Raw genomic sequence first — 223908 nt, forward strand, 5'->3', positions numbered from 1 at the left:
TAAAAGCAGAATCTAATTTGTTGGGGAAAAAAACAAAATATAGGCTTACTATATAAAACCCAGAGTTATTACTTTGAAGGTCAATGAAATAGAGAAACTTCTTATGAGTCTGATTATGGAAATAAGCAAAACCACAGATACACAACATTCAAAGTGTAGAAGAGAGGCAACAAAAGGCACAACAAATTTTTATAAGAATACATGCAATTTTATACAGTTCATCTGAACATTTAGAGAGGCACCAGGCTGGCTCCGTCAGTAGAGCATGTGACTCTTGATCTCAGGGTTGTGAGTTCCAGCTCCATGTTGGACGTGTAATCTGCTGCCAGAAACAAAAAACTAAACATTTAGATAAAATGAATAATGTAAAAGAAAAATGGAAAATCCAAAAAGACCAATTACTAGAAATTAATGGAAAAGTTTCTCAAACACCTCCCTACAACCTACATCCATTCTCCAAAGGAGTACCAGTTTGATGGTTTAACAGATAAATTCTACCAGTTTATCAAGGAGCAGATAATTTCTCTCTTATTTCAACTGTTCCAAACAATAGGGAAAGGAGGAAAGTGTCATAGTTTATTTTACAAAGTTATAAATCCCTGATACCAAAACCAGAAAAATATCACAAAAATGCTATCAATCTCCAACAAAATGTAAAACTGGTAAAGATTTTCAAGGCTAATGTAACTCAATGTTGGCTTGGTATTGATAGGTATATACATTGGTATAATCTCACGGGAGAGCTGTCATTACAACTTTTTAATGTTCCCATTTAACCTAGAAATTCAATTTTAAGGAACTTATCCAAAGAAAATAATAGAATAAACATGCAAAAATGTATACGTTTTTAAAAGCTCATATGGCATAGTTTACAATTGAGGAAATTTGGAAATAACTCTAATGGCCATCAACTGGGAATGTTAAGATCAATTATATTGATTACAACAAATACTACAAAATTTTCAATAGGAATTGAATATATGTATTGACATGGAAAAACATCCATGGTCTATTGTTAAGTGCAAAAAAGAGATTATAGAACAGAATGTGTTGTGCTTTATTTATTTAACATAAATTAAACCACTATGTTTATAGATGTGTTTGCATATACTTTCAGAGAAGTCTAAAGGATTCCTAAATATGTGCGAGAGGTTATCTCTTAGGTGTGATAGGAAGCTACTTTATGTAGTTCTGTGTTGTTTGAATTTTACCCTGAGTATAAAGAGGTAAACATAAGATTAGCACTTATGTAAATAGATAAATGGATAGGTAGGTAGGCAGGTAGATAAAAAATAAACACATGAATACATAAATAGATAAATAAAAGTGTTTCTATCTCTCTTGCTATTACCCCATGAGATCAAATGTAAGAGAAAGGAGAATGAAGGTTGCACATAGAATTAAGTTTGCTAATCAGATGACTTCAAACTAAGGGTCTCCTGGATTATCCAGGTGGGCTCAATGTAATTAGTGGGTCCTTACGTGGAAGAGGAAGGTGGAAGAATCGGTGTTGGAATGGCATGATGGGAGGAAGGCTTACCGGTCATTGTTGGCGTTGCAGAAAGATGGGGACCTGGGAGCCAAGGAATGCAGCAGCCTGTCCAAGCTGGAAAGGATAAGGTGAGCGACTCCCCTAGAACCTCTAGCAGGTACACAGCCCTGTGTGTGGCTACTTTGATTTTAGTCCTGGGAAGCCTCTTTCAAACTTATGATCTCCAGATAATAAATTAGTGTGAAGTCATTAAGTTTGTGGTAATTTGTTGTAACAGCAAGGGAAATGAATAGCAATAGATTATGTGATCTATCAGTAAAAAAATGCATTTTCTGAGCTATACATCAAGAATAGCCTGAAAATATGGGACAGGATCACTTCGTTATTGATACTCTAAGCATTTCTCTAGCAGTACTAATAATGCGAAGACTAAATGCATCCTCATCTGTAATAATCTATTCTGTGAGTCTGGGCCTTAAAATGTATTATGGCATCAAGAGAAATTATTGCATGCTGAACGTCTTCAACATTTCCCTAATATTCAAAATTAATAACCTTCATGTATCAGCATCTTGCCCATTAACCAATGATGTAGGTTGCAGACCATCCTGCCTTGGCAGGTGGTGATTAGAACCCCCATGCTGGCTGCCTAGATGCCCTTAAGTCCTCCAGTTTTTCTGAGATTATCTTACTTAAATAAAATTGTTAGTACTGAAGTAGAATTGGCCTACTGAAATATCTGATGGGAAGTCAACACCCTAGTAAAGATTTCCGGAGATTCTGAGCCCACAATAGGTTGTGTAGGAATGCTTTTGTTTTTGCCAGAAATATCCCATCTCCAAATTTCTACTGACTTTTCTTGATCTCCACTTTGCATTTTGCCTCCCACATCTGTTCCCTATTTTATATGCTGTATGACCCAACTAGATATTTTGCTTTCCAATCTCTTCACTCTCCCAAATACCATCGTGACTCAAGGCAATGACCATAGCAGGCTTTATTAATAGTTTGGAGCAAAGAAGGGTTTGCACTGAATAAAACACAGACAACCACTTAATGCTGAATGATAGAATTTCTTATCTTTAAATGCACATTGGCCATTTCAAGACTGGGGAGCACCTTGTCACTTTTGCTTGTCTTCCTGCTGTAATTTTGGGTTTCCTCTCTTCTTCCTTGATCCTCTTTTTCCTCTTTATTCATTTTTAAAGATTTATTTGAGAGAGAGAGAGAGAGAGAGAGAGACCATGAGCAGGTGGGGCTGAGGGAGAGAAAGAGAATCTTAAGCAGCATGGAATTTAATGCAGGGCTTGATCTCATGACCCCTAGATCACGGCATGAGCTGAAATCAAGAATCAGACATTCAACCAACTGAACCACCCAGGCACCCCTCTTTCTCCTCCTCAGTTCAAAGCTCCCCAAATCATAAACTACTGCTCATTTCTTAGGGAGAACAGTTTACCTATGTCTCTGTCCCCATTGGTCCATCCAGCTACCCTACAGGAGCCTTGTCTTTTTAACAAAACTGGGCCAAGGGTGGGGGGGGGGGGGGTCCTAAGACAAGACAGATTTCTTACTGAAAGTAATTCTTTTGTCAGTTTGCTGCAACAATTGTTTTCTCCCTCTACTCTAGTAATTTAAAGCTTTTTACATTTAAGATAAACGTCAATTTAGCAGAATATAAAATCCATCTGAGTTTTTGGAGTAAAACAGGAAAATATCAAATATCTTAATTGTATTGGGGCTACTTCACACTATAGCCCCCAAATTTTCCTGGGACATGGGTGCGTTTGCTTTCCTTTGCATTCAGAGGTACATAAATGGAAGCTTAAGAAGCCCTGGTCTGTTTCTATTTCACTTTTTCATAATGAAAGTTTTCTTTTCTTTTTGTAATGAAAGTTTTCAAGCAAACACAAAAGGCACAAAAAATAGGATAATGAATTTTCATATATTTGTAACCTAGTTTCAACAATTATTAGCATACGGCCAATCTTTTTTTTCTTTAAGGTTTTATTTATTTTTTTGAAAGAGATAGAGAGAGCACAAGCAGGGGGAGGGACAGAAGGAGAGGGAGAAGACTCCCTGCTGAGCAGGGATCCTGATAATGTGGGGCTCAATTCCAGGACCCTAAGATCATGACCTAAGCAAAGTCAGATGTTTAATTGACTGAGCCACCCACGTGCCTGTCAACATATGGCCAGTCTTGTCTCAGATAATCCCCCCCTCATTCCACCCTCTCCTACACTGGCTTATTTTATTTTGTTTATTTTTTAAAAGATTTTATTTATTTATTCATGAGAGACACACACAGAGAGAGAGAGAGAGAGGGAGGGAGGCAGAGACACAGGCAGAGGGAGAAGCAGGCTCCATTCAGGGAGCCTGATGTGGGACTCGATCCTGGGTCTCCAGGACCAGGCCCTGGACTGAAGGTGGCACTAAACCGCTGAGCTACCCAGGCTGCCCTACAGTGGATTATTTTTAAAATAAATTGCATACATCATATTCTATCCATAAATAACTTCATTATCTATATCTGAAAGATAAGGACAAATGTCTAGACAGTGTTCAACTGTCCCAACTGCCTCACAAAAGCCTTTTTCCAGTTTTTGAGAAGCGCTGTTTCCAGACCTTGTCCTTGTTATAATCCAAAAACACACACGTTTATCAGGCACTTGCATGAGAGTAGTTGCCACTTGGTAAGGAAAAGGAGATATTGTTTGAAGACTAGTCCAGCTTTGGTTTTGTTTTTAGAGGTTTTTTTTTTTTTTTTTTCTCTTTTTTTTCTGGAGTAAGACATCTCTAGAATGGTGTTCAATTCTCCAGATTAGTTGAATGGCATCTTTAATTTGCTCCATGAGGAGGCTTGTCTTTACAAGCAATTAACCAATGAACAACTTAATCGTATGCAAGGCCTTCTTCGGGCCTGGGCCCTCTGTCACTCAGCAGCAGGGAAAGAACTTGGAACTTTTAGAAAATCTGTGCTTTTGGAAGGCAAAGAAGAGAGCTGTGCAGAGAAGGCCAGCTAAACCAACTATCTCCAGGGAGGACTGGCCACCAGGCCACCAGGTGGAGGGAGGCTCCTTGACCTCCTGCAAAAGTGGTCAGATTCAGTCTGTTGGAAGTCCAAGCAGTTCTGCTGAGCGGAATCGACTCACTGTCCACCATAAAAGCTCCTGCTCGGCAGATACCATCGAGTTAGCTGCTGTGTCTCCTGTGGCTAACAACAAAAGCACATAGCAGACCTTAGGAAGGTTTGAGAGGCTCCAAGGCAGACAGACAGGTGTCTTCCTGCAACTGGGCAGGGATTCTGTGCACTGGAGGAATTGGGGGCTTTGCTGAGGAGGAGGAGGTGTGAGAGGTGGTAGCAAGGGTGAATGACTTGATTTGGGCAAGCCTGGGAACATGGCATAGGGGTGCCCTGTGTTCCCAGTGCTTTGGGGGCAAGGCAGTTAGAGGTGAGATATAGATGCTAAGAGGATGACCAAAAAGATACAATGACAGTTTGCCTATTTTTAAAACGTGTCCTGCTTTGGCTAACCCTACAACCAGGTCTGTGGTCAGGGTCCTGGAACATAAACCCACACTATTGATACTTGAGTTAAGTACTTCAACCTGTGGAGAAATGGGTTGTTTGTGGGATGGTCCAGGACATGTCAGAACCAGGGAGAGGGTTTGGGAGAGTATGTCAGATCAGGCAAGGGGAAGCCTTGGAATCTAGACAGACACACAGGGATAGTAAGTTGAGAGATGGACAGACGTATGGCAATGTATCTGCCAATTCACCCAAATGAGATTGATAATAAGTTTACTTATAGGTAGAATTAATAAGATGAATGGATCATCCAAATTATCCTCTGAGGACTTTCCTTTGTTGAGGGCCATGGCTCCTCCTATGCTCATCCCCACACAAAGGTGCGGGTCCAGGTGAGAACCGACAGTCTGGTTTAGCTGAGTCAGGATCAGTGGTGTTTGTTAGAGGACCAGCAGGTGAACAATTAGCCAAGATCTGGCTACCAAAAGGATGAGGAAGAACCTGCCAGCATGAATCAGGAACTCGATTTGCAAGGGATTATTGCATGCTGAGGATGAAGAGCCATACAGTACTGCATTTATCAGGCAAGGACTGGGTCACAAGGAAACATGGAGTATAGAATGAAAGAAAAGAAAGCTTCTAGGCCTACTCCATACTGAATCAGTCAGCCTCAGACCCAGGGCTCCTGTTTCTCCATGTCTTGGCCTTGGATGGTAGGCTCTGGAGTGCATGGTGAAGAGGAGCCTGTAGGTAGGAGTTCCAGAGGTTTTAGGGTAAGGATAGAAGTATTGCAAGATGAGGGATTTCAATGTATCAAACTATATGAGCTTCTCAAATGGCCTGTATATTTCTTAGGCAAATCTAGTTGCTGAACTGAGCTCTGTCTCCAGGTGACATGTTTTGTGGCACATGGGAGGATGCTGCACACCCCTGGCCTCTTCCAAGGGTTGACTTCCAAGCAACATTTAATTTAGATTTACTGAGATCTAATGATTTAGATTTAGATTTTTTTAGATCTGAGATTTAGATTTACTGAGATTTAGATCTCAGTAGATGTCATTTCCTCCCTGATCCCAGACCTCTACCTACATGTGCTCCCTTAGCATCCTGACGTGGCACTATCACACTGACAAAGTAGCCCATTTTCTGGTCCATATGCCCCACTGTTTGCATTTAACTTTTGTAAATCAGTGTACCCAATGGGTCTGAATGGGTTCTTTGTATAGCTCCTGTATAATGCCGAGATTACTTATGAAATGTCTAAATGAAACTTTTCACCCTTGTATAGCCAAAATAAAGTGTTTGTTGGAAAATAGCTGATAATTGTCTAACTTGTATGGTGTGAAACAACACCCATTATTCAATCCAAGGAGAGCCCAGACAGCCAAAATATCATGGTACAGTTGGACTGCCAAAGGGGAGATTTATAGCTAAATGCTATTTTAGAAGAGATGGAAGATCTCAAATCAATTACTTAAACTTTCAGCTTTAGAGACTAGTAAAGGAAAAATGAACTAAACCCAAAGGAAGTGGAAGAAATGGAATGATAAAGGTAAGGGTGGAAATAAAGTAGAAAACCAACGGAAAACTGTAACAAAATGAAAAATTGTCTCTTTGAAAAGAATATAGACGAACTTTTAGCTTGACTGACCAAGAGCGAAAAAAGATAAAAGAAACAAATTACAGAAATCAGGAATGAAATAAGAACATTGTTACCAACTTTACAGCAATGAAAAGAATTCTAAGGAAATCATGAACAACGGTTTGCCAATAAATTAGTTAACTTATGAAATGTAAACTTCCCTAGAAAGAAATGAATTACTGAAACTGACTCAAGAAGAAAATAGAAAATAAATATGTGGGGATCCCTGGGTGGTGCAGCGATTTGGCGCCTGCCTTTGGCCCAGGGCGCGATCCTGGAGACCCAGGATCGAATCCCACGTCAGGCTCCCGGTGCATGGAGCCTGCTTCTCCCTCTGCCTGTGTCTCTGCCTCTCTCTCTCTCTCTGTGTGACTATCATAAATAAATAAAAATTAAAAAAAAAAAAAGTTCCCAACTTTATTAAAAAAAAAAAAAGAAAATAAATATATGTATATAAGCACTTTTTCTGGAAGAATTTTTTTTAGAGAAGTTTTACATTCACGGCAAAATTGAGAGGAAGCGCCAGAGATTTCCCACATATCCTCTGTCCCACACATATATCCCCCATTATCCATAGTCCCCTAGAGTGAGACATTTGTGACAACTGATGAACTTACATTAACATGTCCTAATCTCCCAAAGTCCATAGTTTACATCATTACTCTTGGAGTTGTACATTCCATAGGTTTGGACAATTTATAATGACATTCATCTATCATTATGGTATCATGCAGAGTATCTTCACTGCCCCCAAATCCTCTGTGCTCTGCTTATTAATCCCTTTCTTCCACCATTGATCTTTTTAAAGATTTATTTATTTGAGGGAGGGAGGGAGGGAGAGAGAGAGAGAGAGAGAGAGAGAGAGAGAGAATCCTCAAGCAGACTATAGGCTGAGTGTGGAACCTGATGCAGGACTTGATTCTAGGACCCTGAGATCAATATGTGAGTTGAAATCAAGAGTCAGACACTTGACTGACTGAGCCACCCAGGCACACCCCCGCCTTGATCTTTTTATTGTCTCCATAATTTTACCTTTTCCAGAATGTGTTTTAGTTGAAATGGTAGAGTATATAGCTTTTTCTGTTGATTTCTTTCCTTTGGTAATATATATTTAAGCTTCTTCCATGTCTTTTCATGGGTTTACAGATTATTTATTTTTAGCATTGAATCATATTCCATTGCCAGGATGTACCAGGTTTACTTATCCATTCACCTATTGAAGGATATCCTGGTTGCTTCCAAGTTTAGGCAATTATGAATAAAGCTGCTATAAACATCCATATGCAGGTTTTTTGTGTGGATATAAGTTTCTGTCTCCTATGGGTAAATACCAAGGGGCTCAAGTGCTAGATCATATAGTACAAGTATGTTTAGTTTCATAAGACTGTCTTCTAAAGTTGCTGTACCATTTTTGCATTCCTTTTTTTTTTTTTCATTTTTGCATTCCTACCAGCGATTATGAAAGTTCCTGTTTCTCCATATCCTCACCAGCACTTGATATTGTCAGTATTCCAGATTTTGGTCATTCTAGAAGGAATGTAATGGTATCTCACTCTTTTTGGTTTGGTTGGTTGGGTTATTTTGAGGTGATACTCAAACTTCCTTTAATGTAAATATAACATACTTTTAAAAAACCAACAAATATTCACAATTTTTCAGAAATCATTTACTCATATGCTGCTCCTTTGTTAGATTTTTAGAGCTACCCAAAGACTTTAAGGGTAGGCCAAGGGGAAGAACCATGTAGATTCTTTCTCAAGTAGCCTTTTTAGATTTATTTCTCATATTCTCACTACACATGTTTAGACATACGGAGCTTGCCCCAGTACTGCTTCTTCTAGGTCAAGTCATACGGGCTCAGGACTTTCTGTATCCCCAGCATGCTGACTGTGGCTATGAGCTCAAAGGTCCAGAGGGTTTGGTTGTTCTGTTTTCATTCCTCTTGATCTTTCTGCATCTTTCCTAGAGTCTCATGGTTCACTGCCTTTGCTGGGAAGGGCAACTTGTGGTCAACCTGGTCAAGGAAACACTGTATCTCTTTGAATTCACAACCCACACCCATCTCTACTATGAGACCACCAGCCTTCCTCTACGGGAGTCACATAATGATCAATGGCATCTTTGCCTCCTCCACCACATGCAAGTGATGGACTTGAAAGGGGCTGACTCTCTATGAGGCAAACATGTTCTTGGGGTTCATAGAGCAGTAGATTGTCAGGCACATCATTCAAAATGTCCCCAATGGAGGTAACTACCACCCAGTGCCAAGATTCCAAAACTGCCTTCTGGAAACTCAGTAGCTTTAATAGAAGGTCCTCGTATGTCACTCAAGTATTGAGGTTCTCTTCTTCCTTTTGGCACAGTGGTGCCCTTTCAACAAATCCAAGCATAGGCCTTTCAGGAATGGAAACATCCTCAAAAGTTGGCACCAGGAGTAACATCTGTAGGCCAGCGCTGGTGGGAGTGGCTGCCCAAAAATCAGGCAGTGGTGCTTACAAGAGTGGCACCCTGACATAAGCCAGCAGCCACCACACGACCATGTGGGTCAGGCCAGCGGGGGTGGCCACAGCTACCACAGCAACTACCTCCACCAGGGACAAGGGTGGCAGCACTGGAATCTGTTCAAGGCTGCTAGTATTACCTTGATTTAATTTGCATTTCCTAATGACATATGATGTTGAATATCTTTTCATATGCTTATTTGCTATCTTCTTAGATGAGGTGTCTGTTAAGGCCTTTGGTCCATTCTTTTAATCAGTTGTTTTCTTATTGAGTTTTAAGAATTTTCTGTATATTTTGGAGACCTGTCCTTTATCAGAGGTCTCTTTTGCTAATATTTTCTCCCTCTCTATGGCTTGTCTTCTCATTCTCTTGATGTTGGGTTTTGCAGAGAGAAAGGTGTTCATTTTAATGAAGTCCAGCTTGTTGATGGTTTTTTTCATAGATCGTGCCTTTGGGGTTGTATCTAAAAGTCACCACAGTTCCTAAGGTTACCCAGGTTTTCTCCTGTGTTTTCTTCTGGGAGTTTTACAGTTTTGCATTTTACATTTAGGTCTGTGATAATTTCTGTGAAAGGTATGATATCTGTGTCTAGGGTTTTTGTTTTGATTTGTTGTTTTGCACATGGAAGAATATTTTCCTTTTAAGAATAGTTTTTCTTTTAATATATATTCAATGCAGGTACAAGTGAAGAGCCGATAAGCACAAAAGAGGAAAACAACTCCATGATCTGAAGATAACTGGTACCATTTTGCAGTGAAACCTTTAGACACATGCACATAATGCAGGAATGTAACAGGATTTATTTTTTTAAAAGATTTTTATTTATTCATTCATGAGAGACACAGAGAGAGGGGCAGAGACACAGGCACAGAGGCAGGCTCCATGCAGGGAGCCCGATGTGGAACTCGATCACAGGATCCTGGGATTAGGACCCGAGCCAAAGGCAGACCTTCAACCACTGAGCCACTCAGGCGTCCCTGTAACAGGATTTAAAATGAGACTTTGTGCTTACTTTCGGCTGAAGCCCTGAAGGTTGATAACAATACAATAGGTACCCAAGGACCCTATATCCCAAATATCCTAATTAAGGTGGTATGACTTCTGTTCAACTGACACAGGTAAACTGAGAGATCATGAAACAAGCTCTGCCAGCTTTGAGCAATCACCCTTCTAGCCTATAACAGTGAGGGCTGAAGAGCAGTGAAAGAAAATTCTATGGAGAGCCTGCCACCTCCAAGGGGGAGAAGAGTGCAGCCCCTCATCCCAAGCCAAGAGGGAGACCATTGAGGAGACCCAGAGAGCTAGATGTGTGCTTCCTAGAGCTTGGGGACTGATGTCTGCCTTTTGCCAAGAGATGCTCACAGGTGAGAGATTGTAGCTGTGCCTAAGTCTGCACAACAGTGAGGGGAAAGGATTGGCCTTCCTTGGTGGCAGGCAGAGATGCATCAGCTTCACTGGGACCCTGGGAACCTGAGGAGGGAGCTGGCTGGGGTCTTTTTAAAAGGGAACTGCCCCACAAAACTCCTGAGCAGTAGGGCAAAGGGCCCAAAGGAGAAAGTGGAAGGGGGACTGCCAGAGACCACATGGGCTAAGAGAACGGGAAGCTTTCGGCTGTGAGAGACACAGTCCTCCACGAGGAATCTTGGGAGCAGCCTGCAGAAGCACCTGCCAGAGAAAGAGGCTGCAGAGGTGCACGTGGGACACCCGCAGGAGCCAACGTGGTCCAGGACTGTGCCTGCTGCTGAAGATGCCGCACCCCCCCACCCAGGACGTTTTAATTCTCAGAGTAAGACTGTCCAACTGACTGAAAGGGACCAGAAATGCTTTGAGACCTGCCTGAGATTCCACCCACGCGCTGCAAAAGGACAAATCCAGAGACCAGGTCCAAAGTAAATGTGGGAGAAAGGAAACAGCTGCTTTAGTATTGCCCTTGTGCCTGTCTTATTCAACAAAACAGAATGAATATCAAAAGTATTTATTTATTTATTTATTTATTTATTTATTTATTTATTTATTTTAAGATTTTATTTATTTATTCACCAGACACACAGAGAGGCAGAGACATAGACAGAAGGGGAAGCAGGCTCCCTGGGAGAGCCTGATGTGGGACTTGATCCCCAGACCCTGGGATCACATCCTGAGCTGAAGGCAGACCCTCAAGCCCTGAGCCCCCCAGGGGCCCCATAAAAATTATTTTTAAACAAGCAATGGATCATATTGGGTTCCTAGATAGATAAAATGACAAGTGTAGGTAAAGCTCCTAACTTGATGTTTGGCACATAATAAATGCACTAGTGTATTATCTATTATCATTATCATCTTCATTCTTAATGATTTTGTAACTTGCCTTTTTTCATTTAATGATATATCCTAAATATATATTTTCATGCCAATAAATACAATTATGGCCCATAGCCAGAATGTGAGATCCACATTGTCTGTTTATTTAGTAATGTATCCTTCTATTTATATGCCTGGCATATTGCAAGTAATCAATATAAAATTGTTCAATGAATTATTTCAAGTAGATGCAGTGTTGTTGTATGGATTGTACTATAGTCACTGATCTTCTATTTTTGGTTAGAAAACATTGCAAACAACCACATCTAGGTGCTTTTCAGTCTTTCATGGTTATAAACCAGTCTCTAACAAATATCCTTAGTTTTGTATCTTTGTGTAGATCCTTAATTATTTTCTTGGTATAAATTCTTAGAAGAGGAACTGCAGGGTCAAAAGGTATAAACATTTCATTAAAACTTTGAAAATTCTTGCCAAATTGCCCTCTGGAGGGATTTTGAGACTAAGAAAGAACTAGGAATTTCCCGAGATTATTATTTTTTTTTATCTTTGCATATCTCTGGATATTTCCCAGTTCCAAGAGTTTTGGCACGGCTTCAACACAAGAAGGGTTTCTGCAAGGTTGATCATAAAAGCATATTTCAGGAACTTATTCTAGGGTAGAGTTGACTGAGTGAAATGGAAGGAAAAACAGAGCATTTGGCAACAGAAGCAATGTGAGTAACTCCTCATCCCAGGAAGTCTCAGCCTCAAAGAGCATGGATTTATCTCCAAGCATCTCAATGAAGATTACAGGTCAAAATACAACTATTTATTGAGCACCTACTAAGTGTGCACTGCACTGACCACTTTGGAGTGCAGTGGCCTGTCTCTGCCATTCCTCACCACACCGCACCCCCACTCTGCGCCCAGGCTGAGAGCTCTCCAGGGGAGAGCCTTTGTTGGCTTCATCTTGCATCCCTGGCACGCAGCAGGAGAAAGGCAGTCAATGGAATACATGTTTGTAAGACTGAGCAAAACTCTTCTAGGAAAATTCTAGAGGGGTTGGCACCAACTCTGTAAAGCAAACACACATACATATACTCGAATGACTAAAATCAAAAGTGAGAAACAACCACTGTCATCTTATGCTCTCACACTAGAAGTTCAGGCAGATTTTGGGTTTTGAGCCCCTGCTTAGATCTACTGTCCCCGGATTCATTCAGTACCAGGGTCCAGTAAGAACTGATCATTGTAATGAGGCCACTGTGTTCCATTGGGTGAAATAGCAGGCAAAAATTGAAGCCATTAGAAGCTTGAGACCCTGAGCCAAAGAACTCAAAAGGTTGAATACCTCTCTTCGGATCTGTGGGCTGAATCTGCATTTGGGGCTTTGGCAGGTTCCCCGGATATTGTCAGTGGGTGAAAGAAACAATATGGCAGGAATGGCTGTCTGCCTACCCAATGTCTATTCACTCCTGCTTCTTTACTATAGAACCAATATTATTATTAGAGACAGTAAAGCCTCTAACTAAAAAATTTCATTTCCAGACCTGCTTTGAGGACAGATAGAAAGGAAGCTGCTGGGTGGGTCTTCCAGAACCATTCCTAAAGGATCCTTATCCATCTTCCTGACTTCCTTGCTTCTTTCTTCAGATCACAGACACAATAGCTGGAGCTCCAGCAGCCATTCTGCAGCCACAAACTTGAGGTCGAAAATCAATACTAGGGATATTAAAGCAGAAAGGATAGGAGACTTGAACAGACCAGCCCAACGCTGCCTGCTTCCAAGCTTTGTTTTACTTGAGAGAGAAGCAAACCCCTATTTGTTTAACTACTGTCACTTGAGGATTCTCTTAGTAAAGGCTAAAGGTAATTGCTAATAGAATGACTTTCTATGGGGTGAAGGACACAGTAGTACCCCTAGGAGCACTTTGTAAATTTTTCTGGAGGGGAGATGTGTTTTTATTGTCACAATATACGGCACTACTTGTATTTAGTTACCAAGAGCCTGAGATGTCTTGTCCCAGATATTCATAGAGATTTAAAACAACAGCAACAAAATGTTTATAATTACCTGTGTCTTAAACATAATTGCATTTTACAAATAAATGTATTTTTGCATGGTTTCAGATATACCTACTTTTTCCAGGAATGTGACTGCCTTGTAAAACGAAAATTTGGAGGGTGCCTGGGTGGCTCAGTATCTCTCCTCAAATGGATAGGTAAAATCTTTCTTTTAAAAAGATTTTTATTGGGATCCCTGGGTGGCGCAGCGGTTTGGCGCCTGCCTTTGGCCCGGGGCGTGATCCTGGAGACCCGGGATCAAATCCCACGTCGGGCTCCCTGCGTGGAGCCTGCTTCTCCCTCTGCCTGTGTCTCTGCCTCTCTGTCTCTCTCTGTGTGACTATCATGAATAAATAAATAAAATCTTAAAAAAAAAAATAAAAAAAAAAAATAAAAAGATTTTTATTTATTTATTTGAGAGAGAGAGAGAGGGTGAAAGAGAGGGAGAGAGAGCACAAACAAGGGAAGCAGCAGGCAGAGGGAGAGGGAGACGCAGGGTCTCTGCTGAGCAGGGAGCCTGATGTGGGGCTTGATCCCAGAGGGCTTGAACCCAGGGTCCTGGGATCATGACCTGAGCTGAAGGCAGACGCTCAACCAACTGAGCCACCCAGGTGCCCCTGGATAGGTAAAATCTTTTTAAAAAAATTTTTTATACTGTTTTTTGGAACATTACAAAGATTTCACTATTTGCAAAATTATATCACCAATGGCAGCTAGTTGTATGCAGTGTAACACACTATATTGGTCTAAGTATATAGTCCCACCCGTGGTGAGTGTATCAATAATTACAACACTGACTCCTTTGTTTTATCTTCTATTATAGTTGAGCCTAAGCATTTCCATGTTGAAATCCATATTGCTTTATTACAAATTACCACCCTTTTATTTCTTCTTTGAATCTTTCCAGTCAAGGCATTATGCTGATTTTATTTTTGAGAAGGTGTGTGGTAGGTAGGTCATATTATCTATGTATTTCATGTCAGGATCATAAAGTGTGTTCCATGAAGTGGGGAGGAGGGCATTGGTCTTGCCAGTGTCTGTCGTCCTAACTCATACACACTCAGCCTCCATCTGCTTTCTCTGCCTTCGTGTGAAAAGGCAGAAAGGACTGGCAGTAGAGAGCTGAGTGTTTGGGGTCTATGCGTCAAGCAAAAGAGGTCTTTTTTTTTTTTTTTTTTTTACATTTATCTGTGGCAAGCCAGGCTTTAGGCATAAGTGCAGAAGATGCATCATGTGCACTGCCATTTGAGAGCTAATTATCTCCGAGAGAGTTGAGTGTTAATCCGTGATCCGCCACCGACAACTCCGTACACATTAGTTTTTCAGAGGACACAGAATTAGGCCAGAACTCTGTGTTGACAGAGGGGGAGGGAGAGCAAGGCACAGTTCTGGAACTCCAGGGACTGAGAAAGGAGAGAGCGGGGAGGTGAGGGAACCACAATGGCCATCTGGGGGTAGGGGAGGAGTGCCAGGGCACTGAGGGCACCTGCAGCCAGCATGGCCAGCCCGCCGATCGCCTTGGTCACCCCTCCGGAGCGACGGAATTAACCACATCTCACACTCCTTAATTGGAGCAGATAATTGGCGAGCTGGCTTTGTGCACAGGAAGTGTGTGCAGGGAGATTTGGCGGAGTGGAACAGGAAGAATGGGGACCACCTGATTTCATCTTGTGCCAAGGAGGGCGACACAAAGCGGCAGTGTCTCCTATGAGCTTGGCACGGGCAGATCAGGGGGACAGGGGGCCCTGTGCAAACCGGCGGGTGGCGGATCTTCCGGGGCAGGTCGCTGGAGCAGACGACAGTCAGCAGCTCTGTGACTTTGGGCAGGTAACTTAACCGCTCTGTGTGTGTTTCCTCATCTGTGAAACAACTGAGGAACTACAAATCCCCCTTAAAATTCCATCACTCGGTTCCTGGGCAGGGGGTGGCAGGGGCATGGCCTACTTCCTTGACACCCCAGTACCCCCTCCCCCCCTGCCAGGAGGGGTATGAAACAAATAAGGACAATCCTTGTTGGGCAGGGGGTTAAATCTTTACCTTCTCCCCAGATAAATCTCAACCCACTTCAGACTGGGAGATACCTTTGTCAAACTTCCCGAGCCAGCCCTTGGCTGGTCTTCTCCCAGAGGTGCCGGGATAGGCACTGGTTAGAGAGGGCTGTTGCCAGGACGACAGAAACCAAACAGGGGTGAAGGTGTCATTATTTCTGAGGATGTGGTTAAGTGAGGCATTCACCTGATGACCATCCCGTGACTGTCAGGCTTCTTTTCGAGTTACTTTTTGGAATCTTCATCCCCAGAAAATCCTTTGTTGTGAAATGTGCTCAGGTCCAGAAAGCAAGTGAGGGCCAGTCAGCAATACTCCCAGTGTGAACTCTGGAATAACATTTCTTTAGAAAGATTCATCCTCGTTTTGCTCCTGGCTTAGTGCTGCTTCTGTGATGACTGTTTCCTGGGGATTTCCAACCTGAACAGCAAGGAGCCCAGGCCCCAGCTCACGCCCACACTGAGGACAGAGACAGCTGTATTTATTCCCACAAGTGGTAGACAAAGAGAATCAAGAGACTGAACTCGTGTGACCCTGGGTGAGTCTCTACTTCCCTGAGTACTGGGATAGCAACTGAGGCATTTAATGATCTCTATTGTTGAGGGAAAGTTGAGGACCAGTTGCCAAAGCACCCTGAATACCCATTTGTAACAGACATTATTACTTTCATTATTTTGTCTTTTGCTCAAAACTTCTTTTTCATGATCTAGCAATTACACATGAGACCAAATAATTTTATGAAATTATAAAATGTTAGTAAAATCATTTGGTGTAGAGTTATTCACGAATAATATCACCATTCATTAAAAATGTTTAAATGCAGAAATGCATTAGTATTTGTCTTATTAAGCTTGATCATCACAAATAACTTAGTCTGAATTACAGCCAGTGTAATCTCATGAAAGTGATAAAGTAGAGGAGTGCCTGGCTGGCTCAGTCAGAAGAGCATGCGACTCTTGATCTTGGGATTGTGAGTTCCAGCCCCATGTTGGGTATAGAGATTAGTTAAATAAATAAAACTTTTAAAAAAATAATTAAGTGTAAAAAAAATATGGCCTAGCTATAAAAATCATCAAACGTCTCCAAAGAGAAAATGAAGTCTCATATGTCATTCCCACAACTAGCCTATAACAGATTTTTTAATCAGCAAATCCATAAGAACATTTTCCTCACTGAGCTGTTGTGAGGATTCAATGAGAGTATCAAGTTATTGGTGCCCAGTGGGCATCTAATAGTAAATTATAGTTATTAATATGTTTATAGCCTCAAAACCGACACAGCTACACACAGGCACATATGTGCGTGTGCATGCACACACATTCTCTCTTCTGGTTCTTTTACAGGCAGACCAACTGGTGGAGATGAATGAATACTCTCCTCGGAATGTGAGCATGAAAGGCAGTCATCTATTCTTTGCTTTTTGGGGTGGGGATCCGTATCTAAGATGAGAAACTATCCCTTCATGCCCCCAGGAATCCAGCCCTGGCTAGGTCAGCTCCTGAACTCACACTTCCAGGATAACTGGGAACACAAACCTAGTAAGTATAAGGAACAATCCAAGACTGCACTTGAGTAAGTAACAGCTGGATTTTGCGGTGTAGGTGGGGTTTGGACTTCATGATCCATCTGGAGCAGTTTATGGGTCTGTGGCTACAAATGCTGTGCTGAAAGCTCTGTGGAAGAGGTGCACATGTGCTCTGCCTTGGAGGAGAAGTGAAGCCACCCGGTGGGGTGGGAGGCAATGTGAAGGACCAAAAAAGTCCATTTTCTCTGGGACAGGTGGACCACGAGGCTGATGACAGAGGCTTATGGTGTTATAAAAAATGGTGTCTTGGGATGGTCCCCCATCACTTTGATAAGAGGTAAATTTGGGTTCCCTGAGTCTTGTGTTGTAGGCCAGCCACCAACACAGGGTCCCTCACATCACATACACTTTAAGGTGTTACTTAAGTTGAAAGGTTTGGATGTTACAGATAACCCCAGCCACGTGAATTTTCAATAGCAAACTAGTGGGTAAAGTTGACAGGTTGTTCATGTTCTGTGTACTACCCTTCCCTCTGTCTGTTCTAGCCCAATACTAATGGCTTCTTCTCCCACCTGGAAATGAGGGCTCGGTCTAAGGAAGGGGTCCGTGTTCTGTCATTGACATGGTAAAACGAGTCAAGATGGCCAATCAATAGGTATATACATATATCCAGTGAGGTGCACAAATGTGCATTGTACAGCTTGAAGAACCTTTCAATGAGTACACCTGTGCAAACACCCCCTAGACTAAGAGTGAGAACACTTTCAGATCCTTCACAAGCACATGAACATTTGAACCATATATTTTTTAAAGATTTTATTTACTTATTCATGAGAGACGTGGAGAGAGAGAGAGGCAGTGACACAGGCTGAGGGAGAAGCAGGCTCCCAGCGGGGAGCCTGATGTGGGACTCGATCCCAGGATGCAGGAATCACAACCTGAGCCAGAGGTAGACGCTCAACCACTGGGCCATCCAGGTGCCCAAACCATATTTTTATATAATAAAATGTATTTGTCCTCTGGAAAAGACATTAACTTGGGAAATAAGTGGGAGGATGGGAGAAGCTCTGTATGGATAAGACATACCAATTAGCTGATTAGTTATTAAGTGAACATGTACGGAGTACCCACGGTAATCATGATTCACGTGTGTTCAAGGTTAGCCTTGGAACTGGTGCCATGACCCTCAGACTCACCTCTTTGTCTTCCCTTTAGTTTCACCACCACCGTTCTGATGAGACTCCCACGGTCTCTCCTGGACCAGTGATATAGCTTCCTAACTGGTCTCACTGCCTCCAGCTTCTCCAGCTATTTTTTAATACCATGAACCTACTCACATACTTCTCTGCTAAAGCCCCATTAGTGGCTCTCCACTGCCACAGCCTGGATCCTGGCTCCTCTCCATGATGCACCTGGCCAAAAGGTCATAACTGGCTCATAACTGGCTCACTGCCACATGACCTTGTTTCTTATTCTCAAATACATGGCTTTCAGGTGTGTTCCCTATGCCTGGAATGGCTTTCCTTGCATCGCCCCCCAAATCTTCTAAACCTCGGAGCATCATGTATTGCTTTCTTTTTCTCACACCCCACATCCAGTCTGCCAAGGAATCTAGGTAGATTTCGGTATATCTACTTCAGAATACGCCGCCCCCCCCCAAAAAAAGAATACTCCCAGAATCTGCCTAGGATTTACTGTCTCCACTATGGCTAATCTCTGAGACTGTCCCCCACATCGATCATGACGCTAACTTCCTAAATGGCCCCCTGACTCCTGCCCTTGCCCTCCCACCCACTCATAGCCTGCTCTCAACACAGCAGCTAGAGTGACCTTCTTAACACGGAAGTCAGATCATGTCATACCCTGCACAAAACTATCCAAAGCCAAGAGTGGGCTGAGAGGCACTCCTGCGCATGCTCTCTGTGTTCGGTGGTGTCATGTCAGTAGCTTACAATTGGCCATGGTGTATTTACACCACAGATTGGCAAATGCTAAAACAAAACAAAACAAAACAAAACAAAAAAAAAAAACAAACAAAAAAAAACAGGGCTGGGGCTGCTGCTGCTGCTTCTTCTTCTTTTTTTTTTTTCTTTTCCTCAGGGTAAGAGCCAAAGTTGTGACCGCCTGCAAGGCCTCTGAGGTCTGACCTTGTCTCCTACTCCTTCGCTCCAGCCACACTGGCCTCCCTCCCCTTCCTCACACATGCCAGCACCCCAGGGGCTGCGTATTCCTTCTCTTCCTGGAAGTCCTTGCCCAAATGTCACCTCCTCAATGAGGCTTACCTGACTTCTTCACCATAAAAGCCAACCCCGACCTTAGCTGTTCTACTTCCCCCCACAGCATTCTAACTACTATAGAATTTTACTTATTGCTTCTGTTTATTATTTACAGTCTGGGCCCCCCTCCCCCCTCCAAATGCCCTCTCCACGAGGGCAGGCATTGGACTCTTTTCTCCATGGCTGTGATCCAGTGCCCGGCTCCCAGAAGGCCCTCAGTAAGCATCTCCTGGCTAACTGACTGACCGAATCTCCACATGCCTACCTCCTCTCTAATAAACCTTCCCTGAGCTTTGTGCTCTCCTTCTCTCCATCCATAATTTGTCCTGATTCTTTTCCTCCACATTATACCTGCAGCTCTGAAGTGCTTCTGCGATATCATGATGATTCTCTTAGGACTGCCTCCCCCACTGGATGGCACCTCCAGCACCTCTGCCTACACGCGACCCCCACTGCAAGCTGTTAACTGAGCACATGCGTGTACACATGAATGGTAGGCAGAACACGATCCTCACACGGATTCATCTTCTCATCTGGAGCTCCTCCCCTGCCCCCCGTGATGGTGCTGCTGGGAAGGCCTGAGGCAGGGAAGGATGGATGGGGAGCGATCATGGAGCAGCACTGAGTGTGGGGTCAGAAGGGAGTCTTCTGTGCTCTGAGCTCTGAGTAGACGGGTTATGATTTCTTTCTATTCTGCTCTTCACACTCTCCCTCTCCCCGGCTGTTTCTCTCACCTTTCAAACCTCTGATTTTTGATCCCAGGCTAAGTAGTGTCAGCTTTAAGTACAGGGAAAGAAGACAGCTGCCTCAGTGGTGTGATCCGGGGGCTTCAGGATAGTTCCTTGTCCCCACACACATTATTCACTCTGGTGCCACTTTCCTTGGGTCCTTTTCTTCTTTTTCTTTCCATTTTATTGAGATATACTTGACATACAGCAGTGAATAAGTTTAAGATGTACAGCATAATGACTTGACTTACACATCTTATGAAATAATCACCCAATTAGTTAAAATTTATCATCTCATATAGATAAAAAAAATTTTAGATGTTTGTATGTTTTTTCTTGTGATGAGAACTCTTAGGATTTACTCTTTTAACTACTTCCAAACATACGTAACAGTGTTAGCCATAATCATCGTGTCATACATTATATCCCTGGTACTTATTTATCTTATAACTGTAAGTTTGTGCCTTTTAACCACTTTCTCCAATACCTGTCCCCCCCACCCCCACCAGTTAACCATAAGTCTGATCTCTTTTTCTATGAGTTTGGGGCTTTCTTTTACTTTTTAGATTCCAAATTGTAGCAAAGTGGCCTAGAACCCACCGGTCTTTCAGCAAATGGCCAGACAGAGCAGAGGGCCCAGGACAATCAGCTCCCTGGGTTTGTAGAGCACAAGGCAGTTTAAAGCAGGTCCCAGCCTGGGGTCTTCCCCACACAGAGGCTTCTGAAAGCTGCCTGTCAGTGGCCTCCCAGGGTGCTGGGAACCAGGGAGGGGTGAGGAGGAAGGCTTGTCTGTGCCAGCAAAGCCTTGTCCACGAAGGCCAGCTCCATTTCTGCTTTGGCTGCCCAGTCTCCCCAGGACAATAAAGGGGCTGCACCAAGCTGAGAGGCATGATTCTCTCCTCTCCCAACCATCAAGTGAAGAAAAAAGGTCCACACCCTAACTGGAAGCCTCAAGGGACCACAGGATGTCCCAACACGTCCTGTAGAACGACTTAGTAATTTTCCAGTTACTAATTTGCCTTACCTGTTCTGTTCAAACAGGCTAATTGTTTCCTCAAAAAGACTCAAGTGTAGTGGGATGAGGTCACCAGAGACGTGCCTAAACAATTAGAAACTCTGGTTATGGGCGCGCCAGAGGACTGGTTACCAGCTACTCAGACTGTGGGACTGATTTTATCTTTCCTAAATTCGGTGAGGACGCGCCTCCTGGTGGTGATACGCGATCATACTAGGCAGGAAGAATCGTGTGAGCCAGTGACTCCTTCCTTCCCTGGGCAGGAAAGTTAAGTGGGCGTAGGTGCTGCTATTGGAACGTTCTCTGGAGGTCATATTAATATTATTTCTCAATAACTATTGATTGGTTCAAATATAAAATAAGTGTGATTAATATAATCCTTTTATAGTTGTGATCTTTGGAAAATGTGAATTTTAATCAAAGCAAAAAATCTGCCAAGACAGAAAAGAAGGAAAATTGATCTCTGGTTTGATAAGAAAAGAGAACATAACTTGAGAGATTCCATATACTCTCTTTCACACTGTGGGTATTATATTCTCTGTTTAATTAGAACAGTTCTTTTTTTTTTACTTTTTTTTTTTTTTTTACTACAAGAAATTTCAAATATGGACAAAAATAGTACAGTGAATCCCCATATACTCACTGCCTAGGTTCCAGAGCTATCAAGATTTTGGCACGGTCCCTTTTTATATCCCATTAAGGTTTTTTAGTTGCTTTCCCCCCTTAAATATTATAGCCTAGACATCATGTTACTGTACCCTAAATATTTCAGTATGCATTTCTAAAAACTGGGCATTTTCTTACATAAACACATGCCATTTTCACATCTAAAAATTCATAATCCCTTGGAGTCATCTACACGCCCATACAGTCCACATTTAAGTCTCCTTGAATATAAAACTCTCTTTTTGCAACAGTTTGTGAATCCAAGGAGTCCACGCACCACATTTGGTTGTTTGGTTCTCCCTCTCTCTTACTTTCTCTCCCTTCTCTCAACCTCCCTCCCTCCTTCCGTCTTAATTAACTTATCTTTACACAGACAGAAATGCACTGGTATTAAGCATATAGGTCGGAGAGTTTGGATAAATGCATACACCTGGTAGCCCATATCCTTATCAAGATAATGTTTCCATCACCCCAGAAAGTTTCCCCCTATGCTTTCACAGACAACTCTCCCTTCGCCCCCAACCACTACTCTGATCTCTCTCACCATGGATGAGTTTTGCCTCTTTCTTGTTTTATGTAGCTACTTGCGCTCAGCATAATATTTTCAACGTTCATCCCTGTTGTTAAAGGTCTCTGTTATTGTGAGTTACATTCTATCTTACACACGTACCACAGTTTGCTTGTGCACAGTCCTGCCGCTGGACATTGGAGTACTTTCCAGTGTGGGCTACTGTGAAAAAAGCTGCTATGGATATTTTTTTAAAGATTTTATGTACTTATTCATGAGACACACACACACACACACACACACACACACACACACACACAGAGGCAGAGACCCAGGCAGAGGGAGAAGCAGGCTCCTCGCAGGGAGCCTGACGTGGGACTCGATCTCGGGTCTCCAGGATCAGACCCTGGGCTGAAGGCAGCACTAAACCACTGAGCCACCCAGGCTGCCCTTGCTATGGATATTTTTGTATTGATCTTTTTGTGGGCGTATGTTTTCATTTCTCCTGGGGAAGTACCCCGGAGTAGAATAACTTGCCACAGTGAATGTGTATGTTTCACTTAAAGGAAACCCCGAGTCTCTTCTCCTGAGCACACCCTGCTTTACCACTTTCTGGTCGTCTGACTGTTCTGCATCCTGCCTACGTCCAGCAGCTTCCCTGAGGTGTTCCCTACCTTGTCCCTCTACCCCTGGGTTGCCTATAAACTAGAAGTTTGATCTAAAAACCTGGATGAGGGCAGCCCCAGTGGCTCAACAGTTTAGCGCCGCCTTCAGCCCAGGGCCTGATCCTGGAGTCCTGGGATCGAGTCCCACATCGGGCTCCCTACATGGAGCCTGCTTCTCCCTCTGCCTGTGTCTCTGCTTCTCTCTCTGTGTCTCTCATAAATAAATAAATAAATAATAATAAATAAATAATAAATAAACAAACAAATAAATAAATAAAGTCTTAAAAAAAAAACCTGGATGGGATTCAGTTTAAATCCTTCAGCAAGAATGCTTCAGAAGTGATGTCGTGTACTCCATCCTACAACTCATTGGAAGGTACATAAGTGACACGGTTATGTCACTCCCAATTAAGACACTAAGACTGATTCCCCCCCCAGTGTAAATGTCCCCCATCAACCCCGTATCTAATTGTTTTGAATCATCTTTGCCTTGAATTTTTGTTAGGGATTGCAAAATGTTAATGTGTTTAAAAATTCTATCAACCCTCCACATTTATCACATGGGATTCTTCTGTAAAAAGGAAACTTTCCTTAACAATCTTCCTTCACTGTTGTGTAGGACAGGAAAGAAAAATACTTCACTATTTGTCTATAATGTGCTAGTGAAAATTTTAGTTTGGCTTATTGATTGTTAGAAACTTAAAAAGGTTCTGACAAGAAAAGCTCTCCTAATCAAGTGTTCCTCAAAGCATAAGAATTCCCTCGCTTCACTTGAAGAAAATCGTGCATGAGATAGAGGAACACTGACCTGTCAATGGACCTGGAGAGACTGTGAGCTAAAGAGTAACAATTGTTGGGGCATGTGAGCAGCTCAGTCACTTAAGCTGTGGACTCTGAATTTCTTCTCAGGTCATGATCTCAGGGTTCTGGAATCAAGCCACACTCTGCTGAAGGATTCTCTCTCTCCTCCCTCCCCCGTCCCTCCCCCCACTCACGTGTATACACGCTCTGTCTCTCTAAAATAAATAAATCTTTAAAAAGAGTAATAATTGTAATGATAATAGTTACTAACATTGATGGAACATTTCCTATTGAATTAAGTTAATGAACTAATAATGACATTTAATTAATTTCATAATAATTAAATAGTTACAGAGTAAAGAGTACTAGTCATTGTGCAACCCACGGGCTCTATTCAGGTTAGGTTTCACTTTTTTGTTTTTTAAGACATTTATTTGAGAGAGAAAGAGTGTGAGCAAGGGAGGGGCAGAGGGAGAGGGAGAATGTCCAGCAGACTTCCCGCGGAGCATGGAGTACCCAGCCCTATGTAGGGCTGACTGCAGGACCCTGAGATCATGATCTGAGGCAAAAACAAGAGTCTGATGCTTAACCGGCTGAGCCACCCAGGTGCCCTATGTATCACTTTTTAACTCTGAAAAAAACCACGGATTCATCTCTTTGTTCAGTTGACAATTATTGAGCACTCACTCCTTCAGGAAAGCAAAGATGAATTAGACTCAGACCCTGTGAGGCCTCAAGGGGTCTCGCAGATGAATTTTGCATCAGCGGTTCCTGGGACTTGCCTTGTACAGGTGTTCACGGCCTTTGTTAGGAGACACATGAAGAACACACTGCAGTAACAGGCAGCACTCCACAATCAGATGTCACCTGCCCCTATACACAGGTGGCCAACGTAGCACTGGGGGAAAGCCCAGATTAAGTAGTATTTGCTTTTTTCCCCATCATAAACTGTAAATACTCTCATCATGGCCAGGTACAGCTACCAACATCATGCCACTAAATGCAGAATTATAAACCTATGCATAACACACCATTATATAGTAACTGCATCACAGAGATACACTAAAAGTAAATGCCTTTAGAGCACAGATAATGGTTAACTTTGATATAGCAAAATAAAAAAGTGATGAGTTTTAAGTATTTATGTTTATAATATAACTTATTTAATTATACGTTTATATAATTTAAGTTTTTAAAAGATTTTATTTATTCATGAGAGGCAGAGAGAGAATGAGGCACAGATACAGGCAGAGAGAGAAGCAGGCTCCATTCCATCCAGGGAGCCTGATGTGGGACTTGATCCTGGGTCTCCAGGACCACACCCTGGGCTAACGGTGGCACTAAACTGCTGAGCCACCCAGGCTGACCTATAATTTAATTTTTAATAATGGCTGTATTGAATAACTGGCTTGCACAATTTCTAAAAATTTAAGTTTGCCCTGACAAGTTAGTGTGAGTTTGCTCCAGCCAACCACTGTTTTACCCATTGCAATACTGCAGTGTAGCCATTGTAGTATAAAATATATGCCTGGGGACTTGGAAAAATGTGACTGGGATGATGCTCTGAGCCTAGGATGGTCAATGGCCTCAGGACTCAGTAGAAGAAAGGAGCTAGGAGTAGCATTATGAGTTACGTCCTTACCTTGGCAATGGGGGTTGTCATCTCCTTTTACTGGTGTAACAAATTACTCCAAACTTAGTGGTTTAAAATAACACAAATTTATTATGTCACAGTTCTGGAGGTCAGAAGTCAGGAAGAGGTCTCACTGAACTAAAATCAATGTGTTGGCAGGGCTGTGTTCCTTGTGGATGCCCCAGGAAGAATCCTTTTTTTCCTTTCTCCAGCTTCTAGGGGCCACCTGCTTTCCCTGGTTTGCGGTCTCCCTCCTCCATCTGCAAAGCCAGTAGCATTGGGCTGATGCCTTGTCACACTGCCACCTCTGGTTCTCTCTTTGGCTAGCTGATTAGCAGCCTTAATTCTCCTTTGTCATGTGACTTGATGTATACATAAGTGTCACAGACTAGAATGTGGACATCTCTGGGAGGCTGTTATTCTGTCTCATGCAGGGATGTGGAGAGATATTTGCAGCTAGTTCTCCACAGACCGCATTCCTGGAGGCCTGCTGGAGAAGGTACTTGGAGTCCTACGAGGTGAGATGCAAGGTGGATTTCATAAAAGCTGCTGATTTGCCTCTAGTAATTTCAGGTGGCAGTAAGTGTTACAAAGAAAATGCAACAATAGAGCAGAGAGAGGTGAGAGGAGGTATTTTAATAGATGGTCAGAGATCTCTCTTAAGTGGTGATGTGTGGGCTAAGACCTGAATGATGAGAAGGAGGCTGCCATTCCCAGATCTGAGAGAGGCTGGTCAAGTATAATGAGCGGTGGCACCACGGAGGAGGTGGTGTGGTTGGGATCTAGGACATTCAAACCATCCTAAATAAGTACAGTGGGTTCACTGTCCAAACTCAACTTTAGATAAGTCTCCTATGCAGTTCCCGCTCTCAACCACATCTGTCCTCTTACATTCTTCCTACAGAGAAATTCTGACATGCCACTGGAGAAAAACGAGTACCAAGTTTCTGAAGATTGGTATGTTTGAGAAACAGAAAGGAGAGCAGTATAGGAGATGAGGAGATTGTTCTAATATTGGCCCCCAGTGGATCAGGCTTCCCTTTGTCCACATCCTTTTGTAATGAGCGGTCCTGCTCCTTCCCTCAAAAGGTGATGTGTCTTTCTCCACTTCATGAATCTGCTCTTGTTTTGTGACTTGCTTTCTTTTTTTTTTTTTTTTTTAATATTTGTTTATTTGAGAGAGAGAGAGTGAGAGAGAATGCAGTGGGGAGGGGTAGAGGGAGAGGACGAGAATCTCAAGCAGACTCCCTGGGGCTTGATGTGGCGCTCAATCCCACAATCCATTAGATCATAACCTGGGCTGAAATCACAAGTCGAACACTCAACCACCTGAGCCACCCAGTTATCCTGATTTGTTTTGATTGATAGAATATGGCAGAAGTAATGCACACATTCCAGAGCCCGGACGTTAAGGAACCTTGAGATTTTGCCATCACTTTCTCGGAACCTCTCTGTGCTGCAGAGAAGCTCACTAAGCTTACTAGCTTACTAAAAGGCCACAAGGAGAAGCACTGAGGAGCCCAGCCAAGAGCCAACACCAACTGCCTGATAGGTAAATGAAGCATTTGGACCCTCTGTCTGCTGCTCCATCAAGATGACTGCAGCTGTGTGAGTGGTCTTAAGAGAGACCAGCAGAAAACCCCACAGAATCATGAGAAATAATAAAGTGTTACTGTTTTAGGTCACCAAGTTTTGAGGTATCTTGTTATGCAGCAATGGATAACTGCTACATGAAGTGAGGAGATCACAGGGACAAGATCACATAAAGGGTTATTAGCATGGTAAAGAATCTTAATTTTGTTCTATGTGTTCTCGGGAATTGTGAGGATTTTAAGAAGAGTGGTATGTTTTAAAAGATCACTCTTGGGGGCACCTGGATGACTTAGTTAAGTGACTTTTTTTTTAAGATTTTATTTATTTATTCGAGAGAGAGAGACAGAGACAGAGACACAGGCAGAGGGAGAAGCAAGCTCCAAGCAGGGAGCCCGACGCAGGACTCTAAACTGCTGAGGCACCCGGGCTGCCCAGTGTCTGACTCTTGATCTCAACTTGGGTCGTGATCTCAGGAGCGGGGGTTCACGCCCCATGAAAAAAGATCACTCTGGATGCTATGTGGAGGAAAGATTGTAATTGGGCAAGAATGGAAGCAGGGAGACCAGCTGGGAGGCTTTTTCAGGCATCCAGACAAGAGATGACAGCGATGGAGATGGGAAATACTGGAGAGGTTTGGGTCCTGCTAATGGATTGGCTTGGAAAGAATCTTTTTTTCCTGAAATGCAGGGCTATATAAATATATGTACTATGTATGTGGCAAGTCAGGATTTTTTTCTGTGCCATTGGTGGAGAGGGGGAGTTCTTGGCAAGCAAGAGTAAAGAGACAGAGACTTGGTAGCCTGACAAGCACTGAAGTTATGTTTTGGGATGCAGTCAACATTAGCAAATTTTTTCTTAAATAAAATAAAAAATAGATGGCCTTATATATGCTCTGCTCTGAAGACTCTGACAGGCCAAAAGACTCCACTGAGCTCATGGAATGGAGTGCTGCCCTGGGAGGATGGGCTTCTGTAATGGAACCAAGTGCGGTGCAGAGGAGAAAGTGTGGAAACATAGAAGAGGGACACTGGAGGAAGGAGAAGAGTGGAAGACATCCCAGAGGGGGAGGGCAAAACTGGAAACCCATCCAGGACAAAGTCTAACTGTGAGAAACTCAATGGGGAAAGTAAATAAATGCTCTGTGTTTGTGGGAGTGTGATGAGACTGCTTTCCTTCTGGGGGATGGACTGTCCCCCAGGCCGTTCCAGGTGCTGCAAGCCCATCTGGGGCTAACCTGGATGTGTGTGTATTCCCAGGCATCACTCAGTGTAAAAGGCTGAATAAAATCTGGTTCTCGTCCTTACAGTTTTGCAGTTTACTTGAGGGAACATGTCTTAATCCATGGTGTAGTAACAATATAAAGAAAACAAATGCTGACCTATGGCTGGATTGGGCTGGTTGGCTTTTGGTATGGTGGTGGCGACCCACTTCAGCCTATCTTTCTGATACTCTTTTTTTTTTTTTTCTTTAAGGCAGCTCCAGACCCAGCACAGAGCCAAACATGGAGTTTGAACTACAACCTCAAGATCAATACCTGAACTGACATCAACAGTTAGACACTTAACTGACTGAACTACCCAGGCACCTTCCCCCCTCATCTTTCTGATACTCTTACATCTGGAGATCTTCATGTTCTCTAAGCTCTTCCACTTAGATACATGATACATAAACCTGGGCCTTTCTTACAATCTCACTCTTTTTTTTCCCCTCTACTTTCAACTTAGCATTATGAGTATGGATCCCACTCACCCCCAATGCCCTCCTGGCCCTGAAGCATCCAGTCCTAGGGACTCTTCTCCAATGCCTGAGATTTATGGGCCTGAAGAAAATTATGTATCCTTGCAAATGTCATCTGCTGAGACACCCCACAAGATGGAGAACATCCCTTCTCTTCCTTCCTCAATGGATCTGCTTATTCGGGACAGCACCAATTCTTCCACCAGTCCCAGAGTAAAACTACTACCCACTTCTGTAGAGGAAAGCAGTGAAGAAGGAAGATGCAGCCCAGGGCAAGAAACAGAAGATCAGAACTGTGTTCTCTCAGACCCAGCTACATGTGCTCGATGATAGATTCCAGAGACAGAAATACCTCAATCTCCAATAGGTGCAAGAACATTCCAACATTCAGAACCGTAGTTATGAGCAGGTTAAGACCTGGTTCCAGAACCAGGGAATGAAATGTAAGAGGTGGCCAAACAACAACTGGCCAGAGAATAGCAATAGTGTGACTCAGAACAACTCAGCAACTACAGAATGCCAGGCTTCTGTTCCTATCACCAGAGATACCTGATGGACACTTCTGGAAACCATCGAATATGGAGCAACCAGACCTAGAACAGCCAGTCTTGGAGAACCATTCCTGGAACAGTCAGACCTGGGACCTCCACACCTAGAGCAGTCAGCTCCACAATTGTGAAGAGGAGTTCCTGTAGCTCCAGATCCAGTTCCAGCAAAATTCTATTGGCGATTTGGAGTTCATCTTAGAAGCTGCTGGGGAAAGTCATAGTGTAAGGCTGCAAACCGCTAAGTATTTCAGTACCCAGCAAATAATGGATTTATTCCCAAATTACTCTGTGAACATACAGCCTGGAAGATATGTGACCATGAGTATATTATTCAATCTCAGTTTGGGCAGTGGCTGTATTACTTCTCCTAGGATTTGTATTTTAGGGTCCTGTATCTCTGTTTTGACATTCTGTATCTCATTATGCTTATTGGGTCAATTGAGGGGGGCGAGTGATTGGAGTCTAATCAAAGAGGTTTTAGTAACATTGGCTGCTATGGGCAACATGATGAAAGATGTTTCTGGCTGTAGATAGCTGAATATAATATTAATTTGGATATCTTTAGGCTCTAGAATCTAACCCTCAAGAATAGGAAGTAAAAATACAAAGACGTGCTGAAGGATTATTTTCATTTTCTGAGATTGTCAGGCTTTACTTGTTAATAGCCTTGTTATGGTGAAGGGTTAAACTGTAATGTGCCTCATTGATTTCCTCTGCCCTCTGCTGTTTTGCTACAACTCCTAATTTGTTCGGTATTCTGGTATTTGTAGGAAGATGTTTTGTATTTTAGTTTATCATGATAATAGTACCAGTTTGTCTGGTTGGTTTATAGGTTTAAGTACAAATAAATAAAATACCCATTCAAAAAAAGAAAGAAAGTAAGTGCCAATAAGGGTCCAGCTTTTTAAAATGCTGAAGGATTTAAAAAGGTAACTGAGAAAGAGGGAAGGAGTTAATGTTGCAAAGCACGTGTCCAGATGGTGGGGAACAGAGAAGCCATTTAGAGTAACAGAAGGGGGTGCCCTCACAGACAGAAGGGTGTTGGGGATGGTGATTGAAAATCACAAGCAGTGAGGTAGAATGTGGGAAAAATGGATGAAGCCCAAGGATTCAGGTGTTTTCCTATGGAAATAGGAAACTGTTCCTAATGCATGAAACTAGCAATCTGTGGCAACAAGGAGGGTAGCCTAGAGTCAGGGAGGACAGTTTGGAGGCCATTTTTAGGTAGATTGGTTGCCTCAGCTGTGGCCTGCTGATAGGAACCATTTGTAGAGCTGCAGAGAAAGGCAATACAAACCTGTCCTTAGTCAGCCACTTACAGAGTCCAAGAGGCTTGCGTCTTACTCTGATCCTGTGTGACACTGGCAAGGAATAAGATGGTGAAATTTGCAGTACAGTATGCAAATAAACAATGGGGAAGGGTAAAGCATCTTGAAAAATTGAGGATATCAATAAGTACATGAAAGGATGTTCAACATCATAGGCATTAGGAAAATGCAAATCAAAACCACACGAGATACTACTTCATACCCATTAGGGTGGCTATTATTTTTAAAATGTTTATTTATGCATGAATGGATAAGTAAGATGTGGTTGTATTATTCAGCCTTGAAATGGAATGCGATTCTGACACATGCTACCACATGGTTGAAATGTGAAGATCATATGCTAAGTAAAATAAGCCAGACGCAAAAGGACAAAGATTGTAGAATTCCATTTCTATGAGATACTAGATTAGTCAAATTCATAGAAAAAGAAAATAGACTGGTGGCTGTCAAGGGTTGGGGGGACAGGGGAATATGGAGTTAAGGCTTAACAATATGGAGTTTCAGTTTGGAAAGATGAAAAAGTTCTGGAGATGGGTGGTGATGATGGTTGCACAAAAATATGAGTGTACTTATTGCCACTGAATGTATGCCTAAAAAATAGTTAAAATGGTAGATTTTTTTGTTATGCATGTTCTACTACACACACACACACATACACACACACACAATGAGGATGCCCATACTGCAGAATTCAGGAGTGGACTTTCAAAAATGTGAGAGTGGGGGTGCTTCAGTTAGTTGAGCATCTGCCTTTGGCTCAGGTCATGATCCCAGGGTCCCAGGATCAAGTCCCACATCAGGCTCCCTGCTTCGTGGGGAGCCTATGTCTCTCTCTGCCTCTGCCTACCACTCCCCCTGCTTGTGCTCTCTCTCTTTGTTAAATAAATAAGTAAAAAAAAAATTAAAAAAAAATTTTAAATGTGAAAGTTAAGTCTTTACTCTCCACCTCTCTATCTCCCCTCATCCCTTGCCAAAAGGCCAAACTTAAAAGTTAGTACATGGAGCACCTGGCTGGCTCAGTTGGTGGAGCATGAGACTCTTGATCCCAGGGTCAAGAGTTCAAGCCCCATGTTGGGCATAGAATTTACTTAAAATAAAGAAACAAACCACTGTAACATGTCCTCCCATTTCTGGTCTTATTACCCATTGTCCCTCAATATACATCCTTTGTTTTATAGCCATTGTATAGGCCAACACTCCAGAGAAAGAGCAAAATCAGAATTTAAAGGCAGAAGAATGGAGAAAGAAAAGACTCCATGCTTAAGCAAATGAAGCTCTTTAAAACCACAGTCCAATATTATCAAGATTAACATCTAGTAGATTATCAAGATGATCAAGATTGACATGTTGCTCGTATTGCTCTTGTTATGATACATGACATGTTAAGAATGGCACTTTACCTCTGATCTTTTTTCCAAAAATCTAACCCCAGTCTAAACATGAGAAAACATTAGACAAATCCCAACTGAGGCACACTCTACAAAATACTTGACTGGTACTCCTCAAAAGGGTCACCAAAAACAAGGAAAGTCCAAGAAACTGTTACAGCCAAGAGGACTAGAAAAGGGACATCAGGAGATGGTAGCTGCACTTGTGGGAAGCACAGCATGGTGGATAGGCTTGCTGCATCCTGATGTTGTACACCTGAAACTAATGTAACATTGTGTCAACTATACTTCAATGTAAAAAAGATATGTATTTGAATTTGAAAATTCTCTTGCTAGAAGAGTAAATAAAAAGTTATAATATGTGGGGCACCTGGCTGTCTCAATCTGTTAAGCGTCTGCCTTCAGCTCAGGTCAAGATCTTAGGGTCCCAGGATTGAGGGATCCAGCTCCCTGCTGGGCTCCCTGCCTCCTCCTCTCCCTCTTGATTTTGGCTCAGCTCCTGATCTCAGCATCTTGAGATCAAGCCCTGTGTTCAGCTCTGTATGAGAGTCTCTCTCTCCTTCCCTCTGCCCCTCCTCCTCATGCTCTTTCTTTCTCTCTCTCAAATAAATAAATAAATCTTTAAAAAATAATATGATGTATGGGATTTGTTTCAACTTAATCAACTGGGGTGGGACAACATGGATGGAGTTGTAGGGCAGAGTCGATCATTGTCAAAGCTAGATGGTACATGGGAGCTCATTAGATTATTCTCTCTTTGCGTGTGTTTTCAAAACTGTCCACAACAACAAGTTACACACTTAAAAAAGATGTGATAGGTTAATTTATAGAAATCTGGGTGCTGTTCGTGACCATTTCCTCGTATAAAACAGAGAGACAGAGAAAACCAGTCTTAAGGGGGGAAAGACAATAATAAAGTGAAGAGCCAGGCGGGCAGGGTTAAGGTAAGGCATAAGCAGTAATATGTTTCTGTTTCTGTTTCTGCTTCCTACCTGCACCTCCTTGCCCCCAGACTTTGCCCTTGGATTATATGAGAAACCCCTGAAATCTTAGACCAACCCCGCCCCTTCCCTTTAAATAGCTCCAATGCAGTACCTTTAATTTCAGGAAGATACAAGTGAAAACAAATGCCAAGGTGTATAACACACCCTTTGGCATCCTCACCCCTAATCTAGGACTCATTCACCTTCTGATCTTCAAGCTAAATAGCAAAGGGTTTTTTGCATATGGGCACTTACTTACAGAAAATACAACCTGCAGCAGGAGCAAAGGACCTGGGCTCTAGTTATGATTCTGCTAGTGTCTGCCATGTGACTTTGGACACGCTGCGTCAGGGTTCTGTGCTTATTCTGTCATTTTTCTTTCTTGCTCTGTGACTGAGGGAGGCAAAGCTTTAGGGCTCAGCCGAAGGAAGGAGTTGCAAAACTTCAAAGTCCAGAATTCCTATTTTTAGTAGAGCTGAGCTCCTCAAAGTTGCAAATCATCAGATTCTGTTCAGATTTTGCCTCACTGAGCATTCATTACAAAACCTGAACTTTGGAGCTAACTGTTCAAGAGAAAAATCAAGTGGAGGAAAGTTCTTTTTTTTCCTTCCCCTTCCCCCAAACCCTTCTTTAATTGTACCCGTAGAGTGATAATGCATTTTCCCACTGGATTAAAAATATAAATCACATAAGGACAATATGCTATAACAAAAGACCCAAAGGTTGACTTCTTTAGTGCTTTCCTTATATCCATTCATGCAGACTCTGTTGTCCATTATCTCAGTAGTCAGGTGTGGTCACCAGCTATGGGGATTGTAAAACTAGAACAGAAAAAATTGTTGCTTAGTTATCTTAAGGCCTGTATGGGGAGGTGCAGGTGGGCCTAGCAGGTCTTCCAATGTCACTATAGGAGCCGCTACATACAGCAGGTTATTGTGAAGTAGAATGTATGATTTCAAAACATAGAGCTTTGAAGCTTGAAAGGTGTCCTTGATTTTCAGGTGTATGCTAAGATGGAAAACATATGACTCTATTGTACCACGAAGTAATGTGCACCTACAGATTGACAATATCTCCTAAGCAACCCCATGGCATAACTGGTTACTGTATGATCAAGGGAAGTTCCACATTGATCCCAATCTATATACATTTGATTCCCATTACTTGGCAATAGTTAGGTTCTAAAATTGCCATAAACACTCAATTAGCAATTAATGGGGTTAGAAAATAAAGGGCTAGCTTCCTACAAGCCTCTGGTCACAACATTTTCTTCAATGAATCAATAACTTTATTTGAGGTGTGTTTCTTTAAAGACACCTTATTTAATATATGATTGTTTATTCATCAACATTGAAATAAGGGCCAACAGCTCTGTTCTTCATCATTACCCTTTCATGATGTATAAGAAAGTGCCCAAGTCTTGCTTTATGCCAGATCTTTTATCGTTCAGGATGGAGTATGAATAGCACAAACCAAAACTTTTTCTTGCTCATGTTATGTGACCATAATTGACTCAAGATATGCTTAGATGTGCAGAGAAAATGGAGCCTTTCCTTTCTCTATGGCAGATCTGGTCTTCTCACAATCTTCTCTCCATTGGAAGGTAAAAGCCTAATTAGCCTAATTTGTCAGTAATTTACCAGTCTCTTCAGTCAAAACTGTTGCTTTGTTTCTTTATTTAGGTTTACGATAGTCCCTTCTTTCAGGAAAAGCTCATTTATTCTGAGTTTTGGCCCCTCTCTCTCACCTCCCAGGATGTCTTCTGGGTGTATGGAGAGTACACTATGCCCTTGAGAGTGGGGCAGGGTGCCTTGGGTCTGCATCAGAGGGTCCCAGTGTTGCTTTCTGGCCCTTACTGTCCTCTGTAGTGGTGTGCCCCTTGCCTACCCTGGTGGCATCTGCCATAGAAGTCTTCATTTGGGAAAAGAATGCTCTAGTCTCCAGGCTTGGTCAGGGCCTAGGGGGTTTTCCAGCTGACCTATCTGTCCTGTGTGACTGAGAATTCAGGTCAGAGCTTATGGATCCAAGGATGGGCATCTCACCCAAGCTGTCAGAGACCTTCCCTAGGATTTTTCAAACTGGAACTAAGCAACCTAGTTTCTCTTGGGAGGCAGAGTTGTGAGTTGGGAGGCTCTGGACCTGTGGGCTGTTTTGTTTTGCTACCTCGAAGAAGTAAAGGAAGCTCTGCAGGAAGGAGCACATATTGAGTGTAAGAGTTGCAAAAACAGTCAGATTCCTGGTCTAAGTTGTACTTGAAATCCTGTGCTCCTCTTTTTTTCCTGTTCTGTGAGCTATTTACTTACCTTTCTAATAAATCCACTCCCCCTCTACCCCCGGGGTCTAAGCTAGTTTTTTTTTTTTTAAGATTTATTTTTATTTACTTATGATACACACACACACACACACACACACACACACACAGAGAGAGAGAGAGAGAGAGAGAGAGAGGCAGAGACACAGGCAGAGGGAGAAGCAGGCTCCATGCCCGGAGCCTGACCGGGGACTCCATCCCGGGACTCCAGGATTCCGCCCTGGGCCAAAGACAGCCTAGAAACCGCTGAGCCACCCAGGGATCCCTGGTCTAAGCTAGTTTTAATTGGATTTGTCATTCTTGCAACTGAAAAGAAAATCCTAAAACAATTAAGCTTTTAAATGATTTAATGATCATCATAGCACTTGCAGATTTACAATAATTCCAGGCAAGTAACCTTCATTCACAAGATTCCCCATAAGTATACTGTTTACAGATTGGGAACTATTGCTGGCAAGCACATGAGATAATTGAGATTTTTAAAAAAAAAATATTTGCTATTGTGAAATGTAACACTCATAGCAAAAAGTACACAAAACAAAAATATACCGGATGAGGAGTTATCACAAAGTTAACACGGAAACAATAGTGCCAACACCCCCAAAGTTCATCTCATGTCCCTTTCCAAGCAGGTTTCTCATTTTTGTGGTTATCACTTCCTTATTTTTCTTTCTAGTTATATTACCCAAGCATATATCCTTGAACCTTATAATTCAATTCTGCCATTTCTTTGAACATTGTATAATTGAAGTCATACAATGCAATTTTTGGGGGGGAGGATCTGGCTTTTGTTCTGGATTATATTTTGATATTCACCAGTAGTTAGCTATAGCTATAGTTCAGTTTTTTTTAAATTGCTGCTTAGTACCCCATAATATGATATGAATGTACAATCACTTATCTATTCTGTTGATAGATATTTTTTGGCTCTTATGAATAATAACTGGTGTAAATATTCTTGGTGAATACATGCACACTTTTTTTTTTGAGAGTCTACCTAGGAGTAAAATTGGTAGATCATAAATATGTATCTTTCCAGATGAATAAATAATACCAAAATCTTACCCTAAATGATTTTTCCAGTTTATATTCCTACCAGCATTTTATGAGAGTTTCTTCTGTTTCATATCCTAACACTTCTCAATCTTTTAAATTTAGCTGTTTGTGGGAGTGTGCGTAGTATCTCACTGTGGTTTTAATTTCACTTCCTCCTGATTGCTAATGAAACTGAACACCCTTTTCAAATTTAATGGATGTTTGTATGTCTTCTTTAGTGAAATGCCTGTTGAAGTCTCTTGCCTATCTTTCTTTTTGATTGCCTTGCTCTTTATTGATTTGTAAGAGCTCTTTATATATTGAATAAGAGACTAAGAGAACTCTATTGAATATATATGTTGTAAGCATCTTCTTCCACTCTGTGGCTTGCCTTTTCACTCACCTAATGGTATTTTTTTGAGGGAGAGAATCTTTAATATATTCAGACTTATCAACGGGGATTTGAAAACAGTGTATCTGACAGAGTAACTAGATCAAGCAGTGGAAAGTAAATTTTTCAACTCAGTAAAATGAACTCACAAAGGCACTCTAGCCAAAGTTGCACATTCTTTCTTTGGAATGTTGTTTCTGAGATGACATTTTATTTTTAAATGACTGAAAATTCCATTATGTTACAAACCAGAAAAATGCACTTTACAATATTTAATTCTGCCGCTTGGTGGTGTTATGGAAAACTAATAATAATAATTTAAAAGGATTGTTCTGAATGTTTGCTGGACAGTAGGACTTGGCTATTAGAAAATTTAAAAAAAAAACATTTTTAAAAAGTTTATAATCCTCTTATACATTTACAATCGCTGAAGAATGCATATAGGCCCAGCTTTTCACTATAAAATCCCAGGCTTACTCATAGCCAAACGGGAAACTAGGATGGCACAGTTTTTTAATCATAGAAAATTTTGAGTATCCTCAAATGCCAATATAACTAAAATTCCTGTACCAACTAGACAGATAATGTTAACATCCTGTTGTGTGTGTGTTTTTTTTTTTAATTAACCAAAGTTTACAGTCCTTTGTTTTGTCGTTTCATTTCCCTTTCTTTTTCCCTACTGGAGGTGACCACTATTCAGAATTTGATGTGTATCTGTCCAGTCTATATTTTTCTATTTTTCCTACATGTTCACATGTTCATGAACAATGCAAATATTGTTTCCCATTTTTATTTATTTATTCAGAGAGAGAGAGAGAGAGAGAGGGGCGCAGAGACACAGGCAGAGGGAGAAGCAGGCTCCATGCAGGGAGCCCGACGTGGGACTCGATTCCGGGGCTCCAGGATCACGCCCTGGGCTGAAGGCGGCGCTAAACCGCTGAGCCACCCAAGCCTCCCTGTTTCCTATTTTTAAATGTATCTCTTCATCCTATAGTGCCCCGCAGTTTGCTAACATAGTATTTTGTCATGTTGATACGTACAGATACACACAGACATATACAGATCCAGGTTATTAGCTTCAGCTGCTGTGTTGTAATTTATGGCAAACATAGTCTAATTTCATGTCTCCATTCCTCTATCAATGAACATTTTTAATGTTGCAATAAAGGCAATGCCTAGAACAATATCGAATATACAGTAGATCGGCCACAAATATTTGTTGAATGGAGGCAAGCTTTTAATTCAAGAGAAATGCCATAGAGTATCTCAGGCAGACCATTGTGTTGCTTCAATCCTCCAGTTATTTGTTCTCATCCACCCTATCTGCATGCGTGGCAGGAGTCATTTCCTTTTTTTTTTTTTAATTTTTAAAAAAAATTTTTAAATTTATTTATTTATTTATGGAGTCATTTCCTAACGGCTTTTGACTCAATCCATTGAAGAAGGCCCAGCTGTGGTGTGTGTCCGGGGGCAGGGGGTGTGGATGGAGCGGGCGGAGAACCGACACAAAGGAACTTCAATGTCAAAACCTAAGACAACGGTTTGCAGGGTCTGGCGCAGGGGACGGTGGCAGCAGCGAGCGTTATAAACCTGGGGGAGGTCCGAGTTTACAATGCAGGGCATGCCTGGTGCTCCCACATCGGGATAACGAGACAGAGGAAGATAATGGTCTCTCTCCCCGTGAACGTTCTGAAGCTCTAACCAGCCAACGCCACACGGTTGCCATGGGAACCAGCAGGGGAGGCGGAGAGACGATCCGCCAGAGTTCTTGCTGCGCTCCGAATGTTTCTCCTTCCGGTCCTCGGCTCTTCGCAACCACCGCCCCTCTCCTCGGTTCCCCCACCTCCCGCCCCTCCTGCGGGCTCTCCTCACGCTCTCCCTTTCTTGACTCCCTCCTTCCCCATCCTACGTCGCCATCTTGGGCCATGCGTCAAGATGGCGCCCCCGGCGGCAGCGGCAGAGCCCCGGCGCTCCAGCGAGGCTGCGCACGCACGTGCTGCGGCGCCGGCGCCGGGGGCGGGGCGGTGACGTCCAGACGCAGCCCCGCCCCCGGCGGTGGCTCCGCCCCCGGCCCCGCTCCGCCTTCCTCCCGCCGGGCGAACCCGGAAGTGGAGGAGGAGGAGGCGCGGCGGTGGTGGCCGAGCGGGCAGGCGCTGGCGGAGCCCAACCCGGGCGCGTGTCTGGGGCTGGGGGCGGGGGGCGGGGCTCGGCGGCCTGGGCAGCCGGGCCCGGACGGGGCGGGGGAGGCCATGGCCTCGGCAGAGTTGCAGGGGAAGTACCAGAAGCTGGCTCAGGAGTACTCGAAGGTACCCATCGTGGGCGGGGAGTAGGGGGTCCCCGGCCCTGCGGCCTCGCGGTGCCGTGCAAGCTGCTCGTCGGGACGGAGGGGAACGGCGATGGGGGTCCGCGAGCGTGCGGCTCCTGTCTGCCTTCTCCGTCCACCATTACCGTGCCTCCACCTGCAGCTCCCAGGAGATGGGGCCGGGCCGCGGCTGGGCCCCTGTGCGTTTCTGCGGGAAGGAGCAGGAGTTCGGTTCCTCCCTCTCGCTCAAGTAGCGGGCTCGGGACGGGGGTGTCCGAGCCCTGGATCCTGCCTCTGGTGCTGGTCGGGAGGGGAAGGGAAGGGTGAGGACCAGTCCCTCCACTGCTGCTTCCTCAGTATTCCTAACCCAGTGATGAGAACGACCGAGCTTTCTTCCTTCTCCCTGGATGAGATGAGATGAGATGAGATGAGCGAGAGGCTTGCGTGTCCCCAGTCTGTTGCGAGGGCAGGGAGAGCCGTTCGCGTGCACCGTTTCGCTGGGGCTGGGTGGTTTCGGGTGCGCTCAGGGCGCTGGCAGGGGGTCGTCTGGAGATGCTCTGGAAGGCTGGGTGCTAGGGCTGTGTCCTTTTCTCGCTCTTCTTCCTCGGCCACCTGGATTGGGGCAGAACACCCAGGTGTTCAATACATGGTGAATTAGGCAAAATAGGGACCTGCCCCTTTGTCGTATTTGTGGCATCCGTCTTTAAATGATGGAACCCTTCCCTTGGAAAAGGGCGGTGCTGCTTCTGAGGGGTTGCTGCCTTAAGAATATTCTAATGAAGTTCTAAAGGAATCTCGCATCTTCAGGAATTGGTTCAGCAATCCTCACGGGGGCCTTGGGAAGACTTAGCCCCCCTCCCCCCTTTTTACAATTTGGAGAAACAGACGCACATCCCCCCCCCCCCCAGGGTTTCACTTAACACACATTCAGCAAGGTGAAATGAGCTGTTGTTTGAAACAGAAAACCTTTGCCTAAACGTACACACCTAAGAGGTCCTTTCACCATCAAAAGGGAGCCTTTTGAGATACTATAACTCCCCCGGTGCTGCTATTGGCAAAACTTTTTGCATTTACATTTCAAATTGTGCCTGTAGCACAACCGTCAGTGATGGCAAGTTTACAGCCTTTGGACAAATATTTTCTGGCTTGAAGGGTCAGAATTTGTTTGGAACAAATCCATAGGATGGAGGAGGGTGGGTGGAGAATGGCAATACTCAGAGTCGGCTCTACTATTTTCGGTGAAAATGTCCTATGGTATAAAGTAAGGGGACGGATTTTCTTCTTCAGAGTGTAAACAATCTCAGAAGGCAATTCTGGATGGCCAAAGAGAGCTCTAAAAATGTTTTAACCGGTGGACCGCATTGCTGAAATAATTATATCGCCTTCCAAAAGTATTAAAAACTTTGAAAGGTTTTATTTTGGGGGTATATACGCTTTTTTCTTTCAACAGACCTTTATGGCGTGCCTCCTGTGGACGGTGCCAGGGTCGATGGAGTGAGGCGGAGTTCCAGTTTAAGGAGAATCTTTTAATAGAATGTTCAGACATTGTACATAATCATGATACAGTATGACAAGTGTTAGGTCGGTGAGAGCACGGAAGAGGTGGAGGGTAAGAGTAGAGAAGTTACTCAGTCTGGGAAATAGGGAAGTGGGAGGGTTGGTAGCATCCCGGGCAAAGAGAACAAGGTCTTGTTTGCAGACGTGAAAAGCACGTTAAGGTGAGAGTGGTGAAATCTGGTTTGGACCTGATCATCACAAAGGGTTGTGGAAGTCAACTAAGTCTCGACTTTCTGTTTTGAATAATAGATGTCAAAGGTTTTTAAGCAGGATAATGACATTACTTTTAGGAGGGGAACTGGTAACTATGTGGAGGATGGATTGAAATAGGGAAAGACTGGTGAAAAGAAGACCAGACTGTGGGCTCTTGGAATAGTTTTGGGGAGTGTAATACAGGGCTAAATCAGATTAGTGACTGTTAAGATGGAGAGGAGGGCCTAGATTTAGGACTTATGGTTAAAGTACATTTTTACTTACCTCTTATTTTTCAATTTATTTTTAAAGATTTTATTTATTGGAGACAGTGAGAGAGCAAGAGCTGGGCGGCAGGGAGGGGTAGAGGGAGAGGGAGAAGCAGACTCCCTACTGAAAAGGGAGCCCGATGTGGAGTTTGATCCCAGGACTGCAGGATCATGACCAGAACTGAAGGCAGATACTTAAACAACTGAGCCACCCAGGCGCCCTGCCCCTAGTTACCTCTTTTTTGAGTGCCCGCTTTGTATGTAGCAGTAAACTTATGAAATATATGGTATATGAGGCACTCATCCTTGTGTCTTATTCATCCTGTGGGATGAGGTGAGTGAGGGGAGACTGAAGAGTTGACCCTGCAGTTCTGAGATGAAGAGACATGACCACCACTGATAGATCCCACTGTCAGGAAGGTGAGCCAATTTAGAGCAAAGGGGTATAGTAAAGGTTAGATGCAATTATAGAATTTTAAGGTTGGGAGGCACATTAAAATTATCTTGTTCACATAGTAGCTTGAGGTGTTGTTGGGGTAACTACTAAAAATTTCTAGTGGAGATGGGCTGGCTAAAAGTCAGGACAAAGGCTAGAGCTTTTGGAAGAATGCCTATAAAGACAAGTAGTTGAACTTCAAGAGTTAATCAGGGTGGAACACTTTAGGTAGACTCTTTGGGGAACACCTGTGGGAAGGGTATGAAGAAAGGAGGAGATGCTAAGTAGATTGTAGGCGGTCTGCCAGACTTGAGGTTATTTATCTCTGAGATTGGGCTAGATCATTTTTCATCCTTTTAATTACAATCGGATGGAAATTTCAGAACATAAGAGAACAGAGATTGGTCAAAAGATTTCATGTGCTTTTTCTTCTCTGTCAATTCTAGTGCCAAGCAATTTCTAGATAAGATCTATGCTACCTTTAGCCTTGAGCCTTGAGGAAGGGGCACTGTACCTTTGCATTACCTTCCCTGGTGCAGAAATTATGGGCTAATGTTGAAATCCAGCTAGGCGTTTTTCCTTATTTAGCATACAAAGACCCAAGATTTCCTCATCAACAGTAGAAGGAGGCTGCATATAAAGACAGCAACAAGCATGATCTCTAAACCAAAGACATTTGCAGGATTTCCTTGTTCTGATATAATGCAGAGCTCAGCCTGTTTTCCAGGGAGCCCATTTTTTGCTTAAGAACTGTGGTCATAATATTCTTTCTTCCTGAGAAGGAAAAGAAAAAGGTCTGAGGAGCTCGCATTTAATTTAAGAGACTGAAAGTTTAGTTAGATGAAAGATGGACCATGAGAGGTCAGAGCAGATGACAATTTCTGAGGCATACATACTGCTAAAATGTGAAATGTTTTGGAAAGGGTAGTAAAAGGAGAGGTTAAGACCTTAGTAGTTTGGGCAATTAGGAGATCATTGGAGGCTTTTGAAACTTCAGGTTTAATCAAGTTCTCGGGGAGGAGAAAAGTGTATGCAGTTGGTTTTCAGAAGTTTATGAAGTTAATTGATAAGCGGTGCTTACTACTTCTTTGAGATGTGAGGGAAAGCCAGTTGAGACTTCAGTTACTGCACCATAGATTAAGAATCAAAAGATTGTTTCTTATATGGTGTCTCTTCAACAGCCTGGTCTGGTTCTTATGCTCTAGTATATCTCATAGGGAGGAGAGGCTGAGGGCACTGAGTCCTGGCCCTATTTGGTTTCCTAGCCTGGTTTCTTTGCATGAGCTACTGCACCCCTGCCTGGCATCATGTTATGTGTGTAAGCATGTTTCAAGTTCTAACTGTTTTCTCAATGCTTGTGTTACTCTGGGTCAATGGTTCTCAAAGTGTGGCCCCTGGGTCAGCATCAGCAGCATCTGGGAATGAGTTAGAAATATAAATTCTTAGTCCACCTGGGACTTACTGAATCTGAAACTGGTGTTCAGACCCAGCGATCTGTTGTGGCAACACAACAGCAACACACCTCTGTAATGATTTAGATGCACACCAAAATTTGAGAACCATTGTTCAAGGTCTGGTATCAGCATATTAACTTTGGCTCAGTTAATCTTTTTAAAGCTCTTTTTGAGGCAGTAAAAACTAGTGGGAAAGTCAGACATCCAGTGTTTCTCTTAACAGTTACTTTGCAATTGATGCTTCTTATAGTTATGAAGAAGATTGCCTTTGGGAGCTTTTCAGATTTATGCTCTTAGGAAATAGCTATTCACATTGGTGAAGGGGCAGTTTTGATGTGCTGTGTTTGCTTTTTAGATAGTGGAGCTTGGTGGAACCTGATTAATTGCCCCTTCCTGTATGAGAAATTGACTTAGAAGCTGAATTAAAAATGAGTATCATTTGTATTAAAATCTAGTATCAGCCTTTTTTTTTTCCCCCTCAAATGCATAGGGTTTGTTACTAAAGTTTGATTGGAAAACAGCATTGTGTTCAGTGTTATCCAATGAAACTTTCCATGAGAATGAAAATGTTCTGTATCTGTGCTGTCCGGTAGGGTAACCACTAGCTGTGTGATACTATTGAGCACTTCCAATATGGCCAGGGCAACTAGGGAACAGAATGTTAGATTTAATATAAATTTAAATAGGCACATATAGCTTTTGGCTACCTTGTTAGAAAGTACTAGCTTAGTCCCTAGACCAGTGCATCACAGACACAAAATGTCCCTTTGACTCCCCTGAAACTTTGTTGAACATAGATTCTGGTTCAGTAGGTCTGAGGTGGGGCCTGAGAGTCTGCTCCCACGTGATGCTGTTGCAGCTGTACACAGACTACACTTTGAATAGTTAGGCCTTAGAAAAGCCAAGGGTGTCCTACTCTTCCTCTTTAATCCAGCTATTCTACTCATCCAGTCACTAGTGAGGCAGCTAGATTGCAGGGGTTGGAGGTAGGGTGTTGTCCTAATGAGTTTCCCTGCTTAGGAGCTGGAGCAGGAGAAAGGGCTTCCATTTGAGGGCAGGTCTGAGAGAAGAAGGTTTTTTCCTGCCTCAGAGACAGAGTAACTCCAGCCACTACTACCTGGTACTGCAGAGCCTACAGGTATTTCTCCAAATGGTTTGAACAATGTGGTCCTACTGGACACCAAGAATCCCCAAAGCCCTGAGCCTAAATTGCTAAAGACCACTCTGCAGACTGCTCTACATAACTCTGATTCTGAAATAGTCAGGCTTATCACACAGCTCTTTCTCTAGGGACAGAGAGAGAGTGGTGGTAAGTCGACTATGATTTCTCCTGCCACTTTGACAATCCATGATAGGATAACTGGCCCAAGATTAGGGATTTACCACCTTCAATCACAAACTGTGAGGAAAGAGAGATGAATCACATATACACATTTCCTCACCTAATCCCCAACGATTTTCTATGTTAGAATCACTCTTACCTATTTCCTATAATGGACATTTTGGCATTTTATAAATTTTATGACCCCAAAAAACAAACTATTAAACATATAAGCTTGTCTTTATTACAAAGTAGTGTGTGCAACATACAACCCAAGCCCATCCCTAAGCCTCACCCAAACCCTGAGGAAGCTTTAAAATACTGAAGTCATCTGTAGACCCCAGCTTCAGAATCTCTGGCCTCGATGATCTCTAAAATTCCTTCCTGGGAAAACCACTTGGTCTTTCTCTCTACCTACTTGCTTGTTCCTCCCCCTGGGAGGCGATAAACTACCTGCACCCTCTCTAGTGCCAGGTGGTGGTGGCTGGAGTTATTCTGTCACTGAGGTAGGAAACATCGGGAAAAGGTCAGAGAGGGACTGTTAGAGTGATGAAGCTTTATAGTTGTATAATGCATTACCTTCAAATGCCTCTTATATACAGTATCTAATTTGGTTAACTAAAAATTTATTGAGTGCCTTCTCTATCCATGGCTTTGATCTTTCACTATAGGCAGGAGATACAGGGAAGTAGGCTGTAGTCTTTACCATGAGCTGCAGTTTTATTGGCAGATGGGAGGTGAGTACAGAAGTCAAACCTAAATTAGTAAATGTAAAATCTACTACTCTAAAAAGTAAAGTTAAAGCAGAATGGTTTAATAAGAGATGTCTTTTTACCAGCTAAGAACAGAGGGGCAAGCTCCCTGCGGACCATACTGGGTGGTTAGGAAACACTTATTGACAAAATAGGGCCAGTTGTAGGAAGTAAGTTCCTTAAAGAACATCTGGGGTTGGCTGGTCAAAATGAGAAAGGCCTGTGCTTTTGAAGGAAAGGTAATGCCAATCAGAAGATTACTAGACTATGAAAAAGGACGTTTAAAAAGGTAAGGGTTTCAGAGTTGGGATGCAGAGGTGCTGTTCCTCTGCTGGATGGAACAGAAGAGCTTGGTGGACAGCTGCTTGGAAGTAGGCTATGTCATTTTCTGGAGAGTTTGTCCCATTGGAGACTTCAGGGCAGGTGTTTCCTGGTTATGCCCACATGCATTGGAGCCTCTGTTTGTATCTCCTGGAGGCATTAGTGAGCATCTGGTGATCTTGTACCTATTTCTAAAAGAGTAAGACAGTGTCCCATTTGCTTCCCCACTGTGGTGAAATGCTGGTGAGGAGAAAGATGGATTCTAAAAGACCAGACTGACCATTTGACAAGCTTTTGGTTCACTAATGCACAATTGTGTCCGTAGTGATGCTGAAATGCAGGAAAACTCCAGATGCTGTGAAATGTAATTAACAGGGCAGTGGTATGTGCTGAGCTTATGATTGTCATCCTTTTTTTTTTTTTAAAGATTTATTTATTTATTTATTCATGATAGAGAGAGAGAGAGAGAGGGAGAGAGAGAGAGAGAGAGAGAGAGGCAGAGACACAGGCAGAGGAAGAAGCAGGCTCCATGCCGGGAGCCCGACGCAGGACTCGATCCCGGGACTCCAGGATTGCGCCCTGGGCCAAAGGCAGGCGCCAAACCGCTGAGCCACCCAGGGATCCCCTGTCATCCTTTTCTACCTTAATAAATAGTACGTATTTAGGTAGATCTTTCTAAAGGGGCTGCATTTTCTGCCAAGTAGTTTTATTGAAACCATGTTTTTGTTTAGAAAACAGTATTATCCAAAGGAATATCCAGATCATTTTCTGCCAAGCAATTTTATTGAAACCATATTGTTGTTTAGAAAACAATATTTTCCAAAGGAATATCCAAATCATTTTCTGTTGTAATCAGATTAAAATCTATATAGCAGTAATTTCAGAATTTTGTTTTGTGAGCTGCCGGCTGGCTCTGTCAGTGAACCGTGGAACTCTTGATCTTGGGGTTGTGAGTTTGAGCCCCATGTCGGGTATAGAGATTACTTAAAAATAAAATCTTTAAGAAAGTTTTGTTTTGCTTTTTAAAATTTTTATTTATTTTATTTTTTATTATTTATTCATGAGAGACACAGAGAGAGAGAGAGACAGACAGACAGACAGAGGCAGAGACACAGGCAGAGGGAAAAGCAGGCCCCATGCAGGGAGCCCGACATGGGACTCGATCCTGGTTCCCCAGGATCACACCCTGGACTGAAGGCGGTGCTAAACGACTGAGCCACCCGGGCTGCTCCTATTTTGCTTTTTAACAAAGTATACTGTTCAGTTTGCTTTAAGTAGCTTTTAAATGTTTCTTAGAAATGAAAGTTGAGGTTCTTTTTTTTAAAGTGTCATGGTTCTGGTCCTATAGAAAACCATCAGTTCAACAAATTTCAGGCTTCATCCCTAGATCTGGAAACAGTCATTAGGATCTTCTAAATATCCCAGAAAGAATATGTGTAAGAGACCATAGGTGAAAGTTAGGGCAGGGGCATGAAATGAAACCTAAAGCCCGACGTCATATTGCTGTCTTCTGGCTATGTGGGTTTGAAAATATTTATTGAATTCTGTTACCTAATGTAGCACATTATCCATGAGTATGTTTATCCTGCTCCAAAAAAAATACTATGTGATGGAAATCAGTATTAAAAAGTGGTACTTCAGGGATCCCTGGGTGGCACAGCGGTTTGGCGCCTGCCTTTGGCCCAGGGCGCAATCCTGGAGACCCGGGATCGAATCCCATGTTGGGCTTCCGGTGCACGGAGCCTGCTTCTCCCTCTGCCTGTGTCTCTGCCTCTCTCTCTCTCTCTCTCTCTCTCTGTGTGACTATCATAGATAAATAAAAAATTAAAAAAAAAAAAAGTGGTACTTCTTTTTTCTGAACTTGTAGAGGGGAGGTGTTCAAACTTTTTCTGGAAAGAGACTATGAGTAAATATTTCAGGCTTAGGACTGTACGTTTTCTCTTGCAACTACCTGTCTCTATCATTATAGCTCAAAAGCAACTGTAGACAATGCGGAAAGGAGTGTGGTTCTGTTCTAGTACAACTTTAAATTAGTAGGGGTGCCTAGGTGGTACTGACTTTTGGTTTTTGCTCAGGTCAGGTTGTGATCCCAGGGTTGTGAGATCAAGCCCTGTGTGAGGGCTCCATGCTCTGCATAGAGTCTCCTTGAGACTATGCCCCTCCCTCTGCCCCTCCCCTCCTTGCACACACTCCCTCAAGTAAATAAATCTTCAAACAATTTTTTAAAAAAATTAGGTAGCAGGCCAGTATGGCCCATTGACCTTAGTTTGCAACCCTTGCTGCAGGGAATTTAAATAGTAGTAAGTACTTCTAGTTATCTTGTATTGTCCCTTTTAAATTGTAAGCTCTTTGTCAAACCACTTCCTTCACTTCTTTTTCTCCTTAATATCATTTAGCACAATGCCTTATACCAGGCAAGCTATAATGTTATCTGTTATCCCTTTGATTCTAGTCTAAGAGAACTGTTTCCATTCTTGGGGCATTTTAAGATTTAGAAAGTGCTTTGACATAGGTTTCTTATCTGGTTCTCACAACAATGTCAGAAGAAGGAAGATAGGGTATATGGGTGAATACATATAGACCTTATAACTGAGGCTCAGAACAGTTCAGTGAATTTTTCAAGTTTAAATTGTCTACTAAATGGCAGAGCAAGATTTGGGTCTTCCTTCTGTTGTGGTAGTGAGCTGTATCTTTAACTTTCTAAAAATAGAAAAAGCTCATCTTTTTAATCTGTCTTTTGATCAGACTGTTGAATATCCTGCAGTATTCCTGCTTTTCTTCTTCAATTTGTAGCTAAATTTTCTATTGAATTTCACATACTTAATTTAAGGTTTAGTATTTAAGTATTCCTATTCTTTTGGCACAGAGGGAGGGTCATTTCTGTTCTTGGGAGACAGATCGGAGTTATGCAGAATTAGAAGTAGATTCTTTTAAGCTCACAGATAAAATCATTCCATTTGTTCAGTTTCTAAGAGAAGAACCTGGTGTTTCATGGTCTTTGTACTAAATCTTCAGGATATGAGTCTGTACATCTTTCACTTTGGCTTCATAGGATTTGTGTATTTATACTTACATGGTCTGTGTTAACCTTGCTGAGAACTTTCCTCTCCCTACAGAAGTGGATTTTATCTTTCGAAACCCTTGCAAGTGATAGATGAATACATATATACATATGTAAAATTCATTGGCTGTATAATTCTTGATTTGTATGCCCTATTTAAAATAAAGTTATATCTCAATAAAAAAAAAATAAGCCCGTGTCCTACCTCTTCAAAGACTTCCCCAACCTCCCCCGCCTACTTCTTTTCTCATTTATACATAGCTTTAGAAAATAGTAACCAGTGTTGTCTAATGGCATTATGACTCCGTCAAATCTGCTGAGGTCTGAATCTCAGTATTGCCACTTAACTTTCCTATACCTCACTGTTTCCTCATCTGTAAAATGTACAATTTCAGTACGTACTTCATAGGGTTGTGAAGATTAATGAGGGAGTACAAGGAAAGCACTTAGGACAGTGCCTGGTATAGGATGAGGTTTCAAATGTTAGCTGCTATTGCCAGCTTCTGGATTTAGTCTGTTTCTTAGTTACTTGAGCACACTGCTTTAGCTGATGCCTTATTGCAAGTCTATCATTCCTGAGGCTATTGTGGGGGATGACAGTGTCCTGCTGGGTATGTTCAATGCCCTACACTTTGATTCTTTGTAGAGTTCTTTTTTCATAATTAGTCCAATTATATATGTATTTTACAAATGGATGTGTGCCAGAGTTTCAAGGAAAATGGCATACATGATACCCTATTATTTATTATATCAGTTTTCTATTCATTTTAACATTACTTTATTGTATTTAGTATTAGTATATTGTATTAGTTTTTGTTTAAAGGGGAGACTTGGTTTTACAGAAAGAACCATGTACCATATGGAAGTCAAGAGACCTGGACTATAGTGTCAGTTTTGCTGCTGATTATTATTATGTCATTGGGCAGCTCAGCCTCTGTGCTAATCTGAAAAATGGCAGAATGATGATATCTCTATCCTTTTCCATGCTAATATTTTTATTCTCATATATATGTGAGAAGGTAGTTCCTCAGTGTAATCATTCCTGTGAAATAATGGTAAGTGATTTCCTTGCTACAATGATTGCTTTATATTAAAAATTAATTATTGCTTCCTCTGTTTTCAGCTTCGAGCCCAGAATCAGGTCCTGAAAAAAGGTGTTGTGGATGAACAAGCGAATTCTGCTGCTTTAAAGGTATGAAACAATGTATTTGTATTGTGACAATTAAGTTAGTGTTTGGTGATACTCAAAGCAAGGAATTCAGCTGGCTTTCTGTTTTAAAGTCCCAACTATGACACTGAATCACTAGGGATAGGAGAAGGTAGTATAGCCTTTGTGTTTAACTTTGTTTCTTGCTTAGGTATGAATGTGATGCACCTTGATTTCCTTAGCTAAAAATTACAAAAAGGAATTATTTGACTCTATCTCCTGTTTCACTTAGATCTCACAGACTCTCTTTAGCGAAATTCATCTGGATTAATGGAGCTACTTCCCTGTCTTCATCACTAGACAGCACTCTGAGGGAGTCTACGTCATGTTCATATGTCCAGCATTCAGCAGATGGTTGTCCCCTAATGAATGGATTTGAAAGGGTGAATCATTTAGTCCATTAATCTTACTTTTGGGTTGAGCTATTTAATAGTAATAACCTGTGTAAATCAGGTTACTCTATTTGAATGATACATCTTATCATCAGCATCTTTGTTAACAGAGGGAGAAATATGACAGGAGATGAAGAAATTTGTTTCTACCTCATTCTGGTAGGCATGTCATAAGTACTGCTTAGTGATATTTTTACTTGGCTAAAGTAATTCTAGGATATAGATTTCTTCTTGGCCTGTTTCCGTTAAATATACCATCTGTCATTCCTCACTCTTTCCCTTGCTCCCTGTTTAGACAAAAGGAATTAGGATTCCCTTTACTCTTACCTCTTTCTGGAATAGTCCCTAACCAGTGATCTTTCTAGGGTGATTCCACTCAGGTAACCCAGAAATACGTCCTTTCATTTAACTAGTGTTGGACCTTTACCTAGAGAACTCTGACTTGAGAGTGCCCCCAAATCAGGTGCTGTAGTATGGACTCAGGGCTGAGGTGGCTCAAAACACTGTTCTCATACGTTCGAAGCTCTCTGCGCCCAAGTATGAAAAATAAGCTTACTTATAGTCAGGATTTGTTAGTCAAGTTATTATCTTGCCTAAATCATTGAAGAAATCATCGTTATCTCTCTTAATGATATTTAAAAGCTATTAGCGGAAAAGGTATTTCCTAGTGTGTCTTAGTCGCCCACTCTGGCATATGACAGTGTTCTGTGGCTGGTTGCATTTGACTAACTCTGCGATGGTGGCCTTGGTGATGGTGGGGACATTGTTGATGGTGACGGCAGGTTCTAGTTATTGAGCTCTTACTGTGTGTCAGACACTCTGCCAGGCACGTTACGTCCACTCTGTCAGTTGTCTTCACACAAGTCTGTGAGAGCAGATAACATTATCATCCTCCCCATTGCAGGAACTAGAATTTACAGAGAGATTGAGATAGCAGTCTTCTGAAATTAATGATTGGTTAATGGAGTTGGAGCATTAGTCAGCTGGTGATTCTAAGGATGTAAAGAAATTACTCTTTGTTTTACCATTCATTGCAGTGGTCATTACAGTTCTAGTAAGAATGGTAATTGGCTGGTTTACTCGATGGGAAGATTGGGATGTCTTCTGGTAGAAGAGACCTTTCATATATTGGGCTTGCCTCTTCAGTGAGTTGTTGGAGACAGCATTCGTTGATTTGGATTTCTTTAATTTGAAATACATGATAATTTGGATGTGGTCTGGGTCTGTATTTACCATCAGATTCCCAAGTATTATTACTAAAAAAACAATAGAAAAGAAAAATGTTTCACTACTTAATGGGAAAATTATTCTGTCCTTCTGGTTGCTCTCAACATGCTGGTAATGTCAGTAAATTGTAGACACCACTGTGTTAGAATACTATTGCTTTTTATCTTTGACAAATCAGGATAGTTTATTTTATTTATTTATTTTTTAAAGATTTTATTTATTTATTCATCAGAGACACACACACACAGGCAGAGGGAGAGAGAAGCAGGCTCCCTACAGGGAACCTGATGTGGGACTCGATCCCAGCACCCTGGAGATCATGACCTGAGCCAAAGGCAGACGCCCAACCACTGAGCCACCCAGGTGCCCCAAATCAAGATAGTTTAAAGTAAAATTAAGTGTAGAGGAAGGATTTCATTTTGACTAAGATGCAGGGAGGATTTATTGAAAAAAATGAGTGCAAATAAATTGCTTCCCATTCTTGCTGAAGAGCATCAGCAGTGAGTAGGAGGTTCTCTTTCCCAGTTCAGGTTTATAAAATTGTGGCCTTGGGCATTGTGCCTCCTCACTGCCAGACCCCTATACATAACAACATTATGTATAGAGTTGTAGATATTTTACTTTAAGTTGATGATTGACTGTTACTTCAGTATATTTGCTTTTTAAATTTTATTTTTAAATGTACTTGGTTTGGCCCCCCAAAATGATTTTGTCACAAAACAGAGCTAAAAACATGGGAACTGGCATGATAAACATACAACGTGAATTTCCTAAAGCAAGAGATTTGATAATATTTTAGTGAAACAGAAATAATTTCTTTTCACTCTTTGAAACCTGAAGGCTAAATTATAAGGAATGATCTGTTTCCACTTTGATGTAGGAACAACTGAAAATGAAGGATCAGTCATTGAGAAAGCTCCAGCAGGAAATGGACAGTTTGACATTTCGAAATCTGCAGCTTGCCAAGAGGGTAGAACTACTTCAAGATGAATTGGCTCTAAGTGAACCCCGAGGCAAGAAAAACAAGGTAGGTCAAAATAAAAGCAAGTTAATGAGGCCTTCTCTGCTAGGTACAGACATCTACAGGCCATCTGGGTTTTAACAGAACACCTCCCCTCCAGATTCCCTAATGTTCTGTTATTATGCCTGGATATTGGGTCAAGGAAGCAGACACTTACTATTAATATATGTAGTGATATTAGAGACTTTTTTTTAAAAAGATTTTTAAAAATTTATTTGAGAGAGAGAGATAGAGACAGAGACAGAGATAGCAAGCAGGGAGGAGAGGGAGAAGCTGAGTGGGGAGCCCCAAACACAGGCTTGATCCCAGGACCTTGTGTTCATGACCTGAGCCAAAGGCAGATGCCCAACCAACTGAGCCACCCAGGGGCCCTAATAGAGGCATTTTTTTTTTTTTAAGATTTTATTTATTTATTCATGAGAGACAGAGAGAGAGAGAGACAGAGAGAGAGAGACAGAGAGGCAGAGGGAGAAGCAGGCTCCATGCAGGGAGCCTGATGTGGGACTTGATCCCAGGACTCCAGGGTCATGCTCTGGGCCAAAGGCAGGTGCTAAACTGCTGAGCCACCCAGGGATCCAAGTAGAGACATTTTTATACAAAAGTGAGCTTTATTTCTTTTTAAAGATTTTATTTATTTATTAATGAAAGACAGAGAGAGAGAGGGGCAGAGACATAGGCAGAGAGAAAAGCAGGCTCCCTGTGGGGAGCCTGATGTGGGACTCAGTCCCAGGACCCTGGGATCACAACCTGATCCCAAGGCAGGGCCTCAACCACTGAGCCACCCAGGTGCCCTGAAAGTAAGTTTTAAATAATTTGTTAGGAGCAAATGTGCACATATTGGATTTAGTGTCTTAGAAAAGTGAAAGGAATATCTCATACTGGTTTCAATTACTGATATCTTTCAATTATCCTAAGTTGCCATTAACTCAAGGTAGGGCAAATAAAATGAGAAACAGTGTTGAAGCATAACAGCTCATGTGAAGTAGCAATTGAAATACTCATTCCTTAGAGTTGTTGTAAGTTTGCTGCAAGTATTTCTTAGTTTTTATTTTTATGAGCCCCATTTACTATTCTTGTCTGGTCATGTAAAAATAAACTTTTTCCATCATAGTTTTTGTAGTGAGACATGATTCTCATTCCCTAAGATGGATGATCTGGTACTTTTGAAAATTCTGTGCTTAAGAAGTTGCATTTTTTTTTTTAAGGGTAGAGGCTAGTGATTCAATCCTTATATCTTGTATGTATATAGAGCAGTACCCAACAAATGTGTGGATTGAGGCAATAAAAGTAGAAGGGTAGGAGGAAGAAGGCATATAATAACTCTGAAGTAGCATGGTGTGGAGGGAAGAGTGAAGGCTTTGAAGTTAAGCCCAGGCTTGAATTCTTTGCCATTTTAGCTTTGCAACATCAGTTTCTTCATCAGCAACATGGGGATGATTCTCTGAGTTTGTTGAGTATTAAATGGGATCCTGTAAAGGTGGCTAGGACTGTATGTGCCATATGTTGGGCAGTTGACATAATCGTATGTTAGTACCTTTCCATATACATGTTCCCTACATGAAAGAGTACTCTAGAGTGGTAACAGAGAGGGCAAAAACAGGTATGTATTAGAATCACTTGAGAAATTTTGTCAAAATACATGTGCTCTTGAAATTCTGAGAGACCTTTGAGGAACGAATAGCCATATGTACTTCAAACAGGCTCCCCAGGTTAGTGAGATCCTCCCCCAATGCTGTTTCTGTAGAGGCTTGGGTGTAAAACTTCTGAGTTAATGTTAATTAAAGTTTTCCAAATTTGGAAGCGCCAATGACCCAGAATGCCCAGAATATGTCTTTTGGTAGTATTCCTTGTGCAGTTCTTGTATCCCAAACATGATGGATATTTAATTTTATTTATTTATTTGTTTGTTTATTATTTTTAAAGATTTGATTATTTGAGGGAGAGTACATGCAAGCAGGGAAGGGGCAGAGAGAGAGGGAGAGAGAGAATTTTGAGCAGACTCCATGCTGGTGCCTGACCTGGGGCTCAGCCTCATGAGCAAAGATCATGACCTGAACTGAAATCAAGAGTTGACTGCTTAACCGATTGAGTCCCTCAGGCGCCTCTGTTTGTTTTGTTTTTAACATAGCTACTCCATTTTCAAAGGGCTTTCTACTCATTGGTTCACGTTGGATCAGTAAGTAATTTCATTTTAAGTGAAGAGTGAGGGCACAGGAAAGGCAGAGAAGGCTGGTGAGTGATGTCTGTACACAGTTTCATTGTTAGGCCCTCTCTGGAATAGTCTCAGCTATTGTATTCCATGAAAACAAATGGTCATTATTGGCTTGCTTAAATTGTGCTATTCTTCTATGCAGAAAAAGTTAATATTGGTAAAAAAAGAAAAGGGAGGTATTTCTCATGATTTTGAGCTTTTTCCTTCTGTTTATTTACAGTAGCTTTATTTTAATGGTTATATATGTTTTTAAAAATTAGAGATTTATGTAAACTTTTGTAAGAATTTATTGTTGTGATTGCTAGTTATTACAATTTCTTAAAGGAGTTTAGCAACTCAGAGTCAAACTGTCATTTCCCAAACCAAAAGATCAATGTAAATTAAAAAAAAATTTTTTTAAGAATTTAAATTCAATTAATTAGCATATAATGTATTATTGGTTTCAGAAGTAGAGGTCAGTGATTCATGAGTCTTCTGTAATACGCAATGCTCATGACATTATGTGCCCTACTTAATGTCCATCACCCAGTTACCCCAACCCCCTACCTCCCTCCCTTCTAGTGACCCTCAATTTGTTTCCTATGATTAAGAGTGAGTCTCTTATGGTTTGTCTTCCTCTCTGATGGAAATGATATTTTTTAGCATATTTTCATGGCCCGTGTTCTGGGCCTGCTGTGTTTGCCAGTAGAACTACTCCTAAATTTATCTGCAAAAAATAGTGAGCCTTATCTGTTGTTTATTCACTCTCTCTCCCTTTTAAGCTTTCCTGCTCATTCCAAAATTTGCAGTTCCTACTTATGTCAAATAGGAAAAGGTAAATGATGGATTATATACTTCTTGCAGGATTGAGAATGGTGCACACTAGAAGAGACAAGCTACTAAGGTGATAGAGAATCTGTGTACCTTAGGATGTTTCTCTAAAGGATGAAAGTTATGTGGACATAACTTATTCTTTCCATCAGAAAAGTGGAGAATCTTCTTCTCAGTTGAGTCAAGAGCAGAAGAGTGTCTTTGATGAAGATCTGCAAAAGAAGATAGAAGAAAACGAACGGTTGCATATACAAGTGAGAAAACTTTCTGTTTTTCCAATGAATTAAAAATGGGTCATATGATCTGGAATGTGGAAAAACCAATGCAGTATAGAGTGTTTTTATGTCTTCTGTGGTTGTTAGGTATATATGTCACTGTCATTGACTCATTACTTAAATCTCATTCATATCTTAATTTGGATGTGTGTTTTGAAGTATTACATTTATTTAGAGGACGGCAGTATAACTTTGAAACAGTAGAGAAATATACTAGGCACTGTTCATTTTATCTAGAAAATGATTAGATGGACCATTTAGTTGGGGGCTTATCATTAAGTAGTGTTTGTTTTTTAAATTATTGCTGCTTAGTTGGTTTGTATTTGTTCACCAGTTAGTCTATAAGGTCTGTTTGGGTATACACAATGTCGGTTTGTATGCCTTCCCTCAGGGCAGAGTCTCACTCATGGCAGGAGCTCAAATATTTATGGAATGTTGAATAATACGTGTTTGCCTTCAAACATTCAGCATAGTTAAGAGTCATAGTGTTATGTCTCCAGCTGTGCCTCCTGAATTTTTTGTGAAATGGTGAGCATAGCCAAATGATGGAAACTAAATATGCACTAATACTGTCTTTTTGCAAATGTTAAAAAAATAAACTTTTGGCCTCAGTGCAGTTTGTATTAAGCATTCATAATTCTTAATTAGCAATGGATTCTTACTAAGGAAAAGAGCTTTACCTGTTTTAGGGATAACTTCTATTTGAATTTTGATTTTTTTAATTGTGGAAGTTAGTGTAGCAAAAAAAGTTATACCTTGGTCAGTTGAATCTCCTGTGTGCCGGAAGTTGTTTTAAAGAAATCCTTGAGATGGAGAGGAAGGAGTTATCGACTGGGACATTGATCTCCTGTGTTCATATCTCATTTCTGCATTTGGCAAGTTGAAGCTTTGGTTTCCCCATGTGCAAAGGTGGGATGGCAGTAGCACTACCTCTGACATACTGGGAGGATTTGGTGAGATATGCCCATGCGGATTTTGCCTAGTGAGCACGTGGAACCATGTGGAAATTGCTCAATGAATAGTCACGGCTGTTGTTTTTTTTTCCTTTTGTATATATTTAGATATTGTGAGGAGAGAAAAATAATCTTTTCTCTGCAGTTTTTTGAAGCTGATGAGCAGCACAAGCATGTGGAAGCGGAGCTGAGGAGTCGGCTGGCCACCCTGGAGATGGAGGCGGCCCAGCACCAAGCCGTGGTTGATGGCTTGACGCGGAAGTACATGGAAACTATCGAGAAACTGCAGAATGACAAGGCCAAACTAGAAGTAAGCCCCACTAATGGCGAGAGCATGTTGAGAGATGGTCAAGGCTCTTGTAAATCTTCTGTGCACTTTGTGGAATGCAAAGTTAGTCATTCAGGGGGAGGCTGTTGCCTGCAGTATCTCCTAAGTGTGCCCTCATTATAGCTTGAGCCATCTGCTTTTTTTTCCTTCTAATATTCAGGTAAAATCTCAGACTCTAGAAAAGGAGGCCAAGGAATGTCGGCTTCGAACAGAAGAATGGTATGTGGAAACGTGAATTCCAAGGGGCCCTGAAGTAAGAATCAGAAGACCTGAGTTTTGGTTGAGCAACTTCTATCTCTTAATCTTTTCACATTTGAAGTGAGCAAGGAGCAGGCCATCTCAGTTCTGTTATCTCTGAGGATAACACTCTTTGTCAAGTGGCTTGTGCATTAGTCATCAGCCTGCAGATGCTTGTGGCTGTGGCAGCTGGCGGTCTGGGGCTCCTGTACTGAGAACTGGTCGCTTTCCGATTCAGGCTACCCTGAAGAGAGAGTTTTCTGAGAGTTCCAGGCAGGAAAACTGACTCTTTTACACTGTGCCAATGTTTTAATGGTACATTTTGAATAAAATGGAGGCAGTGGGATCTAATTTGGAGATACCTAAATCTTAAAATTCAAATATGATGAATTGATGGGTAGTAATAGTATACTCAGCATTTATTTGATAAATGACATAACACTTTAGATTTCAATAGAATCAGTCACATGAATTTCTTCAGTTTAGTTGCATTGGTCAAATTACATGTGTGGTTTAGATATATGCTCATGCTCCTAATTGAATCAAAAATAGAAAAACTATCAGATTTTGAGCTCAAGGGGGGAAAAATCTGATACAGTACTTAAAAAAAAACTTCATTGTAATACTTGAACTAACATTTATGTGCCGGAAAGAGAAAATTTGTGGTTTTGAAACTGCTCTAAGGTTACTTTGCACTTGGGGAAATAAACTGATAAGATTGTATTAGATACTGGGACTGTGATAAATTCTGACAGTCTTAACATCATTCAATTGAAGTCTCAGGGGCTTCGGAATCAAGGATTAGTATTTTTCTTCATCATTGAATAATTATCTACCACCACGAGTATCCTGGTGTCAGGCATGATTCTCTGAAAGCTTGATACCAGGTGTTATGGTAGCAAGGAAGTGAGGAATCCGCTGTCTGATTGGTGATCATGTGGTTTTGTGTTTTTTTTTTTCCTTTCAGTCAATTACAGTTAAAGAATCTTCATGAAGATTTGTCAGGTAGATTAGAGGAATCCTTATCAATCATCACGGAAAAAGTACCTTTTAATGATACAAGTAGGTATTATGTACACTTTTCCATTATTTGCACCTTTGAACCTCTCTCTGTGGTCACAAACTAGTTTTAAAAGTTTTTAATATATTTGGCAAAAAACTTCATTGGCTCAACAGAGGGTAGCTTTCTTTTTATTTTTTGATCAGCTGTGGTCTTCATATTTCATTGGGAGACTGACTCCTAAGTCAGCCTTCTTGAAAAAAGTTCAAATCCATGTTTTGTTTTGTTTTTATTGCATGTATTTAGCATATCCCTGGGTGAAAACCAACCTGAACATAAAGTACCTGAAAATTTGTGTAAGAGAAGCTGTTCATGGTGGGAGGAGTGAGGGAAGGGTAGTGGGAGTGGATCTTCTCAGCCTGGTATCTCTAGCACTTTTGGTGATCCTCACTGATAGTTAGGGAGCTGACTTGAGTAAATCCTGCTTCCTATTCATCTTGAATAGGAATGGTCTGGCAATTTATATAACCAAGAGCAAGAAAACAAACTTAAAAAAAATCAACTTACATGTATAATAGGTGCCAATTTTGTAATGTTTAAGGAAAAATTAAATCATAACCTTGAAAAAGAATATATTTTAATTGCTTGAAATTTTGAAACTTATATTCAAATAAGTACAGATTCCCTTTTTTATAGTCACACGATTAAAATTTTTTACTTCCCCTAAATTTTTCTCCCCGAAGACCTAAGAAAAGAGGAAAGAAAAGACACCAGAGAAAAACAGTTTGATCTAACACTGAAATCAGCATATGTCATTATTATATCAAAGCCTAAGTTCCTCTGAAAATAACACCTGTTTCTAGTTTCTACATTAAAGTAAATAGCACTAGCGTACTTTGATCTGCTAGACTTGAAATCTTGGCATTTCATTTTCCCTTTAATCTTTGTATCAATTAGTCATCAGGTCCTAATAATTTCCTTCTGGATCTCTTTTGGATTTATCTTTCCTCTTCCACTACTAGTTGTCACCCTGCTTTAGATCCTTATCATGTCAGTGTAGGTTACTTTTAGTTCTGCAATATTTAGGAGATCATTGTTGAGTGCTCAGATGGATAGGGAGTACAAGGGGCATAAACATTTCTAAGACTTGGGCAGCCCTAGTGGCTCAGCGGTTTAGCGCCGTCTTCAGCCCAGGGTATGATCCTGGAGACCCAGGATTGAGTCCCACATCAGGCTCTCTCTGCATGGAGTCTGCTTCTCCCTCTGCCTGTGTTTCTGCCTCTCTCTTTCTCTCAATCTCTCTCTCTTTCTCTCTGTGTGTCTCTAATAAATAAATAAAATCTTAAAAAAAAAAAATTTCTAAGACAAAAATCTCTGCCCTAAAAGAAGCAGAGAGGGAATGTATAGCAATGCCCTCTCCAGAAGGGGAGAGATAATGTATAGAAATGTCTAAAATATAAGCTAACCTGTTCAATAAAGAGACTGTTGGGGTTTCAGAGGAAGGACAGATTACTGCTGGCGGGGTTGTTTGGGGAAGTCTTTTGGAAGAAGCGTGCTTTGAGCTGGGCTTGGATATGTGAATTGGTTTTATTGGGAGGAGATGCAGGAGAACAAACCAGGGAATTAAGTGGAGTGTGGTACGTGGGACAAAAGGTGCTGTCATGGTCTGATGAGTAGTAATGAGTTAAAGTGTGATGGAAGGCTAGAGTGGGTGGGGTAGGCAAGTTCTGAAAGGGTAAATGGGGCTAGACCCTAGAGTTGTGGGCCAGGGAGTTGGGACCCAATTCACAAGGTGATGGGCATGTTGAAGCCTTTGGTCCAGGTAATGTCACGATGAGATCTGTGCACTCACAGAGCTAGTCTGGAAAGGGTGTAGACTGAATGGGGAAAGGGGGCCAATACTGTTGTGATGCTAGTCGTGGTGTGTACTTCTGGAGGCTGGAGCCTGAGTTGTCAGGGAGATGAATGCAGGCCGGAAGGGAACTGGAGGAGGCAGTGTGGGGGAAAGATGTGGTGCCGTTGACAGAAATCAAAGAGGCACACAGCGGGCAGGTTTATAGAAAAGATGATGAGGTTAACTTTGTTGTTTAATATTCTGACAGATGGATCAGTATAAATTTATCTATTGGGGTGTGTATGTGTGTGTGTGTGTGTGTTTAAGATTTTATTTATTTTAAGATTTTATTTGTGCACAGAAGTGCACAAGTGAGGGGAAGGGCAGAGGGAGAAGCAGACTGTCCTTGAGAAGGGAGCCTGATGTGGAGCTGATCCCAGGGCCCTGAGATTATGACCTGAGCTAAGGCAGATGCCCAATTGACTGAGCCCCCCAGGTACCCCTTGGTATATGCATTTCTAAGTAAAAGCCTGGAGAGAGACTGGAGTTGACTCTGTTGGGATGAATGGGCATTGAGAGTGGTGGAAATGTGGGGAGAGGCCCACACTAAATGCAGAGAGGCCCACACAATGTCCTTGGAGAGTTTTCCCTCACAGTGGTCAGGAAGAAGAAGGGCTGAGGTGGTGGAGGTGGTGAGGAGCTGGGGAAATGAGGTGACATGAAAGCGGGGGACAGGAGTGTTCAGCCTGGTGGTGCTGGGCAGTTCTAGCATTGCTATGGGGAGCTCAGAAAGGGTGATGTGACAGTAAAGGCAGCTGCTTTGGTGACTTTGAGAGGAGTGTTTCCATGTGGGGTGGAGGTGGTTGGTAGATGGCTAGCAGGAGGGTTAGAGGTGAATGGGTGCTGAGCAAAGAGTCATAGACATGCTGTTCTTTGAGTAGCTGGAATGAAGATGGGGAAGGTTAGGAGCTCAGCATTCTAGCAGAATAAAAAAAAAATGGTGGTGTTGTGCAGGAGATGGGTGAGGGCAGAGAATTCAGTATGATAAAAGTAAAGAGGAGGAAGTCACTGTGGAGACAGACTTTTAAAAGCTACAATAAATGCTTTTTTTGAAGGTACCTGTGAAGATGTAGTGGGGAGGAGGGTGTGGTTGATGGATTAGGCCCTGACGGGTCAGAAGGAGCTGCTGCTGGGGACCCAGAGGGAAGATTAGCTGAGGACCAGATACGTGAAGCCAGGGACTATGAGGTGGATGGTAGGAAACATAAGAACCCCTTGGGCTTTGGCCTTTGTCTTCCTGCCATTGTAGTGGGAGGCCACCCCATCCCAGGGCAGGGGAGGAGAGGAAGAATGGTGTCTGGGGCTTAAAATGGAAAAGGTGTGGAGCAGATGCCTATAGCAATGAAGTTATGGATTGCGGAAGCCGTGAAGGCCCCTTAAGTTTGGTAAATTAGGTTGTCATGGACCCTGATCTCCTTTTGTGCAGCAAGAGCATTGTTGGAAACAATGGACCAGGCTGGGAAGGCAAACAAGCAAGGCCCAGAGAGGACCGAGAGGAAAGTAGATGAACTGTGGATGGGAGACCAGGCCCTTGGTAGAAATGTGGTTATAAGAGAGAACTGGCTGAGAGAAGCATGGGGACTTTCTGAGTCAGATTTTGGCACCAGGTTTTCTGACTGAGGACCAGGTGGAGGAGGGACAGTTTGAATGGCTGGAGTGGTATGCAGAGAGGAGCAGAGATGAAGGAGGGGATTGAAGCCTGAACCTGAGTGTTGGGAAGCTATCCGAGGTTGGGGACAAAGTCTAGGTTAGAGAGAAGGACGTTGGGAAAATGAGGAAGCCAACCCAGAAATGTTAGGATTGAGTTGTTGGGATCAGCAGTAACAGGCAGTGGTAGACTGTCAAGTAGTGTAATGTTGTGAACACGGTGGTATTTCTGGATGACTGGTGTGGCAGCTGTGTGCCCGGGTATTTTAGAATGGAGCATGACTGAACGTAGCAAAACGTCATGGGCCTTTCTAGGTTATCTTGATAGGCCTCAGGTTTTTGAAATGATTTCTTAGAAACAGAAGCTCAGGGTTTGTTTATCCTAAAGTTAAAAAAAGTGAGGGGCTCCTGGCTGGCTCAGTGGGTAGAGCAAGAGACTCTTGCTCTCTGGGCTGTGAGTTCAAACCCCATGTTGGGCATGGAGCCTACTTAAAAAAAGAAAAAAAAGTATTACTTTATCTGAGAAACAACTGATTCTATATAAATTCCATTATTATACTGTGATTGTGGCTTTGATCATTTAAAATTCTTAGTTAAAGCTGATTTTGCCACAGAGAATTCATTATATTTTAGGTATGCTGTTTTTCTATAAACGTAATATGACTTATTGTGCATCTATTTTTGTTTTATAGAATATAGTCAGTATAACGCTTTGAACGTTCCACTTCACAATAGGAGACATCAGGTAATGATAATGTTTTGATTTTCAGTGATATGTATGTCAAACTTTTAAGAAACAAGAATTTATTGTTTGGGCCTCTGTTTAGTACACTAACCCATTGTGTTTAACTTTTGCTTTACTTTCTCATACATTTTTTAAAAATTGCATAAGTTGCTACTTACTGAATTTGAAAGTAATATAGATTTTTGCTCTCATCTGATAACATGGAACTGAATTACAGGATGCACTTATTTTATGAGCCATTCCTTTTCTGCTAGATTGGTGGACCTTGCACTTACACAGTCTAGATCGAATAGAGGAGGTCTAGTTGCCAAAACTGGTGGCTTTCTAATTTACTTAGATGGGAATATTAAAATCCAAGTGGAAGCAAATGAATTTAAATTCGAGATTAATTATACTGGAATTTAAATGTTTTCTCTAAAAGCAGATTTATACTAAATAAAGTTGCTTGAGAATAGTAATTAGATAGTTAACTTTATGTACTTTTCATTTAAAAGCTGAAGATGCGGGACATTGCCGGGCAGGCCCTGGCTTTTGTTCAAGATCTTGTGACTGCTCTTCTGAACTTTCACACCTATACAGAACAGAGGATTCAGATTTTTCCTATTGATTCTGCCATTGACACTATATCTCCGTTGAATCAGAAGGTAAATTTAACTCAGGATACCTTTTCTTTGCCCTGAAAAAGTAGGAAGACATGTTATTTCTTTTGAGACCACTGCACATCAGCCAAAGGGCTGTGGAATAATGGAAGAAAACTATAATTCACAGTCTTTAACTTTAAGATAAAATGTGGCAAACATGGAGATTCTTAAGAAATTAAATACTGGGGAAGTGTGGGTGATAAGGCCAGTAAGTGTTGTAAGGTCATCAAGGAGGGAAGATTGCTATTGGTGGAAGTGTCTGGGAAAGGTTGTCTAGGGATTTGAACAGGCTTCAAAACACGAGCAAGATTTGAGTAAGAGGAGAGAAATAGAACAGGTGTGTTTTCCTCCAGAAGAGAGCAAGACAGGAGCAAAGTCCCCTAGTAGGAAAGCATAAGGGAATGTGTGTGTCTGTGTGGGGTGGGGGGGGGAGAGAGCAGGGAGCAAACTGTTTTGGCAAGAGTGTGAAGTCTTCTCGAAGTAGAGGAATGAGAGGTCAGGTTGCAAGGACAAAAACATGGCTCCAGACTCTGGAAGGCCCCTGGGGTCAGGCTAAGGCCCAGACTTACGCTTTGTATGTAGGATTGGGGTCTTTTGTAGTTTTTTGACTTGGCTGTGATATAATGAAAAGTGCCATTTTATTTTTGGAAAAATCAGTTTGCCGTCCTTTTTCTCTCTCCCTATTTGTACTTACTGTGTAACTTTCATCACTGGGTATGTTTAAAAGCAAAAAAGTGTATGTGGGTATAGTTGATCTTTCCTGCTGGGGTATGGAGTGGGAGTGAAACTGCTTCTTTGGTTGAGCTTTGGAGCATTTTCAGGGTGTGTGACGTTTAAATAAGGAATAAGAAGAGGGTTGACTGTCATTCCCTTCAGTCCATGTGCTTTTTTGGGGCCTGGCAAATTTCTCTCCTTTCTTTCCTTTTTTCTCCCTAGCTAGTTCTAAAAAAGGATTTAAAGTAGCTTGCAAGACCACATTTAACTGAAAAGGAAAAAATAAATAGTGTATTAATTCTGTATTACTGTGTAATAAATTACACCAAAATTTAGTAGTTTAAAACAGCAAACATTTATTATCTCAGACCATTTCTGTGGGTCAAGAATTCAGGAGAAAAGTAGCTGGGGGGCTTCTGCTTCATGATCTCTCATAAAGTTTCAGTCAAGAGTCAGTTGAGGCTGCATTCATCTAAAGACTTGACTAGGGTGGGGCATCTGCTTCCCAGGGGATGCGTTCACGTGGCTGGTGAGTTAGTGCTGGTTGTTGGCTGGAAGCCTTGGTTTCTCATGGAGCTTTCTCACCTCTCCATAGGGCTGCTTGAGTGTCCTCAAGACATAGCAATTAACCTCCCCTAGAATGAGTGATCCAAGAGAGAGCAGAGTAGAAGCCGCAGTGCCTGTTATGACTTATCCCGGGTACTGAGTACCATCACTACTACCATATTGTATTGGTCACACAGACCAGCCTTGAAACAGTATGCAAGAGTACTACAGAAAGCCATAAACAGCTGAGACAGGGATCATTGGGGCTATCTCAAAGGCTGGCCCCCACAGGGAGGAAATTGAGGGATCTTGCTATAGATATGTACTCGAAGTGCATCATAATGTGGCTTTCTGAAATGAATCTGCCACTCTTCCTACTTAGCTGATTCTTCTTTCCAGCTTGTTTTCTGCGTATCAAGCAGTATTTCCAGGTTTGTTTGTTTGTTTGTTTTTTTAAGATTTTATTTATTTATTCGTGAGAGACACACAGAGAGGCAGAGACACAAGCAGAGGGAGAAGCAGACTCCATGCAGGGAGCCCAACGTGGGACTCAATCCTGGGTCTCCAGGATCATACCCTGGGCTGAAGGCGGCACTAAACCGCTGAGCCACCGGGGCTGCCCTGTTTCCAGGGTTTGAATAGTGTTTATGCCCATGTATCCTATAAGTACCTATTAGTATAGCCAAAGCTGGACTCTGGAGTCAAACTAAGGGGGTTCCAGGCACTTTCTGTGTTCCCTTGGGGCAATTTATTTAGCCTCTCTGTGCTTCAGTGTCCTAATATTTAAAATGGAGGATAGGGTACATACTTCACAGGTATATATGTTTAAGTTTGAAGATTAAGTAGATAATATATGTGAAGTACTGAGAATAGTGCCTGGCACGTAGTAAGGACTCAGTAAAGGTTAATTCCTATAATTGTTATACCTTACACATAGGAGGCCCTTGGGAGGGGCTTGATTTTCATCAGTTTTGATCTGACTTCATGAATCTATTGACGTTCATAAACAGTTAAACTTTGGGCCTTTAATTTCACTGTGGGAAAAAGCTTTCAGATGATTTGGGTTGGGAAACAGTATTGCAGCATTTTAATGTAAAAGTTATATTTTATTTTATACTTCCTGTAATATCAAAAAATATATTTGTCCCTTTTTTGGAATTTTTTTTAGCTTGTTGCTACATAATGGTTATACAGTGAGAATCAAATATGTTAATCTTATCTGAAACACTATCACTCTGAAGAATTCATTTATTTCTCAATATTTTATCTTTGGTGCTTTGGCATATGAAAGGTTCTATGTGGTTTTTCTAATAAATGTGTATTATTTTATTTATTTATTTAAGAGAGAATGCAGGCAGGAAAAGCAATAGTGAGAGAGGGAGAAGCAGGTTCCCTACTGAGCAGGGAGCCCTACATGGGACTCGATCCCAGGACTCTAGGATCATGACCTGAGCCAAAGGCAGACGCTTCACCGACTGAGCCATCCAGGCACCCCTAATAAATCTGTATTATTGAAGGAGATTCAGAAACCACTTGTTAAAAGATGACCAGAGTGGTTTAGACTTGTCCATAAAATCATAAAGTAGACATTTATGATTGAAGCTCAGAGAGATGAAATGAGTTGCCCAGGGCCAGATATCTATAGTTTGCAGTATGGCCAGTTGAATCACATTTCTGCATAATGAGATTTTACATATCTGTACTGAGAAATCAGAATTTGAGCCATTATACAATATTTGGATAATTGAGAAACTTCCTAAGTGAAAATTAACTTTTTGCTACTAAATTGTCTAAATGCCTGTAGGATTTTTTTTTCTGAATTTATTTTTCATACTGAATTAATTCTTTATAAATACTAAGGTATCAGTGACAGTTATAAAAGTTTTTACATCCTCATTCTGGTGATAATTATATATTCCTGGAATTTGTTAACCCTGAACATCATACACAGTAAAAAGAAGGAGCTGTCCTTAATAGACTTGTTTTTTAAAAAATGAGGAACATAACATAAAAATCTTTCATACAGGTTTCTTTTCTTTCTTTTCTTTCTTTTTCTTTCCTGAGCCCCCTTTAGAGAAGCAGGTGCTTGGGGAATGCCTGTGGCGGGTTGTAAGGCAGTGTCCCCTCTGTGTTTCCTCCCACGCCTGGTTAAATGATGTCACCTCTCTTCAGGTTCCTCCATTTGGAATGAGATGGGGACTTGGGGACTGTATTTGGGACTGTTAGAGGGTGAGCATCTCTTTTTTGTAAAAGCCAAACTTTTTCTCAAAAAGTTTCCAAAAGAATTTAGATTTATAACTCAGCGAGTCCATTCACAAATCTCTAGGTATTTGTTATTTTCTAGTGACATAACTGATGGTTCTTCCCCTTCTCCGTAGTTCTCACAATACCTTCATGAAAATGCATCCTACGTCCGCCCTCTTGAGGAAGGAATGCTTCATTTATTTGAAAGTATTACTGAGGATACTGTGACTGTCCTGGTAATTTCCTTCTGTGTTTTACTTCTGCAAGTGGAAGCTCCTTTATGTCAAATGACACTATTAACCTTGGAATTATTTTTCTTTTCCAGGAGACAACTGTGAAATTGAAAACTTTTTCAGAGCATTTGACCTCTTACATATGTTTTCTTAGGAAGATTCTTCCTTATCAGTTAAAAAGGTACTTAGCCTTGAGGCCAAGGAGCTTGGGGACTCATGGGGGGTCACCTGACCTGTGCCCAAGTTAAAATAGTGACGTGTGCCCCTTGGCAACTACCGGCTCGCTCTGCACCACAGCCAGTTGGCATGTCTGTGAACAAGGAGAATAATGGCTTGAGCAGCACAAACCTATATTTAAGAAAATTGAATTGTAGTGCATCAGTCAGGGGTTTTTGAGTAGTTCTGTAGTGTGGCTACCGCTATAACTGTGTAATGCTGTGAACCCGTATTTTCAGTGATTGTGAATCACACAGTTCTTGAAAGAAATATTTCCGTTTTATCCTTTTGGTATAAATGTTTAGGTGGGGGTTATAATAATTAGCTTCCACAATTGGTTGGATCTATAATCTTTAGGTTTCTCTGAAGTGGTGTCTTGTTTTTATTATTGGGATTTATTTAAGTTATAAACTAAAAACTTTATCTCCTCCAGCCCTCACGGAAGATACCATTTAGTAACCTTACATATTCCTCGTTAAGTATTTCTGGAAGGGAAAGGGAAAATAATCCATGTAACTGGAAATTTGATAATATTGCTTGATTGTTTTGATACTTTTGTTCTAAAACTGCCAAGACCCCTAATTCATCTAAGTCTTTTCATCCAAAGATTTAACCTTAAAAAAAAAAAGTCAAAGAATAATACAACTGGAACATAAGATAAATAAGAACATATATGTATTATAATATATTGCACAATAAGGTTTAGAAAATATGTAGATGAATAACTTAGAGATATTGAAAATATACAAGTAATTGTGGTTCATAAATCCTTATAAAACTAAAATAGTAGGTTTACTTTCTCAGAAATGTAAACTTCCACTACTTAAAAAATTTAATATGTGTTAAAAGCCATTTTATTACCTGATTGTAACCTGACCAGGCATTTCAGTAACCAAATTTTACGGTTTGTGGGTATAACAGAATTTTAGGAATCGGAATTAGGACTTAAACTAATAATTATGAATTATAGTTTCATTCAGATTCTTAATCTTATGCTTCAATGAAGTTAAAGTTTTTTGAAAAGACTCTAGAAGTTTAAACAACACTAAATTGAATATACCTTATTGATTTGGCTTATGTTTAAGAGGAACCTATTTGAGAACCATTGCAAAAGTGATATTTACTACTTGAAACAATTGTGCATTTTTATTTTACCTTAATTTATTTTTTCACTGTTACATTTTTTAGAAATACTGAATAAGTCCTTTTTTGATCTTAGATTCCTATTCTTGGAATGTTTTATCCCCTATCCTCATCCCATTTTTATGTTTGTTTTTTTTTTTAAGATTTTATTTATTTAGTCATGAGAGACAGAGAGAGGCAGAGGGAGAGGGAGAAGCAGGTTCCCTGCAGAGCAGGAAGCAATGGACTCAATCCTAGGACTCAATCCTAGGACTCTGGGATCATGACCTGAGCTGAAGCAGATGCTTAATTAACCACATGAGTCACCAGGGTGCCCCATATTTATATTTTAAGACAACTTTTTATCATTGTTTTAAAAACCACATTAATTGACAAGATGACTTTTTTTTTTGGTAGTATATGGGCTTTGTATTGAATGAAGCTGTTACAAAGTAGAGGAAGAGAAGGAAAGGGATACGATTATCATTCCTGTGTTAATAACTTTCCTTGCTTTACCTGCACATTTTTAAGAAACACTGTTAAGAGTCCATGTGTTTTTTTCTCATAATTGTTTTCTCACCTTATAATTGTTTTCCCAAGTAACCACTTAAAATTGAAAAGGATACAATGTATTATATGAGTGTTAGTCATTTAATTTTAGATTTGGGTGTATAGATTGGTTTTTCAATCTCTTTGGCTTTTACTAACCTTTTTGCTAAAAAGGTTTCTAAATTATTTTGTTCGTTAGTTCCTATTTAATTTTCTTTAGGAATTCAGTATGTGCAATATTTTTCTCCTCAGTATTAGGGTTTTTTAAAAAATTTTTTAACTTTTAAAAAAGATTTTATTTATTTATTTATTAATGAGAGACACAGAAAGAGAGAGAGAGAGAGAGAGGGGGCGGGCAGAGACACAGGCAGAGGGAAAAGCAGGCTCCATGCGGGAAGCCCTACGTGGGACTCGATCCCGGATCTCCAGGATCAGGCCCTGGGCTGAAGGTGGCGCTAAACCGCTGAGCCACCTGGGCTGCCCAAATTAGGTTTTTTTTTTTTTTTTTTTCTTCTTCTTCTTCTTTTCTTCTTCTTCTTTCTTCCTTCTTTCTTCTTTCTTCTTTTTCTTCTCTCTCTCTTTTTTTTAAAAGTAAGTTCTATGCCCGCTGTGGGGCTTGAACTTATGACACTGAGATCAAGAATCATATGCTCTACTGACTGAGCTAGCAAGGCACTGCTCCTCAAAATATTTTTTTTTCCTCAAAATATTTTTAAAGGAAATGATTTTGTGTTGCTCCTAGGATGGAAAGCCAATGAGCTTTCCTTTTACTTTGCCTTTTACTTCCTTTGCCTTTTACTTCCATCTGGTCATCTGTTAGCACTAATAGCTGCAGGAAATAGGTGTATGTATTGAGGTCTAAAAAAATGGAACCTTATACATGAGATAAATTTTTTTTTGGAAAGTTTCTCTTTTGGGCATAGTTGTTTGAAAAATCAGATGATTTATTATAGCTGTTTGAAAATTGTTACGATGCTCACTTTTGAAATATCTACTCATTCCTAGTTTAGAAGAAGAATGTGAATCGTCTCTTTGCACGTCTGCGTTGAGAGCCAGGAATCTTGAGCTGTCTCAGGACATGAAAAAGATGACAGCTGTGTTTGAGAAGCTGCAGACTTACATCGGTCTTCTTGCTTTGCCAAGTAAGTTTGTTGGTTGCTCGTAGTTCAACTTAGAGTACAAGAACCTGGAGAAGGGAGCTGTTTAGCTTGTTTGAATAGGAAGAGTATAGGACCTGGAGTCAGAAAAACTTGAATTCAAATCTTCTAGCCCCTTACACATTTATGACCTTGGCCAAATCACTTTACTACTCTGTACGTTTTCCCATTGATAAAATCGAGTAAAGTGATTATTAAATTAAAGATGTACAATATTAGGCATTAAAGACATGCATTAAATATTAATTCCTTTTCTCTCCATCCTTTTTTTTTAAATCGAGAGGGGCAAAGCATAAGAATAGGTAGCAACTTTCCAACGAGTAGCATAGGAGAGAGGTTTGGAAGTTAAAATGTCATTTGTTTCCCTTTGTTCTAGTTTGAAGAGAGTATTTTCTGTAATTGAATGGATCTCAGTTTAAATGATATTTTAAGAATGCCGTAATTTTTCATACTCTGATTTATTTTTTTGTAATAGCTTTAATGTGAGATAATTTATATACCATATAATCTACCTGTTTAAAGTATAATATTCAGTGGTTATTAGTATATTTACAGATATATGCATCATCACATATCAAAGTTAATTTAAAAATATTTTCATCACCTTAAGAAGAAATCTTGTATACTTTAGCTATTACCTTATCCCCCATTCCATATCTCCCTGACACTAAGTGACTACTAATGTACTTTATGTCTATAGATTTGCCTATTCTGAACATTTTGTATAAATGGAATGATATTTAATTAATCCATATAAATGGAAACATAGTCTTTTGTGACTGCTTTTTTCACTCAGCATAATGTTCTCAAGATTCATCCATTCTGGGCAGCCCGGGTGGCTCAGTGGTTTAGCTCCGCCTTCAGCCCAGGGCCTGATCCTGGAGACCCGGAATCGAGTCCCACATCGGGCTCTCTGCATGGAGCCTGCTTCTCCCTCTGCCTGTATCTCTGCTTCTCTCTCTGTGTGTCTCTTGTGAATAATAAATAAATAATCTTAAAAAAAAATCATCCATTCTGTGTTATTGCAGAATAATACCCATTATATATCCCACCATGTTTTATTTACCCATCAGTTGATGGACAGTTTGTATTGTTTCTACCTTTTGGCTATTATGAATAATGATGCTTTAGATATTTGTGAAGTGTTTGAGTAGGCATAGCCTTCATTTCTCTTGGGTATATACTGGGGGATGGGGTGGATGGGGGTGGGAGGGCGAATTTCTGGGTCATATGTTAACCATGTTTAACTACTAGCTGAACTGCCATACTGTTTTCCAAGGTGGCTTCCCACCAGCAGAGTATGAGGGTTCTGATTTTTCCACATCCTCATCAGCACTTGTTATTATCTGACTTTTTGATTTTAGCCATCTAAGTTTTGTTGTCTAACTTTCTGCAGTGGTATCGCATTGCAGTTTTGATTTGTATTGCCCTGTCATCTAATGATGTCAAGCATCTTTTCATGTTTTGTTGGCCATTTGTATCTATCTCTCTTTGGGAAATAGGTTTACTCAGATCCTTTCTCTATTTTTCAATTGAGTTGTCTTTTTTATTATTGAATTTTAAGTGTTATTTATACATTCTAGATGAAATCCCTTTTTGGTTATATGATTGACAATATTTTCTTCTATTTTGTGGGTTGTCTTTTCACTTTTTTTATGGTGTCCATTGAAGCACGAAAGTTTTTTATTTTGATGAAATCCAATTTAATTTTAATTAATTAATTTTTAAAGATTTTATTTATTCATGAGAGACAGAGAGGCAGAAACACAGGCGGAGGGAGAAGCAGGCTCCGCGCAGGGAGCCCAACGTGGGACTCGATCCCAGGACTCCAGGATCACACCCTGAGCCTAAGGCATACACTCAACTGCTGAGCCACCCAGGCATCCCTATTTTTATTTTATTGCTTATGCTTTTGCTGTCATATCTAAGAATCAGTTGTCAATATGAGGTCATAAAAATTATCCCCTGTGTTTTCTTCTAAGGGTTTAATAGCTTTAGCTCTTATGTTTAGGTCTTTGATCCATTCTGAGTTAATTTTTGTATCTGGGATGAGGTGAAGGTCCAACGTCCTCTTTTGGATGTGTTTATCCAGGTGTCTCAGCATTATTATTATTATTATTATTATTAAAGATTTTATTTATTTATTCATGAGAGAAACAGAGAGAGAGAGAGAGGCAAAGACACAGGGAGAGGGAGAAGCAGGCTCCATGCAGGGAGTCCAACGTGGGACTCGATCTGGGTCTCCAGGATCACTCCCTGGACTGAAGGCGGCGCTAAACTGCTGAGCCACCCGGGATGCCCATCTCAGCATTATTTATCAAAAAGACTTGTTCTTTCCCTAGTTAATGACCTTGGCTCACTTGTTAAGAATCAGTTGATCATAGATATATGGGTTTATTTCTGGACTCTCAGATTTATTCTATTGATCTATTTATCTATCCTGTGCCAATACTATACTGGCTGTTGCTTTGTAGTTAGTTTTGAGACGAAGTGAGAGTCCTCCTACTTTGTTCTTCATTTTCAAGATTGTTTGGCTATCCTTGTTCCCTTGAAATTCTGTGTGAATTTTAGAATCAGCTGGTTAGTTTCTACAAAGAAGTTAGGTGGGATTCTGATAGGGATTACATCGAATCTGTAGATTAGTTTGGGGGAGTCTTGTTGGCTGAATTATGTCTCCCTAAAAGATATGTGAAATTCTATCCTAGTACTTATGTATGTAACTTTATTTGGAAATAGCATCTCTGCAGATGTAATCAAAGTAAGATGGGGTTCTACTAGTTTAAAGAGAGCTCTTGTCAGTCTGATGACTGCCATCCTTATAAGGAGAGATGTGGAGACAGAGACACAGGAGAGACTCAGGGAGGCCATAGGAAGATAGAGGCAAGGATTGGAGTTAATCCTGCCACAAGCCAAGGCACCTGTAGGGCTGACAGAAGCTGGGAGAGGCAAGGAACTATTCTCCTCTGGAGGATTTGGAGGAAGTGTGGTCCGGCTAGCACTTTGATTTCTGACTTGTGGCTTCCAGAACTGTGAGAGAACTCTTTTCTGTTGTTTTAAACCATCTCCTTTGTGGTACTTTTGATACAGCAGCCCTGGAAAACCACTATGAGAGTATTGCCATGTTGATGATAAGTTTTCTGGTTCATGATCATGGTGCATTTTTCCATCTAGGTAGGCCATCTTTAATTTGATTTCGTAGTTTTTCAGAGTAAGCACCTGATGTTGTTCTCAGGAGGTTCAGCCTTGGGCATGCACACACTAGCCTTGGGGTAACAGTGGTTTTGTCAGTCCCTTTCCCTGTTTTGTTTCTTAATCTTATTAAGGATAAGCTCTACTCATGGCTGACAGACTGCTGTCTCGGTTTCAGCAATGCCTTGGGGGCATAAAGTGCTCTACAGCTGATCCAGTTGAATTTAGGCTTCTTTATAGATATAGTTTTTGAGATTAGGGTTTGAGGTTTGCTATGACCCCAGAGGGCTCTTCTTAGCTGTTTTTTTCTCTAGTAAACCAGCTAGCCAGTTTAATTTACATCTTTAATGAATCTATCGCTTAACTTACCATTTAGGTAATGAATCTAGTTTAACTTATATCTTTACTGAATCTACCAACTTCCTGTTAACTGCTTTCATCACAAGCTCTATTATTCCCGAGAGCACCTTTAGAATTGAATTTCTCCATGCTCTGTTGAGAATGAAATCAATTCCTTTGGGAACAGATTCAGAGTTTTCTGTTTTAAGGCTTGTACCTCCCTTGTGCCAAATCTCCGAGCCATATTTCTGGTGCTGGAGGTGGGGACAGTGATGCCCTTTCCTCAGAATAACAGTCTTGCTTTAGTAGCTGAGCACTGGTGGAAGGGGTAGGCCACAGCCTATGGTCTCTGTGGCTTGCCTTTTTCAATGTGGATAAAATGAGCCGGGGCAAGGGGATAGAGAATCCCAGTATTCTCAGCAGTACTGTGCTCAGGGTAGAGTCTCCATCCCAAGAGTTGGGGCTGGGCGGAAAAATTCCCACCCCTGTCATACTCACCCAGAACTTAGTTTTGGGACGAGGGGAAAGATGCAGCCCTCCAGCTGGAAGTTAGGGGAGAGTTGTATTCTTGGCCTCACCAGTCTGGAGTGCAATTTCTAGCTCACCGAGCTGGTGAGAGGAGGATGAGAATGGGTCTTTGTTCAAATACTACAGATTCTGGCTGTTTTTACTGAGTTGTTAAAGATTTTATTCTTTTTTTTTCCCCCCCTGTTTTAAAAAGATTTCCTTGAATAAATGTTTCTTCATTTGATGTATGCACTTAGGACCATTTCCAGAGTCTGTTTATTTTAAAACAATTTTCAGGGGCGCCCAGTGGCTTAGTCAGTTAAGCATCTGACTTTGTTTTGGCTCAGGTCATGATCTCAGAGTCCTAGGAAGGAGCAGCGTCAGGCTCTGCACTCAGCAGGAGTGTGCTTGTCTCTAATCACTTACTCCTTCGCCTCTCTCCCCCCCTCCTCTCCTCGCCTCATGTGCTCGTGCTCTCTCTTTCCTAAATAAATAAATAAATAAATAAATAAATAAATAAATAAATAAGAATTTCCTTAATAAATAAATATTAAAAAAATAAAATAATTTTCGCCAGTTTTTTGGGGGAGTGAATCTGTAGAGCTACTCATGCTGTCATGCCAGAAGTGGGACTCTGAATAATGGTGTTTTTAGTTATGTTCAACCAATAATAATGTATAGGGAAAGAAGAAATTGAGAAATGCATTTTGTAGTAACAGGGTGAAAACTCACAAACTTTCATTTCAAAAAGAATCATAAAATATGTAATCCTATGTAACAATTTAATTTTGATTCTTAACCATTAAAAATATTTGTGGATATGGATGATGCAAATCAGTTGCATGTGTCTATCACCATTATATCTGAATGTGGCTACAAAGATTTCAAGGGCCATTATTTTCAAAACATCACAAGCAATCTTTATTCTCTCTCTTCCCAAAAGTAGAGGAAGAGGGTGGGCTGTCAGTTTTTCAGAAGTCTCCTAGGAAAATGCTTAGACTTGTGATTTTGGTTTCCTAGGTACAGAGCCAGATGGACTCCTTCGGACAAACTACAGTTCTGTCTTAACAAACGTTGGTGCTGCTCTGCATGGATTTCATGATGTCATGAAAGGTGAGGCTTGAAAAGAACATAAATAAGCTGAAAACCTTCATCTTACTTTCTCAGATCTGCCTGAATGAGATTTAAACAAATACTGCCAAGGCTAATAGACCCCAGAAAAAGGCTTAGTAGCATTTGGCTTATGTTGGAGTGCACAGCTCACCGCCGTCTGCTTTTTCCATCTGCTTCATTTCTGAAGGTAAACAAAGTGCTGAAGAGAAACCCTTGTGCACAGTACTTTAGCCAAAAATACATTGCACTGATTTAAGGCAGGTGTGTGAATTTTATCAAGCTAGACATGCCATTCAGAGGCATTTAGCAAAACATTTCGCACTCGTTAGAGCCCACGCGTTTAGGAATTGAGGAAACCAGGGTTTAAGGTTCCAAGAGAGAATGTACTGGCTTTCCACCATCCTGTGCATTTTTACATCTAAAGTGCCCATTTTGGGCAGCCCTGGTGGCGCAGCAGTGTGGCACCGCCTGCAGCCCGGGGTGTGATCCTGGAGACCCGGGATTGAATCCCACGTCGGGCTTCCTGCAGGGGGCCTGCTTCTCCCTCTGCCTGTGTCTCTGCCTCTCTCTCTCTCTCTCTCTCTCTCTCTCTCTCTCTCTCTCTGAATAAATAAATAAGTCTTCAAAAAAATAAAAAATAAAAATAAAGTGCCCATTTTAAGTCCTGTTTTGTTCAGGAGAACCTTAAGAAGTGAAGGTCTGGTTTTAAGCTTTGGTCAGTTTTTAATTGCTATGTACTAAGAATATAGTAGGCTGAAGGACATTTCATATTATTCTTAGCCAACTGTGATTCTTAGTCGACTTTTTAATCTATAGGTCTGCATGGCTTCTAGGGTTTTTCCTTCCTTTCTTTTCCTTTTGAAGACAGTTGGGGCAGGAGATGGAGGAGAGGGCAGAAGCAGTTACCAGAAATAGCCCAGATTAATAATATGCTAGATATTCTTTGTGGTGTTGAAGTAACAATTAGGAACCCATTACGAGTTTCACAGAAAATAATTTTAAAAGCCTAGAAGTGTTAGAAAGCATGTACAAGACAGGTATATTCAGGCCCCTCTGTAGATTGGCAGGGAACCCTTCTTAGTGCCAGCAGTATTAGCTAGCCCCATCTTACCCTTCAGTATGGAGAATGAGCCTTTCTGTGGCTTGTCTCTAATTATGAGGAATTTTAAAAATCATTATACTTGTGGAGCTATCCCTGGCTGTGGGAATCACAGCTTAAATAGATACTCTTGGTGGCTAGTGACCATAATCAGCCCCAACTCAGCAGAACTAGTCTGGCGTGCAGAGAAACTAAGAGCCTGGTTGGTGCCTTTTTCCTATGCAGCTTTGGGTTTGAGGAATTCAGACTTAGCTGTGATCCTCTCTTCCAGAACTTTAGTTAACTGAGAAATAGGCCATTGAAACCACAGGTAGTTCTGTTGCTACATTTTTGGGTTCTATTTTCTAAATTTTGCTATGCCCATATTATGATTTGTTTGTGCTAGTGGTTTCTCTTGCATTCCTATAAAGAAGGGGCTAGAAAAGTGGAGGGTAGCTGTCCAATAAGAAGGGTTTTAAAGCTTCACTTACATTAAAAAAAATCTTGGTTTTATTTCTATTTTAATTAATCTATGATTTTTACAGATTTTTTTAAAAGATTTTTTAAAAAGTAATCTCTATCCACACTGTGGGGCTCACACCTACAATCCTTTTTTTTTTTTTTTTTTAATTTTTATTTATTTATGATAGTCACAGAGAGATAGAGAGAGAGGCAGAGACACAGACAGAGGGAGAAGCAGGCTCCATGCACTGGGAGCCCAATGTGGGATTCGATCCAGGATCTCCAGGATCGCGCCCTGGGCCAAAGGCAGGCGCCAAACCGCTGCGCCACCCAGGGATCCCACCTACAATCCTTAGATCAAGAGTCACATGCTCCACCAACTGAGCCAGTTGGACACCCCCCCCCCCCATATAGATGCTTTTATTCATACATACATAAGATTAAGAATCCACCAAGTGGTCCAAATTGAAGAATGTTAACTGTTGTCATTTGAGGCATAAGTCGATGGAACTTATGGGAGGATCAGAGCCCCACCCCCCCAACCCCCTTAGTGCCTCCATTTGTTTCTGTCCTTGCAAACATAATATAAAGAGAATATTGGGAAACAGGAAAGGCAGTTGGCAAGATTATGGGGTCCTGTTGTTAGATATACGATTCAAATTGGTCTTTTTACCGAGCATGGAAGACTGCTGTTTATCTCTCAGGGACTCAGAATGAAACATCAGCTGGTATTAACAGAAGAAGCTTTGCGTTTCAGAGAACTCTCAAACCTCTTCCTTTCCTGCTTTGCCCTGAGTAATTGCTTGATCGAAGTCAGAAGGCAGGCAGGCAGGTGTCAGTGTAAAAAGAGAGCTAGAGTTTTATAAACATATCTATCCTACATGGATTCAAAATAGGAATTAATTAATCATTTAACAAGGGAATTCTAAGTGAGAATTGTTGATTTTTAGGCTCAGGTCTAAAGCAGGTAGATTCATAGGAAACAGAAAAATAAATCTCTGGCCTAGGTCACATGGTTTCTTTGTTCTTTTTGGATTTAAAATTTAATGTCAAGGAGCACCCTAAATAATTGAAATATTTGGACTCAATAAAGAGTAAACAATTGAATCAAGAGGATTATTACTGTCAAACTACAGTGGCACTGTTCAGTTGAAACCGTGTCAGTGTTCATAGTATTGTATAACTTTCATAAGTATCTCAGTCATATACCAATCACTTAAGATTACTTGCCAACCAAGTTGTATTATACCTTTGTGTACTTGCAGTAAAATAGCGACTACAACTTTCTGTGATGTGTAGAAAGAAAATGTCTGTGTTAGGGACTAGCAAGTTCAGTATATAAAAATGTTCAGTGGGTTGCCTCAGTGGCTCATTCAGTTAAGCGAATGACCCTTGATTTTGGCTCAGGTTATAATGTCAGGGTCCTGGGATCAAGCCCTTCATTGTGCTCCTTGCTCAGTGGGGAGTCTGCTTGAGTATTCTTTCTCTCCCTCTCCCTTTGCCCATCTCCCCAGCTCGTGTGTGCACATATGCATGCTCTCTCTCAAATAAATAAATCTTAAAAAGAAATGTTCAGTATTCCAGTTGAATTTTTATTCACTTGGATAATCACTTATTTGTAAAAATATAAACATAAGAGTAATATACCAATTAGTTGGTTCCTTTGCTGTGACAGTTGTACCATAGTAATGTAAGATGTTAACAATAGGGGAAACTGGCTAAAGGGTATACAGAAAATCTCTGTAACTTTTCTGTGAATGTAAAACTATCTTAAATTATAGTTTATATATGTACGTATATATGTATACTAAATATATAAATAAAACAATTCTCCAGTTTTAAAATTTTAGTAAAAATAATTCTATCCATAAAATAATGATTTTGTGTTAAAATAGCATGATCATATCAGGTTAAACTTCAAATACCATTTCTTTCTAACTAGTCTTATTTCTTTTTAATTCTCCATAGTCTAAAATCAACTAGATTCCTTGATTCTGAGTAAATGCAATTCTCTGCATACACATCTGTTATAAAAATTAATTTTCATATTTTGTGATTTATTTTTCACTTTGCTGGTAATGATAATGCTGTTGTGAATGAAATATTCTAAAACCATTCAGAGGGGAATGAATTGTGAACACTTTGTTATTTAAAAATATAATTACCCTTCCTTGTAAATCAGTGTTGTCTTAAGAATTCTCCCACTATCCCTTATTTACAGGACAAAATCGTTCTTTCTCAGAGACCCAGAAAAACCCCAAGTTTAGTTGTTTGGCCAGTTTCACTACTGCAATTTCTCTTAACACTTTTATCTAAGTCTCTCTCTCATGTGCTTTTTACATTTTTTTTATCCGTGAGAGAGGCAGAGACACAGAGGGAGAAGCAGGCTCCCCACAGGGAGGCCAATTCAGGCCTTGATCCCCGGACCAGGACCTTGCTATGAGCTGAAGGCAGAGACTCCACTGCTGAACCACTCAGGTGTCCCTCTCCTGTGCTTTTCTAACCACAGGCTTTGTTGGAATATTTGGGGACTGGAGGATGTAGCATGTGAAGCCAGGCAGTGAAGCCAGGCCGGAGTGTTAACTCCCGGTTTGGCTCTGCAGACCCTTGTCAGTGTTAGGGTGTGTGCTAGCAAACTAGCTAAGGTCCAGTGAGGGTTGCAGGACATTGTACCTGTGTTAGTTGTTCTGTTCCAGCCCCATGGTTCGCTTATATGAGTACACGATAAATTTTCATTTGTGCCTGCCCAGACTATCCAAACAGCGTTTTTAACTGGTAAATACTGGTCAGGGTCATTTACTCAGCACTAGAATAAGGGTAAACACTCAAATGAGGGATAATCAGACCCACAAGCTGGTGGCTGTAATAGAGACACCGAGATGGTGTTAAGAGACCCTTATTTGGGGATCCCTGGGTGGCTCAGCGGTTTAGTGTCTGCCTTTGGCCCAGGGCGCGATTCTGGAGTCGTAGGATCAAGTCCTGCATCGGGCTCCCGGCATGGAGCCTGCTTCTCCCTCTGCCTGTGTCTCTGCCTCTCTCTCTCTCTCTATGTCTATCATGAATGAATGAATGAATGAATGAATGAATGAATAAAAAAAAAAAAAAGAGATCCTCATTTGTCTCTATTCTTTCCACATGGATTTGTGACCTAACTGATACTCAGGGTGATCCTGTTAGAGTTGGGACCATTTTTGTTGTTGCTGTTCAAATATTACTGTGTATGTCTCTAAGAGTAGATATGCAACTTGTATATGGATAATAATAATTTTCATTTGATTGCTTTTATAGATATTTCTAAACATTACAGTCAGAAAGCTGCAATAGAGCATGAACTTCCAACAGCAACACAGAAGCTCATTACAACGAATGACTGTATCCTGTCATCAGTAGTGGCATTAACAAATGGAGCAGGAAAGGTAAGTTTTCTCTGGTTTATATTGACATTAAATTTAATTTTTAAGTAAGCTCCTTTTTTCCCCTTGAATGACACAGGGAAACTAATCTGTAAAAGGATTTTGGAATATCCGACTTTTTTGTAAAATAAAGTTGTCTCCTTTTTCCTTCTCCCTACCCAATATTTAAAGAAATATGGGGGGATCTCTGGGTGGCGCAGCAGTTTGGTGCCTGCCTTTGGCCTGGGGCGCCATCCTGGAGACCCGGGATCAAATCCCACGTCGGGCTCCCTGCATGGAGCCTGCTTCTCCCCCTGCTTGTGTCTCTGCCTCTCTGTCTCTCTCTATGTGACTATCATGAATAAATAAATAAAATCTTAAAAAAAATAAATAAATAAAGCAATATGGGAGTGACTGGCTGATTAGCATATGTGATGAGTAAGTAGATCACTCACAGTTTCTTTTTTAGGAAGTACTTGATGATCAGTACACATCTTTGTGTATATCAAATGTCTGCTTTATAGAAATTGGTAACATATAAAAAGAAAAAAGAACCAATAAAACCTTCATTAATATTTTGAGGGATCCCTGAGTGGCGCAGCGGTTTGGCGCCTGCCTTTGGCCCAGGGCGCGATCCTGGAGACCCGGGATCGAATCCCACGTCAGGCTCCCGGTGCATGGAGCCTGCTTCTCCCTCTGCCTGTGTCTCTGCCTCTCTCTCCTTCTCTCTGTGTGTGTGACTATCATAAATAAATAAAAATAAAAAAAAAAAATTTTGGTTTTTTCCCTTTTAGTATTTTTTTTTTGTTGTTGTTGTTTTTGGTAACATTTGTTACAGTGCTATGTCTGTGGTTTTCTTTCTTTCTTTTTTTTTTTTTTTTAAGATTTATTTATTTATTTATGATAGACACAGAGAGAGAGAGAGAGAGAGAGAGAGAGGCAGAGACACAGGCAGAGGAAGAAGCAGGCTCCATGCCGGGAGTCCGACCTGGGACTTGATCCCTGGACTCCATCATCGCGCCCTGGGCCAAAGGCAGGCACCAAATTGCTGAGCCACCCAGGGATCCCCCTCTTTCTTTCTTTTTTTTTTTTTTTTTTAAGATTTTATTTATTTATTCATGAGAGACACAGAGACAGTGTGATTTTATTTCTTAAGTGCTTTTAAGGTGATTTCAACATGTGTCTTTTCATTGAGCCATTAATACTAGATATGATCATTTGGATCATTAAGCACTTAATTATTATAAACTGACCAAAATGCATTTTCTCTAAAAATTCTATCTTGGATATTCTGGTTTCAGCACTTGTCCCGTTCTCAGTATGTGTTCATGTGCCTTTAGTGATTCAGATTTCTCTGAGAATAGCCCTTATGTGTGTAACCTGAAGGACTGTATTCAGAGCTATCTTAGTTCATTTATTTCAGCAGATGCAACCTAATTTCTCAAGGAAATTTCTCTATCTGTATTTATATACCATTATTTTTCTGACAGGTTGTCTATAATAGAAGTACTTTTTTTGGGGGGGGGAGGAATTAAGTTAATCAGAAGTGATCACAGATCATATAATATATTCAGTGTCATCTTTCCCAGACTCAGACTGGTCTTTGTGACATGTTGCTAGAGTTTGGGGCCATCATTAAAGGTCCTGTCAGTTCACAGATCTGTGCCTACAGGGTTCCTCCACCAGAAGAGCATCCCTGCTGCTCCCTCTTGAATGCTTGCATCTACAGGCATGCCGAAGCTTTCTGAAGATAATTCTAACTTAGATTCCATTAAGAAAAATTCTAGAAAAAGGGAACATTGGCATTTTAAAGGAATCTCTGCATTTTTCACCTTTTATGAAAACTCTGAAATATTAAATACCTAGATCCTTCACAGCTAATTTTAGAATTGTTTTACCTGAAACCTTAAAATGTCTCAAGGACAGGTCTACGATCTTCATTCTGAATTTTTATAAGTGGTTTTTAACTGAAATAAGTATCTGAACTAACATTAGTCGGTAGCAGTTTAATTCTTAGCTAATATGATTTGATTAAGCAAAATTTTATAGTGTATGATTTTTAAAAGCCCAGTAAGAAAATGTCATATATGCACATTGAAGAACATTTAGGAAGTGTACAAATATTAAAAGGTGGAAAAGGAATAAATCTCACCGTATACTGTTGTGACCTAAAATGCAAACCCTTGGTATGTGATTCTCTATGTCATTTAGAAGGAATATAAGGCTTAGAATCCTTTATTTTTTCGAATACTACCTCATGTAGAATTTCATTTGACATAGTAGAATAATTGATGAAGAAATTAAAACTTTCAGACCATTAGCGATTTGTTGCTTCCTTTTTGAACAATTTCTGCCAAGGTATAGGATATTTTGTTCTCCATGTTCTTATTTATCAAAATAGGATATTCTTCAATGTATCTAATAACACAGCCAGTTTTTCTGGCTACTAACCTTCCTGGACATTACTTAAGATGCCATGTCATGTCTCATGTTGGAATTTGAAGCATTCAAAGTTAAAATACGAATAGAATGTATAAATCCAAACATGGATATTTTGAGAGTAGTGGCAGAAATCACTGAGGCAGATAGCTCATGAATATCATCTACAGAATAAACCAGAATTAGTCTTGGTTTTCAGGAAGAATAGAAATTTGTCTAGATTAAGACCTGTCAGAAGTCTGGACTCAACCTTTATACTGGTATTGTCTTTTTATTACAAATCATCGCCCTAGGTATTCTCCTTAAATAAGTAAGTATGGGCTTTAGGGCAGGTGTTGAAATTTCATTTCCATTCTCAGCACCTTTAACTGCTCCAAAAACTATTAGATATATATGTTAGATATATTACTGGAAAACAAAATCTATCTTCTTGTCACACTTGGTTTAGATCGCATCTTTCTTCAGTAACAATGTGGACTACTTCATTGCTTCTCTGAGCTACGGGCCTAAGACAGCGAGTGGCTTCATTAGTCCTCTTTCAGCTGAATGCATGCTGCAGTACAAGAAAAAAGCTGCTGCCTACATGAAGGCTCTGAGAAAGGTTTGTGCGCTGCTGTTGAATTCATATCAGAGGAAAAATCAGGAATCATTCCAGAGAATTGCAAGAGTCTATCCAAGTTCATATTGTTTAGATTTTACACAACTGGGGGCACAGCTGGTCGGTGGGTACTGGGGGAGGTCTTTGGGAAGGAGGAGGTGACAGAGACCCACATCTTAATGTGTGATCTATGCATAGGCCATGTTGAACTCATGTCCCCAAGTTCCCGGTAGGAGTGTCTAGAATGAGGCAGCCAGGCAGCCAGTAAGTATCAAACTTCAGAAATCTCAAACTTGTAGAAACAAAAAAATAGAAATATATTTATAATTTTTTCCTAAATATCAGAATACAAGGTCATTGCAAAAAGAAGTCAGAAGATACAGCAGTATGTGAAGACGAAAATTATAGTTGCACCAGATCCCCACCATCCAGAGGTAGCTACTTTATTAGAGTATATCTATATCCAAAAACCTTTTAGTGCATGTTTGCACACACACACAAGGAAGCACACACATGTATTTGCCATGAAAAGCGGTGTATCTGAATATGTATGCTATTTCATAATCTGGTTTTTTCCTCTTAGTGAATCATGGATGTAAAAATTGTGATTTTTATGTATCAAATAATATAGGTCTATAAATAATTGTTACAGTATTTCATTCTGTAAATTGTGTGATAATTTAATTAACCAATCCATTGCTTGTGGATATTTAGGTTGTTTTCTGTTTTTCACTATTATATGCAGCATTACAGAAGATATTCTTGCACATGTAACTTTTTGTGCCTTTGTTATTACCTTTTTCCCTAATTTTTAAAAACAGTTATATATGATGCATAAACCCCTTCTTACATTACATTAGAGCATTACAACTAAAGTTCAGTCCCTAATTCCACTTTCTCTTCAGAGGTGACTATAGTACTCAATTTGGCATATAATCCTCCAAACTCTTGGAGCATTTATCTAAACTTCCAGACAATATACAATAAGTAGAGTTTTCTTTCTTTCTTTTTTTAACCTAAAATCCACGTTTCATTGTGCAACTTGATTTTTTTCATTTAAAACGTTTTAGGGATGCTTGGCTGGCTCAGTGAGAAGAACATTCAACTCTTGATCTCAGGGTCCTGAGTTTGAGCCCCACTTTGTGTGTAGAGACAACTAAAAAAAAAAAAAAAACTTAAAAAAACTTAAAATGTTTTAGATGTATAGAATTGCAGAATCACTATGTTGTACACCTGAAACTAAAGTAACATTGTCAAATATATTTTTTTAAAAAAAGAAAAAATGTTTTAGAGATCTGTGTCATTAACCTATGGTGGCTATTCTATAATATGGATGTTCTGTGGCTCATTTAGGTATTCCCTATTGGTGGGCATTTAGTTCATTGCAGTTTTTTACTATTATGATAATACTGCAGTGAATAACTTTGTAAATACCTCAGGCACTTGTATGGAATATTGAGCAGTAGAATATTATGGATTGTGTGGTTCGCACATTTAAAACTTTCATATTTATTGTAAATTGTCGTTAAGAGTAGCTGTACAGTTTTATACTCTTAACAATGTATAGGGCTACCCATCTCTCTGTATTTGTCTAATTAATTATGTCTTTAAGATTAATTTCCCAAAATGGAATTGCTTCAAAGTCTGTAAATCTTCCAAATTTTGGCACATTTTCCCCAGCTACACTTCAGAAGATTACCTATTTGTAGTTTACCAGCAGTAGAAGTATACATTTAACCCATGAACTTAATAATTATCTATCTCAGAGACAAGAGGTTTTTTATTGTTATTTTTATTTGCATTTCTTTGCTTATTGAAGTGGAATGTCCTTTTGTAAAGTTATTGTTTATATTCATTCTGTCAGTTCTCTGTTCATTAACCTATTTTTAGAAAAATGTTCCTAATTAGAGTTGAAAGAGCTCCCTAATATACTAAGAATTTTATTTAATTTTTAATTTTTTATAGTAAAAATGTCAATACTGTGTCTGTGTACTATGTACTATGTCAAGTATTTCCCCTAGTTTGTTGTAGTATTTTTTCAAAATATTAAGTTTTAATCTTATATCATTATAGTCGTTTTCTTTATGGTGGTGATTCTCAGCCAGGGATACTTTTCAAGACTATAGAAGTGTTCACCTACATTTTTTTTTTTTTTTTAAGATTTTATTTATTTATTCTTGAGAGAGAGAGAGAGAGAGAGAGAGAGAGAGAGGCAGAGACACAGGCAGAGGGAGAAGCAGGCTCCATGGAGGGAGCCCCATGTGGGACTCAATCCCAGGACCCCAGGGTCATGCCCCGGGCCGAAGCCAGCGCCAAACCACTGAGCAACCCGGGCTGCCCTCACCTACATTTTCTTCCGTTATTTTCATGGTCTAAAATTTTAAGTTCAAGTCTTTAATCCATCTTAGATTCATTCTGATATGGGTGTGAAAAGGGGATCTAAGTAGATATTTTTCTAAATTATTAACTGGTTGTCCTTACAGTGTTTATCCAGTCTGTTCTTTCTCCACTGATTAAAAAAATGCACCATTTATCACGTAACATCTTTTTGTCTATGCTATTGTGTGTTTCTAGATTTTCTGTCCTCCTCTTTTATCTATTTTTGTTTGTTTCGGAAAGTTTTATTGGGGATTTAATTGGCATACAAAAACTGCATATATATGTATTTTTAAATATTTTATTTATTCATGAGAGACACACAGAGAGAGGCAGAGACATAGAGAGAGAAGCAGGCTCCCTGTGGGGAGCCTGACATGGGACTCCATCCCAGGACCCCGGGATCATACCCTGAGCCGAAGGCAGACACTCATCTCTGAGTCACCCAGGTGCCCCAAAATTGCATATATTTGAAGCTTACAATTTGATAGGTTTTGACATTGTCTACACCTTTGAAATCATGGACAAGACAATGCCTCATAGTAATCTTTACTCCTGGTTCTCTGCCCCATTTCTTGGTAATCTGCTTTTTTATTTTTTAAATTGAGATATAAGTGACATACAGTATCATATAGTTTAAGGTGTACCACATAATGACTCAACATTTATATATATTACAAAGTGATTACTAAGATAAGTCTAGCAACCATTTGTTACCATACAAAGTTGTTACTAACTACTTATATCCTTTAATGCTGGGATACATTTGTATCCCATGTCTTATTTATTTTATAACAGGAAGTTTGTACCTTTTAATCCCCTTTCCCTGTTTGCCCATGTTCCCACTCCCCTCCCGCCTGCAACCATCTGATTGTTCTCTGTATCTGAGTCTGTTTCTATTTTTTTTTTTAATTTGTTTTGTGTTTTAGATTTCACATAGAAGTGAAATCATCTGGTATTCGGTTCAAGTGCATATGGTTTTAGTTAGTGTAGATTATAAGTGGAATGACAAGTCCCTCTTTATTATTTTTCTTTAAAAAAAGTTCCTTGTCACATTAGTAAAGGAAGCAGTATATGTTGGCATGTATCTGAGTTTATGATTGAACCCCATTTAGCATTCTTATTCATGTAGATAGGATCAGGGAATGCTATGCTCTCTTTAACTCTTATGATGCTTTTTCCATAGCCGCTCTTGGAGTCTGTGCCTTACGAAGAAGCACTGGCAAACCGCCGGGTCCTTCTTAGCTCTACTGAAAGTCGAGAAGGCCTTGCACAACAGGTATGGCACCTGATAAATCATGCCACTTAATTGAGCATAGATGTTAAATCCCCTGGAGAAGCCTTTTAACACAGATAGAACCATTTAAAAGGCAATATAAGTAAACATGTAAAATTAATTGTTTAACACGTAGTGAAAAGCACCATGAGCATAATTCATTCAAGAACATTTGTTGATACTCTAAATAAGTCATTTTGATTCAGTTGGTATTGTAATTGCCACCAAAGTGATATTAACACACCTGAGATGCAGTAGTTCTTTTTTTTGCTACGCATTAGATTTAAATGGAAATAAGGCAAAAAAAGAGGGAGGAGTTAGAGACTCAATGAGTTATCTTAATTTTTTAAATGAGCAATAATGAAAAATTTCCAATATTCACTTAGTTGGTCAATTGAATTTGGGGGCTAGGTGGAGGTGAGGGGGATTAACTTTTCCAGAAGTTGGTGCACTCTGGACCTGGTTTAGCTTTTGTCAGAGACTTACTTCAACAGCAGGCTTGCTCTTAAGTTTTTGAAGTATTTATCTTCAAAGAGAGTGCAAATAAGTTCACCCAAGACTTTTATTTTGTCTGTACTGGCCTATATCACTTATCTTTTCAACATTCATATGCTATGAAGTTGGAACTAAAAATTTAATTCAGAGAGTAATTCCTGAGAAAAATCCTGCGATAAGCAATAAAATGTAGAATACTTTAAAAATTGATTTTCAATCTTCTTATTTTATGTAAGGAAAGTAAGACTCAAAGAAAGTAAGCAGCTTTTACCCAGAGTAGCTGGGAAGTGGGAGAACTGTCTGGCTGCAGAGCTATTGCTTTTCCCACTCTGCCATTGACCAGCTGCAGGCTAGTCTGAGAAGCACTCTGGGTGTTACTTCCTGCCTCTCTGAAGTGAGAATAATATCTGCCTTTCAGGTCGTGTAGGGATTAATTGAGCCAATGGGAGGCAGTGTGATACAGTGAAAAGAATCAGAGTTGCGAGGCAGACAGATGGGGTCCCAAATCCTTGCTCTGCCATTTGCTAGCTTAGCAGGTGGTTCAGCTGCTGGGGGCTTTAGTTCTGCTCTTTGAGAAATGAGAATTGAAGGATTGTGAGGCTTCAGTGGGATAATGGCAGGAAAGTACCATGAACAGCGTCTGCTGCATAGTAATTGCTCAACCATGATAGTTGGTAGAGCATTGGAATTTACTATAAGATTACTTTAATTTTCATGTAATTTCAAGTTTTTATTTGTCCTGAGAATTAGTTTTTTAAATTTCTTACTGAAGGGAATGTAACATACTTAAGAAAAGTGTACAAATAATTAATGTATGGTTGACTCTTGAACAACATGAGGGTTAGGGGCATTGACCACCCCCCCCTAACTTTTGACTCCTCCAAAACTTAACTACTAATAGCCTACTGTTGACTGGAAGCTTTACTAATAACATAAATAGCTGATTAACACATATTTTGTATATTATGTGTATTATATACTGCATTCTTACAATAAAGTAAGCTAGAGAAAAGATGTTACTAAGAAAATCGTCAGAAAGAGAAAATACATTTGTAGTAGTGTACTGTGTTTATTGAAAAAGAGCCTTGTGTAAGTGGATCTATGTAGTTCAGACCTGGGTCTGAACAAGAGACAAGGGTCAGACAGACAAGGGTCAACTGTATATCTCAATGAATTTTCACAAATAAACATACTGATGTAATGAGCATCTAGATAAAATTTTTAAAAAAGAACATTTCTTTTTGTAAGGTATACCTTTAAAAAAATTGCTGGAAGCCTTCTTCATGCCTTTTTCCAGGTATTACTCTCCTTGCCCCCAAAGAGAGCTATCATCCTGTGTTCTAATATAGTAGATTAGTGAAAAGTTCAGTAAACAATTTTCATTAAATGAGGTTATAATAATATATATTCTTTCAGGTCTGGTTTCTTTCGTTTAACATATTTGTGATATTCATCTGTTATATGTGAATGTAGTCTGTCCGTTTTCATTGTTGTTTAGTATTCTACTGTGTGAATATGCATTATCCTCTTTTACTGAATGTGAGTATTTGAGTGGTTTCAGGTGTGTGGCTATCATAATGCTACTGTGAGTGTCCTTACCCATGTCTTCTGGTAAACGTGCATCCTCTGTTGAGTGTACACCTGGAAGCAGAATTGCTGGGTCATAGGATATGATGTCGTCAGCTTTAAAAATCTAGCCTAATAGTTTTTTTGAAGTGTTTGTCCCAAATTCCAGTCCTCCTACCACTATATGGTAGTTCCAGTTGCTCCACAAGCGTGCTCACCTTTGTATTTTCTGCCTTTTTAATTTTAGTCATGTGGATGGTTTTAAATTGCCTTTTCTTGGGATCCCTGGGTGGCGCAGCAGTTTGGCGCCTGCCTTTGGCCCAGGGCGCGATCCTGGAGACCTGGGATCGAATCCCACATCGGGCTCCCAAGCATGGAGCCTGCTTCTCCCTCTGCCTGTGTCTCTGCCTCTCTCTCTCTCTCTGTGACTATCATAAATAAATAAAATTAAAAAAAAAAATAAATTGCCTTTTCTTGATAGTGACCTTGAATACCTTCTTTTTTAGTCTTGTTCGGTGTCCTTGCAAGTGTTCCCCCCCCCCCATTTTTCTTTCTTTCTTTCTTTCTTTCTTTCTTTCTTTCTTTCTTTCTTTCATTTATTCATTTATTTATTTATTTATTTATTTATTTATTTATGATAGTCACACAGAGAGAGAGAGAGAGAGGCGGAGACACAGGCAGAGGGAGAAGCAGGCTCCATGCACCGGGAGCCCGACATGGGATTCGATCCCGGGTCTCCAGGATCGCGCCCTGGGCCAAAGGCAGGCGCTAAACCGCTGTGCCACCCAGGGATCCCCTCTCCCCTCTATTTTTCTTTTGGGCTGTCTTTTTCTTACTAATTTGTAGGAGTTTTTGATATATTTGAGATATGAGTGCTCTGTTGGATACATGCTTTGCAGATGCCTTCCATTTTGTGGCTTTCCTTTCCACTCTCTTGATATCTTTGGATGAATAGAGATTTTTAATTTTATTCTTCACTTCCTCAGTTTCCAGTTGTGCCTCTTGTGTTTTGTTCAGTATTTCCTTTGCCCTGTTTAACAATCAGGCTTTTTGTTTTCACCTCTGGGAGGTAGTTGGGATTGATGTTCTGTGAAGCCTTTCTTGAGCCACTAGGTTTTTTTCTGCATCATCATCTAAAGTGTAGAACTCTTGTTGCTTTTCAAGGTTCAGCAGAGTTTGGAAAAGATCTCTAAACTGGAGCAAGAGAAAGAACATTGGATGTTGGAAGCACAGTTAGCCAAAATCAAGCTAGAGAAAGAAAACCAGCGATTCGCAGATAAGCTGAGGAGTACGAGCAGCGGGCAGGGTCTCGCACTGGCCCAGGAAAATCCCACTGGGGCGAATGCGACGGGCCAGGAAGAAACCTCGGCTAGGGCTGCACTGGAGCCTGCTCATAGCACCAGTCTGGTAAGTGTTTTCTTCTTCTTTTTTAAAAATGCTAATTGGTAAGGACTTAACCTATTGTTTGGTGTTACCATCTAAGTTACATGTCATTGGGGGTCCCTGGGTGGCTCAATCAGTTAAGCATCCAACTTTTGATTTCTGCTCAGGTCATGATCTCAGGGATATGAGATCAAGCCCCAGGCGGGTTCTGTGCTGAACATGGAGCCTGCTTACAATTCTCTCTCTCTCCCTCCCTCTGCCCTTCACCATCCACCCCTTAAATAAATAAACAAGTAAGTGTCAGAATAAAACAGGTATAATCCACATGTTCTAGAAAAAGCAAGTGGTAAGTAGGATGCCTCCTTCAAAGAGCTATTCCATTATATTTCCTTTGATTTTGCGTGAGACTTTCCCATGGTGAGGACTGTATTCCTGGAAAAGATCTAGTAAGTTAAATTGAAGATGATCCTGTTTTTCCATAGAAACATTTGTAATATGGGATTATATTTCTGACCAAGGGCTTGAATGTCTGCCTTTTCATAGAAATGGCCACAAATACCATTTTAAACCAGTTAAAGGGCAGCCCCGGTGGCGCAGCGGTTTAGTGCCGCCTGCAGCCCGGGGCGTGATCCTGGAGACCCTGGATCGAGTCCCACATCAGGCTTTCTGCATGGAGCCTGCTTCTCCCTCTGCCTCTCTCTCTCTCTGCATCTCTATGAATAAATAAATAAAATCTTTAAAAAAAAAGTTAAATATGGTTCCTAGACAGTATAAAGCTTTACAACATATATATAATACAGAAACCTATCAGTTTAGTTACATTCCATAAGATAGTCATATTGGTAAGTTATCTTACAACCTTCTGTTTCTTGCCTTATATTTAACTGCAGTGATTTTTTAAAGATTTTTATTTATTTATGGGGGAGAGTGTATGTGTGAGCACACAAGCAGGGGGAACAACAGAGAGAGAGGGAGTAGCAGGCTCCCCACAGAGCAGGGAGCCCAATGTGGGGCTCGATCCCAGGACCCTGGGATCATGACCCAAGCCGAAGGCAGATGCTTAACCAACTGAGCTACCCAGGTGCCCCTAACTGCAGTGATTTAGAAGGTGAAGAAACATCAATACTGGAGCTGTTAATTACTTCAAGTAATTTCAAAGTTACTTTAAGAAAAGTTTCCTGATTATAATATTCTACCCACAGTAAGAAAAAAAAAAAAAAAAGAAAAGAAAATCCAAGAAAGAAGAAATCAGAAGGAAAAAAAACCCCTTATAATCAGAAATATGCATTGTTAGGTACATTTTACAAACCTTTCTTGAAGATCTTGAGGGGAGCCAGGGTGCTTATTGAAAGCACCTTAGGACAGGTCCTAAGGCACTTGACTTTATCCTCCTCATAGCTTGTTGATACAGTGGAAGAGCAAGTCATGGTCCTTCTCATTCAGGGCATCCCTGATAGTGAAACATACAAACCAGCTTTTATTTTTGAGATGTATGTAGACCCTATTGCATCTTAACAGTGTCAGGAACTCAGTTTATTATTAGTTTTCCTAGATGTGATACTGGTATTATGATTATTTAGGAGAGTATCTTAATTTGGGGAGATAAATGTCAAAGTACTTAGGTATGGTATCATAGTATATGCAATTTACTTTCAGGTTGTTCAGAAAAAATATACATGTACAGATAAATAAACTGTTAATTATTAAGTGTAGATGGTGGATATACCATTCCCCCAGCTTTCTGTGTGTTTGAAACTTTTCTTAATAAAATATGGGGAGAAAAAAAGAATTAAATTTTTAGAAAAGCAAAAAAAAAAAAAATTTTCTCAGGGTTTTGACTTGTGTGGACACCATGCTCACAGGATGATCCTATAGTGACCCCTTGATCACAGGTCTGAGTCCCAGACACAAGTCCTGTATATTGCCTCTGGCTAGGGGAAGCTGACTAACTGCCTAGAGGCACATTCAACATACCTAGCAGAATTTTGACGTCTCTTCAGGTACCACTGGGGAAAGTACAAGCCCGCCACCACCTATCTTTGGATTTCCCTTCAGAGTCTGTTTCATTGATCAGGTCAGACTTTTCTTGCTCTGGTCTGGTCTGATTTCTTTCTCCCCTCTCTTTCTCTGCTTCCCTACATCTGTTACTTCCCTTGGCTTTCATTTGCGCTAGCAGTAGAGTCACTGGTGGCCAGGGAGTAACTGTTGGACCAGACTAGACCAGGAAGAGTGCTCCTACACCAGTAATGATTGTAGTGATCGTGAGCCAGCCTTGATGTTGAGGACTCGAGTATGTTAACTCAGGCAGTCTTCTAAGTTTGTAGGTGATGTCGTATTTCTATTTTGTAGATGAGACTGGGGTTCAGAGAGGTGAGATAACTCAGCTGAAGTCACATGCTTATTAGTAAGTGACAGAACTAGGCTGGAATCCAAGGTATACCCTCCTTCTTAACCACCAAAGCCTCATGCTCTGATCAGTGTCAGAAAACAGATCAGCTGACATAAACTCATTTGTTTACTGCTTGCCTTTCTTGAAGTGCTGAGAGTTGGCAGCCTTGGTGTATTTGAGTCAGTAATGTCCATTGCTGAAAGTTCAGAACTGTCTTTGAACATCTTCAATGGCAAGCATGGTTCTTAGGTATGTCAGTGAGAGGGATTTCCAGGGACAGGGGAAACTGTTAGTGCTGAGCACTGTTGGGCCATGAGTGATGATGATGTTATTTGTGTTTGGTCAGTTTGGAAGCCGCCGTTACTTTAAGCAGTGTGTCCAGTGTGTCCAGTTAGCATGTATGTACATGGCCTTGATCTGTTTGCATCTTTTAAGGGTCTCTTTCCCTCCACCAACCATCTAAGGTGCTAATGAAGTGCTTTTCCTAGAGTATATAACTGATTATGAACTCTCTTGTTTCTAGTTATCTGTAGAATATAATCCATTCATTTGTTTGGCATTTAAGGTATGTGGATACCTTTTCCAGATTACCTTTCTAGTCCTGTCTTCCACATTTCCTTGTACAAAGCCACACTGAGCTCTTCCCTGGTAACATTCTTTGGATTTATCCTTTCCTGTCTTTGTTTAAGCTGTTTCTTTTCCTATCTGTTCATCCATAACCCCTATCACCTCATGTGCTTTTGCCTTCCAGCTCCTTTTTCCTTCTCCTTGACTTTGCTGAATTCAGAATTCTGCCTATGATTTTAGGTACAGTTGAAGTGCCACATTCTCCGTGAACCCCTGGGCATTGTCTCTCATGGTTAGGATTAGAGAACCAAGACATGATTGGCCTCCTCATTTTTCACAGTTGGTCTTTGTTGCTTTCAATCTAAAGAAGCACGAGCATGGGTTGACATACGTGGCGTGCTGTGGGGTCACAGAGCAGGCTGCTGGAGGGCTCAGGGAGGATGACACAGGAGAGGTAAAATGAATGGGTTTCAAAAGTGAACAGGAGTCCAAGGCAGGAGAAGAGTATTTCAGGCCAGGAGAAAAGGATCTTAACTACGTTAACCCTCCTTCCCTCTTGTACATGGAGGATTCCTACCAAAAACAACCTTAGAGAACATTGGGATAAAAAAGTGATGGTGGGGCAGCCCGGGTGGCTCAGCGGTTTAGCGCCACCTTCGGTCCAGGGCGTGATCCTGGAGACCAAGGATTGAGTCCCACGTCAGCTCCCTGTGTGGAGCCTGCTTCTTCCTCTGCCTGTGTCTCTGCCTCTCTCTCTCTCTCTCTCTGTGTGTGTGTGTGTGTGTGTGTCTCATGAATAAATAAATAAAATCTTAAAAAAAAAAAAGTGATGTTTTCTGCCTTTCTTGATGTTTCTCTTTTTTAGCCTTTTATCCCCTTCCCCCCACCCCTAGTGAACTTCACTGAACAAAGTATGCAGCTATGTGACCTTCCATTTCTCTCATCTTCCTTTGGGTATTGGGAGCAAATCTGTGCCTTTTTTTTTTTTTTTTTTTAAGATTTTATTTATTCATGAGAGAAAGAGAGAGAGAGGCAGAGACATAGGTAGAGTGACAAGCAGGCTCCCTGCAGGAGCCTGATGCCGGACTCGACCCCAGGACTATGTGATCATGCATTGAGCCGAAGGCAGACTCTCAACCACTGAGCCACGCAGGTGCCCCAAATCTGTGCCCATTTTAAAGTTAACTGACTGGGTAAGGAAGCTCATCCTACAAGCCCCCAGAAGATTAGTTTGATTCAAGCACCTTGGGGCTGAAAAAGTTACATCAGATAGAAACTGATTATTTCTAACCCTATGGCACTTCAGTAATTGAATGCATAGTATTTGTCATTAAAGTACCTAATAGTGTAATTTGAGCTTTCAGCCACCTGCTGATTTATTGTAATAAAAGATGCCAGTAACCTCAAGAAAGAAAAAGCCACAGAATAATTCAAATTTCTGCTTCTTGCTAGAATTAAAAAGCATTCATAGAATTTTAAATATATGTTTTATGTATAAAGGGAGTACACGTACCTTGTAGATAATTAAAAACTACAGAAGGGTAAAGGAAGAGAAAAGTTGACATGCTCCTTGAATATCCAAGCAACTACCATTAACATTTTTCCTGCAAAATTTCATGCGTGGTTCATATTGTGCTATATAAAATTTCAAATCTTTTAGAGTAATGTGGATACACAAACATTTATCTTATTATTAGAAATCTGTATAAACTTAGCCGTTGATTGCATAGTATTCTACATGAAATATGCCTTAGTTTACCTATAGGTGGACATTGGTTGTAATTTTTACTATATTAAATAGCATCTTCTTTTCTGCATCTCAGATGATGACTTTGGGATGTATTTTCAGGGTTAAAACTTACTAGGTCAAAAGGCATGTATGTTTTTGGGTTTCTTGGCCTTTTATTGCTAAGTTTTCTAAAAGCACGTATCAGTTTACACTCCCATTAGCATCATATGAAGAAAATGTTGAAATTATGTACATTAAGTTTTCCTTCCATTTATATAATACCATTCCTTTGTGGGTCTTGTGCTGTCACACATTCTTAAACCATGACCTGGGAGGAGAATATAGATGCACACTCGGAATTTCTTTTGCCAAATGTAGTCATATTTGAATATATAAAATTAAATGATTGGCGTGTTACCATAAACAGTTTTTAACTAAAAGAGAAAGACTAATTGCTAGTTCTGCTTCAGTGAATAGAAAATTATGGTTCTATTTAAAAAAAAAAGTCTTATAAACAATCCTTTTACAGTTAGGTGGGCATGACATTCATTAGCATTCACTTAGTTGATACACCGAGCACTGTTCAGAGTAATAACTTTTGAGATGATGTAGGATCCGTGAAAACTGTTTATTGGGTGTCATCTGTGAGAGTATCAAAATCCGCTGAAACTGAGTTTCTGAGTGTCCTGAAGTTATGGCGCCCAAGCACATGCCTTTCCACTTTGGACAATAACCTGAAATCAGTATTCATGCCTATCTGGTTTTGAAATCTTACTCCACAAAAGCAAGCTTTAAAAAACTTGGCAGTACTTCAATGTGTCTGAAATTATATTTTCGTTTTCATTAATTTAAATCTGAAATTAATTCTTACTAAGGTCATAACATTATATCAAAAGTGTATTTCTTCTTTCTCCTTTCAGACTTTCGGCAGGGTGTTATTTGTGTTTTCTGTTTGTAATGTTCAGTTGTTATGGTCACCATAAAACTGTCTTTACCTCTCCTTGACTACTGCTTTGGAAATAGGCATAGAAATGACAAGATGAGTCAAAGCTGTTCTCTCCCTTCCCAGGCAATTAATTTGTTGAGTTTCAGTGAAAAGGACTACAGCATTTTGATAGAGGAAATAGTGATCATTATCTGTTACTGCCACATGATGGAAATAGTGAATACAGTTAGCTGTCTGTAGGTACTGCTTCCTTGTAGTAAAAGATGATACAGGGGATCCCCTGGGTGGCTCAGCGGTTTAGCGCCTGCCTTTGGCCCAGGGCGCGATCTTGGAGTCCCGGGATCGAGTCCCACGTCGGGCTCCCGGCATGGAGCCTGCTTCTCCCTCTGTCTGTGTCTCTGCCTCTCTCTCTCTCTCTCTCTCTCTCTCATGAATAAATAAATAAATAAATAAATAAAATATTAAAAAAAAAAAAAAGATGATACAGGTGATCTAGAACTGCTCTTCCAGTGCACTTCAAAACGATGTGAACTGAAAAGAGAAAACATTACAAGGGTTGCAGCTGTTGTATTTGAAGTGAAAACAGTCTGTTCCAAAGATTTTTTTTCCTCTTCTGTTCTAGATTGGGATTTTAACCAGGACATCTGACAATGAGGTAATGTAATGTGTATTTGGCGTCACATTTGTTTGTAAATATTTGGCTGTGTGTTTGTTCACAAAGGCCTGCAAAAGTCAGCTTTGTCCAATTATTTTCTGACACTTTTTGCAAATGTGCAGCCAGTGTTTTTCTCCTCCATCCATGGATCCATGTTGCTTTTCTTTCTGGTTCTATTTTAACCGTCACCAACAAATTATAGCCTGTTTTTGTAATTGCCTTGTTGAACGGCTTGGCTTGGCTTGGCAGTTTGACAAGGTGTGGTGGGAGCTTGGCCATCAGCTTGCTGGCATTCCACATGAGGCTGGAGGCATTAGCCCTCCCAGTAGGCAGGCTGGGGAGCAGGACTTCTCGGGGCCTTGACCGACATTGTGCTTGCTACTTCTTTCTGGCCCTCAAGTGTGTGAAGTGTCAGATTTGGCTTTTGAATTTTGAAATATTATAAGATGTAACTTTATAAATAACTATAGAAGGAACACTGAAGGTACTCAACTTTCCACTCAGTGTGGCAAGCTGGTAAATATAGTTCAAGTAAGTTGGTAAATTCTCTTGATTTCCTTATTGGCCTTTTACTTGAGGTCATCTCGAACTTCTGTATCTATTTCTAAACTAAATTCAGTAGTGTACCATTGCTAGAGTGACTAGAAGAAACATTGGCCTGGGACAAGGGCCATAAACTGTTTATTATAGAAAGAGTTTAATTGGTTAGTGTGTTTAAGAGAATTAGAGCTGTCTTAAGATAATTTGGGAGGAAAAGAATGCTTGGATTTTAGGGGTTCCAGTAAATGCTTGCCTTCTTCCACTTAGAGGAAGACCGGGGCATCAGATGGATGGAGATTTTGAAAGCCGGGTTTGTGGCTTATCAAAGCCAGATGGAGGGACGTGGCCCCAGAGGTAGTGGGCCTCTTGGTGCTTCGCTGCTGCTCTCTTCTTTTGAAGCCACAACCTAATTCTGACATGGGCAGGATGCTGAATAAGAGAAAGTTGGAATATACATTTACCTGGTTTGTTCCAAGTTTCTTTAAGGGGTTGGGAAACTATGATTCCCCATCAGATTTTAAATGAAAATGTACAAAATGTCTTTTCTTCTTCTTCTTCTAGGGTAATGGTGATCTCTTCTAGAACTGCTTCATTTCACAGGCATTTATTTACTTAGTTATGTGTGCTCTGTTTAGGTTCCAGATGTGGAATCTCGTGAAGACTTAATTAAAAATCACTACATGGCAAGGATCATGGAATTGACATCTCAACTGCAGCTGGCTGACAGTAAGTCAGTGCACTTTTATGCGGAGGTGAGTGGAGAGTTAATTCTATTTGGTGGCTTTTCCCAATCCCGGCACGAATTAGGTCACTGTCCATGTCTCCTGCTGTTCTCTGGAAGGGAGATGTCTGTGTCTTTGTATCCATGTGAATTTGGTTGGAGTTCACATTGATTGTTCCATATTCAACCAAAAATCTTTATTTCCATAAATACAGGACTGATTTGTCATTTCCAAGTTACTGAAGGATAATTGAGAGACTTCTAGGTCTCCCTTCCTCTGGTCACATATGTTTGTAGTATTATTATTAGAGATTACTTGTTTTAGGGAATTAGAGGCAGGTAGACATTCACAAGTCAAGGAGTTTTCATGCAAAGAAATTAAAAAGCAAAATATGCCTGGTTCCTCCTCCTCTTCTTTTTTTAATACTCTTTAATTTCTAAGTGACAAGTTGTAGAAATGAGTTCTTCTAAATGAGGAAATGAAAATTGTAACCTTTTTAAACCTTTGATATATAATCTTACTTTTTGTTACATTTTCTTCTTACCTAACCAAATAATTCATTTTCTTAGGAGAGTTAGAAAAACACTATGTAAGATACTCCATAAAATAATATACAGTTCATTAATTGCAAGGGAGAAAATGAAGGAAGAGAGTATAGAAATCAGAATAAGAGACAAATGATACAGAATGGCTGTCACTCAACATACAAAAATACCTGTAAAGTATCTGATTTAAAACTTTACGTTGGGGGATCCCTGGGTGGCTCAGTGGTTTGGTGCCTGCCTTTGGCCCAGGGCGTGATCCTGGAGTCTCGGGATCAAGTCCCACATTCAGCTCCCTGCATAGAGCCTGCTTCTCCCCCTGTCTGTGTCTCTGCTTCTCTCTCTCTCTCTCTGTCTCTCATGAATAAATAAATAAAATCTTTAAAAATAAATAAATAAATGAAATAAAACTTTACGTTAAAAGGTCAGTTATAGATGGCAGACAAGGAATTATAATGCTTTAAATTGTTAAAGAAATTGAGAAAGAAAAGACAACACCTTTTATTGGGATTGCCTTTGTGATTTTTCTCCCGTACTGTGGACAGGGAATGGTTGATAGGAGGCCAGGTGCTGGAAGTGGAGAGGGGCTTTGCTTCTTTTTTTCTTGCTGAAATAAATAAATAATGTGCCTAGCTCCATGTTGTCCATAAGCCACCATTACCTGTTTGTTGGATAACAGCTTGTTGGGCTGTAGAAAAGCTCCACCTACAGTGGAGCTACTAGGGATGCTGAACTTCTGAGCCATCGCTTTTGAGGTCCTGAGCTTCCTTCTGAGTTAGTGTCAGAGCCTTGATCGCCATCTTCATGAAGACCCATAGCTTGCAAAACTCTCTCTCTTTTCCAGGTTTGGTGCTGAGCACATAGTAGAAGCTTGGTTAATTTATGGTGGCTGATTTGACTGGCTGAACTTTCCTAAAATTCTCTTGTGAGGAACGAAATGAGTAGCTGGGAAATATTTGAGGCTGTTTTACTTCCAAGAGATTTGGGTATCTTGGTAAATGTCTTCAGCACAATGTGCTACAAGAATTGTTACAGTGTCCTAGTTTTTCCTTGTTTATAAACAGGAAGTGGTGACCCCTCCAGACTTTACTGGAATGGTTAGTCTGGGTGGCTGATGTCGACACAGCATTGAGATGTGTCTCAACAGATTGTCCTTGTCAGTCTCATGGCCGTATCAGAAAATTTAGTGACCCTCTTAATGGCACACCATCTTTAAACAATAGCAAGAAACAGAATTTTCCTTTTTTTCTTCCTGATCAGCTCTGTCTCTTTGATAGAACCCCAAGGGAAGCCGCTGGGATCTTTGCATTCCTGCATTCACTTCATTTTCCCCATAGATCGAGTCTAATCTGTAGCCTGGGACTATAAAGCTTTTATTGTTCCTGTAATGTTGTCTCTAATAGAGGACTTAAAAGCACAAGAAAAGTGCCTTGGGATTCATATTGCATAGTCAGATGCCAGTGATAACTTTTGAGATAACCACTTCTGTTTTCATCCAGTGTGAATACAAATGAATCCTGGGTAAATGTTAAAAACTTCTTAAGGGGCACCTGGCTGGCTCAGTCAGTAGAATGTGTGACTCTTGATCTTGGGGTTGTGAGTTTGAGCCCCATGTTGGGTGTAGAGTTTACTTAAAAATTAGATCTTTAGGGATGCCTGGGTGGCTCTCAGTGGTTGAGTGAGCATCTGCCTTTAGCTCAGGTCATGATCCTGGGGTCTGGTATCGAGTCCCACATCAGGCTCCCCACAGAGAGCCTGCTTCTCCCTCTGTCTATGTCTCTACCTCTCTGTGTGTCTCTCATGAATAAGTAAATAAAATCTTTAAAAAAAAATTAAATCTTTAAAAAAATTAAGTTTTTTTTATAACCTCTGGTCATGAGTGATTTGATGAAAAACCATGATGACCTTGGGTTGGTAGATTTTTTTTTCCTTATTAAAGTGGTAAAGGGGAGACCACATCTCATGTGTACTCCAGTGTGTGGTATAGGCCTGAAGTGAATTTGGTTTGGGGAAATGCCTCCTGAGATAATGGAACGTTTTCTGATTTAACAGTGCCGAGCACTCTCTAAGAGACTGGCCTTGGCTGAAAAGTCTAAAGAGGCACTGACAGAAGAGATGAAAGTAGCCGGTCAGAACATCAGTAGACTTCAGGTGAGTTCAGAAGTGTTACCTACATGGTGTTAATATGGTTTTCCCTGGAAGTTCTTGGGCAGCAAAGTCAGCATTTCCTTTTTAAAGTAGTGGTGTTCAACCTCTAGACATACATATTTCTAACCACTTTATTTCTACCTCATTTTAAAGTAACATCTTACTTCTGTCAGGCAAAAAGTTGTATATTGCTTGTTTCTCTGACTTGATTTTATTTTAAATAGCTTTGTAGTCAGCACTTCTGTAATGATACTTATGTACCCACAGTCCTCCCTCCCCCTGTTCCCCCGCTAATCCCTGTCATAGCAGGCTGGACACATGACTCTATTTCTTATCTTTACTGTTTCATAAAACTGACCTAAACTGAAAGGTAGGGCTGCAAAATATTCCTCCTACTCACTGCTTTGTTTTAAAGCTTTGTCTCCAGAGAGCGTCTATTAAATATAAATGTGATACAGGCAGAGAAAAAAACACATTAGCACAGTAACACCTGCTTCCTCCTAGTTTCAGATTAGTTTATCAGATTAGCTAGGAGCACAGGATTAGATTTTAAGGGGCTGGAGAGAGCAGAGAGATGGGAAGATAGACAAAGGTGCTTCTCTCAGGGAGTCCTGGCCTGATTGCTGAGAGCCATGAGCCATCAGGTGCAGGGCTGGTGGGAACGTGCTGGAGACAGACTGGCCCACCCTACCAAAGGCTCTGAAAAACCTGAAGGAATTAGGAAAGATAATGGAGCCCTCTTGTTTTTCTGTGACAGTTTTATACCTGACATAGAAGGACAGTCTTTTTGCAAAGAAATTCAGAACATATTTTCAAGGCTGAATAGAAGAAAAACTCCCCCCTCCCCCCATATGTTTTAATTTTGTTCTCTTGTTAGGTCTGTGGCTTGTCCTTCATGTAAATTGATCAGATAGGCCATCTTGATAGGTTGCTTTTCTCAGATTCCTTCTGTAAATTAAAAAAACTCTGGAGTGGTGTGACTGTGGGGTTTTGATTTTTCTTTTTGCCCCCTCTGTTCTTTTGCCATTTAGGATGAGCTGACAACGACCAAGAGGAGTTATGAGGATCAGTTAAGTATGATGAGTGACCACCTGTGCAGCATGAACGAGACATTATCTAAACAGAGAGAAGAGATTGACACACTGAAGATGTCCAGTAAGGTAGGGGAGGAGAGGAAAGGAGTCTGTCTGCAATATAATATTTAATATGTAATATATTTAATATAAGGCATTTCATTGCTGTGCATTTCAGGGGCAAAGTTTAAGAAGTTTAAAGGGGTTTTAAATGCTTTTTCTTCGTATCATTTGTCCTCTTATCCAAAAGTAAAATTGAGTTTCTTTGAGTTATAAGTTAAGAGGAGGTTTCACCTCTAGAAGGCCTAATACTATGTCCTTTTTTGGGGGCACTTTTGGCATTTCTGCTACTATTTTATCATTTAGGGGGACTTTTAGGGAGGCTATGATGGGGATTATTATTTTTTTTCTTTATATGAGTCTAAAATGGTGCTATTGAAGAGTAAATAACCTTCTTTAGCAGATTTATTTTCATACACATCCATATAACCTAGGAATGTCTTGTCCCTTTCCAGAAATTCTTTTGATTTCATTTCCCATGAAGCCGCTGCTTGTCAAGGCTGGGGTCAATAGATACTAGTAGTACCTGTATGTTGAAGTGCATATCTACATATCCTATATCTGTTGTAACATAATATATATGCTTTTTTACCGTGAAAGTTAGGCTTCAGGAAGTCAGGAACTTGGTTTCATGCATCATCTCAGATGTTTAGCACATTTTGTAACTCAGACAGTATGTACTACTGCCAGCAGGGGTTTACTGTCTCTAACCTGTTCTCTTTGAAATCTACTGTTGCCTCTTATTGACCTAGTATCCACCTATTGAGGTCCTTCTATGTGCTGGCACAGCAGAAGAAATAGAGATGAACACACTATAGCTTTATTTTAGCATTAGCTAGGGTGGTGAGGGCAGCGTTCTGCTCAGTTGGTGTCTCCTTGGAGATATGTCATGTGAGTGTGTTGGAATCTGCATTATGTAATATTGTTTTGATATTGATTGGCCTCTGGCTACTTTGGAGAGAGCAAGAGAGTGTCTGATACTTTCCTGGGGCATCTTGTGATTATTGTAGCCAGACAGTGTGGTTTTGATTATGATTCTCCAGTTACTTGTGCTTCAGGAACGAGCTTGGAGGTGTTGAGTCAGTCCTCTTGAATCTTGCCTCCTGCAACTCCCTTGGCCTCTTTCTTGATGTTCCAGTGGGACAACAGCTAGTTCACAGGTTATATTCCTAGTCCTTGTAGACAGCACGACATTACTGTGAATATTAGGAGAAATCCTGTTTTAGCACCTAACATTTGGAAAGAAGTATCAGGGGATATAGGGGTCTTTTCAGACTCCAGAATCGAGGAGGCATTTGGTTCGGAATTGAGAAGGGTTAATGTTGAGTTTAGCAAGGTTCATTGTCCCAAAGGAAGCTATATTGTAGCTACTTTAGCAGTTAGGAAACTTTCAAGTCCTCTCAGAACTTTTTAATCTAATTCCTAAAATATCTATTATTAATAAAACACAGAGCTCATTTATTTTGTTAACCTTGATATGATCATTCTATGGTCCCTGTATTTTGCGCTCTTCCCTACCCGGTTTGTTAGTAATATAGATTGCTAGAGCATCATCTTATGGCCAACTTGACATGATCTCCATTGGATGCCAAGTAAACATCTTGGAACCATTCATTGGCTATCATCTTGTTATTAATGCTTGTGTTCTGCAAGCATTAACCATACACATGACAGGAATGTATTTGTACCTAACAGCTAAGTAAGGAATTTAGTTACTATGTTTTTCTAAAAAGTGAACTTCTCCAGAAAGAAGTTACGTAAAACAGGAAAGTCCAGATCTCCATATGTGGGGGGATTGGGGATGAGTTATGACGTCTGCCCTTGGCTCATTTTCAGCCAGTCTGAGCTTTCTTTTTCAGATCATTACCCCTGCTGTGTTAGTTGGCACATATTCAAAATTAGTATCTATTAAGACCTTTAGAAGGTATCTATTAAGCAACAAAGAAACATGTTCAGGCTAAAAGTTTTTATTCAGTATCTGAAATCAATAAACTCCCTGTCTTTGGAACAAAACGAATATTTGAGGCTTGAATAAATCCAGGATAGCTTTGTTTTCTTCCTTTGTTGCCGATCCTCAGCCCTGGGGTGTAGAGGTGCGGTAGGGGGGTGGGATAGGGTCCCAGGAAATAGAGAGTCTGGGAGTTAAAAGTAACTGCTTTTTGATTACTGAATGAAAACAATGCAAGGTTATCAGCTGTTCTCCCTCTTGGAAGCTAAAGTTTTCCAAAGTGAAGTATGGCCTTCCAGACAGCTTGGCCTATAAACTAGGGAGTTATTTTTCTAGAAGTTTGTGTTCTTATTGTTGATATTTTTCTTTGCACAGGGAAATTCTAAAAAGAACAAGAGTCGATAGTTTACACATAGATGGTTGGCGACTTCTTTCCAAAGCTGCTACTGTTGCACGGAGCTACAGGACCCAGACCCCTTGTCCAGTGTCCAGTGCTGGCCGCCTTCAGGAAGCTGGGGTGTTGTTGGACCTAGTGAACTAGTCAGTGTTGTAAATGGCCTTGAAACATTTAAAATATATTTGTAACCAGTAAGGCAAATACAGAATTTAATGTTGGCAGTAAAATGAAGAACAATACATGTACCATGGATATTGTAGGTTTCCTTAACGCTGTTTTTACTGTGCACTTTTTAAAATTAGGTTTTAATTTCAGTATGTAAGAACAACAAATATTTTGTATATTTTCAAACTCAATTATATGGTAATCGATTTGGTATCTATGGAATATAGATCTATGTTTCTGGATAAAATGCTTAAATTGTCCAACTGTCATGACTTCTTGCTATAATTGAAAGCAGTCTCCAGATTCTTTTTGAAGACTTATTCATGGTCTGTCTCTCTCTTTCTCCAGAGGGGGTGGGTCTTGCAAACTTAACTTCAGATCTTGTGGGTTTATCATTGTCTTCAGCTCTTCAGTACCTTCTCTGTGTTGGAATAATAGCTTAAGGAAATTGATGTCAATAAATTCGTACTTCCATCAAACTTTCAGGCTATGAAAATTTGATAAGGGAAACTGAAACCTATTAAAGTATGTTTTACAAAATTTACAAAATCCCAGTTGGCTTAGATATAACCTTTCTAATTCCCTAGATTGTCACAATTGTCTGGTTAATCCTTTATTACAGCTTTTGAGTTTTGCCTCAACAGGCACCTGCGACCATACCTCAGGCTCCTGTTGGTTTAGTTCATCAACATTGTATCATTTCAGTGTAAACCTCAGGGCTGTTTCTCCAGCATTAGCTAAATATATCACTCTTCTCAGCTGCTTGTACCAGCCCATTTCACCCCATGTGCAAGTCCCCAGATTCGCTCAGGTGTTCCTAAAACCCCACCTCCCCACCTGCTGCGTCTGCTTTGAGCCTCCTCTCTATCTAGCCAGTTGCTAGTCCCCCTCCAAGGTGCTTTATTCTGCTCTCCTGAGAGCTCATCATCAGCTCCCTCTGTGCTCAGCACAAAGGCCAGTTCTATGGCCTCAGCCTGTACAGCCTCTGCTGTCTGCTATAGAGAGAGGCCTGGTCCTCACAGTGAGGACAGTGTTAGGATCCTGGTTTGGGGACCTCTGAGTGAATCAACTCAGTCCCATTCTGCTCAGCCTGTCCAGGCTTGGCTCCTTAGCCTTTTTGTTTTCGTGATTTAGTCATCTCCCCTTCTCTTACAGCTGAACCAGCTGTTTTTCACTGCAGCTGAGCCTAGGCCCCCAGTCCCTGTGGGAAAAGACCGAAGAACCATTCTGATGAGCTCCCTTCTAAACCTAGGATTTCCAGGTCCTGCCAGGCCTTTAGTGTTCCAGTGCCAGTCCTCGTGGCATTTCTGGTCTGTTTTTAGGCCTCTTTTGGAGGGTTTGGGACAGAGAAGTCCTTCCCATGACTGCCTTATCCCTCTCCTTACCACCGCAGCCCACCTCTCAAGAGACGTGCTTCTTCTTGTCAAGGACTCTCAGGACCTGGGGAGTGCAGAGAGGCAATTCTAGTCTAGGCACAGAATCGGGACTTGGTTGCCTGAAGTCCATGTAGTATTGAAACTAAAAAGGAAAAAAGGCTTGTTGAGAATTTGGAAAATGAGGAAAAGTATCAAGAGGAGTGTATATCTCTCAGTAGAGATTCAGCTATTAACATTATTTATTCCTGCTCTTTTTTCATGCATACATAAAGATGTATAGTTTTCATTAAAATTGAGATTATATGAAATTCCAAATTTTAAAAAAAAGCTCTTTAATAGGAAAGGGTAGTGGTTGGTTAGCCGGCTACACAGCTTGAGGGGGCACTGTTCTCATGTGCAGCCTGGGCCAGGTTAAGATCCTCCGGGCACAGCTTGAGAAACTGATGAATAGCCTGTGCCTTTTGTTATTTTTTTTTAAAGATTTTATTTATTTATTCATGAGACACACAGAGAGAGGCAGAGACATAAGCAGAAGGAGAAGCAGGCTCCCCACAAGAAGCCTGATGCAGGACTTGATCCCAGGACTCCAGGATCAAGCCCTGAGCTGAAGGCAGACTCTCAACCGCTGAGCCACGCAGGTGCCCCTAAACTAACATACTTTTAATAACATGACCACTTTCCAAATTCATTATCCGTCAAAACAAAAACTCAGCTACACTATCTCTGAATAAAAATGTGAGGAAAAAAATAAGTAGAATGAGGAGCCAGTTAGCTAAGAGAGCCAGCAAAACAGAGGAAAAAAAAAAACAACCCTCTTTCCACAGGACTATGAATTAAAGCCTTCTTTATAATAAAAATCCCCAGACAGAAAAATGTGCGGTTTATAGTTTTGTTTTATGCAGCATTAAACCTGGAAGCTGCTTCCAGCTCTTGAAAGGCTTCAGACTCCTCTGTAACTTTAACATATGAAGAGAGCAACTTGGTTGGTGATGGCTAAGAAACCATCTGGCAGAGCCACCCTGACAAGGAGGAGTCTGTTCTGTGATAGAGGAGGAAGCTTCTGTTCTCGGCTAAGGGCCATGTCCTCAGACACGATGGTGATAAATGGAAAGCTTGTCAGTAGATGGTTGCCTGTGCCTTAAATTTTTAAGCAGTTTAGTAATTAGCTCCAAATTAGGAAATTAACTGGCAATCAGAGCATTAGGGCAGGAAAACCCATTATAGCTCTTCCAATCTTTGAAAGAAAAGGCTATTGAGCGTCAAAATAACTGTTTTCATAAGGAGGGGATTAGAAGATTTGACTCTGGGTGGAAACAGGCTGGGGGCTACTGTCTTGTCTGTGGGCCTAGGGGTCTCGAAGGCACCTCCCCCACTTCCAACCTTTGTGTTTGTTTTACCAGGAGCTTTAATCTGAACTCAACCTCCCTGCTCCCTAAACACCAGTGGAATAGCTGAGTAGTGACATACCATAGGTCCAAGAATAGAAACCACACAGTTCAGTTAACTAACAAAGAACAAAATGTCACTCATGGCTTGCTCAGATGCTAAGGAATATTCACCCTCTTCTTCAGCTTTCTTTTATTTCTTCAGGACACCTCTTCTGTTAATCAACATAGCTCATGCAGTCGCCATGATGTGTGCTGTCTCCTGAGCAGCTACAGATGCCATGAGGCAAGAACCATGCTTTTATCCATGCTTTCCCACTGTGTCTAGCAGAATGTTTTGTAGCAGGCAGCCAGTAAATACTAATTGGAAACATTTGAGGAAGCAGGCACTGGCCACCTGTAGCTCAAGTTGCAGCTAAGAGTGTCCCATATCCAGAACAAAGGAGAGCCAACCTTGGGCCATTCTGAAGTAAGTGACCAACCCTGTGACTATCATTGATTTTCATTGACAATGAAGATTTGTTTATCTCTAGAAATTATCTAAAGAGTATTCAGGTCTCCTCATGGAAAAAGTTGTTTAAAAATAGTGTGTTGTTCAGACATCAGGTCAGAATGCATCATGTATGTAAAATGGTGGTATTTTTTCCCCTGTTTCATTTTCACTTTTGTTGAAGCCATCCACTTGGTAATATTTTTTTGAATATAGTTTTCCAAAAGCCTTCCCTCTATCTTGAATGCATGTTGTAATATAAATAGAGATTTGTATGGTTTTTAGAGAGGAATGTTTTTATCAAGCATTTAGGGCTAAGCTTGTCCTAAATCTGAAGTACTCGCTTTTTCCAACCATGTCCCCTGCAGGCATTTCTGCAAACCGGTTTGAATTTATATTAATTGATCCTGACTGTTTCAGCTGATTTGAGTTTTGTAGAATTCCAAGTTTAATCTACTAGGTCATATCTACAGACACTTTGGGGACCTTTTGTTAAACAGTATGGAAGTTTTAAATGATTTCTGTGAAAAGGCTGCCAGGAAAAGAAAAATTGTTAATAAAAAGAATGAGTTAGTCTGAGAGTCTACTTATTGCAGAGCAAGGAAAAGAACAGGAAGTGGAGTAAAATGGGCTCCCTGCTGGTGATAGAAGGCTGTGGTAGTTTAGCTCTTTGAGGCCAGGCTGAGCTGTTTACCACCAGATTTGGATACAATGAAGCATTGCCAGAAAGGAGTCTTTGGAAATATGTGGTGGAGTTACAAGAAAGAAGTCTGTATGTGTGAAAGTGGCCATCTTTGGGGCAACGATGAGTCACACAGAACAGGGAGGGACAGTCCCTTGTGAAGATAAGTGGTTTTCTACCAACTATATTTGGTCTTTAAAAAATGAAGGTCCTATCGAGTGTCAAAGTTTCCAAAGAGATTTTTTTCCACCAGGTGGGCAACCTACTATTATTCAAAGCCGTAATACTTACTCAAAGATGGTAGAATTAAAAAGGTGCACTCAGAACTCTATTTAAATACAGTGATGATTGTCATTTGTCAAGTGTGGTATTGTTTCCTGTAGGAGTCCTTTCTCAGGTTGTTACCCGAGCATTTTCTGAGATGGGCCCGCCTCCCCAGAAGGCCTCCTGGCTCGCTCACAGTACAGAGGAGGTTGTTTGGAGCTTCAGCCAGAATGCCCAGGGTCAAGGCACCTTTTTCCTCCCTTCCTCTGCTTCTTTCTTCGTTAGTGCTTCTTACTCTGCACCTCTCTCGGCTCCTCACCAGAAGGCTGACTTGGGGCCATTACCTGTCTGGTTCCACAGAATAGTCTCTGAGAAGCTACCTGTCAGTTGACTTACTGTTCTCTCTCATGCCCTTCTTCAACCCTTGACGGTCAGTGAGATGGAAGCTGGAGGAAATAAAGAGGAGGACCCAGGCCCTTTTTCTGTTCCCTGAGGGTGTTTTAAGCATAAACTAAACTAGAAATTTTATCTGAGAATACAAGTATCCTAAATACATCCTGGTGATGACTTCAGGCATGCCTGTGCCCTCTCTGAATGTAGTTTCAGGCTGGTGGTTGAATAATATACTGAATATCTTTTCTATTTCACCAAGGAACTCCATCCAAGGTCAGAAACAAGCCTACACCTGAAAGCATTTAAAAGAGAATCACATTGCTATGCAAAGGCAAGGAAGTGTCAACGGAATTCCCTCATTTCCTTTCTACCATCCAGGCATAGCATTTCAGGTTGACATACATGTTCATTAGTGCCTTCTAAGTCCTCTCCTTGGACTATAGTTTGTCTTTCAGGCTGTTGAGTCAATATTCTTCAGTGGCCATTTTGAGTTCACAGAATTTATTGGTACCGATTGTATGCCAGGCTCTGGGAATACAAAAGTGAACAGGACACCACCTGGATCAAAATAGTCCTTTGGTTAAAAATGTTCAGGGTTTCCTCTTTTCTGCCAGTTTCACCTTTCCATCCAAACATTTCCCACCTCCTCTAAGCTTTCCAGTCTTGCCAGCCTCCAAAGCACCAGGCCCAGGGTCTGGAATGTCCTCCTCCCTCCCCGCACTGAGTCTGTTCAAACCCAGTCCAGGCCTCCCATCCTGGGGTTGGATGTCCCTCCAGGATAAAAGGCACAGGCACTCCTTTCATTCTGACTGATTCCCAGTGAAGCAGACTCACTTGTGTAAGAGGCTGAGATGCCAGATGACTTGCTTGGAGTCAACTCTTAGCAGGTGATGGAATAGGGACTAGAAGCCACCCTCAAACTGGCCTTGGGAGGACAGCTCCCCTTCTCTTCTGTACTCTGCAGGCAGCTCCTACGAGGCATCGGTAAATATTTACCTCCTGCCCCATCCACACAGCTTGACCCCTCGCAAGCCGTGCAGTGTCCTCCTCCTGGGTACTGACTCACCCAGGAAGCTGAGGTCCTGCCTGTACCTTTCACTTACCCTGACAAGGGCTGGTCCTCACCTGAAGGGAAAAGAGGAGGCACTCGATAGGCGGTTCAAAAATGATTCTTTAGTTTCCAAATCACAAGAGAAAAACCAAACAAAGCCTCGATGAAGCAGCGTGGAAAGCATGACCACAAAGACACCCTGCCTCCATCATCCCACACTCAGAGATGGTGACAAAGGCCCAGAAAGTGCAGGTCGGCTGCCTAGGGTCCCAGCCTCCTGCTTCCAGGGGGCGTCCGACACTCCTGTGCTGCCGCGGACCTAGCCCCGTCTCCAGCTCCTGTGGGAGGGAGCAGGCTCTTCCCCTTCCCCCCTTGGAGGCCAGAGACTCCAGGGAAGGAAGATGCTCCAGAGGGAAGAGAATGGAGACTCGGACACCAGAAGGACGTTGGGGGGTCCCGGGCCGGGAAAGAGCAGCGAGGAGAGAAGGGGGCCGGCGGAGAGCGGGGCGGGGCGGGGCGGGGCCCGGAGTCTCCGCGGAGTGGCCGCCCCCTCCCCGCCCCGCGGCTGCGGCGGCTCCGGGCCCTCCCCTCCCCCTCCCCCCTCCCCTCCCCCCTCCCCTCCCCTCCGCTCCCCTCCGCTCCCCCTGCTCCTCCTCCGGGGTGGATGGCGGCGGCCGGCGTCGGAGCCCCAGCAGCGCTGCGGGTGAGTGGCGGGCCCAGGGGACGGTCGGGGAGGCTTGGGGATCCCCCTGTCCTGTCCGGGGCGGGCCGCCCCCCGCGGCGGGGAACTCGGGCGCCCCCCGGCTCGCGGGCATCTCCGGGCTCGCCGGCGCCCCGCGGGTCCCCGCCGCCGTCCTCCGCCCCCGCCGCCCCGGGGGCGCCCCCCGGCCTTCCCCCTGCACCCACCGCTGGGGGCGCCGGGCCCCGGGGCGGCCCTGAAGACGCGCAAAACTCCTACAGCAAAGAACCCGGTGCACTTCCGAGGGCGGGGGCGGGGGCGGGGGCCGGGGCTCGTAGCACTCCCCGACCCGAGAGGCCCCTCCCTGGGGGCGGTGGGTCCCCCTCCCGCGCCGGCGGGGACCGGGTCGGGGCCGCAGGGGCCTCCCCCGCGGGGCTGCAGGGTGCCCTGGGCTCGCACGGGCTCGCACGCGCGTCCCTGTGGGTCCCAGGGGGGGCGAAAGTACATTCCCTGCTTAGGATTTTACTATTTCGGTTGGCTGGACAGGTTTGCCCCCCTCCGCCCTTTTTTTTTTTTTTTTTTTGCTTTTCCAACTCTCCTTTCTGAATAATGTGACTTCATGTAATTAGCCTTTTTAATTCCGAAAAAAGTTAAAAGCCGGGAAAAAAAAAAAAAAAAACACAGTAGAAAAGAAGGGAGGTAAAACAGAATGCTTGCGGGAAATCCGGAGCAGAACCTGATCCCTGCAGAAGTGCTTCGTGCCCCGCTCAGCTGTCGTCGGGAGGTGGGGGTCCGAGGGCGCCCCATCAGGCTGCCCCAGCCCCGCCGCGGGGCCTCCCCAGCCCAGGTGTGACCCGCCCTCCCGGCGCCCCCGCGGGCTCCCCAGCTCCCCCCCCCCCCTCTCCAGGCTGCGCAAGAGGCTGAGATGAGCAGGACCACAAAGGGGAAAACAGCCTCGCTTAGAGGCTGCTGCTCGAGCTTGCCTCCGACTGGGTGGTGAATGTTTAGTTCATTTGTGCGGTTTTATGTCTGGTCTCTTTCGGGTTGAATCAGTGTTTCCGTGGCAGGCTTCGTCCTCTGGGTGCTGAGGAGGGAGGAGCTCGTTAATTCTCGGATGGGTCTGGACCCATCAGGTCTGGCATCTGGAGGGGTTTGGTTGGGTTTGGTCTTAGGGACCGATCTGGGTTGAAGGCCAGCCTCTGCCCACTCAGAACTGGAGGGAGGTGGGAGGGAGCCCGGCTGGGGTTTGTGTCCACATGACTTAGAGGAAGAACAATCTTTCCTGAGGAGTGAGCTGTGCGAGCAGAACCACAGGGGGTGTTGAACTTTTATTGTTTTCAGGGAGAAAGCTCTTTTCAAGAACTGGAGGCATTCCCGTTTTTCTGTGTGAACACTAAATATGGTTGTAACAAATGTATTAAGGTCAGGTGCTGAGCAACCTGTCAAAACAGGTCAAGGGATTGAACCATTTGGAAGTAGAGTTGTTGTTGTTTTTTTTTTTTTTTTTTTTAAGATTTTTATTTATTTATTTGAAAGAGAGAGAGAGAGAGAATGTGAGCATGGGCCTGGAGGGTGCGGAAGGAACAGAGAGAAGAGAGGGACAAACAGACTCCCCACTGAGTAGGGAGCCTGACTTGACTTGGGGGGGTGGTCATGGTCGTGGTGGTGGTGGGGGGTGATCCATCCCAGGACCCGAGATCCTGACCTGAACTGCAGTCAGCAGCTTAACCTAGGGAGTCACCCATGTGCTCTGGAAATAGATTTCTTAAAAAAGAAAAAAAAAAAAAAAAAGAAAGAAAGAAAAAAAAGAATTCATTAGAAATACAGGAATTTAGTTTAAAAAGGATGTAATTCATTTTCTCCACTAATTCAGCTTGACAGTTCCCCATTAGTATGAATCAGTAAGGTTTTACTGTGGTCTCAAAATGTCACTGATAAGAAGTGTTGTTAACTCCCATTCAAGTAGAAAGCCTGTAAGTCTTGAACTTGTTTTTCCCTGTTAGTTAGAAAAACAATGCACTCAGATAAAAATCTTTTGTTTCTTCCTCTTCCTGAGAATTTTTTAATAGTGTATTTACTGCTCTAGAAGTCAGCCTTATGCTTTTGGGAGAGAAATTGCCTTTCTGCCTTATTAAGCTTTCATGCCACTTCATGCAGTCCTGAAGTGGGTGGTTCGTCATCTGTCACAAGTGTTGGCTGTGCAGCCGGACAGGCTGTCCTGCATGATGGGGACATAGTGAAGGCCAGTCCAGTGGAGGCTAAGAAGCAGTTAGTCTGGATGGCAAGAAGAAACTGCATCCCCAATTAGCTAATAGAAAGCAGCCAGTTATCAGCTGAAGGGTCCAGTGGGTTGGAAGTACATGAAGTGTGGGTCTGCAGAGCAGAGGGAGGGCAGGGATTGTTAAGAAGTAAAATAACCCAAACGATGTGGCCTTTCAAAATCATACCGTATAAGAATACAGAATGACACAGAACATCCTTAGGGTGTGTTGTGAAGTTTTAAAAGCAAGTTATGAAATAGAAAGCACTGTACTCTCACTCTTTGAAAATATATCCAGAAAATATTGGGATTATATATATCGAAGTGGATGGTGGAATTATAGGTGTTTTTGAGTTTTTTTTGTGCTTGGCAGTATTTGTCAAAAAATTTTTTTTCAGTGGTAATAGCAAACATTTATTGAGTACAAAGCACTTGCATATGGTATTTCATTTCAAAACTCTGTGAGGTAAGTACTGTTATTATTCTCATGAAACTATTATTCTCATGTGACTAAAATCAGAGGGGTAACTTGTCAGCATTGCATAGCCACGATGTGCTAGAATCAGATCTTGGATTCAGGTCAGTGCCCAAAGCCTACATCTCAATCACTACTGTCTACCATCATCCAGCAATATATTCTTCATTTTATTTATTTATTTATTTATTTATTTATTTATTTATTTATTTATGATAGTCACAGAGAGAGAGAGAGAGAGAGGCAGAGACACAGGCGGAGGAAGAAGCAGGCTCCATGCACCGGGAGCCTGATGTGGGATTCGATCCCGGGTCTCCAGGATCGTGCCCTGGGCCAAAGGTAGGCGCCAAACCGCTGCGCCACCCAGGGATCCCATATTATTTTAATTATAAGGAAAAAATATATAGAAAAGGGAAGGCAAAGTATTTTGTACTTTCACTAAGAACTGATATTTTAGTTAATTATAAAATGTCTGTCTTCCATCTCTTCTGTCTCTCATTGTCACTTCTCTTCGGAAGTCCTTGGAAATTGCTCTAGACTTAGCCAGAGGTAGCTCACCTTCCCTTGGGAGCCCGCTGTACCCACAAAAGGTCTCCTGAATTCATCAGAAGCTTCCCAGGCAGCCTGGAGTTCAGGAACTCCATGGGATCCTAGGGCAGTCCTGCTAGAAGGCAGGATTTTTAAAGTAGTTAAAGCAATTTATGTCTTCAGAGCCCTGCAAGTATGGGCTTTCATTGCTCTTGGCATTGTCTGGGAAGTGTGAGGCATAGGAAGACCCAGGGAAATCTTCCAGGCTCCCATCGACCTCTGTATTACATGGAATCTCAGGGTGGGTAGGTCAGAGATTCACCATGGAACAGGTAAGGGAGAGAACAGCTTATTCCCTCTTGATGCTTATTACTCTGAAAACACAATCATAAATTATTTTTTGGAAGCCTGGCTATGTGAGTGATCCCATGCATTGGCAAAATGAATTGATTTAGTGGAGGTGGCAATATTTAGTGTGAGGGATTCTGGGGCAGTCTGGGAAAAAAGGCCCACATCCTAAACCACCAGGTACCCTCACAGGCAGCCAGAGGTCACCTTATCCATTCTCCTGGAAAATACCTAAAGATCCCCAGAAGCCTGGGTTGTTTTTTTGTTTGTTTGTTTTTTGTTTTGTTTTTAACACATTCAAATAATACATCGTAAGTAGGAGACTTTATCTCTTATATTCTTCTTTTTTTTTTTTTTTAATTTTATTTATTTATTTATTTTTTATGATAGTCACAGAGAGAGGAGAGAGAGAGAGAGGCAGAGACATAGGCAGAGGGAGAAGCAGGCTCCATGCACCGGGAGCCTGATGTGGGATTCGATCCTGGGTCTCCAGGATCGCGCCCTGGGCCAAAGGCAGGTGCCAAACCACTGTGCCACCCAGGGACCCCTCTTATATTCTTCAAGGAAGAGATTCTGGAAGGCTGATGCTTCTAAATCATGTTGTTGAAAAAAACAATTGTAAGAGTCAGGGACTTCTTTCTCAAATTATTTTACTTGGACCAATGTCTTAGATCTTGTTTGTATCCACTTAATTATGTGGGAAAGGTCTTTAAAGTCTCAGGGTCAGGAATGGTTCTTGTGAGCAATTTGGCTGTTTTGTTTTGTGGATGCTGTGAGTACTTTCATTGACATTTCCCGTTTCTTATTTGGCCCACAGGAAGCACAAAGCCAACTTAGTGGCTTATATACATGCTTCAGCATGTATAAAAGGTGTTATTAGATACCTTGTATTTTCTGCCTATATTTTTCCTTCAGTCCCACTTTTCTTAACTACTTTATAGCACCCCTCAGAGATATTGTAGATTTGGTTCTGGACCACTTGCAGGAAAGGGAGTATTGGAGGGGAGCCTGGTTGGCTCAGTTGGTTAAGGGTCTGACATGTGGCTTTGGCTCACTTTCTGATCTCGGGATTCTGGGATCCAGCCCCACACTGGGCTCTGCGCTCAGTGTGGAATCTCCTTAAGATTCTCTTCTCTCTCTGACCTAATCTGCATGGTCAATCTCCTCTCTCTCTCTCTCAAAATAAATAAATAAAATATTTTTTTAAAAAGTGAATATTCAAAAAAAATAAATAAATAAAAAGTGAATATTCCAATAAAGGGATCCAGATGAATTTTTTGGCTTTCCAGTGCATAAAAAAGTTGTGTTTACACTATATTAAGTATGCAATACGATTATGTCTAAAAAAAATGTACATACCTTAAATTAAGAAAATACTTTATTGCTAAAAAATGCAATCATCTGAGCTTTCAGTGAGTAGTAATCACTAATCACAGATCACCATAACAAATATAATAATCATGAAAAATTTTGCGGGGTGCCTGGGTGACTCAGTCAGTTTAGCATCCAACTCTTAGTTTCGGGTCAGGTCATGATCTCATGGGTTGTGGGATTGAGCCCCAAATCTGGCTCTCTGCTCAGCAGGGAGTCTGCTTGAAAATTCTCTCCCTCTGCCCCTCCCCTCACTCTCTCAAATAAATGAATAAATCTTTAAAAAAATAATAATGAAAAAGTTTGAAATATTGTGAAAATTACCAAAATGTGACACAAGGACATATAAGGAAATGTTGCAAAAATGGTGCCGATAGACTTGTTTTATGCAGGATTGCTGCAAGCCTTCAATTTGTAAAGAATGCAGTTATCTGCAAAGTGCAATTGAAACAGGTTTGCCTGTACACTGTTTTGTTTTATTTATTCAATGCATTTTGGAGACTGCTACTTTGATGCCCCATTTCTTCCTTCTGAGTTCATTTTTCTCATGTGAATTTAGTTCTTTCATAAAAGGGCTTTGGTAAACTTGAAAGTATTGATATTCCTGAAAATATCTTTATTTTGCTCTTACAAAGGAGAGGTTGAGTGTAGAATTTTTTAGACTTACAATGATTTCCCCAGAGTACTTGGAAGATATTACTCCATTGTCTTGCATCTGTTGCTATTCCTAAGGGTACCAAGTAACCTTGGGCAAGTTACCTGATTTCTCTCAGTCTCCTTGTCTAAAAAATAGATAATGATATCCACTTCAAGGATAATTGTGAAAAGATAATGTATACAAAATGTTAGAAAAGTGCCTGCCATACAAGGAAGCACACGTTAATTGCTAGCTCTTACAATTGCTTTTATATTTTTTTCATAATTTCTTGGCTTCCTTGGATTTTCCTAGTTCATAAAAATGTTAGTTTGTCTAGTTACACATAAAGACAAAATCATGTTGGGATTTTCTTTTTTAATTGAAATTGCATTCACATTATATCCCAAGGAACTGATACATTTACAATATTAGGTCTTCCCATCTCCTTTTATTCAGGTGGATGGTGACTGGTAATTTTTCCCTATAAATGGCTTACACGACTTTTTCTATGGGTTTTGTTGATATTTTAGATGATATCTTTTTCTTTTTCTTTTTTTTATGATATCTTTTTCTTATTTTCAAGTTGGCCATTTGCTGGCCCATGGAAACATTTCTTATTTTGGGATTTTGATCTTGTATCTAGCATCCCAGCTGACTTCTTTTATTAGTTCTAAGAGTCTTTGTGTAGATATATTTGAGTTTTCAAGGTAGACAACCACAAAACAATACAAATTTGTCTTTTCCTTTTCATTTCTTATGACTCCTTATGATCTTTTTCTTGTCTTATTGCATTGGGTAGACCTTCTAGTACAATGTTCAATAGTAGTAACATTGATAGCTGACCAACCAGCATCCTAACTCACATTCATGTGAAAGAAAAGGCTTTGTGGAGAGGTTCCTGTTCTCTTTGGTCATGGAGATGATATTCTTCCTCTGCTGGACATGTGGATTTACTTGTGTCTCTCACAGTGCAGACAGATTTCTACTGAAGGGTTGATTCTTTATGTGTGGCTGGCAGCATCTCCGGGAATGTTGTTTGATATCGGCAGAGCCTATTAATAGGAAATATTTAAGGAAATCTATATAAGCATACCTTCCCCATACCCTCCCAACAAAGCCTATTCATTTAAGGAAACAAATCAGCAAACATTTTTGGACTTATCTGGTCCCCACATCTGCCCTATGTGATAATGGAGAAGAAATAGACTTTGGAATCAGGCAGATCTGGGTTTGAGTTTAAGCTTTGCCACTAACTAGCTGCATGGCTATATTAGTGTGTTTGGGCTGCTTTAACCAAGTTCTATAGGCAGGGTGACTTATAAACAACAAAAGTCGATTTCGCACGATTCTGAAGATTAGCAGTCCAAGGTGAAGGGGCCAGCATGGTTCTGGTGAACCAAGGGTTGCAGACAGCTATCTTCTTACTATGTCCTCACATGGTAGGAGGGGTGAGGGAGCTGTCTGCAGCCTTTATTTTTAAGGCACTGAATCCATTCAAGAAAATTCCACCTTCATGACCCAGTTACCTCTTAAAGGCTCCATCTCCAGATACCATCACCTTGGTGGCCAGTATTTCAACATATGAATTTTGTGGGGGACATAAACTTTCAGACCAATAGCAGTAGCCTCAGGCAAGTTCCTTAACATATCTGAGGCTAAGTTTCCTTCTCTACAAAACAGTGATAACAGGACTTGCCTTAAAAAGTTATTCTGGGGCAGCCCTGGTGGCTCAGTGGTTTAGCGCCGCCTTCCGCTCAGGGCGTGATCCTGGAGACCCTGGATGGAGTCCCGTGTCGGGCTCCCTGCATGGGGCCTGCCTCTCCCTCTGCCTGTTTTTCTCTCTCTTTCCCTCGCTCTCTCTCTGTGTCTCTAATAAATAAAAAATCTTAAAAAAAAAAAAGTTATTATGAAGGGGCACCTGAGTCGCTTAGTGGTTGAGTGTCTGCCTTTGGCTCAGGTTGTGATTCCCGTGTCCAGGGATTGAGTTCCCCATCGGGCTCCCTGCAGGGAGCCTGCCTTTCCCTCTTTCTCTATGTCTCTAACTCTCTCTCTATGTCTCTCCTGAATAAATAAATAAAATCTTAAAAAAAAAAAAAAGTTCCGAAGATTCAACGAGAAAACAGGAAATAATGGGGACCAAGAGGTTGACATATATTGAAGCTCCCAGGTGGTGGTCTCCTGTCACGTCCCCTCCCTTGCTCTGTTTCAAATCAAGATTGTTCTTCAGACTAATCAGAAAGACGTCTTGGGAGAGACCATGGGTATACCTCCTAATAACTTCTGTTTTCTTGGTAATCAGTGCAGATTTCTCATGGATGAATGTCTTTAATACTTTGAATCACCATTTTGATTTTGCTTCCGTAGCAACAGCTCTTAGGTGCCCTCCCAGCCTGTTGATGGATCTTACTGTTGAGTAACCATGTTGTTACTTAAGAACCATGCCCCTCTTAACCACAAGTATCTCTCTTTACTTTATTGGTGTTCCTGTCCTTCTGAAGATAAAAACTCTTCATTTCCTTATTGAAGATAACATTTTAAATGCAAAGACCCCACGAGTATAAAAGAAGTGAATAACAAACTTCTGAGAACTAAGTTTTCCCTGGAGGGATAGGGTCGTTGGCCATGGGGAATTGACGAAGAAGAGGCAGCCATAGCGGAGCAGAAGAGCAGAAGAACCGAAGTTCTTCTTCTTCAACTTCTTCGAAGTTGTTCTTCTTCTTCTTGTGAAACCGACAGTTTCACGAGACCAAAATCTGCCTATTTTACAACATCATTTCTCTGGGCCCGGTGGAGTCTGTACTTGGCCCAGAAGTTTTTTGCAAACGTCTTATCAGAAAGAATGATGATAGCTATGACTGTTCTTACGTACATGAAAAGAGCATCATGAAAACAAAACATAATTGGAGTTATGGGGGATGTGCCTCCATATAAATATCTGGAGCACAAATATAACTTTTCCATTGCAGAGCTAAGCCAAGAGTTTGATGGAAGCAACATTGAGAATCTAATTTAAAACACCCATGGCCCAGAAATTCAGGCAAGACTGTCACACCGGCCTCTGTTCATCCCTTGGGAAGTGTTTTTCGCTAGCTCACGGTTACTAGTACTCAGGGCCAATCTGGATGCTACAAACCTTACTTTTGTTGGCCTCAGTTTAGCATTAATACCACCATAATGTTACTCTCACGTCTTTATTTTATTTTAAAGATTTTATTTATTTATTCATGAGAGACACAGAGAGAGAGAGGCAGAGACACAGGCAGAGGGAGAAGCAGGCTCCCTGCCGGGAGCCCAACGTGGAACTCGATCCCAGGACTCCAGGATCATGCCCTGGGCCCAAGGTAGGCGCTGAACCACTGAGCCACCCGGGGATCCCCGACTCTCACGTCTTTACAACTGAGAACCTCCCCTACTGCAGCTCCAGGCTTGTTGCTTGTTTGTAGCTTGAAGCAGAACCTCATAAATTTTGTGAAAATCCCTGTGGAGGCTGCCAGTCATGGCTTCAGTGGAAGGTGCCTGGTTGGGGTCAGTGTAAGTACCATAGTGGCTACTTACCAGGTGCCCCTGATTTTCAGAAAATTACCTGGAGGGTAAAAAAAGTGATCAGGCGTTCCTGGGAACTGGGTGATAATGTCAGAATCTGCTAGTTCCAGGGAGGTTCAGACTTGCCTGGGTGAGCTTTTTTCCCCCATAAAGGAAGAACTGGTTATTTCAGGCTTTCGATCTCATCCTCTTTATCATTCTTTGACTATGAACTCCCGGTGGGAATGGCATCCTGGCACACGTGATGCGGGTTACCCAGCTTTCAGCCGCCCTCTGCTTGTCAGGATCTGCCTGCTTCCCACCCACACAGTCCCCTCTCCTCCAGATGTTCTACTGAACTGCTCACACGTGCCCGTTCGCTGGCGCAGTGGGCGTTAGCCAGCCGCTGGCGGGCACCGCGCTGTCAACACCAGCCCTTGTGGCCTGCCTCCTGCCCGTCCCCCGGAGGGGGCGCCTTCCCGGATTCCCAGGAGAGCACTGCATGGGCAGGCCCGACGGCTCTCTGCCTCCAGAGACAGGAGACGTTGGAATCGCACCACCTGAGACTGGTGCTGGCTCCTTTATGGGTGTCCTAGTTTGTGAGCTCTTTGCCTTCCATTCTTGGGAAAACAGTTTTTTATTGTTGTGTTTTTTAAACAACTTCCCTCTTAGAACTTTTCCGTTCGTCTTGTTTTTGACTTGTTGACTTGCTTGGACTTGACTTCTCTGTACTTCTGAGCCCCTGATCTTACCGTGTTTAGCAATTCTCCACTCACACCCTTTTGATGTATTTGTCGGTCATGCATGCAGCCACCACTTACTGAGCACCTGCTCTGTTTGAAGCTCCTGCACATCGCGACTGGTCATGCCGTGTAACAGCTGACATCACGTTCCTGTTGCCACCAGGTCACAGTGGAGATGGTGAAGATGATGTAGTTCTGCAAAGCTCTGGGAACTTGCCCCCGGGCCATGAGAGATGTACATGAGCACATCTCTTCTCGCCTCTTGTATTTCAGAATTTAAAATCAGTGTGAGGGGACTCCTGGGTGGCTCAGTGGTTTAGCACCTGCCTTCGGCCCAGGGCGTGATCCTAGGGTCCTGGGATTGAGTCCCACATTGGGCTCCCTGCATGGAGCCTGTTTCTCTCTCTGCCTGTGTCTTTGCTCCTCTCTCTCTTTGTCTGAATAAATAAGTAAAATCTTAAAACAACAACAACAACCAAGTGTGTGCAGGCAGGAGCTATATGAGGTTCAACCCTGGTTTCTTTCTTGCATTCCGACTCTCGCCTCCTATCTGGTTCCCTGCCTCCAGCATCACCACCTTCCAGTCCATCCTTCACTGTCAAAGCTTTTCTAAAATTCTTTTTTTTTTTTTTTTTTTAATTCTGATCTAATCCTGTTTCCTTTCTCTAAATTCATTCACCACATCCTATGGCCTTTAGGATAAAACGAAACTCCTTGGCATGATACAGAAGGACTTCTGCACCTGACTTCTCTATCTGCCTCTTTGACAGCAGCCCTGAGGTAAGTCCTGGCACCAGCTGGGCCCATCTTCTTGCAGAATCAGTTTCTCCTCTGCTCCCCTGTCTGTGCGCACACACTCACCTCTCCAGTCTGCTCCACCTAATCAATTCATATCAGCCTTCAGGATTCAACTTAGAAGCCTGGTCTTTCTGAGGCCTTTTCCAACTATCAGGACTGGTGGCTTCATCCGTCCACTGTGTGGACATATATGCACCCATTACGTGCACTTACTACCATCGCTCTCCCCGATCTTAACTAAGCATCTGGCTCTGGGTCCCCACAGTACCCTGCATTAACACAACATTTGGGAATTGTCTGTGCTAGACAGAGGGTGCGCTGGGGTAAAAGACTGTGTTGATGCTCAGCCATCATTGTTGAATGAATGTGTATATGCATGAAAGAATGAATTAAATCCCTACACACCCAATCCCAATGGGAAGCTTACTTCAAATCTCACTGAGAATATTTACAAAGCACATAGTAGGTGCTTAGTGAATGTCTGTTGAGTCAAAGAAAGAATGAATGCACATATCCACAAACTACAAAAAATTTACCCCAAAATGTACTGAGAGCCACAAGATAACTTCACTTCCTCTTGACTGCAGTAGAAAGAATGTGGGACTAAACAATCAAAGATTAGAATTCCTCTTCCTGGCTGTGTTACCTGAGTGAATCCTTTTGCCCTTTGAACCTCTGTTTCCCCATCTGTCAAATGAGGTGTTAGAAAATATATTTAATGCCTACCGAACATTCTAGTTTCAGTCTTCTATAAAAGGCTGAAAGTCAAACGACCAGCTGCTTTCTGTGAAGTGGCATGAATTCAGGAATCTTATTTTTTGGTCTCATTGTGGAATATTGTTTATGACAAGCCCTTAGCACTGGGCAGAGCAGCAGAACCAGGACCATCTGGGACCAGAGTTTGCCCAAAGGGGTAGGAAGAGGCCAAGACCTAGTTGGAAAGCAAACACAGGTAGGGGTTATGGCCAGGATGAGATGCTCTGAGCAAGGCAGGGGCAGCAGTCAGCATCCCACAGCAGTCTGAGGTCAAAGCTGGCTAGAAGTCACCAGGCACAAAGCAATGAAGAGGGTTTGAGAGCATGCTTTCAGGGGTGTGCTGAAGATGCATACCCTTCCTGGGCAAGTCTGTGGGGAGACCCAGTGCAGGTCATCGACATGAGCTGTCTCCAGTTGTCCGAAGAACAGGTAGGTGAATAAGTGTTTAGACGTAGCCTGTGTCCCTGCAGAGCATAGTTGGAAGCCAGGAGGAAGTTAATTTGGGGTTAATAGGAGGGAGAAGAGTTTAATCCTGTCCAAATGAGATGAACTGGCTTATAAAGTGATACAGTCTCCATAACTGAAAGAGTTCACGCAGCAGCTGGATAATTCCTCAGCAGAGATGTTGTGTTAGAGGTTCCTCACTTGTGAAGGTTGGACCAGATGATGTTCAAAGTATTTTTCTGGGGATCCCTGGGTGGCGCAGCCTGCCTTTGGCCCAGGGCGCGATCCTGGAGACCCAGGATCGAATCCCACATCAGGTTCCCGGTGCATGGAGCCTGCTTCTCCCTCTGCCTATGTCTCTGCCTCTCTCTCTCTCTCTCTCTCTCTCTCTGTGACTATCATAAAAAAAAAAAAAAAAAAAAGTATTTTTCTGATTCTCAGAGAGCCTTTGCTGCTTATGTCCTCCCCAAGTCTTGTTTGGGGATACACTCTCAGATTTCATTGCCCATCCTTCTGTGATGTGGTCTCAGCACACCCTACTGTCCTGGTGACCGGGCTTTGGGAATTCTTTATTCAGTCTTTGAATGTCCCCCTTAAAGTGGAGCACTGTGGATTGGACATCATGTGCCAGGATGTGGCCTGGCTGGTGCCTTTCTGAGGACATTATACAATTTTTGTAGGAAGTGGCCTATTAATACCTCATATCTCTCCTCACTCTGAGCTGAGCTGTGAAAGCAAGCAGCAGTGAGCTGTGGCTTCTGGTAGTTCTCATGCTGCCCCAGGTGATAGATGGACTTCGTTTCTTTCTATCCACTTTTCTCTGCTGAGTTGAATTTCACATGTCTCTGTGGTGGATCTTCTAATCCAGACACTGACTCTTAGGTTTGGGGCATCTCTTCTGTACTAGGAACTTCCATGGCATTCCGTCTGGGCCTCCTCAAGTGCCTCACATTTCACCCCAAATGTCTTCTTGCTCTATTATTTGTTCCATGTTTCTTTCCCATCTCTTCTCTCTCAACCCTCCATGCCCGCTGAATACAGCATTTCAACTTGTGCAGTGTTTTTCTTTGCAAATTCTTTGCCTTCTTGGCATCCTGGTGAATAGGAATGCGGGTGGCCTGTCAGTTCCATTGTGCATCTGAAGAAAAATGCCCAGTGAGGTTAAGTAATGCGCTTAATTTTACTGGCAGGGCCAAAGAGGCCGGAACCTGGTTTCCTGACTTCCGGCCCAGCCCGTGGCCTGGAGCTCATGCTGCATTTGCTCATGGCACTAGAGTTGCAGAGAGCATCAAGCTTTGCTCTGTGTGTGGTCATTGTACCAAAAGAGTTTACTCGGGGAACAGTCCCAGTCCTCTAGAGATCTAGTTGGAGATCACACTGAAGTATACAAAGTAAAGAGCAAAAGAATTTACAGAGTGCTTCATATTTTTTGAAGAAACTTCTGAGTCCTTCAATTAATTAATTAATTAATTAATTTATTTATTTATAGATTTTTTTTTAAACATTTTTTTAATCTTTATTTATTTATGATAGTCACAGAGAGAGAGAGAGAGGCAGAGACACAGGCAGAGGGAGAAGCAGGCTCCATGCACCAGGAGCCCGATGTGGGATTCGATCCCGGGTCTCCAGGATCAAGCCCTGGGCCAAAGGCAGGCGCCAAACCACTGCGCCACCCAGGGATCCCTATTTATAGATTTTATTTATTTGTTCATGAGAGACAGAGGCAGGGACACAGGCAGAGGGAGAAGCAGGCTCTATGCAGGGAGCCTGATGCAGGACTCTATCCCGGGGGTCCAGGATCAGGCCCTGGGCTGAAGGTGGCGCTAGACCACTGAGCCACCCAGGCTGCCCCTGAGTCCTTCACCTTCCTTCTATGATGCTCCCCAAAGCCCTTTGAGATGGAAGAGCTCATGCGAGCCTCATTTTGCAGGGGAGGGTCTTGGGTGGAGTCCAGGCCTGAGGTGGGTGGAGGAGGCCCTGGGCAGACACTGGCTCCTGGTCCACAAATTTTCCATGTGGCTGTGCTCCATGAAAACTAGGGAAAGGAAATGAGTTGTTTCCCTCTGGTGTGAAAGGCAGTGGAGACCTAGAGTGCAGCCCTAGGTTCTGGGTTTGGAGGTTGGCCCAAGGAATAGCCTCATGCCATGATTGGAGATGGGAGCTGGGCCAGGGGGCTAGGGTAGGGGCAGTGGGGCAGACTCTGACCCTGGAAATCTGGCTAGCTCCAGCAGGCTGGAATATAGGCCGGATGGGAAGGAAGCATGCAAGCGTGGAGAGTTGGTTGTTGAGATGTGGGTGAGGTGGGCTCCGGTTCCTGCAGAGATGGCCTTCTAAGATCTGGTACATATGCCAGTGGGGATTCTGCGGAGCGGAGAGGAAGTGCTCTCACCAAATGTGAGTCTTGTTACAATCTTGGGGTTATTGGCCATTTATCCAGCGGGTACCAGTAAGTACCTACTGAACATAAGAAAATCTCTAACATATTTATAGTTTAGTTTTTCTTTTTTAAATTTTTTAAAAATTTTATTTATTCATGAGAGACACACACAGAGAGAGAGAGAGAGAGGCAGAGACACAGGCAGAGGAAGAAACAGGCTCCATGCAGGGAGCCTGACGTGGGACTCGATCCCGGGTCTCCAGGATCACGCTGTGGGCTGAAGGCGGTGCTAAACCACTGAGCCACCCAGGCGTCCCTAGTTTAGTTTTTCTTATGAGGACTTCCTATACATGAGTGTATATTTATCTATCTCTATATATCTGTATCCTCATTAATGTGCATAACCAAACCGTGGAAGTACAAAGTATTTGCCTTCATTTATCATTATGAAACTGCGACCCAAAGAGGGTAATTAGTTTACTTACAGCCCCACAATTACTTAGAAGCTAAGCCAAGTTCAAAATTCATGTTTCTTGAACTCTTTTATTGGTGCTTATAACTACTTTCCACATGCTAAGCAGTTTCTAACCTTCAAGGTGTATGCTTTGAAGAGAAATAGAGAAAAACACCTTTGTAATTAATACTCCGGTTTTTGCTTTATTTTTAAAGGCTGGTAAACCTAAATGCAGAGTTGAAACATAATGAGAGCCCTTTTTGTATAAATCCCAAACGGGCATTTGGATGGTTGTTATTCGCTCTTTAAGTCAACCAGAAACAAATCCTCTTAGAGTCGGGATTCACGTCTGTGCTCTGCTGCGTCCTGACCTGTGTCGGGTGCCCTAGTTTCGTGGCCCAGCGGAGCAGTCCAGCATCAAGAGAACGGTGGGTTTCCTTGGCAAAGTGGTTATGGGTGAGAGAACAGGGGTCATGGTACAGCCAGCCTGGCTTCTGTAGTGAAGGAAGGTCGCTGTCCTAAAGCTTCCAGGGCTCAAATCTGTGACTCAGCTCATCCTCCCAGTGCCCACAGCCTGTGCTAGGGCCAAGGCCTGAGCCCCTCTAGCCCCTCCTGCTCCTGTAATGGGCACACGAGGCTCTACTGCCCTGAGCCCTGGGAACTGAGTGCGACGAGCCCAGCAGGGCTGATCTCTGAGATAACCTTGTCCTGTTGGCTCAGCCCCATACCCTTCCCAAGGTCCCGTCAGGGGCCTGGGTCAATGTGGTGCTTCAGTGGAGATCCTGCACTTCGCAGGAACCCTGGGCCTGGCTGTGGATTTTTTTCCTGTTGCTGCTACCTCTCCCTTCCCTTTCAGCCAGAAGCAGCTGTTCTGCACTTTCTTTGGCACCGTTCTTGCCCTACAGGGAGCCCGTAAGAAACTCTGGCATGGCCCAGAACGTGGCTTCAGTTTCAGGGACATTTTTCACTCACTCACCAAATGTTTATTGGGCCTCTCAGCCTGTGCCAGGGCAGGGCACCCAGGCATGAATAGGATCCTGCCAGTCCCTCTCTGGGGGTTGTGCCAGCCTAGAACAGAAACCCCAGCAGACACCCAGCCTTCTGTGATGGGTGCTCTTGGGAACTCCAGCCTGGATTCCTGGCCAGTCACCTACTCTGGGGGTGAGTGCCCTGGTGCTCTGTGTTTCTGCCAGAGCTTTCTTCCCAGCTCTCGAAGTCTGCCTTAGGAGCCTTGCTCTTCTGTGCCAGGGCTGCGTTGCCCACTGCTCCACATATTTATTGCTGTAGAACAACCACGCTAAAACTCATCCATTGATGAGAGAGTAGATAAACAGACTGTGGTATACATGTACAATGGAGCATTTTTTAGCCTTAAAAAGAAAGGCAATTCTGGCATATATTTCAACATGGATGCACCTTGAACACATTATGCTAAGTGACATAAACCAGTCACAAAAGGACAAATAATGCATGCTTCCCCTTATACAAGGGCCTTAGAGTCATCAGATTCAGAGACAGAAAGTAGAGTGGTAGCTGCTAGGGGTCGGGACAGGTGTGCAGAGTTAGGATGTAATGGGTACAGAGTTTTGGTTTGGGAACATTAAAAGTTCTGGAGATGGATGGTAGTGATGGTTGTGTAACAATGTGATCGTACTTAATACTGTGCTCTTTAGAGTGGTTAAAAGGGTAGCTTTTATGTTAATGTATATTGTACCACACAAAAAACGTAGAGGGTTAAAATCACAACTTAATATCATCTCTCCTGGTTCTTTGGGTTGACTGGGCTCAGCTGGGTGGTTCTTGCTTGGGGTTTCTTTCCTCTTTTTTTTTTTTAAGCATTTTGGAAAACTGTTTTATTTAACATGTTCTGAATGGATTTGGCTGGTCTTTTCCGTTAAAGAAAAAAAAATTCCCCCAAAGAGGCCACAGTCTGGGCACAGCACACCCCAGCCCAGGCCACACAGGAAGTTGGACCTGGGCTTCCAGCAACAAAAACCAGGCCTCTGACCCCTCGTCGTCGTCGGGTGGTTGAGGCTCCTGGCTCTCAGTCACAGCTAGAGATGTCACAGGGAACCGTACCACATCTTCCCTGCCTGCGATGCCCCATTCCCCGGAGAGGTGAGCCGGGGTGATGGCACCAAGGCTGTCTGGACTGAAGGTGAGCAAGGGGAGGACTGGGTGGGACAATCCAACGTTCCCTTATGGTTTCAAATTCCTTGTAGGCTCCTCTCCTGAGGTCTCAGAGGCAGGTAGTAAACAGATTTGGGGGGCTTCCTGCAGCTGGACCGGCAGGGCTCGTCCCCCCATGCCCTCCCCCCCGCTCAGCACATGCTCTGGGTGTGCGCTGTTGGCTTGCCCACCACTTACATCCTTCTTGCTTGGGGTTTCTCATGCAATTGTAGTCAGATGGCGACTGAGGCTGGAATCAGTGAAAGCTCACGTGTCCAGATGTTCATGATGGAATCTCAGTATGGTTCCCCTGCATGGCCTGGGCTTCTTAGGTGGTGGCTCAGGGTGCCACAAAACAGCAAAGGCAGCTTCTTTGTCACTTCAGGCCTGTGGCCAGAATAGTCAGTGTTACTTCAACCACCCTGTGGTAGTCTGAACAATGACAGGCCCACCAAGATTCAAGGGAAGGGGAAATAGAGCTTCCCTGCTCTGTCACATTTCAGAAGAGCATTAGATGGGAGATATCGTTGTGGCCATCTTTAGAGAATTTCTATCCTGAAGCATGGTTGCAGGAATCCTGAAGACTTTGGATAGGACGGGGTCTTCAGGGAGGCACATACTTCTCTGCACACCTCTTTTTTTAAGGACAGTTCATCTTCATAGATTGTTAGATTTTAGATCTTCATAAACTATTAGGACTTTGGGAAACGACTTGCTAGCAATGACTTGTTTTAACTTATAGAGCCAGAATAAAGCAGAACTGGAACAGCACTTCCCGAGCACTGACCTCCTGTCTTCCAGGCTGGGCAAACAGCTGTAGGGAACTCGCGCAGAGGGACATTTCTTGCTGGGAGCAGTAGTCGGGGTCTGGTGGAGAGATGGGTATGGCAAGAGAGGCCCTGGGGGTGTCCAGTGGAGGCCTGCCCACATCTTAGAGCTGGGTGAACCCCTTGTGCTGGGCTGACCTGTCAGCACCTTGTGGGCCTCACTGGGCAGTGATATGCAGAGGCACCTGGGTGCTCTGTGAGGACACTGGGAGCTACTCATTTCAATGGAGACTCAGAGTTGAGACAAAGGAGTCCAGTCTACTACTGGCTCAAGCACCCAGGCTGATATGTAGAGATAATAAGTATTTTTTTTTTAGTGTTTTTTTTTTTTAATTTTTTATTTAAGTAATCTCTACACCCAACATAGGGCTTGAACTCATGACTCTGACTGAGCCAGCCAGGCACTCCATGATCTGTTAAGTTTAAATCTAATGCCTGTCACTGAGAATATCAGTGGACAAACCTATTCATTCACACCTACTTACATGTTTCTAATCAGACTTTGCTGTAAGTGCAAAATTCTTTGTTAAAGCTTTTAGTGGCCTCTGAAATGCAATAAAGTTCACAAATATTTTGTACACGCTCCCTGCAGACAGAGAGACACAAATATTATTTTTGCATGTGATGTCTGCATTTGAGACTAAGAGCCCAAGTAAATGTTGATCTTCTGTAGTTGGTTTATAAACAGGACTTTCATAAGTGATTCTTAAAGTCTTAGAATTGCTTGGGTTGTTACTTATGTGTACACATGTACCTTCAGAGAATTCCCGGGAGTGGCTAGGCTTGAGCAAACGTGCTTTGGTTCTCTGTAAGTCAGTGGTTCCTGCCTGTGTATTCACAGTGATGTGGACATTTCCAGGTGAGCTTGGTGGTCAGCAACAGCCCAGGATGGGTCATGGATAAACCAAAATGCATTTGATCTGAGGCTCTCACACAGCCCGGATCACAGGCTGATGTCATCTCTGGCTTGTGGCCCAGTTTGGACAGCCAGAGGGGAGACCTGCCATAGTAACAATCAGCCTGTGCATAACTGGGTTTCTTGTCCATTTAGTGGGGAGGACTCTATCTTATGCTGGTGTCAATTGGCACATGAGCCAAATGCATAGGAGCCTGGGCAGAGGGTATGGTCACTGCCGTATCATCTGCTGCCTCATGTCTCTGCCCCAGCAGATGTCCCCTCCCCAGGGAGCCTCCCTGCCCCTGAGCCAGGGCTGTCCCCTCCCAAAGTCCCAGTGTGCTTTTAAGCTCAGGAGGGTGAGCACATTTTGTCTTTCCTACCAGTTTATAAGCACCTTAGGAGTAGGAATCTAGTGACAAGGTTCTCTGTAAGTCAGTGGTTCTAGCCTGTGTATTCGCCCTTTATGCCCTCTATTTATGCACCTGCCATCTTACAGGTGTGACTTGACTTAGTGTCACTAGAAGCCTGTCTCAGTGTGTTCTGGCTGCCATGACAAGAAAACATGGTTTCTGGGGCTTAGCAACAGAAATGTGTTTCTCAGAGTTCTGGAGGCTGGAAATCCAAGATCAAGGTGTTGGCAAGTTTGGTTTCTTCTGAGGCCTCTCTCCTTGGCTGTATCCTTATGTGGCCTTTCTCTGTGTGTCTGCCTGTCTGGTGTCTCAGTGTCCTGTCTTGCAGCGGTCAGACTGGCTCAGGGCCTACCCTAACAGCCTCATTTTCACAGAATCCACTCTCTAGAGGCCCTACGTCTAACTGCAGTCACATTCTGCAGTACTGTGCATTAGGCAGAATTTGGGGGAGGGCTCAGGTCGGCCCAGAGCAAACACTAAAAGTTAGGTGTCATTATCCTTTTAAAAAAATATATTTTATTTATTTATTCATGAGAGATACACAGAGGGAGGCAGAGACACAGGCAGAAGGAGAAGCAGGCTCCCCTCAGGGAGCCCAATGCAGGACTCAATTCCAGGACCCCAGGATCACGACCTGAGTGGAAGCCAGAGGCTCAACCACTGAGCCACCCAGGCGTCCCTCATTATCCTCTTTTTCACACCGGAGGAAACTGAAGCTCGGGAATTAACATAACCTGCCCCTTGTCGCACAACTGGTCAGTGGCTGTCCCATGATTCACATGCAATCTCTCTAACTTCCAAACCCTTCTTTCCCCACCACACAGATCAGGTCTTACTGGTTTCTGTTGCCTGCCTGATGTTTCACCCAGGGCCCAGCACTTAGAAAACCCTGCAACTGTTTGCTGAGTGAATGCACGGAGGTGGGGTGGGGTACGTGAATTTTTACCAGAACACGAGGCAGAAGGACCCCAGAGCCCAGAATCCAAGGATCAAGGTCCTGGGTCCTCCCAGCAGCTGATGGTCGTCCTTACCTTGTCAGATCATTCCAGTCTGAAGGCAGCATGATTAATGTGTGGGAGGGACTCCCATTCTAAAAAGCCTTAAATATCCTTTCTGGGCCATTTACCTACAACTTCTTCTGAAAACACTAAAAGTAATTACATGGTAATTAAGATAAATTACTTGACCAATTTTCATAGCAGAGTGGTTGATATTGGCTCCCCCCCAGTCCCCAAATATTTAAGTCCAGAGAGAGATCTTTAAACTTCCAGGGCTTTTCTGGTTATCCTTAGGCGGGGAGGGGGGCGCCTGGGCCTGCAGAGAAGATGGGAAGGAGGAGATTTGCATGTTTATGATGTGTGATCTGAACCAGGCCCCCTGCTGCATGCTCTATCCCACATCTTTTTCATGGTTTCCTTTGAGAATTCAGAATCCAAATCTGAGAGCCACTATCCAGTAACCACAGTGCCCTGAACCCCCGCCCAGCCCTGGGGGCCCCTGAGGAGAGAATTGCCCTTTCTCATTTCCTACTCTTGAGCGCCTTGCTCTTCCCACTGGAGAGCCCACGGGAATATAAATACCAGAAGGCAGCCCTGAAAGCAGGCCTTGTTTGCTGGCCCTCCCCCGCACCAAGGCTCGCAGGTCTGCCTCCTTCCCCTGGCCGGGGGCAGGCTGGATTTTTTGGAGAGTGGGAAGCCCTGGGGCCCTTTAGTGCTCCTGAGACCAGAATGTAGATAGGGTTCAAAGAGGGGGGTGATTACTAGGCCTGCCAGGAACCCGTCCACCTGGGAGCTGCAGAAAGCCAGGAGGTGGGGAGGGAGGTGGCCAAGATGAGGACGGCTGTGCCCAGCCTCTGCCTTGTAGGCTCCAACATCGAGATTCCCTTTGCTTCTGATTTTCTCTCCAAATACTGTCTTGTGTTTCTAGCGCCTTGCTAGATATTTCCAATGGGGTGTACCTCAGAACTGACTTCTTCATGTTTCTCCTGTAGCTCTACTTTTCTAAATGGAGAACCACCGGGAAGAGCCATATGGAGCCTTGGGTGTGGGTGATGAGTGTGGCCCCAGGTTTTCACCTTACAGAGGCCAGCCCCATGTAGAGAAGGATTGCGTCATTTTTTTTTTTTTTTTAATTTATGATAGTCACACAGAGAGAGAGAGAGGCAGAGACACAGGCAGAAGGAGAAGCAGGCTCCATGCACCGGGAGCCCGATGTGGGATTCGATCCCGGGTCTCCAGGATCGCGCCCTGGGCCAAAGGCAGGCGCCAAACCGCTGCGCCACCCAGGGATCCCGGATTGCGTCATTTTTGAGCAGTCTTTTCCCCCATTGCTTTGGACATCTCCAGGTGCCATGCCCACTTGCATCAGTAGCGCTTTTTATTTCACAGCTGAGTTCAGTCCACGCTGGCCTTGCTCCGTACTCTTTTCTTGCCAGAGAATGGGAGAGCATTCGGGGCTGGACAGGGATCCCGGGGTCCTCACTGGTGTCCCCTGCAGGCCTGGCACAGCCTGCTCTTGGCCTGGGGCTGCTGGCAATGGTCAGCGTTGACTCAAGAACCCCTCTGTTGTGAGCACTGGGCTACCATTTTTTGAGGGCCTGTGAAGTAGCATTTTACTTACTAACTTAGCATTCATTAAGTAGGTGTTATTCATTTTCACTTTATAGATGAGGACACTGAGGATGCTAAGTAACATGCCTCAGGGATAACAAGCAGAGGAAGGGAGATGAGAGGCCAGGTGACCCGGCACCAGAGCCTGTACGCTAGACTTCTGTGCTCCTCTGCCTTTGTGGGTTGAGCCTTTGCTGTGACTAAAGGGTAGGAGCCCATGAAGGACTCCTCTTAAGTTAGAGGGGCTCCTCTTAACTCTCACTCAGGAGGTCCCCATCTTGCCACCGGCAGGTCCTTAGGGCAGAGAGCAGATGTTTAGAGCAGGCAGGTGGCTGGTTGAGACCGTAAGTCCCAGCCCTGTGTCCACACCAGGGGGACCTTGATTGAGGTAGTTTCCTTCCTTCACACCATGGACAAGACTTGGCTATGGAGTGTGCTCGGTGCTCACTCTTCCCTAAGAGAATAGCCCAGGAGTTCAGCAGCACTCACCAAAGTGGCAGATGAGCGCTGACCGCAGCCCCATGGCCCCTCATGGTTCCCTCTCTGACCTTCTGTAGTAGGAGACTGAGGAGTGTCTAGGAGCCCTGTGAAGGGAAGATGAACAGGTGCTGGGGCTTTGTGGGGTTGCGGAGAGACAGGCTGCGGTTCCATGGCCCCAGGCTGAGTGTGCTCTGGGCATCTCACAACATTGCAGAGCCTGGTTCCCATGGGAGGGTCTAAGGGCCCCCTGCCTTGGCCAGGAGAGCCCTGGTCCTGGGGAAGGGAGGCTTATTGCTGACAGTCAGTGAAGGGAGCTGCCAGATGCTGCCCTCAAAGCCAGAGGATGACCTGGGGAACAAAACTTTCACATGCTTGCTGAGCTCAAAAGTAAGAGTTCACTCCAGTCATGGTCTATCTGGAAGACCTTTGGTCTTCTGTCTGTCTCGGTAAGCACAGCGAGTCTGTCCTCCTGTAAGGACCACTGGTGTCCCCAGGGAAGAACCTGTGGCTGCTGCTCATCCTGAGAACAAAGCTGAGACTCTGCTAAGCCAGGGAAGCTGCGGTGGGTCCAGAGCTAATCCTCACAGCCAGAGCACTGACAGTGGCAACAGAATGAAAAGGCCAAGGTATTCAGAATTATATAGGTAGACTGTGTATTTTCTAGTTCCAGGCATTTTATTGTGGAAGAGCATGTTCCAGAATGTTCTGAGGCAAACCATCCATGTGGATCTTTGAGGAGAGGTGCATGTTACCCCCTCCTGGAGCCCATGAGAACGTTAGCATCCTATAGGCTCCGGAAGGGAGTGCTGTGAGGAGACCTGGTTAAACCCTTGTTTAATCCGAATTTGTCAAACACCTTTGACCATGGATCTTTTTCCCCATGCCTGTTAACTTCTCTCCACTTTGGGAGGTGCCGTCTTCAAGGAGAACCAACCCCTGAGCAGGGATTTAGGTTCGAGGGACCAAGATAGGAACAGATCACGTCTGGAGAGCAGGGTAGATAGAGGCACGGTCATGTGGCAGACAGAACGGACACCCAGTTTTAGAAACAGATTTGTAGCAAGTTAACCTGATGCTAAAGCAAACTGCAGAGTCTGAGCAATTATCTTTCTTCCTGGCAAGAGAAAGGAAAGACAGGATTGGGAGACAAGGGAATACAAAGGAGGGAAAGAGAGTGTATACACCGAGTACCCATTATGTGGCAATTTATCTATGAGCTGGGGCATCTGGGGGGCTCAGTGGCTGAGCGTCTGCCTTTAGCTCAGGTCATGATCTCGGGGTCCTGGGATCGAGTCCTGCGTCGGACTCCCCACAGGGAGCCCGCTTCTCCCTCTGCCTGTGTCTCTCCCTCTCTCGGTGTCTCTCATGAATAAGTAAATAAAATCCTTAAGAACATTTATCAATGAGGCAAGTATCACCATTTTGCAGATGAAGAAACAGGCTCAGAGACCTCTGCTCAGCAGATTTCTATCATATCTGTGACATGGACATGAACATGGTGTGCCTACTTGCTAGCAGTGCCATGGTGAGAAGAGTGACGTTCTGAAATTAGAATGGCCCACCCAGCCCCGGATCTTTTCTTTGTTTGTATAAAGACCATCTCCTGGGACAAGTCAGTTTGGGTTGGTATCTGTTTATACTAACGCTCTAAATTTAGGAAACAAGCAGATGATTTACAAGAAGTTCACAAAAAAAATAGCCAGGACCCAAATTCATCCTGGAGAAGTGGAGGTTAAATCCATGGGGGTGGCGCAGGGTTGGGGAGCTGAGCTGGAACCGACACAGATAATATTGGAAGGCATGGATAGGTTGTGCTGTGGTTTAGTATTTTACAAATGGCATTTCCTGTCACATAGCTGAACTAAATACCACACATGTTTGTGATTAAATAGGACTGGCTGCGGAACATCTGTGGTAATAGTGCCGGCACTCCACGCAGCGGGCACATCTGTGACCTAAGGTGAGGGTGCAAGCTGTAAGGGTTTTCACTTCACATAGAGTTTTGTGTTGTCTTAGGGTTCCTTTCTGTTTCAAAAGCTTGGTTGCCCCTTTAAAGGGAGAAGTTCTATAGGAAGGATATATTAAACCCTCGCATAGCAAACCTTGAATGGATGCCTTCTGCACACAGGGCTGTCCCTGACTTTGGCTTTGTTTCTGGGACGTACATCCCAGAATAGCAAAGGAGGGGAACTAGATTGCAGACCCCCAAGCAAACAAGAACCACAGGGAGGCTTTGCACATAGAGCCCCGGTCTGGCCCCAGTGTTGCAGTTGGGGAGTCCAGTCCTGGGAGAGTCCGAGAATTCCTTCTTTGGGGGACAGCCAATGAAACTACACAGATACTGGCATGAAGACATTCTTTCTCTAGATTATGCAGCATTGTTGTGGAGCAAAAAAGGCACAGACATAAAAGGACTAAATCCAGCCCTTTGCATAAGGCTTGGGCGTTGCTGAGGGTCCAGATGTGTTCATGAGGCTCGAGTCGGAGCCAGCCTGACAGTGACAGTCGGGCGGAGCAAATAGCAGGAGGTTACTGCTAGGTGCCTGTGATGCTTCCCTGAGCTGAACACCCCTTCACCGTCCGTCCTCCCCCAGCATCTGGCAGCTACAAAGAAGCCAGGTCCTAGGGACCATCCGAGAGGGTGGTGTTCTCCCCAGGTGGGGACGGTCTTCAGCTGCAGATGGAACAGGAATGCTGATTCGCCAACCAAATGCATCTAATTTGATTTTGATAATCTGCAGGAAAAGGTAGAGCTTCGTTTTTACACTTTATTTGACTGGTTTCTGAAGAAAAGCAAAGGAAATCTGCAAAGAACAGCAGGAGGAGACCCTCGAGAGTAGAGTGGGGGTGGGGGTGGCATGGAAGGACAAGTCGGGGAGTTGCATGAAGTTTGGAGAATTCAACAGTCTACCAAGATGGCCCTAGTACTGGAAGAGGGGGTGGCATCTGAGGGAATTTATTGGGCAGCAAGTCTGAAAAATTGTTCATCGCTAAGGGTGGGGATGCAGTTGAAAAGGGACAGAAGTGAGGACAGGCTGAGTTATGAAAGCCGGTCTCAGAATTGACCCAAATTTTTACTGAGCTGTTGTTCTTGAGCAATCACGGAGAAAACGGTCTCAGAGTTTGTCTTTCCCGCAGCCTGGTATCCAGGCAGCAGGGAGGTGTGGTGGGCTCTGTGGAGAAGTAGGCTCTTTTCAGGTAGGAATTGCATCTTTCAGGCTTAGAGAGCTCCTGCCTCCAGGGACTCTCCTTCAGTGAAAAGTAGAGAGATGGGAAGTGTTCAGAAATGAAAATTAGGACCCCAACACCAGCAAGTAATCAGATCTCCTGGGACTTCTGGGGTGGTGGATGATATGGGATCAGACCTGCCTCTTTCTGGCTGGGTGATGTTAGGCAAGTAGCGTCACCTCTCAGAGCCTCATTTTCCTCTTCTCCAAAATATTATTACCTAATGGGGTTGTGGGGATTAAATGCACACACGGCCCTTAGCGTACGAAGAACACATGGCGAGTATTTCATAAATGTTTGTTGGGGTGGTTGATTGAGCAGAATACCTCCAATTCCTGCCTAACTCTGAAATGGGGTGATTCTTTGAACTGAGGAGGGCAGTATAGAGATTTCCTTTATGGGAAACTGAAAAAGACTATTTAAAAGTATTTAGTCCAAAATGTACTGAATTGCGTGGTGATGTCAGACATTCGAGGGCAATGTGGAAAGTACCCTAACGAGTGAGACAGAGTCTTTCTGGAAAAGTTTTATACTCTGACTCTCAAAAAATATATGAGTTTTTCCTGCAACAACTTGATAATTTTTATCCCCAATTCTTTTTGGTGAGAAAATTATCCCATACTCGTGCTGCTTTTTCATAAGGCTTGTTGCAACTAGTTTGCAATAGTTCTAATAATATTTAAGGTGTTGCTATTTTTTGAAAGGTTTACTTTTTAAAACAATTTAGAATGAATGCATATATTCCATGATATTCTTGGAAAAATTCCAGGATGATTTCTTCAGTGAAAGAAAAAGGTGGGGTCCAGGGATTGTGTGTAAGGGCAGACTTTCTCGTGTTTGCTATGGCCCGTGGCCTACCTTTCCTGATCCAACATTTAGAAAGGTGGGGATAATTATTTCAGGGCTTCCCTCAATATTTTTGGGGCTGTTAAACTCTGGGTACATCCAACAGAATGTGCCAGGCCCTGAATGCCATCTGTCACATGTATTGAGGTATAAGGTTGAGGACCATTGTCTACGTGTATCCTTGTTATTCCCAGGGTGAGGAGGCACGTGCACTTACTTTTAATTTGTGCTTGAGTTCAGCGTACTCTGATGCTACTTCAAAAGTGAGCAGCTCAACAGGATGTCTAATAGTTTAAGGAGAGGCAAACACTCCCTTAGAAACCTTCAAACCTCAGAGATTGATTTCTAGCAGCTTCCACCCTAGTACATTTTTCTTTTCTACCTGTGCCTCATTCAGCCTTGGTGTCTTGCCCTGTCTCTGAATTTTATCTGGCATTGTCTTCCAGCAGTTAGCAGGATAATCCAGATAGGCTGAAAACAGACCCAAGCATTAGAGCACGTGGGGGTGGGATGCAACCCACAGCAGAGGAAAAAGCCATGGAATCCAACCAGAGGCACTTTCCTCCAGAGGAAGGCAGCTGGGGATGTTGTGCCCGGGATCCTGGATTCCCAGCTCTGCTCTAAATGGATCCTGGACCTCAGAGAAGATGCCTGGGTGCCGTGGTCTACTCTGGATTGTCATCAATGTAAATGAGATGTTGCCTGTGACGGGGCTCTGGAAATGGTAGGACTTAGGGCCCCTCGGGGAGGCACAGACACATATTGAGATCCTGCCCCATTTGCAGTGCAGAAGAAATCCTGAGGTTAATAGGTGCTGCGGCTTGAATACTCTTGGTTCCAATGTCTTGAAGGAGGTGGGGTGAAGTTGGAGATGACAGAGGCAGGCACATTCTTGACTTCTCAGCCCTGAGCTTTTGCATCCCTCCCTGAGACCCCGAGGGGGCCTTGGATAGATGGAGGTTCTGGAAAGGATGTGGCCTTCTTTCCCAGCTGAAGGACGGGGTGAGTTAGGAGGGAGGGGAGGGAAGGGAAAGCCTTAGATGGAATCGATTCTAGTTGCTGATTTTGGGAAAACTGACGGGGGTGGGGTAGGGGAGAGACTTTGAGGTCATATGAAAGGAAGGGGCAAAATAGGTCAGAGAGAAATGAAATGTGTGTGAAAAGGGTTGGTTGATAAGAAGGGCAGCAAGAGGGAGGCAGAAGAGAAGAGTGGGAAACACACCTGCCCTTGACCACGGCGAGCCAGAGTCTTAGCCCCTTATTCTAGGAGCATCCGAGTCCTGCCTTTTAAACAGGGACAAAGGTTTGGGCTTCTCTTGGGCACCATACAGAATTCTGTTTAGTTGTATTAAACTCACAGTTGCTGAGTGCCTCCCGTGGAAGAGTTCTGCTTTATTTAAGGTAAGAGATATTTTTGCGAGGTGTGTTTCCTGAAGTTGAAGGGTCACTTAAAAAGTCATAAAATTGATTTCTTTATCTGGTTTATGAAAATTACTTTCCTTTTTGTAAGAAGCAAAAACTCTGAAGAAACCAGTATCACTGCTCGAAATTTTGCAAAGCTACCGGTGGAAAACAGATGAGGCAAAATGTTTTGTAGAGATCAGAATAGTATTCCTCTAAAGTGGGCTTTATTTCTTCTCTTTTTCTTTCTTGTTGAATAAACCCAGCTAACGTAAATATTTACATGATGTCTCAGTCCATATGAAGAGTTATTTTGGCTGGAGTCCTTCCGAAGACCATAGGATAGGATGGGTCAAGAAACAGTGCTGCCGATTCCCTGCCTCTGAGCCTCCTGGTACGTCCCATTGAAACATGGTCTGCCTGCTTCCAAGGGAAAGTGCTTTGTGGCAACTCCAGCCCAAGGGCAGTGACAGTAAAATGCCCTCCAGAGAGAGCCAGCTGGCCTGGCCTGCTGCTCCACTGTGTGTTTTTGTGTCCTCAGGAATGTGCGGATTTAGCAAATGACAGCACTGAGCGTGCCCTGTCCCCAGTAGAGCCCCGGGCTTGCTTGCTCTCTGTAGGTTGGCTCTTTTCCAAGCGTGAATGATTGCATTGGTTGAGCCCTCATTATCCACCAGGGGAAACGTGAAGGCCGGCTGCAGGGAGACAAATTCGCCTTTCTCATGGGCTTTATTCCAGCAGGTTTTGAGTTTTCATATCATGGAGTTTCACTCATGCAGTTTTACTCTCTGTCAACTTGGAAGTTTTGTCAAAAATCCCAGTGGCAGGGGTGCCTGGGTGGCTCAGTTGGTTAAGTGTCTGCTCTTGGCTCAGGTCATGATCCCAGGGTCCTAGGATCAAGCCCAGCATAGGGCTCCCTGCTCAACGGGGACCCTGCTTCTTCCTCTCCCTCTGCCCCTCCCCCCGCTCATTCTTTCTGTTTGTCAAATAAATAAATAAAATCTTAAAAAAAAAATCCCAGTGGTAACATAATATCTGCTTTTGAAAAAAAATTCAATTGGCTGTCAGCCACGACAGAATTATTTTAGAGTGGGAAATGACCTCAGAGATGATTCTGCTCGAATGGCTGAATGTCCGGAGGGGCTTTGCACACAGCTAGTGAGTGACAGAGCAGCGCCCAGCATTCTGGGTGCCCAGCCCCCAGGTCAGTGCTCTGGCCCTTACAGCTCATTGCCTCTGATGTCATTAGATTAATCTCAGTTATTCATGTTGTATTAGATCAGGCTCAAATTCTGGTTCTTTCCCAACTTAGGTATATACTTGAGAAAAATGATCACACAAAAACTTATATAAAAACTTAGTATTCATAGTAGCCAAAAAATAGAAATAAACCAGATGTCCCTTGACTGATGAATGGATAAACGAAATGTGGGCTGCTTCACAATGAAATATTCTTCAGCCACCAAATGAAATGGAGTACTGATATATGCTATATTGTGGATGAACTTTAAATGTCCAGACCCAGAAAATTAAAAAAAAAAAAAAGTAGATGAGTAGCTGTCAGGGGCTTGGGGGTGGGCGTGGGGGGAATGAAGAGTGACTGCTAATAGGTACCGGGTTTATTTTGGGGATGATAAGAACATTCTGAGAATGTGCTGGCTGCACAACTCTGATTGTACTAAACACCACCGAATTGTTATTTTTTTTTTTTAAAAAAAGATGAATTTTATGTGTGTGAATTGTATCTTAATAAAGCTGTTGTAAAAAAAATCCTAGTTCTGTCTCTTACCAGTTGGGCAGCTTGTAGGCAGTGACTCTAAACCTAAGCAATCTCGGTTATGAAATAGAAATGATGATATATACTTCCCAGGGTTGTTTTGATAAGTTAAGTCATGAATTTGAAAAATGCTTCTAAACAATAAACCTCATATATTTTGGGAGCAATCAATGAGTTATAAGTATAAACTCATTATGAATTGGGTTTTTATCTTCTCTATTTCCTACAACACTAACAAGGTCTGACTGCACAGTCATTCAAATAAAGAGTTTCTGAATTGATTAGAGTCTTGCAGTTTTTTTACTTTAATTATTTTTGCAGTTTTTAAAAATTGTGATAAAAAATAACAAATTTTTAACAATCTTTTTTACCCTCAGCAAATTTTTAAGTGTACAGTACATGTTGCCAACTATATGCGAACTATATGCCAACTAAATCTATATGCCAACTAAATCTGTTTTACAACAGATTTCTAGAACTCTTTCATCTTGTCTGACTAAAAGTCTATACCTGCGGAACAGCCACACCCCTTCCCCCCCAGCCCCACATGCTCCTTTCTGCCTTTATGCATTTGACTACTGTAGATACCTCATGTAAGTAGAATCATATAATATTTGTGTTTTTGTGCCTGGCTTATTTCACTTACCATAATGCTCTTAAGGTGCATCCATGTTGTAACCTGTGCCAGAATTTCCTCCCTTTTTAAAGGCTGGTATGTACCTATACCACATTTTCTTCACCCATTCATCAAAGGATGAACATTTGGGTCATTTCCACATTTGGCTATTGTGAATAACGCTGAAAGGAAGATAAGAGTATAGATAATCTCTTTGAGATCCTGTTTTCAATTTTTTTTTTTTTTGATAAAATTCCTGAAGTGGGATTGCTAGATCATATACGTGGTAGTTCTATTTAAAAATTTTTTTGAGGAAACTTGATACTTTCTTTTTTTTTTTTAAGATTAAAAAAAAAAGATTTTATTTATTTATTCATGATCGACAGAGAGGGAGAGAGAGAGGAGCAGAGACACAGGCAGAGGGGGAAGCAGGCTCCATGCAGGGAGCCTGACGTGGGATTCGATCCTGGGTCTCCAGGATCACGCCCTGGGCTGAAGGAGGCGCTAAACCGCTGAGCCGCCTGGGCTCCCTTGATACTGTCCTTCATTTTATATTCCTACCAACAGTGCACAAGGGTTCTAATTTCTCCACATCCTTTTTGTGGGTTTTTTTTTTTTTTTTTTTTTTGGTAATGACCGTCTTAACAGGTATAAGGTGATATCGTGGTTTTGATTTGTACTTCCCTGGTGATTAGTGATGTTGAACATCATTTCATCCACCTGTTGTCCATTTGTATGTCTTCTTTGGAGAAACATCTATTCAAGTCTGTTGCCCATTTTTAAATTGGTTTATTTGTTTGCTTTTCTGCTATTTAGCAGGAGTTCCTTATGTATTTTGAATATTAAACCCTTATCAGATGTATGGTTTGCAAATATTTTCTCCCACCCTATAGTTTGCCTTAACACTGTATTGTTTTCTTTTTCATGTGAATTGGAATCCGATGAAGTCCCAATTTGTCTATTTTTGCTTTTGTCGCTTGTGCTTTTGGTATCCTGTCCAAGAAATCATTGATTGCCAAGACTAATGTCATCAAGCTTTTCCCCTATATTTTCTTGTGAGAGTTTTATAGTTTCAGGTCTTATGTTTTAAGTCTTTAATCTTTTTATAGTTGATTTTTGTGTATGGTATAAGGTTCTTTTTTCCCCCCCTATGGATATCCATTTTTCCCAGCACAGCTTGTGAAGACATTATCCTTTTTCCATTGTATAATCTTGGCATCCTTGTTGAGGATCATTTATCCATGTGTGTGGGTTTATTTCTGGGCTTAATATTCTGTTCCTTTCGTCTATATGTCTGCCTTAATGCCGGTACCATACTGTTTTGGTATTTGTAATATGTTTTAAAGCCAGAAAGTGTGAGGTCTCCACCTTTATTTGTCTTTCTCAAGGTTATTTTGGCTATTCAAAGACCTTTGAGATTCCATATGAAATTTTGGGTTGTTTTTTCTATTTCTTCAAAAAATGTCATTAGGACTTTGGTAAGGATTACACTGAATCTGTAGATTGCTTTGGGTAATATGGACATTTTAACAATATTATGTCTTCCAATCTATGAATGCGGGACATCTTTTTATTTGTGTCTTGTTTCATTTCTTTTTTTTTTCTTTTTTCATTTCTTCTAGCTATATTACTATGTAGTTTTCAGTGTAAAAGTCTTTTGTTCATTTTGTTAAGTTTATTTCTAAATATTTTATACTTTGTGATGCTGTTGTACATGGGGTTGTTTTCTTAATGTCCTTTTTGGAAGGTTAATTGTGTATAGAAATGCAATTGATTTTTGTTTGTTGATTTTTATCCTGTGACTTTGCTGAGTTTTTATATTACTTCTAATGGTGTATGTGTCTGTGTGTGTAATTTTTAGGGTTTTCTATAGATAGATCATATCATCTATAAATAGACAAAAATGTAATTTCTTCCTTTCTGATTTAGGGATGCCTTTTACTTCTTTTTCTTGTCAGTTGCTCTTGTTAGGACGTCTGGAACTATGTTGAATAGAAGTGGTAAGAGTGAAGATCCTTACCTTGTTCCTGATCTTAGAGGGGCTTTTAGTTTTTCACCCTTGAGTATGTCTGATGTTAAATATGGGCTTTTCATAGATGGCCTTTATCATTACTTTGAGATAATTTCCTTCTTCCTAGTTTGTTGGCTGGTTTCTTATCATGAAAAGGTGTTGAGTTTTGTCAGGTGCTTTTTCTGTGTCTATTGAAATGATCATGAGATATTTATGCTTTGTTCATCATCTGGTGAACTGTCCTTGCATCCCAGGGATAGATGCTGCTTGATAATGGTGTATCATCCTTTTAATCTGCTGTTGAAGTTGATTTATTAGTATTTTATTGAGGATTTTTGCATTTTTATTCATCAGAGATATAGTATTTTTCTTTGCTTGTAGTGTCTTTGGCTTTGGTATCAGAGTAATGCTGGACTCATAAAATTAGTTTGGAAATGTTCCCTCCTCTTCAATTTTTTGGAAGAGTTTGAGAAGGATTGGTGTTAATTTTTCTTTAAATGTTTGGTAGAATTCTTCAGTGAAGCCATCTGGGCCTGAGCTTTTATTTTTTGGGAGGTTTTGACTACCAGTTCAATCTCCTTACTAATTATAGATAGGTCTGTTCAGATTTCCTATTTCTTTATGATTCAGTTCTGGTAGATTATATGTTTCTAGGAATTGGTCCATTTCTTCTAGGTTATCCAATTTGCTGCCATAGGATTGTTCATTCTGGTCCCTTATAATCATTGTTTTATTTCTGTGACATAAGTGTATTATTTTATAATAAAATGCATCTTTTATTTCTGGTTTTGAGTATTTTCTCTTTTTTTCTCAGTCTAGCTAAAAATTTGTCAGTTTTATTGATTTTTTTTAAACACACCAACTCTCAGTTTCCCTTTTTTCCCCATTTTATATTCTCTATTTCATTTATTTATGCCCTAATGTTTAGTCTTTCTTTCCTTCTCCTAACTTTGAGGTTAGTTTGTTTTTCTTTTTCTAGCTCCTTGAGCTGTAAAATTAGGTTGTTTATTTGAGATCTTTCTTCTTTTTTAATGTAGGCGTTCACCACTATAAATTCTACTCTGCTGCTTTTGCTACATCCATAAGGTTTGGTATGTTGTGTTGTCACTTTGCTTACCTCAGAATATTTTCTCATTTCCCTTTTGATATCTTCTTTGGCCTATTGGCCAAATTCAAGAGTGTGTTATTCAACTTCTACATTTGTGAACTTTCCAGTTTTCTTTCTCCTGTTGATTTCCAGTTTCATTCTGTTGTGGTCAGAAAAGATACATGGTATGAGTTCAGTCTTGATAAATTTGTTAAGACTTGTTTTGTGACGTAACATGTGATCTCTCCTGGAGGATATTCTGTGTATGCTTGTGAAGAATGTATATATTCTGCAGGTGTTGTGTGGAATGTCCATTTGGTCTATCGTGTTGTTCAATTTGTTTCCTCATTGATCTTGTATCTGGATATTCTATCCATTATTGAAAGTGAGGTATTGAAACTCTTATATTACCACGTTGCTTTCTATTACTCCCTTCAGTTTTTTAATTGTTGTTTCATATATTTGGGTGCTCTGATGTTGGCTTTATATATATTTGTAATTGTTATATCTTCCTGGTGAGCTGACCCATCATTATATAATGTGCCTCTTTGTCTCTTGTGACAGTTTTGAATATAAAGTCTATTTTGTCTGATATAGTATGGCCATCCCTGCCTGCTCTCATTTCTGTTTGCAGAGAATATCTTTTTACATCCTTTCACTTTCAGCCTGTGTGTCCTTAAATCTCAAATGAGTCTCTAGTTCACAGCATATCTTTAGATCTTGGTTTTTTGTTGTTGTTAATCCATTTAATCATCAGAAGTGTTAGAATTCTTAAGCATTTCTTTGAACTCAGTTAATCTGTAAATCTGGTTGCTTTTAATTTTTTTATTTTTGAACTTTTATTTGTGACAATATTTTATTTTACCTTTGTTTTCTTTTTAAGTGAACTCTGTGCCTTACATGGGGCTTGGACTCACGACCCCAAGATCAGGAGTCACAAGCTCTACCAACTCCAACTAGGGTACCCCCTGGTTGTTTTTTTAGATCTAAGTATATTTCTCAGAACTAAAGTAACTTGATTTTCCTCCCCCTCCTCATTTAATATTCGTATTGTCTCTTTCTCCTTTCACAGACACTGCATATCTGATTCATAGACAAGACCACAATTTGATTCCAAAGATGTGTTCCACAAACCCAGGCAACTGGGTCACATTTGATGATGATCCTGCTTTTCAGTCTTCTCAAAAGTCAAAGAATTTACCTCTGGAGAATCAAGGCATTTGTAGGCCCAATGGACTTAAGCTGAACCTTTCTGGTGCTAAGGAATTTCCCAGTGGATCTTCCTCTGCCAACAGTACGCCTCTCTCCTCTCCCATCATAGACTTTTACTTTAGTCCAGGACCTCCAAGTAACTCTCCTCTTTCTACACCTACCAAGGACTTCCCAGGTTTTCCTGGCATCCCCAAAGCAGGGACTCATATGCTTTATCCTATCCCAGAATCATCCTCAAACAGTCCACTAACAACATCAGGAGGAGGCTCTTCCTTATTGCCTACTAAATCAACTTGTTTATCCCACACTTCCTTACCCAGTGAGCATGCATGTACACATCCTGCTCCCAAAGTGGGTCTTCCAGATGAAGTTAGCCCTCCCCAGGCCGAAAGCCTAGGGTTTCAAAGTGATACTCCCCATTTTCAGTATTTTCGGGAGGACTGTGCTTTTTCAAGTCCATTTTGGAAAGATGAAGGCAGTGTTTCCCAGTTTGCCTTTGACCCTCCAGGAAGCAGAAAGATGTACGCATCAAGAGACAAAGACGTGCCTGTCGATCAAAAAAGCTTAAATCAGTGTTCACTCAACTACATCTGTGAGAAACTTGAACATCTCCAATCAGCTGAGAACCAAGACTCCTGTGGAAACTTGTCTATGCAATGTCTGTATGCTGAAGACACTGCCTCTTCCTTTGTCCCCCACACACTCTTCAGGAGTCAGCCCAAACCTGGATGGTCTTTCATGTTGAGGATTCCTGAGAAGAAGAACATGATGTCTTCCCGTCAGTGGGGACCAATTTTTCTAAAAGTCTTACCTGGTGGAATTTTGCAAATGTATTATGAGAAGGGCTTAGAAAAACCATTTAAGGAGTTACAGCTTGATTTGCACTGCAGGCTTTCTGAACCCAAAGTTGAGAACTTTAGTGTGGCAGGAAAAATCCATACTGTGAAGATTGAACATGTGTCTTACACAGAAAAAAGGAAATACCACTCTAAGACAGAAGTCGTTCATGAACCAGACATCGACCAGATGCTGAAGTTAGGGTCCACAGAGTACCACGATTTCCTCGACTTCCTGACTACTGTGGAGGAGGAGCTGACGAAGCTGCCAGCTGTTTCGAAACCAAAAAAGATCTATGAGGAACAAGAAATTTCCCTGGAAATTGTGGACAATTTTTGGGGTAAAATCACAAAAGAAGAAGGAAAATTGGTTGAAAGTGCTGTCATAACTCAAATCTGTTGCCTCTGCTTTGTGAACGGGAACACGGAATGCTTTTTAACCTTGAATGACCTTGAGCTGCAGAAGCGAAATGAACGCTATTTTGAAAAAGACCCAGAAAAGAAGGGGATTGATATTCTTGACCATCATTTTCATAAGTGTGTGAAAGCACAAGAATTCGAGCAATCAAGAATCATTAAGTTTGTCCCGCTGGATGCCTGCCGGTTTGAGCTGATGCGTTTTAAGACTTTGTACGGTGGGGAGGATCTTCCCTTTACCCTCAAGTCTGTTGTGGTTGTCCAGGGGGCGTACGTGGAGCTTCAGGCCTTTGTCAACATGACCCCATTGACTCAGAGACCATCCTGTGCCAGTTCCTTGAGGTCCTGTGACAACATAATGATACACTTTCCTGTCCCATCACAGTGGATTAAGGCCCTCTGGACCATGAACCTCCAGAGGCAGAAGTCCCTGAAAGCCAAAATGAACCGCCGGGCGTGTCTGGGGAGTTTACACGAACCTGAATCTGAACCTGTTATACAGGTCACTGTGGGCTCCGCAAAATATGAGAGTGCCTACCGGGCCGTGGTATGGAAGATTGACCGGCTTCCCGATAAAAATTCAAGTAAATAGTCAACATGCCAAGTTGATTTTCTTGGGAAATAGTTTCAATGTTTTCATCCCCCTCCTTGGGTTGAAACCTGGCTGAGACACATGATAACTTCAATCCCCAGGGGCCACACTCACATTGCCTGGTGGGAGGCAAAACATTTAGTCAAACAGCTGAATTTGTTCTCTGTGCCTATTTCTACCAGATAAGTTTAACTTAAAAAAAAAAAAAATTTTTAATATCATTTAAAAAATACCCTCTGCTAAGATTTTGTTGTGGATGGTGGCACTGAGGGAAGATTTCTAGTTGGACTTTTTGACATCAACCACCAACCTCAAATATTAAAAATATTGCTCACAGAGCTTAGATTCCCTAATTAACCTTTAAAGATCTCTCATCCATGAATGTACCTGCACTTTTTTGTATTCTCAGCCACTACCGTGTTCTCTTTAGGTTTTGTTCCCTGCTCTCTGAAATAAGACTGCCTTTCATTTTTACCTAAATTGATTTCTTTTGTAAAATTTTTTAAATCAATCAATCAATTAAATTGAGAGAGAGCAAGCATGAGAAAGAGAGAGCACGAGCTGGGGTAAAGGGTAGAGGGAGAAGCAGACTCCTGGCTGAGCGTGGAACCCAATGCAGAACTCGATCCCAGGACCCTGGGATCATGACCTGAGTGGAAGGCAGATGTTTAACTGACTGAGCCACCCAGGTGCCCCCCAGAATGATTTCTTTAGCTGAATTAATTTGGCCATCTTGACTAGTTGTTTCAGAATTAAGTAGACACAATTCAAGTATTAAAAAAATCAGTTAATGTTTTAAATGTTTACAAAGCAAATGATGAATCTAGAAGTTCAAAACTTTGAAAAGACAGTCCTTGCACCATGTTTATTTTAGAATAGTAGCTTCGTTGTGGGTGTATATAATAGAGCAAAAAAGCAAACTTTGAAATTAAGGCTGCTCCCTGTTTTAGTTCAGTTATTTCTAGCAGAGCACTGGGATATGGAGGCAGATTTGGGGGATCTGCGTTGATGCAGTCACTCATTCAATCAAACCTTTATTGAGCACTGACTGTAAACCAAGTACCACATCAGGTGCTGGGGTTAAAGATGAATAAGATCTGAGTCCTGCTTCTAAATAGTTCGCAGCTGATTTAGTCCTTCAGGGAAATTTAATTTCAAATTGGGACCCTTCAGGCTGTGGACTCTGGAGGAAGCACTTTTATCTGGGGTGGGCTTATAACAGTGTTTCTCAAACTTGGCTGTATGTTAGGATAGCCTGAGAGCTGATAGATAATTTTTTTTTTTTTTTCTGATAGATAATTTTAATGTTCAGGCTCTCTTCCATGCAATTGAATCAGAATGTCTGGGGGAGGGGCCTGAGCACCCGTATGTTTTGAGAGCTCCCCAGATGAACCTAATTGTGTCAGGCTTAAGGAACACTGCTCTGTAGGCTTTGGAATATTCTGGGAAGGAAGGGCAAACCTTAGACTGTATTGGACTTGAGGGGTAGAAGGGGATCATGCCCTTGGGCGCAGAACCATCCTGTCCAACTTGGAATTTACTAACTTTAACAGCCCTTTGGACTATAATTTGGGCAAAGGATAGGTTTGAGCAGGCGAGAGAGACAGCTGGGTGGCTGAGGAGTCCCAGGGCCTTGTGCAGATGGGAAGCCACTGCACAGTAGTCCTTCTTGACACTGCCCCCACCTCTCGGTTGATGCCAAATTCTGCGCTGCAACGTTCTCATGATTTATGTTAGTTAGGATTCTAGTTCCAAGGAAAATGAAGAACAGCTCAAGCTCAAGGCAGGACAAGGTGGCGATGGGGTAGCATGGTCACACAGATGGCTTCTAATAGTGCCTCCTGGTCAACTCCAGCGTGATGGGAATATGTAACGTGATACAATCCACAGAGGTACTGTTTCCTGCTTTCTTTTATAACTTTGTTGGAGAAGCAAGTTAAAAACTATTCTCAGGTTATCTTCATCCTAGGGAACAAGTTTTGAGGTTGTGAGTACAGGGTTCCAAATGCTATTTTCCAGGTTATCTGTGCTACTTTTACGTGAGGGGATTGTAGAAATCAAATTATTGCCTTTTATTTTGCTAAACACAAAGAGAAAGAGAGGAAGGCAGGCTGGGATACCTACTATAATCTCCTCAATTTATAGATGTCCCCTGCTGTCCGGGTGATAACCTGACTGCTGCATATGCCTCAGAGAGGAGCAGGAGGGCTCATCCTGCTGGTTTGTCCAGATGGGGTCAGAGGCACAGGGAGATAGGCCTGCAAAGAGCCCATTCCAGTTGCTGTGCCTCAGAGGAGACACTGGTTAGATCTCATCAGAGCAACTATGCTTTATTTTTCAAACTGAGAATCCATGCAAATCATTCTTTTTTGATTTTGGAAGGGGAACAACATGGAAATGTTCTTGTGAAAATGATCTTGTTTATAACACTGGATTTTCCCAGAGCTAACGGTATATAATTAATTGATTCGATCACCAAGAACATATTGAGAAGAGGGCTCACTCATTCATTTCACAAGCACCAGTAAATTTCCCTTAGGTGCGGGCTCTGCACTTGGTGCTTGGGAAACAGAGGCAAACATGCTCCTTGCTCCCCAGAACCGCAGCAGCCTAGCAGCAGAGGCAGATCTAGAAGCAAGTATGCAAATACCGTGTGGAATTGTGCTGCACTCTAGGCATGAACAAACATACATAGTAGGGATTCCAGAGAAAGGGTGATACACCGCAGGGGGCCCTCAGGAAGTCTTTGCTGAAGAGGTGATGGATAAACTTGGTGTGGAACAATCAGTAGGATCCTACCAGGGAAGAAGAGCAGAAACAGGCATGTAGGTGGGAGGTCTTAATTACGATCTGGGACTCAGGAAGCAGTAAGAGAATAAGCCAGCGCGTGAAGGATGTTGTGAGCCATGACTTGGGGTGTGGAGTCTGTCAACAGGGCATCCGGGGTATTTTCAGGTTCGACTACGACAGCATTATACGTTGTTGTAGGAAGTTCGGCATACATTGCAGAGAAGGGGTTCACGAGTATAGACATGGGGAGGCTAGTAGAAGGGGAGGCCTAAGAAGCAAGGCCAGGGGCAGGAAGAAGGAGTGAAGGATGGGTGAGGGAACTCAGAGGAGATGCCCTTAAGGACGGATTACCTATGGGCCTGGGAGGAAGGGAGGGGTGCACGGAGGTTGGAGGCTCTGGCTTTGGTGAACAAGTGGGAGGTAGTGCCATTAACTGAGATAGCTCGGGATCCTTTCACTACTTTTATTTAAACATTTTTAAAAAGTATTTATTTATTCATGAGAGACCCAGAGACACAGGTAGACGGAGAGAAGCAGATTCCCTGTAGGGAGCCCGATGTGGGACTCGATCCCAGGACACTGGGATCACCACCTGAGCCAAAGGCAGACGCTTAACTGCTGAGCCACTCAGGCATCCGTTGCTACTTTTAAAATCTGTTTTCCAGCCCCGGCAGCATGTTGGAGTCCTTAGAATTATTAGAGGTTAAAAACATATCCCTATTTAGGCTCCATCCCGACCAGACTCTGGGGGGGTGAGGCCCACGCATTGGTGCTTCTAAAAGGCTCTCCTACACCTGGGGGTTGAGAACTATCAGCCTAGTAGCTCTGCTGTGAAACTTGTTAGGATTCTGTAGGCACCGGTCATTCCTCCCTTCTCCATGTACCCAGGTCTCCTAGAGCTATTATTGCCTCCCACCCATATTTACTAGTAGCTGAGCTCACTAGGAACAATTACAAGAGTGGATATTTCCAGAGAGGCTGGCCTTCAGGAATTCTCTTGGAAGATGGTCATAGCACCAGGCCTGCACAGAACCGTGTTTTACGAGCATTCCAGCCAATTATACGGTGAAAATTCACGGAACAAATTCTTTGGGATCAAAGAGGCTTTGTTCAGATCAGATTGGTGGCCCAAAAGCGGCCAAGACAAAAGGCAGAGGGCTGGGTCAGGTGAAGTCTAGAGGGCAGGGAGAGGCTGGACTTGGACACCTGGGATCCCCTGGCCTGTCCTTGGCTTCACCATTGTGGGTGGGGAGCATCATGCAAAGTGAGTGGGTGCCTGGCAATTTGCCTCTGGTGGAGAAGCATAGAAAGAGTAAGGTCAGGGCAGAGAAGAAATCTGTATTCTCAGGTAATGTTTCTTAAACTTGTGTGTGCACTTGAATCACCTTTTAAAATGTAGACTGATTCAGTAGGTGAGGCCCCCCAACAGCTTCCCACGTGGCTCACATGATGCCAGTGCTGCTGGCTCATGGACCACACATGGAGGACCAGTTTCTTGGGATGCATCTTTATTTTTCTATACAATTGTTAAATCGCTTAGGTATTAGGAGAACAGATTTTTTTTTCTTTTAAGTCTTTAAAACATTACCCTTTATCAGGGAGCCTGGGTGGCCCAGTTAGTTAGGTGTCCAACTTTTGGTTTCGGCTCAGGTCATGATATAAGGATTGTGAGATCAGCTTGCTTCAGGCTCTGTGCTCAGCAGGGAATGTGCTGGAGATTCTCTCTCTGTCTCTCTCCCTCTGCCTCTCCCCCTGCTTGCACACTCACTATCTCTCTCAAATAAATAAAATCTTAAAAAAAAAAAAGGTAAAACAAACATTACCCTTTTCCAGCAAGTTTCTGAAGAACCAGTATCATTAGAATATTTTAAAATTGAAACTTAAAGAGACTATATGAAGCTAGTCTACTGTGCCCATCATTAGAAACAAACAAACAAAAAAACAAAAACAGGATCCCTGGGTGGCTCAGCGGTTTGGCGCCTGCCTTCAGCCCGGGGCATGATCCTGGAGACCGGGGATGGAGTCTCACATCGGGCTCCCTGCATGGAGCCTGCTTCTCCCTCTGCCTGTGTCTCTGCCTCTCTCTCTCTCTGTCTCTCATGAATAATAGGTAAAATCTTAAAAAAAAAAAAAAAAAAAGACCTTCCTCCTCTTTTTTTTTTTTTTTTAAACTCATGATCTGAGATCAAGACCTGAGGTGAGATGGAGTCAGATGCTCAATTGACTAAGCGACCCAGGCACTCCTTTCCTGTGAATTTTTGAGATCAGTATTGACTTTTCTTTTTCACTACCATGTGATTTCAAAGGAGGTAGGAAGGGATACTGGCACATTCCATGTCTCATTTGCCAGCATGCCAAACTTAATATTCCTTTAACAAAGTGGGGGAAGTCTTTCATTTAACAGCAAAGGTTGGCCTTGGGCAGGTATCTCAGATAGCTTATTCGCACTAAAGTGTGAATGACCACAGAGAAACAGGAAACTTTCCTGACCACAGGCTTTGAGGGGTAGGGTAGGGGAGAGTGGAGAAGGACAGATGAGAACACTGGTTAGCCACAGGAGGTGCAGACACAGCCTAGAATTAGAAAGGGGAGTGGGAGTAGTGGAGTGGTGGAGGGCCAATTAATAAATGTATCTATCTCTACCTTCCAATGTTACCAATTTTTAGATAAAGCTTGCGTTTTCCATTGCTGTCGTCAGCACGTTGGTGGCTCTCTTTCCACTTGTGTCATATCCTAACATTTATTCCCTCCAACTCTCAACAATTCACTTTGAGGTGTGAAATATCTTGGTTCAAGAAGGACCAAATATCAACTCCACTGAAGTAGAGTCTGTGACTCCTTTTTCCAGTCCTAAACAGTTGGGAGAGGGTAGCCCTTACCAAAGCCCAAGAGTGCCCCCTGCTGGAAACTACTGAGATAAGTAACGTGATTGACAAATGTCCCTGGAGCCTTAAATGTGCCTGACGGTACCTCTTTGCACAGAGATTAAAGTCTAAAGGGGAGAGTATGTGATTAAACATTGTAGAGTATTTAGAGTTTTTAAAAGCCAGGAAAAATATGTAGGAAAACTTGAAGCGAAAAATGCTGTCCTTTATCTTTACCACTTTTCTTTTTTTTTAGAAAAGCGGATAGAAAAAGGGTTGTTTCTAACATTTTTGGAATACTACTATGTCTTCAACTTGAGTCTTGTTTCCAAAATAATTTTTTCCTTTAAAATGTGAATATCAAATTACACTGTCTCTGATATCATTTTCAGCTCCAAAAGCGCAGAATTCAGTCTCTTAATTATCAAAATTTACAGTCATTAAATCATAATAGTGAATTTATTATCGAGTAGCACTTTGCAAAGTAGTCCTATACAGCCAGCACTTCTGTGCCACTCTCGTATGCCACGGCTCTAGAGCTCTCTGTGTGACGACTGGTTTGTGGGTCCTCACAATGATCCTAGAAGGTTCATGTTAGCATCACCCACATCATTCTCATATTCAGATGAGGAAACTGAGACTCAGAGAGATCAAGGAACTTGCTTACGATCACACAGCTATTAAGCAGCAGAGTTGGGTTTGGGCTCTGGGCAATCTGGGTCTTGTGTTTGTGTTCTCAGCCACCGTGTCATGGATTTAAGAGTGCCCGAATTAAGTTTAAATAAATTTACTGCCTCTTTGCTGCAGACAGAAAACTAGAAAGGGTAATGGATTGTGGAATCCCCTCTAGGGGTGTGTGTGTGAATAAAGTTATCACTTGCCTGCAGTGATTTGGGTAGCTTTAGAGCACCTCAGAGGCCACTGTTGTCCTGCCCTATGTGTAAGTGGTGGAGATGGCTAATGAGCTTCTGTTGGTTAATTGATTGATGACTTTTCAAGCCCTTTTACAGCCTTAGAATTCTATTAGTCTGTCTACAAGGAACAGGTTGTAAGGAGTGAAAGGCAATTTATCTTTTAAGAATTAAGTGAAATCCTTTAAACTCTTGTTTTTGTGTGCCTAAAGCTATATGCTGATGGAAATGTTCTTTCTCAAGGTATGTCAGTGGTAAAGTAATTTAATCTGGCTTTTCGAATAACTGTCATCTCATACATTTATTTAAATAAAGATAGCTGTGTTGGATATGTAGATGCTGTGGACAACACAACAGGATCCTGGAACTTTGTAGCCTTACTACAGTGATTGCATTGGAAACATTTTTTACTCCATTGTAACACGTGCACGCACATACACGTTACAAGACCCCATTTAAAATCTTTGTGTAGGGATCCCTGGGTGGTGCAGCGGTTTGGCGCCTGCCTTTGGCCCAGGGCGCGATTCTGGAGACCGGGGATCGAATCCCACGTCGGGCTCCCGGTGCATGGAGCCTGCTTCTCCCTCTGCCTGTGTCTCTGCCTCTCTCTCTCTCTCTCTCTCTCTGTGACTATTGTAAATAAATAAAAAATTAAAAAAAATAAAATCTTTGTGTATATCCAATATTCTTGGGTCTGGCACAGAGCCTGGCCTAGCATAGAGTAGATGCTCAATACATGGCAAATTGAATTAAGTGGAAACAAATATTAGATTAAAACATTGAAAGCAATATGCCCATCTCTACACTGTACATCTGTTCCAGGCAAAGCTTTTAGGGGATGAGCAAGAATTACAGCAGTAACAAATAATCTGTTCTACTGAAGAAAGAATTCTTGGCCTAGAGGAGTTTCTAAAATGTAATAAAATTTTTAATAAGTTTAACTTAAAAAAATTAGAATTTTTAATAATATGACCCAATTTGGACTGAAGTTTACCTTTGTATTATCTATCAAGAAACAGAGTGGTAAGAAAATTAATAAGGTTACAATTATTGTAAGAGCTTATTCAGTCTACTTAAGGGAAGGGGTTTGTTAAAACACATCCAATTGTACATTATAGCCAAATAAGGATACTTCATACAAATATTAGTCATATTTAGTTAAAGAAACAACATACTGTTAATTAAAAACACTTCAGGAGTTAATATATATATAGTAATGAACTTGTACTTGTTTTAAAGCTGGTACTTAAACACAGATTTCCCCTACTTAGTACAAAATTGTGAATTTTGATGGTATGTTGTTTAAACAGAACTTAAACTGCCACAGTGCTAATGGAGTTGTCTATTAAAGAGAGGGATGAGTGCTGCTTGTGTTTAAGAGGAATGTTCAATGGCCGTTGAAATATTTTGACCATTTGATTTTTTTTCTTCAAGGTCCTGATCATCCCCACTGCCTGTCTTACAAACTAGAACTTGGATCAGACCAAGAAATTCCCTCTGATTGGTATCCATTTGCAACTGTTCAGTTCGGAATGCTTGACACCTGTGCCTCGAAGACAGAGGTCAGGTCTCTGGGGGTAGAGAGTGATGTCCAGCCACAGAAACATGTTCATCAGCGAGCTTGCTACAACATTCAGGTATGTCCCAAAGCCCCTTGGTTCAACTTGAGGCTTCTGGAGCTAAGACCTGATTTGGCTTTAGATATATGTTTTGCCCTCTTAAATGACCGTGTATGTGTGTATGTAAGTGTGTTTATTTGATCTAGAAAAGAGCCCAGTCATGGAAACTTGATGGTCGCCAGTGAACCAAGTTTCTCTCACTCCTAGAAAACATCAGGAGCCTGAGCACACAGTGTCACTTAATTCTACTCTCAAAGAAACACAGGGCATTAAAAAACAAATTCACATTTCAGAAGCATCTTTAAAATAAAGTGTGTTAGAATAGCATTTCCCCAAGATGTGTTCTCTGGAAAAAATATAATGATCCAAGGAAAAAATAAGTTGAGGAATGCTGTACACTATGCTAATCTAAATAAAGGCTCTGAGAAATTCTGCAATAAATTAACTTGTTAGACTTAACTCAATTTCCCCCAACTCATTTATTATACAATCTTGTTTCTAGGGGCATGTGCGTGTAGCACACCTATCAATACCTTCTGAAATAGTATTCTGTGGAGCAGTCTTTGGGAAATGCTGGGTTACTCTATTTTAACAATTTTAAATGCTCACTGCCAGGTCTTCTGTATTTTCATGCCAGATGAGTTAAAGAGTGACATACACTTGCACCTGTTTCCAAACTTGTTTTCCTTCTCATCTTCAAAGTTAGCGAATATGGAGATAAGCTCTGCCACACATTTCCTACAGCATCGTGAAGTGGTGTGATTATATAAGACATCATTAACATCAACTGGTAGTTTTAAAATATAGTAATATTATAGTAATTTAGTAATAGTATAAGTGAGGATTTTTTCTTTATTCTGGACCATCTGTTTATAAACCTATGTGTTTGGGTCCAGTGATTTTTTTTTTTTTTGTCCTACTGATAAAATTAATGATGGGTGAGTGTTGTGGTGTGCAGCAGCCCCTTTGGGACTAAAGGACTTAACTCTCTCAGCAGCTAGGAATTGCTCTGCTGAAGTAAGCTGCCTTGCCCCAGATCACACCCCCTTCCTGGTGGATGCAGGTGTATCAGGACCCTCTTGCCTCAGCCTGGATTGACTCTGCAGTCCTCCCAGCTCCAGTTCTCCCGGGAGATCAGCTGAAGCCTTTATGGTGACTGCACTGCCATCCAACTTCTTCCTTTCTGCCTTCTTCTATTACCTTCTTTCCCCCACAGGCGTCGACCCAGACAGTACTCCCCAGTAGCTTTCTGCTCATTGGTCTCCGTCTCAGAGACCGCTTCTTGGAGAACTTGACCTGTCACACTTGGCATATAAGTATTATGTGTGACTGCAATGTGGGCCAAGCACAGTGGAGAATTCATTTATGCCTATTTTCTTATGCATGGGTTGTTTCAGGTTGCTGGTGTTTTTTAGAGAAATAACCAAGTCTCTGCCACTTTAATAGCATTTACTAATTTCTCTACACTTGGTGACAGTCAGGTTCAAAAAGGTACGTTCCATCTCACAACTACTTATCGAGCAATTTTAAAGTGCCAGGTACCACCCTAAATGCTGGAGACACAAAAGTGAACAAGAGATAGGTTCCCATCCTTGTGAAGCATACCTTCTAATGGGAGAAGAGAAAAATCATTCATAAACAAATAAATAGTGTCAAAGAGTGACAGAGTCTAAGAAGAGAGTAATAAACTAGGGGCACGGGACAGAGAATGGTGGAGGGCTTCCTGATCTCAGGTGGTCCAGGAAGGCCTCTGTGAGGAGGTAACATCTGAGATGAAATGAAAAGGATGAGGGGTAGGGAGATGGTTCTGTCCAGCTGGTTACTAGCTTGTAACCTAGTTCATTTTAATTAGATGACTTGGGGTGGGTTATAAATCTCAAGTGGGCAAAAAGCTATATAGTTGATACTTGGAGGCATAACTGATTACATGTCTGGCCAGGACTCTGACTGTCTTATCAATATGTGTATTCTGTGTACATTTTATTAACCCTATGTCTGACTGGATGGGAAAGGAGTTTCAGTCCTCTTCCAGATTTGACGCTAGAGAGAAGGATTTGGGGGGCTCTGTTGCCCAAAAGGAGAGCAGCCTGCCTCACTCTCACTAGGAGCCAGCATGAAAGGGTGGAGGCGCTGTGTCTGTGTCCAAAAGATGAGGTGGCTGTAGTCCTTGCGTCCTGTGTGAAGTAGGACTGAGCGACTGAGCGGTGATAGTGCTGTGTTGGTTAATGCTGCCATGTTTTGCTTTTGCATACAGGTCGAAATAGAAAAGAAGAGGATTAAAATCGATGGAGAAGACCCAGATAAAGCTGGTGACTGTGTAACTCAGTAGGAGCAGCAAGAGTAAATGACGACCCACTTTTCAAATATGTAATTCACAGCAACCACACAAAGATCTGCTTCTGTGTCGTGGAAATGACTTCTGAATAGAGGGCTTAGGACAGGCCCAGTGGTCATGTGTAGAGAAGTGAAGACCTGAAACCGATCAATCAATATTTTATGCTTTTGATATGGTTGTGCTCCAGAGGTTTTGCATAAAATGTGTCTATCATTTGTATGATGTTTTTGCTTCCCATTAAGACTCAGTCGCTGTTGCTCAATGTGTTACCAGACAGCCAGCTTGGTTAAAGGGTTTTGGATTATTAATTACGCAGTGGCTGAATGTTTTGCACTCTGGATCACCTGGGTGCCATATTTATCATCTTCCAGTCCCCATCTCTTCGTGCTCTGTTAGCACCTCTTCGGGGGGGTGAGGCAGTCAAAGGAGACATAAACCGAAATACTCAATCTTTCCTCTTGCTCATCTCTGGAATGTGGCTAGGTGTGGGATGATGCTGAAATTGCAGGCTAAAAGGGAGATGTGGAAGTATCTGTGATTTTGAGTAATTTATCTTCCTGTCCTCTTACTACATTGGTGAGTAATCAATGACTGTATTTGGTACCTGTCTTTCCCCCATGGTGTTATCATTTTCAAAATGTATTTGTATTCTGGTGTGTGTTGCAAAGAAGCTATTTCTGTTGATATACATATTTTAGTACAAGTCACTAAGACAAATCGCCTTTTGGTTGGAGAGGTTCCTTTCAGAATGGAATGGTGTTGGACACTAGTTAAAATATTTATGTATATTAGAGATGAATTTTTAAAGTTCATGAATATTGTCTCCCAAAAGTTCAGACTCTAAGAATGTATTTTTGATAAAGTATTATTTGTAATTAACACAAGCCTCTCTTGAGTAGAAGTCTAAATCCTATTATGATTATTTTATGCTGGTTCTGCTATCATGCTATTTATGCTAATTCTGCTTACTTTAGGGTATTTTTTCTTTAAAAGATAAAGAAAACGAAAGACATTAGATTATTTTACCTGTATTTTTAAGAGGTGATGTTTCTATTCTTCAAAGTCAGGTAAATGCTTGGTTTCTAATAAAAAGTCAATGGCTTTAGTAGTTATAATTCTGTTTATAATTTTCTTTCAGTATTTACAGTGAAAGATCAGACTTAAAATTTATGAATTCCATAGTCTACGTATTTTTTAGCCTGGAGAAACAAAGTCCTCCTTGGGGTAATAATACACCTTCAATTTGTATTGAATCTTAAATATGATTAGGAGGCATATTTCTCAATTTACCAAATTTGTTTTGAGTCAAAGCTGATGATATAATAATGTTCTTCCAAACAACATTTATTTGTCAGCCCACAGACTTGATACCATGTTTTATTTAATATTGTATTACACTCATTTTAATCTGTTCAAAAACAGACTAAAACCAACATTTATGATGGTCTGTATCAATCAGCAGATTGTATCGCTCTTCATTATTTTTACTTTAAAGACAAAGGATGCAAAAGGTAACAAAATGAATTGGTATTGTTCTTTTTAACTTCACTTGATGCATTGCTCATAATGTCACATTTGAGATTCACTGTTGATGCTTAGGAGGGCAAGTGTGTGTGTGTGTGTGTGTGTGTGTGTGTGTGTGAGAGAGAGAGAGAGAGAGAGAGAGAGAGAGACTGAAAAAAAAAATTCCACTATCTTTCCCCATCATCTGGTGTGGTACATTCTGGAGTGACTTCAGTTAATGCTGAGATCAAATAAGGAGGCAGGCTAGACCTGATGCTGCTCCATGGTTCTAAGGAAGTCAGCTGGGTTAACTTGTGCCATTCCTTTTAAATCTGTTTTATGGCATCCTGCCCATTAAGAGCTCAGAGTCTGATTCAGGTGAACTTAATGAATATTTACACCTCCAAATAATTTCAGCAAAGGGTTCAATTAATCACCCCTCATGTTTCACAGGTTGTCCAGTTTTGGTGGGTACCTCACTGCTGGGGTCATTTACCACCAGCCATCCAGCCTTCAGGAGCATCTCAAGATTCAGTGTTGAAAATATAGTAACAAAAGGCTGACTGAAGCCCAAACTGAGTTTCTGCAGCAATGCAAAGGTTGATAGCATTAACAGCGGGGTGCTACAGCATAATTGTTAATTTGCACATCTATTAGGATCCTTAAATATTCATTACTTAGCATTAAATTAACATTCTGTGAAGGGAGGAGAGGTTTTTTAATACAATTCTTCTGACCTCGGAAATGGCAGAAGGTCAAATGTGACCATGGTGCTCTAAGTGAAAAATCAGGTAGGCTTCACTTAGACTTCCAAATTAAGAAGTGAAATTTCCTTTGCCAGAAAGCAAATGATAATCTTCGAAACAACCACAAAAACCTCTGCTTTTAAGGTTGGGAAGGGAGGAAGGATGTGAGTGAAGGAGGAACTACTCCTTTCTAACAATTTAAGTAATTTAGATCAACCCTTTATGGGTTTGACCGTTTCGGGGTCAGTTGCCTGGTGGACACAATGGTGGAGTTCCAAGGAGTTGACCAGTGTGAGACTAATTCTGCTCTCATTGTTCTGATCTCTAGTTGCCTTATTAGTCAAAGCATTGTATTAACTGTGTACACAAATTCATGGCTTGATGGTTACCTGATAAATTGTACAGGTCTAAATTTAAGTACATTTCCTTATTCTATGGGAATAAAAATAGTTGATCCGTTAGAAATGTATAAAAATGCTTTCCAGCACATAAATAAAAGATGGAATTTTTTTACCTGATTTATATATTAGACAGTTTTAGGGTTTTGGTTTCCTTCATTCAGAAACTGTAGTTGTGATACAGCCCTTTTTCTTATAAATTCAGTTAGGAGGCCTTCCTTAATAATAACTAAGTATTGTATCTTACTCAAAATATGATTTTTATGTCATATCAATAAAAATAGAAAACAGATTGAGCTTTAATAGTCATGTAACAAAGTATTTTGTAGATTGCATATTGATTTTTTAAAATTAAAGATGTATTTCAAAAGGTTCTTACTGTGCAATGGACGTATCTTTTTTTGCAAGGTCTGGGACTATTTTTTTTCTTTTGAAGGTAAGATATTGATTTCAAGGATCTTAAACAATTGACTCTGTCAGGCCAATGTATACTGCTTCATTGGTAAGGAGTCCAGTAAACATGGCATCTTGGCACATCCTGGAAAAATCTACAATTTGTGATGTTAAAGGATGATTTTTAAGAGGATATAGTCATTACTCTCATAAAGAAATGATATAAGTATGTGCCCAAGGTTTTTGTTAACTCATTAGCTAATGAGGGAACTGGTAAGATGTTACAGCTGGTTTCAAGGACGATTGAAAGAACAGAGACATTTATAGGCAATAAAGATTCTGAAATCAATTTACAAATAGACACAATTTACAAATACCCCCACACAATTTGTTTGCATTTGTTTGGACAAAGATCGTGCGCATTTATATCAGTTTTCTAGAGTTTACAGAGTTGGGAAATAAAGAAAACGAAAGGTGTTGGTAACCTGAATGAATGAGCTAATAGGGCACCTGCTGTTGAAAGTCTTGCCCAATTTTTCCTGACAGCCATGCACACTTTGTCCACAGGAGAATTCTAAGGAATTTTCAAACTTTGACAAATAGTATTAAAGAAATGATGTTCACTTAATGCAACTTTTTCAGTCTAGGAAATGATTTTTATGCAATCGTATAGAATATATTTCAGATAAGTGTGTATTGGGGAGAGGCCATAAAAGATAGGAAGATGTATCAGCTAAAACCAACTTAACAACCTCTCTACCTGTCCTTTTTGTAAGAAAGCTGCTGTGTGTTGAAATTCAATTTTTATCTAGCTACAGAAGTTAAATCTCAAAACTGCATCCAGAAATAAGCTTCATAGTGGTCAGATCATTAAGCAGTGCTTTAGCCTTTACTAGAATAAGACCGAGTTTGGCTCTAGTTCTGCAGAAACAACAAAAGAATCAAATAGCATAAACTGATTATATTTGTAACAAAATTCCTCAAATTCCCGTCAATCCTTTCCTGTTTTGTCTCAGCTCCACTTAGACTACCCTGCCCGCTTTGTGTGTAGACACACCCTGATTCCACTAGATTGTGCTGTGTCTCTCTCAGACCCTCTTAGTGCTCTAACCCAGGCTTCTAAGGCACAGGGCTGGGTGTATTTGATGGAACCATATTAAGTGGCCAGTATTTAACCATTCTTGATGGCAATTTCTTGGGGCTCCACCTCATTCCCTGCTTATTTTCCCAGTTCATATTGAAACAAAAGATTTTTCTGCTTGTAATTGTATGAATACGTTCCTGCTTAAAAGTGCCATCTAAGTATGAATTTGTATATTAATTTTTAAAGCAAGAGAAGATTGCTAATCAGAAAGCAAATAGTTGAGTTACAAAGAATACCTTACATAAAAGCTGCAGGTACTGTTCCTCCTTTAAAACCATGTTCTGCCTATAAAGAAAAGGAAAACAGATAAGACTAGTTAGTTGCTCCATTTTTTAAAAGATTAAAGTTCATTTCTCAGAGATTTCCCGGGGATGAAATGCAAATCACCATTAACATCTGGGGTTCCGACTTTCCTCTCCTCCTTTCTGCTCCAGAACAGCCTGACCAACCTCAGGTGGAGGACAGCATATTTAAATATGACTGTGTGTGTTGACATTTCCCTTAAAAACCCATGTTGTACCACCCAGAATTGCTGTGAATCCCACGTAATGAAATTTGTGGAATACTTTTGTGACAGAAGAGGGCGCTCGCAGGCAAGCTGCTGCTACACAGAGTTAGAAACCGCATTTGAGTTTGGTGGTGCTTGTATTATGATTAATAAAAGATCTTGGGGGCATTTTGTAGAGCATTTCAAAGCATTGTGAGTCCAGTGGAGTATAATTAAAATTAATGCAGTAGACAAACACTTTAAGTATTCTTAATGCCCTGTCTAAAAATGCTGTTGAATACAATTTTACACATCCCGGAGATTTAAATACCATGCTTATCTCTAAACATTTTAAGTACTAAGGAGATAGAAAAATGGTGCCTTCCCTCTCAACAGATTTCATTTTTTTTCCCTAACAGATTTCAAACAATTTTTGTTTAATGAGAGTTAATAAACTCTAAATCTGCTTATTTAACATATTTATAAAATATTACAATGAATCCATCCTGTTTGACTTCTGAGTTTTCAGTTGCGGTGTATCAACTTGCATGTGATCTGTGAAAAGCTCTAGCCCAGGATTGTACTTAGGTTCTTAGGTAAGCAAATACATGCTTTCAGGAGAATATTCCCTACCGCCTTGACTCAGGGACAGGCCTTCACCCTGTGCAGTCCTCAGAAACCAGCAATGAGCATTGTCTTTTCAAGATGGGCTCTGCCTTTCAGAAATCTTTCTGGGTGGATGGTTGTCCTTCTCTTATAAAGCCTGTTAAAACAATATATTTCCAAAAACCTTACAGCATGAGTAAGTGTATGGATGTGGCTAAATGCCTCTGGTGTTCCCAAAGGTGCCTTCCATACTCTGAAGGACAGGAGGCTTGTTTGACATTGGCTGCCTCAAGAGGTCACTTTGAATCACTGTAGAATGCTATGTGACCATTGTTCCAATTCATTGTCTTGTTGACTCTAATGTTTCTTGTGTGGTTAATATATGTGCTTGCATTTTTCTAGGCACTGGGGATAAGCAATCACAAAACAGTAAATTCCTGTTCTTGTAGAGGATATTTAATAGTGGGGGAAATGGGACCATAAACAGATACTGTGTTGCAATCATTGCAGTGCAGGGAGGTGAGGGGGAAGCAACAGAGTGGCAGAAAATTGAAACCTATTTTGGATAGGTTGGCCAAGGAAGTCCTCTCTGATGAGATGACATTTCTAACAGAGATCAGAAAGAAGTGAGGAAGCAAGTCCCCCAGATCTCCCAGAGGAGGGTGTGTCCAACAGAGGAAAATGCTAGGGCAGAGGCGCTGAAATCTGAGTGTGCTTAGCCTGTCAGAGAGACACCAAGGAGGGCAGATGGCTGCTAGGTGGCAGGAGCAGATGGACAGGAGGATGGATGGGGGGGGAGATCAGAGAGGTTGTGGGTGGGTGAGGGAAGCAGATCATGCAGGGCTCTGTAGTCTTTGGGAAGGACTTGGGTTTTATTCTGAGTGAGACTGGAGCCACTAGAAGGTTTCTGCAGATGAACGACAGGAACTGAGTTCCATGTTAAGATGATTCTAGGGGCGTAGATGGGGGTAGTGACAGAAGCAGCGCATGGTTGGGAGGCTATTGCCGTACCCCAGGTGAGCGGTGATGGTGACTGGGAGTGGTGATGGGGGGTGAAATATGGTTGGACACGTCTGAAATACAGAGCCAGTAGTGTGTGCTGACGGATTGGATTGGCCTCCCTGTGTGGGAAGGGGGCAGGAGGTGGGGAGAAGGAAACAAAGCTGACTCCCAGACTTTTGGCCTGAGCAAATGAAAAAGGGAGCTGTCTTTTATGGAGAAGAGGAAGAATGTTAACAGAGTAAGTTTGGGGAGAAAGATCAGAAAATAAACAGTTTTGAGTGTGTTGACTTTGCGATGCCTATCAGACATCCAAGTGGATATACTAGGAAAGAGAGTCGGGCCAGAAATGGGACGTTTAGAGACGCTAATACTTAAAGCTGTGAGACTGGATGAGACCACCGAGGAGTGGGCAGAAAGAGTAAAGCAGTCTGAACACTTGACTTTTAGACTCTAACATTTAGAGGTCAGGAAAATGGGGATGATCCAGTAAAGGAGGTGGGGGAAGAGGCGCTAGCTAGACTAGGTGTCATCAGCTGCCCCAAATGCTGCTGAGGACCAAGAATTGGCCATTGAATTTAGTAACATGGAAATCATCGGTACGTTGAGACAAGTCAGAGTGGAGACGGTGAGTAGATGGCTTTTTTTGAGGAGCTTTGCTGTAAATAGGAAGAATGGGACCGTAGCTGATGAAACTGAGATCTTTTTAACCACCACCCCCTCCCCTCTTAAGGCCAAAGTCCTGGTCTTGCTTTTTACTAGTGTCTCTAGCCTCCCATCTTTTTTGTCAATGTTTTCTTAAACCTGATGGATGTTGACTTTTGCTAAAATTTCCCTTCTCTTCCCCATTGCCGGTACTTCTCCAAAATAATTCCTTGTCAACTCTCAGGGCCATGTCCTCTGAATCAGGTGCTTTGGATGTGCCCGCTTGCGTTCTTCAGAGTCTCCGTGGACTGTATGTGTAGTGTTGAAGGCATTACAGATTTCAAAACAAATTGAGCCATTGCTTTAATCACCTTTTGTTTTGCTTTAAAATTTTTCTTGGTTAGGCTCCACCAGCCAGTGTTATTTCATGTTGGTATGGAGATCTCACTTCAGATTTTGTTATGAAATTTAGAACAATTATAAACAAGTTGCTGGTTTCACAGTCTTGTGAACACCCACCAAATTCCTCCAAGTTCCTGCAGGATGAAACAACACAACTATTTATTCAGTAGTTTTATATTTACCTCACAGTTGATACTTTGGTTTTGTGTTACAGTCTGGTGTAATAACATCCTATGTAAATAGTTGTCCAGTAACTAATACATGAATTTTTATAACACGGAAATATCTGCTGTAGGTACAGTCTAGGCAACTGCTAATTTAATGTTTTATTTGCTTAATTCCTTCTTCAATTTTAAAATAATTAATGATTAAAATAGAAGAATAAACTTCAATTTTAAAGGTCTTATTACTCAAATACAATAAATATTTCATGTGTGAAGTAACCAAACAAAACGTCCCAAGCAAAAATATTACATCTTGCCATTCACATTGTTTCACTTTTATTTTTACTTATTTTCTAAGTTTATTTATTTATTTTTAAGTAATCTCTGCACCCCACATGGGGCTCAAACTCACAACCCTGAGATTAAGAGTCACATGCTCTGGATGCCTGGGTGGCTCAATGGTTGGGTGTCTGCCTTGGGCTCAGGTCATGATCCCGGGGTCCCAGGATCAAGCCCCACATCAGGCTCCCTGCATGGAGCCTACTTCTCCCTCTGCCTAGGTCTCTGCCTCTCTCTGTGTCTCTCATGAATAAATAAAATCTTAAAAAAAATTTTTAAAAAGAGTCACATGCTCTTCTGACTGAGAGAGTGGGGTGTATCACTGTTTTACTCTTTTAAATTTAAGCACACAAAAGCAACTCCAAATGGTCACACAGAATGACAAAAATGAAGTGACTCAAGTTTTATCTCTTCATCTTTACGATCATTGTTGATTTATGAATCAATAGCTTACACCCAGGAATAGGCTGCTCCAAGGAATATGTAGCACCAAAGGGAATGGAGACAGGAACCATACCTGATATGAATTTGAACCACTCTGGGCCATTATGAATTTCCAAAATGAATATGGAGAGCTGAGTCCACATGTGTCCTGGGTCCAACTGTGTAACTGGGGTTTTTTCAAATTAACTTCTATGTTCATGACTACAATGTTCATTAAATGCTAAGAAGCTAAGGTGCGCTGATTTGAAGTTTACATGTGTATTATTAAAACTCAACAGTAATTAGAGGAATTGTTTAGAACACTATGCCAATGAAGAGTTGTTCTCTCAGACGTTGCTTAGAATTGCCGACATGTGAGAAGAGAAAGCAGACTGACTTTTAGTTGTTTTCATCCTTGTTTGTAAATTTTCTACAGACAACGCCCATGCCATTGCCTGCACCCAGGACTGACTGCCCCTTCTCCCATCTTTGGTATACCCCTGGGTGGTGGATGTTTGCACGGTGGCAGTGATCCAGTAGCAAAAGGAAAGCGTATGATGCCGAAGACAGAGAGAGAGAGAGAGAGAAATTGCCAGGGTCATAGCTCTGAGTAGACAGAGGGGATGGGGCTCTGAGGTGCCAGCGATTTGGATAAGGGCAGGAACAGTTCACCCATTGCAATAGGAGGGAAGGCCGACTTTACCGGTACAGATGCAAGCAGGCCTATTGTATTCTAGTGCCTTGTGAAGAAATGGAATTGCATTCAGAAGCTTTTCACCCACCCACAGAGGGTGGGTGTCTGTGACTCCTTTTAAGGGCCCTTTAGGATTGACTTTAATTTTCTTGACTAGTTGGGTTGACCATTTCAATTGACTGGTAGCGAGCCTTGTTTATCACCTCTACTGACCCAAATGGGAAAACTCTTATAGTTTTGGAATTGAAGATTATTAACCCTGCTGACAGAACAGATATTCTGATTGGGGAAACCCAGTTGTGGACATTGAAGAATTTACCCTTTTCCTGCTCCTTGTCTCTGAGGGAGATGCTGAGGGTCTGCGAGTGGCTGCATGGAGGTGGGAGATGGCGCCAGCAGCCATGCATGGCCTTTTCTGTGGGGCTTTATTTTGATATTTTCACACTGTTCAAGGAGAATTCCACCCGAAGGTCCTCAAGTGCCATGAAAAGGACAAGGAAAGAGCATCTTTGAACAGTGGCATTGTTAAATGCCAAGAGCCTGCCTCTCCAGTGGATAATTTTGAGACCTTCTGAAACACTTTTCAGAGGCTTTGCTAAGTACTCATTGTGGAAAAGGACAAATTCTATATTAAACTCACACCAGGGCCAGAAGTGGCCTTGGGTAAAATCGTGAACGAGATGATGTTTGCCACCTTCTCCTTACTGCCCTTTCCCTGTCAGTGGATCTCCACCACGTGCTATAAGCTTGCTGAAGTCTCGTGGGGTCTTCCCCTGCTCTTCCTCTTTGCTTTCTGCCATTGGGCACCAGGAAGGGGTACACATCAGTCACTTTGATCTCATTCTTCCCGTGGACACTGCCTCTGCATGTCAAACAGAGCTGCTAATTCTTCCTTAGCCACAGACCTGTAGCTGCTCGTCTGCTTCCAGTGTGGCTGTTCTCCAAACCAACCTGCTCTCATTTCCTCAAACCCTCCCTCAGGGCCCAAGTTTCAGGTTGTACAGCACCCTGTCCTGGGGACATTTTTCCTTTTCCCCCCTAAGGTGGGAGGGGGGCGGTCCTACCCCAGGAAGCCTTGATTCTCCCCATTCAAATTAGTTGCTCCTCATAAGTAATTTTTAGTACTAATCTCATTACCTTGTAATTGCTTGCATATTTTTCTTTCCTCTCTCTCCATCTGAGATTTTGATTGGGATGACTCTGTCTACAGTAATTTCTCATTCTCTGGGAAGAAGCCCAAAGTCGGGGTGATTGTAGGTGATGGTCGCATCAATGTCAATGCTATGGTGTTGATCCCTTAGCTAGAGTTAATGACCTATATGTTGAATAAAAAATACTGAATGGATGGATGAATGAATGAATGAATGAATGGAGATATTCACTACTTCTGTGGATAATTTCATTTTGGTCTCTATATTTTTCCTCTATAAATAGGCTAGAAATTCTATTTTATAACAGTTTAATGATAAATTCAAATCAATAATATTTAATGAATGTTTTCTGTAGTAGAAGTACTATGCTAGGAACTCAGGGGCACATAAGGACAATAATAAAACAGCTTCAGTCCTCAAGAAACTTAAAATCTATCACACTTATATTTTTTCACAATAAACACATATGTCTTCAAAGGGTTAAAAAAATTAAGTGTTTGTTTTAAAATTTGATTTGATCTTATTTTTGGAAGCTGCTAAAAATGAAGAGGAAGCACCTTTAGACTTTTAGTGCCTACTATGTGCCAGGGGTCATGTTTTTCTCATTTGATACCCAACATCTAATAAAGTGGTATTTTTGGTTGTGAAATGAGAGTATCTGTCTTTTGTTTAACATATTTTGGAACCATTTGGTAGCTTCAGGGGTTTTTTCCTGCATTTGAAACAATACTGGGAGCTTAATTTCCTGTTATTTTAGAGATCTGCAAGTCTAAGTCAAAATGAAGAGCTACTGTTTAGTGGATACAGAGTTTCGGTTTCCCAGTATGAAAAGACTTAAAAGGATGGTAGTGATGGTTATACAACAATGTGGATGGACTTAAAGCCACTGAACTGTGTATTTAAAAATGCTTAAGATGGGGAGTGCCTGGGTGGCTCAGTTTGTTCAGTGTCTGACTCTTGGTTTCAGCTCAGGTCATGATCTCATGGGTTGTGGGATCCAGTTCCACGTAAGGAGTCCAGCCTCAGCAGGAAGTCTGCTTGAGATTTGTTCCCTCTGACCCTCCTCCCACTCTTTGTCTTTTTCTCTCTCTCCGAAATAGATAAAATCTTTTAAAAAATGGTGAAGATGGCAAATTTCATAGTATGTGTATTTTACCATAATTTAAAAAAATTAGTCCACTCTAGAGAAGAGAGCCTCCCCTGATACCTTGATACCTTTTAAAATCTTTCTTGATGACTTATCTCATAAAATTTGCCTGTTTTAAGTGTACAATCCAAAGATGTTTAGTGCATTCACAGGATTATATAACCATTACCTACAATCAATTTTAGAACATTTCCATCTCCCCCAAAACTTCCTTGAGCTTATTTTCAGTCATGTCGTCATCGTCGTCGTCGTTGTCTTCTTCTTCCTCTTCTTCTTCTTTTTTAAAAGATTTTATTTGTTTATTTGAGAGAGAGAGAGAGCGTGCGCATGAGTCTTGGGTGGAGGAAGAGGGATAAGCAGACTCCCTGCTGAGCATGGAGCCGGTCTCAGGACTCCATCCCAGGACAGTGAGATCACCACCTGAGCCAAAGTCAGACACTTAACCGGCTGAGCCACCCAGGCACCCCTTCAATCACTTCTTATTTTTCATCCCAGGCCCAGGCAACCACTAATCTAATTTCTCTATATTTTTGCCTTTTCTGGACATTTCATATAAATAGATTTAAGCAATACAAGTTTTTTTTGTTTCTGGCTTAACTTAGTGTATCACATTTTTGAGGCTCATCTGTAATTTGCGTCTCTGTTCACCCTGGGTGATGGATGTATCAGGGCTTCATTCCTTTTCATTGTCAAATTTTATTTATCTATTTCTCATTTGATGGACATTTGGGTCTTTCCCCACTTTTTTGCTGTTATCAACAGTGCTGCTATGAACATTCATGTATCAGTGTTTGTGTGTACTTGTTTCATTTCTCTAGGGTATGAGTGGAATTCCTGGGTCATATGGTAAATTCATATTTAACTTTTCAAGAAACTGCCAAACTGTTTTCCAAAGTAGCTGCACCACTTACACTTTCTTCAAGTTCTCGCCAATGGTGGTTTGTGCCTGTCTTTTTCTGTTTGTTCCCTTGGTTCTTTATTTCTCTTCTTTTTCCTGCCTTCCTGTTGGTTACTTGTGCATTTTTTGTAGAATTCCAGTTTGATTTATCTATAGTATTTTTGAATGTATTTCTTTGTGTAGCTTTTGTTAGTGGTACATATATAACTTACCAGTCAACATTTTTTCCAGTTCCAGCAAATTGAAGAAACCTTATCTTCTTCTATCTTCTTCTGTTGATAATAGAATTTGAGAACTATATGAGGCAATGTTGCAATTTTTGCTCCAACTGTCAAACACACTCAAACAGCCAAGAGAGGGCAGCCCCAGTGGTCCAGTGGTGTAGCACCGCCTTCAGCCCGGAGTGTGACCCTGGGGACCAGGGATCCAGTCCCATGTCGGGCTCCCTGCATGGGGCCTGCTTCTCCCTCTGCCCGTGTCTCTGCCTCTCTCTGTGTGTGTCTGTCATGAATAAATAAAATCCTAAAAAAAAAAAGCCAAGAGAAGGAAAGTCTATTTTTTACTTTTCATCTTTCTTTCTTTTTCTTTATTATATTCTTCCTTTTATCATTTCTATTTTAAGAATTTCCTTTAGCCATTATTTTAGGGTAGTTTTGTTGGTGATAAATAATCTTAGTTTCTTTGTTTTTGTTTTTTCATCTGAGAATATTTTGATTTTCCCTTTTTTCCCTGAAAGATATTTTCATTGCATTGGGATAGTGAGTTGACAGTTCTTTCAGCCCACTTCCTTCTGGCCTTTATGATTCCTGACAAGAAAGACACTTATATTTGAATTGTCTATTTTTCTCTTTGTTGTTCAAATTGGGCTATTGTTCTATTTTCAAGTTCACTGATTCTTTCCTTTGTCCTCTCCATTCTGTTGCTGAGCCTTGTATTAGTTTCCTAGGGCTGCCATAACAGACTACTATGAACTGAGAAATTTAAAATAACAGAAATGTATTGTCTTGATTTGAAGTTTGGCCAGAAGTTTGAAATTAGGATGTTGACACAGCCATACTCCCTCTGAAACCCACAAGGGAGAATTTCTTCCTTGCTTTTTCTAGCTTCTGTTGTTTGTTGGCAATTTTTGGTGCTCCAATCTCTGCTTCTGTTGTCACACAGCCATCTTCTTTCTGTGTGTCTTTGTCCTTCCCTTAAAAGGATATCTTCTAAAAGGATCTTAACTAATTCCATCTTCAATGACTCTATTTCCAAACAAGGTCACATTCTGAGGTACTTGGTTTTGGACTTCAATATACCTTTTTGAAAGATACAGTTCAACCCATTATAAGCCCATCCGTAGAATTTTTAAATTTTAGTTATTCTATTTTTTTATATGTTAATTGTCACTTCATTGTAGAGGAAAAAATATCCTGTAATATTTGTTAAATAACAATACTTCCTGACAAAAAATCATTCTTCAGGGTTTTCAAGCCTTACCATCTCATCAGACATAGTGAGCTATCCCTTACCTTGTAATAAGCTTCATTAATATTGGCATAAACCACAGGAAAACCCAAAGATTTCCTAAACGGCTTCCCAATTTTTACATAGATGTCCTTAATAATTCCAAAGGTAAACAATAAGCAGATTGGTGGAGAAATTAGAAGGATAGTTTAGAGGGGAAAAATATTAACACAACTGGTGAATCGAGAACAAGGGTCATAGATAAGTGTTCATTATACCATTCTTTCAACTTAATTTTTTCATTGCAGATAGACTGAAGAGTTGCTTAGCATGATCATGCCATTTTCCACACTTGCCTAAAAAGTACAGCCAACTATTTCCTTTTAAACCAGAAACAGAAAAATTAGTTCTCCCCCAGGTGATACCCACTTTCAAATATGTCTAAAAAGCTAACAGTTTTCTGGAAAGTTTAAATTAAGAGGCTACAGTACATTGATATGGTTTTATAGTTCTTGGGAGGTGTTTGAGTCAAATTTTCATCAAAGGTCTCTGATGGTCACTGCTTTGTCCACAACAGTCATGTGGCCACAGCTACAGAAGAGAGGTGGGTCGTTGCTGTGTGGATGAAATCCTTTCTGGCGACAGGAAGAAATCTCTTCTAGTCCATGGTCAGTTAATTTAAAGAATCCAGTTTCCTGGAACTTGAGGGAGGAGGGACAAACAATGGCTATTGATTCCGGCCACAACATCTGGTAGGAGCACTGAGTGTGTAGGTCAACACTGGAGAGGAAGGCAGTCTGTGTGGGATGAGTATGGATCCAGTCCAGTGTGATGAGACCCTGCTGATCCTGTAGAGGAAGCTCTTCTTCATTCTCAGTGTGGCAATAATCAGACCTGGCACTTTGCTTGGGGATGAGAACATGGGTAATGGTAAATTCATTCCTCATCAGTTTTCCACAGAGAATTCCACATGTCTCTACTCCTCGGGCTGTGTTGGCACTGGCTAGCTGGAGAAACTGTGGACAGAGCCTCTCAGGTACCACCACATGGCGCAGTCCATCGATGGCAGGAGTACTTTCTGAGTTGCTCAATGCTCCAGGTTTCAAGGACCTGGCGACCACAGGTGGCTTGGCAGGCCTTACAGCGGTATTACAGTCTGCAGGCTGTGCAGATGCGACAGGTGCTGGGGGGAATATGTCTGGGGAGGGCTTCTCCAAGTCCGGCACCAGAGGCCCGCCTAGGCCAGGGTCCACCTTCCCAAACTCCTGCACAATTTTCAGCCACTCCTTTTCCAGTTCCTGGTTCTGGATCATCTCCTCAAAGGCATGGAACTGCTCCTGTTCCAACTGCTGCTGCTTCTGCTGCCACCCTCTACTGTTCCCTCTCCAGCTGCTGCTGGATGGCCACATTCCGGGTGAGTTCGTCCGCTTCCCTCTTCTTTTCTTCATTATGTTCTTTGGTATATCGTTTTAATAGCTCTTCCTTCAGCTCTGCTGCTTTGGGAAATGCAATTTCCTTTAACTTCCTTACTGTGTCTTTCTTCTCAAGAATGATAGCCGATTTGCAATCTCGATGCTTGGGGAGTTTCTCAATAAAGAGCGTGATATACTTGTTATAGAGGATGAAGGCATGTTCAATGTGGCCTTCCTCAGAGTAAATGGATGCCATTCGGGTAATCTCAACTCCAGAGTGGAAGTACCATCGGGGGGGAATGTCTTCATTTATCTCCACTGTGCTACCCATCTGGGACAGGCTCTCACCCGGTCTTCGGGCGGAAGGCTCACATCTCCATGGTCAGACATCAGGACCATGAAGTTCTGTCCCCACAGACGACACTCCGAGCTTCTGGAAATGTCACTAGTTATTCTATTATTTGGTCATAAAATTTCCGTTTGGTTCTTCTTTATGTCATCTAATTCTTTGTGGAGACTTATTCTAGGTTTTCACTTGTGAATTTGAATTTCATTTCATTAAAGTGCTATTAAATTGCTTGCTTAATTGTTCATCAAAGCGATTTTAGGAAGACTGCTTTAAAGTCCTTGTCAGAAAATTCCAACACCGTACTCATCTCTATGTTAGTGTCTACTGTCTTTTTTTTTTTTTAAGTTTTTGTTTGTTTGTTTGAAAGCGAGAATGAGAATGAGAGAGAGAGAGAGAGAGAGAGAGAGACTGCGCACATGTGTACAAGTCCAGGGAGGGGTAGAGGGAGAGGGAGAGGCAGACTCCCCACTGACGAGGGAACCCTACCATGGGGCTCAGTCTCAGGACCCTGGGATCATGACCTGAGCCTAAGGCAGACACTTAACTCGGGGGTCCCCGATTGTCTCTTCTCACTCAAGTTGAGACTTTTCTGGTTCTTGGTATGACAGATGATTTTCAATTGCTTGCAGGACATTTTGGTTATTATGAGACTGGATCTTATTTAAACCTGTTTTGCCAGGTCTCCTGTGACACTGAGTCAGTGGGGGAGGTTGAGAGTGGCATGTTGCTATTGCTGAGTGGAGGGGGAAGGCATATTCTTCACTCAGCCTCTGTTGACAACCCAGGGAGGGAGGAGCTCTCATTACTCTTGGGTGGGGAGAAGTTCAGGCTCCCCACCAGGCTTCCACTGACGTCACCCAGGCTGAGACAGGGAGTGGTGCCTTGTTGCTCCCTCTCACACTGCCTCTGCTGGCACTGCAAGGGCAGGTCTCACTATTGCCAGCAGGAATCAAAGTTTTGGCCTTCTCTGACACAACCCTGCTGAGTGGAAGGGATGTCTCCATATAGCTGGGTGGAGGGCAAGTCCAAGTGTCCCATGTGGTCTCCAGTGACATCGTGGGCATGGCTGTACTTCATGACATGTAGACAAGACTGGAAGTCTAAACTCCCAAATATGCCTTTTCTGACAGGTGGGGGTTGGAGCCTATCTTTTCAATGTGTTTGGCTGCAGTAGAGTAGTTGTTGTTTAGGAATTTTCTGTCTTGGTACCCCTTTCCTGGTCCTTTGGCTAGAAAGAGAAGGCTTTCATTCATTTTTGTCTGTGACAGGTGGTGTTTCTGGGTTGCAAACTTCACCAGCACCCAGTTTGGGATACATGAGGCAAAAAGAAAACCAGGGAGTTCACTTTCACTGCTGTGCCATTCTTTGGGTTGTAAAGTCCCTAACTGAGCAATTCTCTCCACCCTTCAGGGTCTTCTTATGTTTGCTTTATATATAATATTTAGATTTTGGGGGGGCTATATTTAGATGAAAGAATAGGAAGAAGTGTGTCTACTCCATGTTTTCCCTGCCTCTCCTGATATTTGAAGCACCTAAGAAAACAATCTAGAATATTCAAGATGCTGCCATTTACCTCTTATAAAATGAGACAAATTAGGTAAGAAGAAAAGTATAGTTATTCTGGAAACAAAGCTAGTTTGTTCTCTCCAAATCATAGCTTTAAGTTTAGTTTTATTGGTCTTTACTTCTATCTTCTCTAAGTAGAGATTTAGGTTGGAAAATTAACTGGAGCCAATGGACATTATCCTTGCTAATATTTCATGTTCATGTATGATTATACACATTGTGATTTAAAGAATTAAAATGGAATCATTTGTTAGCTAGGAAATTACTGAATCCTTATCAGAGTCTGATGAGAATGTTGAGAAAGTAGCCATGGGGAAAATTGTCTTTGAAGTCATCCTCCACACTTTCAGTGAGTTAATTACAATCACTAATTTTCATACGTACACAGTATATACATCTCTTTAATATTAAAACATTTTGAAAGAGGCAGTAATGTGATCATTAAGAGCGTTCCACTGTGTGATACAGTCACCAGTTGGCCATAGCATTGTGGCACAGTCATTTTAACTGAAATCCTGTTGGGGTGGGGAGGGGGAATTCATCATGGTGAAGCAATATCTGATGTTCAAATAATGTAAGTTGATTTTGGATTACAAAATAGAAAATGTTACAAAAGTACAGAATGTAAATAAATCAGAACTACCAACATTGTAACCATTTCAAAGTTACAAGGTGAGGCAGAGATTATCTGGATTTTCATTTCCTGGAAGATGTGAAGGGTGAAACAGGCAGAGAAATGCAATACTGCTGAGCTTAGTGCACTGGTTGCAAAATGTTCAGAAACTAATTATGAATATTTGCTGCCTTAAGCCATCTGTTCATAGACTAACTTGTATTTTTCATTACTGATTAAATATATTATTTAGAGTCTATACAGTTATTGAAATGTCCTGTATTTGACTGTAAAATTTAATATGTAAAAGATAATGGTCTGTCTCTAAAACACCTTTTTTTTTTAATAAAAAAAAATTCTCATTCAGAGAAAGGACTTCATAGATCTGGCCTTTTCTCACAATAAGCAAAGTGAAATTGTTTTGTTAGCCTTGTAATAGTAACATTGAGACCTCCAGGTAAAAATAATGAGAATATACAGAATACAAAGAAATTAATCCAATTATTAGATTTGTTAAATGTTGCAAAACTGGTGTTTGTTATAAATGACATATTATATATTATAGTCTGTAAACAAAGCAGAGGAAAATGAAAATCTGATGCTCTGAATTGTGATGGGCAGCTAGGGAAGAGCTTTGTGTTTTGCCTCAGGTGTAATTTCAAAGAACTGAGTGTTCAAAGAAGGACTAAAGCTCAGCATACCTTTTTTATTTTCTATTTACTAACATAAAAAATAGTCACTGAAAATTGCCTCACTGAAGCTTTGGGATCTTAAAATTTCAATTTGAGCATCAAAAGTGTTTTGTGTATGCAACACACTTCCTGATGGGTTTGAAAATTGACAAAAGAATTACGACCATCACATAACTATAAGAGTTTGCTTGTTTGATGATAACCTGGGGTCAATGCCATCAAATATCAGTCTATAAAGATTCTTTTACATACTTTCCAAATGCTCTTGTGATTGATGAGGGTTTTCAAAAAACTTTAAATGCTGAGATTACAATGAGGGAAAACTAAACCTTCACTAGTCACAATCCAATCAGACAATGGGCCTTGTGTTAGTTATCTCATGCTGTGTAACAAATTATCCCCAAATTTAACTGCTTAAAATGGCATGTATTTATTATCTTACACAATTTCTCAGGGTTGAAAATCATGAGATGCCTAGAGGATGATTGTAGTTCAAAGTCTCTTAAAGGAATGCAGCTGAACTGTCAGTCAGGGCTGCATAATCTGACCACTCAAATGGGGAAAGATCAATTTCCAAGCTTACTCATGTGATTTGTCTACAGGCTTCTTATTTTTGCTAGCTATGGGCCAGTCTCAGTTCCTTGTCACACAGGCCCCTCCATAGGCTACCTGTGTGTCCTCACAACATGACATCTATTTTCTTCCAAAGAGAGTGATCTGAAGGAATCTCAGGGATGGAAGCCACAGTCATTTTTAACCTCATCTCAGAAATGACACAATATCACTTCTTCTTTATTTTATTGGCCACCCAGACAAACCATGGCACAACGTGGGAGGAGACAACACAAAATTGTGAATGCCAGGAGGTGAGGTTCATGGTTTATTGATTGTTTATTATTGGGAAATTGTTTATTATTGGGAAAAAATTACATTGGCGTCTACTAGTAACCATCCAGATGGACCACAGGGGCAAATGGAAAATTGCTGACATTTCTTCTCCAAAGTTACATAACCTTTCTGTGATCTGAGTCTACTAAGTATACTAAGTATTAATAATTCAACTCTTAGTCATAGTTTTATGGGGACTAAAGGGCAAATTTAATTTCAAAAGTATGTATGATCTACAGAATAGCCTTGAGAAGGGTAAAATATATAAGGAAGTAATATAAAACAATATGCTGTTCGGTGACTACCAATCATATGCATGTAAAAATAAGGTTTTAAAACTTGACTATGAAAAGTTGGAAAACAAGAGACCTTTCAGCTTTCTTATTTCTCAGCTTGAGTAATTTAATTGGATTTATTTATTTTTTAAAGATTTTGTTTATTTAATCATGAGAGACACAGAGAGAGAGAGGCAGAGACACAGGCAGAGGGAGAAGCAGGCTCCATGCAGGGAGCCCGACGTGGGACTCAATCCTAGGTCTCCAGGATCACTCCCTAGGTGGAAGGCAGGCACTCAACCACTGAGCCACCCAGGCGTCCCTGGATTTATAATATCAGTAGGAATCAATGACTGCCTTTAGCTTTTCTATTTTGGATGACAGATAAGTCACTTTGAATATTTCTGGTAGTCAATTGCCAGGTAGAGATACAATCATTAAAAATTACTATATAAAATTCTTGACTTTTTGTAAAAGAGATTTCAGATAGTTTTTAATTTCAGGAAGTCTTCTAAAAAGCTTCATATAAATCAGGTGCTTGAAACTCACAAATCCTAAGTTACCTGACCCAGGCAAAGCAAATACAGAGTGGTAGGGCATAAATAGCTCTACTGGATTTATACATACAAATAAATAAACAGCCAATTTAAAATCTAATATGCTTTTTTAATCCTTAAATAACCCAGCCATCTGGTTAAGTCAGGACCTACCTGCAGAATAGAAAGGCTATAGACAAGATAGAGTTGTGGCAATAGATAACTTTTTCTTAAGACTCCACATTATCTATGCTTAGATTTACCCTCAGCCCTAGTCAAGGTGTGCTCCTAGATGCTCACGCTTTCCGGGGGGAGGAAGGGAATGATTGTAGGTCGAGAGATGGTGATTTTCCACCTGGAGGGGAAACAGAGCCTGGGCACTGACTTAACAGTCGTTCTCCACCTAAGCTGCTTAATAGGATCAGAGTCTCTGGAGTGAGACTCAGGTGCCAAATGTTGATTAAACTCTCCAGGTGACTTCACGGTGCAGCCAAAGCTGAGAATCTTTGTCTTGGGACGGTGACCATCAGAATCATCTGGAAGGGCATGTTAAAATTCCAGAACCCTGGGCCCCATCGTAGGAGGGTCGGGTAGGTCTGGGGTGGGGCCCAATACTTTGCATTCCTAACGGGTTCCCAGATGATGCGGATGTTGCCGTCCTACACTTTGAGAACCAATCTTACAAGAGTTGGGCTCTGGTATTTGCTCCGGAGTCCGGCTGTGCGTGGGGTGTAGACCGAGGGTGACAATCGGTGCAAGGAGAGGGCAGAGGCCCCTGGTCTCCCCACTTCCCTGGCCCGACCCCCTTCCAAGCCGCAGGCTGCATCGCGTCTCCCCTATTAGTTTTTATTTTACAGACTGAGAAACAAAGGATTTTTCAGGGGTCAGTGGACCGGTCCAAAGCCGTTTAGATCGCACTTGACTGCAGTGTAGCAAGCTTTTTTTTTTAAACAACAACAACAACAAACACTTTATTTATTTATTCCCGGGAGACACAGGCGGAGGGAGAAGCAGGCTCCCCGCAGGGTACTGGATTCCAGCGCCCCGAACCCCGCCTGAGCTCAGCGGACGCCCAGCCCCCAGCCACAGGAGCCCGCAGCAGGCTTCTGCGCTCCCGCAGACCAACCCGCCCACTAGCCCCTCCCTCCTCCCCGGCCCCGCCCCCAGCGTCCTGCGTAAGCACGCAGGCAACGTGCACGGCGGCCTTCAAAGCGGGCAGCGAGGGCGCCTCGGGGCGGCCCCGCGTGCTGCGCAGGCGCGAGGGTGGGGAGGCGGCAGAGCGGCCATCATGGCCTTCGTCAACCCTGTGGTAAGGAGGGCCAACCTGGACTCTAGGTCTGGGCTCTGTAGAGGGAGAGCCGGGCCCGGGGGCACGGCAGCCCCGCGCTGTACGCGCTGTGCCCCTCGGGGCCCCTCACGGACGTTCAGGAAGCCCTCTCCCTGAGCGGCCCCGGCTGTCGCCATCCGCCATGGAGGAAGCGGAAGGGGACCAGTAGCTCAGCCGGAAGTGGGGCCTGGGCGCGCGGGGGGGGGGGGGGGGCACAGAGCCGCCGCGGCCCCCCCGCCCCCCCCCACGCTCCCCACGCAGGCGCCTGCGGGGTTAGAGCTGGGCCCACGCCAACTCCCCGCCTTCCTGTGCGTTCAGGAAATTCCCGAGTTCACTTGTAGCCTGATTTGTAATCCCTAATGTGGGTATATAGCCATTGTTGAGTTGGGTTGAAATCACCAGTAATCTGATACCTCGTGTTACCCCACGCATATTTTTCCCCCCATTTCCCCATCCTGACGCCCTAAGTGTGCGATGGGCCTGAAACGCAGACCTCGTGCCTCCTTACCCCTAGAGGGCCGCGCCTCCTCACCTTGAGGACTGACGGCCGAGTGGCACCCGGGAAATGCCCTGTCAATTTTCAGGAGCGGAATTCAAGAGAAACAACCGGGATCCGCGTTTGTTTTCAGCTCACCTGAGCGAACTTCACATTTGGTGAAAGGGCAGCGTGGTTGGGCCGGAGCCGCGCGTTTACGGGCTCCGCGTGCACGTAGGCAGCGGCGTGAAAGGGTCCAGTTTTCAGAGACGTGTCACTATTTCCGTGTGTATCCGTTTTTTTGTTTGTTTGTTTGTTTTTTTTATTACGTTAGTGTGTTTTAAGATCTGTAAAATACTCGGGCTTGAACGTAAGCTTACCGTGTGTTCACCACCATTGTATGTGATGGTGAGCTCTGAGCAGGGTGTGTGTGTTTTCTTTTAAATAGACAAAGAGATTAAGGTGGATCTCCTGGACTGCGCATAGTTTTGGTTGACAGTAAAGGCAAAGGACATAAAGCCTTTAACTTTAGTTCCGGAAGAGAGAGTGTGTTCAGTACCTGTTTTGCTTTTGAAAGGGTGTGTTGTGATGGGTTATTTTTTGACAGCTGTTCTTATACTCCTGAGGGTGGAGCTTTTTTTTTTTTTTTTTTCTCCTTTTTAAGGATTTTATTTATTTACTCGCGATGGACAGAGACACAGAGAGAGGCAGAGGGCGGAGCCCCGACGTGGGACTCGATCCCGGGTCTCCAGGATCACGGCCCCGGCTGAAGGCGGCGCTAAACCGCTGAGCCACCCAGGGATTCCCCTTGGGTGTGGATCTTAAGGAAGTTTTTAGCCTTAGTAGTAATTTCCTCTCGCTGTAAATGGGATCGAACTAGGAGGAACACTGAAGTATCAATTCCGTATGCCTTGATTAGGGTAAACAGTTCTCAAACTAATCGAGGGCGCTTAATGGAAATGCCTGTGAATAACGTGTTACTGATTGGCCTATTCATAAGCTTAGAGGGATTAGTTTTAAACCTGACTACTCTTGTTGTGAGCAGGAGTATTCAGAGTATTTACTGGTCCTAGTGGCCTGGTTAGTTTCTACTAGGAATCCTATTTTGGTGCAAGATGCGCTTTTGTTTGACAGTGGTTCAGAATTTTTTTTTTTTTTTTTGGACTATGTGTATTTTGACAGTGGGATAGGCTTTGGTTACTTTATTGTAAGTACTTTCCCAGTCTTAATTGGCTTGCAATTTATTTTTATTATTTTTTTAATGAATTTTTTTAAAATTTTTATTTATTTATTTATTTATTTTTTTTTTTAATTTTTTTTAATTTATTTATGATAGTCACAGAGAGATAGAGAGAGAGGCAGAGACACAGGCAGAGGGAGAAGCAGGCTCCATGCACCGGGAGCCTGACGTGGGATTCGATCCCGGGTCTCCAGGATCGCGCCCTGGGCCAAAGGCAGGCGCCAAACCGCTGCGCCACCCAGGGATCCCAAAATTTTTATTTATTTATGATAGTCACACACACACACACACAGAGGCAGGGACACAGGCAGAGGGAGAAGCAGGCTCCATGCACCGGGAGCCGGAGGTGGGATTAGATCCTGGGTCTCCAGGATCGCGCCCTGGGCCAAAGGCAGGCGCCAAACCATTGCGCCACCCAGGGATCCCCAATTGGCTTGCAATTTATTTGCATATGTGGAAGTAGTATAGTCAACTCTAAAAACAAAAACAAAAACAAAAAAACAAAACACCAAAAAAAACTCCTTTGGCCTCTTTGAGAAGAAAATAAATCGAAGACAAAGTTCATTTCCACCTGCCTTAAATGAGTTTCCATTTTTAAAAGGAGGGAGAAGGTTAAATTCTGGCAGAAAAATCAAGTTACATAATTGTAACCTAACATCTTGATGAATTATCTCACATTTATTTGATTGTAGTAAGTCAGTCTTATAGATAACCTGAGACTATTAAGTCAGAAGCTAACATACAATTTATGGACAGTTAAGACTATACTGGGAGTAGAATGCACTTTGTAAAAATCCTCATGGTGATTTTTCTTTAAACCATATGAAAGTGTACACTGCATGTCTTTTAAGGCTGAATGCATTGAACTTGAGAGTTTAAAATGTTAACAACTGCTTTTTTTGTAGCCTAAACTCTACAGATCTGTAATTGAAGATGTAATTGAAGGAGTGCGGGATCTATTTGCCGAAGAAGGTATAGAAGAACAAGTTTTAAAAGACTTGAAGCAGGTTTGTAGCCATGACAAGTTGCCCTTTTTGTTTTTTCTTCTTTAAAAACTGATAAATTATAGTTTTAGCCTCTTAATTATAGTTTAGTGCTTACCCATTAGTTGTGCCATCAGCAGACATTTTTTAAAAAGTTAAAAAAAGACCTAAGTATCCTATTCTTTTTTTTTTTTTTTTTTTTTTACAGTGAATTTTTTTTTCTCCACAGCTCTGGGAAACAAAGGTTTTGCAGTCTAAAGCAACAGAAGACTTCTTCAGAAATAGCGTCCAATCACCTGTGTTCACCCTTCAGTTGCCAAACAGCTTGCACCAAACATTGCAGTCATCAACAGGTTGGATACAGCTAGTAAATTAGTACTATTTGGATCTTCAGAACAAATTCTCATTTGGTGGTGGTTTTTGTATTAGGGTAATGTTCTTAAGGTGAGAGGGCTTGGACCTTAAAACCATTACTATTAAATGAACACAGAGTAAACCATCATCCTGTAATTATTGGCAACAAAATAAATTAATTCAAGCTAGCTTTTTAAAATACTGAAGTCCTTAGAGGTGACTAAGTGTTATTTTAGAGGAACAAGTTACATAGCTTGTGGGCTCTTGGGAGTACCCTCTGATTATTTCAGAGAATTTGGCTTGAGTCCAGGGAAAAAGCTAAGAAAGGATAAATGATACTGTGATATCTTTCTAGCCTTTATTTCTTCTTTTCTGATTCTTAAAATTTTTATGCTCTTCTTATGTGTGCATATATATATATATATATATATACACACATATATATATATATACACACACACACACGTAGGTTTTATTTGGTTTAGCTGAATTAGATTAATGTCTGCCAGAAGTGAGGGTAGATTTTGGATTAGATTGTCAGTAATAACTAGGTTGTTCGTTGTACACTTGGGAAAATTCACCTTGGTGCATGACCTTTTCCTTTGAAGAGAAAATAGTAAGAAGGCTAGCTTCTTATTTATTACAAAATAAGAGAATTTAAGTCTGGCAGCAGTTAAACTTATAAAATGAAATAAGTTAACGAATATTGAATTATCAGACATAACTTTCATCTAATGCTATGCTTATAAAGTGTAACTTTGCTCTATTAGAATTAGCCATAGAAATTTTAATTACTAAGTTGACACATTGAAACATTTTACATTAGTTTCTAGGATTTTGGCTTTGCATTCATTTTTAACTGTTAAGTATTTTATTAGGTCATTCTGTTTCTCAATTTGAATAACATTCTTTTTTTCTTTATTGAAGAACTTTTAAAGATTTTTTTTTTTTTTAAACCTAGGACTGATTTGGAGGGTAGCCAACCTAGATGAATAAAAGACTAGACTGTCTTTTATCAAAAGCTTCTTCTCAGGTTCTTTGTCATTCAAAATTGCAATACTTGATTTTGCCGCAAGATGGTAATATTACCAGTGATTTAAATCACAAAATAGTCTTGCAACTAATATGTCTAGCTGGCTTTCACTCTACACCGTTTTCTTTCTTTCTTTTTTTTTTCTTTTCCCCCCACACCATATTCTTATTCTCTTAGGATAATAGAAATAATTACATTTAAACAAGACAATTTTTATTCTCTTCTACATCGTTTATAATGAAAAGGTTTAGGAGGAAGTATATGTATCCTTTAAAAATGCAATACAGGTCTTGTTTTTATCCCTTTTCATTTCTAGATTCCCTACAATAAGAATCTTGAAGTAAATAGCCTCATAAAATTGAAGTATTTCTTAATTATAGCTTCTCATTGTAGGCTTTTAAAAGCCTGATTAAAATAACCTAAACTAACTTACTTCTACAACCTTTTTATCTCTTGACAACAAGTTCAAATTAAATCTACAATGGAGTAAGTCATTTGCCTTTGTTCCATCTTTAAAGCTTTTCGCCCTATCATATATTTTTTTGACTGTATTATCCATTTGCTTAACAATTTCCTGTATCGTCAGTTGTCAACTTTTTTTCGGTCTCAGGACCCCTTTACACTCTTAAAAATTGAGGACCTAGAAGAGCTTTCTTTTATGTGCTTTGCAAGTATCTGTTTACAATGTTAGAAATTCAAGCTGAGAAATTTAAAAAATGTTGGTTTATAAATTTAAAAAATTGATTATATGTTAACATAGTAACAGATTTGTTAAAAATAACTTTTCTAGAACAAAAAGTACTTGAGATGAGTGGCATTTACTTTTCTGCAAATCTCTTAATACAAGGCAGCTGGATTCTCATATCTTTTTAAATTCAATCTGCTGTAACATGGTTTTGGCAAAAGTATATAAAGAAAATCTAGCTTCCCACAGATGTTTAATTGGAAAAAGAGTATTTTAATAGCAATTTCAGATAACTTGATACTACACTAAAACTCAACAAGTGGTAGTTTCTGAGACCTTAGCTACAAGGTGGAATTTGAAACTATATCAGTGGACTTTGTGTAATGTTAAAGTTCACTGTTGTGTCTTGCATTTTGACTACTTAATCTGTGTGTAAGTTTGTAACATGTTACTGGAAAAATATTGTTTCACTGAGTTACACATTTGACATATTATTCATTATACAAGATTAAAAAATCATTAAAAAAAAATAAAAAAAAATAAAAAAAAAATTAAAAAAAAAATCATATTAATACCACCACACATTTCATAGAATGGTATTGGAAAGCTATCAAGCTCATGTGGTGGACATAAAATTTAGAAACTAAGATTTTTAGCTGAAAGCTTGAATTTTATCGTTGCCAAACAAATACTGTCAGTTTGTTTTCCTCAAAGTGATGGGGACACTTGGTTCATTTTCAAAAAAAATGACTGCAGGCAGGGTGCCTGGGTGGCTCAGTCGATGAAGCATCTGTCTTTGGCTCAGGTCACAATCTCAGGTTCCTAGGGTTGAGCCCTTGGTTGTGGGGAGTCTGCTGCTGCTGCTTTTCCCTTTTCCTCTGCCCCCCTGCTCAGTGGGGAGTCTGCAGCTGCTTCTCCCTTTCCCTCTGCCCTCCTCCCCACACTTGTGAGTACTCTCTCACAAATAAAATCTTAAGACAGAATGACTGCCAAATAATCCATGTCTGAATAACCATAGTTTGTGTCGCTTATTCTTTCAAGTAAAAATAGTGTTGCTTAGGAAAGGCTAGATCAGCTCTCAACTTAAAAAATAACATCAGTACTTTCCGTGTACTTCCTGGTAAATCTGTATGCCACAGAAATGCTTTGTGTTCTGCCCATTTCATCCCACAGAATATTAAAAGAAAGTATTCTTGAAGGTTGAAATTTCATAAAAATAATTCTTTATGGTTACATCCAGGAACAACTTTAGTGAGACAGTTTTATTGTTGCTGTTGTTTTTTGTCTTTTTTACTGTAAGTGGCAGTGGAGAAACAAATACAGTGGCTACTAGTCAGGTTTGGTACTACTGCCTTAATTCATGCTAAAATGGCTTCACTTTTTAAAAAAATTTTTCTTTTATGTGAGTTCCACACCTAACATGGAGCCCAGTGTAAGGCTTGAACTCATTACCCAGAGATCAGGACCTGAGCTGAGATCAAGAGACAGGTGCTTGGGATGCCTGGGTAGCTCGGTTGGTTGAGCCTCTGCCCCTCCCCCCTGCTTGTGCATGCATGTACTCTAAAATTAAATAAATAAAATCTTAAAAAAAAAAAAAAAAAGTTGGACACTTAACTGACTGAGCCATCCAGGTTAGCAATGCTTTGTGCTATGGGTCCAAATGTCAAAAAAAGAACCAAAAAATTTAGTGAAAAATGAAAAAAAAATTATTGTCTTGGTATTATAAAAATATTTTGACCTTGTAGATACCGTGACAAGGTCTCGTGGACCCTTCTGGGTTTGCACAGTACAATTTGAGAGCTGCCGTTCTATTCTTAGGGTGATTATGTACATTTTATAATCCACTTTTAAAAAAATAATTGTTTTTTAACTTCAGATTCACAACAAATTTAAGAGAAGGGACAGATTTTTCCTATACCTCTTGCCTCCATTTATGCATAGTCTCTTCAGTTATCAACATCCCCCATCAGATGGATACGTTTGTTGTGATTAATGAACCTACATTGACACATCATAAACACCCAAAGTCCATAGTGTTTACATTATCACTCTTGGTGTTATTTTAAGTGTTTATGCAAATTTATAATGTTATGTATCTATCATTATAGTTTCATATAGAGTATTTTCATTGTCTTAGAAGTGTTCTGTGCTCCTCCTATTCATCCTTTCCTTCCACACCAACTCAGGGCAACCATTGATGCTTTTATTGTCTCCATATTTTGCCTTTTCAATAATGTCATGTAGTTGGAATCATGTAGTATATGGCCTTTTAAAAGTGATTTATTTCACCTAGTAACATGATGTTAGAATTCCTTCCTATCTTTTCATGGGTTGATAGCTCATTTCTTAGTTCATAATATTCCATTGTCTGGATGTGCCCCAGTTTATTTAATTGTTCACCCACAGAAGCACATCTTGGATGACGCCAAGTTTTGGCAATTAGGAATAAAGCGGCTCTGTTGAAGTATATGTATGGATATATGTTTTCACCTCCTTTGGGTAAATACTAAGAAGAGTGACTGCTGCATTGTGTGCTTAGTTTTGTAAGGAACCACCAAATTGTCTTTCAAAGTGATTATACCATTTTACATTCCCATCAGCAATGAGTGAGAGTTCCTGTTGTTCCACATCCTTGCCAACATTTTGTGTTCTCAGTGTTCTGGATTTTGTCTATTCTAATAGGGATGTAATGGTATCCCATTGTTTTAATTTGCATTTCCTTGATGACTTATGATATGAAGCAGCGTCTATACTTATTTGCCATCTATCTTCTTTGATGAAGTGTCTTTTTAGGTCTTTGGCCCGTTATTTAGTTGGGCTGTTATGGTTGAGTTTTAAGAGTTCTTTATGTATTTTGGATAAGAGCCCATTATCAGATATGTCTTTTGTAAACATTTTTTTTTCCAACCTGTGGCTTTTCATATTATCCTGATGTCTTTTTCAGAAGTTTTAAATTTTAATAAAGCCCAGCTTATCAGTTATTTCTTTTATGGATTGTGCCTTTGGTGTCATATTTAAAAAGCCATTGTATACTCATGGTCATCTAGATTTTCTATCTTCTAGGATTTCTGTAGTTTTGCATTTTACATTTAGGTCTGATCTATTTTCAGTCCTTTTTTTGGTGAAGGATGTAAAGTCTATGTCTAGTTTCACTTTTTTTTTTGCATTGCATAGCCAGTTGTTAAAGCACTGTTTGCTGAAGAGATTATCTTTGTGCCATTGTATTGTGTTGGCTTCTTTGTTAAAGATCAGTTGACTATATTATGTGGGTCAGTTTCTTGGCTTTCTCTTCTGTTCCATTGATACATTTGTCTGTTCTTTCACCAGCCAACACTATATTGGTTACTGGAGCTTTCTAGTAAGTCTTGAAGTGGGGTAGTGGCAGTCCTCCAACTTTGTTTTCCTCCTTGAATATCATATTGGCTGTTCTGGGTCTTTTGCCTGTAATCTACTTTTGAGAGAGAAATGGGATTCCATTAATAATAACCTTGGGATAATAGGTGTAAACTAGGACTATCCTGAGGTAAACTGGAACATGGAGTTACTTTGTCTATGATTGTCCTATTCTAGCAGTTAAAATCAGTTTGTGCTATTTGGTCTTCATGTCATACGGTTTTTTGTGTGTGGTTTTTTGTTTTTTGTTTTTGTTTTTTTTTTTTTGACAAAACTATTATCAATCATTGTGGGAGGAAGAAAGGAAAGAATAGGAATTTTGAGAGGTTTGTGATAGCTTTCATCTTTGTGCGTTCAAACTCCTTCAGGTACAAACTATATGTCCAATTGTTCTTGAATTACTTGGTGAAAATTTCAGCAATGCTGTTGGTTCTTTTTTTTTTTTTTTTAAAGATTTAATTTATTTATTCATGAGAGACACACACACAAAGAGAGAGAGGCAGAGACACAGGCAGAGGGAGAAAGAAAGAAGCAGGCTCCATGCAGGGAGCCCGACGTGGGACTCAATCCTGGGACTCCAGAATCAGGCCCTGGGCTGAAGGCGGCGCTAAACCACTGAGCCACCCGGGCTGCCCAATGCTGTTGGTTCTTGATGTGACTTGAGGTAGAATATTCAGTTTGGTTGTTAGAGATATGCATATGCTCGTGAGTAGTCACAAAGAAGAATATTGACCAGTCTTTGCACCTCTTGAGTCATGTGACTTAGGTATTAAGATTTGGAATGGTTTAAAGCAGGACCAAGAATTGTGAAGTTATTAATTATCTTGATGTATCAAATACTTCTTGGGGAATAGGAAAAAAATAGATTTGTAAATGTTATTATGTAATATTACCATTTTCTTAATTTATATTTATTAAATTACATTTGTGAGAGTGATTTCTTTCTATATTGTAAAGCCTATTTGTGAAATTTAATATTTCTTGAATATATACATGAGGACAAAAATTCTAACACTTTCAGTTCAGTTTAAAGACACACTTTCAGTTAAAACTTAATTGGTTATTGAAACCATCTTGAATATTTTAAAAAGCATGTTTCAGGCACATATAATGGCATATGTAATTTGTGAAAGTATGTAAATGGTGCAGTTAGTATCAAAATTAACTAGGAGCTACACGAAACTTCACTATAAAACTGTTCAGTGCTTTTATTGTGATGACTATAAAGAAACTCTTAAACTTTCTTATAGCTCTGTTTGATTTATATAAGATTAGAGAATTATCCTTTAGGATTTATTGCAAGGTATTTAAAAGAGGGGGATTGTTGCTATTTTTCCTCAAGAAATTCATTTAATTGCTTCAGACAGTGTGTTAACAGATTTTTGTTTCCTCTCAGGCTATGGCTTCAGCTCTACCAGCTTAAGCCTCGCTCACTTCAGCTAATTAAGACTAATACCATTGTGTTCCTGCCACACCAATTCTTTCTAATTTAGCCTTTCTAAAAGAATGCCTGTTAATAAGCAAAGCCATAGATGAACAGAGGATAAAAATAATTTTCTGCTTCATTAATCATCAATCTCTCTAGCTTTGCTTCTGTTGTTTTAATGTGGGAAGAATGGTTAGTTAAAAAAAATATTTGTTCTTCTGAGTTGTTTATGATGGAGCCATTCTATTGTCAGAAGCAGATCTTTGGGACAATTTACTTTAATGTGGTATGTGAAAAAATACCATAATAACCATTATATTTAATACATATGTGCTGCATAAACATGCTAAGACATTCTCATTTTTATAGAAGAAAAGGCAAAATGATACTGTAACAGTCAAATTCAGCTATTTAAAATGACCCATGAGGTAAAGTTTAAGTTACGTTGATCAACTGAGGTCTTTCTACTAGAGTTACTATTTGTTCCTTATTCTCACTTTACAATCATTATTATTAGGTCAACATTTTTTTTTTTTTTTAGGTCAACATTTTATCTGTAGCATAGGTAGTATAGAAAATTGGTAGATAATAAAAATTATGTGAGATTGCACTTTAATGGAAGTTGGGGTGATCTTAGGATGTTGTTCTCTTATATATTTCTTAGTAGTCATATTTGTTTCATACAAAGACTTGTGGAGAGATGTTCTTACTCATTTATTCCTAAAATTATGTAGCTGTGGAGGCTTAGTTGGCTAAAGTATTATGAATAATTTTTCATGCAATGAATAAATTGGAAATTCTTTCAAACCTCTAAAATTTAGAACAGTTTATCGTGGGTTACATATTTTTGCTCAATAATAGAGTCTTTTGGAAATGTGCTACTTGAGTAAATACTACTTTTTTCTTCTATAAAAAGTTGCAGTGAAGATTTAGTGCAACATTGACTTAATAATAAAAACCTCTCTGGTGTACTTACTTACAATGAAATACTTTCTTTTGGTACTTAAAATAGGTTAGTTGTAAAGTCTCTAAAGTTTTTGGGAAAAAATAAAATTAAATTCACTTAGCTTGCTTGCAATTAGGAAGTTTACAATTCACCATGGTCAGACATATAATGAAAAATGCTTTTTTAAAAATAAGCTATTCTTAGGAGTTTTGTTAAACTGATAAATTGTAATGAATGTATAATGTTTATTTTCTATATTATTTTCTATTTCTATGTTTTCTGTACAGCATCATTAGTTATTCCTGCTGGTAGACCTCTTCCCAGTTTTACTACAGCAGAACTGGTATGTAGCCTATTTAGGATGTATTTTAAAATAGATGCCTCCCTTTCAGTGATTGGTAGCAGAAGGCCAAGCTTAGATGTAATTCATAATCCCCCAGTTGAGTGAGAAAAGATGTAGAAAGGGCTGGGGAGACAGGAATAACGTCTATAACATACGTGTTGCAAAAATTGAGGAGTTTTGGAATTGACCTTTTCTTTACCAGCTTCCTGCTTCCAGAACAGTTGTTAGCATCTGCCAGTAGTTACACAAGGCTAGGAAGTTTCTGAAGTTAAATACTATGGAGTTTTAACACATGGTATGTTGTATATCAAATAGATTCTAAATGGATGATGTTGATATTTTCTGATTTTTTCCCCCCACCTTGAGACACATAATAGTTCTTCTTTTTATTTAAGTTTGCTCATTTTTAAAATCTTTGTAGAGATTTAGAGTATAGGTTTCTCCCAGAAGATTTGGGGCAGAAAATAAAATTATAACTTGTATATAGAAAATTGAGTAGTTTTTAGGCAGGTTAAAATAGCACTTTTTCTCTTTTACTTTTCTTTAATGGCATATGGTCCACTGTTTTTCATCTTCTTTAAGACCACTTTCTGGGGCAAAAGGTTTGGTAGGCTATTAATTCCTATTTCATTAAAAACAAAACCACACCCTTTACCAGGATTTTGGGGAAGAATGGTGCTGCTTTTGATAGGAGACCACTGAAAAATATCTCTGCCTTTGAAATTCGTGGAACTTTTTCTCCTGATTAAGGAAATAATATACTTCTAATTAGTAAAGACAAATTTATAAAGTAAAAAGTGAAGGAGCCCTGTAGTATTGTACCCCAAAAATAACTGTTATAACTGTTCGATGTGTATCTATCTAGCATTCTTTTATGAAAGTTACATTAATTTTTTTGGGTAAAAGTAGGCTCATTCTCTGTACTGGTTCTATAATACTTTTTAATTTAGTAATATAGATAAGTCCTTTTCACTGCCAGTTAAATATTGATTAACCTTAGTGGATGTATCACAGTTTCATTAACTGATCTTTTATTAATGGACATTTAAATTATTTTTAATTTTTCTTCTGATATAACATTCCATTGATTATACTTGTAGATATATTTTTCTGTTTTTGTATGATACTCAGGTAATGAGGATAAATTTCTAGAAGTTGAATTTCTGGGTCTAAGATTATGCATGTTTTCTCTCTCTGTTTTTTTTAAAGATTTCATTTATTTATTCATGAGAGACATAGAGAGGGAGAGACACAGGCAGAGGGGGAGACGCAGGCTCCATGCAGGGAGCCCGATGCAGGACTCGATCCCAGGTCTCTAGGATCACGCCCTGGGCCGAAGACAGTGCTAAACTGCTGAGCCACCGAGGCTGCCCAATGCATGTTTTCAATTATGTTATATACTGCAAAATTGCCCTCCAAAAGTATGGTAACATACATAACTTATATAAGCAGTGGTTTGAGAAAACTGGTTTTAATCATGTTCTTACCAACACTAGGTATTGCTAATCAATTTTATGAATTTTTGCAGGTCTGGTAGGCAGAAGCTTTTTTGTCTTTTGATTTAGCATTTTAAAAAAATGGAAAACTCTGAGGTTTAATTATTCTGAAATAAAAATTGCACACTATTGTATTATCTAATTCAAAGTACCATTAGTGATCAGCCTCCAGACCAGTGGACCTCTATAAGCAGCTGTTCTTGTATCTGACATTTTTGAGAATCGTGGACTCAGACAAAGCTATGTAGTGGGCAAGTTATATGAGTCAGTGCTCATACCCTTTACTAAGACTTTACTGGTTTCATTGCTAACAGCTGTAGAACAGAATTCTTTTTATCTTTAATGAGATGATCTAAATTAAATATGGAAAAGCTGTGTTACTCAAAGAACTTAGCCCCAGTGTTAAATATTGTCCAACCATTTTCCTGTGGTCTGAATCAGAATTTTTTTTTTCTCATGAGAGGAGGAAAAAATAAGGAAAGCCCTTTTCTAACTTTCTGATTAAATTTCTCGTATCTAGGGTACCTCAAGCTCTAGTGCAAGCTTCACTCTTTCTGGATATCCTATTCATGTGCCAGCAGGTGTGACACTGCAGACTGCATCTGGTAAGAGTATAGGCCCCAAATATTTTTTTTTTTTAACATTAGTACTGACTGCTGGGTGTTAATTCTCATGATTTTTAATAAACTTTTATATCAGAAGTTATTGAAGTTACAGGAACTTTTAATAGAACTTATTTTAAAAACAATAATGTATGGTGGTTATTATTGTTGTAGAGGCAGCCTACCATAGAAGATAACATACTAGGTCTGTCCTGTAACTTACTCCCATTTCTCTTTCCCAAATTGTATAAGTTGCTCTATGTATGTTAATTCAAATCAATGATCTAAATTTTGACAAACACAAAATAACATATCTGTGTCCCTGCTAGTTCTGAACAAGAAAAACTAAAGACTATGTTGATCAACCTTTTTCTCCTTTCTTTTTTTTTTTTTCTTTTTCTCCTTTCTTAATAGAGATTGCATAATAGAAAGAATATCCAAAAAGTTTGGAGATGAACCAATTTTGCTTTTCAGAGTACTATTTGAAAGAGATCATAACTATTTTTTAGGTTTTTGCAAAGTATAAAGCACCTAACTCAGTGCTTTAAAAAATAATTTTTTTCCTCCTTTATTTTAGTGTTATTTTAAAGGAGAAAAGGGGGAGATTTGATAACTTTTGAAATTACTAAACTCTTTTTGGATAGCATTATCTTATAGTAGTTACATGGTATCTTAGATTTTCTTTCTAAAGATTTTATTTATTTATTCATGAGAGACACAGAGAGGCAGAGACATTGGTAGAGGGAGAGGCAGGCTCCCCGCTGGGAGCCCGATATAAGACTCTGTCCCAGGACCCTGGGATCATTCCCTGAGCCAAAGGTAGATGCTCAGCCACTGAGCCACCCAGGCATCCCAGTATCTTAGATCTTAAATATCTGAAATACATTTTCCATTATTATGTTTGTTAAAAATCCCAATTTGGGTTGGTAACATAGTAATTTATCAAACAATGGGATAGGTCCATGGAGTAAATATTGGTGGCCTGTATATATCTCAAAATTGCCATATAAGCAATAGTGAAAAATGGCTAGAGTTCAAGTGAGACTGCTTTGATTGTTAAAAATAGAGTAATACATATTTATTATAGAGAACACAGAAAATATGAAGGATAAAATAAGAACTCATAGAGATATCATTATTAACATATGGATGTATTTGTGGACAGCCTGTTGTGCCTGAAGGTTGGTTTCTTTTCTCCTTTTCTTTTCTTTTCTTTTCTTTTCTTTTCTTTTCTTTTCTTTTCTTTCTTTCTTTCTTTTTCTCTTTCTTTTAAAGGAAATTAGGTTTCTATCTTACTTACGGTTTTTTTTTCTCTTTTTTGAGGTCACCTTTATAAAGTCAATGTACCAATTATGGTGACACAGACTTCTGGAAGAGCAAGTATTCTACATCCAATTCAGCAAGTATTTCAGCAGCTGGGGCAGCCTCCAATAATCCAGACTAGTGTTCCACAATTGAACCCATGTTCTCTCCACACCACTACTGAAAAATCACAGAGAATAGAAACTGTGCTCCAGCAACCCACAATTCTTCATTCTGGGACAGTGGATAGGAAACATTTAGAAAATGCCACCAGTGATATACTTGCACCTCCTGCAAATGAGCGTGAAATCATGTCTGAAGCCTTGTTGAGTCAGCCGGAAAGCTCGCAGTATATCAGTCTTCCAGGTGTTGTGTTTCCTCCACAGGTCTCTCAGACAGATTGCCAAGTGGAGCCCGTACTCAGTGTTTCAGGCAGCATGACTCAAAATCTGAATGGTAGGCCCTTCTCCACCAGCCAACAGGGGGCCCAGCACCGGCACATGTCTGATACTCAGCTTCATGTTCTTAAAAATAGGATGTTTGGATGTGATTCTATAAAGCAACAAAGAAATACAGAGGAGCCCAGCAACCTACCTGTCTCAGAGAAGGTAGCTCTCTGTTCAAGTTGATGGTATTAGGGGACAGACAGTGACTGGTGATTTGACATCCTGAGTTTTTTTTTTTTTTTTTTTCTTTTTTTTTAAGCTGTAAGATACTCAGAAGTATAAATATTTTGTTTTTTCCTTTAGAAGATTATATATTATTATTTTTTAATATAACTATAAGTTCTTATAAATGCCCAGCATTTCTAACTTTTAATTTCAGTTAATGAGTTGGAATAGTCTTCAGAGAAAATGGGTTTGTTTTAAAGAATTCCATTTTACCTCTCCCTTACATTGTGAGAATATTTGTTTATATCTAAGTTTAAAAGACTCAGAAATCAATCCTAGTAATTAAGTGAAAATATCAAATTTTCCTAAGCTCCCATAAGAAATTTTCCCTTTTCTTGCCTAGTACTTAATTTCTCCCTGCTTGCTGAAATCTGAGTTACTGTCTTTTGGAATTCAAACCAGTAAAACATATCTTCCAATTAACTTTGCATATTGAAAATAGGTTCAAATTATTAATTGCCAAGAAATTCATAGTGTAGGCAGACAGTTTCATGGCGAATTTCGGTTGGTAAAATAAAATCTTGTGTTCTTTTTCCTAATGTGAAATACGTCACACAGCTAACTCCATGTATACAATTTAGTTACATATGACAACTAACAAAAGGTCTGTGTGTCTAGCTAATGGTTAAGTGAAGGGTAATGAGCGAAGGAAATGTCAGAAGCTGTTGGACCTGTTTGAGAAAATTTCTGATGTTTGATGAAGCCTTTTCAAAATCTTTTAGCAAGTCTTTTTTAGCAAGTTGAGTTTTGATATGGAGTATAGAGATTAAGAATTTTTTTGAGTATTTTTCACTCTATTTTCCACATAATATAAAAAATTTAAGAAATGTAGACTAGACTCATAATTGTGAAACATTGTTTTTGAGGTAAAAAAAAAAAATAACTGAATTTAAAATAAGCATTTGTTTTCATCACTTAAAACTTTTGGAAGTATTTTTCTCCTGAACTCTGTATGAACTTTGTAGATAGTTGGTATCAAGGACTTACTCTACTGTTACTTATTAGATATTACCTTGTACTTTGTTCTGAAATGGGAAAATAGATTAGTTAAGGAAGATTAATCAAGAATTGTTTAGGGGATAGTGGTCGAGAGCTTAGTTTGGAAGCCACAATAGATTCAAATTCCAGATTCACCATTTACAAACAAGCTATGTAATGTTACTTTCTGAAATCCAGTTATAGTCTGTAAACTGGGCATGAAACCAGCCTCAATTATCAGAGATGATTTGTATAGAGTTTTTAATAGCTTCTGGGATCAAAATAAGCTTTAGAATAATGCTATTATGCTTTGTGAGCATGTGATAAATCAGGTGACTTTTCATATAATTCTTCCGTTGGTTTTAAAATAGAGCTGTATTTAAAACACCGAAATCCAAATAGAGTATCTACTTTATAAGGTTTTTTTTTTTTTTATCAATATACAGAAGAGACCTTTAAAATAGTAGTAATCTGGTAAAGTTTATGCTGATAATATTTTGAAAAGAATTATAAATAGGTTTTCCATTTTAAAAGATCGCTTCTCAGAAATTCTTATTGCTTAAAGCAAGTTACAATTAAGTATACATGTTTACTTGTCCTATGTAGACTACCAGAGATTTATGTAGCTTTTCTATGCTTCTATGTAGGTTTCTATGTAGGTTTAACATTTTTACTGTTGCATACAATATATTCCTGACAATTTTTGATGTGCTCCTATTCTAGAGTACGTGTTACTGTGTTAGGTTATTCTTAAGTGTGGGAATTTTGTTTTATGATCTTAGAAGGCTACAGAGAACTAGAAACTCAGGTCTTCATTGGAACTTCAAAAAGTAGGAGTAGAAGGAGAGAAATAGTTCAATAAAGTGTCTTCTTTAACTACTTTTTATCTCTTTTCTGCCTTCACCATCATCATCATAAGCCCTACCTCTAAGTATTGTCATTTCTTCTGCCTCATCTTTTAATTCTTTACCTATCTCACTGCATCTTCTTACCTTATTTCTGAGCTCCTCTTTGTTTCCTTCCTGTTTCCAAAGGTTGTGTCCTCAGACCGTTTGTCTTCTTACTTGAAGTTTTCCTTTGGGCAATCTCATGGATTATTATGGTTTTACCTACCACCTATTTGTTGATGACTATGTTTCTTTTTTTTCTTTTTAAGATTTTATTTATTCATGAGAGACACACAGAGAGAGAGGCAGAGACATAGGCAGAGGGAGAAGCAGGCTCTATGCAGGGAGCCTGAAGTGGGACTTGATCCCGGGTCTCCAGGTTCACGCCCTGGGCCAAAGACGGCACTAAACTGCTGAGCCACGCCGGCTGTCCGATGACTATGTTTCTAACTGTATTACTCCCTTGAGCTTCATTCTCATGTCTGTTTGCCTTCTAGACAATGCTACCTGAACATCACAGTAATTTACCTGTCCTCCAGAGACACTGCATAGTGCCACTGCCCAGCTGGTCTCTCATGCTAAGGATTTAAAATTAATTTTTGGTTCTTTTTTCCCCCTTATTCTCCTTATATCTTTTGCTTTTAAAAAATTATATTTTACATTGCTGTAGAATGTATACAACATACAGTTACCATTTTAACCATTTTTAGGTGTACAGTTTAGTGACATTGAGTACATTCATCGTTGCGTAACCATCACTACACCCATCTCTAGAACTTTTTCATTGTCCCAAACCAAATCTCTGTACCTATTATATAATAACTTGCAATGGCAAGTTACCCCCTCCATTCAGCCCCTGGTAACTTGTGCTTTCTCTATGAATTTGATACCTCCTAACTGGAATCATAAAATATTTATCCTTCTGTGACTGGCTTATTTCACTTAGCAAAAGATTTTCAAGGTTCATGCATGTCATAGCATGTGTCAGAATTTCATTTCTTTTGAAGACTGAATCATATCATTTGATAACTTTATTTATAACTTCAGTACTAAATATTTTGAGAATTTGTTCCCTTTTCTTCATCTCTCCTGCTATTGTCCTCATTGTCTCTCATTTGAGGTAATACAATAGTTTCCTAACTGATCTACTATCCTATCAGTCTGATTTTTTTCCACTCCACACTGGCCAGTCCATCCATTTTAGAGGTGAAAGGCTTAGGCTTTAGGGGTCAGAGTTATTGATCCCTTCTGTATCCCTTAAAAACTACGTGACTTGGGCAAGTTAATTTTTTCCTCACTTGTAATAAAGGTAATGGTATCTGCGATGGAGTCAGCGTGGGAGGATTGCAGACGATCAGAGAGAAGTGCTCAGCAGCACACTGCCAGGCACATGGTAGTGTTCAGAGTGTGTTAGCTGTTATCTCATGGTTTCTCATGGCAACCGGAGACTTAACCCAGAATGCAGCCTGCTCAACATGTCACTGACAGTTATTTACCTGAAGGGTAAAGTTCAAGCTCTTTAATGTGGACCATGTTCTTTCTCTGCCAGATTTTCTTATTTTTCCTTCATTTCATGCCTACTACTTTGGTGGGAACACCAAACTGTGAGTGATTCTCTGTTAACCTTGGTGTATCCACCTCTCTTTTGCTTTTGTTATTCCCTCTGCTTGGTGCCTGAATCTTCTTGCCCATCTTTCTCTCTGGCTAATGGCTTCTTTTTTTAAAAAAATATTTTATTTATTCATGAGAGACACAGAGACACAGGCAGAGGGAGAAGCAGACTCCATGCAGGGAGCCTGATGTACGACTCGATCCCAGGACCCCAGGACCATGCCCTGAGCTGAAGGCAGACGCTCAACTGATGAGCCACCCAGGTGTCCCTGGCTAATGTCTTCTTATCCACTAAATACTTCCTCCAGAAATTTTACTTCAATGCCTCTCTACCAGCCTACCCCCCCTTCTTCATTTTTGGACTGGCTGGCTGTCTTCTGTGTTACTGCACCTTAAACATGTGTGTATCATAATGTAGTTAAAAGATAAAGTGTCCTGTTTGCATTGAGGGGTACATTTTATTAATCTTTGTATACATAGCACCTAAGAATATATACACATTCATGTATACTTGAATATACTTTGCCCAACGTGGGTCTTGAATTCAAGACTCAGAGATCAAGAGTCCCATACTCTACCAGCTGAGCCAGCCAGGCACCCCTAGAATGTAAGCTTTTAAAGAACAAGGTTTATGATTAGTTATTTGGCTTAGTCGTTCTCAACTCTGGCTAGGTATTAGAATCATTGGGGCATTATGGGCACCTGGGTGGCTCAGTTGGTTGGGTGTGTGCCTTTGGCTCAGTTTGTGATCTCATGGTCCCACATTGTGCTCCCTGCTCAGCGGGGAGTCTCCTTCTTCCTCTCCCTCTGCCTCTCCCCCCGCATGCTCGCGCTCTCTCTCTCTCTCTCACAAATAAAATCTTAAAAATCATTAGGATATTAAAAAATAATGTTTAGATCTACCTCAAGGGATTTGGATCTAATTAGTCTGGAGTAGGTTCCACTCATTAGTGTTTAAGAACCTTCTATGGCTTGTAATAATGGTAGTTAAGATTAAGAACCACTGACAGCTCAAAGTCAGTGTATAAATGAAAAATGGATGGAGTGAGGGGGTAAGAGAATTTATAACTTCAGGAGCTTTAATTTTTCTTTCAAATCCATTCTGATATTTTACAAAAAGATAAAAAGTCATATGAATAGTTTTTTGAATATAGAATTCAGTTAACTGAACAAATATGTAAATTTTAAAGATTTTATTTATTTATGAGAGAGACAGAGAAAGGCAGAGACATAGGCAGAGGGAGGAGCAGGCTCCCTATGGGGAGCCCGATGGTGGGACTTGATCCCAGGACCCTGGGATCATGCCCTGAGCCGAAGGCAGACATTGAACCACTGAGCCACCTAGGTGTCCCTGAACAATTTTTAAAAAATATTTTATTTATTTATTCATGAGAGACGCACAGAGAAAGAGAGGCAGAGACATAGGCAGAGAGAGAAGCAGGCTCCATGCAGGGAGCCCAATGTGGGGCTTGATCTTGGAACTCTAGGATCATGCCCTGGGCCGAAGGCAGTTGCTTAACCGCTGAGCCACCCAGGCATCCCCTGAACAAATATTTTTTGAGTCACTGTGTTACTCCTAAATATCTCCAAATCAAAGATTTTTAAACCAGATAGGTGATATTTTTCTTTATAGGAAAAAAGCCAATTTTAACAAAATACTTTTTTTGTATTTGTCAAAATAAGGTATATTTCATGCCACATTGGAACGCATTGGCATAGGATGCTAGTGTATGTGGGCAGATAATATTACTGCCACTCATTACTTTATGGTAAATATCTGGAGTGAATTTCTGTTAAGAATTAAAGATGTACTTTGCCATTATGATTATAGGCAATTCATTTTCACATAGTTAAATTTGAAAATGTGAAAAGAAAGTGTATCAGAGCTTAAGTTTCTTTTATTTTACATTTATCCCCACATATAGGTGTGGAATTGTCAGTCCTTACTAGCCATTGGAAAAAATACTGTTCGTTCTTTTTTTTTTTTTTTTAAGAGTTTATTTTTAAAATATTTATTTGAGAGAGAGTGAGCAAGAGAAGAGAGCATGAGTGGGGTCAGGGGCAGAGAGAGAAGCTGACTCCCAGCTGAGCAGGGGCACTAATGTGGGGGCTCCATCCTGGGACTTGTGGCCTGAGCTGAAGGCAGATGCTTAACTGACTGAGGCAATACTGAAAAATACTGTTCTTTGATTAGAAGAAAGCTTAAATTGACAGGTTTGGAATCTGGATGTGGCAAACAAAGCTTTATCTTTGCATCCTACGCATTTGCTTATTGTACTACCCAGCCACAGAAGCAATATACAATTGAAGTGACCTTGTAAGAAGTTACTGTGGCTGAGTTCAAAAAGGGTGTTGCCTGTGTTCTCCTCTAGGATTTTGATGGAATCTTGTCTCACATTTAGATCTTTCATCCATTTTGAGTTTATCTTTGTGTATGGTGAAAGAGAGTGGTCTAGTTTCATTCTTCTGCATGTGGATGTCCAATTTTCCCAGCACCATTTATTGAAGAGACTGTCTTTCTTTCAAGGGATAGTCTTTCCTCCTTTATCGAATGTTAGTTGACCATAAAGTTCAGGGTCCACTTCTGGGTTCTCTTTTCTGTTCCATTGATCTATGTGTCTGTTTTTGTGCCAGTACCACACTGTCTTGATGACCACAGCTTTGTAGTCCAACCTGAAATCTGGCATTGTGATGCCCCCAGCTATGGTTTTCTTTTTTAAAATTCCCCTCGCTCTTCAGAGTTTTTTCTGATTCCACACAAATCTTAAAATAATTTGTTCTCTCTGAAGAAAGTCCATGGTATTTTGATAGGGATTGCATTAAACGTGTAAATTACCCTGGGTAACATTGACATTTTCACAATATTAATTCTGCCAATCCATGAGCATGGAATATTTTTCCATCTCTTTGTGTCTTCCTCAATTTCTTTCAGAAGTGTTCTATAGTTTTTAGGGAATAGATCCTTTACCTCTTTGGTTAGGTTTATTCCTAGGTATCTTATGCTTTTGGGTGCAATTGTAAATGGGATTGACTCCTTAATTTCTCTTTCTTCAGTCTCATTGTTAGTGTATAGAAATGCCACTGATTTCTGGGCATTGATTTTGTATCCTGCCACGCTACCAAATTGCTGTATGAGTTCTAGCAATCTTGGGGTGGAGGCTTTTGGGTTTTCTATGTAGAGTATCATGTCATTGGCGAAGAGGGAGAGTTTGACTTCTTCTTTGCCAATTTGAATGCCTTTAATGTCTTTTTGTTGTCTGATTGCTGAGGCTAGGACTTTCAATACTATGTTGAATAGCAGTGGTGAGAGTGGACATCCCTGCCTTGTTCCTGATCTTAGGGGAAAGGCTCCCAGTGCTTCCCCATTGAGAATGATATTTGCTGTGGGCTTTTCGTAGATACATCCATGAAGGCAAAAGAAACAAAAGCAAAAATGAACTATTGGGACTTCATCAAGATAAGAAGCTTTTGCACAGCAAAGGATACAGTCAACAAAACTAAAAGACAACCTACAGAATGGGAGAAGATATTTGCAAATGACGTATCAGATAAAGGGCTAGTTTCCAAAATCTATAAAGAACTTATTCAACTCAACACCAGAGAAACAAACAATCCAATCATGAAATGGGCAAAAGACATGAAGAGAAATCTCACAGAGGAAGACATGGACATGGCCAACATGCACATGAGAAAATGCTCTGCATCACTTTCCATCAGGGAAATACAAATCAAAACCACAATGAGATACCACCTCACATCAGTGAGAATGGGGAAAATTAACAAGGCAGGAAACCACAAGTGTTGAAGAGGATGCGGAGAAAGGGGAACCCTCTTACACTGTTGGTGGGAATGTGAACTGGTGCAGCCACTCTGGAAAACTGTGTGGAGGTTCCTCAAAGAGTTAAAAATAGACCTGCCCTACGACCCAGCAATTGCACTGTTGGGGATTTACCCCAAAGATACAGATGCAATGAAACGCCGGGACACCTGCACCCCGATGTTTCTAGCAGCAATGTCCACAATAGCCAAACTGTGGAAGGAGCCTCGGTGTCCATCGAAAGATGAATGGATAAAGAAGATGTGGTTTATGTATACAATGGAATATTCCTCAGCCATTAGAAACGACAAATACCTACCATTTGCTTCAACGTGGATGGAACTGGAGGGTATTATGCTGAGTGAAGTAAGTCAATCGGAGAAGGACAAACATTGTATGTTCTCATTCATTTGTGGAATATAAATAATAGTGAAAGGGAATATAAGGGAAGGGAGAAGAAATGTGTGGGAAATATCAGAAAGGGAGACAGAACATAAAGATTCCTAACTCTGGGGAATGAACTAGGGGTGGTGGAAGGGGAGGGGGGGGTGGGGGTGAATGGGTGACGGGCACTGAGGGGGGCACTTGACGGGATGAGCACTGGGTGTTATTCTGTATGTTGGCAAGTTGAACACCAATAAAAAATAAATTTATTATAAAAAAACAATTGAAGTGACCTTGGCTTAAATTATTAAGCTGCCTTTTTTTTTTTTAAATTTTTAAAAATTTATTTAATCATGAGAGACACAGAGAGAGAGAGAGAGGCAGAGACACAGGCATAGGGAGAAGCAGGCTCCAGGTAGGGAGCCCGACGCAGGACTTGATCCCAGGACTCCAGGATCACACCTTGGGCTGAAGGTGGTGCTAAACTGCTGAGCCACCTGGGCCGCCCAAAGCTGCCTTCTTTTTGAGCAGAGAAAGAAAATTGAAGCAGTGCCTCTGTCAGATGACGACATCTGTACAAGAGTTGTTGATATTTTTTCACGTTCAGCTGGAATTCATAGAAGAATCAGCAGCAACTTTAACATTCAATAGGATAAAAATATGAATGCTTCTCAGTGTGGCCAGCATTTGATTTTAATCATCATTTGTACATTGGCACTGTCAAAAAAGTTGCTACGTTGTGAAACTTTTTATTAATATTTTTTGTAACAAAATTTGGTACTATCTATACTGAGGGTGCTTCTGAGATGGTTGGCAACAAATGGTTTTGCTACTTCAGTAAAGAGAGCATTGCTATCTGTTTCAGCACATGGCATACATTAATGCTAAGGCATAGCCAATAATTCTAAAAGAAGTTTCATTGGCTGCCATGAAACTCAGAGCAGAAGTATTGAATTATTGCCTTTTTCAAGACATTTGTCAAAAAATGTGGGCAAAATGTTAAGTTCTTCATGTAGAATTTTTCTGGCTTTTCAAAGGACAGTGCTTGAAGTTCTTAATTGATCCTTGGGGAGACTGATTATTTTTGAGAGAGAATGAAAACTCCTCTTTACAATTTGACAGGGAGAAGTCCATTGATGATGTATGTGGTGAATGTTTGGCCATAAGAAAGACTTCAGTTTTTCTATTAATGATCCTGCAGTATCAGTTTTGGATGTTGCTGTAAAATTGCTAACTGCTATTTTGGTCAAATTCCTACCTTACGAGGTTGGAGTCCGATAAGCAAATGAACTTTCCAGCACTTGGTGGAAGTGCTTCTGAAGAAGCTGAGAACGACAAAAATCTGCAGTTACTGATACTTAATTTGTATTTGTAATCTTACTCCTCCTGAAAAGTAAATAAGACCTTCCTGATTTAAGTAAAAAAAGGTGATGCTACATGAATTTAATCAGAAGAGTCCTGGAATCTTCAGTATTCCTTAATAAGCTTAAACTTTTCTTGCAGAGTACTATGAGAGCTCTGATTAATTTTGCAACAAAAGGTCTTGTGGTTTGAGGTTTTCTGTACTTGTCACTATTAAAACCAAGAGCCAATTCCAACATGTGGTTTAGGCCTAAGACCAACCTAATCAATAATTTACTTAGATTTATTGAGGTGGAATTTACATACTCTTTTTTAGGTACACAGTTTATAGGTGTATAAGAACTTTGACAAACACTTGGAGTTATATAACCAGTACCAACCCGAGATACAGAACATTTCTGTCACCCCGAAGAAGTTCCACATCCCCCTTTGTAGTTAATATCCTCTCACTGCCTCTGGTCCCTCTCAGCCACTCACTGATCTGTTTTCTTTTGTCATAGGCTTGACTTTTCCAGAATATCAAACAACTGGAATCCTACATGTAACTTCAGCATAATGCATTTGTGATTCACCCATGTTGTTGCATATAAGTATTCCATTGTATCATAGTTTGTTTATTCACCATTTGGACATGGGGATTCTTTCCAGTTTTTGGCATTTGTGAATAAAGCTTCTAAAATATTGATGTGCAGTTTTTTTTTGTTGTTTTTGGTGTGGATGCATATTTTCTTTTCTTTTGAGTAAATACCCAGAATTGGGATTTGTAAGCCATATGATACATGTAACCTTGTAAGAAATCAACACATTTGTTTCCAAAGTGATCATATTTCCACCAGCAACGTATGGTAGAATTTTCGCATTTCTCCTAGCAATAAATAAGATTTGTAGCTGCTTCACATCCTTGCTACTTTAATACGGTTTTCTGGAGAAGAGATGTTTGTGGTTTTGATGAAATCTACTTATTTTTTCCTTTTGATTTCTGTTTATATATCTTGACTAACCAAAGGTTGTAAAGATCTTACACATCTAAAAAAATTTTTTTATAGGTTTTCCATTTGGAACTGTGATCAATGTTGGGTTAATTTTTGTATATAGTACAAGGTTTGGTTCTTTGTTCTTTGCGTGTGAATGTTCATTTTGTTTAGCATCACTTGTGGAAAAGACTAGCCTATCTCCATTGAGTTGTCTGAAGTTCATTGAGTTTCTAAAGCACTTCATCATCATGAAAATCAGTTACTATATGTATGTTGGTTTACTTCTGGACTTTCACTGATGAATTCATGTCTATTTTTTCAGATATACCACGCTGTCCTAATTATGGTAGCTTTATAGTGTTTCTGGATATCAGAGAGTTTAAGTCTCTCAACTTTGTTCTTTCTCAAAGTTGTTTTGGTTATTCTTTTACTTTTCCATATAAAAGTGAGAATGAGTTTATCAATTAAAAAAAACTGCTAGGACTTTGAGTTGTGTTGTGTCTGTAGATAAGGGGAGAATTGACTTTATCACAATAATGAGTTTTCCAATTCATAGATATGACACATTTTCTATTTATTTAAGTCTTTGACTTTTTCATTGTCTTGTAGTTCTCAACATACACAGATTACACATATTATGTTTTATCTAAGTATTTTTTATTTTGAGTGCAATTAAAAATAGTACTAAAAGACATTATAAAGAACTTTATATTATATGCTTCATTTGAATTACTTGTAAAAATATTTTCAAAGGTAGCTATTGAGAAAAAAACTGAAAATTTCCATAGTTCTTTATGTACATTGCCACAATAATTTCAAAAGAGGTTGTGCCAGTTTTCCGGCTACCAGCAGTCTGTATCACTGTATTTTATTATATGCTTGACAGTTCATTATCACCATTGATTTTGTTCTGTTTTTTTCCTGTTATAAAAATTTACCTTTTTAACCATTTTTAACTGCACAGTTCAGTGGCAGTAAGTGCATTCACATTGCTGTGCAACTATCACCATCATCCATCTTCAGAACATTTTTGCTTTCCCATATTGAAATAACTCCCTGTCTATGCCTCACCCCAACCTAGCAGCCACCATTCTATTTTCTATCTCTATGAATTGGACTATTTCAGATAACTCATAAAAATAGAATCAGATGATATTTGTCCTTTTATATTCCTTGTCACTTGGAATAACGTCTTCAGTGTTTATCCATGTTGAGGCATGTGTTAGAACTTCCTTTTTAAGGTTAAGTAATACCCTGTGTGTGTGTATATATATATATGTGGTATATAAATCTGTCCATGGGCACTTGGGTTGCTTATACCCTTTGGCAATTTTGACTGTTACTGTAAATTTGGGAGTACAAATATTTCAACTCTCTGCTTTCAGTTATTTGGGATATATAGCCAAATGTGGAATTGCTGGATCATATGGTAATTCTATTTAAAATTTTTTAAGGAACTACCATACTATTTTCCATAGCGGCTGTACTATTTTACATTCCCACCAATGCACAGGGGTTCTAATTTCTCCACATCTTCACTAGCGCTTATTTTCTGTGCTTTTTCCTTTGATAATTGCCATCCTAATAGGTGTGAGGTGCTATCTTATTGTGATTTTGATTTGCATTTCCCTAATTATTGATACTGAACATCTGTTAATGTGCTTATTGGCTATTTTGTGTATCTTCTTTGGATATATGTCTATTCAAGTCCTTTGTACATTTTTAGATCAAGTTTTTTTGTTGTTGTAGGGTTTCTTATGTATTTTGGATATTAACTCCTAATATGTACGGCTTGCGAACACTTTCTTCCAGGTTATGAGTTATGAGTTACCTTTTTACTCTGTTGGCAATGTCCTTTGATATACAAAACTTTAAAAATTTTGATAAAGGTTATTTTATCTATTCTCCACCTTTTTTGCCTCTGTTTTTGATATCATATTTAAGGAATCATTCCCAAATCCAGTGTCATGAAGATTTTACCCTATGATTTTTTTCTAAGAGTTTTATAATTTTGGTTCTTACATTTAAATTTTTAGAGTTGATTTTTGTATATGGTGTAAGTTAAGGATCCAACTTCATTCTTTGCATGTGGATACCCAGTGTTCCCAGTAGTACCATTTGTTGAAAAGACTGCCCTTTCCTCATTTGTCATCTTGTCAAAAACCATTTGACCATATATGTGAAGATTTGTTTCTGGGATCTCTGTGCTATTCCATTGGTTTGTTATCTGTATGTCAATACCACATTGTTTTTACTTAGCAGTTTTGTAGTAAGTTTTAAAATCAGGGTGTGTTATAGCTCCAACTTACATCTTTTTCAAGATTGTTTTGGTTATTCAGGGTCCCTTGAAATTCCGTATGAATTTTAATATGGATATTCTATTTCTACAAAGATATTATATGGATTTTTAAAAAAGATTTTATTTATTCATGTGAGACACAGAGAGAGAGAGAGAGAGAGAGAGAGAGAGAGAGAGGCAGAGGGAGAAGCAGGCTCCATGCAGGGAGCCTGACATGGAACTCGATCCCGGGTCTCCAGGATCACGACCCGGGCTGAAGGCAGCACTAAACTGCTGAGCCACCGGGGCTCCCCTATATGGATTTTGATAGGGATTGCAGTGAATGTCTAGATGGCTTTGGGTGGTATTAGCAATATTAAGTCTTTTAAATTCACAAGCAGTGTCATCCCATTTATTTCTGATTTCTTTAATTTCTTTCAGGAAAGTTTTATAGTTTTTAGTGAGCAAGTCTTTGGGACTCTGTGGTTAGGTTTACTCCTAAGTATTTTATTCTACTTAATGGCATTTTAAATGGAGTTGTTTTCTGCATTTCTTTTTCAGGTTGTTAATTGTTAATGGATAGAAATGCAACTGATATTTGTGGGCTAATTTTTGTCTTATGTAATTTTGCTGAATTTGTTCAGTAATTCTAATTTTTTAAAAAGATTTTATTTATTCATGAGAGACATATGGGGGTGGGGAGGTGGGGCGAGCAGAGACACAGGCAGAGGGAGAAGCAGGCTCCATGCAGGGAGCCTGACGCGGAACTCGATCCTGGGTCTCCAGGCAGGATCAGGCCCTGGGCTGAAGGTGGCACTAAACCGCTGAGCCACCCGGGCTGCCCTAATTCTAATATTTTTATGTGTGAGAAATCTTCCAGGTTTTGTACATGTATGAGAGTATTATCTGCAAATAGGTAATATGACTTTTTCCTTTTCAGTTTGGATGCTAGCTATTTATTTAGCCTAAATGCCCTAGTTAGGACTTGGAGTACATTATTGAATAGAAGTGACAAGAGTGGGCATCCTTACCATGTTCCTGATCTTAGAGGAAAAGCTTTGAGGTTTTCACCATTGAGTATGATGTTAGCTGAGGGCTTCTCATAGATAGCCTTTATTATATTGAGGCAATTTCCTTTTATCCCTAGTTAGCGTTGTTTTAAAATCATGAAATGGTGTTGAATTTTGTCAAATGCTTTTTCTGAATCAGTTGAGGTGATGTATCCACCTTCATTATGTTAATATGTTGTATTACACTGGTTTTTCATATGTTGAATCATCTTTGCATCCCAGGAATAAATCCCACTTGGTCATGATGTGTGATCTTTTTAATGTGCTTTTGAATTCTGTTTGTGTTAGTATTTTGTTTAGGATTTTTGAGGATTGGTGTTAATTCTTCTTTCAGTGTTCAGTAGAATTCTCCAGTGGGGCCATCTGGTTCAGGACATTTCTCTGTTGAGAGATTTTTAATGACTGATTCTATCTTCTTGTAGATCTATTCAGATTTTCTATTCATGATTCATTCTTGGTAAGTTGTGTATTTTTAGAAATTTGTTTCATCTAGATTATCCAGTTTGTTGATATATATTTCATAGGATTCTCATAATTATTTTTATTTATGTAGAATCAGTAGTAAAATTTCATTTTGACTTAGTTGAGTCTTTCTTTTTTCTTCATCAATGTAGCCAAAAGCTTATCAATTTTGTTGTTTATGGAGAACCAACTCTTAGTTTTATTGATATTTCTCTATTTTTCCTATTCTTTTTTTTAAATTTTTTTCATTTATTTATGATAGAGAGAGAGAGAGAGGCAGAGACACAGGCAGAGGGAGAAGCAGGCTCCATGCACCGGGAGCCCGACGTGGGACTCGATCCTGGGTCTTCAGGATCGCGCCCCGGGCCAAAGGCAGGCGGTAAACTGCTGCGCCACCCAGGGATCCCTATTTTTTCCTCTTCTTTACTTTGTTTATCTCTGCTCTAATTTTTATTTCTTTCCTTATACTAGCTTTGGGCTTTATTCTTCTTTTTCTAGTTCCTTACGGTGTAAATTTAGTCTGTCCATATAAGATCTTTTATTCCTTTTTTTCCTTTATTCCTTTTTAATGTGAACATTTATAGTTATAAATCTCATTCTTAGCTTTTGCTGCATTTGTTGGTATGTTGTATTTTCATTTTTATTAGTCTTAAGATATCTTTTCATAAAAGACTTTTTTGTGTTTTGTTTTTTCTTTTTCAAGTCTTAATTTAAATTCCAGTTAACATAATGTAATGTAATGTAATACTAGTTGCAGGTGTAGAATTTAAATAATTCATTGCTTACATACAACATCCAGTGTTCATCACAGCAAGTGCCCGCCATCAGCCATTTAACCCATACCCCGCCCACCTCCCCTCCAGCAATCCTCAGTGTTTTCCCTATGATTAAGAGTCTGTTTTCTGGTTTGCCTCTCTTTTTTCCTCCCCCCTTGTTCATCTGTTTTGTTTCTTAAATTCCACATACGAGTGAAATCATATGGCATTTGTCTTTCTCTGACTTATTTTGTATAATACTAATTCTATTCACACCATTGTGCATGTGGCAACATTTCGTTCTTTTTGACCAGAGATCTTCTGGATGGTAGGGTAGTCCTATTTTTTAACGTTTTAAGGAATCTCCATACTGTTTCCAGTGGCTGCACCAGTTTGTATTCTCACCAGCAGTGTTAGACGGTTCCCCTTTCTCTGCATCCTCAGCAACACTTATTGTTTCCTGTATTGTTAATTTTTTTAGCCATTTTGACAGGTGTAAGGTAACATCTCATTGTAGTTTTGATTTGCATTTTCTTGATGATGAGTAATGTTGAGTATCTTTTCATGCATCTGTTAGCCATCTGTATGTCTTCTCTGTTAAAATGTCTACTCATTTTTTCCCATTGTTATTTTTAAATTTTTTAAATTTTTTATTTTTAAAAGATTTATTTATTCATGAGAGAGAGAGAGAGAGAGAGAGAGAGAGGTAGAGACACAGAGGGAGAAGCAGGCTCCATTCAGGGAGCCCAACGTGGGATTCGATCCCGGGTCTCCAGGATCATGCCCTGGGCCAAAGGCAGCGCTAAACCACTGAGCCACCCAGGCTGCCCATTTTTGCCCATTTTTAAGCTGGATTATTTGTTTTTTGGGTGTTGAGTTTTATAAGTCCTTCAAAGATTTTGGGATACTGACTTGTTATCAGATATGTCACTTGCAAATATCTTCTTGTATTCCATAGATTGCCTCTTAATTTTGTTGATGGTTTCCTTTACTGGGCATCTAGAAGCTTTTTATTTTGATGAAGTCCCAGTAATTTATTTTTATTTTTGCTTTTGTTTCCCTTGCCTCAGGAGACGAATCAAATAAGAAGTTGCTATGGATGATGTCAGAGAGGTTACTGCCTGTATTCTCCTCTACAATTCTAATGATTTCCTGTTTCACATTTAGGTCTTTCATCTATTTTGAATTTATTTCTGTGTATGGTGTAAGGAAGTGGTCCAGTTTCACTCTTTTGCACATTACTGTGCAATTTTCCCAATACCATTTGTTGAAGAGACTGTCTTTTTTCCATTGGATATTCTTTCCTGCTTTGTTGAAAATTAGTTGACCACCACATTAATGAAAGGAAGGATAAGAGCCATATGATCCTTTTAATATATGTGGGAAAAGCTTTTGACAAAGTACATCCATTCATGATAATAACCCTCAGCAAAGTAGGGATAGAGGCAACATGCTTCTATATAATAAAAGGCATATATGAAAAATCCACAGCTAATATCATCCTCAATGGGTAAAAATCTATGGTGAGGAATAAGATTGGGAAGTCTCCTCTTATTGCCGTTATTTAACATAGTACTGGAAGTTTTTTTGTGACCTCAGCAATTAAAAAGAATCCAAATCAGCAAGGAAGAAGTCAAATATTTACTGTTTGTGGATGATTTGATATTGTATGTAGAAAACCCAGAAGACTCTGCCAAGTTGAGAAGACTCAATTGCTAGAACTGACACATACATGAATTTAGCAAAGTTGTAGGATACAAAATCAACATACATAAATCTGGTACATTTCTATACACCAATAATGAAGCAACAGAAAGAGAAATCAAAGAATCGATTCCATTTACAATTGCACCAAAACCCATAAGATACCTAGGAATAGACCTAAAACAAAGAGGTAAAAGATCTGTACTCTGAAGACTATAAAACACTTATGAAAGAAATTGAAGGTGACACAAAGAGATGGAAAAACATATCATGCTCATGGATTGGAAGAACAAATATTAGGGGCTCAGGCGGTTAAGCATCTGCCTTTGGCTGGGGTTGTGATCCTGGAGTCCTGGGATCCCGCTGCATGTTGGGCTCCCTTCTTGTTGGGGAGCCTGCATGCATGCTCTCTCTGTCAAAAAATAAATAAATCTTAAAAAAGAACGAATATTGTTAAAATATCTATACTACCCACAACAATCTACACACTTAATGCAATCCCTGTCAAAATGCCACCAGCAGGGGATCCCTGGGTGGCTCAGCGGTTTCGCGCCTGCCTTTGGCCCGGAGCACGATCCTGGAGTCCTGGGACGAGTCCCACGTCGGGCTCCCGGCATGGAGCCAGCTTCTCCCTCCTCCTGTGTCTCTGCTTCTCTCTCTCTCTGTCTATCATGAATGAATAAATAAATATTAAAAAAAAAAAAAAGAATCAAAATGCCACCAGCGTTTTTCAGAGCTAGAACAAACAATTCTAAAATTTGCATGGAATCTCGAGACACTGAAAATAGCCAAAGAAGAAAAGTGAAGCTGGCGGCATCACAATTCTGGACTTTTTCAAGTTTTATTACAGAGCTGTAGTGATCAAGACAGTATGGTACCGGGACAAACACAGGCACCTAGATCAATGGAACAGAATAGAAAACCTAGAAATTAACCTACAACTAGATGATCAAGGTTGATTTTTTGGATTTCTTTTTTTTTCTCTTTGACCCATTGATTTTTTTGAGTAGTTGTTTAATTTCTATATGTCATGTGTTTTCCTTCCATTATGATCAGAAAAGATACTTTGTGTGATTTCAATCTTTTTAAATATTGTTTTGTGGCCTAACATATGGTCTTTCCTAGAGAATGTTCTGTGCACACTTGAGAATAATGTGTATCCTGCTATTGTTGGGTGGTATGTTTTGCATATGTCTGTTATGTCCAACTGGTCTATAATGTTCAAGTTCTTTATTTCTTTATTGATAATCTGTCTTGTTCTATTCATTAGTGAAAGTGGGGTATTGAAATTTCATACTATTATCATAGAGCTATCTATTTCTTCCTTAAATTCTGTTAGTGTTTGTTACATATTTTTGGGACCTGTAATGTTTGGTGCTGATACGTTAATAATTGTTAAATCTTCTTGGTGCATTAGTCCTTTTTTTATTGTATGATATTTTTTCTTCGTTTTTTCTAATAGTCTTTGACTTAAAGTTTATTTTGTCCAATAGTAGCATAGCTATCCCAATTCTTTCGGTTACTGTTTTTTTTTTTTTTCGGTTACTGTTTATGAAATATCTTTTTCCATCCTCTACTTTCAACTGTGTGTATCCTTAGATTTAAAGTACGTCTCTTGTAGACAACATTTAGTTAGATCCTGTTTTTGATCCATTCTGCATATTTGTGTTTTTTGATTGGGGAGTTTAATCCATTTACATTAAAAGTAATTACTAATAGGGCAGGACTTTTGACATTTTGTTGTTTTCTGTGTGTCTTTAGCTTTTTTGCCCTAAATTTCCTCCCTTACTGCCTTCTTTTGTGTTCAGTTGATTTTCTTATAGTGACACATTTCGATTTCCTTTTCATATCCTTTTGTGTGTATTCTAAAGATGATTTATTTTTGGTTACTGTGGGGATTACTTATGCCATCTCAAAGTTGCTACATTCTTGAAGTGATACCAACTCAACTTCAACCTCATAAAAAATTTTGCTCCTCTTCAGCTCTGCCCTCCCTTTGTTTATGATAATCCCAAATTACATCTTTATATATTGTGTTTTCCTTAATATAGTTTATAATTAAAATTTTTTTTTTGCTTTTTGTCTTTTAAATCTTGTTCAGGAATAAGAAGTAGAATCACAAAATTAGATGCTGTTTTTTATATTTGTCTATGTATCTTTTACCAGAAAACTTTATATTTTTCTATGGCTTCAAGTTATTGTCTAGTTTCATTTCAATTTAAAGGACTCCCTTTAGGGAGTCTTGTAGGGGCAGGCCCAGTGATAATAAACTCCTCAGCCTTTATCTTAGAATCCCTTAATTTTTCACTCATTTTTACAGGACAGTTTTGCCAGATATAGAATTTCCAGTTGACAATATTTTCTTTCAGTATATTAAATATATATCCTCTCACTGCCTTCTGGCCCTCAAAGTTTGTGTTGAGAAATCTGCTTGTTATACCTTAACTGAGGATTTCTTTATGTGAGGAGTTTCTTTTCTGTTGCTGTTTTACTTGGTGTTGTTTTTAAATTTCAATTTCTAATCATTTGTTGCTACTACACAGATACACAGTTTTTTAAACTGACATATCAGTCTGAGTGTTCGTGTCCTCCTCCCGCAAATTCATATGTTGAAATTCCAACCCCCAATGATGATGGTAGTTAGGAGGTTGGGTCTTTCAGAGATGATTACGTCAGAGTGGAGCCCTTATGAAACGGACGACTTGCCTTGTAAGAGACTCTATGGAACTCTCAAGCCTCTCTGCCATGGGAAGACACAGTGAGAAGGAATTGCCTGTGAACCAGAAGGTGGGCTCTCACTAGATACTGAGTCTGCTGGTGCCTTCATCTTGGACTTCCTAGCTTCTAGAACAGAGAGAAATGAATTTCTATGACCTACCTAGTCTATGATATTTTGTGATAGCAGCTCAAATGGCTGAAGACAGTTTCCTTATCCTTTTAATGTCTTCAGAATCTGTGGCAACACCCTTTCTTTAAATCCTGGATAGTGTTTCTCCCCTCCTCTTTCCTGGTCAGTCTGGCTAGAGGCTTATCAATTTTATTGATCTTTTTAAAGAATGAACTTTTGGTCTAACTGACTTCCTCAACTTTTTCCTGTTCTCGATTTCATTTATATCTTTTTAATTTCTTTTTATTATTTCCTCTTTTGCCAGGAGCTTGATTCAGTCTTCTTTTTTTTTTTTTTTAGTTTCTTATGGTAGAATTTTAAGCCATTGATTTGAAACTTGATTCTTTTTTGAATATAATCATGTAATGCTGTAAATTTCCCTCTAGGCACTGCTTTAGCTAGATTTCACAAGTTGTGAAATGTTATATTTTTGTTTGTATTCAATTAAAATTATGTTCTGTTTTCCCTCATGACTTCTTTGATCCATGGGTGTTTAGAAATGTGTTAATTTTTAAATATTAGAGGATTTTCTAGACCTTTCTGTTACTGATTGCTGATTTAATTCCTTTGTGCTTAGACAACATTCTTTGTGTGTGTTAAATTTATCAGGATTTGTTTTAGAGCCCAGAATATGGTCCATCTTGGTGAATATTCTGTGTGCTCTTTAAAAGAGTATGGCTTTTGCTATTTTGGGATGGAGTATTCTATAAATGTCAATTAGGTTAAATTGATTGTGTTTTTCAGGTCTTTTACATCCTCACTCAATCTCGGTCTACTTTATCTATTGTTCACTGGAAGAGGAATGTTAAATTCTCCAAAAATAATTATAGATTTGTCTGTTTCTTTTTTCATTTCTATCAGTTTTAATTCCTTTTTTTGGTTCTTGTGTACTTGGCTTATTTCAGCTAGTACAGCCCTTTATGTGTTTTTTTTTTAAATTGTATTTATTTATTCATGAAAGACACACAGAGAGAAAGGCAGAGACATAGGCAGAGGGAGAAGCAGGCTCCAGGCAGGGAGCCTGATGTTGGACTTGATCCTGAGACAGCGAATCACACCCTGAGCCAGGGGCAGGTGCTCAACCTCTGAGCCACCCAGGCATCCCCCTTTATGTTTTTTATTTATCCATTGAGCATGATATCACTGGTACTTTCTACTTCATTGAATTATTGTTTAAAATAAAATGGAATGGTTAAAACCTAACAAATACTGTATAAATTTAAAGTATATATATAAAAGCTAGCAGTTACTACCTGAAACTAGTGAACTCATTTGTTGTCTATGTATAAGTGTAAGTGGGTTTACTTTATTTATGATTTAAAACTTATTCCCATGTTTCATAGAAATGCTGGGAGTGTTCTAAAATGAAAAATTAGGGAACATATATAGGAAAGGAAAGAAATGTTGAAAAATATATTTTAAGATCGCTTGTGAAATGTTTAGTTTTATATTTTGTGTGATTCAGTGCTTTACACACCTTTTTGACTTGAAAAACTTTATTGCCTTTCTTTCTCTTTCTAGGATTCTAATTCTCAGATGGATTTAAGCATTCAGGTAACTGATGATATTAATGAAATAATTCAAATAGATGGAACCGGTGACGCATCTTCCAATGATGAAATAGGAAGTACAAGAGATGTAGATGAGAACGAATTTCTAGGGATTATTGATGCAGGAGACCTGAAGGTACTTGAGGAAGAAGCTGACAGTATATCAAATGAAGATTCAACTGCCAACAGTAGTGATAATGAAGATCCTCAAATAGACGTTGTAGAAGAGGTGAGGATCATTTTTGAGTTGAAACTTTTTTTAAAATTAAATTTATAGCATTTGTACTTTAATATACTTTGTATTAATACTTTGTATTACTTTGTAATATGCTTTGTATTAATAATACTTTATTCATGAAGAATAGCAATTAATATTAACTCCGTCTTTAGTCTTTTAAAATGAGACTTATTTATACCCTAATATTGAAACTTAAAAAAAGATTTATTTATTTATTTTTGAGAGAGAGAGAGAGAGAGAGAGATAGTAACAGAGATAATGAGAAAGAGCGTGAGCTAGGAGGAGAGGGAGAAGCAGCTGGGCAAGGACCCTCCCCATCCCTATTCAGGGCTCAATCCCAGGACCTTAGGATCATGACCTGAGCTGAAGGCAGACCCTTAACTGACTGAGCCACCCAAGTGCCCCTAAACTTTTAATCTTAAACTGTAATTCAAACTATATTAAGTATTTGGGAATCAGCTACTGTATTTATTGATCTTAACTAGAGATAGTGGGAGGTTTAGAGGATGGGAGTGAAGGCACAGAAGGCAGCCAGGTTAGATGTATACGGTATCTGTTCTGATTCTAATAAATGCACTAAATCTTTGTGGAATGTGGTGAGTAGTACTATCATTAATGGTGGCCTTATAGATGTACCAATACCACACTAAGTCTTACCTGTTTTATGTTATTTAACATTCCTACCACCCTGTGGGTCCTATTTTTGTCCTCATTTAACAGATGAGAAAACCCGGAGATGCAATTTTAGTAAATCAACGGTCAGTTACTAAATTTCCAAGCTGGGATTCAAACTCAGGATATTTGACTTTTTAAGTACAATACTATTCTCTTTTTAAATTCCTTTATTTCTATATGTATCTCTGTCTTTAAAAAATTCAGAGCATCATGAAATTCCTTAATGTGACTATCTTTCATCTTTAGGACCCTTTAAATTCTGGAGATGATGTTAGTGAGCAGGATGTGCCAGACCTGTTTGACACAGATAATGTAATCGTCTGCCAGTATGACAAGGTACTGTATTTACCTTTAAACTTTGAGTTTATTAATTGCATTTATGGTAGAAAGGTGTGCAGAATGATGGAAAATATGACGATGAGTTACAGTTCACAGTTAATCTTGGAAAAGCTAATTAATTGTATATATTTTGTGTCTAACACTGTGCTGTGTGGTCTCAGTGATATAAAAAAATGTGTTAGTTTTTAAGGAGGTGACAATCTTATTGAAACAAGATGTTTCTGTATGTAATAAAAGAATGGCATACAATAAGATGGTAGGTAAATCAGAAGCTAAAATATGTGACAGGTAAATCGAATGCTAAAATACATGGCGTATAAATCAAATGCTAAGATGAGTGGCATGTAAATCAAATGCTTAGATATGTGGCACAGATAGTAAGTCCAAAAAATAGCTAGGAAGTACAAGAAATCATTTGTAGTTGGAGTTCTCCACAAATCCTTCATGGGTGATGTGGAACTTTGAAATAGGTCTTAAATGATTTGTAAAGCTATAGATAAGTGTAGAGAGTAGACGTTCTTAGTAGAACAGCTTAATAAAAGGCAGGGAAATGAATGCATGTAGAATGTACAAGGGTAAGTGAAGAGACAGCCCTGCCTTAAATAAAATATTCTTCTTTTGGATTTATTAGGAAATGAGGCAGGGTTGGGGACAGATTGGCAGCAGATTGGAAAATTCAGAATCCTGGTAGGAGAAATTCAAACATGATTTGATGGATGTTAGCATTCTGAGAATATTATTGAGAACATCATAATTGGGTTTAAAACTGTATTTTAAATTGGCTGTATTTGCTAATTAGGCAGAGGCAAATGGTAAGAACAGGAATAGTGCAGACATGAAGTAACCAGAACCCAGAATAAGGATGGCAATGTGGAACATGAAAGAGTCAGAGATGATGGTGGAAGAATCAACGAGATGTAGTGATTAGTTGGACATTAGAGAATGACCAACAAAGAGAGTTAAGGGGCACCTGGGTGGCTCAGTCGGTTAAGCATCCAACTCTTGATCTCAGTTAAGGTCTTGATCTCAGGGGTCATGAGTTCAAGCTTTGCATTGGGCTGCATATGTAGCATGGAGCCCATTTAAACAGAGGAACGAACACTGTCAAAAAAGTGCATCCTTTTTTAAACCTAGAAATTAAGTTAGAAGCAATTTAACTTTAGCAACTAAAATAGAATACTGCTTTCTTTTCTTTTTAAATACTGTATCTGTGATTATGTAGTAGAATGGTCAGCTTTTGTCTTTAATTCATGCATATTTACATCTTTGTTTTTAGCAGCCTTGAGATAGAATTCACATACTATAAAACTCATGTTTAAAGCATAGAATTCAGTGGTTTTGTATATTCATAGATATGTGCAGCCTATTAACATAGCCTGTTTTAGAGAATTTAGTCACCTCAGAAAGAAACTCTATTCTCTTTAGTTCTCACTCCTATATCTCTGTTTCCTCCCATCCCTACCCCAGACCTAAGAAATCATCAACTACTTTCTGTTTCTTTAGATCTTCCTTTTCTGGAGTTTCAAATGAAAATAATTATATAATATGGTTTTTTTTTTTTTTTTTTTGTGACTGGCTGTTTTAACTTCACACAGTGTTTTAAGATCCATCCATGTCATAGCATGAATAGTTATTCATTCTCTTTTATTGCTGAATACTAGTCCATTGAATAGATATACCACATTTTGTTTGTCCATTCATCTGTTGGTGGACTTTGGGTTGTTTCCATTTTTTAGGTATTACGAAGAATGCTGCTTTAAACATTCATGTACAAGTTTCTGTGTGAACATATATTTTCATTTCTCTTGGTATATGCCAGGGAATGAAATTCCTGGGTTATATGGTAATAGTTTGAAGAACTACCAGACTGTTTACCAAAGTGGATCTATCCTTTTCCATTCCTACCAGCAATGTATGAGGGTTTATATTGCTCCGCATTCTCCCTAACATTTGTTATCTGATTTGTTGATTCTAGCCATCCTACTTGGTATGAAGTGGTATCCCACTGTGATTTTGATTTGCATTTCCCCAATGACTAAAGCATATTTACATCTTTGCCTTTTTTTCAGTAACAATTCCAATATATTCAGGAGAAACAGAGGATGGTGTTTTGAATTGCTATAAAAATAAATCCTTTTCTCTAAAAATAAGATCGTTTTCTCTTCTATAACATTTTATATAGATAGAAAATGGCAATTTAGATGCTGGTAAACATAAGCATAAGAAGGAATAGGTAATAGAAAAGAGACCATTCTTAGTTTGAAACTTATTTTAGTTTCTTATAAACAGTGTATTGCCTTCTATGAAGAAAACAATCTAAGGCACTAAGTTATGTGTGCATTCAATAGAGTCACAGAGAATTTTCTAGACCATTATGGGTATAGTATCCTTTTTTGTACTGCATTGTGAGAAATAGCTTGTAATTAATTACATAGTACTTTGTATTTTTCAAAGTATTTTCTCATGCATTGTCTTTGCTTCTTACAGGACAGGTAGAAGAAGTGATATTAGATGTATAGGGTTAACAAATCTAGGTGTCTGAGAGTCCTCTCTAATTGATGGATATTTAAAAAATAGTCCTAAGCATTTTATTTTATTTTTATTTTTATTTTATTTTATTTTATTTATATATTTTTAAAGATTTTATTTATTTATTCATGAGGGACACACAGAGAGAGAGAGAGAGAGAGAGGCAGAGACACAGGCAGAGGGAGAAGCAAACTCCATGCAGGGAGCCTGATGTGGGACTGGATCCAGGGTCCCCAGGATCACACCCTGGGCTGAAGGCAGTGCTAAACCCCTGAGCCTCCAGGGCTGCCCAGTCCTAAGCATTTTAAACCAAAGCATTGGGGAGTCATTGAATCATTGTTAAAAGGAGTTCATGAAGTTAGAATATAGCTGGCAAAGAAAATGTATCTATAAGGTCAAAGTGGAATGAAAGGGACTACTGCCAACAGTGGATTTTTATGAAAGAATAACTTTGATCTGGGCATTGGTTGGCTTATTTCAAGTAGTACTTAATATAACCAAACTCAAGTAAATTGAAAGAGTTTTCAGCCTTTTCTGAAGTCTTTTAGGTCTTTTAAGAGCTTTATTAGTACATTTTGAAGGCCAGTAGCATTAGTTTGCCTGGGAGTATGTTATAAATACAGACCTTTGAGTCTTACCCCAGAGTTTGGGATCAGAATGGACATTTTAATAAGACCATGGAATGATTTGCCTGCTTATTAAACTTTGAGAAGTACTGTTTTTGTTTTTTGGTGTTTTTTTATATATATTTTATCTGGCTTTGATGACCATGTGAAATTTACCTTTAAAATTTGTAAGTTAACAGTTGGGGAAAACCTTGAAAATATTAAGATGTGCCATGAAAAAGAGTTAAATGAAGGTTATTGGTCACCATTCAGAGTGAGAATTAAAGGATATAATCATGTTATTTCAGAGGCTTAGAGAATGTCTAAGATTAATGTAAAGGTTAGAGTAGTAATGATATTATAGAGAAGATTAATGGTGAAATGCAACCTTTTTTTCTATAGGTGGGAGTGTTCTATGCCATAATTGGACACTACGGTGGAATGTAAAACTATTTGAATATGTTGCATCTTCATGTAACAGTTTAGCGAACTTTAGCTTATTTATAGCTGGCTCTGTCTGTTAGATCCTGGTACGAGTAATTGCTAAGTATGTAACAGTATCTTTCTCTTTATATATATGCTTTGCTTTCTAAATAGACAATGCATACATGCCTGGCAAAAAATCAAACACTATAAAAGCATAGCATGGAAAGTCTGATTCTTACTCCTTCACATTTTGTGTTTCCTTCCAGTAGCTTCCTGTTTCTTCCTTAAGTGTAAAAAATGTAGCCAATTATATTAATTTCTTAATATAGTTACAGGGTCTTTTTATTCACGTTGAAGCCTAAAAGATAGCATAGACAACACTGTATCCTGCACCTTGTCTTTTAAGACATTAACAATATATCTTAGAGATCTTTGTCCTAATATTTTTATAGTTGTATGATTTTCCATTGTAGAATTATTAAAGTTTATTTCACTGATCCCCAACTGATGAATATTTGATCCCCAACTGAGAAATATTTGAGTTTTCAGTCATTTGCTATTGAATGACCACATCTATGACGTTTCATACATGTGTAGTTATATCGATTTAAAAAACCCCCAGCAGGACTTCTGGCTGGCTCAGTCATTGAAGCATCCAACTCTTGATCTCAGGGTATTATAAATTCAAGCTTCACATTGGATGTAGAGATTACTCAAAATCTTAAAAAAAAAATCCCTAGAAATGAGATTACTAGGCCAAAGGGCAAATGTATTTGGTCAGATATTGCTACATTGCTCTCCTAAACTCTATTTTAGGATCTATTCCCATTACAATATTTAAGAGTGCTGCTTTTCTTACAGCCTTGCCAATGGAGTGTAATAAAATATTTGGATGTTTGCCATTATAAAAAGTAGAAAATTTGTCTTGGTGAAATTTTTAACTTTTCATGTGTTTAAGGACTATTTCTATTTTTGCATGAACTGCTTGTTCATAACACTTGTCTATTTTTTTAAAAAATTGGGTTACTGGTGTAGTTACTGATTTCAAATAGCTCTATATTGTTTGGGGGGAGATTAGTCCTTATATGCAGAAATACTTTTCCTTAGTTATTTGCCTTCAGTGCTTTTTCTTTCTTTCATGCAGATGTTGTATTTGTCAACCTTAATTTTTTTAGCTTCTAATTTTGAGTCTTGAGTAGAAAGCTCTTTCTTACCTCAGATTTTGAAGGGATTCACTCATATTTTCTTCTAGTATTTCTTTGGTTTCTTTAATTTTTTTTTTCCAGGTGGCTATCCAATTTTCCCAACATCACTTATTGAAAAGTCTATTTTATCCACACTGATACAAGAATGATTCCTTTATCACTCATTAAATTTCCCTCTATATTTGGGTCTACTTCTTGACTTTCTCATTTGTCCCATTGGTTTGTCCAATGGCCTATGCTACATTGATTTAATTATTAAGGTTTTTAATATCTGGTAGAGTTAGTACTTTTTCATGAGGCCAAGTGAGGAAAATATTTCAAAGGGGAGAGAGTATTGAAGGGTGCCAGTAGATGGAGTATTTTAAAAATTTTTTGCTAGCTCTTTTTTCTCTTTCAATGCTATAGTAAAAGGGCTCTTTCACTGTATCTTCTAACCGGAGCTTATATACCTGAAGGGTATGAATTTGTGCATATTAATTTGGTATCAATACTGAATTCTTACTTAGTAATTTTTTAAAAAGATTTATTTATTAGAGAGCACGCAAGAGTGAGTGTGGGAAGAGGCAGAGGGAATCTCAAGCAGACTCCATGCTGAGCTTGGAGCCCGAGGTGGGGTTGGATCCCACAACCCATGATATCACAACCTGAGCCCAAACCAGTTGGATGTTCAACTGACTGAACCACTCAGGCACCCCATTATTTAGTAATTTTAAAATTGATTATCTTAGAGTTTTCAGACATGCAATCATTGCATCTGCACATCTTTTTTTATCCTTTCCAACTTTAAACTTCTACTACTTTCTTCTTGTTCACTTGCATTGGCTAGAGCTGATTGTACTTTCCTCTTACTTAATTGTATTGGCTAGGATCTCTAGAATAAAAACTTGGATAATCCTTGACTATGTCTTGATTTTAGTGGGAATACTTTTAGGGTTCCCCACTAACCACTAAGATAGTTTTTAGGCTGAGGTAGGGCTTGTGTGTGTGATGCAGTTTTTGATTCTCATTGAGTTAAAAAAATCTAAAATTCATTAATTTATTTAATGCTTTGGTGACATCACTAGAGATTATTATATGATTTATCTCCATAGGTCTAGTGATACAGTTTTTAATATTAATAAGTTCCTAATATTGAACCATTGTTGCATTTCTAGAATAAAAGTACTGTTTATGCACTATTTCAAGAATTAAGTTACTAGATTGAGTTGTTGCTGCTGCTACTGTTGTTCTCTGCCTAGTTCTGGTTAGAGTTTATCACCTGTGCTGAGTTCAGGATTCTGTGTCACTGTTGTGTACTCAGGAACTTAAGATGTCCAAGTATAAATTTGGGAGTCAAACTCAGAGAAGAAATTTTGCATTTTTAGGACATCTTTCCCCCCAAACAAATAGGGGTTTTTCATTTGTATTTTCTTATGCTTCATACCATGCATCTGAATATTGGTCCCAGGCTTTTCTTCTTTGATTTGACTATTGGCAATAAATATTTGGGCTTAATTTTTATCCTTGATTTCAGTTCATACATTACGAAGGTTTTTACTATTTATTTATTTATTCATTCATTCATTCATTTATTCATTCATTCATTCATTCATTCATTCATTCATTCATTCATTTTAAAGATTTGTTTATTTATTCATTAGAGACACACAGAGAGAGGCAGAGACACAGGCAGAGGGAGAAGCAGGCTCCACGCAGGGAGTCTGATGCGGGACTCGATCCTGGGACTTCAGGATCACGCCCTGGGCTGAAGGCGGCGCTAAACCGCTGAGCCACCGGGGCTGCCCTACGAAGGTTTTTAAATAGTCATTTGTGGTTTACCCAGAGGTAATGATGATTTTATGATTTCTTACCTCTTGAAGTAGTAGGATTTTCTGGTTTTTATATTGTCTGTATTTAGACTGATTTATTAAAGTGAAAGAACTGCCAGTAGAATCTAATAGAGCATAACCTGTATCTTCTGACCTTGCTCAGTGCTTTACTGTAATTTTCTCCTTCAAAATGAAATTCCACTTTTTTTCATTGAGGATAGTATTGACTACATCCTCTCTCTTTATTCCTTTATAGACATTCTGAACTCTTTGCTGTTCTTGAACAATCCAGATATCCCCCTCCTTGGGGCCTTTGTACTTTTGTTCCCTTTGTCTGGAATGCTCTATCTGGTTAATATCTTCCTGGCTTTATCCTTTACCTTCTTTAAGTCTTTGCTCAAACACTAAGTCAGGCCCACCCCGACTTTCTTACTTAAAATTATAACCCACTTCTGTATTTGTGATTTTCTTTTTCCTGCTCTAGTTTTCATAGCACTTAGCACCTTTTAATATTCTTCATAATTTAGGTATTTATTAGATTTCTGTTCCCTTGTACTTATTAAAATGTAAAATGTAAACTACTATTCAAGGTCAGGAATTTTTCCAGTTTTTAAAAAGTAATATATAAAAATTATATATATTTTAAACTGATATATCTATAGTGCCTAAAACAATACCTGACACACAGGAACTCGAATATTTGTTGGGTGGATGAGATCTTACTTTTAAAGAACTCCCATTTAGGATCAGAAAAATCCCATGTGATGTGCAAAGAATTGTAACTGATCCTTTAATTTACAGAATTAATTAATTTAGACTATTTTTCTCCCTCCAGATTCATCGAAGCAAGAACAAATGGAAATTCTATTTGAAAGACGGTGTTATGTGTTTTGGAGGGAGAGACTATGTATTTGCAAAAGCCATTGGTGATGCAGAGTGGTAAAACTTAAGAGCTCAATACACCATAAACATCAATGGGACTATATTACATACTGTGAAACTTATTTTTATTTTAAATATAGTCCAATATAGAGCTCCTCAAATTTTTAGTTCATTGTATGGAATTTAATAAAATTATAATTCTGATGCAGGTACAAATATACAATTTTATATTTCTTTCATTTGTTGTTTTAATGGGGTTATTTATTTATTAATTTAATTTAAATTCAATTTGCCAACATATAATATAATACCCAGTGTTCATCACATCATGTGCCCTCCCTAATAATCCCTGTCACCCGAATACTCCATCCCCTGGGGTTTCTTTTTTTTAAAGCCCTCATTGTGTATACCATTATGGAGCATAAATGAATCAGATGTGATGGAGCATGAAAAAATGTCACATTTCTTTAATCTTGAAGTAAAATTTAAATCAGACTCGAATTCCCCTTCATGGTAAAGTAGGTATAAGTTATTAGGTTGGGGCTGGTGTCCTCCCCATCTCTCCTCAAACCATGTTATTAACAGATCCTAGTGAGTTTTATAATTAGAAGGTTATTCAAGAAGACTTCTCTAGTCTTCAGCCTATACTCATCACTAGTGATATGCTGATTGTGGAGGCCTAAGTGGTCCGTTGGAAGCAGATGTTTCTGTTGAAACTATACTATACTTGAACATGGAAATCTATGTTGAGCCCAGGATCCCTGGAGCTAAGGATCAGCCTCTCTAGGCCTCTTATGTGGCTGGGCCATTCTTCTTCACATTCTACGTTCTCCCTGAGAATTGTGAGGAAGTGTTTAGGTTCCCATTCTGTTTCTTGAAACTTCAGCCTTCTGTCGTCTTAGTCATGGTGGGTTTTTCCTTTATCTGTATTTTTTTTTTCTGTTTTTCTTAACAGTGGAAGATCCCTTTGCAGACTCCTCCCTGAAAGACACCATCTCTTTCTTTCCTTCCCCTCACAGAGAATTCCCTCATTGAGTTTAGGTTTTCTAAAGCAAAGGTCAAGAAGAGATGTTCTTTTCAGGAACCTTCTGTTTTAGCCAGGCAATCTCATTTTGACACAGGAAGACCTAGATAACTGTCTTAAAACAGGGAGAAAAAACAAAGTACAAAATACAAATAGCCCTCATTTTCCTGCAGCAATAAAAACAAAGCAAATTAATACCCCAGAAGGCTGTTCTGTATTATTCTTTTCCTTAGTAGATTCAAATTCATCAAGGGAACATTTTCCCCATCAATCTGCTTCTCTTAACAGGTAGAGTATACATGGTCTTTAAGATCCTACTTTCAGCCCTGAATGGTGTTCTCTGGGATGGTAACTCTCATACAAAAACCAGTGCTGAGATGAGTGGATTATGGTCTCTGAAAGCTCCCCCAAGATTGGATACCTCAGTTTGGCTGGTCACAGGGTGAATTCCTCATTTCTTTTCTTTTCTTTTTTATTTAATAG

The 223908-nt window shown here is 40.6% G+C and overlaps 3 protein-coding genes and 3 pseudogenes across 8 annotated transcripts; 4 read left to right on the top strand and 2 right to left on the bottom strand.

Moving 5' to 3' along the window:
* Positions 1–8455: 8455 nt before the first annotated feature.
* Positions 8456–9203, bottom strand: LOC121491754 (annotated as a pseudogene).
* Positions 9204–26413: 17210 nt separating this feature from the next.
* LOC121491755 lies at positions 26414–32212 on the top strand (annotated as a pseudogene).
* A 6585-nt stretch (positions 32213–38797) lies between these two features.
* Positions 38798–104294, top strand: PPP1R21 (protein phosphatase 1 regulatory subunit 21). Its single transcript, XM_041756468.1, has 22 exons — positions 38798–38992; positions 49475–49543; positions 52058–52204; positions 55373–55474; positions 56594–56758; positions 56937–56995; positions 57981–58075; positions 62247–62299; positions 62794–62943; positions 66579–66680; positions 66770–66858; positions 69570–69706; positions 74777–74869; positions 79698–79825; positions 82689–82841; positions 86401–86493; positions 89716–89958; positions 96188–96220; positions 97396–97512; positions 100077–100175; positions 101204–101332; positions 103629–104294. Exons 1-22 carry the CDS (start codon positions 38936–38938, stop codon positions 103656–103658), a joined length of 2343 nt encoding a protein of 780 aa, XP_041612402.1. The 5' UTR covers positions 38798–38935; the 3' UTR covers positions 103659–104294.
* Positions 104295–109752: 5458 nt separating this feature from the next.
* Positions 109753–159804, top strand: STON1 (stonin 1). 5 transcript variants are annotated; one of them, XM_041756462.1, is made up of 5 exons: positions 110084–110159; positions 137983–138110; positions 144280–146256; positions 154264–154466; positions 156703–159804. In XM_041756462.1, the coding sequence occupies exons 2-5, from the start codon at positions 138017–138019 to the stop codon at positions 156775–156777; spliced, it is 2349 nt and encodes a 782-aa protein (XP_041612396.1). In that variant the 5' UTR covers positions 110084–110159; positions 137983–138016; the 3' UTR covers positions 156778–159804. The 5 variants fall into 5 exon arrangements, with proteins under 5 accessions (XP_041612394.1, XP_041612396.1, XP_041612398.1 ...); XM_041756464.1 differs by lacking the exon at positions 137983–138110 and adding an exon at positions 120718–120799 and having other exon boundaries at positions 110138–110159; XM_041756461.1 differs by lacking the exon at positions 110084–110159 and adding an exon at positions 134208–134988.
* An 11103-nt stretch (positions 159805–170907) lies between these two features.
* LOC121491494 lies at positions 170908–172170 on the bottom strand (annotated as a pseudogene).
* Positions 172171–177987: 5817 nt separating this feature from the next.
* GTF2A1L (general transcription factor IIA subunit 1 like) lies at positions 177988–222462 on the top strand. Of its 2 annotated transcripts, XM_041756466.1 has the most exons (9): positions 177988–178008; positions 180647–180748; positions 180954–181077; positions 188849–188904; positions 190921–191005; positions 192326–192912; positions 213666–213923; positions 214854–214943; positions 222355–222462. In XM_041756466.1, the coding sequence occupies exons 1-9, from the start codon at positions 177988–177990 to the stop codon at positions 222460–222462; spliced, it is 1431 nt and encodes a 476-aa protein (XP_041612400.1). The 2 variants fall into 2 exon arrangements, with proteins under 2 accessions (XP_041612400.1, XP_041612401.1); XM_041756467.1 differs by lacking the exon at positions 180647–180748.
* Positions 222463–223908: the final 1446 nt, after the last annotated feature.

This window comes from Vulpes lagopus, chromosome 5 (assembly GCF_018345385.1).
Source record: "Vulpes lagopus strain Blue_001 chromosome 5, ASM1834538v1, whole genome shotgun sequence".
Lineage (NCBI taxonomy): Eukaryota > Metazoa > Chordata > Mammalia > Carnivora > Canidae > Vulpes > Vulpes lagopus.

Excerpts from the sequence above, each read along its gene's own strand:
- PPP1R21 (XM_041756468.1), top strand. The coding sequence starts at position 38,936 with ATGGCCTCGGCAGAGTTGCAGGGGAAGTACCAGAAGCTGGCTCAGGAG. Across the intron at positions 56,759-56,936 it reads ATGACAAGGCCAAACTAGAA|GTAAAATCTCAGACTCTAGA; the intron begins GTAAGCCCCACT and ends TCTAATATTCAG. Across the intron at positions 66,681-66,769 it reads AGGATACTGTGACTGTCCTG|GAGACAACTGTGAAATTGAA; the intron begins GTAATTTCCTTC and ends TTTCTTTTCCAG.
- STON1 (XM_041756460.1), top strand. The coding sequence starts at position 109,877 with ATGGAGACTCGGACACCAGAAGGACGTTGGGGGGTCCCGGGCCGGGAA. Across the intron at positions 146,257-154,263 it reads GCTTCCCGATAAAAATTCAA|GTCCTGATCATCCCCACTGC; the intron begins GTAAATAGTCAA and ends TTTTTCTTCAAG. Across the intron at positions 154,467-156,702 it reads GAGCTTGCTACAACATTCAG|GTCGAAATAGAAAAGAAGAG; the intron begins GTATGTCCCAAA and ends TTTTGCATACAG.
- GTF2A1L (XM_041756466.1), top strand. The coding sequence starts at position 177,988 with ATGGCCTTCGTCAACCCTGTG. Across the intron at positions 180,749-180,953 it reads TTTTAAAAGACTTGAAGCAG|CTCTGGGAAACAAAGGTTTT; the intron begins GTTTGTAGCCAT and ends TTTTCTCCACAG. Across the intron at positions 192,913-213,665 it reads ACCTACCTGTCTCAGAGAAG|GATTCTAATTCTCAGATGGA; the intron begins GTAGCTCTCTGT and ends TTCTCTTTCTAG.